The sequence below is a fragment of the Perissodus microlepis genome, chromosome 15 (genome assembly GCF_051167445.1).
Source record: "Perissodus microlepis isolate ML-2025 ecotype Zambia chromosome 15, ASM5116744v1, whole genome shotgun sequence".
NCBI classification, from domain to species: domain Eukaryota; kingdom Metazoa; phylum Chordata; class Actinopteri; order Cichliformes; family Cichlidae; genus Perissodus; species Perissodus microlepis.
Genome location: NC_140475.1, coordinates 28,126,098 through 28,367,711, shown reverse-complemented (window position 1 = coordinate 28,367,711; position 241,614 = coordinate 28,126,098). Strand labels below are relative to the sequence as shown.

The 241,614-nt window shown below is 41.2% G+C and overlaps 8 protein-coding genes and 1 long non-coding RNA gene across 9 annotated transcripts; 5 read left to right on the top strand and 4 right to left on the bottom strand.

Moving 5' to 3' along the window:
• Nucleotides 1–5,284: 5,284 nt before the first annotated feature.
• rev3l (REV3 like, DNA directed polymerase zeta catalytic subunit) lies at nt 5,285–83,705 on the top strand. The gene is made up of 32 exons (XM_084952777.1): nt 5,285–5,975; nt 43,140–43,329; nt 43,740–43,814; nt 46,448–46,608; nt 49,526–49,658; nt 49,837–49,931; nt 51,217–51,321; nt 53,149–53,233; nt 61,513–61,655; nt 62,621–62,749; nt 63,319–63,556; nt 63,838–63,980; nt 65,120–68,891; nt 69,371–70,281; nt 70,436–70,521; nt 70,717–70,842; nt 71,618–71,810; nt 71,920–72,031; nt 72,200–72,315; nt 73,965–74,083; nt 74,925–75,043; nt 75,208–75,349; nt 77,269–77,513; nt 78,003–78,111; nt 78,535–78,741; nt 78,946–79,055; nt 79,710–79,824; nt 80,015–80,152; nt 80,388–80,578; nt 81,032–81,278; nt 82,015–82,230; nt 82,645–83,705. The coding sequence occupies exons 1-32, from the start codon at nt 5,837–5,839 to the stop codon at nt 82,783–82,785; spliced, it is 9,051 nt and encodes a 3,016-aa protein (XP_084808903.1). The 5' UTR covers nt 5,285–5,836; the 3' UTR covers nt 82,786–83,705.
• slc60a2b (solute carrier family 60 member 2b) lies at nt 83,626–92,675 on the bottom strand. Its single transcript, XM_084952779.1, has 4 exons — nt 92,120–92,675; nt 89,757–89,925; nt 89,555–89,671; nt 83,626–86,846 (listed from the first exon to the last, which is right to left on the bottom strand). Exons 1-4 carry the CDS (start codon nt 92,396–92,398, stop codon nt 85,594–85,596), a joined length of 1,818 nt encoding a protein of 605 aa, XP_084808905.1. The 5' UTR covers nt 92,399–92,675; the 3' UTR covers nt 83,626–85,593.
• LOC146372348 (uncharacterized) lies at nt 92,665–96,116 on the top strand. Its single transcript, XR_014802705.1, has 2 exons — nt 92,665–93,267; nt 95,415–96,116. It is a non-coding gene; the product is annotated as an uncharacterized LOC146372348 (long non-coding RNA).
• Nucleotides 96,117–99,177: 3,061 nt separating this feature from the next.
• slc16a10 (solute carrier family 16 member 10) lies at nt 99,178–127,431 on the bottom strand. Its single transcript, XM_084952780.1, has 6 exons — nt 126,826–127,431; nt 111,896–112,040; nt 109,882–110,305; nt 104,670–104,813; nt 104,148–104,376; nt 99,178–102,789 (listed from the first exon to the last, which is right to left on the bottom strand). Exons 1-6 carry the CDS (start codon nt 127,178–127,180, stop codon nt 102,560–102,562), a joined length of 1,527 nt encoding a protein of 508 aa, XP_084808906.1. The 5' UTR covers nt 127,181–127,431; the 3' UTR covers nt 99,178–102,559.
• Nucleotides 127,432–133,177: 5,746 nt separating this feature from the next.
• Nucleotides 133,178–135,101, top strand: LOC146372346 (uncharacterized). The gene has a single exon (XM_084953780.1). The coding sequence runs from the start codon at nt 133,607–133,609 to the stop codon at nt 134,501–134,503; it is 897 nt and encodes a 298-aa protein (XP_084809906.1). The 5' UTR covers nt 133,178–133,606; the 3' UTR covers nt 134,504–135,101.
• An 852-nt stretch (nt 135,102–135,953) lies between these two features.
• On the bottom strand, nt 135,954–142,669 carry rpf2 (ribosome production factor 2 homolog). Its single transcript, XM_084953779.1, has 10 exons — nt 142,541–142,669; nt 141,492–141,624; nt 139,945–139,982; nt 138,692–138,731; nt 138,529–138,610; nt 138,172–138,248; nt 137,351–137,450; nt 137,014–137,116; nt 136,790–136,934; nt 135,954–136,265 (listed from the first exon to the last, which is right to left on the bottom strand). The coding sequence occupies exons 1-10, from the start codon at nt 142,561–142,563 to the stop codon at nt 136,080–136,082; spliced, it is 927 nt and encodes a 308-aa protein (XP_084809905.1). The 5' UTR covers nt 142,564–142,669; the 3' UTR covers nt 135,954–136,079.
• Nucleotides 142,670–145,254: 2,585 nt separating this feature from the next.
• amd1 (adenosylmethionine decarboxylase 1) lies at nt 145,255–156,386 on the bottom strand. Its single transcript, XM_084953418.1, has 9 exons — nt 156,059–156,386; nt 152,466–152,552; nt 151,747–151,873; nt 151,531–151,633; nt 148,717–148,759; nt 148,295–148,439; nt 148,098–148,190; nt 147,863–148,018; nt 145,255–147,779 (listed from the first exon to the last, which is right to left on the bottom strand). The coding sequence occupies exons 1-9, from the start codon at nt 156,166–156,168 to the stop codon at nt 147,642–147,644; spliced, it is 1,002 nt and encodes a 333-aa protein (XP_084809544.1). The 5' UTR covers nt 156,169–156,386; the 3' UTR covers nt 145,255–147,641.
• Nucleotides 156,387–157,957: 1,571 nt separating this feature from the next.
• On the top strand, nt 157,958–227,355 carry cdk19 (cyclin dependent kinase 19). The gene is made up of 13 exons (XM_084952125.1): nt 157,958–158,221; nt 166,145–166,220; nt 198,302–198,412; nt 198,730–198,870; nt 207,779–207,836; nt 211,771–211,902; nt 213,266–213,409; nt 213,512–213,581; nt 213,674–213,746; nt 214,158–214,255; nt 214,359–214,437; nt 217,618–217,860; nt 219,883–227,355. Exons 1-13 carry the CDS (start codon nt 158,094–158,096, stop codon nt 220,006–220,008), a joined length of 1,479 nt encoding a protein of 492 aa, XP_084808251.1. The 5' UTR covers nt 157,958–158,093; the 3' UTR covers nt 220,009–227,355.
• LOC146372343 (uncharacterized) lies at nt 175,265–187,605 on the top strand. The gene is made up of 2 exons (XM_084952126.1): nt 175,265–183,377; nt 183,795–187,605. Exon 1 carries the CDS (start codon nt 175,271–175,273, stop codon nt 176,048–176,050), a length of 780 nt encoding a protein of 259 aa, XP_084808252.1. The 5' UTR covers nt 175,265–175,270; the 3' UTR covers nt 176,051–183,377; nt 183,795–187,605.
• Nucleotides 227,356–241,614: the final 14,259 nt, after the last annotated feature.

Below are 241,614 nucleotides of genomic sequence, written 5' to 3'. Positions count from 1 at the left end.
CATTACACACATAACATTTACTTTCAGTCAGGAGGTCAGTAGTGACAGAAGTATGTAAAGATGGCGCACAACATTTATGAAGACGGTAAAACACTGGTAAGGTGTGCGGTATGAGTGCCAGATGGGTTCGAGGTGGGGGTGGAATTACATCAGGGATCAGCTCTGAACCCTCCTTGTTTGCAGTGGTGATGGACAGGCTGATAGATGAGGTCAGACAGGAGTCTCCGTGGACTATGATGTTTGTAGGCAATGTCTGGGAGAGGTGGAGGTATGCACTAGAGAAAAGGAATTAAACTGAATAAAAGCAAGACAGAAAACATGCAGCTGAGAGGGAGAGAAGTGTAACAGTGAAGCTACACGGAGTGGAGGAAGTGAAGGTGGATACATTTAAGTTTGAGAGCCAAAGCAAGGGGTGTCAGGGTGGGATCGGTGACAGAGGGATAGCAGCGAGACTGAAAAATGCTTACATGATAATAATGAGACCTGTTAAAATGTATGGTTTGGACATGTTTGCACTAACATAAAGACAGGGGATGGAGGTGGTACTGAGTTGACTATACTAAGATTTTCATTGGGAGTGACAAGAATCAATGGGATTAGAAATGAGTATATGAGAGGGACAGATCAGGTTGAGTAGGTTGGAGACAAAGTTGGAGAGGTAAAGCTGAGATGCTCGCAGATGCACTGAAACAATGTTAATTACAGGATAATTGTCTTCTCAATTCAACACAAATTTGCTATAAATATATAATGCAGGTTTTTGAAAAGTATTATTTAAAATGTTGCAATGCTGAAATAGAAAATGAGATTATGAACACAGGACAATTTGAATCTGTGCTCGCAGAGGTCGAGTCTACAGTAGCGCAAAGTCTACGGTGACCCTGGACGGTTATGTAGACGGTCCATCCCCGTTCGCAGAGAAGTACTTTGGTGTAATGCAGAGGCTAACTGGAAGAACCAGAAGATGGCAGCATGTACCAAACAATAACACCCAGCATCAGTCATCTGTTCATGGTGAAAGCACTAATGTCTTCTCCAATTATACATTGTTTAAAATTTTTTTATTTAAAAAATACATGTAAAAATGTATATTTATTTATTTTTAAACTGGGGTCACCTTTCACTTTGAACAGATTACAAAAAAGAAAAAAAAATGTCGGTCATAAAGCATCAGTATGATAAAACATGTAGACAGGGGCCCAGGAAGTCTGGTAGAAACATCCGGTCCATATGTTCCACCACTGACTCCCTGATAAGCCAGCATTGTGTGGGGCACCTTTAACTGCCAGATTTTCACTCTGAACTTCATTTTACTCTGTCAGTGTGCACAGCCTGTTTACCAAACCTGACAGAAAAAGAAAAAAAAAAATGTTGCTCACATATGTGTGCGTCTCTGTGGGGAACTCTGCTGATGTCCAAGCTTTTATCAGCTCCTGCATGAGGTGCCTCTGTGTAAACAGAGCTGCAGCCAGAACCAATAAATCCACTGTTTGTTATTGTTTCAGGACCTGCACACCACTCCACTCAGTCTTATCTGGTGGATCCAAAGCAGCCAAACGCACATATTCTTCCTAAACGGCATGAAGTTACATCTAATACATGAGAATCCTACAGAAAAGCACTATGGGGAATCAAAATGACATTAATATGTTCAATGAGAGGTCTGTCAGTCTTTTGCCTGCATTGCCTGCTTTTTGCAAATTTTACAGAATTCTTAGAAGAGACTGTTCATGAAAAATGCTTTTCCTCAAGTGTTACCATTATTGGGAATGCTGTAAAACCCAAGATCCAAACCCTTCCCAGGATAATGTGGGCAAAACACTAATGTGTGTTTGCCCACGTTAGGTGAAATGGCAAGAACATGACCTGTGCAACAATTAAAAATAAAAACAGTTTCATCAACAAAACTTTGACCATTAAGCTACCCTTCCAATATATATCCATCTCTCTCTATATATATATACATCACATCTATCTATTGATTTTTTCCCCCTAAAACATTACATTAAAGAATGAGCTCATGCAACCAGTGAATGTTTCACAGTAATCTCAGTAACCTCCACACATACTCAATATTGTTATCTCAGTTCCAGGAAGCACTGAAACACACAGTCCAAATGCAGGACAAAGAGGCTGATTTAAAATCCAGACACACATAGCCTAAAGGAAAACAGCAATCCCAGACTAAATGCATGACAAATGCTACGAGAACACATGGCGCACAAACAGATGCACTGACAAAGGGAAAGGCAGGACTATATAGCATTAGACAGAGGTGAAGCCCATCAAACACAGGTGGAACTAATGGTAGCGGGGCAGACAAACACAAAAGTGGGCATGCAAGGTAAGCAGGAAGTAAAACTACAAGGAGACACATTAGAACTATCTTCAAAGCAAAACATGACATAACCCAAACAAAGAACCCTGGCACATAAAGAATAACCCTAATAAACACAGAAGGCACAGAGAAAACATCAGAAACAAATAAAACCTGACATGATTCTTCAGACTCATCGCCTAACAGAGAAATGTGCAACATATTTTGAACACACACCAAATCTGAACATATCCACAAATGTTGCTAGATTTGAACAAATCGGAGATGGTAAATTCCACTGATTATTCACTTACATGAGAACAGGTGGGACATGCGCATGTAAGAAGGTGACATTGCCAAACAGGAGACGCAAAGCAGGCTGATATCAGAAGGACCTGAACCAACTTGTCTCACACTAACACATCTAAAACCAGGTGAGAAATAAAGGTCTTGCTGTGTTCTACTTGAGATGGCTCTACCTTAGACTGATGTTGAAAGGGTACAGATTGGTGCAAAAGAACTGACAGTAATGGAAGAAATAAAGTCTGTGATAGTGAGAATTGTTTAAAAACAAGTTTTGGAGATACAAGGCAAAAGAACCAAATTTATGATCTATGTACAAACCCACTTCCATTAAAGCACGTTCAAAGTTATAACTGTTACACGTCGGTTTGACAGAAGAATACGTAAGAGCTCAAGGTCCTTGATGGCAGACATATGAAACAGCTCAAGGATGTCACTCGTTTCCCTCCTCTCCTTCACTGAGGAGAACAAATCCTTAAGAACAGATTGCCTATGAAGCAGGAAGTTTTAGGCTCTGCTCCCACTGGGCTCATCCATACTAAAAATGTATGCACTTAGCACTGTAAATCACTTTAGCTAAAAGCTCCCACCAAACACTACATTAAATATGGCATCCATAATATTTTTGGATTTGTTTGATAAGTGCTCTCAGACCTCGGGCATGCTGCTGGCAAATGCAAGCATACGACTGCCGATTGGTTCATTAAGAGGGCCAGGCTCTTACTCAAGGTCAGCGCACACTCCAGCAGACAGAGGCTCCCTTTGTCTGCTGGAGCGTGTGCTGATGAAAATGCTAATGAAACATTTTTATCATCGGGGAGTCGTTGACTGCCGTGTCCCCAGCATGAACTGGACCGAACCAGCTGTTTGTAGAGGGTTATGGCTCTGTCACTGGAGAGGAGAAAGCAGTGAGCTCAGCACATCCAGCACTGCTGCCTGCCATGTACTGGCTGTTTGAGGAATCTGAGCAGAATGATGAAGAGCTTGGAGATTTGTTATAGGCATCCATAAAAAGCACCTGTGAGTGCTGGTCACACTAAATCATAGAAAGTGCATTAAAAGTAAAAAAAAACAACCCAAAAAACAACTTGTTTCAAGGTGTTGCAACAACAGGATGCTGTTGATACCATAAGGAACAAGGACAAGCCTAATAGGCAATAAAGCAGAGAAGCATCCGCTGATCCTGAGATCTGCTGTAATTCTGAAACATTTCCCAAGAACTGAAGGTATTTGATCAATGCGCTATTTCCAGACCATTATAAAGAACATGTGAACACCAACATTGGTTTCTTATTTCACAGCCATAAGCTACTTTCATAGTTTTAAAATACTACTGTATAAAAAAATATTTTGACATGAAACGAATCAACTTTAAGCAAGACGTCTTCTTCTTCTTCTTTTCTGTTTGGAACAAAAGAAAAGAAGAGACATTTCATAAGCTATAACTTCATATGCTCATTGTTCTCATATGACTCAGAAATATACTTCCTCCTACCCCTTATAACTTAAAGTCAAGTCAAGTCAATTGGACTTGTACAGGTCAATGTACCATGTAAAGTCTCAAAAATGCTTCACAGACAGGACATGTAATCATCATCCTCCTCTTATTAGGATAATTTTCCTTCCTCACAATAAGATAAATAGGATATTACCCTTTCCCCTAATTTACACATACCTAGACAGTGTAATGATATAACACCTATAATAACAATGCTCTTGCCAATGTTTGTTTGTGGTGCTAAGTACTCTGCAGTGTTAGGTGAAAGGTTTCAGATCAGAGAAGATGTGACCTGGCTGTGGGGGATCTGACATGATTTTTACTGTCTGTTTCCTTGATCTGGAAAAACACAGGTCCTGATGAGTGGGCAGGGTGGGTTATGAAACATAAAGAGCATATCAATAACTTTTAGTGCATTTTAACGAACACCTCAGACACTAAAGGGAGTTTAGTGTCTGGCCCTGCTTCCACATTGGAATATCGCATGAGTCTTCATATATAGGCCTCTCAGTGCACACACTTCTACATATTATTACAGCTGAAACGTCCTGTCATTAATTTAATCAGTTTTGAAACATCATATTCCGCTTTTATTATAACAGATAAGAGTGTTAAATGCCATGCCCTGCAATGCGAGCTCAAAAAAATAAATTCCTGTCACTTATGTTGTAAAAACAAATATTGAATCTTGGATCTGTATTAGCAAAAATTGCGTCTATTTTCATATTTATATTATTAAAAAAAAATGCCAATCGGGATGTAACAGGATAGAACCGGTGACTTCGTGCATTTGATTTGTGACATGCTTATAAGGGTATTTTTAGGACAACTCACCACATAAAACGTTCTAACCTGAAGGTTTCTGCAACCATTACACACTAAGAAGCTGAGGGATAGCACATTCTGTCTCCTGCTGGCGGAATAATCTTATTTGAATGATGGGAATTTCCAAACAGATGCAGCTTTGTGGCCTAATGCGCTTAGCCGGAGAGATGGTCCAAAAAACCAAGTATGTATGCCTCCCGGTTACGTAGCCCATAAACAACGTATGCCATGGCTGAGCCTTTCAAAATAAAATGGTTGTTCTCGCTCCAGTGTTTTGTATCACTGCGCTGGACTAGTCAAAAATCATTTTATTCTGAAGTGTGCACACGGAAGTACAACTCTTTGGATTTTGAGTAGCTTTGTGAAAGGTTAGCTAACGCGGGCTAGCCTGATATGGAAGAAGAGGGAGCAAGAGGAAGACTGAGGGTCTACCTGAGAAAAGCGGACTGGCTGGGACTAGTTCTGAGGGGTGATTTCGGGAGATAACTTTACATACTGGAAGGAATGTCCTCCTGGCTTACAACACCACAGGGATAGCTAAAATCACGGGACAGCCGCAATCACTACTAAAAACATGAAGCTGACAGCTGCGGAGCGCCTGTTAACAACCCGCCACCGTCGAGTTTAGCTCTCCGTGGCTGCAGCTGGACATTAACGGCGACGGCACCTCGGGAAGCGTTGTAGCCAACGGGAATCTTTGTTCGCGTTTTTTCCCTTTCTTCTTTTTTTCCTTCTTCCATGGGACACAACTGGGCTTTACCTCCGCTCTGCCGTTGTGTTACCGCCGTGACAGCAGCAGTCTTCGGCTGGTATCGACTGGCCACCGTGGTCCCTGCATCTTGTGGACTCCTAGCAGCTAAAGTTTTTTGGCTTATTTGACGGACGCGGCAGTCATGTTTGCGGTACGAATCGTCACCGCAGACTACTACCTGACAAGTCCCATTAAAGACCTGGACGTCTGCTATTCTGAATTCAGGGAGAGCGACGTGAAGAAAGTGCCGGTGGTGCGGATATTTGGAGCAACACCAGCAGGTTAGCCTTGTCCTGTATTTTATTCTCGTTGATTCCTCAGTAAGCTAAAGCTTGCTGCACGCGGCGTGTCACAGGTTTGTTGCCTTCGCTGCTGCTGCTGTTTGGACACGCGCGCACAAACACATCCGCGCTGTATTGTTCAGAGGAAACCTAACGGGTGTTTTATGTATGTGACAGGAAGATGTTGTAGGGTGTTGACACGTTTTACCAACGCGGCATGCAGCCCTGTTGCAGCAGTGGGAGCCCTCCGCTGTGCTTTGTTTTCGCTCCATCGTGGTGCGGTGGCGGACACCTTTTCGTCCGTGGGGCTCCGCTTGTGTCTCTGTCTGCCACATGTGGCATTCAGGGAAACTGGTACCTTTTCCCCTGCGATGCTTTTATTGTATTTATAGCAACCTGTGGAGTGTGGCTGGCATGCAGCTATATATATTATATTATATTATATTATATTATTGGGGGGGTTGAAAGGATAAACACCATTTTGTTGCCTAACTGTAAAATGGGTGACAGTATTATATGGTGGAAGAAAAATGTATAGAATAATTACTGTATCATATGTTGATAAAGCAGGGCAGTCGTGACTTTACATTGATAGCCTTGACAACAGAGCTTGTCATTGTATACAAAACGGAACATGCATTGTGTGAGTGTGTAATGTTCAGCGCTACAAGCCTGGACAAGACCCCTACAGTATGTGGAGTAACTATCGTGGCTTGCAGGTGCTGCTTTAGATAAAATATACAGGACAAATGTGTTGCAGATATTTATTGTAGATGTGTGTTTTTTCTGAACTGTGCCACATGCCCTGCTCTTCGGTAAAACCATTACAGCCAGGCATTCTGGCCACTTTAATCCCCACAAAACAAAAGAATTGTTTTCCTGTACAATGGCACAGCATTAGCAACCTGTGCCAAATCCTCCGGCAATCACTGTGCCCTCTTTTCAACCTTGTTTGATGGGTGAAGACACATTGCAGTGTAGTGACTATAGATATTCTTAGAAAGGTTTGTCCCCAGTGGGGGGAAATAGTGAGTTACACTTGCCCCCTCGCCCAATCAGTGCTCCTGGGTCGCAGGATGACCTGGAGCAGCGTCCAGCAGGATATGCCCTCAGTGAGGATTAAAGGCTTTACAACAGAGGGAGGGGGGGAAAGGACAGCGGGTCATGGTGAGGAAGGTGTCTGCTGTGGTTTGGCCCTGTTTGTGTTCAGGTCTGCACGTTCACATGCAGTGCTTCTCATGGAAATTGAGTATACAGACCCAGAAACTGCAGTGATGGCTTGTTAGGTGAATGTACTGTATGTTGATCAGAAAGTACCACATTTCAATAAACACAGTGTTGCAATCCCTAGAGCAGAGGCATGCGCTGATTTTAGTGTGAATGATAAGGTCCAATATTAAAACCTGAAGTGCCTGGTGGTGTGGATAACATTCATTGTTTTGCTGGGAAACCCTGCATCCTGCCAGTCATGTGGACGGTAGTTTGATTTTTACCACCCAACTTGCCTCAGATAATGGGACTTCTATCCACCAACGGTATCCTCCAGCAGGACAGTTATCTGCACAACAAACATGAAGAGACCAGTGTGTTGACCCGGCCCCTGAGCTCCCCAAATCCTTATCCAAATCAACTTCCACCAGAGAACAAGCCCGTTCCATGGAGGTTCTACGCGTAGCAAACCACAGAATCCAGAGAATTTGCTTCCAGTGTTTCAGTGCCTGACACCCAGACGTCTTGTGTACGTTATGGAGGGAAGAGCTATTTTAGTGGCACAAAGTCAAAGCAGTCGTTGTGGCTGTTCTGTGTATGTTATCAATTAATACCTTTTTCTCGTCTCAAAGTGTAGTAGTAGTAATGATAGTGATAAGCAGATCCATTGTTTGAACGTTAATGGTTCATTTAAGTAATTTTTAAACATTTTTTTGTCATAAACAATTTTATTTCCCCTTTCTGTTTGATATGAACTGTGATAGTGAACCGCATAATCTAGGCTTCCTGTCAGATAAGTCTTTGTTACCTTGGGCTGTAAGAAGTCATCATAATTTGATGGCCTCTTAATAAAATGTGGTTGACAGTAACTAATATATTAATGTTTTTGGTGTTGGAAGATTTAGGAGGCTACACACGTGTGCAAAAATATGCATCTGAAGGGAGGTGTACACTAAAACAACTAAATGGTACAGTTTTTTTTTTTTTTTTCTTTTCTTATTTGCCAAAAAACCTGTAGCAAACACAAGTGCACTGGTGCAGGTCACTCAGCTGAATAATATCCAGCCACATTCCACTTGTGTTTTTCCTGCTCTGACATGCACAAATGTCTGCAGTGAAAAAGAGCCAGCTACATAATTGTCATAACAATGATGGTTTGTCGATACGGTTGGTTTGACCCACGTGTGTTTGCCAACACACTTGTCTAAATGCCTATGCCTCTGATCCTATCTGATTGGTTAACATTCTTGAGTATGCAGCAGTGAAAGAAAAGCGAGGATCCCAGTGGAGCATTAAGAGCTTTCATTGATTGAGTCCTTACAGGTTCAGCAGCACACGAATGAGCCTTGTTTCTCTGCTGTGCGTGTTGTATCTGCAGTTTGAATATCGGGCTCTGTGTTGTTTCCACTTGCAGTAATGACAGAGTATCTTGTCTGCAGTCTGTGCATCGCGGTCGATGCCCTGCAGATTCTCATAGTTGGATCCCTCTCTCGTTCAGTTTATGTATCAGTTGTGTGGCCACATTTTCAGATTTGAAATTACATCACCATCTGGAAAGCATTGAAGTGGAGAGGGATCTCTTTCTTTCTTCCTTTCCTTTCCTGCAGCTTAGAAACAAGCCACACCTACTAGAAATTTTTTTTTTTCTTCTTCAGATTTCACTTTGCCTTTTATGGTTTCATTGCGTTGACTCCGCAGACTGTTCATGTGCCTTTGTCATTAGCGTGTTTACTCTGGTGTAAGCGGTCAACAGCGCATCCACACCACGTGGCTCTTTCCACAACCCCAGGCCTCATATTTCCTGTCCTTCCCTGACCTAAGCCACGCACACTCCCACTGTGTAATTTGATGCCAAGTTTCCTGCTTTTTTTCCCTCCCCACTCTTTGTTAGCATTCAGAGACTGTCCTGCCTCTGCAGCACACATACTGTACATGCATGCCCATCTTTGGTTTAGCTCAAGAGGAAGACAATACTAGGAATCCTTTCGTTATAAAAGTTATTGGTGCTGTTGAGGTGCCGGAAACCTTTTAAGGGCATGCATGTCCAGGCTTGTAGCTGACAAGCTAGATCTAGATACGCTGACGGGGCCTGGTCCTCGTGGCAGCAGGAGGCATGCTGTTTTGGTTCATCGCTTGGATGTGTACACTAGAGTGTTTGTTGGGTACGCATGAGAGCGGAGAGGGGGAGAAAGTGCATGACCAATTGACCTGAATGAGAGGGCCAAGCATTGAAGCCCAGAGGGTGGTAAAAATGAGGGCCTCTTCCTCTACTCTGGCCCTTTCCCTCCCAGGTTTAGCACTCTCCAGGGGAACCCTTAATACCATCTGAAGGAATTCCTCCTGATCCATTAATAGGATAATGGGCAGACTAGAAAGGAGACTGGCTCATTAAACAGAAGGTCATTGTTCCCTTTACTGTTTACTCTCCTGTCTTTCTGTTGAACCAGGGTTCACTTATCGTATGATTAAGATGTTTATTTGTTGATAGGTTTTCTCTGGAGTTGCCTTTCGTTCTTTTCCCCCACTGATTTTACACTTTTGTTTAAGCTTAAGTGCGCCAGATGTAATGGCTACAGGTTTACCATAGTGATAGAGTAGAAACACAAAAGAAGACCGAAGGCTGCTCTGCACTAATCCTCCTCCTGTGATGTTTTTTTTTTTTTTCCTTCCCTTCAGATGAGGCCCGGCTTCTTGTCAGGGTTTTTTGAATCTTCAATAGAGGAAGAAACATTTTAGAGTATTTTCGATGTGGGGACACAGAGTTACTGTTCATTTGAAAATCAATTAAATACTTGATGTTCTACATGCAGAGGACAAAGGAGGTGTTTGGGATTTTTTTTTTTTTTTTGGCAGGACTGGCAGTTACAGTATGGTTGGAGAGCATGTACAGTGACTTAATGTTGTAAGAAAAAGGTATGTTATTATTTTTAATCTATAAATCCTGTATGACTAATGCTTTTAGAAGTTATATGTTTTGGTTTGACTTATTGACTCTTCTGATCGCGTATCTGATGTCAAATGTTTCCACAACATTGACTTCGTTGGTGGATGAATGGTTAATCACAATACTCAGGACTCCCCCCCCCCCCCCCCCCTCTCTCTCCACAATTCCATTTTTCCCTATCATCACTATCAGTGTGTCATTCTTTATTGAAGTGAATGTGACTGGCAGACATGTTTACTCCATGCCTGCCATTGATATGAAGTGACAAAGTCCAGCCTCCTGTGTTTGTTTCATTGGCTTCCACTCTTAACTCACTGCTAGGGCTGTAACCAGGACTAACTTCTCTGAGGACAGATTTGCATTTATAATTGTTCCATATCTGTCCATCTATGGTTGTAGATGACTTAACAGTTGTTGGAAAATGTCTCTCGCATACTAACGAATGTGTGTGTTTGTTTGTGTGCACATGCACATTAGTTGTAGCACATTTTCAGTTCACTCCAGAGGCAAGTCACCACACTAACAGTCGCTCTGTACCCATGGTCTGCTGGTAGTACTACCATTTTTGTCACATCTCCATTGAAGGGGCCTACTGACATCCTCTCTGGGGTGTGCTGTCTGGTTTTAGAGGGACTTAACCAGACGCAGTCAGGGGAGCCACGCTGAAGAGCTTTAATAAGTAAACAGGCAAAGTTAGGGATGTTGGATATAACGATATATATCTGATGACGATATAAAAACATCTATCGTTTAATTTTACACTATCGTTTGTTTCGTGGTGTCGCAAAATAAACTGTTTACGGCAATATTTTTTTCATCGTTTTGATGGTCACTGTAGTGGCTATATTAATTTCTTAAAGTTCTCTCTTTCTCTTATATTTAATATAACCGCACTATGGACGGACAGGCGGCTGTTTTTATGCGTTGTCGTTAGCAACAACAACAGTAAAACCATCGCGTGTCCGCTTGTTTATTTTCCACATAAACCTTTCACAATAAAGCTCAAGATCCTGTTGAGACTTTTCAAAATAAACTGAATCACGTGAAAGAGTATGCGGAGTATTTACGGATGAGAAGCAAAAAAGAGCCGTCAGGTGCTAAAAAATAAACCTTAGACTCAAACATTAGAACAGGCTTTTCCCTGCATCACGCCGTGTTATGAATACTCACAAATAAAAAGGCGGCTGTTACAACTTATGTCTAAAAATGTATAGTTTCATGCATCGGTTAAAACACTCGACTCCAGGTACACGACGCCCAGCTGGAATCACTTCACGCAAGTCGAGCTGCCTGAGATTCACAGATTTTACAGAAAATGTTAAATTTTTGTGATTTATATCGTTATCGGGATGATAGATGTCTTATATCGGGATATAAGATTTTGGTCATATCGCACAGCCCTAGGCAAAGTCCTCTGACTCCAGTTCACATAGGCCTGTGAGCATCACATATGGATACGGAGGAGAGTTTGTCTCTGTCTGAATGCCAGAGTACCACAGCTGGTCTTTGTGGTGGAATACAGACAGAGAGGCTGGATAGATGCAGCTAATGAGCAACATCTAGCCAGAGGTGATGAAGTCATTCAACTTTGTGATGTGTTACTGCTCGAGTGTAATTCACATTTGGCAATTTTCCAGATCCTTTTAATTTTTTTAAAATGCTCAATAAGTGGAAGGCACCGCATCTAATCCAGCATATGGCTCACACATTAAATTGACCAAAAGAACTGTTTTATGGTTATGAATGTAACACGACTACAATGCTGTGTCAGCTTTTAATTTCTATGTGATTCCAGAAAACACTAAACAAATACAATTCATGCAACTTAATTAAGCAAAGAAAGTTCCAAGCATTCACTTCAGAGTAATAAACATCTGAAATGCCCCTGGGGTTGAAATTCTTTGCAGTGTACTTGGAACTCGACAAAGATTATCAGAGTAGTTGTAGTAACCAGCCGCAGTCAGTCATGACTACACGGTGACAGGCGGTGGTTTTTGTGCCTTGATTGGCAGGACAGTAGAGCAACAAGACAGGGAATATGGAGAAGAGAAAGTCGAGGTGTGACTTGCAGCGAGTGGTTCAGTTGGTGAGGATCTGGATGAGGGGTTTCCTCAGCTTGGTCTGCTTTTGTCTTGAAGGAGCTGTGAGTGTACAGAGGCTCCCTTAGTGTCCTTGCTGCTGCTGCTGCTGCTGCGACAACCTGATTGATGGCTGTAATAGCTCCCTCCGGCTTCTCTGTGGGTAACCGAACTCATCACTGTCGAGGGCACAAGCCTGACACTGCAGCATACTTTGTCCCCAACACATTCTGTTCCCTTTCACCTCGATTCATGCTGAGGTAGTAGAGGTGACTTTACATTAACACCCAGAGCTGCTGGATATCTCTTTTTCGCCCCACAGGTTAGATCAGTACTGTAGTTCCTATTGTTCAAGTTTGACCCTGCCACCCCTCCCCCTAATATTCTTTTCACAATGCTGCATCGATCCACTAAAAAGAATCTATCTTCAGCGTGTGCTCCTTCACGGTGAGTTTAAAGCACCTGCTCGGCTGCCACTGTAACTCAGTGTCGTTCCCACAGACATGTATGCAGCAGTACAGTAAGCACTTGGAAAGCTTTGTTTTGCTGTCTCCTCTCATTCTCTAACCAGTGAAGCCAGCAGCACTGCCAAAGTTAACACAGATGGAATACACACATGTTGACTGCCTTCTAACATTCCTGACAAGGGCTGTACCATTACAGCATGCATTATTTGAGCAACGTTTTAAGGAGGTTCTCTGTAATTCAACTAAAAGAGAGATATGGAAAGATAATGTGCTTCTAAATTGCAGGAAGCTTGCTGTTATGTCGGGGGAGACCCATGTATGATTTATACAAGCCGAAAAGATGGCTTCTTAGCAATAAGGAAAGCTAAGAAGTAATCACTTTATTCCAATTGTCTCATGTTTGATTTTTGTAAGTTATAGAATATTAGCACATCTGCAGCACAGATTGTTAAAATTGTAAAGGCAAGCAGTCAGCACCAGGTAAAAATGTCTTTCTGTGCATTTCCCTGTTTGTTGTGCTCTCTGTAAAGGTGTTTTAGCAAGCTTTTCTTTAAATCTGATTTCTTATCGGAACACTCGGCCTGTCTGTTTTCCAAGTCAGTAGGGCACGCAGGCTGTGACAGTGCGAGGCCTTGGTGGTGCTGCTGCTGTTGTTTTTCTGTAGCTGCACAAGCTGCCAGATGGCTTTGCCAGCGAGGTAATGTGATTTAGCTCTGTGACGAGATGGATGCCTACTAGAGAGGCAGGAGAGGTAGGCTCACAGGGAGTCGTCGCCTCTCAGTTTGGCTCTATGGAGAAAAAAAAACAACATTTAATGTAAAGTGCAAAAGAAGGGCAAGTTCTTCAGTATGGCACCATGTCTTCTTTTTCAAAGCAGGTTGTTTCTTTAATGTGGTTCTGTGTGGTCTGAAAAGGGACCATGTTGGCACGTGTTGTTGGGTCATTTTAGGCCCTCGGTTCAGCGTCGGTCTCTTCCTCTTTCCCTGCACCATTGTCCCCTCAAAGGCGGGGAGGGAGAGAGAGGGTGGGCCCTGCTTTGTGCACCCAGCCTGTGAGAGTGGGAGACTTCCCACTCTGTGTTCCCTCAGGGCCACTGGCACTACTGCAAGAGAACTCTGCAGCATTTCAAGGCAGATTAAGACCTTGTTGAAAAAGAGTGAAAGAATTTGGCAGGCCGAAGAAAGCTTGAATCACTGCTGGTGGGGGAGGGAGGAATGCTTTGAACCTACCATGCTATGCCATTCAGCATTGATATTAATGAGGCGTGCGTATGTGTGTGTTGGTTGGGTGTACGCACGTGCACTTACAAAGTCAAATAAAGCAGATAAGTTTGTACCATCAGCGATGGGTATATCTGCAGCTCGGGGTGGAGTAGCCTCCTGTTGCTTCAGCGTGTAAGCTTTCTTATTAACCTTCTGTTCAGTGATAGAATTTACAGGATTTTTTTTTTTGTCTGTTGTGTAGTAATTGAATTATAGTTTGGCTTTGGGATCACGTAATGCAGTATACTTCTCTGCCAAGAGTCCTAGATCAGGTCCAGTGAGATGGGATGGAAGGATTTAAACAACTAAATTCTTCTGCAATGTCAGTAAGCCAATTGTGTTGTTTTGGTTGATGCTAGTTTTTATACAACTCAGACTGGATTCAATTCAGTGTTTCCAACAGATTTAGAGTCTGTATATTTGGGCTTGTTTGTTTGTTTTTTACAGCCACTCTTATGTGCTGACAGACAAGACCAAGTTTACCCTGATCTTAAACACCAGGAAATGTTAAGGCAAAATCTTGAGCCATTCAGTTAGCTAATGTGAATTAATTCTTGTGTTTACATATATAAAAACGGTTCTTAAGAAGTTTTAAAAAAAAAAAAAAAAAAAGGTGAAATGTGCAAATGCATAGCTATGCTATGACTTAATGCAGCTTAATCTATTCAGCTGATATCCATCCACTGGTGGCCACTCACACACCTGAAGATGAATGAGGTTAACAAATGCATTGTTACTGGATTTCTTCCTCTTCATGCTGTCGCTGGGTTAATATAGCAGGTGGCCTGAAACTCAGAACCAATGTGAATGACATGAGGTTAATGGCAGTGCTGTCGTAGTATCAGTTGTATCAGAACTCCAGGGTTTTACTTCATCGATATTAAAGCAAAGTATGCTGCTGATTAAGGATGTAAACAGTAATAGACATGTGGTTCATTGAATCACTGACTGAATTTCCAAGGATGACTTCTTAGATGGTTCTGTGAAACAGTCAGTTTGCTGCATCAGGGTGGTGCTGGAACTGGGGACACAACTGGTTCCTAAAGATGTAGGTATTTGGCTGATTGCTGATTGTAGCCAGTTCTTTTATGGCATAAAATGGGCCATATTAACACTGAAAGTAAAGTGGAATTGAATGTTGTTTTCTAAGCTTCAAATATCTGCTTGTATTTAGCTGCAGAGCATATTTGCTTTATATGAGTGGATTCTGCCACCTGTGCAAAGACTGGTGTTCCTGATACCCCCCTCCAAAAAAACCAACAACACGAATCAAAATCATCTAGCCAAAAAAATAAATAATCCACAACAGCAAACAAAACAAAAACCAGTCTTGCTGTCTTTTTCATACACAACTGCACAGCTCCAACTGAAAGGGTTCTTTCTGATCAATTTTTAATTCCATAGCACTGTACAGTCATTTTGAGGGCAGGCTTATTAAAAAGGGGAGGGGGGAGGGACGTTTTGCAAGCCAAGCTCTAAAAATAGCCTAGCTTGTATGTACATATGTAAGGGCATGTGTGTTTGCAATGTGACTGAGCCCTGTCTCTGTGTGACTAGACAACATTCTGGTTGCTGTTGTTTAACTGGTCATCAACTCTTTCTAAGTGCATGCTGAGTGTCTCCAGTTTGTGAGGTGGTTCTGCATTTTTGGCAGACACACACAGCCTCCCATCTGAGAACCTAAAACCTTTTGTTCCTCGAGGAACTGTGTCTAGACCTGCTCTCTGTTCTCTGACTGTAATCTGTTGCCATCATAGCAATAGCTCAGCTGCAATTTGGTGTGTTTGCGTGTGTCGTTATGGCTGTCCCTGTGTTATGTCGAGCGAGTGGGAGGAGAGGGGGATGGCGCTGAGAGGAAGAGAGAGGAGGAAAGAGAGAGAATAGGCATTTATGAGCCTTGCTCGCCCAATGCAGCAGCTGAGCTGCCGTCCCTGCTTCTCGTGATGTGTGGCAAGAGCAAGACATGCTGTGAATATCAAATTTCGTCAGAGCTGAGAAAAGGAGGGCAAGCAGCGCTTGGAAATCACTCCAGTTGTCTGGCGAGAGATTGCTGCCCTCTGATAACCGAGCTGCTCTGGACACACGCAAACAGCATCCTCTAGCACCGTGGCAACCACTGGGCTCTAGCCAGTTCTCCCCAGACTCATTATGAAATCTGTAGCATCTCTCTGCAGTTCTCGCTGTAATCCGACTGTTTATAGGATTTCTCCCATTTCCCTGAAATGGAGTCTCATTTTGATTTCTTTTCATATTTTATTGTTTTGTTAAACTGGTCATATCCAGCTGCAACATTTTTATTATTAGAGTCTACTAAAGTAGCTTTGCATGTTTAAAACCATTCAAAATAGTCAAAATTGATCATATACTACGACTTGGTGCAGCCCTCAATTCATCCGCTGTCTGAATTTTTCTTTTTCTTCAATAATCAATAAATTTTTCACCCTATTCATTACACTGGATATAAATGAGTGAGGTTTAAGGGCAGGCAGTGCTTGGAAATCATTTCAGTTGTCTGGTTTGAGATTGCTGCCCTTTGATAAGTGAGCCTCTCTGGACACACACAGGGGTTGTGCAGCTGCAGTGTTCAGCTGCATAAGCTGACCACAGCCCACATAAGATTAACAGCAAGAATGTTAGAAGAGAGACACGGCATTTTAAGAAACCTGCACTGAAGTCTTTGGTCGAACTCCACAACAGCAAAGATGGTGAAAGGCATATAATTTAAAACGGGGGAAAAAGCCTGCATGAATCAGCAGACGTTTCTGAAACCGTTGGTTTTTATTTTTAAATGAGATTTGACCTGCAGTTCTGTGCATGAGTTTTGGTAATGGACGTTTCGAAACGATTGTCCAAATAAGGCTATGTTCACACCGTAGGTTTTAATGCTCAATTCCGATTTCTTTTTGATCAAATCCGTTTTTTGTTTTTGTTTTGTCTGGTTGTTCACACTACAAATAAAATGTGACAGCAAACACGCTCTAGTGAGAACGGTTCACGGCCCTCAAAGCGGCCCGCATGAGCAAAAGAAGACGTCACACACAACACGCTCTGTTTACGGAAGTAAAAATGGCAGCTACAGCGCTAGTAGGTGTTGTTGCAGCAATTTCTGCACAGTTGTAACCGACAGAATTTTGACAAATTAATTAGAGAAAGAAGGACACCGAGAAAAAAGAGAGCCCGTGCTTTAACAATGGCCGCCATGCTTTCTAGCTTGTCTTCTCCGGCGCAGATAATTGGCATCTGTCTTGTGTCAGTGACGTAAAAGACGGATTCAACGCGACATGACCGTTCTAACAGCAGTCGCTTTCTAAAACATCAGATATGTATCGGATTCAGCACCACATACGAAAGTGATTTAGGTCGGATTTGAAAATATCAGATTTGTGCTGTTCAAACTGTCATACCATGATTGGATATGGGTCGCATAGGGTCAAAAAAGTCGGATTTAATGCGCTTTCGCCTGCAGTGTGAACGTATGTTTACGTGTTTAGGAGGTAGGTGGTGATGTAGTCTAAAGTCCCAAAATACACTGAATGAGATCTCTAAATGTTCTCGAATCTAATTAGTTCAACCTTTGTGGAAAGCAAAAAGTGAGACACTGGTTTAGGAGGAATCACATTCTTTTGGGCTGTCAGTAGGAAGACAGACTGCTGTGCAGCGTTCAGAAGCCGCCTTGTCACCGTAAAGCCATTTCCTCACAGTTACTACAGGCCTGAACTTTTCTAAACGTCACCTGGTGGAGTTGTATGTGAGAATGCAAATGTCAAAGCACACATTAAATGGTCTTTAACTTGTCAGCTTTCTAGTACAAAGTCCCCGTAATGCCCATTTGTGTCCATTAGGGCTGCCACGATTAGTCGACTAGTCACGATTACGTCGACTATCAAAATCGTCGACGACTGATTTAATAGTCGATGCGTCGTTTGAAGCTTTGTAAGATCCCAAAAGACGCAGGAATAAGTAGTAGGATTTAAGAGTGTAATAACGGACTGAAACAGAAGATGGCAGCACTGCATGTACAAGGATGCCAGCTGCCGTTAAACCCCGAAGAAGAAGAAACTGTGTCCCAGAATTCATAGCGCAGCCCAGCTCAGTTTACAACAATGGCGGCAGCTAGTTAGTTTTAATATTACTCTTATTACTCTTTCTGGGTCACAAAATAAACGTTTAACATATTTTCAGGCGAGAATGTAGCTGTGTAAACCTCAAATATCTGCTCAGTTTATCAAGACACCACATATTTTCAAAAGCGTTCCGACGTTTTCAGAGACGTCTGTTACCCACTAGCTCGATAGCTAGCCGGGGGCAAGGCTAACTAGAGCCGGTGAGAACACCGGACACCGGGCAAGTCGTTTTCAAACCCACCGCCGTCTTTCGCTACTCAGGTTAAACATATATAAGTCACTTAGATAACTTAAAAATGTTATTGTTTGGCTTTTTGTAGTATTTTATTTGTTCCTGAGTAAATCGGTTTGGCTGAGATTAAAGTTATAGTTTTTACACAGCTGAATAAACATCAAGCAGATAGCTGATTATCAGAAGAATATACTCTGGTGTCCTGTTATATTTTAGATAGCAAGGAGTTTATTAAACTTCACCGAAACAATCTTCAAATGTCATTAAAATTTAATAAACTATCATCTTGTCTTTATTTTTAGTTAGCACATACCTTAAAAACTTAAAGCTGTAAGCTAATGATAGTTATTGCACCAGCAGCATCTGCTCTTATATAAGCTGTACGTTTTACGTCCAATGGATGCATGATCTGATTAGTCGACTAATCGCAAAAATAATCGGTGACTAGTCGACTATCAAAATAATCGTTTGTGGCAGCCCTAGTGTCCATCCTACTACACCCACTGTTTAACAGCAACATAGTGGGTGTAGCGTATGCTTCCTCCTGCACACTCTATGCAGGCTGAGTATTTCACATGTAATTCATGTAAAGATGGTTTCAGGTCAAAAAGCCAAAAACTGCACCTGACCATTTCTTTCAGCCTGTAAAATGCAACACGTAGGTCCTTACATAGTAGATATCCCCAAATGATTCACTCTTCATTTAGAGTTGTGTTAAATAGTTGCATATAGTGGCAACCCAAAGAGTTGTGCTTGCTGTTATGTTTTGTGTGTGTGTGTGTGTGAGAGAGAATGAGAATATCCTTCCATGTGTGCCCTGATAGCTGCAGGCGCTCTGAGGATTTCCCCTCCACTTGTCATGGTTCCTGACTCTCTGTCGTCCTCTTGCTCTCCTCCTCCTCCCTCTACTGCTGCCCCTTACATTCTTTTGTTTTCCTCGATGTGCTCTCCTAATTTCGAGGGTTTTCACTCTCTCTGCCTGAATCACATCAGCGTTTCCTCTCATTTCTGCCTGCTGTCCTTCCCACCTCCTCCCTCTCTGCTCTCAGATTGTCCTGGTGTGGCGCTGAGGGAGAGCCGCTTCACCTCACACACAGAGGCAGTGTTTACAACCAGAGCAAGTTTGGCCTTTTCTCTCACCCTGTCAACTCTCCCATCATCTTCCCATTGTCCTCCTGAACTCAAAGCTTCACACACACAACTTTAAATCTCACTCTCCCTTCAACAGCCACCTCCTCTTTTCATCTCGTTGCCTCACACACTTACTTGCTTGAGCATAAAGTGGTGGAGATCTAAATTGGCAGGAGCTAATTGAGAGGGGTCAGTGGGCTTTACTTGGACTTCATGCTTTACGTAAAGAAACTCAAAACAAAAAGCAAGAGTCAAATACAAAATATGTATCAGTAATCAACATCGCATGTCTAGTTAAGACTACAAAACAGACGAATAAAAGTTTTTCTTGTAGTTTTTGCACCTCTCATTGTGGGGTGTTGGGTAGCTGCTTTGACAGGGAACATGAGTAGAAAAATATAAATTCTCTCCTCTATGATTGATTGTGTGCAGTGAAGCCAGGTTTTAATTGGATTTCACTTCTCCTCTGTTGCATAACTTTTTTCTTTATTAAGCATTGCATGCTGGTGCAGCCTAATTGCACTATACTGCTCCTACATTTTCACCCCCTCCTCCTCTTCCTCCTCTTGTTTTGCTCCAGGAGTCAGGGCTCTGCTGGTGTGTGCACCTCCTGCCCTGATCCTGCCCCCCCCCTCCTCTCAGGGCTATGCTTCCTCCTACATGGCCTACGCTCATGCTCCCCATATTTATGCACAGTGCTCTCGCCAAAGAGATCTGCTTTTTCCCCTCCTCCCTTTCTCTCTGTTTTGAGGAGGAGTTCAGCTGAGGATATGTGGGAATAAAGTGTCCTAGTTCACAGGGTTCTTCCTGTAAACTCTCAGCCTGCTAATTACTCCCCCACCACTGGATGGACTGCTCTTTTCTCTTTGCACCCCTGTTTCTGATTACTCTTTTTTTCTTCTTCTGACTCTCACTTTTACTCTCTTTGCACTGTTTTTCTCTCTGTCTGTCTCTTGTCTGTTTCTGTCCACACTCTAGTTTTTCTTTGGCCTCTCTCTCAGATCTTGTACTTTGCCTCTCTTGGCCCTCCGGCTGTATCCATATTAGTTCTACAAGTTTCAAGGGGTTTTCTAAAATGTTTGTAAATTTTTGTATCAGACATTTCACCTGCTCATGCCAGTTTCTGATAATTTATGACATGCTTGTTGTTTATTTTGTTGGTATTATTTACTTTAATTTCTTAATAACAGTGGATCCTTACCAGATGTATGTCAGGTGTCATAAATGGAATTGATTTTTATCAATTGCTCTGACAATAAGCTCCATAAGACCCACAAGAAAAGCATTTCTCTGCACATTGTTCTCTGCGATGGACCTCCTCTCTACATTGATTGTTACTGATTCATATCTTCGCTGCCCTTCCTCTGACTCTACTCAGGTGACTAGAGACATGCAGGCTGTGAACTCTTTGACGTGAACTGATTCCCCCCCCCTGTCTTTTTCTTTTATCCCAGCAAAGTTGACTGAGCACTAGGGCTGCCACAAACGATTATTTTGATAGCTTTACTTTGCGGTCAATCACTACTGCGAAGATATACTCCAAAATCATGTCCAAAACTCGAAAACGGAAAGATCGCGTTAAGTTACAAAGAGCAGAAGGTGGGAACACTCACCACTGTTGTGTCATAAAAAATCGAATGATCAATTTTGACGTTTAAGGAGTTTGGATCGATCAGTTGTTTACATCACTCAACACAAGCAGAACTGCATTACTGCATGCAGAAGACACATCGTCCACATTCAGAAGCACATCTCTGTATAGTGACTGGTCTTATGATCTAAACAGGCAAATGTTCAGAATTCAAACTACAGGTGAAGAATAGTCAAACCAGATGTTTCCCCCGTTATGTCGATATCAGCTAGTCAAGTACACACCTACACAGCATGTTAACAAACCGTGAAAAAAAGCCACACATAAAATGAATGATTGCTGCTAACGGTTTCTATACATTAGTATTTACGAAGGGTATGTTGTGACTTACCTTCAAAATTACAGTGGTCCCTCGCTATAACGCGGTTCACCTTTCACCTCGCTGTTTCCCAGATTTTTTAGTGCAAGTTTGCATGCTTATTTTTTTTTACGTCACATTGTGTCCTGCGTCCTGATCGCTGCAGACGATCTCCTCCGTGACGTCTCTCCTGTACAGTACAGAATCGCTGCATCGATCGCTAGCAGTGTGACTCTGAAGTGTAGTACTGTATGTCCACGAAACGTTTTGCACCGTCAAAAAATAAAATTGGCTACTTGATTTCACCTATCGCTGGTTGTTTTTAGAACATAACACCCGCGATAAACGAGGGACCGCTGTTTACAGATACTAAGAAATATAAAATTTGAATCCCTTTTCTCTTTTGCTCTGAGGCGCGGGGGAAAAAATATTGACAAGTCGATGAACATCATTTACAGATATATTGGATAAATACCCAAGACATCTATAGAAATGTAAATCGCCGCTTGATTCATTCATTTGCTTAACTTGTTTTGGACCGTAAACAAGGTGCGAATAGGACACCGGAAACAAAGCTCCCCACAGGAGTTTCCGCACCGGAAGTAGCATATGCTAACGTGCACATAGTCTATTGGCCAGTCCGATGTTCTCACGGGATCTAGTGAGCCTTGCCCCCGGCTAGCTATCGAGCTAGTGGGTAACAGACGTCTCCGAAAACGTCTGAGCGCTTTTGAAAATATGTGGTGTCTTGATAAACTGAGCAGATATTTGAGGTTTACACAGCTACATTCTCGCCTGAAAATATGTTAAACGTTTATTTTGTGACCCAGAAAGAATAATAAGAGTAATATTAAAACTAACTAGCTGCCGCCATTGTTGAAAACTGAACTGGGCTGCGCTATGAATTCTGGGACACAGCTTCTTCTTCTTCGGGGTTTAACGGCAGCTGGCATCCTTGTACTTGCAGTGCTGTCATCTTCTGTTTCAGTCTGTTATTACACTCTTAAATCCTACTACTTATTCCTGCGTCTTTTGTGATCTTACAAAGCTTCAAACGACGTGTCGACTATTAAATCAGTCGTCGACGATTTTGATAGTCGACATAATCGTGACTAGTCGATTAATCGTGGCATCCCTACTGAGCACACACGCTCTTTCTTAGGACTGACCTTCATTACTCGTTTTGCTTGTACTTTGCTTATACCAGACTGAGTGCTGCAAAGCCACAGATTTTTTTTGTCAGATTTGTTAGATTTTGTGACAGCAAAACATAAGTGCACTGCTATTAGTGTAAGAGCCTGTGGAATATTTCTGTGAAACATAATTGCAGGAAGTTAAGGATTTTCAGATAGCACAGATAGAGATTGTGGCAACATTTGGAAAGTTCATCTGAAAACCTGATCTGAGATGATATTTTTCTTTTTTAGCATCAACATCTATCAGCTGTAGACTGCAGTGAGTCAAGGTAGCCTCAAGCACGGGAGCAATGGCTAGTGTGCTGACCCATAGCCACAGTTTCAAGCTGTCATGTCTGTTTTGATATCAGCCTGCGTCCTTTTATTAGACCGCGCTGTGCATCTCATGCAGGTCATGTCTCACTCGCCGCATACATACTCTTCCCATAGATTAATGTGAATGATGCACTTTGGCTGTCACAGAGTAAAAACCCATCTCAATGCACCAAACACATTTTCATGTGTCTGTCACAGTCCCAGTCCCATGCCTCAGCCAAGCCACGGCATGTGTCGGTTTGTGTACTGACCTCACAGGTAGTACACAATAAATACACACACACACACACACACACACACACACACACACACACACACACACACACACACACACACACACACACACTATGCCCTCACCGGGACAGAAAGAGGGACAGCTGCTGTCAACCTTCAGCAAGCTGACCAATTTAAACATCATGTCACGCTGATGGTGTCTCCCACAAGTTTACTGTATCCAGTCTTTAAGTGATGACGTGATAAATCCTGCTTCCGGGCCCAAACTACTCCGCGTTTAGTAAGGCTTTTGTGTTTTTTACATGTTTTAATGCTTTGTATCTTGTTCTATTTAATCTCAACAAGCCCCTAAAAACAGTTAGTGATCACTGTCGGCCTCTCTCGGTTTTTATTACCGCTAATCATTTTAAAGCTCAATTTTTAAAACCTTACGATGTAACTGCAGCCCAGGCCATGCAGCAGTATATTAATAACTAACCTCGTATTGTGGATGGATTATCTCAGTTATTCTCCCGACTGAAGTTTGGTCTGTTTACAGTATCCTGCCATACGATTGCATTTGTCCCGAACCTTCGGGAACCCTTGCGTTAACTTTTATTGAATGGAAAAAAGTTAGCGTTCATCCTCCAGCTTCACTGTTAATATTATGTTAACATAGCTGTGCCGCTAGCGATCACGTAGCACATCATTACACAACAGCTAGCCAAACTTCAGTAACCCTACAAATGTCACTGCTGTTTACTTTCTTGTCTTCATTTATGTCGGAAATGGCAGTAGAGCTGTACGTCTTAATTTGTTTCGGAAATGTCTGTCAGAACATGGTATATTATATTTAGATGGAATCTAGCGAGCTAACTTCCTGCTAACGTCTAACTCCGTTAAATTTCATAAATTCGTTTTTCATGGATGCCTGGGTGGTAAACTTAATTGTTACACCTGGTAGAGCAGCATCGCTAATCATTTTATTACAGGTGAAAGGATTTAGACAGTTTTTAACTCTCAGTGATGCCGCAGTGATCGTGTGACTTATGGACCTGCAGTGGAGTTTGGGCCCAGTCATGGCTAATGATGTCAGACTTAAAGACCGGATTGAACTACAGCTGGGCAGCTCTGCAGCCAAGTGAACTAGTTACTTTTTATACATATAAAAACAGATTTGAACACATACAGGCATAGAGGAGAAAAGTAGTAATCACCTAATTAGACTTCACTTCACCTTCAGGATTGTGGGGTAGGCGTTCAGTACTGTGTTATGCACACTTGTTTAGAGCTTGACATAAATTGGGCATTCAGTCTTTGTCTACTTTGATGGGGATTTCATTCACAATCCCTGTATGCTACACATTATGGCTGTTTAAAGGTTGCACATTTTGACTTCATTGCCAGAAGAGAAGCCCATCATTCTCCTGTTTTTTGTGGCATTGCTCAAGTTGTCCATCCTGCTTTTGATCCATCTGTTACCCAGTCCAAATCTGTGGAGTATGCTGCCTCCATCTGCGCTCTGTTTCACCAGCCAGGCCAGGCACACAGGAATCATATCAGAAATTAATGACAGGAAGGCCGGTCTGGGCAATCTGATCATATGTGGGCCAACAATTTCCTTGTTCATATTTGTAAAGATCAGTGTAGCCTTGTTTTGTCTGTGTCACGAAGGTCTTGCATGAAGCACCTTCCAAGTCACCATCTGGTAAGACTCAACCTGTCTGGTCAGATGACCAGCTCTGCTGTGCCGTCTGTCTGCTCGGCTCAAATTGAGGCATCTGCATCCGTCTTCCAGCAGAGTGATGGGGACATGCTGCTTACAAAGTGGTCATTAAAGAGAAATACAAAGCCAAATCTGCTTTTAGTCACGAAACTGGGATCCAGGAATAATGGATTGGATGGTGTTCATCTGCTTCACCATCATAAATACATTTGACTACATTTGGGAAATGAGATGCACTAAAATTGGGGTTAAGTTTAAAATTACACTGATTTTACTCAGGTTTTTCTGCAGTTTCAGGTCCAAACTAAGATGGGCAGTGAGTCATGAATAGTTTACAGCATAAATCCTATTGCCACTTTTTCAGCTCTGTAAGCAGGCCTTACACAGCTTGTTCGGGACTAACCAGGCCAGCAAGTCCTCTCTCCTCTAACCCTGGCTTGTTGCTCAGGCATACAGCCAGGACAGTCCTGGCTGTACAGCAGCGGGGGAGGGCCTGCTTATTTGTCCCGTTAATAAAGCCCAGACACAGCCAAAGAGGGAGCCTCACCCAGCCAGCTGGACGATCTCTTAGCAGCACTCCAGACTACAGCATAAATTGTTTGAGAGATACAATTACATACAACATACAATGTTGTTAGTAAGTTATAATTGTGCAGCTGTAGTATAAGGAAATTACTCTTATTTGCGCCAATATAAAAAAAATATGTCCATTGTTCTGTTTTGTTTTTTGTTCACTAAATATTGACTTGATAAAAACACTAAAGTGGCCAGTTGAAGCCTTCAATGTGAACCTGGAACAGAGTGTGCGTGGATCTTTACAGTCTGGTGTTTTTGCATTCTCCCAGAGAACAATGCAGTGAGATGTCATTGTTTTATCAGGCTCTGTTAAGTCTGAGTGGATTCAGAGTCAGGAGTGTTTGTTCTGACTGAATAGTGATACAGAATGAAGGAGTGATACTCCCCCCTCAAAGGTTCATGTGCAAAATTGATGAGTTGCAGATGAAGAAAAGTAGGGAGCCCGACTTTTGTGCCTGGTCTGTTCTGATATATATTCTGATCTGCAATGTCAATGAAAACTTGATGTTTAGTTTTTAATTGATGTACAGCAAACATCAGTTCAGTGTGTAAAGAGAGGGAAAGTGCGAGGGAGTTGTTAAGTCTTACCACCAACAGGTAACTGCCATTGCATTAATAAAATCAGAATAATTACTTATATAGAATAATAGGTAGATGGCGCTCATCAGCCTGAAAGTCCAAGGGAAGTATCTGGAACTGGAGTCCCAAACACTGTTGGTCTCATCTGGTACCAGACTATACTGGTCAGTGCTGTACTGTTGGGTCCACTTGGGCTACAGCTGTTTGTCCATATGAGCTCACCCTTATTCACTTCCTAGAGAGGACAATCCAGCTAACCCAATAAGGATGTCGGCCTTCCTCACTGACTTAACACCAAACACACTGTAGCCATCGCACCAGGCAAAATGGTTGATGCTGTTACAGCCTCATCTCAGCTCCAAATGACAATTTTAGTTGCCATGTAGCATGCAGCATCAGTTGCTGCATAACAGATGCACATCATCTTCAAAAGTCACCACACACAGGTTAAAGATGATGGATTTGCTGTGTTCACTATTTCTATAGCTACTCGTTTCCTGTCAACGCTACCATTTTGGATTCCACCTGTTTGTGTTTTAACCAGTGTTTTCACGATAGCAGTTGACTGATCTCTTTTTGCCACAAAAGCAGAACATCTACACTGTGAAGAGCATCATTTCATCTCCTCCTTGGAATAATCCTGCCAACTTTTTTTAGAATTTGCCCCTTGGCTACATGATGCTTTTCACTCTCACTTTGGCAATTCCACAACCATAATTAGTAGTGAAATTAGAGTAGTGTGTACTTTCTTCCGACCACTTGAATTAAGTACGTGAATGGCCACCCACTGGGCACCTCATTTGGTTTTAGAGGAGTAACTGTAAAGTACTGAGCTTGCGTAGGACTACAGACATTTTTTTTGTATGCATGATTTTAAAGTATCCCTTATTATGCATTATCTGTTTGTTTGCTGTTAAACTCTGTAATTCATCAAGCATGTGGGAAATGTCCTTCTTCAGTCCTGCACCAAATTCTTGTATTTACTATCCAACACTGTATCACTGCTGCAGCCCAAGCTTGCCATTGTACAGCATTTTTTTTCTACATTATTTCTTGTCTTGTCTTTAAAAAAAACAACAATGGCTCTTGCCTCGTTTGTGGTATTTTTCGTAATGAGGAAGATTGTGTTAACATAATGTGTCTAAGTGGGAATGAATCTCTGACATTGATTACTTGTGGGTTTTTTTTTTTTAAAGCATTAATGTGTTTGTGCAAATGCATTGTTGAGCCAGCAGTCTTTGATGTTCAGCTTTTAATTGATGTTGCATGTGGCACAAGTACCATTCAAAAGTCTGTATTGTGCACTTATAGCATCTCCTCTAAAAGTCTTGTAATGAAAACTGGATGTGGAGAGTTTCAAAGCCTCCAGTGTTCATCTTTACTTCCGTTAATTGCAAACACTAACACAGTTGCTGAAGAGACTATGAAGAAAAACTTTTAAAAATAGAGTCACTTATGTGTATTCTTAATACCGCATCTGTTTTATTATACCCAACTAATTTATCGACTGGCCAATATTAAAGTCTGATATTGGCTATTTGCTAATGTTTAGGCATTTGTAATTTCGGAGGTTGCATCGTCAACATCAATGAGATGGAAAAAAAAGTAGTCGAAATTAGGGCTGGGTGATATGAGGAATATCTAATGTCGTAATATTTTTTTTGCTATATTGCGATACAATATATATCACGAAATGTCTTGAGCCCTAGCATCTGGGGGCAAATGGGGTGAGCTGCAGTTTAAGCCTCTGTGAGTTTATGTAAATATCGGCATGTGCGGTATCCACAGAAACCTCAGCTAAAAGCACATATAAACCATTTCTACAACCACCAAACAGAAAAAATGACAAACAATTAAAGAGCAGTTACATCATTTTGCGAAATGTGCCTAAACACAAACAACGAAGCCACAAACTCACTCAACTTCATGGAACCAAGCAAACAGCTAAAACTGCAAGTTTTGTCACGTTCTGACCAAAGTTTACTGAACCAGCTGCAAAGAAACCCATAAATGTGCTTCACGTTCGATAAACAATAACATGGACTTACTGTGCTGTCTTTCTGTTTCTCTCGCCAGTAGGCGTTGTAGCTCGTATCGTTTTTTTTTTTGTTTGTTTGGTTTTTTTTGGTGTGTGTGGGAAGATGTTGACATGTGGAGTTTAAGAAAGTCTTTATTTTGCAGTGGATGACTTTTAAGCTGATGGACTAATTTCGTGGTACTGCTACCTTTAGCGGCAATAGTTTTATGGCATGTTTTGCAAATTACCAGATTTTGTTCAACATCCTCCTTGTGAAATCCAAACGATGGAGCCATATTTTTCCTTATCTGGTAGCAGATAAACACGCATGATCAGCGCAGTGTGCCGGGCAGAAGGTTTTCTGGTTCAGAGGGTGGATTAATTATGCATTCGCAAAATACCAAAACCGCTCACAGTGAATCACATGCAGACAGCTTAATATTTCCATGGCAGCCTGTACTCAGTGGTTAGCCATTTTAACAATCGTATGTGGGGAAAAAAAAAACTTGTTTGATATATCGTCCGCCCCTAGCCGATTTATGGGAGTAGTGACATTTTTAATCACCAAATATCGGTATCAGTCTTAGAAATCCTATATCCAGTATGTCTGAACCATACTGGATATGAAATGTGTCTCTTCAAATGTAGGCAGAACTAATGTTATATCTTATTCCAAAACATACAAAATACCATCAGTACGAATACAAAAAAATCTTGGTATTAGGGCTGCCACGATTAGTCGACTAGTCATGATTATGTCGACTATCAAAATCGTCGACGACTAATTTAATAGTCGACGCATCGTTTGAGGCTTTGAAGCCGTTTGAAGCTGTGTCCCAGAATTCATAGCGCAGCCCAGCTCAGTTTCCAACAATGGCAGCAGCTAGTTAGTTTTAATATTACTCTTATTACTCTTTCTGGGTCACAAAATAAACGTTTAACATATTTTCAGGTGAGAATGTAGCTGTGTAAACCTCAAATATCTGCTCAGTTTATCAAGACACCACATATTTTCAAAAGCGCTCAGACGTTTTCGGAGACGTCTGTTACCCACTAGCTCGATAGCTAGCCGGGGGCAAGGCTCACTAGAGCCCGTGAGAACACCGGACTCCCAGCAAATCGTTTTCAAACCCACCGCCGTCTTTATCTACTCAGGTTAAACATGTAATATAAGTCACTTAGATAACTTAAAAATGTTATTGTTTGGCTTTTGATCAGAGGCTTACAAGCAAATCTCGTTTTCAGACATGCCTGGGCTTATTTGTGTACTCAGGAGTTTTAACACACAAAAAATATGACCTTTTTTATATCATGTGAAAGTTTATATTGGGGAATTATCGGGGACATGGCCCTGCTGCTCATCTGTGTATTACATCCCCTCTGTTCTCTCCAGGAGTTAATTTAAGGAGCAGAAGATTGCGAGTGAATCTATTAGAAAGGCTGTGATTAAGCAGGTCGTCACCCTCCTCTGTTCACTCCCCTTCCTCTTATTGCAGCCTTATTGCTCCCCTCCTACACACACACCCCTAGCATCAAGCTACACTGTGTGGCTGTGTGCATATTTGACTGATATTTCACTGTTCCTCAGTGAATTTACACAAAGGCTTATTTAAAGCATCACAATATAGGTGCTGTGCTCCACTAATGTTTCCTGGAATCAATTCAGAATGACCCCCAACATCATACAGGGGCATAACTACACATAATGACAGCTGTTAATTGATTAGAACAATGGCAGTGAACATGAAAGTTGGTGTCAGGGCTAGGGATGGGTATCGTTTAGGTTTTATCCGATACCGGTGCCAAACTGGTACTTTTGAAACGGTGCCGGTGCTTAAGTGGTGCTCAAACCGGTGCTTAAAGAATGGAGAACACAAACTTTGTCCAAAAACCTCTTATGTTTTTATTTTTAGAATTCTTTTTTTTCTGCAAAATGATAACCAAGTTAGCCTTTTCTGTTGATACAACATACCTCCTTTGGTTGGAACCGGTGCTTAAACAATGGAAAACACAAACTTTGTCCTAAAACCTCTCATGTTTAGCTGTTTTTATTGTAAAAAGATAACAATGTTAGCCTTTTTTGCAGCTATAGGGCATATATGGTATCACTCTATCAAACAAGAAGACAGCCGCATGTAACTACGACGGTGTTTGCTAGTTCACCTTACATGCATTAATTTAATAACGTGGTTAGCCTACTCAACGTAAATTACACACGAACAACATTAACCTCCTCATGCAGAGAAGAACGGCTGTTGCTGCCATCATCATCCGTCATCATTTCTGCTACACTGGCAGGGCTAGGGGCCAGGACTCTACTCTCCGAGTTCTTGGGGGATGTTGCTAACTCTGGGTCCGATAACAGGCACCACACCCGCAGTAGATGTGCGCGGTGCTTGGTCTTGCAGCAAGCTATAAAATACGGTGCATTTCTCGGCTTTTAAAAAAACGCTATGCTTTGCCAGGTGTTTCATCAGATTCGAGGTGTTACCTCCTTTGCACAGTATCACCTTAAAGCACTTGTTGCATTTGAGTTTGCATCTTTTGCTGTGAAGTACAGCAAGACTTTTGACCGCTCCGCCTTGGGCGTTTTTAATCTGTAGCTCTGCTCTAAAAGAATGTACGTACCTGGGTCCGCCTACTATCCTTGGAAAGGCAAAATGATTGGCTAGAATCCAAAGTGTATGACATCTCAAGAAAAAAAAAAAGCACCTAAATGTGCGCTGCTTTTCGGTCTGGTTACTACCGTTTATGTCAGAACCGGTACCCATCCCTAGTCAGGGCTGCTATGCTGACTAAGAAGTCATTGTTTGGCTATGCTTGTCATGCATAGTGGCTATTTCTGTGTCGAACTAAATATATTTATTCATTTTGTGGGGTAAGACACAAACAATCTAATATTGTAGAAGAATTTATGTGTGGGTGTAGAGGCTGTTTGTGTTTTTCTGATATTTCCAGCATATCAGAAAGGAAAGTTCCTGAAAAAAAAACATATTGGGTTTACAAATATGTTTTGATGTAGCTATGGTATAGGTAGTCACTGTAGTTACAGGTACAGGCAGTCTGTCTTTCTTACTGTGATGTCTATATGTATTGCAACCTATACTGTTTTTGTTTTTTGTTGTTTTTTTTTTTTTATTATTATTTTAAACATTGCAAATGGACCCCAATTGACAATAAAATGTACAATTAAGTGGAAAAACTTGAATGTACAAGAGATATTAAAACACAAACAAAAGTACCTTTTTGGGGTAGATGCCAATACATGCATTTTTGCTTGATAAGGAATCTCTAGATTTAGCATGTCTGACATAATTTGAAAAGGTAATTTTCCAATATTGTTGAAATAGTGCTGTTTCCCCTCCAAACACTTGATACATGTGTCACAAATATCTGGAGACCATCAGTTAAACTTGGTTGGGGTGATATAGGTCCTCATCACCGTTTGTATTTTAACATCTTCATTATTGTATGGATTGATTGTTTTTGTTTTGGGACTTTTAGGCATGCCTTTCCTCACTTCTTTTCATCTGTATTTGCTTGGACATCCTTTCTCTGTGCTTCTAACATGTCAATAGTGGATTTGCTCTCATGCAACAGCAATGCTGTATAAACTAAAGAAATCTAAATTTCCTTATCAACAATAAGGTTTTCAAGGTGGGATAGTGGTGGCTCAGATATTAGATGCTATACGTCTGTATTTTAAGAATTTGACATTTTTAATTGCAGATACTTGAGAAAATGTTTGTCACCCAATGCCACCCAGATTTTGAAGCCACCATCTGTCCTTCCAGCCCTAAAGGATTCATTACAGCATATGGGGTAGTAAGATGATATGGAGGAAGTAGCTTTAATATGCCACTTTGTACCATATGTCGAAAGTATTTTCTAAGGACAAGGTTTCCCATTTTTCCTTTGAGTGTATAATATAAAGAATATAAAAACAGAATATAAGAACAGTTTTACTGGAAGATTTGTAGTAGCTCTGACCCACATGATTATACATTGATGTAGGCAGTCATCTGTCTGATGTCTCCCTGACCTCATAAATCAATGCTACTAGGTCCCTGGGATAAATATTTTACTATCAAGGGTAATTTTAAGACTTTAAATTTTAAGTTTGTTAGGAAAAACTGTCGCCGGCGTACAGGGGTATTCTATGCTCTTGGTCACCAAGTTGTATAGCCACTAGACCCACCTCTATCACCACAGTCAAGGCCTCATGACAAGCATTATTAGCATCCCATGTTGCCAGATCACTCTAGAAAAATGGTTTGGAGGCTATATTAGTAGTTATTGTATGTTGCAATTTACTCAGTCATCTCTTCTGTCAAATAGCTGTTTTTAACATAGGTTTTAAGCAGGAAGCTATTTTAATCTCTAAAATTACTTCATTTCAGCTTGTGATTTATATGTTAACCATATTTAATAAATTTGTTTGTTCCATATGTCATTTGTATCAGATCAGTACAAAAAGTAAGAGGGAGTTTGCTGTACTGAGCCCATGGCAACCACTAATAGGGCAAAACAAAGAAACATTAACACATGAAAACATTTAAACCCATAAGTCACCACTCCCTTACTCAAAACAATGAACTAGCTGGGCATATGATTATCCTTTTTAAGAAGGAGCAGCTGAAAACTTCAAAACCAACCCGTGGTCTCTACCAACCATGAACCTTATTAAACATTTAGTCTTATATAACAGGCCCTGTTCAAGATCAAACTGTTCCATCTGAGTATAAATGGTTTTAAGATGTAAATTTCAGTCACAACAGAAAGAATGAATTGAAAAAATATTCAGGCAACACAAATTCTGTAAACCATGCCACAATGAACAATGCCAGATACAAAACCTCTTGGATGTAAAATCAACTGTAAGAGGGCATCCTTAATAGATGAAACTCCATATAATAAATCCTATTGAGTTTTTAATTTGAACAGCAACTACTCACGAACTAGTCGTGGAATACACTGTTTTCCCTAGCAACCACATTGTCCCAGCAGGTTGTCGATCATCTATGCCTGTGTGACTCTGTTCATGTGCAGCTGATTCTGCATCATTGTTGTCCTCCAGAAATATTAAAATTGGATTGCTTAAGCCATTTCTGCAGTTTGATGGAGATGTGTAAGTGCATTTATGTCTGCAACTCATGAAATCTTACAAAGTGGAGCTATATCAGGAAGTGCTCTTTGGAAGCAGCCATTTACAGGAAATCAAAGTTATTATAACAGCAGCTACTTTTTGTCAGCCCATTCTCTGACAGAAAGTGAAATTGACTTTCTGTCAGAGAATGGGGGTTCAGTAACTTGAACGCATACTTTCATAGACGTGGTGATTCCCTGATTGGTGGAACCATTTAATCTTCTATAGTAGGAATTCTAGTGGTGGCATGATTAGTAGGAGTATGTGTAAAACAAAGTGTGATGGATGGAGCAGCTATGAAGTTTGCTTTTCTTCCCATGCTTTGATGTAAAAATCCTCCTAGCTTTTTCCCAATAAATGTTTTAATGGAACAGTGTTGCTGTTTTGAACCCTAATAGTTTCTTTCACTCAACCTGAGCTCACCGTTTCAGTAACGGCTCCGACTCCACATTAAACTGTGCCAGCGTCATCACCGCTGCTGCTGTGTTATCATTGTTTTTGTTTAAAACTGGGGGCTGAGAATGCACACTTGCAGCACAAGCGCATTGGCTTCATCTTTCTGACAAGGAATCTACATTCATCTTTGTTGGTCTTTCTTTTGCAAGACACCTGCCTAGCAAAGAGTAAACGGGTCATACTTGTCTTCACAATCTTTCTCAGTCTTCTTTTTGGACTCTTGTTATGATCGGTCTCTTTCTCAAAATGTCCTTCTTCCAAATAAAAACAAAGCCATTCACAGCACATTTTTAGACCCAGCATTAAACAGTAAGTGTCCTTTGTACCACAGACTTGCTTTGCTTCCTTCTGTCCTTTCCTTCCACACACCTCCTCTCCCTCTCTGTCTCATTTGTTTGGCACTCTGCCAGGCTGCTCAGTGAGCCAGAGGCTGACTCTGCCAACATGTGTGTGTTTGTGTGTGTTTGTGTGCATCAGATTAACTTGCGTTTTATTCTGTGTTTATTTTTAATTCTCTCAAGACTGTGTGTGCTTTGCCCTCATGTACCCTGTTGTCAGGTTCAGGTAAAAACCGTTGCACAGATGCACCTCGATTAAAGTTCCTAAAGGCGTGGGAATTATCATCACTATTTTGTCTGTCATAATCTTCTTCCTCCATCGTATTCTGCTGTTCTGACATTTTCTATGCAGGCAGTGGGAGTGCCTACTCAGTCCTAGATTTCACACAGTTCTCATTAGGCCTTTTTAATTAATACTAGCAGTGCTTTTATTAACGTCTTCTTCCACTCCTCCCGGTGGCAGCTGACTGTTTAATTACAGCAGGAGGCTAGCTGTACCCGCAAACTGGGTAGGTGAGGGAAGGGAGGAAAGGATTGACATTCTCGTGACATAACTTAAAGCAATGTTTTGAATATGACTATTTTTTTATGGATTTAAACATAACTGGGTTATGTTTAACTGGGTTATGTTTAAATCCATATACACCTAGAGAGCTTTCAGGTGTATAAATGTATATGTGTGTGAGAGTGTTCTTGGAAAATGGGACCTGTACTCAGCAAAGCCCACCTTTCATAGATACTACTACTACTACTAATAATAATGATAATGATAATAATAATGATAATAATAATAATAATGATAATAATGATGATGATGATGAGTGTCTTTTTGCTTCTTTGCTGCAGCAGACACTGTGTATTTGGAGCTTAAAGATATGATGGTTGTAACAAGGGAGGGAAATTTGATGCTTTAAAACGCCATAACAAGCACTGTTTGTTGTTTTAATCCAGGGGTAGGCAACCTTTCTGATGGCGAGTGCCATCTAAAATTTCCTCAGAAGTCAGTGTGCCATATGATTGCATTAGCAATAAATTTAATAACGCTCTATATGAACAGTTACACACTATATAGAACAACTTTATAGAATTATATTTGTTCGCAGATGTTGGCAGCTATCAGCGAATAGTTATCAGCTATTTTGAAACAAAAAAAAAAAAAGACACTTTTTATCCATAACAGCAAATGAACTGTACAACAGAAAATACAAATGCTATTTATGGTCTCCTCACAAGAATAAGAAAAATAAACTGAGCCAATATGGCATGTTTGTTAATACACATGTTAATCTGATCTCTGGTCCAGCATTCAGACGGCTACCTGAGGACACTCTTCATGTGAGAGAAAATCTGCTCACACAGACATGTAGAGCCAAATACTGTCAATAAGTCCTCTGCAATGTTCTGAAGACAGTCAAACTTGTCAGGTAGTGATGTCCAGCAGGTGAAAATGCAAGCTCCATGAATACACACAGCTGTGGATTCCAGCTGCTTCGATGTTGCATTAACTGGCATTAACTCAGCCAGTTAATGCGAGACAAATCCAGCTGCTCATTAAAGATTTCTGGTTTGGTTAGAAAAGAAAACATTGGTCCATACACCTGAAAGTCCCAAAAACGCATTGTGAATTCTGTCTCGAGTCTACGGATGTATCCGTGTATTTCCGTGGTGCTGATGCTGTGCTGAGCGGGCAGCTCCTGAAGCTTTTGAAGTGTCGGAATGTGGAACGCTAACAACGTCCCTGTTACCAGTAGGCTAAATTATTTTTTGCCAATTACAAGTTGAATCTGGTAGTTGGGTTTGTTAGCTAAGATACCGTCATTAAGAAGCGGCACAACTAATGTGTCTATGCGAGCTAATTTGCAATGTGCACCGCTGGTGCGGCCATTTATTTTTTTTAATGCACCTTCTCAGATTAATTCACTGCGTGTTGTGCCCAGGAATGGACTGGGACAAAAAAATTGGCCCGGGCATTTTGACTAGAGACCGGCCCACCAGGTATTAAAGCCATAAAGCCTTTGAATGAAAACAAACGCTGTTGTGACAGTAATGTACAGTCTTGTTGGTATATGTATGATTTCTATACATTTTATGTCAGATAAAAACTTTGGTTGTAAGCTTCAGATAATTATTTAATAACAGCCAGACATTTTAAATGAGAATAAGAAAGAAAAGTATTTCTTTGTGCCCCCCTCTCCCTGTTAATGCCCTACCTGGCCCCCTGGCAAAACTTTGCTAGACCCGCCCCTGCACAGTTACCAGCCGTCAGCTACTTTGAAAAGGATCCTGGTGTTATTTGTCTCTCAGAAACAGTTCATAACTTCCCTTCAACTCATTCATGTCACCTAAAAGGTAAACCTGTTTCTCCATCACCTGTTCAGCTCTGATGATTCAGTAAGGACATCTCCTGGTTTCATCTTCATGTTTCCCTCTCACAAGATATACAAACCGATATCATGACCAGCAGCTTTTCCAGCTGTGGCTCCAGCAAACATCTAGAAATTAATATTAAATAAATTCTAACAACAGCTGATCAAGCTTAAACGTGCTGCTGTTTAGCGCGACATCCGGCGGTTTCCTCTTTCTGGCGCAAAGTGGGTGATAAACAAGCAAGAGAGAAAAGCCGATCAGCTGATCATTGATCAGTTTCATGATTGAAGTAGCAACAGGAGAGAGAGGGGAGAGAATGAGAGAAAAAGAGGCAGCTGTGCAGCGTAATGACGCAGAATAAGTCCAGCTTTATGTCTTTTTTTTTTTCTATTCTAGCTGAAGTCCGGGACAAACTGTGTTTCTTTTCAGCTCAATACGAAACGCCTTATATTTTCTCTGAATACGAGACGATTCCGTTTTTACGGGACGGTTGGCAACTCTAATAATTAACCTTATGAATAAAATAAAGTTCACTATCAGTAAAATCATAGCACCCACCCAGCTGCATAGAAACTCCATCATGCTAGCTAGTACGCAGTACGAGTTATTGTAACTGACTGTAAAAAGTCAGCACAACGAAAATAAACTCCACCTAAACTTGGTTTATATCTGACCCAGATAGACTACAGGTCATTACTTCTTACCTGAAGTTCAGTTCACCTGACACTCGGACCGGCCCCGCCTCGGGTCTCTCCTCCTCCTGCCTCCCCTTTCCCTCATCCACCTGCTGGCCTCCACCACTTACTAATGTTACTGAATCTGTGGAAGCTCCGCCATAGCCACCACCAAACAACTGAGTTATTTTTAGACATCAGCCAGCATCTGGCCAATCCACCATCTTTCATTGTTTATACCGTTACAAAAAAAAAAAATCATCAACCCATAAAAACGAAAATTCACCATCGGCCCACCGAGCAAATGCCCGGTATGCCCGATGGCCAGTCCAGCTATGGTCGTGCCATCAGTTAACCCTTCGCATGCCAGCTGTGGCACGCATGCCTAGGGTTGCCGACCCCTGTTTTAAGCTATTGTAAGCAATATAGCGCATGCGCTGTGGGCTCTAGATATGAGATCCATGTAACTGATCATTAAATGTTCTTTAACCAGCAAGTTCCTATATACAGCAACAAGCATTAGTACTTCAAACCCCCCATTTCACTGCTAATGTCAATGACATTACAGGACCTGTTTTCATTTATTTATTTATTTTTTACCAGGCTATAAACACAGCATTTTAAAATGAATGTCTAGGGGCACTTACTCTTTTGGAGCCAGTCTCTAGTGGCCACACAAGGAACTGCATGTTTTGGCACGTCGTTTTTCTTTTTTTAACCCTGGAGGTTGCTCTCTGTGGTCCTGACATTTTCTGGAGTTCATGTGTGGAAAAGTTTAAATGGTATTGTGAACAAAGCCTTAAACTATTTTTTGTCACAACTTATAAATTATCTACTTTAACTTCTCCATAGGTAGGTTGTTGCTTGAATCCTTTATAAACAATAAACCAAAATAGTAAAAAAAATAAAAAAAATAATAGCACATAGCACTGTCTTTTTATTTGTTAGAATATCTGTCTGTCTTTGTCCCAGGGTGGTTAACAACACTTGGCTGCTCCGCTGTCTCAGACTCACTTACTGGCTGGTTTTTATAGCTGAACTGCTTGGTAGTCATTTTACTGTCCCAGCAGTAGTCTGGGGCTTCTGTGCCAGTGCTGAGTCATAGAGCTTCAGTTACCACAAGGAGGTTGGAGGAGGGGGAGAAGAGCTCGAGTGGAGGAAGGCCATTGGCAGAGTGCTGTCTCACTGTCTCAGCACTCCTGCCCCAAAGATAACACCCAAGAGCTGTCACAGCCCCTCCCTCCCTACTGTTCTCATTCACAATTCCTCAGCAGGAAAGGAGATGGGAAACGGCACATTTGGCTGGGAACAGCTGAGATGTGTGGGAGCTGTCACCTCACCAGTAATGAAAACAAACTTCCTGATTTTTCTATCTTTTCAGTATATCAGGTTGTATACCTTTGGGTTTTGGTCACGTCAGGCTCTTTCATCTTGAGGTTAACACAAATATTTTTCTGACATTTCAAAGCTAACAAGCCTAGACAAGCTCTTCTTCACAGGCTGGCCTGAGTGGGAGGAATCAGCTGCTGTTTTTAATGGACACCTGTGTTTATCGGGAGAAAAATGAATAAGTCAGATATGACAGAAAGACAGACTGTTTGTCTCTGTAATGTGGGAAGTGTAATGAAAGATGTTCAGGCACCTGGAAAACTACAAACTCTTCCTTCTCTTGTTCTCTTCGTGGCTTGCCTTTGCAGATAGAAGCAATGTCAGAAAGAACAATTTACATTGGAATTAAGCCAGAGCACTTTCTTATTTTATGGAAATCAGAGAAAAAGTGTGGTGAATCCTGAGGATGAAGTGATTTTTGTGATGCCTGATTGACAGATGTAGATTAGCCGTGAGCAGGTTTTGTTCTTTCTGATGCCTTAATTGGATGAGCACTTCAATGTACCGACAGAAATTTACCTCAGCTTAACAGGATGGATTGAGGAAGAAAAGGTTCTTAGTTAAATGCTCAAACCTGTAGCACAAAAATGAGCCATCCATTTGAGTCAGATGTTTTTCCTCTTTGAAACCCTGCTCAGTCCCTACTCCCTCTACTTCCTGCTGTTCTTATTTTTCTTCAGCTCCTGAAAACCTTCACTTCTAATTAGGGCTGGGTCATATCATACCGTTCATGGTAATACCGGTATAATGTTGGGCAACAATACGAAAATGGAATATCGCGATAGAATATGGGTAAAACGCGCATGCACAGTGCCTTTGTTTTCATACGCACATGGCGGGAAAAGCATGGCGGCGACGGAGAATTAGAAGGGCGAAAGCGGATCGTTGAATGAAACGGATGAACCAGAATTGGTTTGTAAAAATGCGAAAACTTAAGTGGTGTGGAACTGGTTTAGCTTTCGTCCGTCAGATACACAACAAAGCACTATTTTTGGTAGAGCATGCTAGCGGGCCGTCGTTATTACAGTGTTTTTTGGAAAATACAGTGCACCTAAAATCAATCCTTTGATTTTTCTGAAAATCGACAGTGCCCCTTATAATCCCGTGTGCCTTATGTATGAATTCTGGTTGTGTTTACCTGACCTCGAAACGATTTTATGTGCTACACGGCGCTCGAAAATCTGTCAGATGTTTTAGTACGACTTTGCTAAGCTACGAACCCGCACCACTTGATGGATTGTCAGAGCATTACGGCTATCGTAGGGAGGAGCCTCGCGGAGTGATACGTACTGTGCTTCAACATAACCTCTTTTTAAGTTTTGTGGATATTATACATGGTTATGCTGAGGATATGTCGGCCAGTTTCCACTGGAAATGCCTTTTGTTTAAACTGTCAGCAAGGAATTTGCATTTGCACTGTTACATTTTTATATAACTTTAATGCACATAAAAAACAGCTGCTTGTTTAAGTGCAAATACATTGATGGTTTTTTTGCACTAATAAAGTTGTGGAGTTGTAAAGTATTTTGTCTAGTGTCAATTATATCGTCAGTTACATCGTTATCGCAAATTTTCAGATGAATATCATGATAAATATTTTTGGTCATATCGCCCTGCTCTACTTCTAATTGTATAGACACTCTTTAATACATTTTTTGTTTCTCACCTTAATTTCCGTCCTTCTGTTTCATTTTATTCTTCTGTTTTGTTTTGTTTTTTATTTTCCTGGTGTTTGTCCCCCCTCTTTCCTCTCATGCAGACACACACCTCATGCCTGTCAGCTCTTCTTCTTCTCTTTCTGCTTTTTTAGACACACTCTCACTCCTTCTCCTTCTGTCTCTCTTTCTGTGGCCTGACCAGCTGGGTGGAAAGAATCACTTGTTTATCTCCCCTGCTGCCCGTCAGGGGCTTTTGCTTTGCTGCCACCGTTGCCTAGCAACTGCAGCAAAAGTCGGCATTGGCTGCTTATACAGAGACTGTGTGTGTGTGTGTGTGTGTGTGTGAGAGAGAGAGAGAGAGAAAAGACTCCATGTTGACTCGGCAGGCTGAGGACAGACACACCGCTCTCACCACTCCCTCGGCGCAGAAGTGGTCGCCAGCCTTTGTGTGACTCCAGAGTAGGCACACTTACACAAACCTTAGCAGTGTTCAGTGTAGACACACAAACACATGGTACAAACAAGACTGGGACTTCCCGATCTCACAGTCTGTCTGCATGCCACGAGCCACTAATCCACATTTTCACTAGTGATCAGCTGATTGTCTTATTCAATGAAATTTTCATTCCTTGGATGAAAATATAATTTTGCTTCTCCTTTTTTTATTTCTGTTTTATTTTGAGTTTCAAGATCACAAAAATTTGTTATTACAATTCTAACCGTGATCATGGTGATCTGTGGAATCAGTGACTTCTTTATGTCTTCCTGTGTTATGCTCACGTCTCATATATACAAATATTTGCTCCATGTCCTTTTCACTTCTACTTAAGGTAGCTGACAGAATCACCTGAATACAAGTACGGAGTTAGCTCCGAGCATATACTTTATATAAAAGATGGACTTAATGGCATTTAACATGGGAGTCTTTGATCGATTCTCAAACAGCCATGACACAAACTGCAGTTCTAGCACTTGGATTATTACAGGGTAATCCCAAAAGTAAGCTCTCCCCTTTTTTTTTCTTTTTTTTTTTTTTTTTAAGAAATACAAACAACTGTTTATTTTCTATAATATTGACATCATTTCAAAGGTTGAAGAATTATTTCTTTTTCTACATTATTGCCATTTCGGCCAATGCATTATTTGTAGACAGTGTTCCAGTTTGACAATGCCCATGTCATACCAGCTCACTGCCATGTCCTTCATCTTTCACCTCTTCATCGGAGCAGAATCATGTTCCGGACAAATCCTCTTTCAACTTTGGGAACAAACGTTTTTCACATCCATGCACAACTGTTCATTCAACAGTTGGCGATAAATTTCAACCGGTTTAACGCCTTTTGCGTTTTTGATGATGATCAGAAGGGGTGCTCCAAGGTCCAGTGTAAGGTAACTTTGGATTAATACTGTTAGTGCGAAGCTGCCTCAGTTAAACCCACCAGGAATAATAATAGCTGAAAATGACTAGGACTGGACAAGGTACAGTCCAATCCTTATTTTCCTTTTTTTTTTTTTTTTTTTTTTTTTTTTTGTTTGTTGCTGATTAATCGTTTCTAATTTTTTGCTTTGCCTAATAAAGAGCAGTAATGTACAGTCCAAAATCAGCTGTTTGACTTTCTGCTTATGAAAAGACTTTGACAATCAGTGCCTCACAGGCACAGTTTTGTTTAAGTATTTCTAGCAATCAAGTAATTGATAAATCCAATAATTGTTGCGTATCTAATCATTGTTAATGGGAAACAGTGCGGGCTTACAGACATCATTGTAAACACATCCATATCTCCTGTCATTATGAGTAGCTCTGCTTGTATGAGCTCCAGCACAGTAGATGCCTGATTCTGGCATGTTCTGAGGATCTCATTGTCTTTCAGCACCACGTTCCATCTTGCATCACCCTCCCTTTCCTGTTCAGATGCCCTGACATGTATCTTGGTGCAGAAAATGCTGGGAATATTTCTTTTGCTTTCTTTTTTTTTTTTTTTTTTTTTTTTTGAGGTGCCATCTTGGGGGGTCTCGACAATGGTGCCCCGAGGACTGCGGCACTGCATCATACACAGCATCTGTCAAACACAGAATGAGGATGGAGACTTGGCAAGCTGTGGGTATATGTGTGTGGGGTAGAGGAAGAATGCCAGAAGCTCCCCTTTTCACTCTCTGTTCTCCCGGTGGTGATTGTGGGGAAGTCTCTGGGCATGTGCAGACACGTCTGGGCAAGAGTCAAGCTCTTGCTCAATGCTGCCTCCTCCTGTCCAACTGCCTGTCAGCCTGTCAGTGATGCAAGATAAGCAGACAGAAAGAGGCTTGGCATGGATGAGCCTTACCACCCTCTGCCTTCGTTGTAATTTAATTTTCACACTGCTGTTCTTATTCTCTACGTGAGGCTTAAGACAGCAGATAAAAGCTCCGGCCCAGGCTGATAATCACAGCGAGAGAATGAATCGGAGCATCTGCAGTACAGATCACCTCTGATGACTTCAGTGTGCTTGTCAATGTGGGAGCAGCGCCGTGTCACACCGTTGGGTCAGCCGGCGCAGAGATGCAGTATTCCTAACTTCACATCAGCCTCTGTGCTGCACTCCTCCCACACTTTTCCTCTCTTTTTCTGTGGAGTTTTTCAGCTAATTAGCTGGATTTAATAAACTGACAAGGAAAATGTTTACATATGTCAGTACTGAAAGCTGTTTTCCCATATACTTCAATATTAGAAGTTTTTTTACAACCACAGCTCTCACTGTCTGGTGGCCTTCAGATAGGAGGTTTAAGGCAATTCCACATTGGCTTGATTTTTTTTTTTTTTTTTGCTAGAAGCTTTGTCCAAGTTTTATACTGTCTTTGGTTTTATCCCAACATTTTCTTAAATGATACAATTATCAGCTGTAATGAAGCAGTGCAACTGCTAAGAATAAGAGCTTGCATAAACACCATCACCACAATTGAGCGCTGGCACTGATTGGACACTGATCTTGTGACTCCCAGAAGAGAAATGAGCTGTACAGAACGTATTTCTAATGATCAGCAGCTTACATTATAGTCTGATGTGCATTTCGATGTAAGAGACTTGGAAAACATGATAATTAATTGTAATCCTGCTTTAATAGAGTTTCTTATTGTGTTGCAGGCCAGAAGACGTGTCTCCACCTCCACGGTGTGTTCCCCTACATCTACGTGCCGTACGACAACTATGGGCAGCAGCCAGAGCGCTACCTGCGGCAAGTGGCCTTCAGCATCGACAGGGCCCTCAACGTTGCCATGGGAAACCCCACCTCCAACAACCAACATATCTTCAAGGTGGTGCTGGTCTCCGGCATGTAAGTAACTTGTGTTTGCTGTGTTGTACCGACACAACTGAGCTGAGATTTGCTTCAGAAAGCAGCTTGACTGCACACTTAGGTAAAGGTTGTTGTTAAACACAGCCTTTCTGAAACAACAAAGGGTGTGTGAGCCAACAATTGTGACTTAAGACTTCTCTAAACACTCAGTTTCAGATATACGTATTCTAAATTTTCATGTCACATTATTGCTAATTTAGATACTCAGACTCTCGTCAGCTTCAGAGTCCACTTTAAGATTGTGGTTTTAGCTTTTAGAGCTCTGCATGGACAAGCACCACTGTGCACTTTCTGTGACCTGTCTATATGTGTATGTATACTTTACTTTAACATGTGTATGTGATGCAGGTTTACATATTGAATGCCTTTTTTTTCTTCTTTTCTTTCAGGCCTTACTATGGTTATCACGCCAAGGAGAAGCTCTTTATGAAGATCTATTTATACAATCCTCAGATGGTCAAGAGGTAAGGATCGAAGCAGTTTAATGTGAACAGAGATCATCCCAGCCTCCTGTTGTTTGAATGCCACACTGTGCGCACGAGTCTGCCAGCTTACTAAACTGAAATCGATCGCTGCGTATTCAGCTGTACTCATTGATTGGCTGAGTGTGTGTCCATGCATGAAAGCACACGGGAAGACTGTGAATTATTTGCCAGAGTGATCAGTGTTGGTGTTGAAAGTGTGAGTGGAGCTACTGATTTGAGGCTTGGCAGAGAGCGAGTAACTCTGTTAGAGAGAGAGGGACAGAGGCTGGAGGAACGAATGATGTATCACTGGGAGGGGAGGGGTGGGGTGTAGGAAGGAAGGTGGAAAAGTAGACAGGCCTTGTATGTGTGTATGTAAGTATGTTTAGGGTTTGGTTGCATTTTTGCCAGGTATTAAAATAATTTTTTTAAGGTGAAATTGCAAATTTTATTTGTAACTATATGTATGTTTGGATGTGAATATATATATATATATATATATATATATATATTTAGGCTATACCAGACCTTCCCAAAGTGTGGGGCCTGCCCCCTAGGAGGGGCGCAGAGTCATTGCAGGGGGGGCGCGGTATGAAAAGGGAAAAAAAACAACAACAAAAAACAACGCTTGGACACTGCTAGCACGGGGCGCCTCCACAAACGCAAAGCAGGAGATGAAGCATCGCTGAATATGTTTCCAAACCAACTTCATTCTAAGCCAAAGACTAGAAAATATGGTGAAGCATATCTGCCCTTTGGTTTCACCTGGACAAGTGCCAAGGTAGGTCTCTCCTGCAGAATTGGTTTTCCCTTCGTCAGGAGCACGCACTGGGCTCTCCAAATCAGGGACAAACAGTGTCCCACATTCTTGATTTTTAGTTCACAAACACTTGTTGTAATGACTAACTACTCCTGACATTTTGGAGATGTTAGCTCTTTATACAGTAAAGTTACAGTGGGATACAAATAATATCAGGCTGATCCTGCCACGATTTGTTCCCCCGGTTCAAATCACGGACAAACAGTATCCCACAGCTGTTTAGGTTTTTAAACCCATTTTGCACAGAGAGGCATTTTTTGAAAAATGTATTGATAGCAATGTTGAATATTATTACACAGGAAAAAAACTAATTACACCGTGACGCCTCTGCCTTTCTAAATGGAGGGACAGTAACTGCGTGTGTGTATGTAAGCGTGTAAAACCTGAAGATAGATACAAAATACTGTTAATCTGACTATCTGCCATTCTGCAATTCATCTCATGTAAACAATAACGTGGCGCACAGCGTGACGTGAAAAAAGGCACATACCTTTAACGTTGCGTGACGAACTCTGTATTCCTCGTCCACACGTAAAGGCAAAAAAAGGAGTTTTAAAAAATCTCTGTTTTCGGTGATTCGAAATGCTGTTTACGTGTGGACGAAAGGTGCAAACGCATAGAAACAGCTGCGTTTTCAAAAATACCCGTGTAGGTGCGGACGTAGCGTAAAAGAGTTAGTAGTTTATTTTATTACTACCTGCAGATTACTTGTATTTGCTTAATTGTTTACTAAATGTTTGAGGTGTGAAATAAACCGCAATGGAGAAAAATGTGTGTGTGTGTGTGTGTGTGGTTGGAGGATGTGTTTGTGCGTGCGTGTGCGCTCGCGCGCGGGGGGGATGCGAGCATTTTTCTTGTAAAACAAAGGGGGGCCTAGCGAAAAAAGTTTGGGAACCACTGGGCTATACAATGGCTTGGCGTTCATCCTGGGTTCAAACCCACTTGGGGTCTTTGTATGTGGAGTCTGCATGTTCCCCCATTTTTCTCTAAGAACTGTTGTTTCTCCCGCCTTTGGAAAACATGCAAGGTTAATGCTGCCGATGTTAGCCCCGGACACTCTTGGAAAAGAGATTGTAAATCTCAAGAGTTTCACTCACTGATTAAGTAAAGTTTGATTAGATTAAATACCCAGTATTTCCAGTAGTTGTCATATTCAGACTATGTAAGAGGGGCCTGTATGGAAGCCTTTGTATAGACAAATCAGTAATTCTCTGTCTTCATATGACTGAATGGTAAAATTTCTAAACATTTAAACTTTTCTTGGGGCTGTATGTGGACTAAAGTGTATATGAAGATGTAGACATTTTATATTAAATTAAAGCATGCCAATAAACTAAAATTCTGGGCCTAAGTGAAACTGAATTTACTAGCCCCACTTTACATGTACTTGGAGCCTGTCTCAAACATCAATGTGCTTGATTTTCTGAAGCTTGTGTAGTTAAACATTCCTAATTTCACAGTGGGGTAATGTAGATATGAGCCAATCCTTGACATTTTGGCCTCTGCTGTGCAGCTTGATAAAAATGTGGTATGACATCTCTGTGATCTCTCTCTCATCCTCAGAGCATGCCCTCAGAGCAAAAAGGAACAAAATGATTAAGCTTTGCTGAGAAAACTTTATCAGATACAACTTGTAGCAATCCTTGATTTCAAGGCAGACCGCAGTTGTGCCTGGTCTCCACCAAAAACGCTTTCTCTCGAGCTGGGGGAGCATTTGTTCAGTTGTGTGTAAGCGGTTGAATGTTTTTTCTTTAAACACCAAGTGGCACATGTATCTTTTTATTTTAAATGGAGCAATCTGTGTTTGTTGCAGAGTGTGCGAGCTGCTGCAAAGCGGAGCCGTGATGAACAAGAGTTACCAGCCTCATGAGGGCCACATCCCCTACCTGCTGCAGCTTTTCATAGACTACAACCTGTACGGCATGAACCTGGTTAACCTGGCAGCTGTCAAGTTTCGAAGCAGCCAGAAAAAAGGTAAGGGATTTGGACAGGGAGAGCACAGATTTCCGATCTTGTCTTCTTCTCTTTTTTTGTTTGAATTTTCTCTCAGTTTTTTCTTCGTGCCTTGTCATCAAAATCTAATTTTAGCATCTGATTGTAGTACTGACTGATAAACATTTTCCTCATACTTGGAAAAACCCATAGATTTAATCTGACACTTACCCTCGTGTACTTTAGGATGCAGGACAGGCTGCTCTTTTTTTTTTAATCAGTTGGCAGTGCCTTTTTTTTACTCATTACTTGATTGTTCCCTCGTTGCTCGGCAGGGATGAGAGCAGGCCAGGGAAGGGTTGCCATGCCTTATGTCATATTGAATTAGTCTTGATCTCCCCTCAGCCTCAGGATGCCTCTGTTGTCTTGTGTAAGCTTTCTCTGTTTTCATCCCTAATGTTGTCCTCACGCTTCCCTTCATGTTTTGTCTTGTGGTCTTTGCTCTTTTCTCTCTCTTTCTCTCTGAACTTGCTTTTTCTGACCTCTTTGCCATTCTTTCTGTCTTGTTCCTTTCGTTAATGACCAAAGGTGAAATACAGAGGACGCATACCTCCATATGAAAGTAACTAGTGGAAAAGTGTGAGGACAGGAATGGCAAGCAGATACTGGGGATCAGTAGCCCGCAGTCTCAGACTCTCCATTTTATTTGTCTGAGCTCCCTGTAGCCTGTGGAGCCGTGTCACATCTACAGAGTAACAGATTAGAGACCTGCTGCAGCTGCTCTAGGTTTTGGCTTCCGTTTGATTTATAAGGTGAATGCATAGCAGAAGTTGGATGTGACAGTCTGTGAACAAGCAAAACATGGGAGGCACTTTTCATGCTGTCTTTATCTAATATTAGCCACACTGCAAGCAGCTCTATAAAAATAAACCATCATCTACCCTGTAGAATTACAACAGGTTTGAATGATGTTCTTTGCTTCTGTCTTTCTTTGTGTCTTCTTACACATGAAGGAGACAGAGAGCAACTTTAGTCTTGATTTGAAGTGGCGTTTGACCAATGTAAAAAACAGTATTTCCTCCTTTTTCTTCACCAGCTACCATCGCTTTACGTGCTAAATGCTCCACCATGCTGGCTATCAAGTTTGTAGTTTACTTTTGCCATTATCCGCTTAGCAGAGAAGTACACAGCTGACTGATGTGGCTGTTTAATTTAGATAACATAAGAACCAGTTTCCTGTTGGGTTCTGCAGTCTGCATCGGACGACTCGGGGTGAGCATTTTCACTGCCACCATGATTTTGGTTTTTTAACATAAATCTATTTATTTATATATTTTGGGAGCCAGAAGTGACTATTTGGATGACAAGGTGGTGACCTACGTCATCAGCTACTGCTAGTTATCTTATCAAGCTACATCCATAAACTGCACAGGTGCATCACAGAGACACACATACTTGCTAATTATTGCTAACTAATGAAATAGAATTTCACATATTAAAACTGAAGCACAGAGGGCTGCTAGCTACAGCTTCACCCAGATTATAAAATATTATACTGGGTTCTAAAAAGCTTTTAATGCTGTAAAGTTTGATAACTTTACATGGGTGTCTATGGGGATTAACTCAGTCTCTAGTGGCCATTAGAAAAACTGCAAGTTTTAGAATTTTCATTAGCTTAATTTTTATAGCTCTGTATTTGTGTTGGCAGCAAGGGAAGGAAAAATTCCCTTTTAACAAAAAGAAACCTATGGTGTGACCAGGCTTACAAAACAGCGGTAATCTGCTGCAACAGGTTCGGGGCGAGAGGAGGGAGACGGGACAGAAGAGACACTGTGGAAGAGAGCAGGAGCTGAATAATATCTAATCATCAAATACAAAGTGGTATATAAACAAATAAAGTCTGAAGAATCAAAAAATGTGTCATTCTCCAAAACTTGTGGACCTACATGTATCTATGATTTGTGCTACAGTGAGCTGAACTCTTGATATCTCTGTATTGATCTGCTTCACATAACTCCTGGAGAGAGGTGGTAGTGTGTGGGCTTGAAGCTCAGCAGTGTCTTGGACCTCACAGTGGTAGTGTCACGCTGGGGGTTTCTCTTCAGGTCTTTGGTGAATCTTACCCAACTCCTCTCACCCCTCGTAGGCACTAAAACCTCTGATTGCCAACTCTGTTTGATCTGAGTTTAGGCCTAAACTCAGCCTTCTGGTCGTCGTGCCCAATCAGACCTCTCTCCACACTCCCAGAGAGCATCCCGCCCAGCAGGACCACCTTCACTTGTGAGGCCATTAAAGACACCAGACAGGAAATTCCACACTTGTTCTTTTAATAAAGTTCTTTTATAGAAGTCCTCACGCCTGACTGTCCTCCAACAAAAGCACAGTTCCCGTGTTTGATCCACCTCTACACTGATGCAATCAATGGAAAAGGGCTCCTGTTCCCCTTACAACAAAGAAACCAAAATGCTCCAATAATGGGTACACCAGTTTACATTTTCTGCTCCCCTCAATGTCCAACTTGAAAGGAAGTTCCTAATCTGGGATCAAGCAGCAGAATAATAATAGACTGAGCTGGTAAAATGGGCCAATTCAAGATAAATGAAACCCTTAATGTGTTTTGAAGTCCATTCAACAACTTGAACACTCTGGCCTCCTAAATACTGAGATTAAAAAGTGTCAGAGGTACCAAAAGAACTCTCCATGTAACAAAACAACAGCGTTTTATTGTGCCTACCTTTGCTGCATTAAAGAAAGGAGGATAATCATGATTCATTATGCCTCAGATTCTCTAACAGTGTGGATTGCAGTTTAATTGCTAAGAAATGGCAGCACTGAGCAGTTAATCAATCGAGGTGTAAATGAAAACCCCGTGGTTATCCAAATGCATTTGGAAGGAAAAATACCGTTACTGTGATCCTCTCATGTGCCTCTTATGTATATCTCTGTATATGGTTAACAGATGAAGTAAAGGTAGACCCAGAAGGATCGGCGTTCAGGAGCATCAGCCCCTGGAAGGCTCCCTGTACGTCCAAGCTCAACGACAGCACCATAGGAGGCACATTCGTCCGCTGGGAGGAGAACGCCATACCCAGGCGAGTCTCGCCACATCTTAGTCTAAGCAGAATCTGAATGCACTGTTTTTGGCTTATGTCCGAGCTGCAGTGGATATTATGTTCTCCGTAAAGATAATTGAAAACCAAAATGGTAGCTTCTTTTTATTCATTTATTCCCCCCCCCCTTTTTTTTTTTTATTATATTCACTGACTGTAGCTCTTTAGTCCTGGATGAGGTGGAGAGGCAGAGCACCTGTGAGCTGGAGGTTGATGCTGTTGCTGTGGATGTTCTCAACCGCCTCGAAATCGAAAGTAAGTTCACTCAGTATTGCAGCCACAAACTTAAGAAAGCAACGGGTGGGGGAAAGTGAAATTCAAGTTAAAGCACAGAAGAGTGATGGACTGCTCTGATGGCTGCCACACATCGAATCTGTTATCAGCCCCAAATACAAACATCGTGGATCTGACCTAATCCGTCCAATCACAGGGGAGCAGCTAGACGTACAGAGGATGGGATAGAGGGTTAAAACGAACCAGGGACAATAAAGACAGATGCTGTTATCTGGCAAAGTAATGTAGTGCCAGAGCAGATGCAGCTTTTGTTCCTGAAAGATTTGTTTTAATCTCACACATCTGGATCTGTTGTTTTAGCGTGTGAAAGAAAGAAAGAGAGGTCATTCTTGCACTTACAATCTGAGCAGTGCCAGTTTTGCTGAACGTTGTGTTGTCTTAAATGCAGTCCTTCCATCTGGGCTGTAAAGATGCTGTGAGTTTTATCATTGAAATCAGATGGGACCTAACAAGCTTGAACCACACAAAGAATCTGTCTTAAAATGAAAAGAGAGGCCGTGATAGACAACAAGTGCGTGTGTTCTGCACTTATGAACTATTACAGTTTGTAAAGCCAGGGCTTTTTCTCAGGAACTTTTTTTTCCTGGGAGCTAGAAGATTCCTTCTAAGCTTTGTTTGTGTCTTAAAAACAGCAAAGATTAGGCAGATTAGGACTAGAAGATTTCAGAAAGTTCTGTGGAAAGTCCTAACAATGTGACTGAATGAGAACTGATAAGTTTAGATGTAAGGGTTAAAGAGAGAGTCTGGGGCTTGGAGGTGAGGTTAACCATTCTCTGGAAAAATTATCCAGAGAATCACTGCTTCACCCTATTAACATAATATTGGTATATAAGAACTGGTCTGTGGGATGTGTAGGATGTGTATTGTCAGGTGCAAGTTATTTGTGTGTTGATAAAGCTGTTATTGTGATATGTGTGTAAAGATGCCCACTGCTTTCGTTCTTCCTGCTTCCTATTTTAAGGCTGCAGGTTTTGGATGAAATAATGACTCTGCACCTCATCTTCTTTCCACATTATTTCTTTAATGAGTTTGTTTGCGGTGTTGGAGCTGCATGACTGTGTAATGACTGCTATACAGACAGAGCAGAAGTCCTGCTGTGGAAACATGTGCAAAAAACTATGCAGTAGTTCTTGCAGTTAAAAACAGCTTTATGAGTTGATGTTGTTAAGCACAGCTTTATATAAACACCGTGTTTGATGGTACAGAGTTTGAGTATTTTTGTGCTTAATTCTCCATTTTTGTCCAGATCAAATTGGCAGGAACCCTGGCCTGCAGGCCATCTGGGAGGATGAGAAGCAGAGGAGGAGAGAGAAGAACCAGCCCTCCCAGATTGAAACCCCCGAGTCACAAGGTACAGGCATTCACCATGGAAAATTTTAGCTTTGTCTAAGTCAGTCTATGGTTTTCTGTTTAATTTCTCTGCGATCTGGGAATAACGGAAAATGTATGAGTATGGTTAACTGTATATAAAAGATGGTCATAGTCACTATGCTGTCACCCATTCATTTCTTAACTCTTCAGTTTCACCATTTCACCATGGGTCATTCCCATTGGTTGTTTGGAGCCAGAAGTGACTGTTTTTGGGGCTAGCAGGCTTGGTTATCAAGCGAGGCTCATAAACTGAACACGTGCAATGCACAGGGACACAAATCTGCTCATTAGTGCAAAGTAAAACATATTTTCATGAAACAAAGCAGGCTGTGTTGTTTGTCAGGTGATTCCATTATCAGGCATCAAAAGAACAAATGTGATGGAGAGGTCCAGCAAATGGAATTGGCAGAGAGCTTTTGGCTAGACAGACTTCTGTTGGCACACTTGTCAATAACAACAGCCACACCTTATCAGTATTCAGTTGGATTAGTTTTAAAAAGAAAATCACCCATGCTGCACCCAGCATCTGATCTACTTCTTGAGGAATTGCCCTTTTTTGGCGATTCTTCCATCCCCCAGAATTGCTAGTGCTGAAAGCGTAAGCAGTGCCTATGATGGAACCGTGTAAGAACACAGTGTATCACAGCTTAATGTTTATGGAGCTGCATAGCCACAGACTTTGGCCATGTGACACAGTACCCATGCTGGCTACTGCCCTCAGCAGCTGCAAAGCGAGCGTCAGAAGTGACCCACGAAGCAGCAGGAGAATGCAGCCTGGTCTGATGAATCACATTTTCTTCGACGTTATGCCAAAGGCCGGGCGCACGTCTCATTTATCTGGAAAGAAGAGCTGGCCAGCATGATTCGCTTTTAAAGAAGGCCAGTATGATGCTCTGCAGCGTAATACTTACTAAACATAGTTACAGGCCACCTACATCATTTCACCGACGCTAATCTAATTGATGCAGAGGTTTTAGCAGGATAATGTGCTTTGTTCATACTGCTCAGGAATGGTTTGACCAACATGACAAATTGTAAATTAACTTGGAGAGGAGATGTTTTGAAACGTTGATTTGGATGCAAAATTCTTCGGTTCTAATGTGTGGGGAGTCTCATTTCAGTGGCGCCAGTGTTTCTGGTTACTGTGAAAGAGTTTTGAGAATGTCTGGAGGCAGTGTAGACTGTGGCTCACTGTGTTCTTCTATCATGTTATGCTTCTCTTTGTCCAACTGTGGCATCTGTCTTAGTTTTGTTTCTAAAGCCTCTTCCAGTGGAACGTAAAATTAGAATTTTCCATTACCTCCACAAGTCAGAGTTACAATTCAAAGAGCTGTCCATATGATCGGTGGGAAAGCACTGTCTTTAAACTGCAAACCCTTTGAATCTTGCCAAAGTCTGATTCTCCCCGAAACACACACACACAGACAGAGCTGTCATGGAAATAGGCTGCCAAATAATCAGAGCACGGCTGCACTGTGACAAAAAGTTTCTCAGGCCTACACCCAAGCACATAAGCACACGGGGTTCCCAAGCTTGAAAAGTGAAGAGAGAAGAACTCAGATAATGTCCATGAATTATAGCTCCTACAGAACAATTTACAATGTGCAAAGACAAAAGACTACGGTATGCAGAATTAAGGTCACAGTTTATTACAGACTGACAGTAAAATTACCCAGCCAAACACCAGCATGCTTAACAGCTATTACTGACCACAATGTTTTAATTGTAGCGAAGAATTCCATGTCTGAAGAATGTTTGTAAGCGCCAGAAAGCGCAGTGTTGAAATTGCTTGTCTGATGTGTTCCAGATCGTGGTTTTGTCACCTCATCAGAGAGTGAGAAAATCTTCATGAAGAGAGTCGAGGAAATCCTCAAGGAGAACGAGTTTGATGTGTAAGTTCCTTCTCCTTCCTTTGATTTATCTTGGTAGTGCCAGGGTACATGATATCTGAAAGACTGCACTAATCTTGATCCTTAAGATTGTTCACGAAGAAAATTCATAATCACATCACATATTAACCCTTTATTAACGCTTCCACTTCCCTTAGAAGTGCTGTAGCACTTTGTGTATATTTTGTACCGGTGTTAGGTAGGGCTGCCACAAACGATTATTTTGATAGTCGACTAGTCACCGATTATTTTTGTGATTAGTCGACTAATCAGATCATGCATCCATTGGACGTAAAACGTACAGCTTATTGCACCAGCATGCATCTGCTCTTATATAACTATCATTAGCTTATAGCTTTAAGTGTTCAAGGTATGTGCTAACTAAAAATAAAGACAAGATGATAGTTTGTTAAATTTTAATGAAATTTGCAGATTGTTTCGGTGAAGTTTAATAAACTCCTTGCTATCTAAAATATAACGGGACACCGGAGTATATTCTCGAGCATCTCATGCTTCTGATAATCAGCTGTCTGCTTGACATTTATTCAGCTGTGTAAAAACTATAACTTTAATCTCAGCCAAACCGATTTACTCAGGAACAAATAAAATACTAAAAAAAAAGCCAAACAATAACATTTTTAAGTTATCTAAGTGACTTATATTACATGTTTAACCTGAGTAGCGAAAGACGGCGGTGGGTTTGAAAACGATTTGCCGGAAGTCCGGTGTGCTCACCGGCTCTAGTGAGTCTTGCCCCCGGCTAGCTATCGAGCTAGAGGGTAACAGACGTCTCCGAAAACGTCGGAGCACTTTTGAAAGTATGTGGTGTCTTGATAAATTGAGCAGATATTTGAGGTTTACGCAGGTACATTCTCGCCTGAAAATATGTTAAACGTTTATTTTGTGACCCAGAAAGAATAATAAGAGTAATATTAAAACTAACTAGCTGCCGCCATTGTTGGAAAATGAGCTGGGCTGCGCTGGGCTGCGCTATGAATTCTGGGACAGAGCTACTTCTTCTTCTTCGGGGTTTAACGGCAGCTGGCATCCTTGTACATGCAGTGCTGCCATCTTCTGTTTCAGTCCGTTATTACACTCTTAAATCCTACTACTTATTCCTGCGTCTTTTGGGATCTTACAAAGCTTCAAATGATGCGTCGACTATTAAATCAGTCGTCGACGATTTTGATAGTCGACGTAATCGTGACTAGTCGACTAATCGTGGCAGCCCTAGTGTTAGGTACACCTGTACAGCTCACATGGCCAATCACATGGCAGCCTTTTGTCACGTCTCACTCCTCTCACTCCCCTCACTCACAACCGGGCATGGCACATGGCTGTCCCTCCCTGAGCCTGGTTCTGCCAAAGGTTTCTTCCTGCTAAAAGGGAGTTTTTTTTCTTCCCACTATCACAAAGGACTTGTGCCTAGAGGGTTGTCTGATTAATGGGGTTTCTCTGTATTATTGTAGCATTTTTACCGTACAATATAAAGCGCCTTGTTGCATGCAGGCATAGCTGAACTGCTGAAATTCAAACTGAGCATCAGAACAAGGAAGATGGGCTTTTAAGTGATGTGGTTGCTCTTGCCAGCCAGGCTGGTCTAAGTATTTCAGAAACTCTCTAGGGTTTACAGAGAATGATCTGAAAACAAGAAACTGTCCAATGAGTGGCAGTTCTCTGGTTGCCTTGTTGATGTCAGAGGTCAACGGTCTGTTACTACTGTAGAAACAAGCGGTGGTGTTTTCATGATGCACAACCCTGTTAATATCCAATATGTGCCTTTTTCCACTAAGGCCTACTAGGCCTAACTTAGTTTTTCTGTTTTCCAATAGGTAGATGTACATGGTACAAGGTACTTTTGTTTTAGTACGAGTTTGGCCGGGGTTCCAAGTGAGCTCAGCCGAGCCAAAAATGTGATATCACTGGAGAAATTATGAAAGCGACTCTTTCACGAGAATCAAGTCAACCATTTTTGAAACCTGGAAAAGGCGACACACAAACCAACACCATGTTCTAACAATGAGGTGCAGACTTTTTTGTGCCTGATGACAGTCCAAGAGGGAGCTAGACTATTGTTGTGTTGTTTGTGTCAAAAGCAAATGACATCACCGGACTTTGAGGCCACCTTGCCCACCCATGTTGAGATGGTATTGAATTGTAATGGAAAACAACCGAAACAGAGTCGTGGCGAAACGATTAGGTGCTAGAGGAAAAAAGGCATTGTGTCCCTTCTCACGTGATGCACTGCCTTCAGGCTTGGAAACGGGACTCTTGGTAATTTGCATCACTTGTGTGATGACCCCCTTTACACAAAACCTGCATTTAAAGTTTGGAACAGAAATTGGTATTCACTGTCTGCAAGTTTGAGGTCTATGGTGAAATGGCCGAGATCACATCTGATCTGTATGATGTATTACTCGCTCTTTGCCAGATTCAACACAGATGTCCTAATTTTGTTGTGGCATGACAGTTCTAAAGGGCCTTTGAAGTCAGTGTGGGCATGCACAGTGTTCCAACATGATTTTCTCTTGCACAATTATTTTGTTTGCCTTTCTTTTATTTGTTTATCTCATTTTCCTAGTGTGAGAGTGCTTATTTTGACTTTATTCTTTTCATGTTAGGTTATGGTTTGTTGTTTGTTTGTCTTATTGTCATTATTAAAAATTTAATAACTGAAAGTCAATGTCCCATATCCGTCATGAAATTTGGAGTAACTGTCACAGAGTTGGAGTTTATGCAAGAGAGTAACAGTGTTTGAAAATGGGGACAAAATGCTTCCAGCCTTAGAGAGCAAAGTCTCCCATAGTCTGGCAGCCCACATCAATAACAAGTTGTTCTTGTTTTTAGTTCTTTGTATTGAGCTGTAATGAAGTTGTTGTGTGTCCTCAGTTTCTTTCTGCCTCAGTGTTTTTCTTCTCAGGGCAGAGAGGGAAGCAGTAAAATCAGAGATTGGATAAAATGGGGAAAGTGAAATTGCAACAGATGTAGTGGAGAAAAAAGGGAGGGGGATGGTGAAACAATCGCCAGATGTACAGCTAGAAAGTATTTCCTGTTATAAATAAAGTACAGTTGACTCGACTGTGTGTGTGTGTGTGTGTGTGTGTGTGTGTGTGTGTTGCTGCATCACATCCAGATGGCTTCCATTCACCAACCCCTGATATCAGACAGGAACAAAAGGGAGGGGGGAGCAGCGCAGACCTTCGGTGTAGAGTCGGCCTCGTCTTAAGTGATGGAGCGCGCACACACACACAGAGTTGCCTGGCTTCTTTCCCAATACCTGGCTGTCTCAGTCACCCTTTCTGTTAATACTCTCACACAGCCTATCACTTCCTGTCTGTTGGCTCTCCTTTACTCTACTATGCACTGCTAATATTGCTGCTTTGTCAGTGTCTCACTTAGCATTTTAGGCTTTTCGGAAACATCTTATTTCCCTTTACTCATGGTTTTCTTTTAATTCAGGGATTTTGTCCAATTCTTTAGCTGTGAGCCTTTGTTTTGGCAGTTTCTACAGCCTCAGTTATGGACATATTGTTGTACCTCTTATTCATCCAGAACCAGTCTCTCATGACACTCTCTGGTAGGCAAGTGACCTTCTGGGCTTCCCTGATTTTGGATTCCAGCCTTCTCCTCCATGGGAGGGATTTTATATCCGATTCTATATATAGCTCTTTAAACCTCATTTTGGTTGGAAATGTCCTCCCACTCGATTAACCTTTACCCTGTTCTGCCACGCTCTTCATACAAGGCTGTGCAAAATAGAGTTTTGGTTGAATCCTTCCTTCTTTTTAAATGGAATGAGACTAAAGAACTGCAGAGTCTGTAACTTGATTGATGAATCCAGTCTCTCGCTCGGTGTGCCCTGAAGCTCACTCCCCTTCCCATCTGAGAGACCAAGTCCTTTTGGTTCCTGAGTTTATGGACGAGTGACTGTAGCTGCCTGTTCTAGCCAACTAATACTCATATATCCACATCATCCTATGTGATAGCCAGCAGGTAACAAGACACTGCAGTGCATAAGTGCCAAACTGAGTTGTTTTCACACTTGAACTGCAGCTCTAAACTTTTATAGACATCAGCCTTCAGAACTATAAGGGATAGCCCATGTGTCTCAATTGGTTAGATGGCGTACAAAGACCATGCAGTGTCGTATTGAGGTCATGTGAGAATAGGTCAGTGTAATGAAGGTCATCTTCATTACTTAACCGTATAAACATGAGTGATTTTAATATTTATATTACAGGAAAGGGCACTCATACAAAAGTTTGTTTTTATTAGTTATTTGGGCTAAAGGTTTTCCTTGTGGGCAGTCTTCCAGCTGGTACCGTTTAATGTCTGCCTAGGAAAAGAGATTTCAATTAGTATAGAATGTTTGGTTAAGCTGGTGGAAACCAGTACTTTAACACTTACCTTTTGGATAAGATTGTCTTACCTTTGTTTTCTTTTGATGGTGTGCCAGCCACAAGAGTCCTCAGGCATCTCGAGTGCCCTTTTAAAGGTTCCTGGTGCTACCCATAGCTATATTAGTTTATTGTAGATTGTAGTCGGTAGGACAAGTGGGAAATATTTTATTTACTAATTGTGATTATGTTAATTATATGTCTACAATATTGATTTGATATCAATAAAGGTTATTACGTAAGACAGTTAGCACTGTTGCCTCACAGCAAGAAGCTCCTGAGTTCAATTCCACCACCTGGCCGGGGTCTTTCGGTGTGGTGTTTGCATGTTTTCCCCGTGTTTGGATGGGTTCTTTCCAGGTACTCAGGCTTCCTCACACAGTCCAAAGACATGCAGTTAGCGCAGTTAGGTTAACTGGTAACTCTAAATTACCCATAGGCGTGTCTGTGAGAGTAACTGTTGTCTGTGTCTGTGTGTTAGTCCTGCGACATACTGGCGACCTGTCCAGGGTATACCTTGCCTCTCGGCCTAAGACAGCTGGGATAGACTCCAGTCCACCTGCAACCCTGAAAAAGGATAAGTGGAAGAGAATGGAGGGATGGAACCCCAGATCATTGTATGACTTGAGGACCAATTAGCCGCAGTCTATAAAAGGCTGCTAGTTAACATCAGAGGCTGTTACAGGAACCATGTCCCACCCCTGGCCTACACTCTTTTTTTGAAATTTTAATGTTGGTGAATAAACACCAACAGGTTTGTCTGCACTTCATCTCTGCCTCAATCCTCCTCTTTGAACCCAGCTCCTATAGGCCATCCTAACAGTCAGGTATTGGTATGGGGAATTTACTCCAAGTCAATTGGATGTCTTATTTCTAGCCTCCTGTCTATGCTGGTGCCATATTGTTATCTAAACCCACTGAAGAATTTGGAGCATTTTTTGCTGTGTGCCACGTGACAGGAAGAGAACCTTTGGACAGTGCTCAGACTTGATTACCCCACACGGCCTGGGGTTAATGCATAAAGATCTGGGGACATTAACTAACTGTCAGTTAGATAAAGTGTTTAACAAAGCCATCTGTAGCAAATCTGTTTGTTCAAATTAGCATCAGCAGATGTAGTTCTACATTTTTTATTTTTCTGACTCCCGTGTATTAATCGCAGTGTCAGCCTCAGAGCCTCTGTGTCATTTGAACTTCACAACACAGCTCTTACTTGTGATGCCTCATCGGTGTATCTGTGGCCAGTTGTGACTCTTCATCACTCAGCATGGTATTATCTTAACAATTAGTGCAACTGCACACTTTTGTCTTGAGGCAGCAGATAGAAAATTACAGTCAAAGGTGCAAATCATATGTGCATCTACATATTACACCTAGAGGAGCTGCTTTGCCATGGAAACCCACACTGGAGCTCCCAGTGCAGTGTTTGTGCTAATGTTGATGGAAGAGGTTTGGAACTCTGCCGTTATTAAGTTGCAGAGCGATGGCGATTTGTAGTCCTTATTGCTTCAGGGCTTGGCATCCCCATTCTTTACTTATATGGTCTGCAACTGGAGTTGCTGTGGTTCCACTTTGCTATAATACCACTTAAAGCTGGTCATGGAGTAATGACGAGAGAAGATGTTTCAAAAACTATTACAGTATCACACCTGAATTCAGTCTTTAGAACGATCGCAGATGTGGTGCTTGATTTTATTCACTTGTAAGATGAAGAACACCTGAATCAGAGATTAAGCTGTGTGGTCTGGTAGTTTTAATGTAACAAGTAGTCTTAAGTTAAATCTTGTTAATGGCTCATCAAATGGCTCAGAGTCTGTATTTCAGTATATACTTACAAAGGCACATATCTGCTAACAATTCAATTCAATTCAATTTTATTTATATAGCGCCAAATCACAACAAAAGTCGCCTCAAGGCGCTTCATAGATACAGAGAAAAACCCAACAATCATATGACCCCCTATGAGCAAGCACTTTGGCGACAGTGGGAAGGAAAAACTCCCTTTTAACACGAAGAAACCTCCGGCAGAACCAGGCTCAGGGAGGGGCGGCCATCTGCTGCGACCGGTTGGGGTGAGAGAAGGAAGACAGGATAAAAGACATGCTGTGGAAGAGAGACAGAGGTTAATAACAGATATGATTCAATGCAGAGAGGTCTATTAATACATAGTGAGTGAGAAAGGTGACTGGAAAGGAAAAACTCAATGCATCTTGGGAATCCCCCGGCAGCCTACGTCTATTGCAGCATAACTAAGGGAGGATTCAGGGTCACCTGGTCCAGCATTCAAATTATATACTTATATCTTATATACTTAAATCAATTCTGGATTTAACAGGAAGCCAATGAAGGGAAGCCAAAACAGGAGAAATATGCTCTCTCCTTCTAGTCCCTGTCAGTACTCTTGCTGCAGCATTTTGGATTAGCTGAAGGCTTTTCAGTGAGTTTTTTGGACATCCTGATAATAATGAATTACAGTAGTCCAGCCTGGAAGTAATAAATGCATGAACTAGTTTTTCAGCGTCACTCTGAGACAGGATATTTCTAATTTTAGAGATGTTGCGCAAATGGAAGAAAGCAGTCTTACATATTTGTTTAATATGTGCGTTGAAGGACATGTCCTGGTCAAAACAACAAGACTTTCTAGTTATCGTTCCTTTCTCTTTCTCATCATTCAAACTCTGAGAGGGCGTGGCTTGGTGGCAAAATGTGTTCATCATTGCAGAAATCTCCTGACGCCTGCCAGGCTCCCTCCCTGGCTGCCTCTAAAGTCGTTAGCTGGCAGACTAATTAAGAACAACCAGACAGTGGCACGTGCACGCTGACTCTCGGGAGGCTCTTCATCATACGGCACCAGCAGAACGAAGTCTCTGTCATGAAACCTCCCTCAATCTCAACCTAAACTCTGAGTCTGGAGTAGATTTCATTTTACAGCCATGTTGTCTGAAAACCATTCATCATTTATCAGCCTCCTGCCTGCCGCTGCTGCTCATTCATCATTTAAAGTGAGTTAGAGGGTGTCCACAAGGCTGTGATTCATAGTCTACTATTCTGTCTGATGTGTTTGCTGTTTATTTGTCTCTGTCTGGCCATCTTCCCACACGAGTGTTTGTGTTCTTCCCTGAGCCGTGACTGGGCTCAGTCATGGTGTTCTGCAGCTTCACCTGTCAGTCCCGTGCTTTTCTACATATTACATCAGAAGGTTTAAAGAAGCTTGAACTTGTGCTACAGAAGTCGTCCGTGCAGTCACAGGAGCAACAGTTTAGTATCCTGAGGGCTTTTTACATGGTCAGACTCATGGCCAGGCTTCAGACTCTAGTCCACCATCTTCATCAGATCTGAAAGACCTCCTCCAGAGCAGTGCCTAAAATGGAATTCGTTTTTTTCTTTCTCAAAACCACTCCTGTAAAATCTGTTCCACGTGCGAGTGGCGGCCGCCCGCCTCGTCTTTGTTTCAATATTTCAGAGTCACTAAGTGGTGAGTTGCCAGGCGATGCAGCAGGGGCAGCACGATTAAGAGGGCGTGATAGGCAGCTTGTGGCTGAGGGCGATCCGGAGGGATACAAAGCCCAGTTGGCTGCCTCCCCGTTTTCCATTCATATTCCCTCTGCCAACACACAGACACACACCACTTAGCTGTACACACCCATATACTTCCTCACACAGTTGCCAGACAAGAGACACTCTGCACACTTGTGCAGTCCCACACACAGCTTTCACCCACTAAACCGAGCACTTTCTCTGATTAAGACCCGCTGTAAAGAGATGCTAATAAAACATGGCTGCTGCACAAGGTGCTCAGCTTTCTAATTCAGCTAACAGCCATGCAGACAACACTGTTAAATGTTTTGGTAAAAAGTAAAACTTGATGTCTGTTTATCTCCTCAGGACACAAGATCTGTGTGCTTGTGATGGGGAGAACCAAGAAGATTTCCCCGGTGAACTAACACTTCATTTTGACCCCCTGACCCCAGACGGGCTGCCGTGTACCCCTGCTAACGCTGTGGAGGTGCACAGGGATTCACAGCCAGGTGAGGACAGTTGCAGTAGATGTTTCACAGACCGGCAACAGCAGATTTTGCTTTGAGTTATATCATATAGAGTTATCACGATGGGATAGTTTGACCTGCTATGAAACCAATAAAGACCAAAGCTATGTTCTGATTTGGTGTTTTACACTTTTTATTTGGTGGCTCATCAGTAATTTGGTGGCATGAAGTGGGTTAAACCAGATACTGTTCTATCTTTGATAATGGAAGTAATTTCTTTCTTGGGTAGTTATCAAGGGTTATATAATTGAATAAACTGACTTTTTAGGAAGTTGAATAAGTTTTTGTGCACATAAAACAATGTACAGCGACATTTCTTTCTTACATTTGTTTTGTCTGGCTTTAAAGCCAATATCAGAAATGAAAGTTGTTATAATTGTAAAGCGCTTTGAGGGCCCCGAAAAGCGCTATATAAATGCGATCCATTATTATTATTATATTATTATTATTATCATAAGCTTATTAAATCTGAGAACAAAACAGAAGAGAAATCCCCTTTTAATATCATCTTGTAAGTAGTCTGATTCACTATAGGAGATGAAGATCTGGATTTTACTTACTAGCACCCTACACTTTCTTTTCCTTTATAGAATTTAAGCCCTAATTGGACTAGGTTTCCCTTGTGACATGCATTTGTTTCTTCTCTCATTCTGCCTGTGTGTTTGGCAGGAGAAGTACTTGTTTCATCACCCTGTCGCTCCTTCCCAAGTCAGGGAGTTGAAGGAGTGACGATGTGAGACTGACATTGGACTAATGTGCAGGAAATCTCTGTGCTCGTGTGTCCAAACGTTTCACTGGTACTCTAGAAACTGCCAGAGATGGGAGTCACCGAGCTAATGCTGAACTGTGCTGCTTTAATATGGTATCTCAGTGAAACTGTTGTTAGCAAAGTGTGACATCGAAGTATGGCTAACGGTAGTTTCCATCTTCTCTGCTGCTGCCCACAGACTATGTGAGGAGCAGTGGGAAAGTCCCAGAGGAGGCTGTCGTTGATGAGGAGGCCATCCTGACTCTCCTGGAGAACAGTCAGTCTTTCCTCCCACTCTCCCAGACATCCAACCACTCGCCCCTGTTAGGTAACACAGCCTCTTTCATTCGTGCACGTTTTTAATTTTCTATGCTCGATTTTGTTTCCCATGATTAAACTGTGATTTTTAGGTGATAATTTTAAGGCTGTCTTCCGCAAACAGCATTTCAAAGATGCTGATTCAGTGGTCGGGTCATGTGACTTTGACTCCAGAAGCTTCTGAAATGGATTTTTATGGCTGTTTTGGATTGTTGTCCTGTTGTAAAAGCCACTTTTTCCCCCTTTCCATCCATATTTTCTGATATTTAGTGGATTCTTTCCTCCATATACATCTGGTTCTTGTCCACTTGGCTGCCACTACACCCTGAAAGGAGAAAATATTGACCTCAATGCTTAACAGCTGTCCAAGTGTTGTTTTCTTTAGTAAACAGCATCTTTAGTTTCTTCTTTTTCTCTTCTTCATTTTAAATTCTTCTAAGTTGGTGGCCAAAAACTTGTGAATAAAAGTTTGTAAGCAGACGACATTTCCAGCTTTGATTAACTGGCTGATCTGGAGAGAAAGTTATTGCGTACAGCTGTCTGATATTGTCTGTGTGCTTTATTTTGTCCTCCATGCAGACAGCAGCCGGGACCAAGCCATCATTGACTTGCTGGCAGGCCTGGAGGACGATGGTTTCTGCAGGACACCCGCTAGGCAGAATTCCCAGTCCCGCTCACTCCCTGGTGTCACGAACTACAACTGCAACAGTGATGAAGAGGAAGCAGGCCCAGAACTGGACAAGGAAGAGGCAGAACTCAGTGTTATAATGTCACAGCGTTGGGACAGCGACCCTACTGAGAGTGCTTCCTCTCAGAGGCATGTTTATTTCTGCATGGTTGAAGGCAAAAGTATAACCATCAGTTTTAGAGTATGTTGTGCATCAAAATGTTTTCATTTTTTAGTAATAAGTACAAGTAATAAGTAACAAGTACAAGTGTAAGCTACACCTTTTTGTTTCTGGTTGTATCTTAAATAAATAGGTGATCGATCGCTGTACACGATCTGTGAGTCATCCCCAGTGAGCTCTGCCTGGGCATTTTTCTTTAATAATACGGTTCCTGTCGCGTGTGTGTGTGTGTGTGTGTGTGTGTGCACAGACCCTGCATGAAGGAGACAGAAAACTGCTTCAGTGATGCCCAGCAGGAGTCCTCTGACGAAGACATGGAGTGGAGTGGAAACAACTCTATGTTCGCTAACCTGTCCATCCCGCAGCTCGATGGCGCCGCAGACGAGAGCAGCGGTGAGTTGTCCTATGATGAGATGTACTGATACAGCATGAAGTGTCAGCTTGCTTTGATGCCCATCTGACACCCCCCACTGATTCACGCTCTGTCAAGTATGTCAGGAGATGGGATCTGATAGCTGCTACAGAAGACAAAGTTAGTATGATTTTTAGTTTTGGCTCTATGACCTGACAGGCTACAACTGACTCTCTGGGGTTAATTAACTGTTCAGTTTTTAGAGCGTGCATGTGTGTTTGGAAAGATGACTACAACTTCATAGACTGGTAATAGACTCATTGTACATGGACAACAAAATTATGGGTACTTCACGCCAGCTGTGCAGGAATAAATAACAAAAAGGAGAAATGTATACAGTCGAGAAGAATATCATATGCTTTATACTTATTATGAATTGTTTTTATATATTTAATAACTCATTATAGATATAAGATCTGTCTGCATATATTCACATAGAAGTATTATCAGTCCACAGCATGACCATATTTGAGCTGTAATTTATCACCCCACCTGCATTAGATGACTTTCAGTAGCTCAACTGGGCCAAAAGCAGAACAACTACATTATCAGAAGAGCCAGAGCAGAGAATGAGGGACAAGCTTCCTGCTGATGCACATGTTAGTGATGTTCTAGTTGCCCTGTGTCTTATGCAGAGCGATGGTCACTTTCTTATTGAGCTTAAATTATGAATTTTGGCATTCAACATGTTATAATGGCATAGAAATATTGTAGTAGTTTGACTTTTTAAAATTTAAATTAGTGCTGTCAGCGTTAATCGCGTTAAAATGACGTTAATGCCATTAACACGGCAAATCTCCGTTAGCAGGTTAACGCGTGTTCGGGGCTGCATGGTGCTAATGCGTTGATGTCGTGCAGCCACTCGCACGGGGCGATCAACGTTAACTCGCTAACGGAGAATTGCCGTGTTAATGCGGTTATGGCGTTAACGTCATTTTAACGAGATTAACGCTGACAGCACTAATTTAAATATATCAAAATAGTGATCGATCTCACTCTGGGGTTTTGGGCTAAGATTCATGGGTGATTGCGCTGTCTGATCAGATGAATTTCAGGTTAATTTCTTGCAGCTGTGGATACTAACTGATATGCCTCTTCTTCTCACATGCTGTATCCATAGATTCCTCCTTAACAGATAGTGGCTCAATGACGCAGTCTTCGCTTACGGCCACTGAAAAGATGTTGGGCAAAAGAAATCCCATCCCCGGGGAGACGGTCCACCTTGAGCCACCATCTACAGCTAAGATCCTTTTGGACTGCAAGCATCCCGAGCACATACCAGTTCATGTGTTGGACACGGAGCAGCCGCTTGACAAGCACTTTCAGTTAAAAAGCAGTCAGGACAGCAGTAGTGAATGTTTGACAGGGTTCAAGGTGAATAAAGAAATCCCCTACATCCAGCCAGTCAAGCACCCTATTCCCTGCATATTAGCCAATCACCCTGAGGTGTCTCCCATCTGCATGGACAAAGAAGAACTACGACCTTTGTACACCTATGATAAGAAAGCTTCGATAGCTTTGGATAAGACGGATATTGAAAGTTTCCCATTTGGTAATGGAAAGGTCGCCAAGGACAGGAAGAAGTACGGCAGTATAAAGAATGTAGAAACAAACTGTCTGTCCATTCTTCAGAACCACAGGGCCTTTTCTCTCTGTTATTCTGAGCTGAGAAACTGCTCAGCTAAGACTGACCTGGAACTGAACACAAAAGACAATAAAAGCCCCCTTCTGAGGAGCATCGCATCAGCCCCATCAACCTTGAAGGAGGACGAGTTTCTTGATCCTCATGAGGACGAAATTGGTAAAGATGGCGAGGAAGGAGATGTCGGTGAGCTGAAAATCAGGTACGAGGACTATCAGGAAAATAAGACTGAGAGGACTATTGTTGCCCAGCAGGAGGCACACTACAAGTTTTTCCCCAGTGTCATTCTCTCCAACTGCCTCAGCAGAAAGAAACCTGGGAACAAGAAAATGGCTGACACCTGCAGTAAAGTAGAACAGGCCCAACCTCGCAGGTCTAAGCTAAAGATGAACAAAAAAAGGCTAGGTATGACAGGACCTAGGAACAAATTAAAGATGGTCCAAAGCTCTACCTCTGATAGCCAGATTAGCACCGGCATCACCTCAGTAACACCTGCTAGTCCTGTGACTACGGACACTGAAATGCTGATTTCTGAGGATCATCAGGATTTACAAGAGGCCGAGTTGATCAAAGAGGAAACGATTGTGAAAAATGAGTCTGAAAGTGAGGAGCGGTCCATAGGTGAACAAGCAGAACCACAGCCAGAGCCTTTTGTCTCCAGCTCTGCTACCAATTCCTGTTTTTCTGAGGAAACTAAAGACTCTACTGAGGATGTGGTAAGCCCACTGCAAGATTTGTCTGCCAAAGTCACCTGTACTAAACCGTCAGCACTGCCAGGTAGTAAATACACCCTGAGGACCAAACGGAAGATGAAATATGATTCAGAGGATGGGGAACACTCAGGTGCTACTCGTTCTAAAAACCTAGCTTCTGTCAAAGAACGACTTAAGGACAATGATGTCTCAGGTGGGCAAGAAGTAAAGTATCAGAGAAGACGCAAGAAGGAACCTCCTATTATTATAAAGTACATTATTATTAACAGGTTCAAGGGAGAGAAAAACATGCTGGTGAAGATGTCCAAAGTGAATGCAGCTGAGCAGTTGGTGGTGTTGACGCCAGACAAGCTAGAGCACTATAAAAAACTGGCTCCTCTCAAGGATTTCTGGCCCAAGGTACCAGAATCCACTGCTGTTAAGTTTCCCGTCACTGAACCAAAAGCCAAAAAACATCCCAAAAGAAAGGCAAAGGTTAACTCCACAAATAAAAAGACTATCAACAACTCCTCCAAACCTCTGATCAGACAGGGTGAAAGGGTTCAGAGGCCAAAAGGCCGCAAAAAAGCCCCAATCCTGCCATCTCTGCCACCCCCTAGACCATGTTACTGTGAGTTGGCACATGACTATGATGTTGACTATTCAGATGTCATGGTAGAGTTGGGCTACCTCTCAGATAGATCCCAAAGCCCGAGAGACTCAACGCCTCCACGCTGTTGGTCCCCAAGTGACCCCCTCATGCATACCAGGAGTTCAAAAGAGCTGATAAATCCACACATTGACCCATGTCTTAGTTCTGCTTTCCAAAAGCCACATAGATCGTCTACAGCCAAAGGAGCATGTAGTAAGTGTCAAACTGCCAAACCCAAGAGACTGTCAGATGCTAAAAGGAAAACAAGTAAGTCTGCAGAAAAGCCTAAAACTGAGAAGGCAAAACAAGGTAATCCTGCTATTTCGAGGCAGAGGATCAAAGCTGGAGGTGCTGTCAACAGTTCTACAAGCACTACAAGACCTAGAAGGTCTCGTAAAAAAAAAACAGAGGAACCCAAAAGCCATGACTTAAGTAAAGAGAGCTCCCAACTCCTTTTCCCAGTGGATGAGTTGCCTCCTTCTGAGAGCTCTTCACAAGAGGTTCCTCCATTTCAACAGCAGGTGGGCAAAGACAGCCAGAGCACGTCCCAGACTCCATCTACACCAGAAAGGAACTCAGTAACCAAGTTTATCGAGCCAAAGGTTGAAGACTGTGAGACTTCCATCATGGAGGTCAACCAAAGCATTTCGGCACCTGCTCAGACGAAGCAGCAAGCTTGCCAGACCACCGTGGTAAAGGCAGAGGATTCACAGGATTATTGCACAGACTTTCTGCCTCCAGTACAGGAACACAATAAAGATGCCCAGCTAAAAGAAGGTCTCCCACACTCAGGCCCCAAGAACGGGGAGATCGCCCCTCTCTCTGAGACCCCATCTGGCTTGGCTGTCCTCAAGAAGCTTCTTCAGACGAGGCAGCAGGGACAGCCCCTTCCCATACAAGTGGTTGGTACAGCAAGCCACTCTACAGCCATAGCCCAGGCGGCAGCACTTTTAATTCCCACCACTAAACCCACTAAATCCAGAAGAGCCCCCACCCTCACTTCTCGGAAACCCAGGGCCCCAAAATCTACCACAGCAAAAGAAAAAGGTCCGAGAAACAGGAAAGGCAAGACGAGCAGTACTCAGCCAAATCTGTCAGTAAAGCAGGAGGGAAGCATGTCAGATGAATGTCCCCTCTTCCTGTCAGACCCGGGACTGGACAGCTGCAATTTCATAGAGGACAGCTTGTCACCAGAGCTCCCGCACAACTACACATTTGATATAAATGCTATCGATCAAACAGAGTTCTCCAGTCCGTACAGTGGCAGTCAGTTTGTCGTGACTGATAAAAATTTACCGGTCAAATTCCTGAGTGACATCAGCCAGGATTCTGTATCTGCTCAGGCGCCGGACTCCGAAAAGAAACTTGACAGGCTGCTTTGTTTTGGGGAGGATCTTCAAAGGGGCTCTGACTGCAACAGAGCAAGGCCGGACAGCCCTGACCTTTTAGATGGGCACACGAACCGCGAGCCTACATCAAGCCTCACGTCCCTCAAGAACAGAGAGTGGGACTTCTCTTTAGGTAAAGCCCACACGCTCAGCCCCTTTCAAGACTTTCACTGTGAGAGGAAAGAGCTGCTCTTTTCAGTTTTTGACTCACTGCCTTTAAGCTCTGCTTCATTCGTCGACCACGAGGGCTCACCGACAGGTGAGCTGCCGGAGGGCATCGACGGACTAACATCCACCACCCCCAGCAGCTCTCCACGCTCCATCAGCTCGCTATCACAGGTGAGGGCAAGCCAGCTGCAGCGGGGGACAGCGGCCGGAGGAGCCCACATTCTCAAGCCCCTCATGTCCCCTCCCAGCCGAGAGGAGATCCTCAGCACTCTTCTGGACCTGGAGATGTCAGAGGCCACCTTCCTGGAGCCTTTCTGCAGTGACCCCTCTGATGCCCCAGGGAAGCCAATGTAAGAGTAACAGCAACAGTAACCATCATCTAGCATGCATTATTTACTAAATATAACAAAATAAACGTATTAGTAAAGTTTTCACATAAGAGCCAGAATCTAACTGATTGTGATGGTTGGTAAGGTTTTATATTTGTTTGTGGGATTTTTTAGCTTCCCTCACAGGCTTTTTAATTTGGTTGTAAAACATCTTAATCGTCAAAGTACTGCAATAAATAAAAGGAAGGTTGTCAGATAAGAGAATAGAAGAGTTTTAGCATTTGTTTTAGACTACAGCAAACTCAAATGGAATCCTTTATCATTAAATGTCTGAAATTTCCATATGTTCAAAAAGAAATCCACTGATCTGGCTCTGTTTTATACTGTCTACAGAGTTTCACTTGATAGACATTTATTGTCAATTGTCTGTGGAGCTGTGATGATTTATTGTAATTCAAATGGAAATGGGTGTACTGATCCTTTCCTCGTCTTTTCTCCAGGGAGGTCGGTGGCCGTAAGCTAACAGTGGGCACTCGGCTAGCTCGGGAACTTGCAGAGTTTGGTGGAGACCTGTCTCTGGAAGGCCTCCATTTCTGGAAGACGGCCTTCTCAGCCATGACGCACCCCGCCACCACCGTTATCTCATCTTGTCAAGGAGCAGAGGCTTCAGAGACAAATAAACAACAGGCAGAGGGTGACCTATCCTCATCCAGCGATAAGAAGGTGGTGCTTTTGCCCTGCAAAAACCCACCAAGCCGCAAGCGTGTGCAGGTGTGGCTAAAAGCTAGAAAGCAGTATGAGAGTCTACAAAAAGGCAGGAGAGAGTGTGAGGTGCTGAAGACAGAAAGGGCTGGTCTGGAGGTGGAGGAAGATGGGAGCTCAGAGAGAAGCGAACTGCCAGCTGCTGACAGAAGCTTGAAGGTTGAGCTCTGTAGTAACCTTTCCTGTACCAGAACTCAAAGGAGAAAGAAACAGAGCCTGTCTTTAATCCTGTCTCCGCTGGAGAATACAAGATTGAGGTGTAAATCCACAGAATCAAGTCCAGTTTCAGATAAAGGTAGTGTCTGTCTTGAACAGGAGGACAAAAATAAAGAGGATGATGATGATAAAACCACCTGTCCAGAGTCCCCAGAGTTGCCTACATGGCAGCAGTCCCATCAACCAAGCCCCTCTGGCCAAGGACAGCTCAGTGAGAACAAGCCAGGTGAAGACTCTCCAGAACCGCTATCACCTATGCGCTGTAATTCCCCAGAGCTGCTAAGAGGGAACCACAGTCCCTCACCTCTCGCTGTCAGTGACAGGGATGAGAGGAGAACCAGTCCCCAGCTCATTCACAGCACCCCTTTCTTGAGGAGGCGATGGAGAAGCAAAGAAGATCTGGATCCAGTGTGCAGCACACCCATATCTCAGGGTAAGGAATGTGCATCTGTCTCCTTTGATGTTGTGACACCATCAACTGTTAGAAAGAATTGCAGTAAATCCTAACTTGGGAAAATTCTGCATGGAGTTTCTGTTATTAATATTCACTGTTATTCACTCCTTCTCTGGTCTAATTCCCGCTGCAGAGGATCCTGTTTCTCAGAGACTTCAGCAGAGGAGGCGGAGCCAGGCAGACCCCCTGAGAAGAGTGTTACTGACCACGCAGATGAAGGTCAAAAACTGATTGTGATTTTTCTTTTTAGACTTTTAAAACAAAAACTACAAGCCGCACGGGTCAGAAAATCAACTATTTAGTATCAGAACAGTGCGTGTAGCAGTCCTGTCTCTCAGGTCGCTGATCGTTTGATGTGCCTGTGATTTCCTCCTGATTCCAACTTTTCTTGTCATGTTTTTTTATCCTCCACAGAATCAGTTTGCTGCTTTGAATGTGCCAAAGAAAGATAACTCTCAGATCGAAGGGCCAAGTATAGCCAACTCCTACGGCTTTAAAGTCAGCATGCAGAACCTACAGGATGCCAAAGCTCTGCATGAGGTAAGTCTAGGGCAACTAACCTGTAGCTCTTTTCCAAGTCAATGAATAAATGGCTTTGTTCTGGTTAGATGTTGGTTTTGCTTTGTTTTGTTTTTAAGAGAAAGTGTCCACCTGATTGGGAAGAAGGATTTATTTCCCCAAGTATCATCACAGCATCCTGCTTTCGACTTTGACTGTCCTATCGTCAAATCGATATGCTTTACACAAAACAACTAAATACAACAAAGACACACCCAGCTTTGAATGTAGGCCTGAGTACAGGCGTTTTGAATGTATGCACAGATTTGATTAAGTTCAGGCCTTTTCCAAAAATCCGGACCATGGTAACTGAGATCACTGCCAGCACACGTAGATCTCATTAAATTCAAAGAGAGAGGTTTGTCACGTTTTCATGGTTTCAGGCCTCTTTAATATCTCTTGAATACTGTAATTTCTGTTAGAGTGGATGGTTTATTTATTTAATTTAATGATTGAGCTCCTAAAGTCTATTATGATTTAGACTTTGCTCTTATCTTCAGGCTTGGAATGAAATAAAAGCACCAATTAATGGTTTACTCAAATAGTAATCAGTCACTATTATGAGATGAAGTTTGCATGGGCCATGGTAGCCTGCCAACATCTCTGCAACTGAAAATACAATCAGAAGTGTACGAGAATTAGTACGAAATAAAAGACTGTGGTTTAACAGGCAGAGAGTGACAGGATGTGCTGCTTCTAAAGAGGAGCTTTTGGTCTGTTAAACCTCAAATGTATTTGTTTCCTCCTCCATCTTCAGGTCCAGCACCTGACACTGATGACCATGGAGCTTCATGCAAGAACCCGCCGTGACCTCGAACCTGACCCCGAGTTTGACCCCATATGTGCCTTATTCTACTGCTTCAGTTCAGATACCCCCCTGCCTGATGTAGACAACACCCAGCTCACAGGGGCCATTGTGGTAGATAAAGACCATCCAGGTTCCGGCCAAGGTGAAGCACGCGAGCGGTGTTTTCCTCCGAGAACATAAGGTTCGATCACTAGTTTTAAAGCCACTAGATAATTGGCTGATTTTTTTTCTGTTTCTAATCGCTCCCGCAGGATCCAGAGGAAGAGCACCGTTGCTGGTCAGATCAGGTGTTTCTGGGCTGCAAGTGACATACGCTGCTGATGAGAAGATGCTGTTTGACGTGTTGGTCACCATCATGAGGAGGTGTGTGCAACTGTTTTATGAAAGGGAACCAAGGGCAGAGTTGCTGCAACTGTAGTGCATCATTACTATCATTTAAATTTGCCCTCATTGTAGATTTTACACCTCCTACAGGGGTGGGATTTGTTTTGAGAAATGACCTCCATCTGCTAACACGGTCTGTTCTGTCAGATTTGACCCGGACATCTTGGTGGGCTACGAGGTGCAGTTGCATTCTTGGGGCTACCTCCTTCAGCGGTCCTCAGCACTTGGAGTGGATCTGTGCCAGCAGCTGTCACGAGTGCCAGGTAGAGCCAGGAGCCACTGAAAGTAGTCCCTGCTGTGGTACCCAGTACGGTAGTTCAGGGGACGCAGAAGTAAAGATTTGGGGGTTTTGAGAGGAAGCTACTTTCAGCCGCTCCCTTGCCCAAAAACCACAGCAGGTAGCTCTGCATGTTCGATTTAGAGACAAACAGTGACGTCTTAACCTCTACACCCTCAGGCACACTGAAGAAGTGAGTCTGAAAGTAGGTGAATAAAATCAAAAGCCATACCTGATTGTAATTTAAGATTGTCTTCTCATGCAGCTCTGATCCATACTTTTGGCCAAAGATGTTTCTTTCTTCAATTTGATTACTTTTTTTAAGGAAGTGGATGAAGTCATAGGGAGCTAGATCAGATAATTCAGTACAGGTGGTTAGCCAAGGTTGCACAGTAGTGCACAGTTATGGTCACTTCTGCCGAAAGGTCTCCCCCCTCCATGTGGGCAGCCCAGACCCTGGCAGACAAATGTGCACAACCTATGAAGAGAGTAAGCAAAGACACTTCTGAGGCTTTTGACTCCAGTGAGAGGCGGTGTCCATGGGACACGACAGTGAGAGTCACTTGCCTCAAAAACTGTCAGTTTAGCGTTCATGACTCAATAATAAAGGGAGAGATCCATCTGCTGACCAAAAAGAACATAAACACTAGTCTCATTTTGCAAAAAAAACATCTCAATGATTCCAAAATTCTCTGCAAAATATTCTGTGGATTGAAGGAAGAAGAGTTGAACTTATTGAGTCCTGTTACATCTGGAGTTGGCTGTTACGAGAACATCATGTCATCAGTTAAATACGGTGGTGGTAGTGTGATGGTCTTGAGCTGCTTTGCTGAGACTTCCTGTAATCGATGGAACCATGAGCTCTGCTCTCAACAGAATATCCTAAAGGAGAATGTCCAACCATCATTTCATTGCACAAAGCTCCAGTGATGTTACATATGAGGAGAATGATCTGAAATGCCTCTGAAGAAAAACGTGTAGTGGAAGTTTTGGCATGGTATAGTCACAGTTCAGATTTCTATTCAAATTCAGATGCTTTGCCGTGGCTTTAAACAGGCCATTCATTTTCCAAAACCCTCAAATGAGGCTGAATTAAAAGTTGCTTTTCGGCATGGGGATTTTAATGTTAGTCAGTCAGGAACGTGACAAATATGGAAAAAACTAAAGTGACAAAGGGGGCGAATACATCTTCCCATCTTCCTGTCTCACTAGGTGTGAAATTCCCTCTTAAAATGTGCTTGTGACTCATCAGGGTCGATCCACAATTAGAAGCTAGCACTAAATGTGCAGCCACATATTAAACACGTGCAGTACTTTACTGTGCATCCCTGTTATTGAATCTGACAGTGTGAGTTTTAATGAAAGCCAGTACATGGTGTGTGTGCTGGATCTGGTGCATAATGTAGGTACACATTGTAGATAATATAAGCGCAAACGTGTAGCCCCATTTTTGTGGTGTGCCTGTGACTGAGTCTTGATACAGCATGTATATGTGTTTGCCTGTATAAGTGTGTGAATGTGTGATTCCCTTTGAGTGAGTGTGTGTGTGTTTGTGTATTCGAGCTGAATGGAGAGCCTCTGGCGGCTTCCCTCCTCTGTAATCGGCTGCCTGTCTGGCTCTGTGCGTGTCCTCAGGTGACTCCAAAGAGAACCGCTTTGCTGCAGAGAGGGATGAGTACGGAGCCGACACCATGACAGAGATCAACATCATCGGGCGCATCACCCTTAACCTGTGGAGGGTGATGAAAACTGAGGCAGGTGTCCTGGCATGACCTCCTCACAGCTTTTGTAGCTCGTGACCTACTTTCTATCTTTCCACTTGTTTTTCCAGCACGGCTCTCCCCACTTTACTTTTTCTGCTGCTGCTTTTTCTGTGACTCTTATTTTTTTCATAGTTTCATATAAAGTGAAGCTCTCGTATTAACAAATAAAAAATGTTATCATCAAGTAGTTATTATTGTCTTTACATTCCCTCAACCTCTGTGACTCCAGTTTTCTCTGTCCTGTTGTTTGATTCTGTTTACTGTGAGCTGCTGCTGTCTGAACTGTTCCAGTTGTTTTGCAGCTTTATGCTGTGTGCTCTGCTGCTTTTTGATTGAAACTACTTTTTTTCTCTCTCACCAAGAATACACGGGGATTCCCTCAGTCAGCTAGGATTGGTTTACAACGCCCACTGTAGTGTGAGATCAGCAGCAGTCAGTTTTCAGAACCATCCGTCCATGCAAAAAAAGAAATCATGTTTAGTGTTTTGCTTCCCTGCCATGATGTTTGTGGTTTCTAAATATTCTTCGAGTGAAAAAGCCGACATTTCTAGTCCGAGCCTTTGGAACTGCTCACAGCTCATCCACAAAAAGACTACAATGTGTGATTAGTGGTCACATGTAGACACTTGTAGACATTTAAGTAAGCTAACCCATCTCTTGTAAAAGATTCAGAGTTTTAGTTGAAGCGAGGAAACGTTAACCCTTTGTGCTACTCTTGTACTTGTGTTCTGTTATTGCTATTATTTGATTCTGATCCATAAATTGTGTAAACGTCAGAGAGAGGCAGTTTTGAAAAATAGAACTAGAAAATGTTTTTTCTTTCCTCCTCCAGGTGACGTTAAACAACTACACTTTTGAAAACGTGGCCTTCCATGTGCTCCACCAGCGCTTCCCTCTCTACAGTCCCCGCACTCTCTCTGACTGGTTTGACCACAACACAGACTTGTACAGGTTTGTGCCGGGGTCAAACACAACCACCTTTTTGGACATTACCTTACATGAAATTAAAAGATGTAGTACAAAGAAATGGTCGTAAATGTCTCATAATTGACTCTTCCCTTGAAGCCAGCTCTGTAACTCTGGCTTATATGATTATCCTGTTTGTGTTGCTCTAGGTGGAAGATGGTGGATCACTATGTGAGCCGTGTGTGTGGCTGCATGCAGCTCCTGCAGCAACATGACATCATTGGCAGAACCAGCGAGCTGGCCAGGCTGTTTGGAATTCAGTTTTTCCACGTTCTGACCCGAGGATCACAGGCATGCGCGCACGCACACACACACACACACACACACACACACACACACACACACACACACACACACAAACAATTCCCGATAATTTTTATTTCAGTCCTCAAATAGCTTGGTAGGAGACACAGGCAGGGCATTTCTATGGAAAATCATCAAGTTTGTGGTTCAGTTCGACCGGCTCAAATCGACTGAGGTCAGTCCATCCTGGTTAGCTAATAGTTGACTGTTCAGGTAGATGAAGTCCCTTTGATGTTCTCTGTGTGAGATAACTGCAGATTTGTTTTGAAAACTCAGTCATGGGGTGAGAAATGTTTAGAGCATGCTTCTGTCTCAGTGCCATGTGAGCAGGGTTTTAACCCTGTTGGTGAAAATGTATGAGAACATTTTAAAAACCCAGTTCTGTGTGGTGCAGCCTGAAATCTATCAGTGGGTAACAAAGTGGGTCGTACAGCTGATGACCATCTTCACATCAAAAAATGCTGACGAGTGTGCGGTAAGAAAGTGGGATGAAATCATGTTGCAGTGCTAGAGTTACACTTAGTGTGTGTGTGTGTGTGTGTGTGTGTGTGTGTGTGTGTGTGTGTGTAATTTTAAAATTGTCCAGTAATTCTCATCCAGTTTTGGAGGTGTTTTTCTGCTCTGCTGGTTTAACGTTAAGCTCACTGTAGACGAGCCCCGCCTGTGCTGATTTGATCACTGCTTACTGCTGCACAGATTTCTGTGCACACTGATGCTGACGTGCTCTAACATCATGCAGTCACAGCCTCAGAGCACAATGGGAAACTGCCTAGGCTCTCAACTGGTGTCACAGCTGTTTGCCTCAGAGGTTGACTAAACAATATGACATTTAATCTGTTAACACAGTAAATGTGTGGCTGATGTTGATGTTTTCTAGTTGGAGAGATCACTGCCTACACATGATTTCAAAGCCCTCTAATCTTGGACTGTTTTGATTTAAATGAAATGAAGCATCCTCTTGGATGAAGGGTGAAACGTCCAACTGCCGCCTCCTCGAGTTCTCAAGGTGACCATGACGGATGACTGAGAAGTTACACAGACAAGTTGATTTAAATATTAACTAACACAAAAATATTACTTATTAGAGAGACAGATACATCTGCTCTGCAAACAGGGATGATGCTGCGCCTGTAAAACATTTTAACAACTGCGGATTGAATACAACCTGATACTGGGGTCTGATAACACCTTCCTAAATCTGAATCAGCTCCTGCAGGGTATGAGTGATTCTCTGACTTCCTGTACAGACTGAATGCAGCTGAAATCTGTTTGACTGCAGCTTTTTGTGTGTTTCCCATGCTGCTGCTTCCACCTGCCAAATATGAACTAAAAAGTAAAAAAAACCCTAAAAACTCTGAGGTACTTAAACACACCGAGCGTGCTCCAGATGAGATTGTCATTAAGACATCATTAAGAGTTTAGTTTTTCTACTCTGGGAATATTTCCTGTGAACAAAAATCAGCAACACTCTGTGGGACGTCTTCATCTTCTGCACGCAGACAACTCACCTAAGCAGGTGCTAGCTCTTGCAGTGATTTAAAAACAGTAAATCCTTAAAACCAGTTCTAAAACTGCCTTGGTGCTGATGCAGGAAAGGCTAGTATGAGTTGAGCAGCTGCTGCTAAGCTAGCAATAACAGACTGACGGTGATGTGTTACGGCGTCAGACTTTTCCAGCATTGTTTTACAAAAGAAACTTTGGTCAGAGATCCCAGCGTGTATCCCTCTGTTTTACTTTTAACATCTTGATCTTCTTTGGGACATCATGTTTACACTTTGTGGCCAGAAAGTAGATTTGTCTTTTCACTCTGGGAACCAATCAGGGTGCAGGGTGCAAAATTCCAGTCAGATGTGTGAAGGAACAAAAGGAATAATAAGTCAAACTTTGTTTCCCCCTCTTGTCTTTAGTACCGTGTGGAATCCATGATGCTGCGTGTGGCCAAGCCCCTAAACTACGTCCCAGTGACGCCCAGCATACAGCAGCGTGCCCAGCAGAGGGCTCCACAGTGCATCCCTCTGGTGATGGAGCCCGAGTCCCGCTTTTACAGCAACTCGGTGGTTGTGCTGGACTTCCAGTCGCTCTACCCTTCCATTGTCATCGCATACAACTACTGTTTCTCCACCTGCCTCGGCCATGTGGACAACCTGGGAACGTAAGGACATGACAGGCCCACACAGCTACAGCATGTAGAGAACTCGCTCAGGCTGCACGTCTGCCAGGAAAATCTCGCTCTGGCAGCAGCTTCCTCCCCTCATTATTTTTAATGGAACAGGCACACTGAGAGCTCGGCATGTTGTTCACAGCTCAGGGCGGCGAGCAGCGCAACTTAAGACTGAGTTCAGGTTTTCAGTGAGATTTGTGTGGTTGCATAGCAACAGCAAGGAGCCATGAACACTTCTTTCCACATGCATATGTCTGCTACATTGAAGTAACACAAAAAGAGTGGTTTGTGGCAGGCGTGCAAAGGCTTCATCCTCAGCAGAGTCAGCTCAGTGGGGTGCTGTAAAACGTAGCAGTTCAGATTTCTACACGAGCATTTTTCTCACTTATACCTGACGCTGTCTTTCCAGACAGTAATATTCACGTTGCAAGAATAATGTTAAGTGATTGAACTGGTGTTCTTGTTCACATTCTGTCTCAGGCCTGATGAGTTTAAGTTTGGCTGCACCTCCCTGCGAGTCCCTCCCGAGCTCCTCTACCAGCTCCGCAACGACATCACCGTGTCGCCTGGTGGCATCGCCTTCGTTAAGGTACAGCAACCTCATCATCATGACCGTTGTCTCTGACGAGACCTCACCAAGCTCTTAGTGTTGGTGTTGTGATGGATTGTCTCATTAGTTGCTGTGAAGGCCCAATGCCTCCTAAGAAAACCCACTTTGTGATCTCTGTGCTTCCATTCATCCACATTGCCCGTTTTTCCCCTGTTGTGCTACTTAAGCAGCTCTCACAGTAGATCAGGAACATCTTTATTTTCGTTATTTACACTGAGAGATATTGTGGGCCTAAAGCTAAACTTTTAAATTGCTTTTTACATTCTAAGTTACAGCGCTTCCCCATGCTGCAGATCAGGCCCGTTTTAGGTCCTTCTTAGAGTTTTGGTGCAACCCTACTTTATGTTTCTTCATTGTAAAAAAATTCAGTGTTTTAAATGATCTGTGTTTTATTTGTTCTAGTCTTCAGTGCGTAAAGGTGTCCTGCCCATGATGCTGGAGGAAATCCTCAACACAAGGATCATGGTGAAGCAGTCCATGAAAACCTACAAGCAGGACAAATCCCTGACGAAGCTGCTGGACGCACGGCAGCTCGGACTCAAGCTCATCGCCAACGTCACCTTTGGATACACCGCTGCTAACTACTCTGGGCGCATGCCCAGTGTGGAGGTAGGCTCAGCAGCAGCTGCTATATGGTCTCTGCACTGTGCACTCCCAGTACGATACCACTATAATCCATGAAAATATATATATTTTTTTTTCAATCAAACTATTTTCTCTGTATTATTGTAGGGCCTTTACCTTGAATCAGTGTTGCTGTGAATGTAGTTGTAACCCCTTTGCTCCAATATTTATTAAATCTGCTGTGTCCAGGTTGGAGACAGCATTGTCCACAAAGCCAGAGAGACCCTGGAGAGAGCCATCAGGATGGTCAATGACACGAAGAAATGGGGAGCGCGTGTTGTGTACGGAGACACTGACAGGTAAGCAATTTTACAAGACTTTTTGACTTTTTCTCAGATGTAAATAAATAGTATGCATGCCCTTGGTAAGACCTCTACAAAGTGTTATTCACTGTCAGTGGTAATCATGTTAGGCCTGATCAGTGTTTGTGTCCTCACATGGGAAACCTGTAGTCACTGTTCCATTATCTGCACAACAGGCAGGTTTACAGGTTGCGCAACTTTACTGACAATTTCATAACTTCACTCGATAGTCTCCGACTGAGTGTGAACATGACCAGCAGCTTTGTTGTGTGTCACTATGCTGAGATGATGTGTAAGTCTGATTGTACCTGGGCCGTGTTCTCATGAACACTTGCACCAATTAGCTAACAGCTTTCGTTTCTGACAGTCCGTTAAAGAAGAGCTGCCGCTGTGTTTGGCAGACAGGGAATTGGATTGTTTCTGACCTGCAGAGTCTCAAATAGAAGAAGCAGCATGAAGTTTTAAACTGCAGCATGCTTTGCATATATGGGACACACTTTCCTCCAGACTCGCTCGTCTACATGGGATGTGTTCAAGCACAGAGCCAAACGCGAAGCCTCTGAGAGCGTATCGTTTACCACTGTAGTATGTAGTGCGGGTTGTTTGATAAGAATTAGTAATGAGCCTTGTGTGTTTTTGTGTGTTTGGCAGCATGTTTGTTTTACTGAAAGGAGCCACCAAAGAGCAGGCTTTCAAGATCGGCAAAGAGATTGCAGAAGCAGTGACTGCAACCAACCCCAAGCCTATCAAGCTCAAGTTTGAGAAGGTAGATATACACACACATATGCGCAAATACACATGCACACACACAAAGGGAGCGAGTAAGACAAGGTAGCGGCTTCTCTCTAACATCTGTTCACTGTGATTTTTCCATCTCCACAAATTAGATGTAGTTATTTATCTGTGTGTGTGTGTGTGTGTGTGTGTGTGTGTGTGTGTGTGTGTGTGTGTGTCAGGTGTACTTGCCCTGCGTTCTGCAGACAAAGAAGCGTTACGTGGGCTACATGTATGAGAGCCTTGACCAAAAGGAGCCCGTGTTTGATGCCAAAGGGATTGAGACGGTGCGCCGCGACGGCTGCCCTGCTGTTTCCAAGGTAACAGGCAAACCATGTTTTCCCCTCATTTTCACTGTGTTGTGCACGAATCGCAGGCATGCCACTCTTGTTCCTGCTCCCGTTTACTTAGACCACTTTGCTTGTGTCAGTCAGGGAAAAGGTCGTCTCCTTCCTCTTGCACATTAAACAGCATTAACACCTCTCTTAGATTACCAGTAAATCATTTTATCTTCATCCTCTTATGCCTGTGTTCTTTTACTCATGTGCCCCTTAGATTCTGGAGCGTTCCATCAAGCTGCTGTTTGAGACACGTGACATTAGCCAGGTGAAGCAGTTTGTGCAGCGTCAGTGTATGAAGATTCTGGATGGCCGGGCAAGCATGCAGGATCTGACCTTCGCCAAGGAGTACCGGGGCAGCGGCTCGTACAGACCTGGAGCTTGCATCCCTGCGCTGGAACTCACCAGGTGTGTGTGTGTGGTCACAGTACAGGAGAAGTCAGGAGTGTGGCTTGGATAAATGTTTGCTGGTTGGCTCTGTGTGTGTGTCTGTGTGTGCGTGCAGCAGAGAACAGGATGGTGAGTAAGAGCTTGCTGTCAGCTACAGTTACAGTACCCAGCGTGAATCCAATTAGTCCTCCCTCACTGTGTTCATTGTCTGGCTGCACTAGCCTGTACAGTACCTGAGTGTTGCTAGGTAACCTGTTTTTTAACGAGTGGAGGACAAAAAAGTGATTTTTTTTAGATGCACAACGAAGAAGCATTTATGAGCCCTGCTTCAGTTCATCTGCTTTATTTTGTGTTTTCTCTCTCAGAGCACCAGCACACGTTCTCGCTGCTAATGTGAACATGTTGGCTGTGTGATGTAAACAATAACTGCATCATCTGCTGTCACTTCATTTTTGTTCTGCTTCGCCTCAGACGGATGATGGCCTATGACCGAAGGCTGGAGCCACGCGTGAGTGAGCGGGTGCCCTATGTCATCGTATACGGCACACCCGGCGTGCCCCTCATCCAGCTGGTCCGCCGGCCCACCGAGGTGCTGCAGGACCCCACCCTGCGCCTCAATGCCACCTACTACATCACTAAGCAGATCCTGCCGCCACTGGCCCGTATGTTCCAGCTGATCGGAGTCGACGTGTTCAGCTGGTACCAGGAGCTCCCCAGGGTGAGGACAACTTGCAGACATACGGGCCATTGTGATGTTTTTGTTTTTGTCTCACCGCTGCCATTTAGAAGCAGAGCAGCAGCAGTGGAGATAAGAAACCCTTCAAAACAAAAAAACAACCAGGAACATCATAAAGACACACAATCAACTGAATACTGAGTTTGGAGGATGAATTAGATTAATTGGTATCTTCCTTTGACTGACTGGCAAGTCAAAGAGGTCACCCTCTGCTTCCACTCTTGTCAAAATAAAAGCAGTCTGTCATTTAGAGAGAACAAAGGATGAAGAGAGATCTCTTCTGCTTCCTGCTGATGACTAAATGAGTCAAGCTGCAGCGCTGCTGCCTCCGTCTTTGTTTCTTTACTGAAGTCTGACAGAGTGCACACGCCATCTGCTGGCATAGCTACTAATCACAGTCAGATACATAAATGGTTGCTGCTCCAGTGCCACTGACTCCTTTTATGTCTTCGTTTTTCCCAGTGAAAACAGAGTCGCACACAAAATCCTGAATGTGTGTATTTGTATTAAAAAAATTGAATCTTTGATCTCTGATCCTTCAGCATCTAATGATATTCGGTAGGATTCTTAATAAACCTGAAAAGTATCATGATCACGTAGTTCACACTGTTTTATGTCCATGAAGATGCTGTGCATGTTAACTCCATGTGTCTGCATATAGTCCAGCAGCAGTGATCAATCAAACGTGTTTTCAGCTACATCGCTCTTTTCTCTCCAGATCCAGAAGGCATCCTGCTCCTCCGTGGTGGGTGGGGAGGAAGCGGGGAGGAAGGGGACAATTTCCCAGTACTTCACCACGCTTCACTGCCCTGTGTGTGATGAGCTGACCCAGCTGGGTGTGTGCTCACGGTGTCGTGCTGAACCTCAGCGAGTTGCTGTTACACTCTACCAGGACATGAGGCAGTGGGAGAGTCAGCAAGAGCAGTTGCTGAAGGTGAGAAGTTGAGGACGCACAGAATCTGAAATTCTGGGCTCCTGTTAAGGTTTTGAATAATAATTGGACCATTAACTTCTGTGATTACAGGTATTTATTTCTTCCTGCTTTTGTCACACTGTCTTTAAACATTTACCCAATTGATACGAATCAAAGCAGGCGACACTGAAGGAACACGGAAACTGCTTTCTGGCGATAAATCTAGATTTATTAAGACAGCAATTGACGTCAGCAGTAATGATGCCTGGTGGCAGCAATCACTCGGGTTGAGTTGGTGTGCAGCTTTGCTTAAACAATGTCGGACTCCGCAGTTTTTCTCTGGTCAGACCAGTAGTGACATGTTTGTGAGTGGTGTCCATACCAGAGCTCATCCTTGTGTGATCACTGTGTGCTTGTGTCTCTGTTTGCATACAGATCTGTAGGAACTGCAGTGGCAGTGCTGAGCGGCAGGTTCCCTGCGTGTCCCTCGACTGTCTCATCCTCTACAAGCTGTCCCGGGTAAACAGACAACTTTCCAAGGCCCCCTACCTCCGTCAGCTGCTGGAGCAGTTCTGATTGGCTCCCAAGTCCCGGAGCCACCCACTGATTTGGTGCTAATTCCTGGCCTTCCATCTTAGTGTTTGTCCATTTGGTCGTAAAAGTTTAAATGGTGCTTTGATTGAGCCCTGACGGGTTTTCTCATTTTGTCTCAAAGTATTTCTCGGAGTATGGAGACTGTTTACTTCATGCCTCCAGTGGAAGAGGCTGTGTGTTCGTTTGCTGCCATCTCCATTAGCTGCTATGGGCCGAATGAAGCTGATCTTTTTGATGACACGGCAACAGACGGCCTGTTGCGGGACTGAGTGCAGTCCAATCATGGAACATGTGTCGTATTGTGTATTCACTGTAACTGGTTTTTAAAGATCTTATAAATTCAGAGACGAACTACACCCAAACCACTAATTGACTTTTTCTCCTTTTTATACTGACTGCAGTCTTTTTGTAAATAGTTCCTGTACAGATCCATCTCCAATCTCACTGTGCATTAACCAACTACAGCTCCAACCATGAACACAATCAAAGCAGTTTGATGCGTTCTTTTTGAAGGTGCCATTTTTCTGTTTCTTTAACCTTGTCTGTTTTGGCAGATTTGACAGTTCATACTACAGAGTATGGGAACTGGAAAGCTCTCCATTTTTTATTTTTAAATGTGGGACTGCTGCAATACTGTATTTGGTAATTTATGCCATGAAGAGTCTATTATTTCCTTGTGGATATATGGTTTTGTGTACGTTTCCAATTTTACTGTGCGAACCGTCTTCAAACTACATTAAAATTTGATCTTTAACCCTCCCACTCCAGCCGTACACAGGATCTGTGGATTTGTAAAAATGTAAAAACTTATAATGAAGGAGATCCTTTTTGTTTGTTTTTAATGGACATTGCTGTGGGTGAAGGTTTGAGATTGATATAATAAAATAAAAAAAATCAATGTATGAAGATGCCTTCTTTCTTTCACTAAATCAGGAGCTTAAAAAGAAAAAATCAGAGGAACCACAGTGACATGACCCATTACAGCACAAGACCAAAAAGAAAAAAAATCCAGTTTTAACAAAAGTGCAGCAGAAAACAGCTGCATACACTGTACAGCTCAGCTCATCACACACACACACTATATTGCCAAAAGTTTTTACTCGTCTGCCTTCACACACACATATGAGCTTGAGTGACATTCCATGTTTAGCTATAACAGCTTCAACTTTTCTGGAAGGCTTTCTACGAGGTTTAGAAGTGTTCTTCCAGAAGTGCATTTGTGAGGTCAGACACCAATGTTGGGATGCTCTAATTCATCCCAAAGGTGTTCTGTCAGGCTGAGGTGTAGGACTCTGTGCAGGCCAGTCCAGCTTTTCCACACCAAACTTCCTCGTCCATGTCTTTAGAAACAGTTGTGCTGGAATAGGAAAGGGCCATCCCCAAATTGCTCCCACAAAGTTGGAAGCATGAAATTGTCTCGGTATGCTGAATTATTAAGAGTCCCTTTCTCTGGAACTAAGGGAGCAAGCCCAAGCCCATTAAAAAAAATTTACACTTAGTGCAATGCAGTCAAACAAGTACTGCTCTGCCAACTCGAACTCCTCCATCAGATTGCCAGATGTAGACATGATTCGTCACTGCAGAGAACACCTCTCCACTTCTCTAGAGTTCAGTGGCATCATATGCAGTTTGCACCACTGCATATGATGCTTTGCATTGCACTTTGCAATTCTGTAACCTTCTGTACTCTGTTCTTGAGCTAATCTGAAGGCCACATGAAGTTTAGAAGTCTGCAGTGATTGACTGTGCACAAAGTTGCTGACCCCGGTCTGTGATTTTACGTGGCTGAGCTGCTGTCAATCGCAATCACTTTCATTTTGTGGAACATTTAATGGTGACAGAATTTCCTGACTGGACTTTGCACAGGTGGCATCTTATCACAGTACCATATTCAAAGTCACTGAGCTCCTGAGAGCAAGCCATTCTCTCACAAATGTTTATAGAAGCAGTCTGCATGCCTAGGAGCTTGATTTTATATACCTGTGGTCATGAAAGTGATTGGAACACCTGAATGTAATGATTTAGAAGGGTGAGTGAATACTTTTGGCAATATAGTGTATTTGCAGTGCAAGATTTTATTTTAAGGGGGTGGCTAGCTGTCTGTCCCTGGTTCAGCTCATCCACTCTCCTCACGTCCTCAAACAAGGCACTGAATTCTAGCGATGCATCAATCCATGTTTGTCTAGCTCCAATGTGATACCAGTAACTCAAAGAGAGAAGCTGACAGAGAAGTCTTAGCTGTAGTCAAAAAAACACCGCAAACATAAAAACATTCAAAATGTAAGAAGTATAACAACTTGCTGTCCCTTGGCTTTTGGCTTCATCCATGCTATGTTAGCTCTCCCGTTTGTAATCAGTGCTCTACTGCTGATGGAAGGCATAGTAAACACAGAACATAGAATTGAACTGAATAGATTGACCTGTTGCCAACGATCCCAGTGAAGTTCTTTGAGTCAGGATCAGGCTGATATCTGATCTATTTCTTACTTTCATTCTAGCCTTACCTTTTACCTAACTACAGAGGGGATAAGGACACAACAATATTAAACGCACTGTCAAATGATTTATAAGAAAATAGCAATAGTTCAACATCTGATCCTTCACTGTCCAGCAGACGTCCAAAAGCTTTAAAAGATGCACTGAATTGAGCTGCGGAAGCGTGTGTATGATTTATAAGCTGCACTACTTAGTCAGTGCTTCCTTTACTAGAGTACAAACAGTAACTATGTTGGAGTTTCCAGGTCTTGGACAGCAAATGGACAGTTGAGGCGTGTCACTGAGCCGACATTCTCAGTCTCTCTTCTCTTGGTCCAAAGAGAGCAGCAGTTTCTGTCTTGGTGAGTGTCCTACCAAAGAGATGCTCTCTGAGAAAGCGGCGCCTGCAGGCTCTGACGCCAGTGTGGTTTGGGCAGTGGGGCTGTCTGTTAGAGCCATGACATCAGGGGGAGAGGACATCTTGCTTGGTGAATTCATAAAATTTGATGTATCGTCCATTTCAATGACCTCAAAGTCTGCGTCGTTCAACTGATCGGCCTCATTATCCTGCTCTTCCTCATCCTCATCTTCATCAGCTCCTGAGTCCAGCAGTGCCCGTTGGGATTCACTGCTTTCAATTTCGTCATTCACCGAGGCCAGCTTGTACATGACTGGAAAGAGGATGGAGGTGAAGGTGGCAGTGACGAGTGACAGGTACATGAGCAGCGGGTGCTCTGGAAACCTCTTGAACAGGAAGCCTATGAGTGCTGGCAGCACCATCTCGCCCAGCGCTGCACCCACCACGAAAACTGCCGCTGTGCGCCCCGTTACTGTGGTGTACTGCTCCACCCACGAGATGCCGCTTGGGAAGATGGCAGCCATGGAAGCCCCATAGATAGCAGTGCAAACCCACAGGACCTCCTCTTTCTTGTTGAAGAAGCAGAGCAGAAGAGAGGAGATAGCGGTGCCCACCAGGCTGAGCAGGATCATGTTTCCCGGGTACATGCAGGCTGCAAAGAAGATGGCTAACCCACGGCACGCTGCAAACGACCCCCAGAACAGGGAGTTTAGCCCTGCTGCCTTCGCCTCAGCCATGTGGATGTACTCCTTAGCAAAGGTAAAGATGAAGGAGCCATATGCTACTTCAGCACCGACGTAGGCAAAGAAGAAGAGGAAAAGGAGGGCTGTAAGAGCCACATGATATTTGGCCACCAGGGGCTTTCCTGAGGCCGAGCGGGGTTTGGCACGTGACACGCTGTTGCGAGAATAAAGGATGAAGAAGAGGAAGGACACGAGAAAGACAAAAGCACCGATTACGATGTAGGCCCAGGTGGAGTTGAGGGTGCTGTGCAAGACTCCCTGAGTGTTGACGGTTTTGGTCACCTGGGGCTCTGTGGAAGGCGTACTCTTGGTTGGTGCTATGGCCTCAGTGCCCTTCCAGTCAGTCCCAAACACCAGCTTGGCTATGATAGGAGACACAAAGGCCCCAGCGGCAAAACTGAAGTGCAGCGCTTGCAAGTGAGGCCCCGACTGCTCACCCCACGTGTCCAGTATGAGCACGTTACCACCTGACACACAGGAGAAACACATAGTTAAGAATGGAGACACAAGCGTCACTTTGCTTTGGCTAAACTAGAAAAAAAAGATTAACAGAAGAATCACAATCAGACAAAACAAGGAATGACTCCAAATAACTCCATCAGCAAGTTTCCATTCTTATGATGTTAAGAATAAGCTACCACTGTTAGCAAAAGCAGATGAAGGATTATTCTACAGGCCTAATACCACGTGGTGCACTAACTACATGCAAGATTTACAAGATTTCAAAACAGTTTGTAAATGTCTTTGTAAGGTCTTTATAGGTCAATTTGCAGGAAGGAAACATAATTCACTATGAATTCATTTCACTTCTTCTGGTGCACATCAAAGTGAAAAGAGGTGCACTGAAGAAGCAACAACCAGACAACACCCCGAAAAGGAAAAGTTTGCTGTGTGTGCCAGCACAGTCTCAAGAGTATAGAGGAGAGGAGACGTTACACAAGCAGAGTTGAACGGGGCCTTCGAAGAGCATTAACCCAACAGCAGGACAAGTATCTGTTCGTTTTTTGAGAGGAGGATCAGGAGAAGGACTGCCAGAGTGCTACAAATTACCTTCGGCATGCTACTTGTGCATGTTTCTGAACAACCTTTTGGAAATAAACTCTATGAGGGCCCACTGTCCCTCAGTGAGACCTTTGTTCTTACAGCTGAACCACAGAACACCAGAACTAGCAGGTCTGCCACTGGTGCCCTGTTCTCTCCACGGTTTCGCTTTCATTCAATTTTATTTACGTGTGCACCAATACACAGCAACAGTCAACTCAAAGCACATTGTATTTTAGGGTAAAGAGCCTACAACGTTAGAGATAAAACCTCACAATGAGACAACATTAATGAGAAAGCACTTGGCAACAGTCGGAAGGAAAAACTGGCCACCAGTTAGGGATGAACAGAGGGAGACAGGAAAGGCACGCTGTGGACGAGTTGGTAATGTGGTTTGAAGCTTTAAATCTAAAGTGGTGGATAAACACATGTAGAGTGAAAAGAATCAAGTTGAGAATAAATGCTCAGTATATGAGATGAGATGAGATGATTGCAGGTCTTTTGCCCACAACCGAGATGACAGACCTTGCCAACCGTACATACAATAGACAAACATCACATTGGGGAGACAGGTCAGGCTAGGTAGTGAGGAAAAAAACATCGAAATGTGTAACACAAAAGGATAATACAGGAATGCACAGATATCAACACACCATAGCACAATAAACACAGACAGCAACATGGGAAAGTGTTCCAGTGTGTACATCTGATCTGGGACCGCTGCAATCTTCGACTGCGCCTCCAGCTGACCCGATGTCCACATCAGAGGGGAGGTAAGCGTTGGAGGTGGCGTTGGATCCGGGGTAGGGAGGGTGATGCGTCAGTGAGTGCTTATCAGTATATGTATGTGTGTGCGTGTCCATAGTTCAGCTGAGACAGTGTCCTTCGCCCTGCCAGGCTAAGTAAACAGTCTTCCAGCCAACCCAGGTGGCCTTGCATGGAATGGGAAGGAACAGACTCAACACAGTCGTTATCAGGGAGTTTTTGTTCGGCTCCAGCCTTGAGCCCACAGCTGGTAATTCTTCTTTTGCAACAACTCATGAGAATTTCAAGCTGTTCTTTAACACTACGACACTGGTCTCTCAATCTCCCGTTGGAGAGCCGCGAGTTTCTCCATGATGTTATTAACCTATAGTTCCGTGGTCTTGTCATTCTTTTGCTCACAGAGCAGATTCTGAGACCTCACGACCGCAGTCAGCTGTTCCAAGATGTAATCCAACTTCCGCTCAGAGGTGTTGTTCTGAGTGGACTTTTCCTTGATGTAATCCAATGAACGCTCAGAGGTCTTATTCTGAGTATTCACTGCAGCCGTAAGCGCCTCCAAGCTCTTAACCATGCTGCACTCAGTGAGCCCTTTCTGAGAAGTCGTGCCTCGTCCCATCGTTTCAATCCCAGCAGGCAGTCTTGGGGGGTTTGAACAGCCGGTTCTGCTTTCTTAATTCTCAGATAAGCCAGGGCCAAGCCAGCTCCGATCAGCAAGAACCCTGTTATCATGGTTCCGAATAGGTAGATATCTTCAGCGTCCTCGATCGACAGTCCCGCCAGGCACACGACCCTCCATTTCTGCCACCCTTCCATCGTGTATCCGGCAGGGAAAGTCCCTCCAGGGCACTCGGGCTCTTCCGAGCCCAGACTTCTCGTTGAGAAAAGGGTGTCAATAGCATTCAGAGACCAGTTGATCAAATCCATAATTCTCTTTAGGTTTTAGAAACAGACTGTGAGAGAGTGTTCCAGGGAAAGTAATACAAAAAACACAAGACTAGACAAGGACATAAGAACTAAGCAGGGAAGATAAGGGAGAGGAGAAAAAGTGCGTCCGCCTCCTCCGAGAGCCAAAAGGAATGTCATATCATATCATGGGAAGTTCCCAGCAGCCCATGTCTATTGCACTGAATTACTCAAACCATCTCCCTAAATGTTACAAACAGGACTCCACTACTGTTTATTCACTCTGCTGCAGCTAAGCCATGCCCTCATTTAAACATGCATCACCACAGCAGGAGAGAGAATGACGAGAAGAAGAGGTAAAAACAGCCACTTGTGGCTCTGAGCCCTGCACAAACTCATCAGCTGAGGCTGACCGTTAAAATCATTGAACTTTCACTGATACAGTGAATATCAATAGTTTACTTACCTGTATCTATAACACCCATGGATATCCCAATGCTGGACATGAACACAGTGAGGAGCAGAGCCTGCTTACAGTAAGGGATGGCACACATTCCAGAAGCCGTGAGCAGCATGGACAAACCTAGAAGATTACCACAGGAGGCAAAATCAATCTCATAAAATGACTGTAAAGGCCGGCTGGCAAGAACAACAAGCTAGAAAGGTACCTAGCAGGAGATGGGGGTTCATGCAGTCAAAGAGAATGCCTCCTAACAGGGATCCGCCGGCGTAGCCTGCAGAGCGGCCAACAAAGATGTAGGAGATGTTGCCGATATCCTGGTTCACATTTGCAGCCAAGTCTTCCAGTGTGGGGCCAAGAACTGAGATACACATCCCCTAAGAAAATAAGACAAAGCTTAGAGCAAGCCACGACTGCAGGACCTCTGTTGTTGTTGGACCCACTCCTCTCCCTCCATTGTCCTACTTGTCTCATCTCCTTGAGAGATCAATGACAAATGATCACATCAGGATCTAGGAGAACTAAACTAACATTTCCAACCCTGTGCATTCTGCTCACCCCCAATGAAAACTTTACCTCCTCCTCCTGTGTTTTTGTCAGCAACAAGACACGAGGTGAAGACAGAGGTGGCAACGTATCAACACATACTGCACAAATGTTTATTTTAGGATTTCTGTTGAGAAAAATTAAGACTGAAAAATTTTTACAAATTTAAACGAATCTAAACGTTTTTTTGATCCCTGCTAATTTGCATATAATTATTTAACTACAATAACTGATATAATATAAACATTTAGAGAATAGTTAAGCTTATGCACGATTACTGTTTGTGGACCTCAGCTCATGATTTAAGACTACACTCCCTCACATACTGTTAAACACCATGCTATAGATGAAGGTGAACTCCTGTATAACTAGACAGCACCTGGCTTTTCTAATGAAAACACAAAAACAGTTAAATGTCAATTCTACTCGTTCAGACACCTTGACTCTCATGTATACTAGATTCATTAGTGCCAGAACTAGTCTTCCAGAGTTTACACTTTCTAAACTCCCTGGGGTGGATGAAAGCTTTACTTATTTTATATGCTAACTACTGAATCTGCTATCTGTTCTGGCAATACTACACAGTTTAGTAACCTGTCTGTCAGCTCAGATCAAAAGTTCAAAATTTGATGCAAAGGGCTGGAAAGACCACTGACATGCTCCCTCCATTTTCCCCCAGGTGCTATCAGAGGAAAATGCAATAAAGTGTGGCCTGTAAAATTCCTAAAGATATAAATCACACGGTTTACACAAAAACCTAGAGAGTATAAAGCTAATACTATCAGGTAAAAGGTACAGGGTACCAAATTGTGAGTTGTTCAAATTATATTTATATTTTCTTTAGTGCTCCAATTTGTCAAACCATTGAATAATAATAAGTAAACTGTAAGTGTATGCATGTGAAATGGTATGACGATTAATTTATGTGATGTTTTTTCTTGAATGACAAAGCAAAATTTCTTCGAAGGGAGACAACAAAGGCTAATCTAAACTGAACATTGGAATCATAATCCTCAGAGTTTATCCGTTCCTTTTACCAGTGCCAGCATGCTTATCTAACTGCTTTGCATCACACAAAAAAGTGAAGTGGAGCTTTTGCTCACAGAGCCTCCAAGTTTTTTGTTCTCTACACTGAGTTCAACAACAACAAAAACTGCAGAGCTGACACTGGCATCAATCAGAGCTGATTGATATCAATCCTTAAATAATTGTAATAAAAGTTTCCATTTTCCCACTTTTTTAACAGCTTGATCTGATGCTGAAACAACAAAACTTGAATGTTCTTCCCCAGGCCCAATGGGGGGAGAAAAGGTTAACAATACAGGAGAAAGTCGTCCAGTGTGTACAGGTGGATTTCACTAATCTGATGCGGAATAAATGGTTGAAGAGCGAGATTTACAACTATGAAAATCCGGTTGTGCAGGATACTGCTGCATTCACTGAACTATTACAACCGTAATATTTCTTACTATTCAATAGTTACAAGCACATGTGACCACCTTGTGTACGTAGATTCACATTCTGTTGCACCTTTATAACAACTACAGGCAACCGACATGTGGGGCCAGTCAAAAACAACCTAAGGACACAAAGTACGACTTAAATTGAAAGGTCTCCTTCGTTTACAACGCTCGACAGAACCATAACAGGCCAAAATCTACTATATTATGGCACTATATAAGTAACTGCAGATCTTCTGACATTTCAAATTAATTTCCTGGAGTAGACTTCAGTAGAAATTCCAAAGAACGCAAATGAATATTGGACAGCCGTGAAAAGTTAGCGGTTTATGGCTATAAACTAATGTTGGTTATGCTAACGGATAACATTAATACAACCCTAGCTAGCCAACTAGTTAACTGTTGTAGATATCCCAACCAGCTTAATAAATCTATTCAGTTACCACATTTTATTTATTTATTTAAAAATTTCCAATTCATTTCCTTTTTAAAGGAATGAGAAAAGTCAGAGAATTGTTTAATGAACCGGCAGGTTTAAGCTAACTTCCCACTCCTAACTATTTACCAAGCCCAGGCAAGATGCACAGAGCGCGAGCGTAACCATCCAGCGGCCGGCTGCTCCTTGGCCGCCCCTTCCTCCGCCAACCACCTCCACCCGGTCGTCGCTGTTTTGTGTGGTCTTTCTCTTCGCCCCCTTTAGTGCGTTCTTCATTTCTCGCCCGGTGTCCTTCCTCTTGTCAAACAGGGTGTCCTCCTCCTGGTCGTCGTTGTCGTCCTCCTCCATACTGGCGAAATGGACGTGCTTCTTTTTAATATCGGTGTCACGCGTGACGGACGTAGACATAGCTGTCAGTCTAGCACCGAGAGAGAGAGAGTGTGTTGCTGGGAGTGATAGTGAGCTGTCACAACGCCGCTAACTGCTGACTGACTACAGATAATAAAGCGAGTCTTTTATCTCCTCCCGTTCTGGCGCCTCGTGTTTGAAGGCCGCAGTTGGTTAAATACACGGATTTTTTGAGTCGGGCATCTTTAATGCGACGGTGACTGCAGGGTACCACCGCTGCAGCCGTGGAATCCCTCCATATGTCAACAGCTGCTGCCTGTATGGCTGCTGAAGGTTTGCAAAGATCATCTATTGTGATTGATGCTCACTCCGTGTGTAAAGACACACCTTCCTTTTGAATAACCTGAATATTTTTTTACTTTACTGTCTTTATATTAATCAGCAAGCACTGTTTTGTAATGTTATCACTTTCACCTGTGCGTTTTCGTGTTATTGCAAATCAATGAACCTGGGACCTATGCAAAACCCAGAATGCCATGTGCCAAAACAGGCGATCGGTTCGCTTTGTTTATGAGCTTTTCAGTACCCTGAAATCATGGCAGAGTAAGACCTCTGTTTCCACTGGCTGTTCACAGCTCAAGAGCACCAAATAATCCAGGGCTGCCGGTGTCCTCCAATTCAGGGTCTGCAGCCTTAAAGGCTGCATTTTAAGGCCGATTACGTCACAGTGGCGCGCCGAAGGCTGTCCCAATTCAAAGGCTGCTCGAAATGCGGCCCTCAAATGCGTCCTTCATTTCCCTGAATTTTAAGGCTGTGGCAGTGTAGACTTCGTGGTCCCATATATCCCACAATTCATAGCGCGGCAGTCGGTGTGGATAATTCTGCCGCAGACTGCAGAAGCGGAGCGGCCGAAGAGTAAACTGTGAAAAGTAAGTACTGAATATTATGTCACTTATTTATGTGCAAATGTTTAGTAATGAGGAACATTAAAACATTACTGTTGGCCACATGTCGGCAAAGTTATTTGCCATTAGCGATGTTTGTACGTTCAGCTTTTAAAGCCTTTAAAATAGAATAATACAATAGTCGACCTTAATCTTACAGAGAATGTGATGATTTTGTGGATAATTAAAGTCAGTCATATATCCACAAACACAACAAGCTGAAAGTCAGTGATGCTGCTCGGTTTGCAGTCTTGAATATCACGGCACAAGCAGGATCCACTGCACTGTTAATGTTAGCTATCAGGGCTCTAGAGTGCGACCAATTTGGTCGCAAATGCGACCAAATTTTTCAGTGGTGCGACTAAAAAATATTTGGTTGCACCTGTGCGACCAACTGTTCGGGTAGCAAAAAAAAAAAAAAAAAAATCTGCAACCTTCCCTGTGGTCAACAGCAGACGCACGTTATGCCCCTATCGTGGACTAAACCGATCAGAGATAGTCAGGGGCGGGACCTCTCTGATTGGCCGTGGTCCAGTTGAAAGTGCAGGTGGAAGTGGGAGGTGAGTAGCTTGAATAAAGCGATATCAATTCATTAAATCCTGAATCGACTTTTAAATATAACTGTGTTTTTCCAGAAACGCCAGATTCTCAGATTAAAGCTCACAAAACCATTTCAACAACAACCAAACAGCAGATGAGAGCAGGTACACGGATTCCACACAAAGACGTAAACGCAGAACGGACCCGACGCATCAGAATCAGCTTTGTCTTTCTCGGCTTTCTCACCCGACGGCCCGTAGACGGACACGCTGTCGGAGCTTAGCGATTCTGATGCGTCCGGTCCGCGCTGTGTCTTTTTGCGCTGATTCTGAGCTGCAGGTTTTGTCTCTCTCCAACCAAAATTCACCGAGCCAGCAGCAAAAGAAGCAGCAAACTGCGCTTCACATTTGATCAATGTCGTCATGAATTTTGCTGTTTTGCTTCCACGACTATTAAAATCACACTCCATGCACAGCTAGCTCTCTCTCTATCTCTCTCTGTACTTCAAGAACAGTTTCCCGTCTCCAATCTCTGTTTTCTGTATTATTCATTCGCTTATTACCCACCAGTCTACCGTTGTTTACAGCGCTGTCGGCTGCTGTCTTTTTCTTTTCTTTTTCTTTTTTTTCACTTAAATGACCTCGGACAAGAAAGCCTATTTTTTCTGTTGTTCAATACTGAAGAAATTTAAACTTTATATGCAGAACATTGTAGAATATTTTTAAGGTTATCTGCTATAAAAAGCCAGACCAGGAAAATCTCCTTCATGTTTTTCTGTGTTTTATTCTCAGTTACTTTCACACAAAGGCATCTGCTGTGATGTTCACAATTCTGATGAAGTCAGTACTGATAAATGATCAGAATTATAATATTTCTGACTGTCTGAGGCTAAGTTGAATCGAATCGGGACTTTGAAAACCGGAATGAATGGATTATAGAAATCAGTGATGATACCCAGCCCTAGTGAGCAGCCTAGGCACGACAGAAGTGGATGTAGCTGTAATAGGAAAAGAACTATTGCTAACTTTTCTGTTAAGTTAAGGCCTGATCCTTCTGAAATGCATAGCCAGTGCTCTGACACGGTGTCATCAATCTTTGAATGCTGAAAAAGCACAGTGTATCCAGAAAAACACATTATATTATATAAATTATTATAAAATTTGTGTGCGCCTAACTTTTGTGCCGGTACGCCTAACTTTTTTAACTTTTTAAAGTTAGGCGTACCGGTACGCCCATGGCAGAAAGTTAGTCTAGAGCCCTGGCTATGTTATATTGCTGCCTCTGTTCGGTGGTGTCGAGCCAAACGGACTTTAACGTGTGTTTGAACGAGCTGACGGTTCACTCGTTAAGCTGAAAGAAAGATGCTTTAATCACAGGAGTCACACATGTGTCCACTGTACCAGCTGGGAACTCTTCTTGTTTAGCACTTGTAATAACACAAACACTAAATCCTCCTGTTTGTAGCAGTGTATACACCTGAGACTCTCACCTGTCTATCTGTCCTGCACTCTCTCTCTTTTTCTTTCTCTCTGATTGTGTAATAAAAGTATGAACATGTATTTATAAGTTACACTTGTGTTTGAATCCTGCAGCTTGTCACACATTTGATTTCCATGTGTGACAACTGCAAGTGTCCAGAGTGAGGACAGACTGAGGGACCCACTGCTGCACATCATCTGTGAGGCTTTGCACCCCTGATGATCCACCAGGACAAACTCAGCAGTGTGTGAGGAAGAGGAGGAGGAAGAGCCAGCAGCAGCTGACAGATGGAGAGAATAGACAGACTGTTCCCTGTTTGTGAAGGACTGCTAGAAAAGTTTAGAATAACTAATTGTCTGTCCTGAATCAGTCTTATTAGGTAATGTTCAAATAATTTTATCATTCTAGTGTTTGCAGTGTGGGAGAAAGTACTCAGGGCCTTCAAGTTACACACTATGAAAGGCAGCAACAAGTTTAATATTCAGAAACCTAAAGTATGTATCAGCAGCAGAATGGAGCTAAAAATAAATGTTTGTTTCAGTTCTATGAAGCTTTGAGTATTTTGGATTAGTAGCACTGCTGTGTTTGTTGCATCATATTGCTGTAATTGTTTATATGCTTTATATATTCTGAGCTAAGTTGATCTATAGTGTTACATCATATTCTATAAGGATGTTATGTGTTTGGATACTTTCTGCGCAGTTTGACCCATTTAGCAGAAGTCAGCCTGTTTAAGGCTCTGATATCTATTCTGTATGACTTAAAGCAGTTATGACATGGTCTGATTTTCTCACCCAATAAAGGAATATTTAATATATCAGTCTACTCTTCATTATATCAGACACAGTTATCACAGCTCGTACATTTGCTTTTTACACATATATGTAAGCATTGAGCCAAATGTAATAATGCCAACATACTGAAGGGACAACATTTGTCTCTTATATATAATACATCTATATATACAGTGTCAAAGATACTTGAGTGTCTTTGAGTGAAGATTTAAGGTGATAGGACATATAACTAGCTGCAACTTGAATCTTTACTGAAGCTCAGTATTTGACACAGAGTTCACTCACATGTGCTGTACCAGTGTACCTGCACATGTGATGTGACAATAGAAGTGATTTGATTTGAGAGTTCAAACTCACTGCTGTAATAACTGATAATGATTAGTATAATAACTGTAATATTGGCCATATCATATTTACACTGACTTTAGTCTCATGAACAAAATTAACTATTTGTTATTTACTAGCTAATCTTATATGACTGTTCAGTACAGATATGAAGCCCAACAATCATGTTTTACAGTCCTGTGGTCTCAGCCTCAGATACTTATTAAATCACACAAAGCTCATGTAGAAACAAACAAACGAACAAAATATGTTCTCCTTCATTTCTGTCAACCACACGTTTCCAGCTATCATGGTTGCTAGGCAACCTGGGCAGCGCGACGGAGGCTAGACCGTCCCATTTCACAAGCCTCACACTTCCGGCCTTAGCGGTCTTTGAGTACGCGGCCCTTGAGGACCGTTGAGGCTGCGTACTTTAAGGCTGCAGACCCTGAATTGGGATACAGCCATAGTAGTAGTTAGAAGCCTTTTCTGCCTGGCAGTAGTGAAAGCACATGGCGCCATCTAGAGTTTGTACCAAGTAAACTGGCTGAGCACAAATAAAAACCAAAGTGTGTAAGAACTGTTTGATTACTTGGCAGCAAAGTTACAATAGGTCCAGGCTGCTGGGGGCATCTCATGATGCACTGTGTGTTTCTTCTTCACTCAATCCTCCCTCAGCCTAGTTCTGCTGGAGGGTTTTTCCTGTTAAAATTGAGTTAATCCTTCCCACTGTCCCTAAAGCGCTTGCTCATAGGGGGTCATATGATTGTTGAGGTTTTCTGTGTATTACTGTATGGTGTTTCCTTTACTATATAAAGCTCCTTGAGGCAAATGTTGTTGTGATTTGGTGCTATAAAAATAAAACTTAACTGACTTCAAAGACCTGAATTTTAAAAATCCCCTTTTCTCCCTTAAACATTTCAAGTCCAACATTCTTTCGTAAATTCTCAGCTATGTAGAATAACTGCTAATGCCAATGCATTAGTGCATATAAATATTATATTTGACCTTATTTATGAACTACAATTTATACAAACTTATATTTCCTTAAGAACAAGAAGAAGAATTTCTTTTAATTTCAAAGGTATTGGTAACAATAGCTCTCAGATAAATGTCAAAGCTATTACAGATACTTGTGAAATTGTAGTTATTCAGTAAAATACTCCACTTTAAATTAACTTCTTCTAATTAAAATACCTCACGTAGCACTCTCACTGTGGTATGTTGGAGCCTGAACACCTATAAGAGAGGTTCTAATAAGAAATTGCAGTAGTCTGGCCTTGACGTAACAAGTAAGCATAGAAGAAAACATACATCTTAAATGTAAATCTTAAAGGTTTTGCAGTGTACTTCATGTGGCAGCATGGTGTGGTTTTGTGGGAGCAGGTCTGGAACACTTGTCACATATTTTCTGATCAGTTCCACCCGTTCATGCAGAAGCACGCTGGGACCATTCAGAGAGGAGCTTGCAACAAGAAGGAAAGCAGTTGAAAAAACACACTGAACACACACGATGCACAACAAGGACTAAGCACTGTAGGAAAAAATAAAGAGCACAGCAAGCACTGTCTGTTGTGCTAGCTGTTGGGAACCTACGGTGGTTCTTACTTGCTGTGATATGAATTTTCAGTCTCCTTTTATGGCTTTGTTTTTTTATAGAATAGCAAAGTGATTGGTATCAAATCCTCTATCAGAGTTGCCCATACGCGCCGATGCTGACCCTGCATAGAATGCTGCACAGAGTCCACCGTCAGAGGCCATAAAAAGATTATGAGTAACCTACACTGGTGCTGCTCCTGTGCGGTGATGAACTCTAAATCCTGACTGAATCAGGTGAACCCTGTTGGGATAATATGTTACTGTGAGGCCTATATGATATGAAGGGACATGATCATTCATGACTTTGTAAAGTAGAATGAGGATTTTAAATTCAATTCTAGGTTTAACATGTACTCAGTAAGGAGAAGTCGATATGGCAAATGTGATATTTCTACCTGGTTTCTTCTAGAACTCATGCTGTGGTATTTTAGATCATTTGAAGGCTTTTCTGGGAGCCTGTTACTAAATAATAACAGTCCAGACAAATATTTACATTTGTTTCATGTGTCCTAACCTGGGCAACAATGACGCCAGGGTTCCTCACAGTAGTACTCGGTGCCATTATTATTATTCTTCACATGGAATTCATCTATCTATCCTTAACTGCTTGTTCTATTCAGGGTCATGGGGGGTATTTAAATTTAAATATATATTTAAAAAAATGTCTTGTTACCTTTTGTCTCACACTAACACACTCTATGTTTGAAATTAAACATATGACTGGATATATTGGTTTGATAGACGCCCTTTAGAAAAAAAACAAAAAACATTACAAGCCCCTTGGATTATCTACATATAGGACATTCATTAGCTCCACATCAGTACGTGCTCCCCACCCCCAGGCAGTGCTTTCTGACTGTTAAGTCAGCCTTTACTGAGATCCATAACCTAATAAAAGTGCAGAGAGTATATAACAGGCAGAAGGACTAAATCTAGACAAATCATCTAATCACACACGCTCACACATGGGTCAAAAGAAGATAAAGATTATTAGAGGAAAAACTGTGAAGGAGTGGCATGTCAGTGTCTCACAGGTTCAAAGGTATAAAGTGTTTTTGTTCATGTTCAGTTTTACTGCACTTGATTTTACATCTTGATTAAATGAACTTCAGTGCTTTCTATGATCTATAGGCATAAATGAAAAAAAAAAACAGATAACTTAAAAGTAAATATTTTTACTGTTTTTAAAATGATTAACATTAATTGTGTTTACATACATTGCATATACTGTTGTTCACAACACATCCTGCAACAGAGGAAATGTAGACACATTCATATTTAAGAACACTTTTTGGGGAGAATACATGGAAAAGGACGGAAGCAGTAAAGATGCAGCAAATAAAGCCAGTGGCTGGATTAGATGGCAAAATAACAGCAACTAAATACTGTTAGGCTTTGGTCTGTTAACTTCAGCAGATTGTCTCAAAGATTTTGGTCTATAGTAATCACCAAGTAAAAATAAATCATGCAATTTAAAACAAAGCATCTCTTTGGTTGGCACATATAATTTCTAGAGGCACATATGACCAAACAGCTAAAAAAAACAAGTAAAAGAGCGAATAGAGTGCAATGAATACATACAACAAAGCATTCATATTCATATATGACAATGAGAAATTACTCGAGGCTCTCACAAATGAATAGCACTATGATGGCACTCCACCATAAAGAGTCATGCACATCATAAGGATAAGACATGTGATTTAAGCATAGTATTGGAAATGCTGAAGGTTTCAGTCACTTTGTGCATTAAAATAAAATAAAATAATGGCAACATGTTTTTCATTAAAGAGCAAAGTTAAGACGTATTCACGGTGACAGGACAGAACAGACAGGGAGCAGAGCTCTGCTATCATCTGAGGTAGCGGGTCACAGGTCTGCAGAGGAAAAAAAACACTGACCCACAGCATTTCTATGATGGAGATTCATTTCCCTGGCGGCGTGAGTTTTCCAAATATGCAGTCCACCACAGTCAGTGATGGGTGACATCACTTGGTTCACTGGCACTACATAGGGGACTTTGGGGAGGCGAATGAGGGCAAGCAAACACACTTTCAGACATTTTCATTTGTGCACAGTTTGGTCTTCAGTCAGTTCATTTAAGGCTTTTAACAACATGAAAGTCTCCAGAAGTGAAAAATAAATAAAACACAAAACAGATACCTTTCTACTGAATGTCATTGAACTGGACAGAGTTAATAATTAATGGGACTGATGGTCACATAGTCAATTATTTGTTAGACTCACGTCCACAGTTCAAACAAAGGAGTCTCTGAAATGATTCAGTAGAGTGAGTAAATCATACAGAGGTGAAGGAAAATGCACAATGTTTTGTGGGGTTTTGGGCCATTTAAGAGATCATCTGACACGAACCAGGTCAACTGTTAATGAATGCTGCACAATTTAAGTATGAACTCAAATGTGAGAGAAAATGACAAGAAAATGAACAAAAACCGTCCCCATCTGGCAGTAGGCTTTGAGTTAACAAAGGGATGAGGATTCAATTAAAAGGTAACATCTTCCAATTTCTTCGAATGTGCCCACTCAGCATGTTGCTAAAACAAAACCCACTCATGCCCTAACTTGGCCAGTGACCTAGAGTTCAGTTCAGCTCTTCATCCCGCTGTCTTTGAAAGAGCAAAGTAATCAACAAACTGATGCAGTACATCAGATACACATGGCCAATGTAAGTGGTGAATGTCTTCTTATGTGCTGATAGGCTGAAAGCAGTCAACAAAGTTTTAAACAGATATGACTTGATGATAAGTGAACTTTCACAGTGGCTAGAAGTCCTATTTTTCCTACTCCAGACTAATATTTTCTGCTTGCTTCCAGTCTCTGTGCCTTTTTTAGGATAACCAGTTGCCACATATTTACTTTCTAAAACTATTTCTTTAAATATAACATCTAAAACACTGAGGAGGTTTGATTTAAAGCAGCCTCTTTGAATGAATCAGTCACAGTACCAGATTAACTGATGACACAGTTGCAGGGGGCTTTATAGAACCCACCCTCTCTATGCTTTCATGTTTGTATAATGTGATCATTAATAATTCAATAGTGGTAATTTTGGAAACACAGTGCAGCATAAATTCTGGGATGCTCCACAGCATGGGATCAAGAGTGGATAATAACCTTAACCCCTTAAAGCCTGAAATATAAAATAATTGCAGGAAAACTCTTGTTTACTGAACCATCAGCCAAATTTGTTTAAAAATTAAGTACATTTTAATTATCTTATATGACTTTTAATTTGTACCATATATTTGCTACCTCTGGTATTTAAAAAATGTATTGTGCAGTTTATTTAGAAGTGTGGTGAACTTAGAGCTTTTGGGTGCCAAGCTCTGCTTGGTGATTTAAACAACTCTGCTTGGTGATTTAAATTAACACCATAAATTGTTTCCTATGTTTTTCTGTATGTTATATTATACAACATGTTTTAATTGTATGTCTAAATGATCAGATTTCCTAGATCCAACCTCGGAAGGGAAGCTGGGTCAGCATCTCTGACAGGACATATTTTATTGTGCTTCCCAAAGCTGCATCCTTACAAGCACCTTTACAGCTCAGATTCCAGAGTCAGATAGAAAAACCTAGACTTTTTAGAGCACTTCTCTGAGCCGATAGTTACTGACTGTCTTTTAAAACACCAATCATTGATTAGGGATGCACTGACTGTCAAAAGGACTGATACCAGTACAAATATCAACGGTAATACAGATACTGGTACTGATACAGATATTGATGGCTTAAAGAGCATCTGGAAGCCTGCAGATAACAGTATTTGTATTAGTTTTTGTTGTTATCTAGTTCCCGGTTTGGTCCAGGAAAACAAATATAGCATATTATTTCATTTGTGTCAGGGTTTTTTTTTTTTCAGCTTTTGTTAACTTTTAGGCAGAACCAGTATATGCCAATTTATTTGCAGAAATGCTGGTATCAACCAACACCGACCGCTGTATCAGTGCACTCCTACAACAGATTACATAGCATACTGGAGGACATAAAGATGGCAGGGTTAAATATAAATCTTTGGCAGACTGGTTCACTATGAACTTATACAAAAATTTAAATTAACACCATAAATTGTTTCCTATGTTTTTCTGTATGTTATATTATACAACATGTTTTAATTGTATGTCTAAAACTGTATGATAGTGATGAAAAGTCAATGTTAAGATTAGAGTAAGCCCAGTGAGAATGGCTGCTGACAGAGTTGATCTTGGACACAGTACTGCATGCCTAACTCTTATTGTGATGAAAAAAAATAAATGTCCAGTTTTCCCCATTTTCAGCTACAATTTCAAGCTTGCCTGATGTAAGATTAGTTCAGTCTGATGCATAGTTATTCAGGATCACATTTACGTTCAGCTTCAACATATGACTCTGATATGTTTGAACACTTTGGCATTTTTTCCTACTTAAAACAGTCTTCACTTAAACACAGATATGCACAGAGTATCTTAATACTATCAATGAGCAGCAGCAGCCTCAGTCTGACCCCCTGCACCTCTCTGTCAGTCTCTCTCTAGGGGTATTTAGAGGACAGACTCTCCTGCTTTGTGTTGCACAACTTCTTGAGCCTTTTCATGATTCATCATCTTCTGGTCAGCGTCCTGCTCCCCTTTCACGGCCTCCTTTTTCTCTCTTCTCTTGTGCTTGGCTTCCACCCAGGGTATCAGACACAGCAAGGCCCCGCCAATGATTGGTGGGACTCCTGCTAGGTAGAAGGCCATGTCGTAATATCCCATTTTGTCCCTCAGATAGCCTGCAACCAGATAAAGGGGGAAAAAACGGTCAAATAAACACAGCTAAAGGTCAATGTTTATGATCACATCCAAATACAAAGAGAAACACAAGTGTCAGAACTCCTAAACATCACAAGATTAACAGCTGGTGCTGACCAAGATGTCATTGACTTTTGTCACCTGTATGGCTTCTTTACATATGTAAACTCTCCTAATAAAGATGGCTTCCAGCTCTAAGCGTTTACCTAAAGAAGATCCTTATCACATCACTTACCCTGTGATGTTTCGGGAGAGGTAGTCTAAAAAGTTAATTGAACAGCCACACACACACACACACACACACAACTGATTGTCTTCCAGGAAGCCCTCTGCACATGAAGCTCACATGAGTAAATGCACATGCTAGCAGTAAACCTTTAGTGAACCTTTGGTCACCTTTGGCATCCAGCACTGAAGAAGTCTCGCATTTTTTAAAATCCACATGTAAACAGCGTCAGCTAGAAACATACACACACACTGATTAGCCACAATATTGAAACCACCTGCCTAGCAGTGTGCATGTCTCACACCTTTCAAAGCATAGCTATCGGGCATCCTACAGATGCTCAATCGTGCTCATGATTGAGATCTGGGGAATCTGAAGATTAACTGAACACTATGAACTCTTAGCAATGTTCCCAATGGTGGAATGCATTATCCTCCTTAAGAGGTCAGTGATATTAGGAGATGCTCTTGGGAATGCAACTCCCACATAACTGTTTCCAGCAGAAAATTGGCCCAGGAGTCCCATGTCCTCTGTTGGCTTGTCTGATAATGCATCCTGCTGCCACCTCTTCCCTGTGTAGATAAGTGCACACGCTGGCTCACATGATTCATCAGACCAAGCCATCCTCTTGATCCATGATCCAGTTCAGAAACTCACATGCTCAGTGTAAGATCTTCAGCTTTAGTACAGGGCTCAGCATGAGCACTCTGACCAGTGTTGCAGCTACAATCTCATGCACAGCAAGCTGTGATGCCCTGTGTTCAGACACCTTCGTATCACAGAAAGACAGCATTAAGGCTTTAACCAGATTGTGCTGCATTAGCTCTTTGTACAAGACAAGGTAAAATGCGGAAATGTGTCAGTGATCCTTGTGCACTCACCAGCTCACCGAATGTCCTTTTTGTAGGTACACATCACTACACAGTTGGAATTACCCCAACGAGGCTTATATATAAAAGTATGTATGTGCTAGATTTTTGAAGCTAGTTAAGGCCAAGGATCCAAAGTGACTAAACTGCCATATTATTAGATCATCAGTTTAGTGTGGGCATGTGTCATATGTTCAGGGGTTACCTGAGCATGATCACAAATTTCAGTTTACTCCTGCTTTACCTGCAATAGGGGGCCCCACAGTCATGGGCACAGACATCAGGCCTAGCAGGAAGCCAATGGCCTGGGACACATCTTTGGCTCCAACCAACTCAAAGGCGATAGGTGCCATGATGCAGATGAAGCAGCCGTCAAACAGTCCCATCAGCAGACACACTGCGATAAGCCCGCCAAACACATTGCACAGGGGGATCATCATGGACATGAGACCGATGACGAAGAAGGACGCCACCTAAGTAGAGAGATTATTTTGTTAATTGTTATGGTTTAGTACACTCTATATATTCAGATTGGATGCAAAACCAAAAGAAACCCCTCATTTTACTTTAACATTACACGAGAAGGCTCATGTAATGTTAAATCTTCATCCCCTATTGTAAGACCTTTAACTGGCTTAAAGGTCTCACTGTGCTATGATCCTCACATGATCCCTAAAATGCTATTTCAGAGAGTTTTTAATGGTCAGAACTTCTGCATTCAGACAATGTAAATCTGCTTACACGACTGTTGAGGCCACACACTCACTTGCAGGAACACTTTGTTGACTCCGCTAACGTAATCCGCCACTATGCCGAAGATCAGTCGGCCAATGCCAGATGTTATACCAATGCACATGAGCAAAACTTCCTTATTGGTGTCTTTTCCAAAACGCTCCTCCACATGTTTCATCTGTGGACAGTAAATGAAAGATGAACACAGCTGTTTCATTGCTTTAGTTTACTGCAGTTATATGATGCACAGTACAGCACATTTAAAGAATTACAATACAAACTGTGAAACTGCAACCACTGACTAAAACCTCATTGGACAGTGCTCTTTGCTTAGTCATTGTGGATTTGTGTGTTAACTACATAAAGATATTTGCCTGAGATCTAACCTCACTGGACACTTAACTAGGTACACCTTTCTGGTACCGGGTTGTACCTCCTTTTGCCTTAGGATTACTTAATTCTTCATGGCAAAGGTTTACCAAGGTGCTGCAAATATTCCTCAGAGATTTTGGTCCGTGTTGCCTCGACAGCATCGCACAGTTGCTGCAGATTTGTTGGCTGTACATCCATAATGCAAATCCTCTGTGCCACCTCATCCTAAAGGTGCTCTATTGGATTAAGAGGAGGTGGCTGAGGAAGCCATTTGAGTACAGTGAACTCATTGGCATGTTTGAGAAACCAGTTTGATGATAAAAGCCAGGAAGGAACCACGCTTTCACAATTTTGGTGACTCTGCCAACCTGTAGCATCAGTTTTCTGTTCTTGGTTGACAGGAGTAACACCTGGTGTGGTCTTTGTTTTTTATGAGTCTGTCAGCACTGCGCTGCACTCCTGTGGAGGCATATAGTTGAATGAAGAGAGAGAAAATTCACTCAACTTTTCACTCAATGTATCTTTTACTTCACATTCTGCATGCGTTTTTCAGAAACCTGGGGTTGAATGGTTTTGCAGAACTGGGTTCAAAAAAATGTCCGGTTTTACAAATCCTTTTATTTATATGACAGCAGCCATATTTCAGGCAACAGTTCAGTTTGTTGTTATCATATCATCAGATCCTTTTATCTAGCTTGTCCATATTTCAGTGCTCATTTGTATTTCAGCTTCCAGTGAATGCCGTTTTCTAGTTTACACTGTCCAGATGTTGGCTTTCCACATTATCTCCTGTAGCCACGTCATTCCTACTGCTAAGAATTAATCTGTGAGGACTGAGAAGAGAAAGAGGGGCCTGCTGTGTTTCTACCTCCAGGCAGTGTGCAGCAGACCTCTTCAAAGGACCTGCTGTCTGCTGATATATAGACCCATCACCATCACCCCCTACACTTTCTGGCAGTCACACATACATCCCTAAGACCTCTGGGAGACTTACATTCTTTGCCAATGTACAACAACATGCTCTGTCTTTAGGAGGGAAGTCTTACCTCCAAGAAGCAATGCTACACACATTGTTTGTTTGTATAAGTGTCAGGAGATTAACTTATGATACACACACTCAGTTGAGGCTGACCAGAGGGAGGATAGTTTTAAAATGAAGTTAGATGTATCTTGAACTTTGCCACCTAGAATTCTGCTTGGAAGGTTCACGTGACAAACGTGCTGCTCCCTCAATCACACGATCACATTATCAGACATAAACCAGTGGACAGTTGATAATTGTTGAAATTTATTGCTTCAGCTTTAGACATTCCCTATCTGACTCATTCCCACATTATCAGGTTAGGTTACATTTTCAAAGCTTCCTGCTCCAACCGATATATAAATGTAAAGAAAAGTGGTTCATCTCATAAATTCTCACCCAGCAAAAACAAGATTTTTGACAAACGCATGCATAGCTGATGACATTACATTAAGCATAACAACTACAGAGTGTTCACTGAAGTTCTCAGCAACCTGAGCTGCTACTTATGACTAGTTCAGATGTCTAACAAAGAAATCTATAGTTGGTGGATTTAGCAAGGTAACAAACTAGAGCACCTTAACACAAAATACATTTCAATTATAGGGAGAGTTTTCCCCTTTAGAGCCCCACTGTGCACCAACCCAACCTTCCCACGTGCTGTCGTTCTCCTACTCTCTCTCAGATGTGTAATGATCATCAAACATCCAGCCCACACACTGCAGCCCTGCAGGTGCTCCTCATTAAAAAAATGAAACAAGCTTATTTTAAAAGTAGACACAGCTATCTGAAGAAAAGTACAGCTCTGAATGGTCCTTTATGGTGTTCCATGATTCAGTTATGTTGATTCAGGAAAGGGAGGACATGGATTATCTGTCTTGATGATAAGATCAAACTTTCTAACATATTGGCCTTCAGCAAGTTGCATAATTTTCACACATTCCTTTCCCACTTTGCACTTGGCAAAGCAATAGCATACCTTTTATCAAGCCATTTACAGAGCAAACACAAAGGCAACTTCTTTTTTCTCTAATCAGCAATAAGTTGAGAACTGGACTTTACTCTTTAAGTAAAGAGGTAAGCAAGATGAAAAACATACGTGGTACTAGGGCAAGGCTATTTCAAAAGGCCACGCTCAGCACTTTGCTCAAGGAAATAGACACTATAAAAAAATAAAAAGCTGTTTGGAGGATCTGACAGGCCTCCGTTCCAACAGGCCGAACAATATGCTGCTGGACGCATGTTTTTCTGCTTTTCCATCCCACAGGGCTGGGGCTTTAGGTGCAGGTAGGGGGGAAGAATGGCTGCTGGGGCTGTTAGTCCAGTGCTGGTGCTGAGGCTTCAGCCAGATCCAAGTGTTATCCCAGTCTGTGTAGCAGACATGAGAAGTGTTGGGAAAACACAGGCATTGATCCACAGGACACTCTGATCTCCCTCCAATAACAAAGTCACCGTCTCCAAATAAACAGTCATCTCCTGAGTCTTTCCAGTACATACAGGCTCCCCTTATGCAGCCCTCCCAAGACGTTTTCTCTAAGCTCAAAGTTTCCTATCTTAAAGCAGAAATAAACACTGATTTAGGGAAAGCGACACATGTTTACGGAACTGTAGATTAAATCCTCCTTCCATATTATGCCACATTCACCAGGACCACACGGCTAAATAATGAACACATGCTGCTGTAGAGGAACTAGGAAGTTGTTGTGGTGAAAAAAGAGCCAGGCAACCCACACTACAAAATCAGCTGACATCTACCTGCCGAGATGGATTTTCTTTAATCATGTTTTGTTTTGTTTTTAATATGTCTGTCTTTGAGAGTCAGGGCTCTTTGCCAATGCTGTAGAGTCACACTATATTGTATTTGTGTTGTTGAAAGCACTAAATAGTTATATTTCAAAATGGCTCAGTAGTTCTTGAAAAGTATCATTGTATTAAGAAAGGTGAACTAAATATCTAGTAAAATATAATATGTAAAAGTAGCCCAAAATTGACCACAAGTGGACCATGTCACAATTACACACAGAGGCCTTTATTACAATAAATTCCAATTTATATTTCAGGATTGTGCACAAATACATTAGCAAACTGTGTTTGTTGAGCTATTCTTTAAATGCGCCATCTTAAGCAATTTGGCATTGTGTTCATTTTAATTACATCAGTGTAATTGCATTGCGCTGATGAACCCATGGCTCTGCAGGCAGTGCAGGTAACTATTTTTTAAAAAACATTAAAATGCAGGGAGACCTCACCACCGTTTAGCATCACCGCTGGCGTCCACCAAAGCTCAGCCCTGTCACCTCTGCTGTTCATCCTCTGCATGAACACAGCGTTGGCCAACCTACAATAACCAATACCTTGGACCCTCCTTTACGCAGATGATGTGGCACTCGCAGACCCAGACCGCCTGCCCCTACAAGAGCAGTCGCAGGAATGGAAGGACCAGCTGAAAGAAAGTGGAATGCACCTGAACACCAAGAAGATGGAATATCTAGAATGTGGCCCTCAGATCCTGGAATTGATCCAGATCGACGGCCAGGAGTTAAAGAAGACCGCCCAATTCAAATATCTCAGGTCCCTGGTCCCCCGGATGTGCGCTCACGAGTCAACACAGCATGGCTTAAATGGCGTAAATCCACCGGCATCCTGTGCGATAAGAGGATGCCTGAACACCTTAAAGCCAAGATCTACAAGACAGTCCTATGGCCGGTGGCCCTATATGGAGCGGAATGCTGGCCAGCCACCAAGAAACACAAGCAGATCCTCAATGCCATGGAGATGAAGATGCTCAGGTGGATGTCGGGCTTAACCCGCCCAGATTGTGTGACAAATGATGTTCGAAAATGACTCAGAGTTGCCCCAAACGAAAAGATGATGAGGGAAGCACGCCAACGGTGGTATGGACACGTCATGCACAGCAAGGAGAATTCGGTGTCAAGAAAAGCCTGCAATAGTAAAACTGTAATCTTTGTGCCACTTTTGTGCATTTGTATCGTGCCAAATAAGCCGTGCGCAGAGCACCAACATTCCTACTGGAATCCCCATCATTTCAAATCATTAAGGGTCTCACGAGGCAAGGTGTGAACTCTTTGTGTGACACTGCTCCACCCTGCCATCATGTGAATTATTACAGCCACATATTACACACACACATATTAGAATGACTGTGACTGAAACTGTGAACATTAGAATTCTCAAAGGAGTGCCCTCTCTCTGTTTGGATGCAGATGTTCAGCTGACTCTCCTATCCTGTGCCATGCATCTGCAGCATGCACTTAGCTGTCTAGCTTGTGTTTAGATGTTTTGTCCTTGGGATTATAGTGATATTGAAGTGCACACTTGGAGAAAATTCGTCTGATATAACACTGGTGCACGTGATGGAACTCTGGAAACGTTCTCAAATGATGTGTTTTTCTGTCTCCTTTTGCATCCTCCCTTAAATAAAATTTTTAATTTATCACAGTTGCCAAAAAACAAAATATTAAAAGACAGTAACACTCTGTGCCACCACTGAATGTCTGGAAGTGCCATGGTTTCATCTTCCCTTCCTCTCCCCTTTCACAGTTCTGTTATTCACATAGCTGTTATGAGTTTTGATGACTGTGCTGTTGAAGCTAGCTAACCTCTCACCCTTATTCCTTGTTAACCGTGCCAATAATGAGATCCAGAACCCAGGAGTAGGATAGTTGCAAAATCACACTGTGGAATCTTGGAATTGGCATGCTCCCATATGTCAAATGGATCATTACCAACCCCTTGTTTGGAGGGGAGTGAACGGCACATACACAAACAGTAAGTATGAATGCCAGCATAAATATTATTAACACAGCAGATGAAAGAAGTGATAAGTACTTACCAGATGAACATAAGGCACAAAGTAGCCATAGAGGGCAGCGGGAATGCCGAAGGCCCAGATGCGATATCCCCACGACTTCCAGATATTGACGTTGAAAATCTGTTTTAGGTGTGAGCTGCCTGTTTGGGAGTCTTTCGGTTTGACCGGCAGCAGGGGCTTGTAAGTGAAGCCAGCCAGCATCAGCACAAGCATGAGGATGCAGAGGACACGCATGGTGGAGTATAGGCCTATGTTTTTCAGTAAGGCTGACAGCACAAAGGGCATAGCGATCGTGAAGACGCTGCTGCCGGCTGTTACAATACCATTTACCAGGCCAAGGCGCTTCTTAAAGTAATGGCCAAGGATGACCAGGCTTGGCTGGTAGGCGAAAGAGCAGCCGCAGGAGAACACAATGCCGTATGTGAAGTACATGGGGCCCAGGGACCTAGGAGCAAATAAATAACATCAGTGCACAGTCGATTCATTCAGAGTTGCCAATTCATCCACAAGATATTTCCCAGAAAAGAAGCAGTTCTTAGCAGCAGCAACTATAAAATAAGATGTCAAATGTCTTTAAAGGTCCAAAAAAACGTTGTTTATGATACTGATTTTTGTTTCAAGAAGCTTTATCACGTATTAGGTTAAATCAAATGCAACGCAGTAACACAATTCTCATTCACATAAATCAAATACAGAGTAAGTCTCCTAACTCGTTCTCACATTAAGTTAATTTGCTATAACTTCAGTGACAACAAACAATTAGTTTAAATATTTGTAACACATTATGACACATTCTAACCGATGGTGCATATTGGTTTACATTGTCAGTGACTCATAATTATAAAAGTTATCAATCGTTTAAACTAAGTCATTTTACTATTTCATGAAAACTGACAGACAGCATGTTGCTGCCACCAAATTCAAAATGACCTAATGCCTTTTCCTTAAAATAGTACATGTTCTTAGTTCCACTGTTAATAAAATATTTTATAGGTTTATGAGCTTTGCCAATCACTGCATTCTGTTTTTACTTACATTTTATACAGGGGCCTAGCGTTTTTGGAAATGGTTTTGCACACAGAGAGTTTCAAAGTTCTCTTTGGCTTAAATAAATATCTAAGTGCCAATAGCAGTCACACAGTAAGTCTGCACCCTGAGAACTCAGCTTCCTGACCACAGTTTCTGTCATTTGACCAGCTGTAATTCAGCAGTTTTATTGCTTACTCTAGTGATAAAGTGGGTGCGTTGCACTTGTTGTGTTGCTTGAACCACATATGACTGTGTGAGTGTTTCCTCACTTGTAGGCCACAATGAGATTCTAGGTCATTTTTACCCTGAAGTCATCATTTTATATAAAATGTTTTGTTTTGGGAGATCAAACTGACTCATCGAATTGATCAAATAAAATCAGGCAGACCACACAGTTACACTGATATTTATTTTTATTTTTACCATTCAATTAACCAACAGGACTACGGTACAGTCCCCTTGCTCTCATTTTGAAAGTTTCGCCAAGTGAACAGAGTCACTGAGTTTGACCTCTTCACTATGTTTGTGATATTGGTATTTGATATTTAGGGTAAATGTGTTGTGCTGCAAGATACAGTCCATCCAAGACATTTGCGTTTGACTTTAGATGAGTGAATGTCTTGTATTTCATTTGTTACTTAGTACTAGTTAGCATGTGTCTATGCATTTTGCCCTCACAACATGCAGCCCAAAATGTTAACTTAGAAGTTTCTAAAAAGCATGATATATTATAGTTGTGGAATATAAGAAATCATGGGTGCCTTGTTACTGCCCCAAATACAATCTTTTTCAGTGGAAAACACTGTGCATGCATATTTTGTCATGTGACAAAAAAGTGAAGCGAGACAGGCCTGATATCCTATAATACTAAGGTTTTGCCTGTACGTGCAAAGTTAAATAACAGTTAAAAGGTGCTACAAAAGAATTATACATAAAGCAAAAGCATGCTATCTTAAGAAATGTAAAAAAAATTCTTATGCAGTTGTGAGTTGGAAAACTTCCTTACGTGACAAAGGAGCTACCCAGTAGGCCGACCAGACCCACAGCAGCACCACCCACTGCAACAATTCTGCAGCCGAGCATGTCGGTGAATATGCTGACAATGGGAGAGCAGAAGAAGATCATGCCCATGGAGAGGGAGCCCACCCATGCTGCAGGAGACACACAGTGGGAAGACAGAATGAATGTCATGATTCTATTATATTTCAATTCAATTCAGTTGAATTCAATTCAATTCAATATTATTTATATAGCGGCAAATCACAACAACAGTTGCCTCAAGGTGCTTTATATTGTAAGGTAGACCCCACAATAGTAGATACAGGGGAGGAAAAAAAACACCTTGCACAACTGTCTCCAGGAAAATACTTTACACTACAGACACTAACCGCTAAACAAAGGGTCATGTTGCAATAACAGAACACTATTGTTTCTGTATCGATGCACACATTTACTCAAGGATACACGCACACTGTACAGCTTACTAGGCAACCAGTCATCACATGCCTTACCAACGTCATGAGTTCCCTTTTTTACATCTTGGCCGTTTTACTCCTGCTGTACTTTGTATTTGAATCTATTGAACTCAGGCTTTACAAAGCTTCTTACGTACATAGTCCATACATTTACACATTCCTCGTATGATTTCCTTCGTAGATGGAAAAGAAGCAAATAAACCATATGGTGACAGAACACACAAGATACAAAATACATTATTATTAATTTTCAAATACCGAGGTCGTTAGTAAGTCATACCTGTGAGCCAAAGGTTCAAGTTTACTCTAACTGGCATCAGTGAGAGGGGACAATCATAACATGGTCATCTCAGATTAACAGCTCCGGCTGTGCAAGCCCTACTCACCTGCTGTTCAAACTGTTTCTTTAAGCCAATGAGAAGAAAGTTCATTTTAATGCAGGGGGAAAGCCAAAAAAGTTTGTTTTAGACAATGGATGGACTATACCAAGGCCCCTTAAAAGGTAAATAAGAATTGCTGTGAACAAAGCTATTCTGTTAGTGTGTTTGTCATGACTATAGGGAAAAAGGCGAGAGTGACATGTTTTTGTACAAAAGACTGCTGGGAACTGGGAACTTTCTCTTTAAGACATCACACATCCAATACCAGATAACAATAGAGACCAGAAATGCCTTCAGGTGAACAACAGGTCAGCACATGTGACACAAGCCATATAAAAAGTTGTTGACTCTGAAGCTAAGTCAGGTGAAACTTGTGGGAAAAGACCAACTGGAGCTGGAATGCTTTTGTTGTCTGTTTTTTACACGACTAACAGGAAACCCTTGTGTCAAGTTTCAGGGTTGTTGCTGGGATTTTATTCTCCTCACCTCACCCCATGCTGGCAGAGTATTAAGCGATCTCAGGTTTCCAAATGAAACAGATGCTATGAAGTTCCAAAGAAAAAAACCAGTGTGGTTGTGATTTTAGGATTAATCTGGACAACACTGTTACCAGCTTCTCCCTTTTTAAAGTCACACTTGAGGAGACGTGTTTATTTCAGTGTGCCAAGAGTTTACAGTCAGCCAGCAACTGAGAGGCTTTATTGCTCATTGTTTAAATCAAACTGTCCACAGTTGTTTATTACCTAGTGGTCCCTGCGAAATGTGGCAACAGTTATTTTCATTTTATTTCTTATCACAGTCACTTTTTTACACAACAGTAATTCACCATGATAGTTTAGATATTTGTCATGTAAGGATTAATGTTGTAAACACTAAATGCACTTATGTTGTTAGGTTCTATATCAGTTTTACAGCCATTCCGTCATAAACCAAAGTACAAATTAAAACTCTGATAACAAGGATGGACCGAAAGTCAGAGGAACACATAGTCTTTATCATTCGGGGGAACTCCCAAAGCTTCTTTAGAGTTATTCCAGACAACACAGTAAGTCAGAAAATGTTCACTCTAATAAATGCCAGTGAACGAGAAGAAGCAAGAATCCTTCAAAAGCAACAGGAAATTGCTGTTGTGCTCTTCTGGCTGTCTTGATTTAAAAGCATTTATGCTTCAGACAAGAGAAATTCTAGATTAAAAACAATGTAAAATCAGGATTCTCTGTGTCCCAGTGACATCCACCTCTAGCTACGGGCACTGCTTTAAATACTAGCAGACGAGTTTCCCTAAGTCATCCGTCTGCTTCGCTGGAACCCCCCCCAACTCTGAACCCAGTCACCCCACAACAACTGAACCTTGAGACCTAGGAAACTGCATAATACACCTGTTATCCACAGAAAACTGCATATTTTAAAACTCAGAAAGCCTGTGTATCATTTGAGGTAACTACTTTGGGCATTCTTGCCTGATTTTCCCTAACGACCCCAAGAACTTCAGTAATGACACCATGCATCACGTGTTGTTTTGAATGCGGGTTTTGAAAGACAATTCAGTTGGACCTGTCAATAATAACATTGAACAATAACTGAAATGTCAGTGTTTTTTTGTTATGCTCAATTATGCATTTGTGCAGTTTTAACTCTAATTTCTAATATTTCAAGCTAACTATTAACTGACTAGCTTAACGGCTCAATAAATTTATTAATTTCAAATATTTTGGCCCTTTAGTCATTACTTTAATATAATTTTTAAAAAGTTTCTTAACTTTGTTTCAAGTACTGACAAATAATTACCACTGTTTACCCATTAATTATAATTAAACATCCCCTGTGCTATGTGCTGACAAGTTTAGCTATAGCATGTACGTTTATAAGTTCATGTCATTTTTCTTTATTTTCCTTCCTTAAAACAAATATATTTATCTATCTCTTTAATCCTAATTTCTATGAAACATCAAGTGAGATCACTGCACTGAATGCCACAAACGGAGCACTGAAGACTTTACTTAAATGTATGAATAAATTCAAAGGGTTTGCATTTAAAAAAAGCTATCTGAAGAGTTATCTTATAACCAAAATTAACAAAAGCATCTAATGGATGAGGCATTTTGCAGTATTGAGGTAGCACAAGACTTGCTCAGGTCATTAAACAAACAGAACATCTCTATGGCACGTTCTAGGAATCTGTTGACCAAAGATGCTCAGATGTTACCAATGTCTAGTTGAAACATGGAGAATGAAGACAGGCTTCATTTAACACTATAGACCACTTACAACTTACCCCGAAGTCCCAGGCTGTTCCACTATAATGAACACAAAGTGAGGAGGAAAAAGGTTTTAGCAACTAAAATGCTCTCACGGCCAACAAACCAAAAACAAGACCAGATGTCCCCCTGTATCAACACAGCACCAATGCAAAAGTGTTTGTTACCATGACGTAGTATTGACTTTAATGGCTTTAATGGAAGTGTTTTCGAGTAAATTCTTAAGCTTCACACTCTTAATCACTGACATTATATGCATATGTGTGTGTGTATATATATATATATATATATATATATATATACATATACATATATACACACACATATACATACATACATACATACATACATACATACATACATACATATCTAGATATATATATACATACATACATATCTAGATATATATATACATATGTGTGTGTGTGCGGTATTAAAATAAATAAATATACATATAAATAAAATAAATATAATAAATACTGAGAATACACAAGAAATTACAGACTAAGCTTAAGATTTTAACAGGAAGAGGTCAACGATCTTCCTCATCTAACAGAGTTTTTCCTTTCCAGTCAGAGCTCTAATAATGGTTTACAGAATAATGGTTATTATAGATTAAGTTATACGTCAACTAGAAATAAAAAAAGCACAGCTGCTATTGAAAGTACTTTTTGGAATTACCGTCTCCTAAAACTATCACCACCAGGGGGGGCATTTTACCAGACGGGTTTAGTGAAGTTATCTGTCCCTTTAGCAAAAAGGCAAGAGCACAGTATGTCTAAGATCAGGGCATGAATCCTTGGAGATCCCAGTTAACAGTTTGGTAGATAGCTATAAAGCACTACTTAGATATAGTGATTGTATTTTATCTAAAAACACAAGACAATAAAAAGCTAATTGAGTAAATATATTACTAGTCAGAAATGTCAGCATTAAAAGCTTTCATTTTACCAATCTAGAAAAAACATTGTGATCAGGCCATCATCATTATTTCACTTCACTTTCCAAGAGCTCTTGTTTTGCTGGGTACATCACCGTTTCTTTTATTGGTGCTGGTGGAGATAAAGGTACAAACTGGTATTCCATGAAAGTACACCCAAACCCAGGTTTAACTTTAGAGATCACACTATGTAAAAGTTTTGGAGACAAAATAATAGTAGCTGTTTTTTCAGATTCAGTTGGCAGTTCAGTTAACGGTGGAAAATATTAAAAATGTAACCACCAGGAATCAAGATTTTATGATAACCTGATACAGTGACCATGTTAGTTAGAGCCATTACTGGACAGTGTTTCCATTCATCCGTTTTCTTCCGCTTGTCCAGGGCAACACCAAGGCGTTCACAAACCAGACAAGAGATTTCTCTAGCGTGTTTTGGTTCTACCCCAGGGCCTCCTCCCGTTGGAACATGCCTGGAACACCTCACCCAGGAGGCGTCAAGGAGCCATCCTTATCAGATGCCTGAACCACCTTACCTAGTTCCGTTTGATGTGGAGGAGCAGCGGCTGTGGAGGAGAGAGCCCCTCCCGAATCCAATTTAAGACTCTGTAGGTGGTGCTCTGTTTTTTGTTCAAATGCAATAACCATCGGCAGTTATGCTAAATAAACCACTGTTAGAAATATTTAACATTTCACTTCTTCACCATGTGCAACTATTAATTACTGTACTTAATAGGCAGCTGTCTATACCCAGCAGCCTCACAGCCAGCTCACTATCAGACATTTGGACTCGCTGACCAGGGCTCAGGAAGTGGACCCTACTGCACTGAACGCACACTTGGCTCCCACAAGGCAGAGCACATTCTTCTCTGACGACAGCATTGAGAGCCGGGGGAAGAAAAAGGAAAAGGGAAGTTAAGAAATGCCAACTAAGTGCAGTGAATATGTTTTAGTGACCCACATACTTCCCAGCTAACTGCACTCGATTCACATCCTCCCAGCTTTGCTTCCTAATGCTAATCTCAAATAATTATATCTAAAAGGAAAAAAAAGAAAAGTCTGTGTAGGTTCTCAGTCATCCAGGTCATAGTAATCAAAGGAGCTTTCTTGAAACTTTTTTTAGGCCCCTTGAAGCTTTTCTTTTCAAGCTCCTTAAAAAGAAAAGGAAAAACAACAACATGCAAATAAAGCATGTTGTTTGCATCTCTTGACACAGAGAGACAGACAGCCATACACACTAACAGTCATTCGGAACTAACAGTTAACCTAACCCCACTAACTGCATGTCTTTGGGCTGTGGGAGAAAGCTGGAGTACCTGGACAGAACCCATGCATATACAGAGAGACTATCCAAACTCCACAATGAAAGGCCCCGATGGTGAATTCGAACCCAGGACCTTCTTGAGGCAACATACTGCCCATTTAAATAGTTTTCAATATTTTAAATGATTTTGAATACTTTTGGATCTCTATGACATCATCAAGAGGGGATATCCTCAAGATGGTTCATGGGCATCCAATCAGAAGGCTGGCCTCAAAAGAAGAAACCTATAAAAACCTTTTTGAGACGGTGGATGAACTTGGGATTGTAGAGCATGCAAGAGTTCTCAAATTAAAATTTAGGGTACCAAAGAGGTGCTGAAGTTAGTGTTGGTGTTTATTCTGTTGCCATGACACAATTTCTCACTTCTCTGATTATTTGGTCTGGAGTAGGCATTTTATTTGAATTAAAAGGAAGCAACAGAAATCTTTTTTAAGAGGAACTGTAATCGACATGTATAAATTCTGTGGAGTTACCCTGAGAGACTAATTATGACACTTTATTTCTTTTATTACAATGGAGGATACACTGGATAGTATCCTCCATTGGTTTGGTTGGTTTTAATCACTGCTACATCTGTCAAATAAAGTCTAGACACAACAACAGGTTCACATACCTAGATTGCATCAGAATCAGAGGAGCTTGGCCCAGAAATGTATAACAGCTGCTTAAGACCGTGTTATCTTTTTAAATTAATTTAAAAAAAATGTAAAATGTATAAATTAAGTTTCAGCAAAAAAGAATAGAAATTAGAGGACAGGATAGCTGGAAAAGAGATGAGGGAGACTCCTTACAACTCCTGCTGAATTAAAGGGGTCTTACTGTGTAATACTGTTACAGTATGACTTTTCAACTGGTGCCGATCAGTCACAAAGACCCCAGTCATAACCCTAATCAGGGCCTCTTAGTGCCGCAGTCAAACATCTGGGTCTGCAACAAGGATATAGCAATTCCAGTTTACAGCAGCTGGAAGCCATTTGTATTGGGCAGTTCCACTGGAAACTGTGGAGAAGGGGGAAGTGTTTTTTGTGTGTTTGCAACCCACTCAAATCATTTGTGTGTTTTCTGGCCTCTCACACTGCAGGAAGTGAAAACGTCTGTCTGATGACACAGGAAAAACTTGGGGAGCAGCTGCAGAGCGATTTATGGCTGTGCATAAAAAAGCACACCATACGCATGCTTGGAACGACTTCCCTCTGCAGCAGATACTAGAAGTCCATATGAAAAATGTTAAATGGGAGTTGTGTTTCATGTTAGAGGGAAGCAAAAAGGGGTGGTGTGTCAGAACAAGCTGGTGATTGGGGGAGCTTTTTGTCCACCCCCTTTTTTAAGCTCATTGTATAGTGTTGCAAACAACAGCTTGAATACATACACTCCTCCCCAAGTCTCCTTATCTCCAGCTTTCTGTTTCACAGAAAGGCCAACACTTAACCTAGGACTGCCATTATCTGTACCTTCAAAATGTATCCATCGGAAGGTGTTTTTGACTAACACTTTATGTATCTTGTGGTAAATCAGAGGATTTGTTGTACTTAAATATGTGTTTGTTGAGAATTTGAATAAAATACTTATTGTTCCATGCACTCTGCAGTTGCTCCATCAGTACTTTTTTTTGTAAAGGGCTACGGCTAAATTACCCCACAAGGTTTCTTTTCATTGGCCTTGAGCAAGACAATGACAGATACAGCTATCATCTGTGTCAAGCTAGTGTGATTTTATGTTTGTTTACTAAAAAGTTCCCTCCAAAACATGCTAGCTAAGCTAGCTATGTGTTACTAACAAAAAAAGTAAACTGAAATCAGCAGAGAAACCTACTTTGCCTTTAAAAATATGAGATTTTTTGTAGTAACTAACAATACTGTTAGTATTAAGAAAGAAACAAAAAGTAACCACAAAACTATAGATACTTTATTTTAGGTCAGTCCGAAGTTTAAACATTTGTTGATGCCACATAAACTTGATCTAAAATAAACATTTATTCAATAATAATTTATTTTATTGTAAAATAATAAAAATTACATGTATGTACATAATAAAAACCCACATCAATCCATAATATCTGTAATGATAAAAGAGGCAACAGAAAAACGTATTAAAATCTTCCCCTGAGAAATATATGAGCACTGTGATATAATGGCCATGCTGTTTTCTATGGTTACCATGGCTGTTTAGAGACACATGGAGACCAGACCGATCATGTACCTGTGAATCTTATTATAGTGGCAGTGTGGTTTTTGCCGGTGCTGCCTGTGATGTTCGATGTTCCTAATTAGTTCACAGTGGTCTTTGTGCAAAGTTAATTTTATCCATGGTCGATTAAATGAACGGATGCAGGAGACAGTAAACAAATCAAAGAGTACCCCATGCCATGCTTAGGCTAGAGGGCTACTGAGAGCTTCAGTAGCTTTTTGGGGATATTAGTCACTATAGGATAGTACTATAGGAGCATACCATTATCCCAACTCTGTTTTTCCTTCAAAACAGGAAGGTGCCACTTAGAATTTTGTTTCTGATATTTATTCCCTCTTATTCCCTCTTTTGCCCTGTAAAAATAACACATTTTCATACTTGTCATGCACTGTAACACCTCCACATTGTGTCAATTAGACGTGGTTGAGTGAGACCATAAAGACCGACTGTTTCAAGACCTAATCTTGGTGCAGTGACACAGGGATTGCCTGCTGTTAATCATTCTGACATTGCCCAAGAGCAAGGACATCACAGCCATTAGTTCACATCCAGCCCCTCAGACCACAGCCTGAGGGGCTGGTCCCCTGCATGTCATGTGCAGGGGGCCAAACAATTTGTCCTGGTGCCACTGAAGTGGGCTCTGCCTCCAGCATGTTTATCTTCTCGAGACTTTATCTCTTGACAACCTTCACCTACTCAGACCCAAGCTTACACACGCCTGAAATCAAACGGCCTGTCAAATATTAACCCGTCTATGATTAAAACTTGTCAAGGTTTTGTGGAGCCATTCCATCAGAGTCATTTTGTTTTGTTTTGAACCAAGTTACCCATGAAGATCAATCAATTATGCTTTTTAAAAGTGCATGTAAACTTGGTTGAGCATGTTACATTCATGTGAGCCTGTAGTTGTAGATAAATATTTAACTGACAATTGTCTCATCTCCTTCAGGAGCCATCTGAGCATATTATTCAATCGGAAATCCATTATCCATAACCTTTTTGGTATTTGAATTTAAAAAATAAACTTAAAACAGTTCATTTTCAACTAGTGAAACGTGTCTACTTCACAAAACAAACCCTTGCATAAAACATCATGTGACAGTAAATTACTGCTAAAGCAGCAATATAGTAAGCCTGACTGCTGACAGAATAAACTCAACATCAACTGAACACTTTGCCCTCAGTACAAGGCAGACAGCAGCCAAGCAGTGAAAAGTCCTAATATAGTCTTTCCCCCGTGTTCTGATCCCTCTTCAGTCAGTTCTGCTGTCCTATAACTGAGGGAAACCAAATTCCTGTTAATGTACAAGGGAGTCATAGTTACTGTTAACTGATCTAACACACTCAAAAAACACTTGATCTAATGTTGGTGAAAGCACTGACATTGCTTTACTCTCCCAGGCACTGATACTAAAACAATATTTTATCCTTTACTGCACCATCAATCTCTTTATTTTTTCCTTTCATACACAGTCAAAACAATATTCAGCCAAAATATGCTCACATAATGTCTTGTTATTGACATTTTAATGTCAATTAAATACATGTTGTTTTGATTACTTCAGAGTCATCAAAACAACACAATCAAGGTATCGAAAAACTCTGTGTTTAGTCCAAAGTTCTTTGGCAGGTCTGACAGTACACAACAACCAAGTGGCTTTTGGCACGAGGCTCAAGAATAACCCCATCTGGCATTTTCACAGGGAGGGAACCAGCATAGAGCCTTGACCTTCCCACCCCAACATAATGCATTGTGATTGCTTGACTGTGACAATTTCCAAGCTTTGCAGCGCGTTATCTTTGGCACCAACAAACAGCTACTAGCTGAAGATTTCAGCTATTGGAAACTTGCTCTTTATGGAATATATATCCCTATTTAAGAAATTCATGAATGCCCAGCAGATAATTTCTGGTAAATTGGTAGTAGATCAGACCATAGGAACTACAGCTACAAATTCAAATTAATATGTTAGCACGCATGATAAACACATTATGCGACCTGAAATCATACACATTACCCTGCATCACAGAAAAGAATATAGTTTTACTCATAGGCAGTAATGTTTGATCATTCTTCTCAGAAAGGAAAGAGAGAAATGCGCAGTATTTTCAGTTATTCCAAGCAGGGATTGTTATTATTATAATAATAATAATTATTATTATTATTAATGTAGACCCTAGAAGAATTAAAACTTACAAGTTAAAGACCTTACAATATAAACTGTTGTGATTTGGCGCTATATAAATATAACTAAACTAAGTTGAACTGAATTTAATTATTCCAACAAAAGCAACCCGTTTACAGCAATCAGGCCATCATGGTCCTTAAAGTGAACAGACAAATACTGGCCCTAATAATTGCTTTAAGTTGCAGACCTTAACTGAACATTTATTTTCATCTTAGGTGCAGTTTCAAGGCATATGCAGTTTTAGCCGCATCGGAGCTTGAATGTGAGACAAAGAAACACGTTCAAACATGTGCGTTGGTATGTCTTTGCACTCAAATCACCAAGCACAGGGCACATGAGGGGTTTTCAATGTGGAACTGCCTACATTTCAACTCCCCAGTCAACTTAGAGGATTAAAAACTTACTGTTTGTACTGCATTCTCCATAAAGAACAGGAGTAAAACTACCTATCAGAAGGCTTTAATAGGCAAGATTAAAACAGTAAATCAGCAACAATCTCTCCCTATTATGTTATCTTTACTTCGGGTCTTATTGACTGCAATTATGCCCATTCAAAATGTACCGAAGTGGGATAAATCAGAGATAAGATAAAGGAGAGCCATGGCACTCAAACAGTATTTGTATAGCGCTTTACTTAGTCCCTATGGACCCCAAAGCGCTTTACACTACATTCAGTCATCCACCCATTCACACACTGGTGATGGAAATCTACATTGTAGCCACAGCTGCCCTGGGGCGCACTGACAGAGGCGAGGATGCTGAACACTGGCGCCACCGGGCCCTCTGACCACCACCAGTAGGCAACGGGTGAAGTGTCTTGCCCAAGGACACAACTATCAGAGCCAGGGCTCGAACTGGCAACCTTCCACGATCGCCCCTTGGAAACAGAATTTCCAAGGTAAAAAAAAAAAAAGCTTTTTAAAGCCTTATTTTTGGTTCAAAGTCAAACATTTTCAGGATTTTTTTATTTTTATTTGACTTCATTGGTGAATCAATACCTGCAGTTTTTATATCCTGGTGATCATCAAAATAAAAGTTCATTAAAGTATTTCTTCTGAACTGTCCCATCAAAAAGTGTCTTAATCACAGGAAAATGAAAATAACTAATAAGTATCCAGTAACGCAATAAAACTGAAACATGAGAAACAATGTTAATGTCTTAACAGAAAGGAGGTCTAACCCATTTGGCTTTTTAAACCCACCAATCTACATCAGATACTGACTAATACTGACTCAATATCTTTGAGTATTCGTGCTTATAAGTTCATATATTCATTTCAGTTACATCGTATTCGTGTTCTGTGTATGACATGCACCACAGGCCATGATATTGATGGTCTTACCTGCTCCACTCCATATGTACAGCGAAACAGATAAGCACACACGGTGAAACAGACAGCAGAGGAGAGAATATTTCTGCAAAACGTACAAGCCTTAAATGCTGATCTTAAATGAACCCACGTAAATAGCAACGTGTTGCCATCTCTCATTGCAACAATAAAAACCAATTAACTCACAGCAGGCAATCATTTTTTATTCATGTACATATTTTGGGTTGAGTAATTTATTACATGTTCTGTGTCTCCCTCCAAGACAAGACTGCATATCAGTATCTTGTCGCAACTTTCACTTGTGCAAAAATGAAGCTCTCTATATGACTTGCACTCTTTTTTCTTTTCTTTTTTTTTGGGGGGGGGGGGGGGACTTGCACTCTTAATGTGTGCTATGCAATGCTTGAAAATCTTGCTAAAAATACATATATGTGTGATTACAGCCAGTGATAAACAGAAAATAGATCCAAGGGACTGTGCTGGGAAGTAAAACTGTTGTCTAAAGTTGAGTAAAGTAAAGTCTATGTCAGCAGTGTCCGTGTAAACAAGTGATACAAATTTCCATGGAAAATCCTGACCAGGGAGCTGAAAAGTGTATCTGGATTTTGGTGACTGCAGTAAAGTGTCTACACAGCCAGAGAAGACGACTTGTTATGTTGCCAACAAGCAACACTCATACAATGGCTGATGGGTGTTTCTTCCATCTCATCTTTACTTTTTACATTTTCATTATCAGACATTAGAAATACCATTATTAATATATCTGATAAAATTCGTTGCCCAGCTACAGTTCTTCCCCCAAAATGACTCAGAAACTAGACTAAGACGATCAAATCACGCTACACTGAGTAGCCATTACAGAGCCAGCTATCCAACAGAATTCATTTTAGTATTCTATTTTCCTCCATGTCAATTAAATTCCATCATTTCCTCTAAAGCTCAGTCAGATAAAAATATTCATGTGGGAAAGAAGGGAATCTCATTCAAGGATTTGTGATGTTTACGAAGACTTGTATCCTGACTGTTATAGATGCGTTCTCTTAGCATTCTGGCACTTCCTCTATGACAATGTCCAACTTCAAAACCACTCAACTGCCTCATTAATTCTCATTAGTTCTGTTCTCACGACAGGAAGGCAAGCTGAAGAGTGAACATCTAGTTCGAAGCAGTACTTTGTGTTCTTTCTGAGAAACAGGATCAGGGGAAAAAATGGAAAGAATGGATGCTGTCCATCATGAAGCGAAAATAAGCAGGAAAGACCTCACTAAAACTTCTAACTCAAGAATTTACAACCTGGCAGTCAGCCACTGTAATCTCAAATGGATAGAAAAATGAAGTAATTATTAGTGCTGTCTGAATGTTAAGTTATATATATATATATATATATAGGGGATAAAGTAGTGCTTAAATGATTGTCACTATACTTGTTAGTGTTATTAATTTTCCAGAGTTCATTAGAGATTTAGCTAACAAATTCAGTGTGTGAACTGTGTGCATAGTAAAAGACAAAATATACATAAAACAAATGATGCTTTAAGAAATGCATTACTCAATTAATACTTAACCAACATTGTTTTTCATACATTGCTAACTCTCATTCAATGTGAACACATGCTATACGCTGAATCATTATGCTGTCAGCTGACATCATTGATGGTCACCTCTCCTTCTGTCCTATGTATGGACGTGCTGTTTAGTCTGTTGATGGTAGATGGTGGACTCAGGTGCAGACCAAAACAACCACTAGGGGTGGTCTCAGCCTGGTTCCAAACAAGCTGAAGAGCGATTTATTACAAGAATACGATCTAACCTCGATGTAGTCCAATTATCCAATGTACAGTGCATGTTTTAGCTTAGCACTTTCACATAACCAAGGTTATAAGACACTTTAAAAGAAAGTACACAGGACAGTACACAAACCGTAGTAACAGCCTGCTACATACCATTTAGCCTGAAATATCTATCAAATAAACATAAATATTTGCAGTAAATTCTCCATGGGTTTTTTTTCCATTAGTCCAGAATACAGCACATTTTCCCTGTATTTACTTTTGTTGATACTACCCCAAACACATTTGGCCAATAAGTAGATTGAACGTTGCCAAATAATTTGTAGTGATGCACTTTGGTTGGCTAGGAGTTTTCTGTGTGGAAAGAAAAACCATACCACAGGAAAAAGCAACTAATTTACAAAAGTATCATCTGATATAGAACAGAGTAAATAGGTCTAGGTATAGACACAGGAAATTTGAGGATGTCCTATGGTGGCATCGGGAATCAACACACACTGCGAGCATAATTTTGGCTTCTGTGGATCAGGCTTGTTGGAGCACATCCCAAGGATGCTTAATTGCAATGGGATCTGTGGAGTTTGAAGGCAAATCTTTGTGCTCATTACCATTTGTCCTACTGGGGGAAGATGCTACCACTGCGGAGTGCTGTTGCCATGCTTGCTGTGCAACCACCTTTAGGTGGGTGATATAAGTCAAAATAGCATCCCCATGTTGGGCTGGGGCCCAGAACACTGCACTGGACTAAAAAAAGCCCTGGCGGTTTACAATTTTTCTGGCACAAACCCTGTAATGGTGCTATGACTGGTGCATATGAAAAATCTAATTAAATGTTTCAGATCATTTTAAAAAAAAGAAAAAAAAACACACCAAGCAAGCAATGGGTTAGAGCCATAGTACAAACCACCTTGGCTGCAACCAACACAAAATCCAATGCAATAATCACAGAGATCAGCAGAAGAAGCTATTGAGTCGGTGAACAGCTAGGCCCCAGACTACCAACAAACATGGGTCCCCCATGCAGTACTACTTTTACATGCTCATTTGCCAAACAGCAATACCAACAACAGGTGGTTACAATCAGCACAGGGCCATTATTCATGTGGTAAGCCGTCCCTCTGTCTGTCTGTCTCTCTCTCACACACACACACACACACACAAACCGCAAAAAAAATTCTCTATGTGATTATGCCATGACTGTGTGGCACACCGCTATGTGTAATATTCAATGTTTTTAAGGTGTTCTTTTAGTTTAATGCAGAAAAACATGTAAGGTTTTACATAATTCGTACGATAATGCCGACTGCTGACTAGACTGAACGACAAGAAGAGAATTCGTGTGAGAAAAAAATGAGTATTTGTACACGCTATGGTATAAGAAATTACTACTTTGATTTGTGTTTCCCCTTCAGTGACTTTTCAAATAATTAACTATACTCCGTACCCTGCTGGGAGCAAGCTGTATTTCATTAGCGTTTTAAAGCGACTCTCTGCCGTACTTTGACACCGAGAGCACGCTGAGAGCTTTCCAGGACTCCTCGGGATTAGACACAAACCATAACAACCACTTAACACGGTTTTTTTTTTTTTTTAAATTATCACCACACTGAGTGCCAGGTCACAACTTTGACGCCAGGCTCGCAACGTTATCCCCACAACCGCGCTATATAACCGCACTGTCTTTCTTTTGTCTGCATGCGTTTCCTTCTCTCACACCAGGAAACGACACATTACTTGCTAGCTGAACTTAGCTAACGTTTTTATAGTGGGCTAAATGTTAAACATATGATGCTATAGAATTATTATGTCTTTACGAAGAAATTGTTCTCGAGAAGACCTTCGTTGGTGGTCTGAAAGTTGTCGGTTCAATTCCCCGCCATTACTAAAACTGTCCCATGAGCAAGACATCACTTACTTTAAGACCGTTACTCATCCTGCGGGGGTTACATCACGCCTTTCTTCTATAATAATACACACTCATGACATAAAATGACATTTAAACATATATATAATTCTTTACTAATGTGGTACTTTTACTCATACAGCCAGGTTAGCCTATACTCACATGTTCTGAATTGGAGGTCTTTATCGTCCGGGCTACCAAATTCCTGCAGGAGGTAGATATACATTACACCGAAGGCGTTCTGGATCCCAAACACCGAGCCGTTGCACCACATGGAAGCCAGCATGACCACCCATCCCCAGCCGCCCTCGGGGTGCACAAACTCAACCTCCTCCTTGGCTCCCGGACCCTCGCTTTTCTCTGGGATATCCACTTTGCTGTCCCCGTTCTCCTTATTCTCCGTCTTCTCCTTCTCCCCATCCTGCTCCTCTACTGGACGCTTCTCCGTTGCGGGTTCGCTGCCGGCGGGTGTCTCGGCGGCTGCATCGTTTTCTGGCATATTGTTCCCTTCTGTCATTTTTTAAAATAATGTGTCGAAAAGGCACTGCGGATTTTGAAGTATGGAGGTATTTCGCGTAGGCTGGCAGGGGGAGGTCAATAAATTCAGACACAGGATATGACAGAGATTTGGGGGTACGGTAAAGTTTTATCCATTGACGGGGGGCTGTAGCTTTGTAGCTTCAGTAATGCTGGTACTGCAGCATGTGCAACTGTCAAACATCTGCCGTTGCACTTTTATAAATAGACAACGCAGAGGGGCGGGGCTGCAGGTATCCTTACACTGCAGCTACTGAGGCGTTTCCAGGATATCTTCAGTGGAGTGGCACAAGTCTAAGAGAGTGTGTGTGTGTGTGTGTGTGGGGGGGGTCCAACAATGTAAGCATATGGAAGAATATTTGACCATTTGACCTTATACAAATACAGTATAGAGAACTAGCACAGCAAACATTTGAGGCTAGTAAGTGGAACGGTGAGAGTTTAAAGGTACTTTTTGTTTACCCTTGTTTACCCTACTTTTTATTACCCTCTGCAAACTTTAAACAAGAATTTAACCACCAGAGGCCAGCATTTAATCAGTGGATGTGTTGTAAAAAAACGCACGCAAATACAATGTTCCGTCCTCTCTTTTGACTTTTAATGTATGCTTTTATTCCTACCTAATAGACCCTGTGCACGAGAAAATGCTAACTTCCTGGTTTGAGACCGGATGTAGGGTTGTACATTTCCGGTAGCTTTACTTTGTGGTCAGTCGCTACTGCGAAGATATACTCCAAAATCATGTCCAAAACTCGAAAACGTAAAGATCGCGTTAAGTTACAAAGAGCAGAAGGTGGGAACACTCACCACTGTTGTGTCACAAAAAATCTAATGATCAATTTTGACGTTTAAAGAGTTTAGATCGATCAGTTGTTTACATCACTCAACACAAGCAGAACTGCATTACTGCAGCAGAAGACACATCGTCCACATTCAGAAGCACATCTCTGTATAGTGACTGGTCTTATGATTTAAGCAGGCAAATGTTCAGAATTCAAACTATAGGTGAAGAATAGTCAAACCAGATGTTTCCCCCGTCATGTCGATATCAGCTAGTCAAGTACACACCTACACAGCATGTTAACAAACCGTGAAAAAAAAGCCACACAAAAAATGAATGATTGCTGGTAAGGGTTTCTATACTAGAGATGGCACGATAGCACTTTTTTATATCCGATACCGATATCATAAATTTGGATATCTGCCGATACCTATATGAATCCGATATAGTGTGTTTTTTAATCAATAAAACTGTTTTTTTAATATCTTGCTGCATTTTGTATAAGTTCATACTCAAGTTAAAAAAAAAACCAAACAAACACTAAAGCTATTCTGTTATACCTGTATGCAAAAAATACACTGCACCCAAAATATTTCATAGTTCAGCAATACTGATCAATCTAATAAACTTAAACCTACTCCATCCTCCCTATTCTGGTATTTTAAAGAGTAAGCAACCTAACTAATAGGGTTCTAAAACTCCCAGCAAAAAATAAAAAAATAAGGAACCACCCTCCACCTCATGATGCTTAATCGACGTAATCAACTTTGATTTGATGCAGTGTGAAAAAAAAAATGCCCAGAAATAAATTATTTTTCAAGAATAATTAAATAGATTCAACATGTTTTTTCAACAGAATTGCAGACTGCACAGATCATACCTTCCCAAAGGAAAAAGTACTATAGCTTACTAGGGTATATTAGACTTAATAGTTACTATATACAGTCAGTGTTGGGAAGGTTACTTTTAAAATGTATTCCACTACAGATTACAGAATACATGCCCCAAAATGTATTTTGTAACGTTTTCTGTTACGTTACTCAATGAGAGTAACGTATTCTGAATACTTTGGATTACTTAATATATTATCATGCTTTTTACAACTACATGAATGTACTATTGCTGTGTGATTTCTTACTATTACTGAAGGTCCGCGGCTCTGAACCGTAGTAAAGGGACCTCTGGCTAATACGTCGGGTTCCGTGTCGGGCTCGTAGCTGAAAAATAGCTTTACTTTGTTGTCTGGGTCAAGTTTGAGACAGAGAGACAGAAAGAGGCGTTGAAAGGCTGATGCAACGGAACTTATTGTTTCGGAGGAAAACACGAACACAGCGTACAGTCGAGTCTTAATAACTTACTTACAACTGGGCTCGTCAGGCACTCTTCTTGGCTGCAGTGGTTATTATTATATTTACATGCTTCCAGCTCCCGTTTCTGCTCGATGACAGCTCGTACTTTTCCAGTCTCCTTTTTGTCCCTCCTCGCGCTCACAGACAAATAACGGGTATGGCGGTCCATTCTCCCAGCAGCACGGACTACACTGCCCATAAGGCTACATTCTTTAGGGCTATGCCTGTAGCATTCTGCCTATTAGCTTAGCACAACAACAACAAAAACAAAAAGGCGCTCTCTCACCCAGGAAACACACAGTCGCAGAGAGAGCGCGTCACCATGGCAACCGTAACGCTGTCGCCTGGAACAACAGAACATAGCTATCAAACAAAACCCAAACAGTCCTGACCCGCCACAATATGAAACAGGAAAATACCGCCGTGTAATCCATTTATTTCAACAAAGTAACTGTATTCTAAATACCACCTTTTTAAACGGTAACTGTAACGGAATACAGTTACTCATATTTTGTATTTTAAATACGTAACGGCGGTACATGTATTCCGTTACTCCCCAACACAGTATACAGTAATGGATTTCTATACATTTTTTTTCAGATTAAAACTTTGGGTGTAAGATACGGATAATTATTTATTAAAAGCTAGACATTTTAAATGAGAATAAGAAAGAAAAGTATGTCTTTGTGCCCCCCTTTTCCCTGTTAATGCCCTATCGGCCCCCCTGGCTAAACTTTGCTAGATCCGCCCCTGCACAGTTACCAGCGTCAGCTGCATAGAAAAGGATCCTGGTGTAGAAAGTAATATTAAATAAATTCTAACAACAGATTATCAAGCTTAAATGTGCTGCTGTTGTTCAGCCGCTGGTTCCCTCTCTCTGGTGCAAAGTGGGCCAAAAACAAACAAGAGAGACGGACTCGCGACAGAAAAGCCAATCAGCTGATCATTGATCAGTTTCATGATTGAAGTAGCAACAGGAGAGGGAGGGAGAGAGAAGAGGCAGTCGCTCCATATATTGGTTGTTAAGCTTAACGCGGGAATGCTTTACAAACATTCAGAGATGAACTTACACACTTGCTTTACTTCTCTCTGGGATAACTTCCTCGGAGATGAAATGCCGGATTGGTAGCGAGGCTACAAATACACACAGCCGCTCTATTATGTGAGGCATACTGCTGCAACGTGCTACAGTTATGAGCCGAGTTACGCCATGTCGCAAGTTTTGTGAGGTGCTTTTTTGATATTTAACGGATCGATTACATTTTTTATTTCTCTCCGATATCCAATCCAGTAATTTACGTCACTATTGGACCGATACCAATACGTAATATCGGATCGGTCCATCTCTATTCTATACATTAGTATTTACGAAGGGTATGTTGTGACTTACCTTCAAAATTACAGTGGTCCCTCGCTATAACGCGGTTCACCTTTCACCTCGCTGTTTTGTGTATTTTTTAGTGCAAGTTTGCATGCTTTTTTTTACATCACATTGTGACCTGCGTCCTGATCGCTGCAGACATCTCCTCCGTGAAGTCTCTCCTGTACAGTACAGAATCGCTGCATGGATTGCTAGCAGTGTGACTCTGAAGTGTAGTACTGTATGTCGACGAAACGTTTTGCACCATCAAAAAATAAAATTGGCTACTTGATTTCACCTATCGCTGGTTGTTTTTAGAACATAACACCCGCAATAAACGAGGGACCGCTGTTTACAGATACTAAGAAATATAACATTTGAATCCCTTTTCTCTTTTGCTCTGAGGCGCGGGGGAAAAATATCGACAAGTCGATGAACATCATTTACAGATATATTGGGTAAATGCCCAAGACATCTATAGAAATGTAAATCGCCGCTTGATTCATTCATTTGCTTAACTTGTTTTGGACCGTAAACAAGGCGCGAATAGGACACCGGAAACAAAGCTCCCCACAGGAGTTTCCGCACCGGAAGTAGCATATGCTAACGTGCACATAGTCTATTACTTAAGAAAAGCACATAAAACATACTGCAAAGGAAGTAGAAAAAACAAAAATGAAACCTCACAAAACACAACCAAAGCGTTTGTAAGAAGACATTAAAGTGGCGGAACAAAAGAAGAATTGTACTGAGACACACTTATGTGGTTTAATCGCATGTTACTGTAGCTTCGTGTTTGCTATTGCTAAGGCATGCAGGATGTAAGACCCAAAATGCAGGACACTCAGATGGAAGAGTAAACTCAAAGAGGCTGCTTTTATTGCAAGAGCAGAAAAAACTCCATAAACAATAGACTTGCAAAAACCAAAACTAAACTAGAAAATGCATTTTCTGAAGAAACTGCTGTGTGAATGCTGATAGCTGAATGTTTTGAGCTGAAATGAAATATTTGCTGAATTTTAAGTTAAAAATGTTGAATGAGCTGAAAAATACAGAATTTTTCACCTGAAAACAAAAGTGCAGAACTGTTGAAAGCTGACATTTACACAGAAGAAGAAGTTGAAAAGTAGCTGAACATGTTTAAAATGTACATTCGAAATAGGGCTGGGTATCGTCACTGATTTCTAGAATCGATTCGATTCTGATTCACAAGGTCACGATTTGATTCAATTCGATTGGATTTGAATCTTGGAAATTTTGCCTCAGACAGTCAGAAATATTATAATTCAGATCAGTACATTTACATATTTTTGTATCTATAAAAAGGAAGCTGACACTCGCAAGACTTTATTCATGGTGTGAGCATCACAGCAGATGCCTTTGTGTCAAAGCAGCTGAAGATAAAACACAGAAAAACATGAAGGCGGTTTTCCTGGCCTGGGATTTTATAAAAATATTCTGCAGTAGATCAAAAACGAAAGAAAACCATTAATCAACATATGAACATTACCTCTGAAGTTACAGAGGTTTTATTACAGACACAGCTGAGCGTTTTGCATTTTGCATAATTTTAAAAAGTTTACATTTGTTCAGAAGCCTATTGAACGGCAGAAATTAGGTTTTCTTTTCGTAAGTAAAAGTGAAAAAAATCAGCGTCCGACAGCGCTGTAAACAATGGTAGACTTGTGCGTAACAACCAAGCGAATAATGCAGAAAACAGATTTTTAGACGGGAAACTGTTGTTGAAGTACAGAGAGAGGGATAGAGGGAGAGAGAGCTGTGCATGAAGTGTGGTGGAAGCAAAACAGCAAAAGTCAGAGTGAATTCATGACGATGTTTATGTGAAGCGTAGTTTGGATCTTCTTTGGCTGCTGGTTCAGTCAATATTGTTTGGAGAGAGATAAAACCTGCAGCTTCAGAATCAGCGCAAAAAGGACGTAAACACAAAGCGCGGACCCGCCGAAACATCAGAATCAGTGAGCTGTCGGCTTTCAGCCCCGACCGTGTCCATGTCGTCGGGTGAGAAAGTCACATCTCACTGATTCTGATTCCTCTGCGGGTCCGAGCTTTGTGTTTACGTCTTTGTGCAGAATCCGTGTTCCTGCTCTCATTTACTGTTTTACTGTTTGGTGGTTGTTGAAATGTTGTGAGGTTTAACCTGAGATTCTGGCGTTTTGGGCAAAATAAATTGATATTAAAAAATCGATTCAGGATTTTAATGAATCAATATCACGTTATCCAAGCCAGAATCAATTTTAATCGATAAATCGATTATCAAAACCCACCCCTAATTCGAAAAAGCTGACTAATGACTAAAGAAAATTCAGAGTCAGAAAACATCTGAATGAATATTAAAAATTCATATTATATTAATCACTGAAAAGTGGGGTCTTTTCTGCTGTTGAGATAAACTCCTGACTGAAAATACCATGTATTTCAATGGTTCAGCTAGAAGGTTATCCCTCTACTTGGATCCACACAGTTTAAAAGGTTTAGATCTCTGAGCTTTGGAAGACACACTGTTGGAAAGTGAACAACGATGGCTACGTTTTGAGCGTTTAATGATAGCTGTAGAGCAAACACTGTGCACACAGCAGCAGTTGAAACAGAAGTTTTTAAGATTAATCTTGGCAGAGTGACAGAGAGAGCTCATTAAGCAGGCAGGTGTGAGCCTGGTTGCTATAGCAACTCCAGCCAGTGGCACCACACACACACACAGAGACATGTGGCTCTCTTCTGCTGCTTCAAATAAACAGAAACATGACCCCGAAACAACGAAACTTCAAAATCCCATAAATAGAGGTTGTAACCTCAACTCATTTCATTGCTGTTTTTCAGTTCGGAGCTTATAGTTGCAATTCTCACACGTCTTGACAAAAGGTTTTTAAAAGTCCCTGAAGTCATTGCTGTGATATCATGCTTGGGTTATCAAAGAAATACTCTTCATCTTGGATGAAGACCATCATTAAAATGATGAAGGCTTTGAGCCTAAAAGATGATCCAACCCAACAGCCAGTGTCTACAAGCCAAGTACGGAGCAGTTTCTCCACTGGAGTGCAAAGTCCACCCAGTGTGATGAAACTATCATTGGTTGATCAATCTGCTTTAACTAGCAACAAACTTGCATCAAAAAGAAAGCGATCTGAAGTTGAGGATCGACTAGATGACAAAAGAAGCTTCTCCATAGCAAAGAAGCAACGGCGTTTCTCTAAAGAGAGACCCTGCAGTCACACTGAAATGAGCAAGACACAGAAGAGGGTACCTAACATATGGATCATCGGCTCAAGTTACATAAAGCGAGGAGAATGGGCAGCACGCCACATGTTTGGAGAAAACTTTGGACTTGATGCCAATGTTCATTGGTTTGGAAAAACAGGGATGCGCTGGGATGGCGTCCTTCTTCGTTTTTATGCAGAGTTGATGTCCAGAAAGAGTCCACCTGATATTTTGGTCATTCATGCAGGCGGGAACGACTTGGGACTCGTATCCGCCCAGGAACTTTCCTCTGCAATGACTAAAGACTTGACTGAACTGCATGCAAGGATCCCCTCCATGACAATCCTATATTCCTGCATCAACGAACGCCAAGTGTGGAGGTACAGAAATCCAAAGTATATGATGGACATGGGCGAAAAAACTGTAAACTCAATCATGAGAAAGGCAGTTCATTCCTTTGGAGGCTTCATCATTGAACATCCCTCCCTGAGATATTATGACGAAACCCTATTCGGACAGGACGGAATTCACTTCAACAAGAAGGGAAATGAAGTGTTTCTGACCAACATCCGCTGTGCCATCGAGAAGATCCTTTAGAACTTGTCTCACAGAAAATAGACTTGAGAAAACGCACGACCTCTGGCAAGCCCAACCTACCATCTGACATCAGGAGCTCCATCAAAACTATCTTTATTTGATTACTTTAATGTAGTCAAATAAAAATGAGTACAAATCTGAACACTTAAAGTAAACTTCATTAAAATAAAACGATAAATAGATAAATACAAGCTGAATAGTTCAATGTCTTGGCTTCGTTTTAAAGTTTGAATGGTGGCTCTATGTGAATGTATGTGGATATACAGGGTGGGCCATTTATATGGATACACCGCAATAAAATGTGAATGGTTGGTGATATTAAAGTCCTTTTTGTGGCACATTAGTATATGTGAGGGGGCAAACTCCTCAAGATGGGTGGTGACCATGGTGGCCATTTAGAAGTCGGCCATCTTGGATACAACTTTTGTTTTTTCAATAGGAAGAGGGCCATGTGACACATCAAACTTATTGGTAATGTCACAAGAAAAACAATGGTGTGCTTGGTTTCAACGTAACTTTATTCTTAGTGTGAATGCTTTTCAATCATTCACACTAATAATTGAACACTCTGGAACTGTTGGAATTTTTTTTTTTTTTTTAATAGAACCCTGTATGACTATTTCAAACATTAAATGCTGCACTCACTGCAGACATGGGCCTCAAAGTGTTATGAACATTACCAAGACAACTTTGGCAATGTTCACTGTGGAGTGTTTGTCTCTTCTGGAGTCAAACAGCTGCATCATATCACCTGCACCCTGAACAAACACTTCACTTCATTCTCCACAGACATGTTCCACCATCTGATCTGTGTCTCTGTGGAGGATAACGAGCCCAAACACACCCCAAAGCTTTGAAGTAGTAAAAAGATCAAAAAGGACCAAAGAATGTCCTTGACTGTCACCTGACCTCAACCCCATGCACAATTTAAAGGAGAGAGAAACAAGAATCTGTGACATCATCAAAAACTCTTCGGAGTACTAATCATGTGCGTTGGGGTGGGGGTTGTCTTAACTTCTGAAGTAAAATGTTCAGAATTTTGAACCCCACTGTCCTGTTACATGTCACCTTGTAGAAATGCGGGAAATGAACCAAAACTAAAATTCAAGCAAGATGTTGCCAAAGCACACTTTCAGAAACTATAATCAGCTTTAGTTTTACAAAGTAAACCCCCAGGAAGAGAAAATATACTGCACTTAGAGGGAAATAACTCCAGCCCTGCATCATCAAACTTCATATAAATATGTTGTCATGTCTTTCGAAGAACTGAAACAAACTTAGTCTGAACAGAAATCCTTTTTGAAATATTTACTAGCTTTGCGAGAGCAAAACATTACTGATCTACTGAACCCTCCATCATCACTGGCTTAAATATTTAAGCTTAAGAGAAGGCCCAGATATATGCACGTGATAAACAATACAACAGAATGTAGGCAGGTACAACAACACATTCAATTGGAGTATTTATTTCACATTTAAAAAACAAAAAACAAACCCCCGGTAAAAAACATTTTACCGAGGGTTTGGCGGCACACGGTCAATCGTAGAAGTATCCAAAAGGCGTACAAAGTCTGCCTCAACTCTCTACTTTGGCCACCTTGGGTGCCTGTCCCTCCTGCTCCTTTGTGACCACCTCGCCCCTCCTCTTCCTTAGACCCTTCATCTTCCGTGTCTGCAGCTTGGACAGATCCTGTTTCTGCATGTGCACACGGCCAAACTTGGTGCCAAAGGCATCATGGGAAATGTTCTTCTTCTTCTTGGGCTGAAGTAGTGTAAAAGAGAAGACGAGTTAAAACAAACTTTAGCATGTTTGAACACTGGCTGCACAGAGTATTTAGTATCTGTGCAGGATTTTGGCAACCATGTGGTCTTTCCTCTGGCGCCATCTTCAGGACAAACACTGAATATTTGGAATCATTCATACGAGAACAGAAAAGCAGCATCTCTGTATATTTTAAACCAGGACACCATTTAATTGGTGAAACAAGGAGCTTCAAAGATTGAATAATAAGGCTGAAAGGGGCTTTGCTCATATGGAAATGTAAATGAATAGAGTACAAAAAGAACGAGTCAATAACAACATTCCCAAAGGACAAATCCACTGAGAAGTCAAGGAAGCTAGCAAACAGTCATATCCACATAGGCTAAGGCCCCGCCACCCGACGCTCGCCCTCGAGCACCTCCCCAGGACTAGCTTCAGGGTTGGACATGCATGATTTCTGTTTCATCACAGGATTGTCAGAATGAGATGTTAAGACAGTCAGGAACATGTCCATTCATATTTACCTTCAGGGCTTTGGGCTGCTTATGAGCCAACTTGTACAAGTCATCTGAAGCCAGATGCGTTCTCCTTAGGACAAAGTCAAATGACGGTCCAATCTCTTCCAGCTCGATCCGCGGCGTCCGGCAGCCAGACTTCTTCAACAGAGACCTGAAATTACACCCATCATTATCTCAGTTCTGGATGTCGGCAGTCAAATTTTCTCGCTAAATTATTACAGTTTCAGCACCTGTAGCTGCGCATGTAAATTTTTCCATCGATGGCAGTGAAGTGCAAAATGTGTTCTAAACCTGCCAGACGCACTGCAGGCACAGTGGGACCCCTGAAGAAGTCTGAGACAAAAGAAATAAACAGACTAATCAATTACACATCATCATCATCACCACAAATATAATAATAATATTATATATACACACACACACACACACACACACACACACACACACACACACATATAACCAGCACCAATAATTTGAGTTTTCATAATTCATTCATCACAAAGCACATATTAAAAAAACAATATCAGAATCAGACCGGTTAACACTTTTAGTGTGCTGTGTGAGTACCTATTAGCAGACTCTTCAGACGTCTGTGCTCGTTATCTGTATCAAAAGCTTCCCCTGCAAATACGAGCATTGGTTTGGTTCCTTCAGGACATTTACTGGCCTAGAACAGAAAGCAAAGACTTTATTTTAGGAGACTGTGATTTGTACTTTGACCAGGTTCACTCGGGTGCTTGTAGAGTGGTTATGGTAACACAAGAGATTTACAAATGATGGAAACTATTGGAGTGAAGCAGCGATAGGTGTAGTCTCAAGAACACGACAGTTTGTTCCCTTATGTTGTTTCAGAGTGTTTGAACTCAAGGCTCCTCATTGGTTTGGTGAATGTACAATTATGATAGAAAGAAAGTAGAACCTCTAAGGTTTTACGTATCAGGAAATAATATCAATGATCTGGTCCAGGCTTGGTAGGTAAACAACAATCCATGAATATTACACTGTGTCACTGTTTATGTAACAAAAAGTGAAACAAATTGCAGAAGCAGTATGTGGAAAAACTAAGTACACCTTACGGTGCCATTCTGCCGTCGCCTGTGTTGTGGGTGTCGCAAGACGATTTTAATTTTACATGTGTTGTGTCGGCCAGTCGTGCATCTCTAGAGTTTTGCAATAGTTTTTCAATATCCCTGCTGTAATGGTCACTATGCTCACGGCCGCACCCGCGTCTTTATGTATGTGTGATAGCTGTATGGTTTAACTTTACACGCAGAGGTAGGTTTTGGTCTCTAGTTTACATTATGAGGAAAATAACAAGGTGATGAAATGACTGTGACCATGAGTCAAAATGACTCCCTAGCCAGACACAGCATGACTGAAACCATTACCTTAATTTCACTCAGGGAGACGTACTTCTCAATTCCAAGTTCAATCATATCAAGTACATGGAAGTCAAATAGACGACCTGCAAACAAACAAGCAAACAATTTATTTGATTGGGTCAATTCAAAATCTGAAAACCTTTCCTTTGCAGAGCATCTTCTACACTGAAATATTTTTTACTGAAAACCTGCAGACCAGTATTCACTAGCATTATGCTGACAGTCTGCTAAACATAAAACACAATGTATAACGTGAGACGAGACACTGACAGTCCGGTATCATGTAAAAACCTGAAAACAGATGTTATAGCTGCTGTATGTATATTAAGTGATATAAGTGATAGAGAGAAAGTTTAAATTTACCAAATATGAAGTTGTTGGGCCGTTTCTTATTGTGGGAGCCGAACAGGAACAGGGAGCAGTCTGTCTTCTTGGAAAAGAACTCCTAAAATAAATGTTAGATTATTAACAAGAAAAGCAACACTGGTGAAAACTCTGAAAAGGACCATCGCCCCTCTGCACTCACCAGTGATGTTGAGTCCTCAAACGGCCGAGTGATGTTCTTTCTAAAAAGCGTACACAGACACCATCAAGACAGAAAACAGACACTATAGGGGACTTCACTCTTAGACCAGAGTAGCTTTGTATGATCACCCACTGTCTGAAACAAGCCCTTTTAGCTCCCTTTATGCCAGCTTTTATCCTAATTGGCTTTTCTGTTTAAAAATATTAGGTTTTAGTGGATTTCTGGAGCTGCTGTGTGCCTGAGACAACCATATGAGAGAAATTCATTCTCACTGACGTCACCCAGAGCCAAGAGTAGAACAGAAATGGTCTGAAATCAAGGATTTAGAGAAGTACCAACAAGAGAAACATACACCAGCTGAATAAAATATGAAAAAGGCAGGCTTGGTCTTCCGTTTTAGGCCGCTCCACAGCCACTGTAACGTGATCACACAGCCACTTCTACTTAAACTCCCCGTTAAGGTACAGGTAGTTGCTGCAGTACTCTTTTGGACACTAGGTGTCACCACTCACCACATAACTGCCACACTGGCACTGACATAAGAAGAAGAAGAAGAAGAAGAAGTAGAAGCAGACAAACTCAGAAGCAAAGACACTGGCATTGTGTTTTACTTTTAAAGACCTTTTTTCCAACGTTTTTTTTTTCAGGATGTCTCATCTTTTCAAACTGCTTCAACGTTTCCCTCCATATAATCTGACAATCGCCAAGCGTCTATACTGGAATATCATCAAAATACTGGGAAAAACCGGCATGACCGTACACGCGTCTTCAAACTGTGACTGCATCATCACATTCTGCCAGGATACAGTTCATGACCGGCAGAAACGACACCAACAAGGCAGCTCGCGCCTTCTGATGTGACATCAAGTTCAACACGCGGCACTGTCAGACAGACTGAAGGGTGAGCATAAAAGCACCGTTACAAGGCTCGGGATGGGGGGGGCGGAATTTCTCCACGAGGCGGTCACCTCGGCTGAAATTGGCTGAAATTCCATGTGGCGTGAGATAAATCTGGTGGCTGATGTGGCCACTTTCAAACCGGCCTGTCCGCAGAAGCGCCGTGGATGTAAATACAACTACCAGTGTAATTCTTTACCTCCCAGTCATGATCAGAAGCAACCAAATAGACAATTCAAAGTTTTTCAGCTCAAATATCTAGAAACAACCCACACTAAGCAGATGAACTGATAAACCTGTTCCATCAAATAAAACCCGAGTATTTATTATAGGAACAAAGTGGATATGTCACTTACTTTTTGTACAGCACAGCATTGGGTTTCTTCAGGGAATACTGTGAAGGAAACAAATGTACTTGCATGAATTTACAGAAAAATTACACATGAAAAAAAACAAACAAAAAAAACCCCTCAAAATGCACTGTGAGATGGAAAAATCAAAAAAATTGATCTCAGTTTGGAAAAAATGAATACCATAGATTCATCCAGTGAAATTAAACAGCTGGCGTGAACAGCTGCTTTAAGAACAGATGAGTAAAATATTTTAACACACTAAATATTCACATGGATTTTACACGTCCAGTAGGCTTGGGCGATATGTAAAAATGTATAACCGACAATCGTCAGTCCAATAATCAATGATGGGCAATATATTTGCGCATGTGCAGATTTTTTGATGGGCAGAGCAATGTAATCATGCATGGACTGATTTGCACGTTTACAACACAGAAGAACTCAAACTAATTTCCCCCCCAAAAAATTAGGGCTGTCAGCGTTAATGCGGTCATCACTATTAACGCGATTAAAATTTTTAACGTGCTCAACCCATCTGGAGCGCAGAATGAACAAACCTTGGACAAACTGCCCGAAATGCATTGACAGAGACATTTCAGGGATTTTGACTCAGACTGTGCTCCAGATGGGTTAATTTTTCCTGTTGACTGCTTCTATTAGATCCACCATTTAACTTACTCAAATAAATAAATAAATTGTAAAAACGATCGACAATGGGCTTAGCCTTATGTCGATAGTCAATATATTCGGCCAGTCACCCAACCCTAACCTCAAGCTGATGGGTGTCAATCTGTGTTCTTGATTTTCTTTAGATCGTGGCACAATATCTTACTTCTTGAGATTTTTTTTTAGCCTGCTTCACTTTGTCAGATAGACTCTAAAAGTCTTGTTCTGGCTGTGATCAGGCCTGGGTGTGGTTATCTGAAATTAAACTCAGCTTTCCAAAGAACTTGGTTAATCATAGTTAATTTAATAGTATTTTCACACCTGTGCTATTTAGGCTATTTCGATCAAACTCTTGTTCATTTCCCCCCTCAGTGCAGTTCGTTTTTTGCAGATTTGGACTTGTTATTGTTCCAAGCGAACTCCAGAGTGGTTCGTTTACAGTGTGAACATGATCCGACCTCAATCTGAACCAACTACCAGGTGTATGTTACAAGTCTGAGCTAAAAAAAAAAAAAAAAAAAAAAAAAAAAACGTCCTGTAGAGGAACTATAGATGTGCAAAGGTCTGTACGGGCTAGCCCCTAGCAGTATTGTGTTCTCCAATAGTCTAGAACATAGCACCTTCTTCCTGCTGCCACAGACACATCTGGCCAATAAGCCGACTGAACATTCTCATGTGGTTTGTAGTAAGGCATTTGGTGCAAAAACAAACCAGATCATTGGGAATAGATCCAAGTGTAAAAACTCATCATTTACAGGTGTGAAAACACCCCAAAGTTTAAGAATTGTGGGTGGGGATTTTTCCAAATCTGTTTGATGATCTGAAACATGTCAGTGTGACAAATATGCCAAACTCCATCCTTACACAGCTCCTCTGTGACTTACTATGTCTTTGAGGGCCTGCGTGATGGTCTGACTTGTGTTCCCTCCTTTCATAATCATGGCACTCTTCACATCTTCAGTCAATTTGGGTGCTCTGCTCTCCAAGAAGCGTTTTGAGCGCTTTGTCTTCGGTTTTCTGAGGACGAAAACACAAGGGAATATAAGAAAGATGACAAACTGCACACAAGGCAAACTATCAGAAAATCAAACCGGTATTTCTGATTGGTTGATGACCTAAAAATGTACGTCAATTAGCCAATACAGATATTGTTTCTGTTCATCTTGTTTCCGATCTTCCTCTTTCTTTCAGAGACACGGGGAAATCATCTTCATAAAATAACTTCACTGTCTGAATGTCTTCTAGCTTGACAACAAACTATCTTAAAACTTAGAGCATTGTTTCAGAGAGCAGCCCTGATGTAAATCAATACATATACTCTGCCAATACATTAACAGATGCCTAAGAATAATGCTATGTTTAGAATAGAGACTTTATGTGCACAGCGCTGAAGAAATATTAACCAAACTTGTATGCAATGCCAGTATGTACCAAAACATAATGCACTGAAAGTAAGATGGTAACCTTAAAAAGTTTAGTTTCAGCAGAGAGACTGAATACAAAAACAAAACATTTAAATGAGTTTGTTATTAATTATATTAATATGATTGCCTTAAACATAAAATACGCAAACCGAGTGTAACTCAGACCGTTAGACCCTGAATTTTAGGCATAACACCACTAATCTCACAGCACATTAAAGACGACCATGAGGCTGAGAGATAGGGAAATCGATTTGATTATGCGCTTATGTAGAAATACGGGGTGTCTCCAAATCCTTTGTGGCATCTGAAGATCGGACAATGAGATGCCACAGAGACATGGCACAGTGAGATGCCACAGAGACATGGCACAGTGAGATGCCGATTCCACGACGGAGCTAGCTGCAGTTAGCCGACAGCTAAAGGTTAGAAGCTTTGCCATAAACAGCACATTCATAAAACGATACATAGCAACACTTCCCAGGCCCCCCAAAGCGTGAGTCCACACTTACATTACAGAATCCAGCTGCGTCATTGTATATGTATTTTTATTCCTAATCGCTAACGACCACACTAATTAAGAAACACGTGAAAACGACAAGAGCGACGATTTTCTTCTTCGATCATATATAACAAAAAACCCCAACTCAAAATACTGCCATCAAGTGGTCATCTGCTGATGGCCGTTTAAACTCTGAAGGCAGATCCCATCCCCATATCTGATCAGACTGTACAAGAAGTTCAGATTGTCATTTCTCACTCCAAAAACAAAAAATCTCCTGGAATAGAGTGCCTCTTGACTAAATTTTATACATTATTATATATTATGTTATGTAATAATGTATGTAAATATAATTATATTAAAAAAAAATTAATCAGGAAAAACCTGCTGGGTTGGATTTTAGACTTTTTAACTGACAGGTCACGAAGAGTAAGAATAAATGGTGTTCTGCCTGACCCAGTGTTCTCCTCCACAGGTTCTCCCCAACGGTGCATCTTATCGCCCTTATTAGTCATTCTCTATACAAACATGAGCAGATATGCCGCCATCATTTAACTTAATAATAACTGTTTTTTGATTTAATTCATCTTGTCTAATTATTACCAAATGTGTTTAAATAGGTGTGTGTGTTTTGTGAAGGGATGTCAAATGCTATAATGTTTCTGCAAAGCAAATTTACCTACGGGTATAAATAAAGTAACCTTGAACCTGAATTATTTTCTAATGAGCTAGCTTCTTTTCATTATAGGTTGATATAGAAAGTATACAAAACAGAGTTGTCCCAACATCCTTAATCCTTAAATGTTGCTAAAACCCAATGAATGGTCTTCAGGTCACTGACAATGGGCGTCCTATTTTTATTTTTATTTTTTACTGAATAACAATTATACATTTCTAGCATTAATTCTTGCCAAAAGTTTAAAATCTATTTTGAACTCAATTATCGATTAGACACAACCAGGCTTCATAATGCTTATCTTGGATTACCCTGAAGTTATTGAACATTCATTTTACTGTTAGATTTTTACAAGGCATTTGATACACCAGAGCACAGCCTTATTTTTCAGGCTCTCAATAAATTTAGATTTGGTTGTAACTTCATTGCTGCTGTGAGAACAATAAGGAACTTGTTAAGGTTGTTCAATTTTCCCATATCTCTTTCTCCTGGTTGGTTCACCTCTGGGCTGTCAGAAAAAATCTTTAATAATAATCCCATTAAAGGAATTTCTTTACCTGGGCAAGATTTGATTTTAGCATAGAGCCTTCTTTTTAAAGGATGACACCCAAATTCCTTAAGCTATTAAAACAAAGCATCAGGTCTCTTACTTAACATCAATAAATGTAAACTAATCACAATCAGAACACAGACTGTTCTGAAACAGTTTTAAAAAAATTATAGAATAGACTTTTGTTGTTGTATGTATACAATGAAGATGAACATTGCAGAATTAGAAGATAAATAATAATACAGCAGGATTATTTACCAATAAAAAAAACACATTAGAAAACAGGGTCACCTGTGAAGACCCTGGTTTTCCTGAGGGAGGAGGATCTGACAATGGCCTCCAAGCAGCAGCTTCTGGCCCAGGTTATTCTTCCTCAGGAAGACGAGGAAGTGCAACAGTTGCGGGGCCGTCTTTACCAGGGCGATGGTGTTGTGGGTCCAGATGAGGTTGGCAGTGATGTGGTGCCCAGAAACCTGAAGGTGGAGACAGATTCCATCCATATTCCAGTTAAAACTGAGATTTCATACTTGGGTATAATTTTAACTAAAGATCAACAGAAAAGAGGCTCTTTAAATTTCCTATAACTGGAATAAAGTAGATGTTTCAATCAGTGGTCATTATTAATAAATGTGAGGTTTCTAAACAGAAAACCCAATATCCACCCTATCAAACTCATCACAGAGTTTAGAATGTCATTGTTCTGTTTCTTACAAAGATACTCGTTACAAGAAAAACTCCCTCAGTTTTTGCTTTTTGTTCTTTTTGCAATTCCTCCTTCTGTGCTCAAGTTCTAAAAAGGTATTGCACAGTATTTATTTCATACAATCTCTGAGCTACAAAGGTAACAATGCTTTGGTGTTTTCTTTCCAAATAAAGATTTAAATTAAGAAATAAAGTTAAGAATCACTCTTCCAGAATGGATTCAAGCTGCTTCTGCTCAGCATTTTGGGGCTTCCAGTCAATTCAAACAGATGATTTCAAAATCTTTTTGTTTCCATATGTACCCGTTTTTAGGGTTAAGAGCAGGATATTAACCAGGCATAATTATTTTACCCTGTCTTTCCAGTAACCTATACTTGATGACACCGTAATCAAACTGGAAATTGTTTTTGATAGCCCCCCCATACACACACACGCACAAAAAAAAAAAAAAAAAAAAAAAAAAAAATAATTCTAGAGGGGATGTCATTGAAGACTGCACCCTGTGTTGTTCTACTGTAGAGCAGCTTATTTTCACACACACAGCCTCTGCTCCAGTTTGTTCCTCCTGGAGCCACTGTTGTGCCCCCAGTCCAGTTGCACTGTATGACCAGGAGAGATCCCCTGTGATTTAGGTCCAGTGTATTAGAGGGAGCATCTTGTTTCACATTAGGTCTTGAGATTTTTGCACAAACTACACCAAAACCCACTTAATCATCCCTTTAAAGCTTTCTGATGCGGTCAGACCGTCCTACAGGGTCTTGATACCAAAATACTTCAAAATAAAAGCACACAGATCTCACATTTAAGTATCTTTTATTGAAGCATTAAGCTCATAGCACAGATATTTAGCACATCTTGACCATCCAGAGAACAGATAAATGAATTAGAACAGCAAAGTTGCTCATTCAGTACAACCTGCAACTGTACCCTCACAAGCAGGAGGCTTTCCTGGCTTCCGCTTCCTTGAATTCACAAAGCAAAGTGATAACATGATCTAGTCAACTTGGAAAAGGTCATCCCTCAACTAACTTTGTTGGAACATTGTTTTCACAAAACATCTAGAACCAAAGGGCAGAAAGAAAAAAAATTAAAAAAATAAAATAATTGGTCCGCAGCAGAAATACAAAATATTTTGTATAAAATTCAATTACCATTAAACTGCAAAATAGAGTTCACCATATAAAAACACCAATGATCCACACCAACAATGCTGAAATGCACTTAATCCAACAGCTAGCATACCATTTCTGTTGCTAGATGGAAATTCTTAAAAAATATAAGTCAGACTACCATTAAAAGTCATTTAATCTTAAATTGAAGAAAAAAAAAAAAAAAAAAAAAAAAAAAGGAGAAAGAAAAAGCCACGTAGCCACACTAGACGGACACTTTTCAAAATTCCTGCCCTTATATAGATAAATTTACCAATTGCTAGCTTGACTAGCATGCTAAGTTCCTTAGATGATGTCAAGTGCTGAAATCAGGATAATACTACTATCACATTTGCAAGATTCTAACAGCATTCTCTGGCAGGAGAAGCTAAACCTTAGCTGTAGGGTATCAAATAAAAACAAAGTCACAAACATAACTGAAACTTCTCCTGCTTTCAGCACCCGTCTGAAGCCTGAAATCTATAAGAGTTGAACAGATACATGAAATTTATAAAAAAAATAAAAAAATAAAAAACTAAACAAAAGGGGGAATAAAATACAAACAAAACCACCTATCCAAAATGCACCAGGTTGGGGCAGTTCCAACTTTCAGCTTGTAAAACAAGAGGAAGGTGAAGCACACACACTGACAGCAGAGACAGCGCTACATTACACTGTTGAGCAACACGGCACTAGTAGTCACATGCAGTGTGTCAGGATTCCCCCTGCAAACAAAGGGCATTGACCCAAATGACAAAAAGAAAAAAGTGAGGGCACAATAAATTTCATAAAATGGCAGTTTATGTAGTGGTTATATGCGGAATGATCTGGGATCACCCTGGCATGCTCAGACTAGTGGGCCTCTTTTGTGCGCTTACATCTCTGTATGTGGCAGAAAGAGACAGGGTGGATATTATGTTTGTGTGTGTGGGGTGTGGGGTGCTTTGGTGGGCAACTAAAGCAAAAAGTGTCTGATTCATTATTTCCTTTCAGAGCTGGACACAGTGCGAGTGGCCAGGAGGGCTGGCTCTCGGTGGGCTGGGGCTGAACAATGGCCGGTCAGCAGAGGGCATTGTAAGCGCGTTGTCTGGAGTCGTACATTCAGCTCAAACCTGTTCCAGGCTTTCTTTCCAGAGAAATGTACATTCGAAAGATGGCCGAGCAAGCCGCTCTGCACGGCCTGTGCTACATTCAGGTTTTGTTTTTTTAAACCCTCTGTGAATGCTGCATGACTGGGTTGAAATATCTAGATGCTTCCTACAGATGTGGGCCAATGTAAAAAGTTCAAGCTCAGATCTGAAGTGTGCAAGCTGAAAGTTTACCATTTAAAGCTGCCAAAGAACAAAACCTGACCAATAAGATGAGAACTTTTGAACCTTTAGTGCAACATCAAAGCAAGATGGCATTTCACAGACAATCCCACAATGCCCAAGCTCAGCACGACTTGAGCTGAGGTGATTTGCCTCCAAGTACCTTGAGTAAACAGGCTTTTAAAATAAACTCAGTAACAGAGTAGAGAAATAGTCATGCTAGCTAGGTGGGTGGGTGCAATTTGAAGTTTAAACCAATGGATGAGATCTAAAGTATGCTCATAAGAGGCGGACTGATCTGAGCACGTCAGGGTCCTGGTCTAGGGTGGGCGGAAGCCTTGTCTGTGGGGAATGAGGGGGGACACCTGCAGGAAGGGACCGTTGTACTGGGCACAGGTGGACAGCCTGAAACAGAGCGTGTTTAATACCTCTACATGCACTTCAAGATCACAGCAAGAGTGGGCTAGAATATCGTAACAGAGAAAAGAGCTTTCATGCAAGGGATCTAAGTCACGGGTACAACAATGCAAACAACTCAAACTGGAAGTTAAAGTAGGGGCAGCAGCGCCATCGCTGACACCAGGACAATCTGGATGGCGACAGCAGCAGTGGGGAGGGTGGGACAGGAGAGACGATGACGACAAGCTCGCTACGGGGTGGTGAAGCGCATCGCAACGTGGGAGCGCTGAGGCGCCACGTTTTTTGCGCCTCTTCATCCTCAACCCTCAGCTCTGCTGCTGGCGATTCTTGGTGTAGCTTGTGAAGACAAAATTGTAATCGTTGAACTGAGCCAACTGGCGGTCGAGGCGCTTGTAGCCCTCCATTTTTGGGGGAGTAGAAAAGACACTGCGACATTTAGAGCTCTGCAGGAGAAAAAACAAACCACTTTACAGGAAGCAGTTTAAAATCCCCCCCGGGTAGATGCAAAATTGGATTTGAAATGCACCTGATTGACAAAGAGTGTAGTCACAAATTTTCCTGGCTTGAACACCTCCACAACCTTCCTGATCAATTCATCGTATGATGTCTGGGAGAGGTTTGTTTCAAAGCTGACGTAGGAGAACTCTGGCTCTGGGGTGATGTGGATGGTCCAGTAGGTTCCCTGTGGGGAAAATGAGCAAAGTCGCATCACTGATTTGCTTGAGCGCGCAACTATGATGAAGAAACAAAACGCCACTCACGTCAGTCTTCATCCCATTCATCGAGTATCCACAAGGGTTGAACATTGTGGCATCAATCACAGAACCTGGTATCAGGTCACGAATTCCACTCATCTGCGAGAACAGAACGAGACCGTGATTACAAAGGTTAAACTACTACCACATGCTTGTTCTGGGGGGAAACAAAAAAAAAAAAAAAAAAAAAAAAAAAAACTTACACGAGTGACCTCACTTGCGGAAACACCGTCTTTCATGTAGAACTGGTCCATGATGGCTGGATCAAGGTCGCTCATCAGAACTTCCAGCGTCTGATCAGCATACTTGTTCTCCCAGTACTCTGGCATATCCAGAGTAAACAGGTACCTGTGGGAGAGATGCAAGGGGGCATTAACGATTTTCAAACCTGGAGGATGCATGGAGCTGCTACCTATGAGAGGAGGCCTTGAACGTCCTTTCAATTTAAACTAAAGGCTTTTCACCTCCCTCATGAATTGGCATCTTGTTGTCACAGATTACCAACATTCACTGACAAGTGCTGAACTCCAGAAACCACAAATATTTAATTATATTTCATGACTGAGAATCTTGACCATCTTAGCTATTAGCATATTAAGCCAGTGTGGGATATTTTAATGCTCACCAGCAGTCAGAGTTCAAACGTCCCATACAGTAGGCTGCACCATCTGTAAAAGGAGGGAATATTATGGTTACCATTTGTAATCAACTCAAAAACATTAGGCAGCTCTGAAGAGAAGCCACAATGATAAAAGCTACACAGAATTACAGTCTGTGATAATACTGAATTTCATTGTCCCCACAGCTATAGTATAAACAATGCACTCCATAGTCCCAAAATTACAAGCAACATTCAACATTTGTTCTTAAACGATTAAAACAACTTGGGTACAGATTATGATCACAGATACATGATTACCTGATCTATAAAAACATAAACCTAAGATTTGCATTAACCAATCAGAATCAGGGTGTGTCTCATGATTGGATATTTAAAGGTTCGCTACCCCCGCTAGTCAGTGCCAAACAGTTTTATTACTTTATTCATGAGGGTAAATAGATGACAGCTATGTTAAGCAGTGCTGCCCTTTAGTTCTTTTGTGCTAAAAAGCTGCATGTTGGTGTTGTCAGAATAAACTATAGAACTAAGTTGTCAATGTTAGCATAGGAGAAGCCTACTGCTAACAGCACTGCTAAGATTATGTTTGATCAATGAGGGATGTGCTAATTGCTTAATACAGCTAACACATGAAGTGTTTGTTGGTTAACGTTTCACTTTGATCATTTAAAGTGTGTTTCATTTCAATTTTTTGTGGGGGTAGTGGTTGAGGAGTTCTGTCTTTTAGATTTGTCAACTAGTCCAGCTTTTTGTTTAAACAACTAGCAGATTGTTTGCCAGGAGCAGCCATAAACCAGGAAGTCAAAGGAGCTTGCAAAGAAAAGCGTCTGGACTTCTTTAAGTTACTTGAAGACGTTTCACCTCTCATCCGAGAAGCTTCTTCAGTTCTAAGGTCAAATGGTGGAGAGTCCCAGATATAAACCTAGTGGGAGTATCCCCCCACAGAGGGACAAAAGGACCCCCTGATGATCCTCTAATCGCCTGAGCCAAGGTGTGAAACTGGGTCCCAATCAGCCAGAGTTTCGGGTGTGTTCATTGTGAAACCTGGCCCCACCTTATCATGCGGATTCCTGAGGTCAGATGGCCCAGGATGTGAGTGGGCGTTAAGGCGTCTGGGAAGGGATCTCAAAACTGGATTATAGATGGCAGAGAGTTGGTGTCGTAAACCCCCGCCTCTGTTCAAAGATGGTCGCTCACAGTGGACATAGATGGCTTCTTTCACTCCTCTTTCAAACCATCTGTCCTCTCTGTCCAAAATGTGAACATTGGCATCCTCGAAAGAGTGTCCTTTATCCTTAAGATGCAGATGGACTGCTGAGTCTTGTCCTGTGGAGGTGGCTCTTCTGTGTTGTGCCATGCGCTTGTGAAGTGGCTGTTTGGTCTCTCCAATGTAGAGGTCTGGGCATTCCTCGCTGCACTGTACAGCATACACCACATTGTTAAGTCTGTGTTTTGGCGTTTTGTCTTTCGGGTGAACCAGTTTTTGTCTGAGCGTGTTGCTGGGTCTGAAATGCACCGGGATGTCATGCTTGGAGAAAACTCTCCTAAGTTTAGGAGAGTTTTCTCCAAGCATGACTCTCTGCCATCTATAATCCAGTTTTGAGATCCCTTCCCAGACGCCTTAACGCCCACTCACATCCTGGGCCATCTGACCTCAGGAATTCGCATGATAAGGTGGGGCCAGGTTTCACAATGAACACACCCGAAACTCTGGCTGATTGGGACCCACACCCAGTTTCACACCTTGGCTCAGGCGATTAGAGGATCATCAGGGGGTCCTTTTGTCCCTCTGTGGGGGGATACTCCCACTAGGTTTATATCTGGGACTCTCCACCATTTGACCTTAGAACTGAAGAAGCTTCTCGGATGAGAGGTGAAACGTCTTCAAGTAACTTAAAGAAGTCCAGACGCTTTTCTTTGCAAGCTCCTTTGACTACGATGACTGAGAACCTTCACAGACATAAACTAGGAACTGCCCTGGGCATTTTCCAGCTGTAAATTCAGAGCATCAGGGATTTAACAGACTGTGCTACAAACACCCTTTACTAGGGCTGTGCGATATGACCAAAATCTCATATCCTGATATAAGAATTCTATCGTCCCGATAACGATATATAAAAAAATAAATAAATTAAAAAAAAAAAAAAAAAAATCACAAAAATGTAACATTTTCTATAAATTCTGTGAATCTCGGGCAGCTCGACTTGCGGGAAGTGTTTCCAGCTGCGCGTCATGTACCTGGAGTCGAGTGTTTTAACTGATGCATGAAACTATACATTTTTAGACATAAGTTGTAACGGCCGCTGTTTTCTTTGTGAGTATTTATAACACGGCGTGCTGTGGGGAAAAGCCTGTTCTAACGTTTGAGTCTAAGGTTTATTTTTTAGCACCTGGCGGCTCTTTTTTTACTTCTCATCTGTAAATCTGCTCTTTCACGTGATTCAGTTTATTTTGAAAAGTCTCAACAGGATCTTGAGCTTTATTGTGAAAGGTTTATGTGGAACATAAGCGGACACGCGATGGTGTTACCGTCGTTGTTGCTAACGACAACGCATAAAAACAGGCGTTTGTCCGTCTGTAGTGTGATTAAATAATATTAAATAACTTTAGGAAAGTAATATAGCCACTACAGTGACCATCAAAACGATGAAAAAATATTGCCGTAAACAGTTTATTTTGCGACACCACGAAACAAACGATAGTGTAAAATGAAACGATAGACGTTTTTATATCATCATCCGATATATATCGTTATATCGAACAGCCCTACCCTTTACTTGTGTGTGTGTAACACATTTCAGAGTTTCATGTATCACGTACTGGGAAAAATCTGGCTGAGGAAGTCCACTTCTTCCTGGAAGTTTCGATGAGGGAACTCTTGATGGGCTGGTTTCATGAAGTTCTTACGGGAGTAGAAGAAATTCTGCAAACGAGACACTAATGAATAAACCTACGCAACTAATCAGCTTCATTGATACAGCTCGTTCAGATTGAGATGAAATAAGCTTTGTCATGCAAATGCTACACCAGTCTAACCTCAATGGTGTCGAAGCCGCAGTACTCCCTGGCAAGTTCCAGCAGAGGCACCAGTGCTTGCAACAAGAGGGTGGTTCCGCATGTCTTCAAAATGAAACGTCTCTTGGAGACAAACATGCTACTCTCACTGTAGAGACAAGAAAGGAGTTAGTCACCAATAACCACAGAGCATCGTTTCCCTCATTATATTCTATGATACATAATGATGATTAAGTAAGCCTGGTATCTTTGTAATATTTACCTAAAATGAGCAAACCGAGCCCCTCGGCTACTCATTCGTAAAATGAAATCTTTTAATATTGATGTGTGTAATAGAGGTCCGGTATTTGTTTCTATATTTGTTTCAACTTGCTACATTGCAGAGCAGTAATGGGGAAGGTGAAACTTCAGTGAAGGCTTTCTCTCCTTTTTATAAACAAAAGGTTGACAGGTGAGCAAAAGGAGGAAGAGAAAAAGGCATACCCTAGTTCCCATTCAACTTGTCATACTTGTTTGATTACCCAAGAGGAGTTAAGCTTACTGGTTTCAGTTTTAGCTTCATGTTAGTTTTATCTGACATGCTCATACTTGCCCTACCTTAACACAACTACACATTTATATAAGGACTGCATGTGGCATGTAGAGTACATGCCCATACTGACACCTGAGACTGTCATTAACGGAAATTAGGTTAAGGTCTAGTTGGAAAGACTTTCTGCAGGTATCGAGCAGGCACTCACCTGAGTATATAAGCTTCCTGCTTGTCAGTCTTTGTCACACTTATTATCAAACAATGCACATTTTCCAAAAGTTTGTCCCACTCAAACCTGAAAGAAAAAGAACACAAGTTAAATGCATACAAAGACAAAGTTGTTCTCTTTTGAGGTCATTTTAAAGTGGCACCCACTACAGGAAAGAACTATTGATGGTTGCGTAACATGGCCAAGTTTGGAATGTTTTCAGGATTTTGAACAGAAATGTCTATGAAGCTTGCTGTAGTCTTTACACCGAAAAAGTAAGTGCATATAACAATTTCAGTGCCAGAGTATGCTCTGGGCATACAATACTGATGATATCAATAGCGGTATTGTTCAGACTGAAATGCGTTTTCCACCATGTGCAGATGGCTGTAGGGTAATGTGGACTTATTCTGCACCTACAGCAGACACACACCTTCAAGCAGCTGCCTCTGCCCCCCGAACACCACCCAGACAGCTGGGTCACATTACAACCTTGGAACAGCAGCCAAACCCATTCACAGTGGGGGCCTGGGCTGCAAGACAAACGTTCCAAGAAATAAAGTGTTCGATGAAAGCATACCAGCAGCTCAATAATGAATGCTTTATGAAACTGGCTTTTCTAGAGAACCTCTCAAAAAGAAATGCCCCTCAGTAACCAGACTGCAGCAGTATGCATAAAGGCTGTGGGCAAAAATGCAAGACCCAATTATGTTCCTTTCTACATGGTCAATCTACAAATGAACTAGATGACTGAGGAAAACACACACACAAAAAACAAATAAACAAACAATGCATCTCTCAGACATTGTTCTAAAGACAACAAAATCAAGAATAATACAGTTCACACTGCAGCCTTTTGTATTCGGGGCTAATGGCCCAAGAAACTAAACTACAAATATGTTTACTACCTTCCAGTACCACAAACAACACTTCATCTAATCCCTTAACAACACTGTCCTCAGAGTGACAGGCTTACGTCATCTGTTGTGAACATCACTTCCTCTGAGAGGGTGGGGGAAAAAAAAAAAAAAAAAAAGCTAGGTATGGTATCACGGAGTCAAATGTGCTCCAATATCAAGTTTCAAATAAGGTCAACACATGAACAAGTAAACAGTTTTTTTTTTTTTTTGTTTTTTTTTACACTTCCAGCCCAAAACACCACCAATTTAAAAATCTGGTTTTTAGTTTGTGCATAAGAAAATTGTATAAAAGGATGTGAAGGATTTCAAAACTGCACTTCTCAGAAGATAAACAAAGGTCCTGCACCGAGGACCAACATTGGAGCAAGATGATATAAACTCTAAATCATGCTATAAGCTACTCTAAATCTGGCCATGCAGGCGATGTGCCTTTAAGATGGCTTTGTTATACACCAATTTCTCTTTGGCATTCTCCTTAATGCAAAGACTCAACATCTTTAGTTTGCCATCAAGGCCAAGCCTGATGAGAATGTGTATATCATAGTACCATCTAAACTCTGCAAATGATATAATATGATTAAGTAATGTCAACAGTGTATTTGGAAGATGAACAAAGGCATTACAGGTATGTCTGGATACAGTTCAGCTCGATCACTTCCCGCAACATAACAGAGCTGTTGCGACATGCCTACTTCCCAGTTTCATACCAGAGGCCAAGCATTAGCAAGCTGTGTCAGCTCCTGCCTCGGTGTGAAATCGACACCAGAGGTTATTTCTAGCTGTGCAACGAGATCATATTTTCCTCAAAGCAAAGCGCCAAACCTGTTTTCATGTATCCCAGAGATTATGAACACATGGCTGATCAAGACGGCACATGTTGGAACATTTGCCGCTTATCAGACAGAAAAGTGGTCACTTACTGGATGGCTTGAACACAGGGAACAGTAAATTTCTCAGGTGTTTAGAGGTGAATATGCTATGACTTTATGAACCAGTCTCCCCTACAATCACTGGAAGTGCTTGGTATGCAGTCTGAACCCTGACAAGTGGCAGCAGAGGTAATGTGAGCAAGCTTCACATTTGTGAATCAGATGCCCTTGTGGTCTTATTTGGACATTGGCTAACGTCCATCGAGTCTGATCCACTGACAGTGTCCCTTTGAGCCGTTAATCTGCCCTCTGGCTGTAAATTAATGCCAGCTTTCCTTCACTCCAATGGTTATGCACTTGTCAAACCAGCCCCTGATCTGGTCATTAACCAGAAAAAGTCACCCATCACTGGGGATGATTTGGCCTCCTTGAACCAGTCATGAAATGACACGCTGCCAGAGGGAAAAAAAAAAAAAAAAAAAAAAAAAAAAGGTTAAAAACAAAACCCTAAGCAAAGGCAGTGGACACCATTAACACTTTCACTTACTCTCACCTTACATTAAAGAATCAGTACCATTCTTACCTCTATAGGTGACATAACCCAAGTGATTTTAAACAATCCATTTGTTTTACAGTGGACAAGTTCCACTAAAGTCTGGGAAGCAAAAAATGATTATGACACACGGTACAAATCTGCCTTTAAGGTTTCTCCTTGTTAAAGGTTGTTTAAAACGTGCATTTCAAACCAGCTAATTTTGCTAGCAAGCAAAAACCGAATTTCTCACAAGAACTGAACCCACATGGATTTTTCAGAATCCATGCCCCCCCCCCAGTCCTTAAACGTAACCAAGTGCCCCGCGGCACAACGTAACAGGGAACCCTCTAACCAATCAGAGCAACTAGGAGCGAGCGCACCGCATGGCCGAAAACGTGAACACGACTTTACGCAGTTTCTCTCTGGTTAAACAGACAGCGGTAACAGACCTGGGGCCAGCCTTTAGCAACCGCAAGGGCAGAGGGAAAGGTTGACGGTTTTCTCCAATCACTTATGAGCCTTAAAAAGTAAAGAATTTAAAAAATAAAAAATAAAGGTGGAATTGGAATACTTGAATCCATTTCCGTGCCAGCAAGGCACGCGGTGACAACGGACGACCACATGTCTCACATGCCCCCCTCGTTGTAGAGTGACGCAGGAAAAAATAAAGCATATGTAATTACAAAGACCAAGCAATTTAGTGCACACGAGCACGAATATATATAGCAATTGGCAAATAACGACAATAAGATCGCCTCATCACTAAATCACAAGCAGTCTGCACAGCGTCGGAGAATTCAGGAGACGGCTGATAATTTGAATATTTTTTCCTAGGGACTAGCTTAAATGAAGTAGCTCTAAATTGGCTGTCATGGTGGCGTCCAAGCCTCATGCGACAAATCATCTCGCAAAAACAAGCGATGGGAGCTGAATATATTAATTACCGCAAGCTCCCAGGGTGAAGAATGAATGACTCAGCCACTGTTAAAAGGGGGAGGTGTCCATTTTCCAATGGCGACGTTAGCTAGCTCCCCAGCTTAAGGATCCACGGTTAGATTTGGTTCACTTCAATGCTTGCCGTCTATCCAGGGGTGGATTAATAACTATAAGGAATACAGTGTCAAGGGAAACGGGACTGTACAATATTCAAGTTGTTATACGTCTCAAAAAGTGACCACTGAAGCCGTGCATGTAGCCGGTGTTTCTGTCAATGTACCACTAGGCTGCTGTGGACTGACACTGCCCCGGAGATACTCAAGTGACACGAACCTTGGGATGGTACGGAGGTCTCCGTTTCCTTTGGTCTCATCCTGCCGAGAGAACCACACCTCCAACAGCTTCTCGGTCCCCTCGAAGAAATGTGCACCGTTATCTTCCATCGTGAGACAACAGACACCCAACAACCAAAAATATTACAACGTCGTTTATAACGTTTACAGCTTAATTACTCCTTCCTCGACCTGTTATTATTTAGTGAGGTTCAGTCCTTAAAACAATCCAGGAGTTGATTTGCTTGAGTTACCGTCTTCCCTTTAGCAGAGAATACCGTTAGCGAGCGCTAGCTAATATCGCCGGCCATACTGTGTAAGCGCTGAATGGAGACCGCGCGGAGCTTTTATTTGGCAGTAGCCCTACGTAAGCCTCACCTCGAGCCAATCTGAACGCGAAGCCATATCTTGGGATTTGTGATTGGTCAGAAACCTATCAATTATAATAGAAGGCGGGTCTTCCGTCATGAAACTTTTCCGCCTGCATGTAGCTTTCCTCTGGAAATACATACTAATTATATATATATATAAACAGCAACATCAACATTACATGATATCTGAATTTAAGTTTACGAAGGCCAGTATGACAGTTGACGGCATGTTCGTGTAAAAGTCCTTTTCTGATAAGTTTTCTTCTGTTCACGACGATTATGTAACTTTTTTTCTAACACAAGCCATTGTGTTTACTTATCACATTAATTTTTCGTTTGTACGCTCTCTCTTTTTTAAGCTGTATAATTTGTTTTTTCACTTAATGGTACTATAATACTGATATTAAACTGCGAATATCAGATATAAACCACTTAAATGAGAATATGACCAAGTTGTTAAATTGGATTGAACTAAACTGGACTGCGCAGGTATTCGTTTTAGCAAAAGAGTGTACTCATAGAAGGAAAACAGGTGAAAGAACTCCCAAAGGATAATAAATATCTACTGTATGTGTTACAGGACTTGTCTCATCTCATTGTGTTCCGGGCAGTGGGAACTCACACATACAATTGTCACCCAATAGAATGACAGTAATTAAGTATGAATCACATACATATGACATGACGTCACTCATCTACATATACAGGTGTGTGTGCATGTCAAAAACCTATCGATTATTATAGAAGGCAAGGGTCTTCCATCATGATGTTTTGTTTTTTCATAACCTTTATTTATGGAAGACATTTCATATGTTTACCACTAACTGCACTAAACAATTTTCTTGTTTTTCTTTTTTTGGCTGACTGTAGTTCACAAAAGTAAAAAATGAATCTAAATCTCAAAAGAAAACTGTCTTAAAAAGAGATGCAGCGACCTACTTAAACCCTTAGATGCTTATCAGAAAAAACATCAGCTAAAATAAGAGTTAAGAAGTTGGAAAACTCATATTATCCCCCGAAAAAACAACCCCAGAAACACCCAGGATGTTTGCACATATCCTTAAGTTACACATAGCACTTGATATCTTTAAACAATTTGTAATAGATCCCATACCCTTCGGATCACATTGAGTTTGGTGGGAAGTGGTCACTCTAACTATATTAAATGAATACACTGCATATGTACACAGTTGTTCAGCTTTTGCAATACCATTATTATTACGATCATTAAATAATAATAATAATAATAATAATAATAATAATAATAATAATAATCCAGATAACGAGGATCTGTTTAGCTCATTTATTTATTCATCTTACGTGACGTTAAAAAAAGGTAACCTCAAACCACCGACGGCCGCATTTTTGAAGAGCTTTCATGAGTACGCAAAGTGCAACGAACAGCAGCGAGAAACGCGGGTTGTAGTTTGCCATAGCTTGCCTGACAACGCGGCAAACTGCGGCGCCTGCTCATAAGAACTACCATACCCAGCGAGCCACGCGCGCCAATTAGAAACGTCAACGAGCCAGTGAACATTAAGCGGAGCAGACCAAAATCCCAAACAAGGAAATGGTGGGGGAATAAAACGACCAGATTATTTAATTAATGCATGTTATAATTAATATTTTATTTTATTGTAAATTAAGGCGTATTTATGGGTTAAAATGGATTACGACTTCAAAACAAAGCTGGCGGCGGAGAGAGAGAGAGTAGAAGATCTGTTCGAATATGAAGGTTGCAAAGTGGGTCGAGGCACCTACGGGCACGTTTATAAAGCTAAGCGCAAAGACGGGTAAGATAACCGTGAACGTTATTGTGTATGCTGACATAAAACTGACCGCGGGATGCATTTTGTGAACGCACGCCTCGGTTATGTGCTGAACGGGGCGTTCGATTTGAAGCTCCCCGAAGCGATAGCCCGTGTCTCTGTGTTTTTGTTTTCATGTAACGCACTCACTCACCAACGGTCCCCCCCCCCACCACCTCCGTCCCCAACCTCAGAGCTCCCCCCTTTCCTCCTCCTCCTCCCCAACACCCCCAAACAACAATGTAAAGCCGCGGTGCTGTTTATTTTCTGACAAGTGTCCTGTCGGCGGTCGCAGCAAAGGTAGCTTCTATCGTATTCTATCGTCACTTCGCGCAATAGTGACACCTGAGCGGCTTTTCTTGGCCCTGCTTTCAGCATCGTGGAGTGCCAAACTTTTTTCTCCCTCTTTTTGACACACATTGTTTTCTCTCTGCCATTTGCTGCTTACACTCACTGACAAGCATATGACAGCGTGTGACCACGATGTATATATCAGCAACAGAAAGCAGGACAGATACGTTCTCACATTTCTGCTCTGCTGTGCCAACGGTGTCAATGTTCCTTATGCAAACTGGCAAAATCCCAGTCCAAAAAAGTGGCAGAATCTGGCCAGTGCGCTTCCTATTTGAATACTACAAGTTTCATTTGTACGATAGCCAAAAGGTTAATCACTCTGATCTAAAAATTACATTCAAGAAAAGCAGCGTTAACCAAGGGCACAGTGCATTAAGAGCTGATTTTGCTGTCCCCGTCTTCCAAATGCTTTGTCATAAAGTTTTCTCGAAATCTGAGATGGAGAAACTAATTTTAAGCATTAGATGAACTTATTATACAGATGGCCCAATTTGACTTCTTCCCATGTATTACTCGTTTTAGAATAGAATAGAGTAGAATGCCTTTATTGTCACCATACAGTTGTACAGTGAGATAAAGAGCATGTATAAAAATGTACAAATATACAATCCGGTGTAAGAAGAAAAAAGTAAATATGTAAATAAATTGTTTTTTCCAGTCATGGCAGATGGCTGTCTCTCCTTGAGCCTGGTTCTGGTTTCTTCCTGTTAAAAGGGAGTTTTTTCCCCCACTTTTTGCTCAAAGGGGGTCATTTGATTTTTGGGTATTTTTTCTATATTACTTTGGGGTCTTTAATCTTACAATATAAAACATCTTGGGGTGACTGATGTTGTGATTTGGCGCTATATACATAAAATGGAATAGAATAGAATTGTCAGTGTTGTTATAGCAAAGCTAAGCACTGTTTTATTACCAGTAGGAACAGTATCACTCCAATTAGATCCAACCTAAAAGGAGTGTCACAGGGAACATCTAGCTTTTCCACATTTATAATAGCCATTATCAAGTCAATATTCATAACTGGTTAAGAATACACATAAAACAGTTGTTTTTTGTTCATGTTTGTATAGCTATGGTTATAAAATGTCTGCACCTCCATGCACTTGTATTTTAAATATATTTTGTATTTTTCCAAAGAGATTAAAAAACATGAAATAAAGTTAAAGCTTTATTAGCTTTATTTCTTTCAACGTTTTGTCTGTATTGCTGTGATAATGCTAATGTGGCCATAACCTCTATAGACAACTCAAATAATACAATTATTATTAACATTTTAAAATCTTTGTAATAGAATCAAATTAAAATTTACCCAAGCTGTTAAAGAAGGCCTTTTCTTCTTCACGTACTTTGAGAATTGATGTATTAAAAACTTTTACAATCACTCAGTGTCTTTAAAATCTGAAACAGTTCGGGTTTGTAGATCAGTCGGTCAGACTGTTTCTTCCTCACTGTGTTTGTTAATATTGCAATATTGTAACTTTATCAGCAGTGTAGATATGTTGGATTTAAACAAAGTGAGTCTAAAAGCAATGTTAAGCTACTTGACTCTAGTTTAGCCAATAGTTCGATGGAGTAACATAAAGTAGACAATTAACCACTGGTATTGCTTTAGTTAGTGGGCCGAGTTCATGTAAAACTAAGGGGGCATTAGTGCTTTCCAAACTATAAACTCAATAATAAATTCTTTCATCTTTAATAAAATGATCAGTGTTGCTGCTTTGTCAGGTGTAACAATTAAGTTTAACATCCAGACATCCATGAAAACAGAATTTATTACATTTAACGGAGTTAGAAGTTAGCAGGAAGTTAGCTCGCTAGTTTCCACGTAAACATGATATAGCATGTTCTGAATGAGAGATTTCTGAAAAAAATAAAACTTACAGCTCTGCCATCACTTCCAACATAAATGAAGACAAAACTAAACAGCAGTGACTTTTGTAGGGTTAGTGAAGTTGGGTTAGCTGGTATATAATGATGTGCTACGCAATCGCTAGCAACACAGCTATGTTAGCATTATGTAAATACAGTGAAGCTGGAGGATGGATGCTAACTTTTTTCCACTTAATAGCATCCTGCCAAGCAATCGCATGGCAGGATGCTGTAAACAGACCAAACTTCAGTCAGGAGAACAACTGAGATAATCCATCCACAATATGAGGTTAGTCATTAATATACTGCAACAACATGGCAATAGAGCAGCTGCGACAGAATTCAGCACTAATGAATCAATGGTACGGAAGTGGAGGAAGCAAGAAGAATGAGTTGAGTAAAATTTGACGGTTTTGTTTTGCTTAATGCGCCTTATAATCCGGTGCGCCTTATGTATGAAAACAGACACGTTCATCGACAGTGCGCTTTATAATCCGGTGTGCCATAAGGTCTGAAAAATAAATGTATCCAGGCCCAAGACGAGAACTTAAAATATTGAATGTGGTCGTTGTTTCTGTTCTTGACAGAGCTGTCGTCATTCAGAAATTTGACGGACAGTTGGATTTGACCCTCAGAGGATGCAAGGCCCTGAGAATAAAGAGCGTTATAAATTCCCAGAAATGTGAACCTGTTAATGCTTAGCAAAGCCTCCTTTTCCCAGTACCTAAAATGTTACTCATGACTTACCCCAGTTTTGCAGCAGAATTCAAAGTAATGCATAATTTTCATTGTTTGCTGCTTTCTCAACTTAAGAAAGCTTAAGGAGCCTAAGGGGCCTTGTTGTCATGTGAAAATGCTGTGTCTTGGAAGTATAAAGATCCAGTTTTGCTTTTTTTACAAGTGGAACACGTCCCACCAACAGCTCAGTGTGTCTTAATAACTACATTATAGATAGTTATATCAGTGATGGATGCATGTTTTTACAGTGACATAAAGTTAGTCCTGGAAGGAATTCATGGTGGATGTATGGGTCAGGAAGTCATTGAAATTTCTTTTAACCGTGACTGTTGGATAAACAGCATAAAAAGCAAAGTTTTGTTCATTTCTTTATAGCTATTTTTAGTGCTTTATCTGTCTTGCTTCCAGTCAGCTCCTGTGAGTTGTATCAGTGGGTTCATTACAAGTATCCTGTATGGCTTTTGAGAACAGACCACTAGTTGGTACAATCTGTTGTGGGTGTACTGTGACAATGTTCTATGAAATCACAGCAGTTCAGGTCCAAAGAAAACTTTGTTCAGACATTACCAGTGCTGATTTTCTCTGACTTGTGTATGTGTGTATTTTAAGGGTGTTATTATCTGCTAAGAGCCAGTCACCAGGGCAGCAGACCACAGCTCCAAATTTTGAGGAAGACGTGAACCGTAGAGACATTATGGCAGAGGCAGACAGAGCTGGCTCACGCACACCATCACAAGATCTGTGCGCTGGCCTGAAGGGGCCTGAGCAGATAAGCCAACACTCGCCCTGTGGGTGTTGTGGGGCAATGTATCGCCGATTTGAAAAGGATTGATAGTCAGTGGTGTGTCTCCTCAGAGTGCTCTGGGCCTGCTTCATAGAAACCAAAAGAACAATCACTTCAGGGATTGTTATGAATATAATAAAATATTACAGTTTGCATATTCTCAAAAAAGTCTTTAAAAATACAGGGAGTGCAGAATTATTAGGCAAATGAGTATTTTGTCCACACCATCCTCTGCATGCATGTTGTCTTACTCCAAGCTGTATAGGCTCGAAAGCCTACTACCAATTAAGCATATTAGGTGATGTGCATCTCTGTAATGAGAAGGGGTGTGGTCTAATGACATCAACACCGTATATCAGGTGTGCATAATTATAAGGCAATGTCCTTTCCTTTGGCAAAATGGGTCAAAAGAAGGACTTGACAGGCTCAGAAAAGTCAAAAATAGTGAGATATCTTGCAGAGGGATGCAGCAATCTCAAAATTGCAAAGCTTCTGAAGCGTGATCATCGAACAATCAAGCGTTTCATTCAAAATAGTCAACAGGGTCGCAAGAAGCGTGTGGAAAAACCAAGGCGCAAAATAACTGCCCATGAACTGAGAAAAGTCAAGCGTGCAGTTGCCAAGATGCCACTTGCCACCAGTTTGGCCATATTTCAGAGCTGCAACATCACTGGAGTGCCCAAAAGCACAAGGTGTGCAATACTCAGAGACATGGCCAAGGTAAGAAAGGCTGACAGACGACCACCACTGAACAAGACACACAAGCTGAAACGTCAAGACTGGGCCAAGAAATATCTCAAGACTGATTTTTCTAAGGTTTTATGGACTGATGAAATGAGAGTGAGTCTTGATGGGCCAGATGGATGGGCCCGTGGCTGGATTGGTAAAGGGCAGAGAGCTCCAGTCCGACTCAGACGCCAGCAAGGTGGAGGTGGAGTACTGGTTTGGGCTGGTATCATCAAAGATGAGCTTGTGGGGCCTTTTCGGGTTGAGGATGGAGTCAAGCTCAACTCCCAGTCCTACTGCCAGTTTCTGGAAGACACCTTCTTCAAGCAGTGGTACAGGAAGAAGTCTGCATCCTTCAAGAAAAACATGATTTTCATGCAGGACAATGCTCCATCACACGCGTCCAAGTACTCCACAGCGTGGCTGGCAAGAAAGGGTATAAAAGAAGAAAAACTAATGACATGGCCTCCTTGTTCACCTGATCTGAACCCCATTGAGAACCTGTGGTCCATCATCAAATGTGAGATTTACAAGGAGGGAAAACAGTGAACTCTCTGAACAGTGTCTGGGAGGCTGTGGTTGCTGCTGCACGCAATGTTGATGGTGAACAGATCAAAACACTGACAGAATCCATGGATGGCAGGCTTTTGAGTATCCTTGCAAAGAAAGGTGGCTATATTGGTCGCTGATTTGTTTTTGTTTTGTTTTTGAATGTCAGAAATGTATATTTGTGAATGTGGAGATGTTATATTTGTTTCATAGGTAAAAATAAATCATTGAAATGGGTATATATTTGTTTTTTGTTAAGTTGCCTAATAATTATGCACAGTAATAGTCACCTGCACACACAGATATCCCCCTAAAATAGCTAAAACTAAAAACAAACTAAAAACTACTTCCAAAAACATTCAGCTTTGATATTAATGAGTTTTGTGGGTTCATTGAGAACATGGTTGTTGTTCAATAATAAAATTATTCCTCAAAAATACAACTTGCCTAATAATTCTGCACTCCCTGTAGAATGTAGTGATTTTTCAAATTACATTGAATTCAGAATTCAACACAGAATTATGATATTTACACTGAGACATTTTGCTCTTTCATGAAGAAAATGTTCATTTTTAATTTGATGGATGTGTCTCACAAAATTACTGTATGGGCCAAGGAGCTCCAGAGGTCACTGTCTGTGAACATAGTCCGCCGTGCGATCTAGAAATACAGGTTAAAGGTCTGTCATACAAAAATGTATCCATATGTGAACACGGTGCAGAAATGCAAATAATAATAGTTAGTGTAAAACTGTGACTCTTTCTTTGACTGTCTACGGTAGATCTGACAGTGCCTGTTTGGGCTGTGAATAACTGATATTTATTGAAGTTACTGCTGATGTCCCACATGGCTTAAACCCTCCTGCTTTGGAGATGATACATACACTGTATGGATATATGCGCATATATTTAAGACACTCAGAAAAAAGACAACAACCAACTTGAAGAAACAACCACAACACCAGCCAGTTACCATGGATAACACTGAGTGGGGTGTCTCATTAGTAACGTCTAGCAGACAGATCATGAGGGACACACCCAAGTTTTGTTTTTTTTAAACTCGTGATCAAACGTTTTCAGAATTAAATTTTTTTGTCAAATTGCCAAATACACTCGATAGTTACAGTTACTTTTGCTTATCAAGTCAACACAAATGTTTCAGTTAGGACAGAAAAAAGCATGTGGAATAATTTAGCTAACAGGGGTGGGGTTACAAAAAACTATACAGCATAGTATTGCGATATTTTGTATGGCAATAATCTATTAAATAGGGATGCCAAATATCAGTGTTATGAATGAATTAAAATACTCTGGGAGTACTACAAAGAAGAGGTTTCATCTCATGCACAACCATCCAATTTAATGTAAGTTTGTTTGACTAACATTACGTTACATTAAATTGGCTCAACTGAAAAACCATCAGACACTGGACACAGTTATTCAGAGCAAGCCAATGGCTCAGTCACACACATGCTAGAACAAAAATGGTGGCTTCTTTCACAATGTGATAACGCACTTGTCATTGTTGAAAGATACTACAAAATTTCATTTGGTGACCAGCAACCAATGGTAATGGTTTTCCAAAGCTTGAGTTTGTTGCACCTTTACCACCACTTTTGAATAGACTGTGACATTGACAGTTTTTTGAAGTCATAATTTGCACTTTAAATGTCGATAATGTTATTAAAAAAGGTTACAAATAACAATAGTCTTGTATTGTGAGTGAAGTGTTGTGATAATATTGTATTTTGGGATATCTGGTAATTCTCACCTCTATTAGCAAACATTCATAATTAGTGCTGCAAGCACAGAGGGCACTATGGGCACTACATAGACTACAGAAGACGCACACAGTAGAAATAAACACTATATATGTTAATAGTGTAATGTGTTTAAGTGGGGCTTCCTTAATCTATAAAACAGTGAACCTGTTTCATAATCACTTTCATCTTCTGACATAAAATTGAAATTTCAAGCATATAGATTTGGGTTTACAGTGTTTGGATCCATCTTTATATGTCAAGCTCTGTAAGTTTGTCCTGGTTTGCATTATGGAGTGGATAAACTGTTTTATTGAGTAAATTGATTATATTAATGTGCAATTTTTTTTATAGACTAAAGGATTAAATGTTTGAGCTGTTTTGAGCATCTGTGCAGCTTAATTAGTATTAGAGATGTGTCCCTGAGAGCTCCAGTTAATCCGTGACCATCTCCAATGCAAATTAGGCTGAAGAGTGTTTGATATTACCACCATGAGGACCTCTTTGATCTGTGCAGGCTGTTCACTGAACGAAGTTGTTATTGGACACTGTCCACTGAGTGTGTTTACATTTTAATCATGCCTCTTTGCTTATTGTAAACAGACTTATGAATCTTTTTAGCCCTTATTTTCTCCACTGCTCTGTGTTCAGGCTGGGCTTCCTTAACCGGAACTCTGCTTATCTCAAATAATCAATATTGGTCTGCTGAAAGTGCTCGGCCCTGCGGGCTCACATTTCACTTATTAACTGATTTTCATGCTCAAATTTGATGCACAACGGCAAATGACTACCTTGCAAAAAGAGGAAAATTGCCAACTGAGAGCTTTGGAAGTGTCAGTGTGTAGTTCGAGTTTTCGTCCCTGCATCAAGGGGAATTTCACTGGGGGCACTTATCCAGACCTAGGGAGCACTCCTGCAGGGAACTAATGGATCTTTGCTGCCAAAAGCTATCACTAATAACATGGATTCCTCTATGGCAGTTGTGGAACTTGAACCACAGGATGTTTTTTATGCCCTCTGCTGTCCTCATCCTCCTTGCAAAACACCTCCTTTACTAATCAAACCCTCAAAAAGCCTTTTTGTTGGCCATCTTCTAATATTCTTCATTTTCTCTTTTTCCTCACCACAGGAAAGATGAGAAGGAGTATGCACTGAAACAAATAGAAGGCACTGGAATATCAATGTCTGCCTGCAGGGAAATTGCTGTAAGTTACCGTTTTCATTACTGACCATGTTGTTCTCAGGCTCTTTAACCTCTTAACACCCACTAAGTCATTGCTTAGTATAAATGTTAATGTCAAGGATATTTTTGTTTTAGCTACTTGCTAAATAGGCTAATTTTCAGAAACTAGAAGATGTTACATTTCGCATGGAGTTCAATACATTCATTTTGGCAACACGATTGTTATGCCAAGATTGTGTCCGTTTGGTCTACCTTACAATATAAAATGCCTTGAGGCGACTGTTGTTGTGATTTGGCGCTATATAAATAAAATTGAATTGAATTGGTTAATCCAAACAGACGTCCATTTTTATTATAGCTGAAACTTGTGAAAAACCCTAACCCTAACTCTAAATGGGTTGCCAGCGACCTGGTAGATGTCGAGATGACTTCAGTTGCTGCAGAGATAAACATCAGCAAATATCACAAAATCCTGTGAAGACTTTTACTCAATATTTTCAAGCAGACTCTTTAGTCTGGATGTTTCTTTTAGCGTTATATATAGAATAGTATCAGAGTTTGTCCAAGATGAGGATTTTAAGTGATTGCTTTGAAGTTCTTAATGGGAGAACAGACAGTAAGAACTGGTAACCATTTTGGTCAGAAGATAGAGAAATACATGCTCCTTTGTAGTTTTGATTCTAGTTCCCTACAAGGAACAGGTACAGTCTGCTACTAAAACACAGAGTAAAGTTAGTAAAGGGTCAACCCGCGGCTGCTAAAATTAAAATGAATGTAGCGTTGTTTTGCTTCATGTCTGTTGAATGAAACTTGGCAGAGATGCAGCTCAGGATATTCAGAACAGATTCATTATAATCAGAATCGCTGACAGATTTAGTCAATTTTAAAAAGGTCAAAGAAATAAAGTAAAATAAAGTATTTTATCTGAAAAGTCTCCTGAGTTGTTCTAATCCATACAGCCCAAGGATGGTCATATTGATCATTTCGTTTTGAAGCTGTTAATGAACTGGGGCATGTTTTTCAAGTAGAAAGGAAACGTAATAGAATATAGTTCAAGTGGGTAAGTGATGACATTGATGCTAGCACTGGCACTGTTTCCACAAACGTACTGCCTGCACACATAAAACCATGAGAAGCATTTTCTCTTCTCATAAAGAATGTTTTTAACACTTCATTAGATCTATTTAACAGTGGTTTTCACCCTTTTACTTGTGAAGTAAACTTAAAATGGCAAAATTTCAGTAGATAAAGTATCGTATTATATTTAACGGGTCAGACTGATGCTGTAACTACCTGTGGTTTGTACACCTTAATATATCTTGTACAATTTAAAAAGGTGCAGAATTGATTCATTTAAGTTTTTATCGACTTGATTTTCTACAGCTTACTCAAGGATTTTTATTCTTATCTTATTTTCTCCTCACTGCCATGCCACTGATAAAGAGGCCTGTGCAGAATAATATTTTACTGAATATAATAAATGCTTTTTTATCCCTCAGCAGTAAAAGGTTGATGGGTTATTGTGGTCACCCTGCGGCAGTTTGTGAATGTGATAACTCAAGATTGAAGCAACATAGACGTTTCAAATTCATACCATAGGTGTATCTACTCTCCACCACATGATCACCACGATCATGATCAAGGCTGCAATAGAAAAACATCAGTGTTGCCTTTAAGAAGTAAAAAGAAAACAACTTGTACCTTCTTATCAAAAATTTTCTAACTTATTGTCAGATTCTCTTCCCCCCATCATGTGAGCAATATGGGCGTGCCACTCTCTCTGTCTTAAAAAGAAGCTGCAGTGTACATTTACTGAATGACAAAACAATGTCACTTGGATAGTTTACAATATTTCTGCATAAAGCTTCACACAATAGATGTGTTTATTTATTTTTATAATCACTTTGTAAGATTCGGTAGCCAGCTGTCACGTTTGACTCTGTCAGGTCAGTAGAGGGGACGTCGTGTTGCTTGAGTGCAAGTCAGTATGTCACTCAGAAAGTCCTGCCGATAGACACAGAATGTGGCCAGACAGGCTGGTGAGCTGTTATGTAAAGGTCTCTGGTTTCATGTATAACATGGTCAGCTGGAGGGGAGCTGAGCACTGTATATTGTAAACACAGTAAATGACTCTGCACCAGCATATCCATCAGTAATGACCAAACTCAGTGTAGTTTCCATGCCCCTTTGCCACCCAGTAACATTTAAACTCACTCAGCAACGTGTTGCATGTTCTCAGTTCCTCTTTTTGCCTGTGATGTAGTGGGTGGTGTGTACATTTTTCACAAAGAAAACTGATATAACACTACACTAAATGAAAGTGAGATTTCTACTAAGACATGTCGACTGTACATAAAAGCTCAAAAAGTCCACTTGATTTAAATGACATGCAGTATTATTACACTGAGCTTTTCTTTAAAAAAATAAAATAAAAGCTTGGACACGCAGCAAAGGGCTGCGGGGTGGATTCGAACCCAGGACGGCAGCTTTCAGCCGTATAGTATGTGGTTTTCACTCTTTGGCGTGGGGATTTTGTAGACCTTGGTTCCACTGCATTTTACTCATCTGTCAACATAGAATGGATATACAGTCTTCTGAAAAAATAGAGTGAGATTATTTTAAAAATGAATGGTTCTTTTTCCCAGATGCGTGTCACGGGTTGCCGGGGCAAGCCGTGTGAATTTAACAAAGGACCCAAGATGCGGATATGCAGTGAAGTGAGAGGGCTTTATTGACACAGAACCCGAGTGACAACAAACAAAAGGAGAGTGTGGCGAAAAACCGAACTTAGACATAAACTACACTGGGAAAACTAAAACCTAAACAACAAACCTGAACACGAGAGAAAGCAACTTGCAGGGAGAATTCACAATAAACAAGAACACAGAATATTATAAAGAAACACAAAACACTGAGTCGTCAGACTCAGGACCATGACAATGCGCTTGCTCTTAGTTTTTCAAGGTAGTCAGCAGATGGTCTCTGCTCTATACTGTGTTCCTAGACTATTTAAAAGTAGAATGGGAGGTAGAGCTTTCAGCTTTCAGGCCCCTCTTCTGTGGAACCAGCTTCCAGTTTGGATTCAGTACACTGGAACCCTCTCTACTTTTAAGATTTGGCCTAGAACTTTCTTCTTTGATTAACTATATAGTTACGATGGGATCAGATGACCCTGAATCCTCCCTTAGTATTTTGGAGAACTTCCTGCGTTAATTAGCCTCTGTCAGATTTTTGATATACAGTAAAACATCTCTGGCTACATGAATGTGTTGAAGCAGTGAGTGTCAAAAATTTGCTGTACTGGCATTACTCCACAATGTCACCTGTGCAAGTTAAAGTAGTTACTAATCTTTGTCATTTTGGAAACTGCTGTAGAGCTTTTATATAGAACTTAAACCCTCTCATACTGGTTTAAGGATTATGGTGCCATCCTGGTGTCATCTTCCTGGCACTGGCACTGATTTTTTAGAAAAAAAGACAGAAGGACAGCCATGCAACAGATATGAAAAAGAAAAAGTACCTAGAAAAAGTAAAATAAGTTGGTTTTTTTTAGGTGATCTAGCGGTAGCTGTCTATTGATGACTGTCTGCAGCTTTGGTTGGTTGTCAGTGGGTTGGGTATGTAGAGGTCTGTGACCTAAATCCTACTGTGGAGGCTTCACTGTCTGTGTCCTCAACTATTTATCAGTTTTTTATCATTTATTTGCCCTATATGTATTGTCCTCTTCAGTAGTAAAAACTACTTTTAAAAATATTCTTTCTTAAATATACCTCTAAAAATACCCCTAAAAAATATTTTAGGGGTTCCAACCAGCAATGAAGAATTTTTGGTCCTTTGCTAACCTTAACATCTGTAGAACATTAGAAGTGATTAAGAAGCCTGACCACCATTATCAGTCCAGTACCCTTAAACCCCTGTAGAAGAGGAGATCTATTAGAATTAGAAATTTTCATATGCTCAATTTGACTATATATATATATATATATATATATATCAACTATGTTTCAGCATTTCATTTCCAAATCATAATTCTTGCACGTGGGTGTATGAATTTTCCAGCTGCGGACATGGCCTCAGATTTGGAGGTACTGATTCTCTTTCATACTCAGCTGCGAACCGCTACAGTGCGAGCTGGAGGCCGTCACCCGATGAAGCCAACAGAACCATATAATTTGCAAAAAGCAGAGATGAGATTCTGAGCCCACCCGAGTGGAAGTCTTTCGCCACTCGGCTACGCCTAGAAATTCTGTCCATAAAAATTACGAACAGAATCGCTGACAAAGGGCAGCCCTGGCAGAGCCCATCTCCCACTGGGAACGAGTCCGACTTGTTGCCGGCTATGCAGACCAAGCTCTTGCAACGGTTGTATAAGGATTGAATGGCCTGTAGCAATGGGCCAAACACCCCACACTCCCAAAGCACTTCCCACAGGACACTTCGAGGGACACGGTTGAATACTTTCTCCAAGTCCACAAAACACATGTAGACTGGTTGGGCAAACTCCCAGGTACCCTCGAGAGGATAAAGAGCTGGTCCAGTGTTCCACAACCGTGACGGAAACCGCATTGTTACTCCTGTATCTGAGGGTCTACTAACGGACGGACTCTCCTTTCCAGGACCCTGGCATAGACTTTCCCAGGGAGGCTGAGCCATAAATTAAACTTAAATGATCACACATGTAATTTGTCATTTTGGAAAATTTGAAGCACATGCAATTTTGTAAAATTATGGACTGAATATGGTGAACTGTGGTTTTTGGGGACTATTGATGGAAGAAAAAGAAGACCTGTTCAAGAGACAGCCTTCAGCATGGCACAGAAACATGCTATATTTGAGGCTATGGTGATCTTGTTCCTTACTGTTTGAGTACTGTATGTGTAAGTGGTTTACTGGCAATCTGGTGGATGATAAAAAATTAAGACCCACTTATTTTAAGACTGTGCACAAGCTCTCTTGGTAGAGCAGGTCCCAGTTGTTAAGTTCTGATTTTACATTTTCAGGGTCCCTTGTTTTTTTAGATAGTTTGGTTAAGCAAAAGCCAGTTTTATTTCTCTCTGTCTGTCCTCTCACAGCCTGTCAGTTTCTGCCTTTCAGCAGGTGTCAGATTGCATGCCTGCTCAACAATCTCTCTTTCCGGTCCTGATTGTAGTTTTGTGCTAAACAGGGTGTGGAGCAGTGCGTCACATCCTTGGAATAGTCACATCTCTCTGGTCAACAATTCACATTGACGTGGGTGAAACGGGTGTTGTTAGAAATTTGGTTGGACCATTCTTTTACTTGCAGAACTGGCTGCTCACGGAGATCTGACTGGGTGTCATGTTTCATTCACAAGTGGAGCTTAGTGGGTTAAAAGGATACAGTTGCGTTGCTTTGTCTTTCAAGCTTTGGAAGAACAATCATCCCTTTCATAACTGCTCCTCCTCTGATGATAAAATTGCTCTGTTTTTGATATCTGGAAAATTAAAAATAGGATATATCCTTTTGTCACAGCATTCTTTTCCAGAATAATCAGATCAGACTGTAACAGTCTCTGTCTCCTGAGGCGAAGCATTGCTAGGCTGCCTTTGCTTTTCTTACAGTGATAATGATTAATTTTAACAAGTAATTATTTTCCAACATTTTCTACAATAGTTCTGTGCTGCAGTGAACAGTTTTGGAAAACTGAACGTTAGGGTTTTGAAAGAGTTCAAGAGCGTGGACTATGAAACTTGGCTGGTTGTTTGTTCAGTGGATTTAAACCATTACAAGTATTATGCAAATGATCTGTGTGTTTTGCACTTGTACTTCAGATCTCTTTAATTCGAGGGGAGAAATCTTTAAAGTGATTAAAGGGGCGATCAGACAAAAGCTGACACAGTGTCTTTGGGTGGTTAGTTTAAGAATGTTGTCTTTGGAATGGGTATAATAGGCATTCTGTTATTTTTAGCTCATCTGGCCAAATACCAATGAGCTTATGCTATAGACAGACTTTCATTCTTTTACCTGTCGTCTCTCTGTCGGTTAATCCACTATTCAAAAGCATTGCTACTCCTCCTTAAACATTGGTTATAATTTTGGGAAACTTGCACACAGTGACCAACTAATGGGTTGTACTCCAATCTACTTTTAACATTTAACTTTTTAATCAAATATTAATTATTGCATTTTTAGAATGTGAGGGTCTTTTGTCAAAGCAAAGTTGTTTGTCAATGCCAGAGTAACTGCTGTATTGAGGCTATACTTGCCATATATTGATGCATGGTTAATTTTGTTGTGACGGGCCTTTTTCTTTAAATCCAAACCACATAGAATAAACACACACAGGAGAGTACAGAGTTCTCAAATGGGACATGAACCACTGTCCACTGTCCAGAAATATTAGTTTTTGTAATTTGTTTGAACATTGTGTAGCTCTCTAAACACAACTTTTCACAATTCAGTAAAATGTCAGTGAAGAAAAGCCTTCTCCTTATTGAAACAACAGCTTGGTTACCATACAGATGTCTGGTAGGCCTTTGATCAATGGAAAATCACTGAGTGGGTAAATACAAAAAGTCTTTGTTCAAACCAAATTTAGATGGTCATCCAATTTTGGTGAACCTATGTAAATTGTAGCCTCAGTTTCCTGTTCTTAGCTGACAGGAGTGAAACCAGTGTGGCTCCCTGCTTGTATAGTCCATCTGCTTCAAGTGCTGTTTGTCATTCAGAGATACTCTTCCACATACCTCAGTTGTAACAAATGGTTATTTGAGTTACTGTTCCCAGCCTATCAGTTTGAAGTAGTCTGGCTGTTCTCTGATCTCTGGCATAAACAAGGCATAAACTGCTGCTCATGGGATTGTCACGGTCCTGGGTCATTTTGACCCAGCTTTGCTCCCCGTGTCTCGTTAGCCCAAACCCTCTCAGTTGTGTCTCCCTCCTGTTTCTCATTCCTTGATGATTCCCTCAGTGTATCTAAGCCCAGTGTGTCCTTGTGTCAGTGTCGCGTCGTTAATGTCTACTCACCCTCAGTCTATGCTCTGTGTTTTGGTCCCTGATCATCTGCCTGTTAGTTTATACTTTCCCAGTATAGTTTGTCCCCTGTTCAATCTGCAACCTGCAAAAGCTGTTTACTTTGAGTTCAACTTCGCCTCACTGAATCCTGCATTTTGGGTCCTTCCTCCCTGCCTGCCGGTACACAGCCATGACAGAACAACGCGACCATTACCTGGACCCAGCGGATTCATCCCGGGAGTGTGATCTTTCCCGCATCCACAGCCTGGTCAAGTGGATTTCCCACACTAAGGACGCTAAGGCAATGGCAGTTGGGATTAACGCTATCGAAGCGATCCTGGAGGGAAATCCTCATCTGCGCCCACTAAAGGGATTTATGGGCTTGACGGACCAGCTGCACGAAGCCCAGGAGGTGCTACAAGCTTTTGCCCGCTCCTGGTATTCTGTCCCAAAGCCCCCACAGCAGCAGCAGCGGTGCACGGAGCTTTCCACTACACACCGGCGACTGCCATTTGAGAGGGGAATCTCAATACGGCTGCCGCGGAATTCCTCCTCGTGCCATTCTGAGCCTAGCTCACCGGCCTCCTTCCTGGCAGCAATATGGTCAGAGGAGGAGGAGCAAGCCTTCATCGCTCCACCATCACCAGTTTCCTCCGTCACCTCTGTTCCCTCATCAGGGAGGAAACGTCGTTCACGCCGCCGGCACCCCCTAACTCAGCCAGATTCTGGGACTTCTGAGCAGCCGGCTGGGGTGAGTGACAAAAACGCCTCCTCTATCCCATCCGAGGGGGGCGGTTTCATCTTAGGAGACACAAATAACTCTGTTCATGCTCTTGTAGAGTCTAGAACTAAAACAAATAAACTGACAAGTAACTCAGCGACTAAAAATTCAATTCAAAAACTGTGCTTGTTGCTGCCAAGCTTGCATTTCCAGAGACTACTGAGCTAGTGCAGCCCACTCCTCTCTCCGCTGGCAGCTTAGTTGAGCCGCCTCTGCCTCCTGTTTCTGCTTAGAGCCCAGGCAAACTCAGCCAGCCTGCAAAATACTGTTGTTTATCTGTTCACTCAGAACAGAAGCTTCTGAGACAGGCTGTTTCCTCTAAGCTCTTCCAGCCACCGTGCTTCAGAGACTCAGGAGGACCTACGCCATCCCTATCTTCACTTAGACCTCAACCACCACCAGCTCAGTTAGCTGCCCAGCAGCCACTAGCTGAGTTTTCAGTTCTGTCAGCCACTCAGCCATTCCCCACCACTATGCAGGGAGAAAATCTCATTCCTACCCAGGGTGTTTTCCATAACATAGCTGTCTTAGGGGCAGTTAGCCACTCCAGGGCCTCACCAGAGGCTAGGTCTCAGTCCCCAGCAGACTCTGGACCCCTGGAGATTGAGCAGCCCCCTAAGAACTGCTATGTGCCAGTGCTGCCTGGGCAGAGCCAGTGCCCAGTACAGCTTCAGTTGTGTTGTCCCTGCCAGAGGCCCCCGTGCCTGCTGGTTCTGCTCTGTGTTTGCCAGAGGCCCGTGCGCCTGCTGATTCTGTTTTGTCCCTGCCAGAGGCCCCCGTGCCTGCTGGTTCAACCCTGTGTGTGCCAGGGACCCTGGTGCCCGCTGGTTCTGTGACTGTTTTCGCTGGGGGACCCGAGGAGTCCGTCCAGCAACCTTCCTCGTCAGCTGGGGGGCCCGAGGAGCCCGTCCAGCAACCTTCCTCGTCAGCTGGGGGGCCCGAGGAGCCCGTCCAGCCACCAGCTGCTCCACTACCTGCAACATCCACGTCGCCTGCAGCAGCAGTTTCATCCACGCCTGCAGCAGCAGTTTCATCCACGCCTGCAGCAGCAGTTTCATCCATGCCTGCAGCAGCAGTTTCATCCGCTTCGCCGTCGCCTGGTCCAGCCTCTGCTTCCGCCTCGCCTGCAGCCTCCTCATCAGCTTCAGCGTCGCCTGCAGCAGCCTCCTCATCTGCTTCAGTGTCGCCTGGTCCAGCCTCTGCATCAGCATCGCCTGGTCCAGCCTCCGCATCAGCTTCTGCCTCTGCCTCGTCTGGCCCAGCCTCCACATCAGCTTCTGCCTCGTATGGCCCAGCCTCCGCATCAGCTTCTGCCTCGTATGGCCCAGCCTCCGCATCAGCCTCGCCTGGTCCAGCCTCCGCATCAGCTTCTGCTTCTGCCTCTGCCTCGTCTGGCCCAGCCTCCGCATCAGCCTCGCCTGGTCCAGCCTCTGCATCAGCTTCTGCCTCTGCCTCGTCTGGCCCAGCCTCCGCATCAGCTTCGCCTGGTCCAGCCTCCGCATCAGCCTCGCCTGGTCCAGCCTCCGCATCAGCTTCTGCCTCGTCTGGCCCAGCCTCCGCATCAGCCTCGCCTGGTCCACCCTCCACATCAGCCTCACCTGCATCAGCTTCAGCTTTGCCTGGTGCAGCCTCTGCTTCAGCTTCTGTCTCTGCCTCGTCTGGCCCAGCCTCTGCCTCGCCTGGTGCTGCGGGGGCCACGCCGTCCTCAGGTCCCCAACTGCCACCTCAGCGTCGCCGGCCACTTTCCAGGCCTTTGGTCGGACGTCATCAGCGTCGAGGGCGGCACCCTGAACGAGGCCGTCGCCGCCACAGCCTTTGGCGTGGCCGGCCTCCGGACCTGCGCTGCCACCGCCGCCACTGCCTTCCGCGTGGCCGGCCTCCGGACCTGTTCTGTCACCGCTGCCACTGCCTTCTGCATGGCCGCTCCCCGGATTTGTTCCACCGGTGCCGCTACCATTGCCGTGCGCGCAGTCGGCCCCCAGAATTGTTTGCCCGTCGCCGCCGTTGCCGTCCACACAGTCGGTCCCCAGAACTGTTTCATCGTCGCCGCCACTGCCGTCCGCACGGTCGGCCCTCTGAACTTTCTCGTGGATTCGTGATGGATCTGGTTCTGTGTTGAACTGTTTTCTTGTTTATGAACTGCTCTGGACTCATGCTCCTTGTTTTCTTCCCTCACGCTCAGTTTGAACTTAAGCAGGTCTTCTTCATTATGTCCACATGCACCGAGCTGCTGCAATGGGATGATTAGATAGTTGTGTTAACTACCAGTTGAAGAGGCATACCTAACAAAGTGGCTGGTGAGTGTCTATTTTTCCAACAGAATTCTCTTAACAGTTTTTGTTTAACTTTGTGTACATCATACCAATCATTTTTCCATCTTTGCATTTTTTGCTCTGTAATACAACAACATTGACAATACTTTTTACCAGGCAGTGGACTTAAAGTTCAAAGGGTATAATAGGAAGTATAACAGAAATGATTACTTGGCTGTTAGTTCTCCAGCTGTTTGTGTCCGCAAAAGGGTATAATCAAGGGTTTAGTGGGGAGGTTCCTCTGCTTAACACTAAACAGTGGGAAAAACATTAAGAGCACAATGAAACTCAATCAGCAGCATTGTTGTATGGAGCGTAGTGTCACATTCACTCTGTACAGAAGTGAGTGTAGCTCTTTCTTGAATTCTCTGGCATTCAAGTACCCCAAAAGTATACAAACCTGTCAATTATCGTTTTCTACACTTATGTTAATGTTATTAAATTGTTAGTATGTCAGAAGGTTCACAGAATAATGCTAATGCACACAGTTTCTGTTTGTTATCAAGCCTTTTTTAAGCCATGCAACAAAATGTATTGAAACAACCTTCTTACCAGAAGATTTATATCGAGTTGTCCACAAGTTTGATCAGATCTTATGTATTTATTTTTTGTGGTTATCTGAATAATAGTGCAGTCATATGGGCTAACGTAGGTAGATGTTAGACTGTAGACTGTAAGTAGTAGGATGTAAGTCACATTTATTTCTCAGCAGGACAAGCCTCACATCACTTGTCTACTAAATGTTGCACCATAAATTTGTCTTGCTTAAAATATTTGAGAGTTTCCCAGCAGAACAAAGGGGTCTTTGTGCCTTCCAACCCACCACTTCGCTTGGTTTAGCAAACGGTGCACTTCATTAACTAGCACGCTGCATGAAGTTGAATTGAGACAGGAAGGGAGGAGAGAGCTTGGCTTAGCTGCAAAATGTTTTTGGTTTTGGAGCAATAATGAGCATGATCTTTTTGGTCTTTTCATGTCGATGTACAAGTTTTGGATTGGATTGTTTCGACTGGTTGAATTTATCCTCAGAAAAATATTATACAGTTAGGTTTGCTTCGTTTGAAATCCACTGTGACATTTTAGCTCATTTGTAAGTCAGATTAAAAATATTCTCTATTGTAAAATAAACCCAGTTTATATAGCTAGAGTGAAACATCTTACAGCTGTTCGTGCTCTCTGTGCTATGATAGCAGCTGGTGTGCTTCTGTTGCTGTGTGGTATAAACGGTATACAGTACAGCCTCTGTCAATTCAAAGGTTTTACAGATCATAACATTATTAAAATTAGGTACCTATAACCTCAGATGAACAACTGAACGTGGCAGATTACATGGTGTAATTTTGTGTTTAACAAAAATCCTTGGGTCACTGCTGCCCCAGTGACCTGCCCCAGATAAGTGGAAGGTAATGGATGGATGGACAGAAATTAAGACAAAATGCAGAAGTAGAACACCCTTACTGCTTCCACAGGAATTAAGAAAATAAAAGCAACCATGTTCTGTTAATCAAATGCACTTGATTAACTGAATTTCATGAGCGCCTATATAAAAGCAGAAGTTTTAGCAGTTTTCAGTTTTGGAGAATTCAGGTGTGCGCTACTACGATTGGAAGCAGGAAAGACAGACATGATGCAGCTGTTGTTGTGCATCATTCTTGGAAGCATTATAAAGCCATTCCCAAACAACAGGAAGTCCATCATTCTGCACTGAGAAAGATCATTCACACATCGAAAACGCTCAAGACAATTACCAATCTTCTCAAAAGTAGTCATCCCAGAAAAGTCACCTGAGTGCTGGACTGTGCAAAGCTCAAAGAAATGGCAATAATTGGTGGTATTTGTCATGTGTAATATATAATGTTTTGTTGTTCATCACAGGTTCTGTTTATTTTGGTAAGAACTAGAGCCGGTTTTATTATGTCCTAATGTTACAGAGGGTGAATTTACTTACCATTACTGTACAAAGGAACTGAATAAATTGACTGTACATATAGGATGCAACTTTGCCAGTTTGGATTGGATCGATATCCAATTCAGTTATTAGTTTAGAACTTCCCTTACTTCACCTGGAGTAGGACATAAAGTTTCTTATTTATATACTGTTAGTTTCATTGTAAACACTTTCTGAGCTAATGCTGGAAGGGGCATACTGTCACAGCTAGCTAATCCACATGAGATAATGAGTACATGTTAACTAACAACATTGACAGTGTTTATAATGAAGAGAAATGTTTATAGCCTAAATGCTATAAGACTAATAAAACTATATTTTCTTGCTAAGAAATAAAATGCTTGCATCAGAGAGAAACATCAGATAAAGATCAGCTCCATTGTGAAGAAACAATATTTACTAAATAAATAAATACGTTCTCCTGAGAAACCGGTTCTACAGTCTGGCCTTTTGTCTCAGAGACTGTTTCCGGATATGTCCACTACTTATCATGAATGCCAAGTCTGCTTTCTGTTTCTATTCTGGATGGTGAGGTGAAAGTCAAAAATAATCCACTTAGGTGATGATGAAAACCTTCAGGAAATCAATATTTGAAGAAGGAGTAAGCACAGCAGGTTCTGATGTAGATCAAGAAAGTGAAACCTGCAATTTTTAGTCCACGCTGGTTCTTTTCTTTAAGCATCGAGTTCCTACACTCAGCTCTACACAGGCCGCAGGTTGCATAACATGGAACTAAGGTTCTACAGCTTTAAACCTGTGTGACATAAACAGTCTGTGTTTAGATAATGCTTGGGCAACCTGGGTAAATCTGCTGGTTGGCTGTCAGAGATGATCTCGCCTGTGTACGTTGAATTCAATAGGGTGGGGTTTATGGACGGAGGGAGTGCAGGTAGAATGAAAAACAGGAACTTCTCTTTTTGCATGCAGCACTGAACTCCAGACTGTCGGCTGCTGTGTTTGTTTTATTATTGAGAGAACCATTCTCTTATCACGCATTCTCTTGACTGTGCATAACAGGGTTGGGTCAGGTTTGGTTTTGAACTGTTTGAACAATATTATAATGCAAAAGTACTATAAATGTCTCACTGAGATATTCATATCTAATTAATATTTTAAGCATTATTTTAAGAACAAGTTGGCAGTTCTTGATGTATTTTTTCTGACATTTCATTTTGTGATGTCAGTTAGGTGAACGTAATAAACTACTCGCTAACTACAGAATAAGGAGTGTAGTACAAAGGTTTTGTCTTGCGTCAAAAAATATATGAAACTGAATCTAAACTGTATCTGATGTTTTAGGTTGTATTTGCCTAACAAATAGTGGCAGGTTCTTATTTTCATATTTTGGAGGCATAATTTTTGGGGGGTGGGCAGATGTATTTACTTAAATCATTGCTGAGAGTCAGGAACAAGTGGATGGTAGGCAGGCAAGCTTTAACCAATCCAGCCGTTTAGGTCAAATTATAGAAACCATTTCATTACCTGAACACACACTGCAGGGTCGGTGAGAACCCTACAGGTAAAGGGTGCAAAAAACCTCTTAAAATTTAAGTTCCTGTTCCATTTTTTTTTTTCTTAAAAAACACTGTTGAAACAAAGTGTTTAAGGCAACCCAATGCCTAACATTGGGTTGCCAATGTTAGGCATTAGGTACACTGTAAAATCTAATTAGTTCCCAGAACTCAAAAAAATTAAGGAAACTTGTTGCCTCAAAAAATTGAGTAAAGCTTAGCTAAAAATGACTAAATTAGGACAACTTATTTATTTTGAGTACTCTGTACAAGCTCATTTGTTCCCAGAACTCAAAAAAATTGGATCAAGTTTACGTAAGATGACCAAGTTAGGGCAACTTACTCATTTTGAGTACACTGTACAGTAGGGGTGGGCGATATAAACGATATACGATATAAACGATATAAATTTAGCCAACGATAGAGATTTTGACTCTATCGCTCTATTGCGATAGCGCATGTTGATGATGTCATCAAGCTGCGCCTGTTTTGGTCGAAAGCATCAGCGGCTAAAACCATTATCATCTGCAAATTATGGCGGCCGACAATCATAGCAAAGAGATGAAGCACTTTTGAAATATGGAGAAAGCCAAAAACCTTGCTTCCTCCACTTCCGTAACATTGATTCATTAATGTTGAATTCTCTCGCAGCTGCTCTATTCCCATGTTGTTGCAGTATATTAATAACTAACCTCGTATTGTGGATGAATGATCTCAGTTGTTCTCCTGACTGAAGTTTGGCCCGTGTATAGCATCCTCCTATGCGATTGCGTTTGTCCCTGACCACCAGAATCCCTCATGTTAACTTTTATCAAGTGGAAAAAAAGTTGGCGTTCATCCTCCAGCTTCACTGTGCTAATGTTATGCTAGCATAGCTGTGTCGCTAGCAATCACGTAGCACAACATTATATACCAGGTAGTCCAACTTCAGTAACCCTACAAACGCCACTGCTGTTTAGTTTTCTGTCTTCATTTATGTTGGAAGTGGTAGCAGAGCTGTACATTTTAATTAGTTTCAAAAATCTCTCAGTCAGAACATGGTATGAAATGTTTAGGTGTAAACTAGCGAGCTAACTTCCTGTTAACTTCTAACTCCGTTAAATTTAATAAATTCTGTTTTCATGGATGCCTGGATGTTAAACTTAATTGTTACACCCAATAAAGCAGCAACGCTGATGATTTAATTAAAGATGAAAGAATTTAGACTGTTTTTAACTCTTAGTGTTCGTTTGACTTTCTGAAGCGGACAAAGTTTTGGACCCAGAATACTCCGCGAAGCTCCTCACTACGGCAGCCGTAATGCTCTGACAATCCATCAAGCAGTGCGGCTTACCAAAGTTGTACAAAAACATTTTTTAACAGATTTCTGCACGCCAAAATCGGTTCGAGGTCAGTAAGCACAACCAGAATTCATACATAAGGCACACTCTTAATTTTTGAGAAAATTAAAGGATTTTAAGTGCGCCTTATAGTGTGGAAAATACATTATACAGAAGAAAAGAATATATCGTGATATATATTACCGCACATGCTTCAAATTATATCGCGATATGAATTTTAGGCCATATCGCCCAGCCCTACTGTACAGCCTTGTTAGTTCCCAGAACTCAAAAAAATTAAGGAAACTCGTTGCCTCAAAAAAACTAAGTAAAGCTTACTTAAGATGACTGTTAGGACAACTTATACAGTGCAAGTCTGCAGTATTAAGAATAACTTGATATTTCTGACTGTACAATACTAATTGTTTACCTACTGACAAACATTTCAAGTTCAACTAAATGAAAAAACAATTTGTGGTAACCTGAATATGATTAAAAATAATTAACAACACTTTTTGTAATGATGTTAAAATGAGCCCAACTTTTATTTTCAAACACAACAAAGTATAACAGCCAACATACTGGACACTGTTCTGCTGAACAACAAACAATTATATTGCCATCACTGTTATAATCTTACAATGAAACAAAGTCTCAGATGTAATTATCTGGAAATAAGTTTAGGCCTACCACAAGTTTGTTTTGTACTTACTTATATAATCAAAATAAAATATTTATTGTTCTGTCACAAGTGCAGTCTCTAATTTAAACAACACATTTGTTTTGCATTCCAACACATGAGCTGAAATGTTGTATTATTTTAAGGATGGCTTGTTTCCAGTCCAGGCATTACTGCCTGAATGACTATCATGGATCGAGGTGATCCAAATGTAGGTGCAGAAGAAAGTCTTTAACTTCCCTTAAGTACAGTGGCAGTGGATGTGGGTTGGAGATGCAATGAGCTTGAACCTGCAGGCGACCATCTTCACTGGCCACACCATCTGTGACGGAGGACTCATCTCTCCTGTTGTCCTGCAAGCAAACAATCATATTTTTTGGAACATGAACTTAATTGCTTTCTTAAAACATTTTTTTCCGCATTTGGTATAAAACAGACTCCAATTTAGACAATCTCAGGCTCCCTCCCCACCGGAGAGGTGACATTCAATGTCCCAATTGTCAGTCTGGATAGCTGTGACCACCACCCAACACACAATAATGTCATGAAAGCATCATTTTAAAAAGGGCTATGCAAACATGGCCAATAACGTTCATTCTAATGATGTGCAAAATGATTTGGGCACAAAACAAATTTTGCTGTTAGAAAACTTGCAGACTTCACTATATACAGTGTAGACCCTCTAAACTAAGTTTGGGGGATGTGATCTTTCGAGAAATGCAGACCAAACTGTTGTTGTTTGTTTACTTACACAGCATGTCTTTTAGAATTAACTGGAATCACCAGCAACAGCATAGTGCAGTCATATCTCAAGTAGAGCAGGGCGATATGACCAAAAATATTTATCACGATATACATTTGAAAATTTGCGATAACGATATAACTGATGATATAATTGACACTAGACAAAATACTTTACAACTCCACAACTTTATTAGTGCAAAAAACCCCATCAATGTATTTTCACTTAAACAAGCAGCTGTTTTTTATGTTCATTAAAGTTATATAAAAACGTAACAGTGGAAATTCCTTGCTGACAGTTTAACCAAAAGGCATTTCCAGTGGAAATTGGCCGACATATCCTCAGCATAACCATGTATAATATCCACAAAACTTAAAAAGAGGTTATACACACACAATATGGTAATATTATGTTGAAGCGCAATACGTATCACTCCGCGAGGCGCCTGCCTACGATAGCCGTAATGCTCCGACAATCCATCAAGCGGTGCGGGTTCGTAGCTTAGCAAAGTCGTACTAAAACATTTGACAGATTTTCGAGCGCCAGGTACCACATAAAATCGTTTCCAGGTCAGTAAACACAACCAGAATTCATACATAAGCCCCACGGGATTAGAAGGGGCACTGTCGATTTTCAGAAAAATCAAAGGTTTGATTTTAACCCTTTGACTGCCTGCTCAACCATTTGGTTTAGCATATTTTGAGAGACTATATATAATGAACTGGAGTACTTAGCTTAACTCAACCTCATTGAGCCATCTCTACCACTTGGTTGAGTTATGTTATCCTAAAAAAAAAACACTAGATGGCACTGTGTCAGGATATGGCAGGCCTCATCTGCCACCCTCCAACCAGGAAATCAGAAAGCAAAAAATCACTCTGGACACATGGACTGTTTTGGCTAAAAATTTTAAAGGTAAGTACATTTTTCTGCAGTATAAACATGTCAGAGGCTTTACTGAACATGATTATGTCATTTGATACCAGAAAATAGCTGTAATAAATCCATAATATTTTTTTAAAAACATGCTCAACCAAACGGTTGATTTGTCAATTGATGGTAAGAGTAGCAAAACTTAGCTAATGTTTAGAACTGTTGTTTTAACATATGAAATTGACTATTTACTATTGAATATAAATAATTTAATGATCTATACATGTAAATATGACATGTTTAAATTTTTCCATGACAAATACTGTATGTTACAAAATGTTCTAATGTTTAAAGATTTACTCACTTTCTGTGATTATTTTTTAAAGTACAGTTTTAAATGACACATGGAAATCAAACCAACTATATTTCTACAATTTTATTTTTTTTAATGTTTATTAGATGGATTGCAAATCCTTTTATGGAGCAAGACAACGCACCTATCTGGCCCTTGTACCTGAAAATTCTCAGGACTCCGATGGTGAACTGAGTGATGATGACCCAATAGAGGATCCAGATTTTCAACCCAATTTTGCAGATGATAGTAATGAAAGCTGCTTTGATGTTTCCCTGGATGAAGATGCTCCTTCAACAAGTAGATCTAATAAACTTTAGCGTAAAATGAGCAAAAAAGGGAAACCTATCCTAAAAACAGTTCCCTTGGATGAAGCAGAGGATACATTAGACCCATCTTCCTCTTTAGTCCCAAAAAAAGACACAAGAAGAATCTGGAAGCATGAGGACATTGAAGAATTTCAAGTTCCAGATGCAAGTTTCGAAACCCCTGACGCCCTACAGTCCCCATTCCAGTACTTCAAAATGCTCTTCACTGATGAAATGATTGATCATATTGCCTATCATACCAATCTGTATTCTGCTCAAGAGTTGGGGGACACAATCAAGACTAGCCGTAAGGAAATTGAAGATTTTCTGGCAATCCTCCTATTCATGGGTGTTTTCAACTTTCCATCGCTAGAGGATTACTGGCACCATGAGTCACGTTTCAGTGTGATAGCAGATATCATGCCAAAGAAGAGATTCCAGCTTTTGCGCCGGTTCATTCATTTCAGTGATAATCAGCACTGTACCACCAGAAGATCTAATCATCAAGGGGTATTGGTGAAGTTGCATGAACGGCAAAAGAAAAGAGCCAGAACTGTTTCAGTGTGTTCTCAAATTTTTCAGTGCAAAATGGCAATGGTATATAATATACCACCAGAATTTTCTGGAAAATAAAATAAAAAATGTTAGTGCTGTTCCAACACTACAGTGAAAAGTTTATGTTAACAACAAGTCAAAAGTGAATTTGTATGTTTATGAATTTTTGGTAATTGCAGATCAAGTTTTTGATCAAATTTACAATATTTTTGTGTTTTATACATTTTGTGGTTTGTTATTATAACGCCCGCTGTTGAAATGGAATCCAACAATGTTTGATGTTTTACTACCACAATAAAGTGGGTCAAACACAAAATTGGGTAGTTATTGTTTTGCAAAATGAGTATAACCTTTACTTTTTTCTACTAGTTATGTCTGTAGAACTTTATGTAGTTGTACCATAGAGAGACATCTCAACCGTTTGGTAGAGGGTAATATTTAAAAAACTATAAGGTGTGTATAAATTATTTTTTTTGATTGTGATCATTATTGACCTAAAGGAATAGAAAATATGAACAAATAATTTTTTCATTGTATTTTTCTTGGTGAGGCAGTCAAAGGGTTAAGTGTGCCGTATTTTCCAAACAACACGGTAATAGCGACGGCCCGCTAGCATGCTCTACCAAAAATAGTGCTTTGTTGTGTATCTGACAGACGAAAGCCAAACCAGCTCCACACCACTGAAGTTGCAGCATTTTTACAAACCAATTCTGGTTCATCCGTTTCATTTAACGATCCGCTTTTGCTCTTCTCATTCTGCGTCGCCGCCATGTGCGTATGTAAACATAGGCACTGCGCATGCGCGTTTTACCCATATATTTCATTTTCCTATCGTTGCCCAAAATTACACCGGTATTACCGTGAACGGTATGATATAGAAATTGACAGACCACGTGACTTTCGTGCATTGCATGCCGGGAACTCGTGGCAAAACAATCCAAGTACCGCATCAAATGCAAGCATTTGCAGCACCGCAAAACGTTCATTCCCCGGTTCCAATACCTTCTTGGTTTTTCTTTGCCCCCCAAAAAAGGTATGTACAAAACGAAGGAGAACAATGCCGGACCGTACAAAGACAGACTCGACGAAAAGGCAAAGAAAAGATACGAGGAAAAAATCAAAGGAGTGGGTTAGACCCTTACGAGCACACAGAGTGGACAAAAGACGTTAGCATGCTGCCCAACTTTCACCACGCTCATATTTATAATTATACGGTTCTTGGAGTGAGTGCATACACTCATGAAGTTTAGTAACTTCAGGTCACTGCAACAAGCCCAGGTACAGTTTACCGACGGATGGGTACAGGACCTTGAAATGCACCGTGTAGAACGAAAGACCATCATACAAACAAAGGTAAGTTTACCAGTCTCACAAATCGTCTTCATAAATACACATTCGTTAACCGTTTATTAATAGGACCTTTGAGCTCAACGGTAATTAATTAGTAGTGGAAATAATTTCTGGTACGCATTACAGAAATGTAGCAGTGACAATAATATTGTATGCTGTAATCATACTGGGCAATTAGTGATACAAAACAACTGTTTTATCCTGTGAATAAAAGTATATGTTTTTGTCAATGTACCATGGTAATAACAGAAGCGAAACGCAATATTGTGTCAGGACAATTCATTATTTATGCACAATAAACAAAGGAGCATAGCGCGACAATTTCTGTTCATCGCCAGACTTGCTTGTAACCTATATCACCAATTATGTTATGAAAAATGACGTATTAACTACTACAAAACACTTACCTTTGTGGAAATGCTTGGAGCAGACTAACATGTGAGCTGGAGTGTTCTGGGACGTTATATTTAGGCTTTGAATGGCTGCAATCCAGGCCATCCGTCGGCTCTTTGTTACTTCGGAAACATGACTTGAACAATTTCTCTTCAACGACATAATCCGATAACAACTGATCTCTTTACCCGTCGGTTTCCTGTGGCTGTCATGCGACCGGCTATTGCAGTTAATAATACAACAGCTTCTTGCCATTTTTTGTGTTTCTTTTTATCGCTGTGTAACTGATTTCAATTGAAAGCCTGCGTGCGCTAATACCTCTTGCCACGACTTCCCAGAATCCTTTGCGGTTTTACCCCTGAATGACGTCACATTTTCAATCTCTATAGCCCAGCCCTAATCCCAAGTCTAATAACAGAAGACAGGAAAAGATCAGTAAAGAAACAACAACAACAAACCAAAGCACAAATAAAACAATAAGTAAAACAGGCTGATCTAAAGTATGATTAAAGTTCAGCCTGATTAATATAAATGTCACTGACAGTTGCTAATATATTGGAAAACCAAAATACTTACCACTGAGTTGATGTCTTTCTGTCCAACAACAGGAGTGCTGGTCCCGAGCCTCAAAGACAGTAAGAAGCAAGCAGAGGGAGAAAAAGCAGAACATTTTTCAGAAACTGATTTGATCCTTAATGGCTGTGCAATCATTGTAACATAGAGTTTGCTTATGTTGTTAAATAAAGGCTAGATTTGACATTAATAGATGTCACAGATGTTCAACAGCTGCCACAAAGCATGAAAAAAATGGATGTCTCTGAAAACTTAGGTGCGTTTTTGTAAATATGTGATGTCTTGATAAATCGAACAGATATTTGAACTTTACACAGATACATTCTCGCCTGAAAATATCTTAAAAGTTTATTTTGTGACCAAGAAAAAGTAGTAAGTTTTTTAGCCGCGCTCCGCCATTGCCGCGCTTACAAGTACGCACAGGCTCCGACAACCATGGCCGACAAATGCGATCCTCCTTTTCCCCAGACTACCCTTTCTGGGTCACAAAATAACCTTTTACGATATTTTCAGCCGAGAATGTAGCTGTGTAATGCTCAAATATCTACTTAATTTATCAAAATATCACATATTTGCAAAAGCTCTATTATCCACCAGCGCGATAGCTGACCGGGAGGTCAAGGCTTGATAACAGTCTGCGAGCACAGCTAACTCCTGGCGTATTGTTTTCAACCCCCCCTGCGGTCTTTTGCTACTCAGGTTAAACATGATATATATATAATTAGTTAGTTAGTTAGTTATGGCTATGGATTGAAAATACACCCCACCCCACCCCTGCACCTCCCGAAGAATTTTGTCTGGGCTCTTATCTCACTTTTTTATTTCAAACAATCAACAGAAAATTTCACAGACATATTTTTATGTAAGGTTTTTAAGGCTGTGGTGTTAATTTTTAAGTAACATGAGCCCAGCCGCAGCAGCAATGCTAGGCTAACACTAACTAGCTAGCACGATTATAAACCTGGTGCTAAACTAAGAGAAGCCACAAAATCAGTTTGAATAAGAGTAAACATTTACTCAGCAAGTCAGTGTATCAGCTAAAGATCCACAGCAATGACAACAATAATATCCTGAGCTGAGCTTTTCCAGGTTTGCTCAACATATTGCATAACAAACGCTGGCACCATGAACATGCGGACTGATCCGCGAGGGATGAGGACGGTAGTGACGTGGCATTTTCAAAACACATCTTTCATCCTTCCGCACTGAGAAGCAAAACTTCCATCTTACTTAGTTTTTCTAAGTTAAGACAACTCAAATAAATTGAGTTTATCAGCGTTTTTGTATCAAAAGTACTGGTAACTTATTTAAATCGAGTTCTAAAAAACAAATTGATAAAAACTGAGTTCAGCCTATTTAATATTTTTAATTAAACACAATATTACATTTTACAGTGTAGGTACTCAAGTTTTTCACCTTAAAGGATCACATGTGAAGGCTATAGAATCATTAGCTCACGCTGGGTGCCGAACTAGCCTATTCTATTAACAATGGGTATTTCAGGGCACTGGTTTAGCTCAGTGGGATGACCAGGCGACCATATGCCGCATTGGTTTATGGTCGGCTGGCCTGGGTTTGAATCGACTCGTGGCCTTTTGCTGCATGTCTTCCCCCTGGTTTCCTGTCAGTCTCTACTGTCCCTATCAAATAAAGCTGAAAAGGCCAAGTTAAAAAAACAAAAACAAAGGGTGTTAAATCTACTGGGTAAATGAAGTTCTGATTATGGTATGGTATGTCACCTCTCTGTGACATTACTAAGGGCTCTCTGTGGAAAGCCTTCCTGTCACAGGTGACAAAGAAAGCCAAAAACATGATAGATCTGGGCAGTGTTGGCACTTTAAGTATGGTCAGGAAGCTGTGTGTAAACTTTAGGAACCCCTACATGAATCCAGCACAGGATACCTGTAAGTACCCTCGCTGGAGGAAATGAATGAAAATGTATTACAACTGTATATAGAAACAGAAATGAATCTTCTCTTAGAATATGATTTTAGCATAGTAGCCAATGGGCAGTTAACGTGCTGTGATATTAGGTCATTAGTGGCACTGAGAGCTGAGTTAATCATATCTGTATTTGGTAAACTTGTTCGCTATCAGCCGTGTTAACTGCATTTGGCTTATTTACAGTGACACTTCTGATATTAAATTTTATTTGTTGAGTCACATGTGTTATGTTTTCTCTTGTTGACAGATAATAGCATGTCAGCAAATAAGATGATTTGTGTTCACCTAGCCAGATTGTCTTTTAATTATAATCTGTTCTCATAGTCATTATCTTAGGAACTGGAGAAATGGGGAGGTGTAAACAGCTCTGGCAGTCTTTTTATATTATGATGTTATGACTGAGTTTCTTTGTAGTCTATTACCAAATACTTACAAAGTAAGTAGCTGGTGAACAGTTGTTGGTGGATGAGCAAAACATAGCAAAAACTGAATAAGTAACGGCCAAGTATGGTTCTGTAAAAATATGAAATAATTTCTTTTTTTTGTTCCAATTTTTATCAAAGTGCGCCAAAATCTGTCATGGCTTATTTATTTTCACCCACCTGCTGTTTCACATCTGTTCCCTTCATTACATTTGACCTTCATGAATTGAAACATTGTTCCTGGATTTTATTATTTCCATAAAACGAGCTGTTTCCCCTGTTGGGTCACAATGGCTTTTGTTTAGCTAAATGTCCTGCCCTCATAAACATTCCCTTCTGGCATAGCAGCACTTGTGGGCACACAGACGCCAGATCATATAACTGAAGGATGTTATTTTGTTTTCGTTAGCCTTCCTTCATGTTTAGATAAGTGTGCAATCATTCATGCAGTAATAATGATCTACTCCAAGAACATTCCACAGTAATAAAGTGGCTGAAGGGTAGAAATATAATATTATGGGCTTTTATAATCTCTGACTGCCTTATCAATGAGACGGGCTTGTGTGTTTTCTGGCCCACGTCGGCCAGTCTTGGCAATCGCTGTGCAAACAGGAACATACTTTAGTTGTATTTGTACAGGGTGTTGGTAGCTGATGGTTGCTAGGGGCAAAATGAGTGCTGGTGTCCTGCTGTCCTCGAAAGGGGCGGCTTTTCTTTCATGATTAAGACTCATCTAAAGAAATAAAACCTGGTAAAGCACAGAGCATACATGCACAGGGACAGCTGTTGTTGTGGTAAGGAAATATTCTTCTGATGTGATGCATCATTAGTTATAGGTGCAGCTGCATCCCACTCTCTAGTCACTAGTATTTATACTGTAAGAACACCAAATGGCTGCTGCTCTGCTGCTGTCTGGCTCAGCCTGTAGCCGCCACTTTTGTTCTTTGTGGAGGGAGAAGGCCCGGCCCATCACCCCCCGTAGACAGAGTTGCAGTGTTTGTCTCTAACCAGTGGCAGGCACGAAGCAGCCTGAAGTGGATCTATTGCCTGCCAGCCACACAAGAAAAGTTGTTATTCAGTCCTCACGAGCAGCAAGATCCAGGGCACAACTGCTTTTCTTGTGGCCTTTTGTTGCTCGCTAAACCTTCCGTCAGTGTTATGCACTTTGAGACGCTAATGTGAAGTCTGAGATGTAGCCAAAACAGACCATCGAGGTCAGGTGAAATCTATCAGATTAATTCTAGTTTAGTCTTTCGAAAGAATGTGTCAGTCAGTATTAGTCATAATAATGTTTAGCAGTAGGAATTCAAACATTCCAGCTCCCTACAAAGTACTGATACCAGTCACCAGTCACCCGTAACAAGCACTTCTTGGTGCTGTGTAGCTGCACAGTACCAGTTCCACATTCAAACCAGAAACCTTCTTACTGTGAGGCAGCAGTACCACTCATGCCACCATCATGCAACCGCATTTTTAGGTAAAATGTGAAACTAAAAGTTGATTTCTTGGAACAGAGCTATGAGTGGTTTACAGAAATGTGATCCCGGATACTGAATAACAGCTGCACTAGAAACAAAGCAATGGTTTCATTCTAACCCACTGCTGACAATGGTAGATGTCCTGTCTTAGATGTCAGATGCAGAATAGATGGAAATTCAAAATGTCATATGATGCTCAATGACGTGCACCCAGTTGGTTCTCGGGTGAGCTTGTTCGAAGTGGACTAAATCTGGTTTAGCTTCAAATATTTAGAAACCACTGAGTGGTTTTTTTTTTTTTCTTTGACCTATTTCACTTTGAAGGCCAAACAGTCAGATCTTTGGTTCTGTGTATTTATCCCTCTTTTTCCTATTTACTTTACACATAATGATCAGTTTATGTAGTGAAATGTGGGCAAAAGTTTGTAGTTCAGCTTTTATTCAGATACTCAGTGAGTTTAAGATCAGCAGGTTTTTGCAGAAAGCTGTTCAATGTGGTGACGATTTAGGGCAAGCCCACCATCCCAGCACGTGTGGCCTAAATGGCCTGGTCACAAGATTTTCTGCAATTTAAAGTTTTTTTCCCAGAGGACCTCTGGATTTCTCCCAGGATTATAGACGTGCGTGATTATGACCTGTGTTAGTGTTTTCCCAGGACTCTGTGTTATTTTGTCAGCAGGTTGCAAAGTGAAGCTCCCTGTGAAAAAATCTTTATTTACAGGAGAGATAACCATATTTTGTACATACACCAGTGCATCTCGTGCTGTTTTGTTCCTGTCATGTGAAGCCAAGTAGAGAAATGGTTGTTACTTCATGTTGCCTTTGATAGTGGGTCAATGAAGGGTGGCCATGGTGTTTGGACTGGTCAATTTTACACCGTCAACCACTTCCTTTACTCAGATATTGGCAGTATATTCTTACCTACAGCAGATGAGCAGAACAATGTTTTGTGACCTGTGACACTCAAGAACCAGTTTCCCTTTGTGAATTGTGAAGTTAGACTACCAGGAGATTCAAACCAGGAACCTTCTTGAGGTGACAGTGTCAATCAACATGAATCCATAAATCTTCTTTTACCAACCAGGTTTATTGTGGGGCAAACATGTGACAAAGTTTTTGTGTGTACATCCCTGGTTACTCACGAGAACATGTTTGTATCCCTGGGGCTTTACAAACACACTGGGGACATTTTCTTCCTTGCCAAACATTTATAAAAGTATAGCTTGTGCTGTTTGCTAATCTGCATTGTTTACATGTATGTTTACTTGCTAGCGGTGTTTTTCTGGTTCTTTGAGCACTCAAAACGCTTTAAATAACAAGTCTTATTTATACACACATTCACACAGACTTACACGATGAATGAATTGGGAGCAATCAGAGTTTAGCATCTTGGCCAAGGATGCTTGGCCTGCAGATTTTAGCAGCCAGGGATTAATACAGCACACGTCCATTTGATGCTGTGTTTGTTTACAATGTGTCTAAAGTGTAAGCTAAGCCTGAACCTCGCTTAAGTGCTGACATGTTGACTGTAAATAGGATGTGTATTTTGTGACTTATTATAGCAAATGTGGCTTCTGTCATGTTTTTTTTTTTTGTAGAGGAAACTTTTGGGGGGTATTTTTTGTGTTTGTACAACTTTTGCTAAAGAATTGTTTAAATTAACTAGTTAACAAGTTACCATGAAGCCATTGCTTCATGCTCCAACCTCTCCACGTCTGGGCTGGAGTCTGTCCCAGCTGTCAGTAAACATATCAAAATCATCAGGAGTTAACCTATGGGAGTGGGTTATTAAATAATACACGGGTTAGCCCATAGTCTCTAATCTGTGTCAGCTATGGACTTTGTGTTTAACCGTGGTCCCGCATAGAGTCAGTGATCACAAAGTCGCACTGGGTCTGCCTCGTTCAGCATGCGGCCTAAGTGGTGGTTTAAAGTGGTGCTGTAGTGCATGGGGGGATTCAAGCCCTAAGCCCAAGCTTACTATCACAATGCCCCATTATAGCCTGTGGATTAAGGCTGTTATTAAACACAAACCTCATTTCCCCATATGAGGCAAAACCAAATAGCCTGGATACAATTCCAGTATTGTACCCCTCTCTGCCGTTTTCTGAGATAGAGCTATTCTTGCCTACCTTGAGGGTATAGTGAGAAATATTCTAATTGATCTGATGTGTATTTACTGGGTAGAATCTTATTATCTATTTTCGATCATGTGAATACTTCTGTGGTTGATGCTTTTAGTCAGTTAGCTGTGTGTACTGTAATCCATGATTTGCTTCATGGCATACGTGAATCTAAACCTTACTTATTTCAGTTTGTTGAGTTAAAGAAGACACTTGAAGCCGTCAATTTGGATAAAATATTTTTTTCACCTTATATAGACCAGAAAATAAATTCATTAACAAAAAGGAACCCCCCAAAAAGCCGTTGGGCTCTATATGACTTCTCTCACTTTGTGTGTGTGTATTAATATCTTTGTGGGTACCAGAAATTGGAAGTTTACTATACTAGACCAACAGCCCTTATGGGGACCAAAATCCCAGTTCCCAGTTTGAAGGCATTTTTGATACTCAAAATGCGGTTTTAGTTACAGTTAGGGTTACAATTAGGTTAGGGATAGGTTTAGGCAAGGCAAGGCAAGTTTATTTATATAGCACAATTCAAAAACAAGGTGATTCAAAGTGCTTCACAGAGACATTAAAAACAAAAACAAATAAAAAGCATGATTTAAAATTGATTAAAAAAAACAGTAGATAAAATCAGAACAGTAGATAAAATCAGTAGTTAAAATGTAAGTTTTGAAATGTAACCTTAAAAGTGTGGATTTGGTGTTTTATTCAAATGCAGCTGAGAATAGGTGAGTCTTTAACCTGGATTTAAATAAACTGAGTGTTTCAGCTGATCTGGGGCTTTCTGGGAGTTTGTTCCAGATATATGGAGCATAAAAGCTGAATGCAGCTTCTCCGTGTCTGGCTCTGACTCTGGGAACTGATAAAAAACCGGATCCAGATGACCTGAGGGATCTGGAAGGTTCATACTGGGTCAGGAGGTCACTGATGTATTTTGGTCCTAAACCATTCAGAGCTTTATAGACCAGCATCAGAACTTTAAAGTCTATCCTCTGACGGACAGGCAGCCAGTGTAAAGACCTCAGAGCTGGACTGATGTGGTCCACTTTTTTGGTCTTAGTGAGGACTTGAGCAGCAGAGTTCTGAATGAGCTGTAGTTGTCTGACTGATTTTTTAGGTAGACCTGTAAAGATGCTGTTACAATAATCAAGCCTACTAAAGATGAATGCATGGACTAGTTTTTCCAGGTCCTGTTGAGACATCAGATCTTTTATCCTTGATATATTCTTAAGGTGATAGTAAGCTGATTTTGTTATTGTCTTAATGTGTTTTTCTAAGTTTAGGTCTGCATCCATCACTACACCCAAATTTCTCGCCTGGTTGGTGGTTTTTAGGTGTATAGATTGAAGTTCTCTGGTGACCTGTAATCATTTTTCTTTGGCACCAAAAACTGTTACTTCAGTTTTGTTTTTGTTTAGCTGGAGAAAACTGTGGCACAACCAGTCATTAATTTCCTCAATGCATTTACCAAGAGCCTGTACAGGGCCTCGATCTCCTGGTGACATTGTGATATATATTTGTGTGTCATCTGCATAGCTGTGGTAGTTTATTTTGTTGTTCTTTATAATCTGTGCCAGTGGGAGCATGTAAATGTTAAACAGAAGGGCTCCCAAGATGGAACCTTGGGGAACTCCACATGTGATACTTGTCTGCTCAGATGTGAAGTTACCTATTGATACAAAGTATTTCCTGTTTTCTAAGTGTGTTTTGAACCAGTTTAGTACAGTTCCTGAAAGACCTGCCCAGTTCTCCAGTCGTTTGAGTAATATGTTGTGGTCAACTGTAGCAAATGCTGCACTGAGATCCAGTAAAACTATGACTGACATTTTTCCACTGTCTGTATTCAGACATATGTCATTAAACACTTTGGTCAGAGCGGTTTCAGTGCTGTGGTTCTGTCTAAAACCTGACTGGAAGGCATCATAGCAGTTATTCTGTTTTAAGAAGTAATTGAGCTGTTGAGAAACTGCTTTTTCAATGATCTTACTTAAAAATGGGAGATTTGAGATCGGCCTGTAGTTGTTCATTTGTGTCTTGTCAAGATTGTCCTTTTTCAATATAGGTTTAATTACAGCAGTTTTTAGTGGTTCTGGAAACACACCTGACATTAAAGAAAAGTTGACGATCAGTAACAGGTCTGACTCCAAAGTCTTTGAGACCTTTTTGAAAAAACTTGTTGGCAGGACATCTAAACAGCAAGAGGAGGAGTTCAGTTAACCTAAGATGTCCTCCAGGTCTTTGCTGTTAATAGGGTGAAACTGTTTGATGGTGTTTAAACAGTTTTTCGGTGGACACAGTACATATCCTGAATCTGCTGTTGATGTACCAATTGCTTGTCTAATCTTTTGGATTTTTTCTGTGAAGAATTTGGCAAAGTTATTGCAGGCCATGGTTGAATGAAGTTCAGCTGCCACTGACACAGGAGGGTTTGTTAGCCTGTCAACTGTAGAAAATAAGACCCGAGCATTATGACTGTTTTTGGTGTTGATGTCAGAGAAATAGGACCTCCTTGCACTCCTCAGTTGTAAATTATAGTTGTGAAGTTTCTCTTTATAGATGTCATAATGAACCTGGAGGTTTGTTTTTCTCCATCTGCGCTCGGCTTTCCTACACTCTCCTTTTTCATTTTTCACCAGTGTGGAGTTTCTCCATGGAGACTTTTTCCTTCCAGAGATAACCTTCACTTTAATGGGAGCAATTGTGTCCATAACATTTAACATTTTAGCATTGAAGCTATTGACGAGCTCATTGACTGAACCTCTGGACAGGTCAGGTGTTAATGGGTTTAGGTGTGGAATGATGTGGAAATGTTTAGGGTTAGGCATTCATTTTTGATGGTTAGGGTTAGGGTAATCAGCTAGGGAAAGCATGATGTAAATGAGATGTCCCCACAAGGATATAAATACATGTGAAGTGATGTGAAGACGTCCAGTACAAACTAGAGACGAATGAAAGATTAGTTTTGTATCTGTTTACATTCGAGAAATCTGTATCAAGTGGTGTGTGTGTGTGTGTGTGTGTGTGTGTGTGTGTGTGTGTGTGGGAGTGGAACTTCCTAAAATGTTTGTAATTCTCTGAAGCAGAAAATGGGACAAAGTGTGACTGCAAGTGTCAAAACAAACATTTTTAAAATTCTACAAGCTGTAGGTGCAGATATGTGAAAAAGACTCGTTAAACACCACTGTGCAGTCTGCAGTGAACTAAAGGAATGTTTTAAAGAAGAGTGGGGTTAAATTCCTCCATGTTGTAAAGGATGGTTCTGCTGTTCAATCATGTGCAAGTAGTCCTGTGACAACATTCTTTTTCACATGACCATATAAATATTAATATATATATTTATATAGCAATTTTTTAAATGAAGATGCTTTATATGATGACTTCAGAAGGTAATAGTAGTGCAGTACTATTCAGAAAGCAGTGTAACTGTGGATTTGTGTTAGTGGTTTCTCTGTGAAATTAGAGCTTTTCCCTGTGAGTGTATGACCCAGTTTGAAAGCCGTGAGGTATTTTAGCCTCAGCCTTAGTTACTCTTGGAGTGTGAATTAGAGGGCTGAAGCTGTACCTCCTTTTAGGTGTTTGATTTAAAAAAACAAACAAAAAACTGCTTATGGCGGCAATGTGTTCTCATAGTGTTTAGTCTTACTCCCCAGTACATTTCCTTGATATTTACCTTTTGGTTTCAGGTCAGCCACTGTGTGCATCTGAATACTTTATTCTCTGTTTGTGATGGAGGTGAATGACAAAAGCAGTTATGTTAGCATGCACTAATGAGTAATTCACCCTGTAGGTGAGAGTCATGTTTGAATTCAGTCTATTCGCTGACTGAAACACCCCGTGGGCCTGTCTAAAGGGCACGATTGATTATGGATTGTCCATGATGGGTCAGCAAATAGGATAGTCCAAATGGGAGTTGGTGAAATCAATGAGCTGCTTAAAGTAGCAGCGCTTGAATGATGTGGAAATGTGCACTGCGTTAGCCAGCTGTTCACACTAATCACACTTTGGTCCCTGAAACTTCTAGCCAATGCAAATATCACTAAATATAATTTTATTTGTATATATCAGGTCAAGCGAATGTGATTTGAGTTAATATGATGAGTTAATATGTAAATTGATCCATCATTTTTCCTAACCACTTACCCAACTAAAGTGGGACCACAAAGGGAGGGTTCCAATACTGATCCGACATCTTTGAGCAAGAGACTGATAATCAGTCCTTAAAATTTAAGTCAACATCAAGCTTAAACCGTGTTTTGCTGATTTGTCATCTGTATTATACTGGAACTAAAAAAAGTGGGATTGATGCTTCCCTAGACCTAATTTTGGTTTTTATTTAAGTCTGAAGCCTCAGATGGATTTTGAAGAGCGGTGAAGAAAAGAAAAAATTTCGAAAACCTTTCAACACTTTAATGGTCTAAACACAAACTGTCACAAAGAGAGCTGGAGGTGTATTTATTTCTTTTTTCTTATCTTTGGTGTCCTGTAAATTTTGGTTACTCGTTCATGTAGTTTGAATGAGTTGTTTTTGAAAACACTCCAACCCACAACACAAGCACAGTCACATTCAGTGCTTAGAGTTGTCCTCTTTGCCTCTTTGCTCATGAGCTGTATTTGAGACATTTAAGGGATATCTATAAATTGTAGCTATAAAACCATACCTTACATTCTCCACAAAATGCACTAGCATGAAGCTGAAGTAGCTTACAGGTATCTCACTGAATCTATGGGAACCTATTTATCCCTTCAAATCTTCCACAAAGGGATGCATTACAATGCATGTTTAACTTTTCTACAGTGCCATTTGACGAATACAATCAGAAAGCTAATCAAAGCTAATCATCTTATCATAAGTGAATTACTCACCGCCTACATGATAGTCATCTATCATCCAAAGGTATCATGTCATACTGTACGCATGACTGTTGATTCACTGTCCACTCTTTGCAGAGTTGTAGGCACGAGTTTGTCATAGTGACAGATGATTGTTCTTTATGGATGCTTTGCATAAAGAAATCATGCTAATCACGAATGCAGACGTTGCGGCCAGACTAAGGTATAATCTCTAGAGCATTGACAAAATAAATGAGACATTTATCAACTGTTGGGTGTCTCATTTCAGATATTCATCTCATTCAACCATAGCACTGTAAGGGCTTTTGCATAAAAGGCTCCAAATGGTTTATATGTAATTACCCATCATTCCTTGTCTTTTTGGGGGGCAATTCAAGATTATTTAAGGTGTGTGAGGACAGGCGACACTTTGTTCTTGTCTACCATTTTACTTTTATTCCTCCGGCTCCTTTTTGCTGTTTTCTTGAAGATGCAAAAGTTAACATTTTTTCTTATTTCTTATTTCTTGATTTCGTGCTTTTCGCCAGTTGTTACATCGTTATCAGATGAGCATATGTGATGCACAAACCTGACATCAAACATTAATCAGACCTTTCCACTGTGTGTTCCAGCTGTTACGAGAACTGAAACACCCAAATGTGATCGCCCTCCAGAAAGTGTTCCTGTCCCACAGCGACAGAAAGGTCTGGCTCCTCTTTGACTACGCCGAACACGACTTGTGGGTGAGTCTCTCTGCGCCATTACTGCAAGCAAACTGTTCATATGATTAATGAATGACAGAAAACCTCGTGCTACAGAAACGGTTACCTAATGATGTTTACATTAAGATTCAGCACTGTGCCTAAACCGTTAATATTGTGTATAAACAGCAGCCGCAGTGTCTCTGGATTGTTACAAATGTTTTATTTGTTCACTCATATTTTTGTTGCTCTGGGGAAAGTATGAAAAGGAGACAACTGGAGGTGGTTTTGTAGATATTGTGTTTATTCCATCTGATGAGGCATGCATAAGTGAGGCAAACCCTTTCTTTGCTTCACAGCACATCATCAAGTTCCACCGCGCCTCCAAGGCCAATAAGAAGCCTATGCAGCTGCCCCGAGGGATGGTGAAGTCTCTCTTGTATCAGATCCTGGATGGGATCCATTACCTCCATGCCAACTGGGTGCTCCACAGGGATCTGGTGAGTGGCTATATTAGCTTCAGTGCTCTCATTTCCCTTTACAGACACTTACCCACTCGATACATATGTTTCCAAAGGCATTGTGATTAACCAAGGTTATTAAAATTGAGAAACTGAAAGGAAACGCTAGGTATGAAGTTAAATATAATAACATACTTCCTTCTGTTATCTGAAACAACAAAGATCCCCACCACCACCACCACGTATTTTTATAAATACAAAAACAAACTCAAACTGCTCAAACTACTAAAGCTAAGCAGTTTGAAAAGCTAAAAATCCACTGATACTGGAAGTAAAACCTTCCTGTAACAGGTGTTAGATAACAATTAGGAAATGAAAATAAAATAGTGTGACTATCTTACTGTTAGGAATGAAAATTTAGGGAGAAAATATCTGAACCTCTTATCTGAAGGCTGTCCACTCTACTCTACTACTATATCTACTGCTCACAGAACTCGTTCACACGGAACGATTCCACCGAGCAGAGCTGTGTTATTTCACTGCCTTTCGTTGTTATGTCTTCGTGTGATGTGTTATGATGATTTTATTTGTTGGAAGAAGCACAATGACCTGAACTCTGAGTGCTTTCTGACTCCCGTCTACCCTTTAACCTGGTTCCAACACACACGTGGTTCCTGTGAGACTCTGTTCTCCTCGCTTTTCCCACAGGGCTTTGGTTGAAGGGAGGTCGCTGTGTATATTACCTGATTTCTGACAGTCTGTTTGGAGATACAATTTTGTTATGCTAGTACCACCGAAAATAACCAGTCAACGTGTCTCCAGGCACCTTCTGAGAAAACAGATCTGTCACATGTTAAAGAAAGAAAAAGCAGAATTGGAACAATTCCCAACATCTGACTCAGCACTGCAAACTCCCACAGCCCATCTGTAAGTGCATCTCCCCTGCCTCTCTCTGCCTCCCTGCATCTGTCACGCACCACTGAGGACCATGTGCACTTTTGCTTGTGGATGAAAAAGTATAATTAACCAAACAGCAGATTATGTGGTGAAACTTTGATTTGATTACTGCCATTGCTGCTTTGACGTCAGATGGGCTGCACTGAGTCCTTTTTCCAGATAATGCTCTGGTAAGACTGGCTCACTGAGATTACACTGTTTAAGCGAAAGTTAGCTAAGCTTTTGGCTTTAGATAAATCAGATTCAGAAGTCAAAGGGCAGAGCTGCCAAACAGTTCAAGCTTCTGTCTATGGGTTCCGTTTTCTTTATGTCCGGTTGTCAACTCTTACGTAATCCCAAACGATCCTTTGTAGTCATGTGGTGTCTTGACAGCACATTATGCAAACCTGAATGGATCAAGTAGGTATTTCAGTCTGTTGGTGATCCACAAGGTATCTATAAAAGTTTCTCTCTTGAAGGTAAATACTTAAAAAGCCACCAGTATTGATTTATCAGTTAAAGGTAAACTAAAGGTAAAGTTAGTTAGTTTGTGCAAGTTAGGATTTCGGCTAACCTCAAATGACAGGTGAGACAGCTTTGAGTGATTTAGATGGTAAGTTAAGTGAACACTGACTCAGAAATGACTCTCCCACTGCTGCTCTGTCTGGTTTAGTCAGGCCGTCAGACTTATCGCACTTATGAAAGTTTGTGTTTTATTTTATTAAATCTGTCTTGGATATCAGGATTTCACTGATATCCACTGTAACTGACAGTTTGGATACTGTAAATGCGTCAGTGACGAGACCATAAATGTTTGTGTTCTCAGCCAGTCATGTTATGGCTCCTCACATGTGTTTGTACTGTAGACAGGCCACTGACGTACTCATGTGCACCTATGATGAGAAGGTCCCAGCATGTAAGCTGAAACTGTCCACTGCAGCAACTGTTTGTTGTCCTCATTCATGCTTTTTTCTCCTTTGATGTTTCTTTTTGTTCGGGCCAACCTTTTTACCAGTCAGCATTAAATCTATGAATAGTGTCTTTGCTGAGGGTTATAGCTATCCATAGCCTCTGCTCTAGTTGACTTCATCATCTGTTTGCTTAGTCCGGCATTAATCCTGCACACCCTCACTTCACTCAACAGAAACATGCCATATTTGGTGTTATGTTGTATACAGTGGCCTTTGCCTCAGTTGTCAGATAAATCACACCTTAAAAACAAGACCCTGGGGTAAAAAAAAAGAAAGAAAAGAAAACAACAACAAACAACTCCAACAAAATTCAGGATTCTTTGTGTGAATCCTATGAAACAGACCATTTAGATAAAATACAAAACACGGTAGTATTAAATTCCTCCTTACAAGGAGTAGGGATGGGAATTGATAGGAATTTAGCAATTCCGATTCCATTGTCAATATCACTTATCAATTCTCATTGGCTCCACTTTGCGAGTTGCCACCATCTCTAAGCAGCATATCAGTGACGTTACACTCATGCAAATCATTACATGCTTCGTGGTGAAATGTTTGTGGATGTTGGAGGTATTTCTCTTCCCTCTCTTTAACAATATAAACCTACAGGCTACAGCCCCACACACCAACACCTCATCTACCTATATAAGTAGACTCATGATCTTTTTTCTTTGAATTTAGGTATGAAAACAAAGCTGACAGCACAGAGCGAAGATGAAAACCAGCACTCTAAAGCGATCACCACAGTGATTCTATTTTAGAAACATGAACAGGTAGAAATGGAGGCTACAGGCTTCAGTTTGTTACCCTTTGAAGTTCAGCAGTGGCTGATTTCGCCACAAATGACGGCTCACTTTATCGCAGTGCTGGGCTGGGGTCAGCATTTACTCAGCTTTAACACCACTCTGGGCTCTTGGCTAGCTTAGTGTTAGCATGCTGTCTGTGCAGGTGCAAGGTGTTAGCAGTTGTTTCTGTCCTGGAGCAGTCTCCACTTTACCATCGCGCTCTCATTCTATAGTGTAATAAAAATAAAAGTAATGTAAACTGTGCCACTTTTTTCCTGCTAGAGACACAGCTGATTGTAGTGAGAGTCTAAGAACCGATAACCTTATAATTCCTTTTACTGAGCTGATAATTATTATTCTGTTACTGATAAATTAAAACACTGCAGTGAAAAAGTAGCTGGAAGTGCACAGGAAGAATCGACACTGCTGAACAGGACAATCACAATAGCTGCGGGCTGCGTCGACCTAATGTTGTGCTACAACCTGATGAGGGTGCACATCAGCTTACGTTGTAGATTACGGCGTAGACTTACTGCTGAAGCATAAATCAGGTGTTAGACCAGCAAACCACAATTGTTTTCGTTATTTGTTCCCTTGATTAGGCCTGCAGCAAGAAATAAAACAAGGTGAAACAACCAGTTAGAGCTGCCGAGTATACGCTGTGCTGTAGTGTGTGTGAACTAGCAACCCTCCATCAAATCATGCACTCACAGTGTGCCAGCATGGCTTTAGTAACATTAATGTTGACTCTGTGAGCCTGAAACATGTCTTCAGTAAAAGAAAGGCTCTTAAAATAACGTCTCAGGATGTTTCGTACAGACTTTTATTTTGTAGCACTTTGTAAATTTGTGGAAACCTTAAGCACCAAAGTTCATAATATACACAATATGAATTCTCTTACAGTAGCTGTGTGGATGTTTTGGCTCTCTTAAGGTCACACCAGTCTTATCTACACACCAACATTTCCGGCCCCTCGATTATTTTCGCTGCAGCCGTTATTTTGCTGTCTCTCTGCCAGGGCTTCCTGCCATTGTTGCCACATAACCTCACTCGTAAATTTCATTCTTGTCTCTTGTCATCGGTGAGATTAGCGTCTTTTGTGCAGGTGCCTGGCTCTGTGTCAGGTCTCTGCGTGGGCATGAGAAATAACAACTGAAATTAGAGAGACTGCTCATAGCAAACATGATGCTACGTTATGGAAAAATCTACCCAAGGCCTCTTACTGCTGTCTAAGTAGATGTGAAAGTCTTCCCATGAGCTGTATTGTGAATACATGCGAGGGGAGGAGCAGACATGTATTGTGCCACACAGGGAACGGTTTTCCTGCCCACTATATCTTTAACAGCTGCAGTAGTTCTGCTGTTGCATAAGCATGTCTTTGTGCTTGAGTGTAGCATGCTCTGACTCTCTGGAAAGCATCCATGTGCTGTGCATTGCACTGTCACAAAGCCCATCCCCCAGTTACTCTTGCAGTTACTCCTCTGTCGTTCCCCCCCCCCCAATCAGAGGTGCTTGCCGTCTTATGTAAGATGATGTCAAGCCCAACGCTCTGCACAGATAGCTGATTCAAGAACCTGACTCTGCAGGCCAAAGCAAAAGGCATGCATCTCCATGGACTGTACCAATAATCACTTAAGAGAGGGGTGGTGTGTGTTAGGGTATTACTGAAGGTCATCTGTTATAGTAACCAGCAGTGCTATACTACATGCATATTACTGGGTGGGTTGCTGTAAGAAACTCATCATGCAAGGCGTGGAATTCTACACAACCACATTTTTTTTTCAGTGTCTAAAGTGGGAAAGTGAGAACCGTGTGTGCTTGCACTGAGAAGTTTGCTTTAGTTTTCATTCAGTTTTGCATAGATGAGTTGAATTCTAATCTGGTGTCTCATTCAGATTATAATTGTTAATATTAACCTATTTACTTCTATTATTACCAAGAGGTATTTAATCCACTGACACGAGTAAAACAATGTAATCTGTACACAGCATCTGTGTTTTGCACTAAAACTAATTTATTTCTGCAGTTTATGTGTCATATATAAACTCTTTAATAATGGAAAGATATTGTTGTTTTACCTTTTTAAGATTTTAAGAAGTGTCCAAAAGCAAGAGAGTTTGAGTAGAGCCAGATCTGAATTTTCAAAATATCTGGGCTGCTAGTAGCTCTGCTGTATTGAAATATGATTGGAAATGATCCAAACATAAGATCATTTCTGATCATATTTCTTTAAAACAGGAGCTTCATGACTGTCTGATTGGTGATTCCTATTGGTAAGACTTATTTGTTGAATGCACACTGATTGAACAAATATCTGCTGTAGGTCAGATGCACTTTCAGCTTAAGAACTCTACACCAATTATTTCCTTTTCTGTGTTCTGGTCTCTGTGGTTTCCAGTAGTTCTTAGTTGTTCTTACCCCCTTTTTCTAATCTTGTACATCCTCAACTCCTGTCCTCACATCTTAGTCCCATCTCAGTGGAGGAGGAAAGGATAAGACATAAGGGGAAAGGAATTGTGGCAACAGGGATTTAACAAAAACTTAAGGCAATGTTGGTTAAATATGACATTTGGTACAGCCGGACCATGAAGTGTTCTGTTGTAGCCCAGTTTCAGCTGTGTTTTCTTATTTCGGTTTTAACATTACTCCTGGAATTTTTTTTATACTGAAGGCCTCTTTTAATCAAAATCCCAGAAACATCCTCGTCGGATCATCTGGTTTCCCTTCACGTTGCGTTGTTACTGGACTGGAGTTAATCACCATTTTAATAAAGCTCACTTTCAAGTGTCAAGTTCTTTTTTTTAAATTGGATGACCTGAATGTTTTCCTGGACAGGCATGCATTTCCTCTTATCTCAGTGGTCTAGATGTAAATGATAACATGAGTCAGGCTTGAATTCTCCGAGTTCAGCCTTAATGCCTTATCACCAAACAAATTTCCTCATATTTTCATGACAGATTTAATCACTGCCTTGCTTCAGCAGTCTGTGTGTTATTAATTAACTCTGTTTACAGGTGATTTGTCAGCTTGAGTAATATCTCATTGTAGCAGCATTGGTATTAATACAGTGCTTTTTTTCCTCCCCCTTGTATTTTGCGTCACCCTACAACTATTCGAAACGGTTGCCTGGTGCTCCCTAACCCTGGTTGTGCCAGAGGTCCCTTCTGGCTAAATGAGACTTCTTCCTCCCCGCTGTTGCCAAGCACTGCTCCTAGGGGTTGAGTACTCTCACTCCACACACTGTAAACAAACAGCAGCTACTTGAGGAAAAGCAGAACGAGAGTTGAACCAACCAACTGGCTGCGTGAAAGGATGAAGCATGCTTTAATGCTACTGCATACTGCACTAATAGCACAAAGGGGCTTCATTATCTGGACAGTTGGTCGTTGATGAGTCCTGTAGGCTGTCACCTTTCGCTTCAGCTTGTTTATCAGCTTGCCCACTCTGTTACGTAAGTGTGTAAGTTTGGCTCCTGAAGTGGCCTACTTTTTGATACAAAGATGTAAATGATTTTGTAAAAGAGGGCCGCGTCCCTAAGTACTGGGTTTACAGATCCTCTGTGGGGCGGAGAGTGTTTATTTTCCCCTGGCTCCCGATCCATTTATGAAACTGTCCAAATGGAACTGATTAATTTCACTGGCTGCATTTGAGGGGAAATCTTAATTTGGGGGATGTGAAAAGGAATTTGGTGCATGCTTCACTAACTTTGGTGCATATTTCAATCAATTTATTACATCTCCTTATGTCACTGTGGTCTGCTGCTCTTTGAATCAGTCCCTCTTGCACTCATGTTTCTACTTTTCAGCTTTTTCTTCCATTAGACACGTGAACTTATTTACATCAAACTTCATTTTTGCATGCTCATTTTGCATTTTGAAGGCACTGGCACTCACTCAGGTCTTTTACAGAACATTCAAGAGGTTAAAAAAAAAAAAAAGAGTACGTTCAGGCTAGGCATATTAATTCACTTAGGTCTGTTTAGAATTTGAAAGAGGGGCTGAACTCCTCGGGCCTTTGAAGAGACGTTTGTCTTTGTGTTTGCCGATCGTGGGGGTGTCATGTTGTGGGCATGAATAGCAGATCTCATTATTAGTGCTGTTTCTATGGCAACAAAATACGTTTGCCAGTCAGATCTGAGTCTGCCAAGCCAGAGGGTTCACATTCACTCAAACACCCAGGGAGACAGTTTGACAACAAGCATTACTGCATCTTACTGCACGACAAGGTAAACTTCAAAAACATGGGCCCACTGATATTTTTTGCCCTCTGAGAAAACGTACAGAGGTTTTCCGATGCATTCTATATCCTCTGGTAATTCAGAGACTTAAAACCACTGTGCTTACAACTGCAAATTATATGCAAGAAGTTGAGTTAGCAAATGGTCTGAAGAGCAGTGAGAAAAATACATCGGCCTTTATGTGTTGCATCCTAGATGCTGTGCCGCGAGCCCTGTGGCAAAAGCCTCAACCACACTTCTTCATGCTCCACATTCCTTTCTGAAGAGGAAAACACAGATAACAGCACTCAAAGCTGTTTTAATTACTCATTGTAGCAATGCATCCTGTGACTCTGAAGGGTGTTGTATGCATTGGTGGCCATTCAGCTTAAGGGGCCTCCTAATTCCACTCTGATCCATCTAATTTTCAGCTGGGGGAGTAAGCAACCGCTGTCAGCCAACAGGCTCAGAAAAATCCAGTGAACACTATAAAATTAACAATTTGTTAATTAAATGTCAATGTTGAGCGTCTAGTTTTCTGTGCTGTAGTAACTACTGTTATATTTACTAAGTGAAAATGTAATAGGTTAATCTTTCCCTATTTCCCATCCCAGCTATATACTGTTTTCACAGTGGACCAGTTTCACATGTTGACGTCTGAATATGTGTGAGCCAACAGCCTCCTAATTTTCTGTTTGGGAGATGCTTGGCACTGTGTGACATCATAGAGGGGATATCCCTAATATGGTCAACAGTGGCACATGGCACTGGGAGCACAGAAGGCCCACTTGCCTGCTGTGGGGGGCAACAAGTGAGTAAGCTGCTTAAAGTGAGTGTAGCCTTAAAGAAAGTTAGGCTAGATCATCTTATTTCAAGCAAAGAATGAACTGAAGGGCTGCACCAAGGCCCAGTATAAGATAACTAGGGATTATTCTGAGCAGTGAATCATGCAAAGCTACTCTAGTAGCCTTTAGTAATAACATCTTTACAAAAATACTTTTTTCCCACTTTTGCCCAAGTGCTTTCTCTGGGCTCTCTCTGTATCATTGTAGGCGTCTTTACCTTACAATATAAGGTGCCTTGTGGTGACTGTTGTTGGGATTTGGCGCCAGATATATATATAAAACTGAATGGAATGCTCTCTGTGCTGCCCTATTAACAAAGGCAAAAATAAATCTAAAAAAAGGAAGTCAGTGTTCTTGTTCAGTTTGCACTATTTCATCACTTGAAAGTGGTCAGGAGAAGGACTAATCAATTTTGGATCAAACTACTATATCTGTGAAAAACTTCACGTCACGTGTTTTTAGTTCTCCTCACCTGTTCATTGTATTTTAATTTAATTTGTTTATGATTTGTTCTTTGCCAAAGTGAACCTTGCAGCACTTTTGTGAGTGACTCACAGTTCTAAAATGTAACATTTGTGGTTAAACGGTGGTTAAACATCATCTAAATGAATGCTTCTGACCTACCTAACATCGTTGGTCTAGGATGTTTTTAAGGCTTGGACCTAAAAACAAAAAAGAACTCAACCTGTTCTCTTGTTATTGTGAAATGTACTCAGCCTAACAACTAATATAGGATTTCAAAGACCAATATCAATTGGGTGATTTGAAAAGCCACAGCATGTGCTGTGGCTATGGCTTGTGTCCACATAAGTGGCGGCAGTCAGCTTGGTTGGCTAACAAAGCTTTTACTTCTTGGAACTTGTGTGGTTCCAGTTTCTCTCTGGAAACCAGATGAACACACCCAGCTGCTTGAGCGTGTTTGACTCCATTCCTGGGTGTATGATCAGTTGGCTTAAGTGCACTCCCGCAAAATGGCTCACTGACATAGTCATGTGGTTGTGTGCTTCAGTACAAAGACAGGACAGTCAATAACCACTCAACATGTTTCTGCAAAGGGAACCACGGGTATTCTGAACGTATTATCAGTCCAACTGTGTGTTAGAACCATTTACATTTATTGTACTTCCAAGTTAAAAACAGAGTGATTTTTAGTATATGCAACACCTCGTAATGTTCTGTCTCTTTCTCCCACAGAAACCAGCTAACATCCTGGTGATGGGGGAAGGCCCCGAACGAGGAAGAGTTAAAATTGGTAAAGTAGATTTAAAAAAACATCATTTAAACTGCTTGACTGATTTGAAACTTACACAACCTTTAGGTACTTGTGTCAGCACGAAAGTGGATCAATTAGGTTGTTGACGTGTTTGATTGTCTGATAGCTACAACGTTTAACCTTGTCCAGAGAGGCCGACAGGAAGCTCAGATCAGTCCTGTTGCATAAGCCAGCTGGCCAGGGGAGTGTTGAAGGGTAATGCTGCATTGCTGGCATCTATTTTTAAACCCCGTACTCCCAGTAATAGCATAGAGTGTTGTTCCAGTGCAGCCAGAGTCTTTGCAACTGGTGCTGGTAAAGGTTTTACTTGAATGAACGCCACAAGGCTGCTGTGGTTTAATAAATATGTTTAATATCTTAATAGTTACATGGAGCAGGATGTTCATTTTATTCATTTCCAACTTTCATTCATTCATTTTTTAGGAGAATGTGAACTAAGTATCAGAAATCACATTCATTATCAGGGCTCGCAAAATCGCTAGCCCGACGTCCCGGGGCTAGCGATTTTTCCAGTCGGGCTACCAAAATCTATCTCTGCCCTGCCCGTCGGGCTATCGTAGGAAGGAAAAATATATGTCAATGTTTTTGCATTCTTTCGGAAATGTAGCTGGGTAATTATGTCATTGGCATCGGTGAGCCACTGTCAATATGTGACATATTGAAATCGCGTTTGAATTTGCGCTTGTTTTTTGCTTTCACTTTGCAATCGCGCGAACTGTGTATAGAGAGCGACAGCACTGATTGGTGAGTGATGATAATTTGCGCACCAATTCCTCTGACATCGTCTTATCAATCGTTAGCTTACTATGCAAACATGACAAGTGAAATCTTCCGCAGCAAGCTTAAACATGTGAGAGGTTGATCGCGCAGAGAATCGCTGAGCGTTATGTGAGTGCGTGTGTAAAAGCAGCAGGATATATATTTTAGTTATGCTGAGCCAGGGTGAAGAAGTGACAGCCAAAGAAAAGCTTACCACAAAACGGAAAAGTTATGACAAAGCAGACTATAAGGCAAAAAGAAAGTGCAGCTTTATGGTTTCATGGACAAAAGAATTTCTGTGGCTGCAATATGACAAGCTATATAACCAGGGCTGCACATAAGTGGTCTGCAGGTGCGCATTCGCTGTCAAAATAAAAAACGCGCACAAGATAAGAAGTTGCAACGCGTGTTTGCGTACATAGGATTTTCTGAAGGAGGACAGACATTTGTTTAGAACTCTTAAAGATGTCGAAGAAGCAAGCTCCTTTAAGCAATTACTTTGGTTTTCCTCCACCTCCAAAGAAATGTCAGAAGGAGTCCGAACCACAAAAGAAGCGCGTATTCTCGGAAAAGTGGTTGCAGGAGGTGAGCTGGCTTCAAACAAATGATGAACGCACAGAGATGTGGTGCGGAACGTGCCGTAAAATTCCCACTCTAGCGGACAAAAACAGTGCCGTTTATATGGACGCAAACGCGCGTTGCAACTTCTTATCTGGTGCGCGTCTTTTATTTTGACAGCGAATGCGCACATGCGGACCACTTATGTGCACCCGTGTAAATAACATAATGTTCTGCCGGGTGTGTTGTTGGTTTTCCCTCGATTTCTGAGTCGACAAGCGCCTTTGTTACTGGGACCAGTCATTTTAAGAAAGGCCCCCATTAGAACCCATGAGAAATGCAAGAAATGCATTATTGCTCAGTCTGCAATATCTTTCCCAGAACAAACACCAATTGCAAATAACATACTAAAAATAAACCTGAAAATCAGTTTAAAACAGCGTACTATGTTGCAAAGAGTGAACTACCACTGGCAAAATTTAGCAGTCTTTGCAAACTTCAAAAAGCAAATGGCCTAGATCTTGGTTCCACTTTCCTCTTACCCGTGACTTCAGTGGAAATTTCAAATTCAGGATCTGACACAGACTGATTTATATTCTACACAGTTCTTACAAGTTCATAGAAATTTCTGTTCAATTAGAACCAAGTATTTGAGTTGATGATTGTAATTTTTATACAATGTTGTAATTTGTTTTTCAACAATTTTTTGATTAATGTTTTGTTTCCTTTACAATATTACACTTTAATGTATAATATTGTAAAGGAAACAAAACAGGAAACAAAACATCAATCAAAAAATTGCTCTCTTTTTTATTTGGGCTACTTAAATTTATTTTGGGCTACCAAAAACTGAAGAGTCCCTGCCCGAAGGGCTACCAGGGATTTTGAAATTTTGCGAGCCCTGATTATAATTGTATTTGAATGCACGTTGGTTAAGCGAACAACTTTTTCAGCCTTACTTGTTCCTGTAGATATTGCTTTACAGTCAGTGTTGTATTTTCTGTGAACATTTCATTATGAATCATCATCATCATTAGTATCATTAGTAGGCGAATGCAAAGCTCTGTACAAGGCTCATCCAAGAACAGTGTCAGTGACAAGTTTTACTTTTAATTCTAATTAACATTTTAATTATATTCAGTAAGACCTGAATCTGGCAACTGAGCGCATTATTCATCATGATCTCACCTCACTCAATCTATGACCTCAGAGTTTACTGAGGTCAGCTGAGAGGTGTTTTCCCATCAACTTCTTTGTACAACCAACCAGTTGCCCCCTACTGGCCATTACAAAGAATGCAGATTTAAAGGATTTCTGTATAGGCTTTCCATTTTCAGACTCAGATGCTACCTCCATCTTATACATACAGTCTGTGATCAGTTCTATGATCAGTACAATGCATCTTTAAAGTCATTAAAAAAACTGTGAAATGTCCAATTAGCATTGTCCAGTATTAGCATATTTATTTATTGCGCATATAGAAGTTGGCACAATAAGACTACCCATCTGTGGTATCCATATAAGACTATAATCCCACTTCTGTAGATCCCAGAAATGTGACTTGAAAAAAAAAAAACAGAACTCTTGCTCTTGGTGATTGCTCAGGTTTAGTGGCAGCTACAGAGGTGAATGTAAAATGTGGAGGGGTCATGTCCCCCACTTCACCAGTGGAAATAAAGCTGATTCAGAATAAGCTGACTTTAGTCTGTCATTTGTATTTGAGCTACACAGTGTCACATTTTCTTCTTCTCATGCTGTTGCCATTTAAACACGACTAATTTGATAAGGATGGATTTACGTTCCATATTACTCAGTGCACTCATTATTGTGGTGCTTGATTATCCTTACTGCAAGTTTTCTCTGATGTAACTCAAACCAACAGAATGCTGGTGTTTTGAAACTAACCACATTTGATTGATAAGCCAAGGACACTGCACACTCATGGTGGTAGTGAAGCATATCTTGCTTAATGGTGTGCTCCATTCGAAGTGGGAAGTGGGAATTCCAATTTGCAATAGCAGTCCTTCCAATCCCAACTCCACAATCCAAGATGACAGCAGCAACAGCAGGAAAACTTGTAATCTCTGCAGCCACTGGTGTGTGTTTGTGACTGGCTATTTAAAAGCTATACACAGACCACTGACCAGGTTCTAGGGAAGCTGTACCTTATTCTGCTGTCTGTTAGAAAGACACAGGAAGAGAATCTGTTTGTGCCAGTTTCCTGTTAATCTTTACTAGAATAAGGCAGAGTTAAATATTTATGTGTAACTTTTATGTTTTCTGTTAAGGTACTTTTTTAACAGTGGGAAATTGCTCTATTTCTCACATTACCATTTTAGCAAGGGATTTTTTTTTGCTAAAAGGAAAGAATACTGTCTTTTCATGCTAAGTAGAACAGATGTGGTTTGACATTAAAAGCCTGCCTTGTTCAACTTTACAGTTGTGGATGTTTCATATTTAGTTGCGGTGTGAGAAACGCCCGAGGTTCTGTCTAGAACCCGTGGCTCTGACAGCAGCCTTGAACATGCATTTGTATCTCTATCTGATAATGCCTTTGTTTGCTAACTGCGTCTATCTTCTTTCGCACCTTCGGTAGCTGACATGGGTTTCGCCAGACTCTTCAACTCTCCGCTGAAGCCGCTGGCGGACCTTGACCCCGTGGTAGTGACGTTCTGGTACAGGGCCCCGGAGCTGCTGCTGGGGGCCCGGCACTACACCAAAGCTATTGGTGAGTCACACAGATGAAAAAAACGTAACGCTCTGCACCAAGGCAGGACTTTGATCCCTGGCTGTTTGCTTAACTGCATCAGGTTTGTGTTAGTTGACAGAATTAGCTGTGATTTTAGAAGCAGGGTCTCTTGGTTTACATGCACAGCTGATAAGTTCAAAGTACTCATGTGATCCATGTACATCATCAGAATAAATCAATCGTGGAGCACATGTTCTATTATAATCTTAGTATCTTACATCTTCCCACGTCAGTCCATTGAATGGAAGTCGACTTAGGCTGTTAGCAATGACTCACCATTGCATTGTATTCACATCACGTAACATGTAAGTGTCTTGACATACAAAAACAGAACACTTAATTCAAACAAGTTTAAAAGAGGAGCCAACAACTCTCCCTAGTCGGGCTTTGAAAATACATAATAAATAATGCAGTACAACAAGGAAATGGAAAAAAAACAAAAAAAAAAACCCAGACATGCACCAATCAGCTGGCCAGAGTATAGAATCAGCCGATTTTCCAGCTTTCTCCGCCCTGTGTGGTGACCGGCCGGTCAGCCTCACGTGTGTCCGATTATGCGGCAGCCCATTTCACGTATGCACAAAACGTGCAGGGCAGCGCAAACAAATAGATGCACTCCACTGTGTCACAGCCACTGTGGAGGATCCTCACCGTGAGTGTAAAAGTTCTCCAAAGTAGCGACCACCATGAAAATGTTTGTGACGAAAAGACAGATGCCTAAATCATCCATCTAATTTCAGGCAACGTGGCTAAAATTATGACGATGAGTGAAAAAGAGAAAACTGTCGATATTTGGTTATCTGGTGAAGTTATAAACATACTGGAAAAATGATGCGTGTAACTGACATTTCTTTTTCTTTTGTTTGGAAAGGTAACATGCCAGGTAGAGCTGAGCGTACAGCAGCCTGTGTTCATTACATTTTTGCACCTCTTTCCAGTAGCAGGACACTTCATTTTCAGTTGTTTCAGTGAGAGAAAATTGTGCAACCTACAGTTGTTTAGTTTCAGTTGTGTATGCTGTCAGTTCTAATAATGAGGAAAAAAACAGAATTGGTAAGAAATTTTGTTTAGGTAGGTCACGCTTACAGAGAAATGCAGAATCTACATTATAAACATTATACAGAAAAATAAATACATCACATCATCCCAAAAGGTTGATTCTGTTCATCTGGACGTAGCATTTTCAATGCAGGTAGTTAAGCAGTAACAAGTAACACTAACATCAATATTCCAGCAGAAAAAAATGACTTCCTGTAATCCAGGAAGATTTAGCCATTGTAGCTAGTGTATCTCCACAATAATGAGATTAAGTGTTGTCTGTTTACATGTGTGCGTGCCTCAGACATCTGGGCGATTGGCTGCATCTTTGCGGAGCTGCTAACATCGGAGCCCATCTTTCACTGTCGCCAGGAAGACATCAAGACCAGTAACCCATTCCATCACGACCAGCTGGACAGGATATTTAGTGTCATGGGTTTCCCTGCAGGTCTGCACACACACACACACACACACACACACACATATACAAGAGATTGTTTAGTGTATCGATAAAAGTGTTAACTTAGTCACGTGCTTGTGTCTTTCACAGATAAAGACTGGGAAGACATCAGGAAGATGCCAGAGTACCCCACACTGCAAAAAGACTTCAGGAGGACGACGTGGGTGGCCGCTCTAATGACCTCTCTATAATCGGGGGGCTTGTAGACTTGTAAATGAAATATCACATATGCTGTCATTTATCATCCAACAGGTATGCAAACAGCAGCTTAATCAAATACATGGAGAAGCATAAAGTGAAACCAGACAGCAAGGTGTTCTTGTTGGTAAGTGCACACACACATATATCTTAGTTCAGTTACTTTAGAGGCATTATGTCCATTTCCTGGTGACCAACCCTAACTGTAACTGCTAACTAATTAACCATTAAACTCACCTTAAAAGTAATAAACTTTAAAGGGTCATGGACTGGGCTGTTATTCCCCAAATGAGGTGCAGGTGCACACAGTATAACTATGTAAACACGTGTACTAATACTATTAATACTTAATAAAATCGTCTTATTTTGAAAGTCCACTAATCAGGAAGCCCTGGCCCCACCTTTTTTTTTTTGTATTTTCCTATCATACACTGATCACGTGTGTGTGTGTGTGTGTGTGTGTGTGTGTGTGTGTGTGTGTGTGTGTGTGTGTGTGTGTGTATAGATCTTGTAACCATGTGTATTTTTCTGCCTTCAGCTCCAAAAGCTCCTCACAATGGACCCGACTAAAAGAATCACATCAGAGCAGGCGCTGCAGGACCCGTACTTCCTAGAGGACCCATTACCAACCACTGAGTGAGCCTTAGTAAACTTTTGCAAACTTTAATCAACCTTGTCCTGGTTCACACAGTGTTTCGTGTTGGTGCTTCAATCACTAATTTCATCTGTTTTCTTCTAGCGTGTTTGCTGGCTGTCAGATCCCCTACCCCAAACGAGAATTTCTTAATGAAGACGAGCCAGAGGAGAAAACAGAAAAGGTAAGTGTTATCCAGTTATCCTGTGCCTTAGACTGTAAGGCCGCTGCCTTACAGATAACTTCACTGGCAGCGAATGCAGCTTTTAGGTTATCGCTAATAGTTACATGGCTACATTAACACCTCAGAAACATCCTCATAAAGATTGGGATGTCAGTCTTTGAGATGCTTTGTTGTGCTACTGTTCATGTGCTAAGCTGTTAGTGAGTGAAAGGGCTGTGTCCCCGCTTGTCTGCAGCAGTGCTGTGCGAAGCTGCGTGTGAAGACGGCACGGTTTGTGGCACTGCTAATGTGCGAATACCTAAGCTGATATTAATGTTTAGCACTAGAGTATAGATATTTGGACAACCCTTCTTGGTATATGTACTGCCTGCAGTATCTGCATGGTTAAAAAAATACAAGTACCGTCACATTTTCAGAAACTAAAACATCGATCGGTATTGTGTCAGTTCACTTAACGTCCCATCTTAAGTTAGTTGTCAATGGGGTCTAATGTGGCAGTTTTTGGTGTATTTTATGGGTTAATGTGCGGCTGTCCCACCTCACAAAATCTTGCATTTATTTTTCAGGCTTTTTCTATAGAAATTTTGGGGACTGTTAAATTGATAAAGTCTTAATGTACAGCTTTTCACTAGTGGATTGTACTTTTGCTATTCCAAGTGGTAGCTCCAAATGTGTCCAGGCACTCTCCCTTTCAGCCATAGAGAACAGATATTGTTATCTACTGGAGTGATATGAGGTTATAGTACTACTGGTTCTTAGAAAGCAGCATCTTAGTTGAGTCGACGGTGTCCCTTGAGTTATTTTTACAGTGTAATAACTCAGCGCAGGCATTTAGCGGCGACTTTGCCAGAGGTAGGGACACACTGTACACGGTGTACAGAAGTGCATGAGGAGGCTGACTGTCCTGGCGCTCTGTGTTTCATTGTTGCTTTGCATGCAGCTTAAAAAGCGCAGCCTTTTTTCAAAGGCGCTAAGATTAAGATAAGATTTTTGTTGTGAAATCTAATGAGAGAGTGAGCACTGAGGCAGAGGCCGATGGCTCCATGTGACCGCTGTTCCTTCATCATATTGGTAGCTGCTGGCTGGAAAAGATCTGAGCTTTACACCAGAGAACAGAGTGTTTGAGGAGCTCGGCTTGCACTGTTTTGGTTGGATTTCCTGTCAGCATAAAGTGTGGACATGCACAATCAATAATAGACAACATAAACAAAATAATTTGGCTGCTCCAAATCAGTACAACACCAAAACTGCTGATTGCAGACTGAAGTGAAAGCTGCTGATTTTATGAAATTACATGCAGGATTACGCATCATGCTGTACATTCATACTAAAATACACTAGCCACTATATCTGCCATTATATCTGCCATTATATTGACTAAATGCAGCTTTTCAGATATTTTTGATCCACCATCTTTCATCCTCGCCTGATGAGGCGTGATCTTGCACGGCGCTCCAGATCAAGGACGACTGAATATTATTTTATATTTCTTCCATTTAAAGAAATCGCACCAACAGTTATCATTGTCTCACCAAGCTTCTTGGTGACAGCCTTGTGCAAGTCTGATATCTTTGCTTTGCTCTTGTTCATGGTGGCAGAGAAGCTGGAATGGAAGACATTGATTCTGTGGACACACGGGGACATGTGCAATGTATGGGAAATCCTGCTGGGTTGTAGGGGATCAAATACTTATTTCACTCAGGGAAATGTAAATGTAATCAGCTTCTAGCTTTTCTGGATTTTTGGTTGATATTCTGTCTCTGTTAAAATGAAATAACCATAAAAATTAGAGACTGTTTGTTTGTTTGTAAGTAAGAAAACTGACAAATTCAGCCCACTGTAAGCGGATCATGGGATGTTTTTATTTTCTTTTTTCAAAGAAAAGTACTTGTTGCTTGATTTACCAAGGTTTGTGGCACAGAATTTTCTGCTTGTCTTAATTGTGCTTGATGGTGTTTTAAGGGGTGTCATTTATTTGGATTGAAAGGAGAAAAGATAATTGTGCCGTTGGATGGGACACAGCTGTGAGTGCAGTGCCAAACTTTGGCTGTGTCCTACAACTCTTCACTGGGTCCCTACTGACTGATTTCATGGTCTTATGCTGTCTCTGGAAAGAAACCTGTGCCTACGCTCATTATTCACTTTCTCACGGTAGCTCATATGCTTGTAATCTGCTGTGTTCTTTGTAGAATGATGGTCATTGTTGATGTGACCGCCTTCATTTTTGTATACAAACAAGCGGATTGTTAGGGGATCGCCTCAGAACTTTCCACTCCCATCAGCGCATTTTTGCGACTGTGGCATCATGCTAATTTGTCCCACTTAGTAAGTGTGACCCTAAAAGCCCCGTGGTGGCTTGAAGGTCAACATTCTGCACACTGAATTCCTGAATTGTAGCCATAAACTGATAAATTCACAACTGTGTCAAATTTTTACACCAAATTTCAAATTTTGACTAAATTTTAAACCACATAATTGCCACATAATGAGTCAGAACGTAATGAATGTTTGCACCAGAAACTGGCTGCAGATTTCTGTGAACCATATTTAATCACCTGAGGAAGGACTGAACTGTTCACACAGGGTGTCTCATTCCCTCAACTCAGCCACGCATCCACATCCAAGGGCCATTTGGGGCATCTCTGAGGTATGGCTGCTGGCAGAAACCATAACAATGATTTTGGTCCGTCACTGCAGTCTCGATTTTTGAACTTGAAACCAGACTTAGGGCTTTAGGGCCTGAGCCAGCAGCATAAATGGGCAACAGATTCTCAAAACATGGAAATAGATATGTAATAGCTGCTTTATTAACAATATAGACAGACAGAGAATATGAGCTATCCTTACTGTCTCATCCTCAGATGAGTTAGTATACGTTTCCTTCCTTCCTTTGGCTCATTAGGTTAACATTTCTTGTGGTCTACTTAAGTTTTTTTTAATGCGTCCTTAAAACTCTAAACTCATGTTGTTGAGCTGCATTTCAATCCAGTCATCTGAGTGGGAAAGTGGGTCACAGATGCAGAAAAGAACAACCTACAGCTAAAAATAGAGCGAAATCCTGGTTTCTTGTTTTCAGCAAGAACCCGAGCTCATTCCACACACTCGCTTTTAGCCACAGCGTCTCTCTTTCTCCACTCCATAAATCCCGACCCACTTTCAGCTTTGTGTGTCTTTGTGCAGAACCAGACCCAGCAGCACCAGCAGACAACTGGCCAGGCTCAGGCCCAGAACCAGCAGCAGACAGCAGCCCAGCAGGCCCCCTCCCAGCAGAGCTCTGCTCAAACCAACGGCACCGCCGGAGCCACGGGGGCCACCACTGCAGCGCTACAGCACGGTCAGGACCAGGGGCCACCCAACAAGAAACCTCGGATCGGACCCTCTGGGGCCTCCTCAGGCACTGGGGTGCTACAGTCAGATTACCAGGTCAGTACAATATTATAGAACAAACACCAACACCAACATTTTCTGGTGAAACTGTTCATTTGTCTGTACTTTAAAACTCTATTAAATGAATGGTAAATGGCCTGTATTTGTCCCTAAGGACCTCAAAGCGCTTTACACATCCAGTCATCCATCCATTCACACACTGGTGATGGCAAGCTACATTGTAGCCACAGCCACCCTGGTGCGCACTGACAGAGGCGAGGCTGCCGAGCACTGGCGCCACCGGGCCCTCTGACCACCACCAGTAGGCAACAGGTGAAGTGTCTTGCCCAAGGACACAATGACCGAGACTGTCCGAGCCAGGGCTCGAACCGGCAACCTTCCGATTACAAGGCGAACTCCCAACTCTTGAGCCACGATCGCCCGAGAAATGAGTTCATTATAATCATCTCCTGCTCCAGACTTTCATTCTTGGACTCTATTAGTTGCATGAGTAGCTGTGCATGAGTTCCAAGTTCTCCTTTGTAGTGTTATTCTGGCACAAACGTGAGTTTATCATCTGACTGAAACAAGCTGTTTTAGCTGTCTTCCTCGTCCCTTCAAACTAACTGTGTCCTGATTGGAAGGTGAGTGCAGCTTCTGTGCTCATAGTACCTGAACCCTGAAACGATCATAAAAAAACTGTCTTAAACCTAGTGTTTAGAGCAGGTTGAAGGCTTGTTTAATATGAACATCCCTCAGTGTAACAGTATATGTGAAGAAAAATATATATAAAAGCATAAAAGGTCGACCACAGCAGGATGTACCATTCCAGCACTGAAAATGAGACACTCCAAACTCCTGTTTGAGTTCAGTTTGATTGCAAGTACGTGCTTTAAGAAACTAACATGATCTTCAGAAGGAAAAAAACCTGCGTTAGGCAGTTAGGATAGGGAAATCTAAACGTATTAAGACATGAACCAACATGTTGTTGGGCTGAGAATGCTTACAGAGTGCTGCAGGCTAAAAAATGTATACTCAAACACTCAGATACCAGACAACAACAAGATGTTGTTTAAATGATAAGGACTGTACAGAGCTGATATCAAATCACAGTGGAGCCTGTGAGCTTTTGTTTTCTGCTCAGGCGCCTCCTGTATCGCCGGCTCAGCTCTTATCATGAGGCCAAAGAGACAACAGCTCTCGGCCTGTGATGAAGTGAAGCTGGATGCCAAAGTTTGGCATATGACATATTTTGACTTTCAAGGAGAACCCGACTGCTGCAGAAAATAAATGTGATCAGCAACGTATGGGGTTAGCTCAGGTTTGAGCGTTACATGACCGCAGGAGCAGGGAGATCATGTGTCAGTACTTAACAGAGCACGGTGTGATCTAAGTGACCGCTTTGACCTCTCCTGCTTCTGTATCAGCGAGGCACACAAGTATATTGCATACAGAGATATGCCTAGTTGCAAGTGACACAGCTGGTGGCTGTCAGGCCTCAGTTGATGTATAAATAAACTGTCGCAGTGGTCAGACACATCACGAGTGTGGCTATAGCTGCTACTGTCAGTGTCATACTTTTTCCCTTTATTGATCTCTATCCACATATATTCCACCATGCACCACCCACCGATCATTTCCCTAATCTAGAACAGTGTAGCCAAGAACCCACAACTGTGGTATGGAGGCATGCAAACAGTTGAGGTCTCAGATTCTCAAAGCAATATCCAGATCGTTGAAATTTCAGCACCAGTACTTTTTACAGTCCATGTCTCCAAGCGTGTAAATGAGGCTTTTTTTTTTCATTACTAGTGAAATAATCCCAGAGCCACTGAACACACAGGGAAATATCATAATCCCAATTTTTTGAAATCCATGTGGAAAACAGCTTATGAGGAAAGGTTAATTAGCTGCAGACAACTGAATCTGGAAGGAAGTGGCGCTCATTAGCGCAATGTCTGGATGTAGCCTTAAAAACACAATATGTGCCTGCACACCTCCAGAGTCACTGTTTGAATGTTTGCTGATAAGAAGTCTGGTGATTTAGTGACTGCGTCTCCACTTCTCTCTCTCTTTCAGCACTCTGGCTCCCGCCTTGGTTACCAAAGCAATGTCCAAGGTTCCACTCAACCCCAGAGCACCATGGGATACTCATCATCAACCCAGCAGAGCTCCCAGTACTCCCACCAGACCCACCGTTACTGAGGATCCTTGTCACTCCCTAACCAGCAGAGGAGTCAAGCTCCTCCTTGTCTTCAGCCAACCCTCAACAACCTCAGCTCCACGGCTCCCGTGTCCCGGTTGGACCCTTGTCCCTTCATTACATCATTCCAACTCCAGCCATCCTTCTTTTCAAACTGCCCTCACCTTTGACCTTTCGCCCGACAGCCTTCAGCGGCACTGTAACACGAAGGCTGATGAACATAGGAACCAAACGAAATCCAATGAGAAAACAAATTCTGCCTCATCGGCGCGTTGAAACACTTTTAAATCGACTGGGGAAAAAAAAGGTGTAAGATAGATGTCAAGGCGTCTCACACACAGACTCAGAACCGTGGCACTTACAAACACAACGTTCCTCACCAGGAAGAATCGCAGCTGTGTTCAAGTATATTATATAGCACCTTTTTCTATTTGAGTTTTTTTTCTCCTGCTCGTTTGCTAGACTTTTCAAGTTTAACTTGATAGTTGATGTCATTATAAATATTGTTACATACAGAAGCGATCAGATGTGAGGCAACTTAAAAGGAAAAGCCCTTTACTGTCATCTCTAGTGTATTATTATCACGGATAATCAAATGACGATAAGCTAAAGTTTGAGCTAAACCCAACCTTTTAAGAAAAAAGTTTCTACAAAGAAAAAAAACTCAGCTTTTAAGCTGATGTCATTGCAGGGAAATATAAAAACAATTAACTTAAATCTTGATATTATAGGGTTTCTATATTTAGAAGTGTTTATCTAGATTTGGATTTGGAATGTAAGAAAAGCAGTTGTCTTTTTACAGCTTCTGTATAATGTGATCACGCCATCACTTTTAGAAGTAAGAACCATTTAACAGCTGAGCTTTGCTTCCTGTGATGGCAGCGTCTTCGGGAGGTTTTGACACCTCTTGTTGGTGGCCGGCAGCTCCGGAGTGCGTTCTTGTTTGCTGGTTTTCACTTTGCTGTGACACCTGTGTTATTTTGGACCCTTGAAACATTTAAGGTTTCTGAAGATGCGCATAATCGTACAGGGCAGCTAAACAGTACGCTACCCCCCTCCGACATATGCTTCTTGAGACTGTTACTGCCTGATGTCAGATTGTTTTTTTTAAGGTTTTATTGTTATCTCTGTTGTCCCGTGGGCGTGTATGAGCGTGTGCACGTGTGTGTGTGTGTACAGTATGTTTTTTATGCATGTTGTTTATCCTTTTACTTACTAGAACTGCACTGACCACTGAACCGATCTGCAAAGAGCTGGAACAAATGTGAGGCTCGCCCTCTTCCACTTCACCCTTGCGGTGCCACACTGAGTAGGCAGGTAGAGACTGGGGTACATTCAAAGACAATGGGTGCTTTCTTTAGTACATGCATGGAGGTATGAGCAACTTATTTACATTTTTATATCCAGTGTATACAACCCGTTGTATGCCTGAGTTCATTTTGAATTAATGAATCAACTTGTGAGAAAAGTGAAATGAAGGACATTTAATAAGTGCTACAATTGAAGAAGCTGTGAGGGAAACACTCTAGTTTCTCGCTGAGACTTAAATGACCAGGTTGATATGCCCACTCCCACCCTCTGTGTTCTGACAAGTAGTTCTCTAGTCAGAACACAGTGTTGAATATAGTATATATGTCAATTAAATAAGTTTTGTAGTGTATAACACTCCCAGGGTTGCCGTACTCCTGTTCCCTGTGCAGGAATTGCCTTTTTTTAATATCGTTATGAACAAGGGACAGCAAAACTGTTGGGTCAAATATGAATGTCAATCTCAATGGAGCCTGTGTCTGTACTGAGACACCCTCCAGTCATTTGGCACCCCTTCACCCAAGTTCTGACTGGTGTTTTTGACAACGCTTTTCATCCTAGTCAAATCAATGTATGTTGCTCTGTGCAACCTGAGTCTATCATGTGGGTGGTACCAAGCCAAGTTGTGAGACATGAATGCCTTTCAGTGCTAGAAATTCAGCAAAATTGTTCTTCCGAAATGTAGAAAGTGAAAAAGTCACAATAAATGTCACAATAAATGTATTACATTGTTAGTAGTGCAACCTGCCAACTACTATTATTACCACTATATTACTATTATAATCAATATAATTCTCAACATTGCCTGTATCTTTAGTGTAGAGCCATTCCTGGTAGCTAATTAGCTTAGCCTAGCATAAATCCTGGAAACACTAAAGGAGCTAGCATGGGGCTATTAGAGGATAACAGCTTTTCTTAAGCTCATGGGTTTTGTTTTTTTAAAGCTAATGATGTTATATGTGGACATTTTAATACGTTTACTATTTATTTTTTTAAACTACTTCTCAGAACAACTTATCTGTATGACACTTTAAACTTCAGTGTTTTGTGTAGGTCAAACTAGTGATGTATAACATGCTAACTTATGAGCTAAAATGTGCTTGTAGCCTGTAATAAATAAATAAATACAATAATACTAATAACAAAAATAAAATAAAAAAAGATCCAGGCTAGTTGTTTCCCCCTATTTCCAGTCTTTATGCTAAGCTAAACTGATGGGCTGCTAGTAACATTTTTAAATTTTGCTGCAGACATGAGTGTGATATCAGTGTTTTTATCTAACTCTTGGTAATGAGCAAAACATAATGGCTGCATTACCACAAATCTGTTTTTCTTTCTTAAGCACAAAGTCTTCTTTTTCAAGTAATACTTCATTACATTTCAGGAGATCATATTGATCATATCTTATTTTTTTAAAACACAAACCAATTTGTCTTCAGTATTTTTGAAAATCAGATTTTTTTATATGGGGATTTTCCTTTTCAGAATTTCTTTCAGGTGTTTACAGAAAAGTTATTAGGGATCTGTTCACATACAAAATTGTCTTTGAGGCTGTTTTTCACTGTTAGAAGTGGCAATGCGCAGCATGGACTAGTTAAAATTATTATGCAGATTATTATCTGCACCACAATATATTGTTAAAAAAAAAAAAAAAAGAAAAAAAATGCTACCTACACAGTATGTAACACTATGAACTAGTTCATAGGTATGTTTACCTTTGATACTTACAGTAAACTTTGCTAAAAGCATTTCTAGTATTAATTTTACGGGTTATAATACTAACAATACAACAGTAAGAGCAAGTCTTCTCTTTTCATATCCTCCTGACAACTTGCTCCATCATGAATGACCACCCTGCATGCTGTGTTAAAGAATGCACCCAGTTATTTGACTAACTGCATTTGCCCCCATACAGAGGAAAAGAGACATTGTGTTTATTGCATGTGTGACCTGCAGTTTGATTAGGAAACACTGACACCTTGTGGCTGGAAAGAGAACTGGACCTCTGTCCTTATCAAAGCTGTAATAATACAAATAGATAATGGTGTTAGGGATTTTTTTTATTAATCAGAACATGCAAGATATGTGTGTATAATGAAAATAATTGTATTTCTGTGTCCAGTTATGGTTCACTGATGCTTAAAAGTACCCACCCGCGTTACATTAGTAACATCATTAGAATTTTACCACTGAATAGAACTTTTTTTAAGGCTTTATGTTTCATGCATTGATACTAACCGCAGATAGGTGGGTAGTCTCAGTTCTGCTTATTTTGTTCTGCTAAATTATGCTTATTTAAAGCAAAGTGCATCTGGATGGATCTTGTAACAGGATTCATGTCAAATTTTGACCTAAAATATGTTTGAAATCATGTTTTAAAAAAATATTGTTGATTCTTAAACAAGAGAAAGTCCTTTCTAGTGTTGTAGGTTTGTCACAGTTTTAGTCAGAATTGTCCACAATGTGAAAAAAGTGTGAAAATTTACATACTGCTGGATTTTTCATTTAAAACAGGACATACATAATCTGAGTGTGTGGTTGTTTCTGTAAATGCTCACCATCTACATTTTTAGTGCATACATTGTCTGATGAGATGAGATATGGATACTGTTTAAAATCAAACCTTTTTCAAAATTCAAAGATATAATGTCAGTTAATGTCCCACAGGTCTTTGATAACCCGTATAGAGTTACAGAGCTTAGAGTTTTAGAGGTTTTATGGACTGTTGCCCATTTGGCACAATATCTTTGGTTTCTGAAGAATGTGAGCATGCTAAATAGACCAAAATCCATAAAACAGCTGGATTAACCTAACCCTACCCCTAACCAGAAAGACCCAGGTTAATTTTTTTTCAATTAAAAAATATAGTAATTAGATCCAGATAACTTTGTTTATTATAGTATTTAGTTTTATTTTATTTATTTAGTTTATTCTAAACTGCATTTATTAAAATTATGTAAATGTGTGAAAAAACTGCAAATTTAGTTTGTGGGTTTTTTCCCCACAGCCATTTTTAAAAACAAGCTGCTCAGAGCATGTGTGTCCTGTTTCTAAAGCCCATAGAAAAATCTCCCAGTTATGCCTTTTTTTCCTTCATGTTAAGCGATTCTGAACTGTTCAGTGTTTGCGTGACACAAAGGCAGGATCCTTTATGTTTTAAACTCATTTAAAGCTGCAGTAATTGATATTTTTGGTCTCTTGGGGCAGGAGGACATAAAGCAACATGTAACACCTCCCTATGAATCTTTCAAGAAATTTGGAAGGTGATTAGATGAGCAAAATGTCTTTCACCTTCCAAACTATGTCTGCGGAGAGTGTCGTAGCTGAAAAACCATAACAAGCAGCAGTCTGAGGAGCTTGGAAAGCTAGCAGTCAGTCAGCATGTCAATGGTTACACCTTCCTGTTGCCAGGCTAGTATGAAAAATGTGCACATAAAAGGCACACTGGCATTAGTGTTGCTGAGTTGCTTTTGCTGCATGTTAAAAAATGGACATGTTGCCATTCCTTGGTAACTAACATGGAGAAAAACATGCAAGCAGCCTTTTTTTTTAAATGAAAATAAACCAAAACAGTTCAAAGGTCTTTGAGTATTCCATAAGACTGTTTATAATTCTTTCTGGATCCATCACTTTGTGGCCCCTTTAATGGGAAGCATGGTCATTGAAGCTTTTGCTTATCTAAAAATCTTGATTATTGCAGCTTTAAAGAGAAACTTAAAGGAATGCACCTGTACCTAAAATGTCCAGATGAAGTAGCTTTTTGCACTCCGTGTCTTTAGTTCATCTTTACTTCTACTGTTTTCTGACAGACTGGCAGACAGATCCACTGGTTGGGGGGGGGGGGTCAGTGGCACACAGTAGGGATCTAAACCAGCAGTTATTCAAAGGTTTTGGCCTCCCTTTACTGTGCGTATTTGAAGTTGAAGTGAGTAGCAGTGAGGATATGTTGAGACTCTTTGTTGTACATTTCTCTCTCCACACAAACGAGGTGTCACAAGTATTACTAATGAGCATGAGGCTCCAGCAAAAGACAAACTCCTATGCAAAGAAATCCCAGACTAAAGCTTTTACCTGTTTCTAGGTTTTGCAGTTGACAGGTTTTATTATATTTTATTGGGTGATGTGTATTCCTTTCTTGTGAAATACTGAGTACAGTAGACCAAGACAGCTCTCATTTATGTCCTTTTCCTCCCCACAGCATTTTAAAATGTACTCTAAAAGAATTATTGTAAAGAAATGCATATATATATGAATAGTATACAATCATATTTATTTTTTCCATACATGTATTAATAATACCCATGTTTGAACTTTCCTCTGCCTTAACTATAGTAGCTATAGAAAGGGACCTCTGTCAGACAGACCCGCCTTCGCTAGACCATAGTTCTCCTGCTCCTGGTTGTTTCCTCTTCATAAATAAGCTCACGTGGAATGAACGTCTAGTTACTGAATGTGTTCACACCACCTCACTGTACAGTAGAATGAAGGTGACGCCGACGCCTGTGATCGCTCACTGGCTTCTGTTCCACAGTGTTGCTGTCCTTACTTACAGGAATGATAACTAGCGGTCCACGTTTTAGTTTGAGTGGATGGTGCCTTTTTTTTCTTTTTTAAATTTCATCAGCTAAACTTGTCATGGGGTTTTAATTTTGTATTTTCACACTTCCTCTGTCAGTCTTTTATTTTTCTTGTTACTATGTAGCATATTGTTAGCAGCTAAGTATCTATTTGATTTGACTGCAAAGAATCCTGATGCAGGATTGGCTGTTGTTTTCTCTGCTCATAGATATCGTCCTCACACATTACTGAAGCGCAGTTATGTTTTGAAATGCTGTACATAAAAAACATTTTAAGGACTTCTCATTGAGATATAGTAATTGTCTTCTAATGCACTGTCGTTGCTAAAATATCTAGTGGTAAATAAAAAATATGGTATTTAATGTTTTTTAATGTCTCGCTTTAGACACTAAACTTCTGGCAGTGCTATGAAAGTTAGAAGGTAGGTGTGTGCGTGTATGCGTGTGTGTGTGTGTGTGTGTGTGTAAGGACACTTACTTGTACAACGCTTTTATAAAATCTAGTGCACCTCTAGGCTGCCCGTCCTCTCACAATGCCTCTTTTTTGATAGTATTGCATGTGCCTGTCTTTTTCCAATGGAGAACATAAGCACTTACTGTCGCTCTCGCAACACTTTGTACAGGCGGACAGACGCTCCATCTGCAGAGTTGAAAGAAGTGATGCCATTTGCCTTTTTAAAAAAAAAAAAAAAAATTGGCGTAAAAATCACAAAATGTTTCCACTGACCCTCTGTCCCATTGTGGTGGGGGGGGGATTAGAGAGGAAGCTGAAAAGTAACTGTTATTTAAAAACCTTTTTTGTAATTACCATCTGCAAATTTTGACTAAAGCTTTCAATAAAAATCACCTTTATTTTCAAGAGGCTTTTCTTTGCCCAGGTCGCCATTGTAAATAAGAATGTGCTTATAATTACTTGCCTGGTTAAATTAAGGTGACACTGACTTGCTGCGCCACCTTGTGGTACAAATTGGTATTGCAAGTAAGTACGGCACGGTCCTAGTTTAACTTCATTTGTTATCTCTTTAACACATTGCATAGATGTTTTCATGGCAGCTGTTTCTTCACATCCTGTTGAAAGCTTTAGTTAATTTTTGAAGGTTTATAGTGTTTTTGAAAACGGGTATTTACAAAAAGTACCTTTTTACCCCCCCGAGCCACATCAGAGTAATGCTTTGCAGGTTGGGGTGTCTGTCCATTTTTGACATTCTATCTGTATTACGTGAGTGCGTGTGAGCGTGAGTTTGAAATATACATATGGCCTAAATGGTATTGTCTTTTCATAGTGTTTATAGATAAAGCAGCAATAGGTTGGCGAAAAAGCGAAAATCCGAAAAAGTAAAAATTTATTTAGCTGCTTTTAGCAAACTTGTCCAAATTTCACTGTACAAATGACTGTTAAATGAGAAGAAGTCATGTATATTTATTTTATATCCTCTATTATAATAAAAGCCTCTTTTGTCTGAATCTGTTTCGTTGTGCAGTTGTTGGGAGAGTTGCTGCTTGACAGGGCAGCAACGTTGCAGCTGTTAGTATTCACCACTTGGCGGCACCCGAGGGTGTCTGTTTAATGTGCTGCTGAATCATTTTCAGACTATTCCTAATGTCAGTACTCAATATTCATAAACCTAAGTGACTTAGTCATTACAAGACCTAGAGTTTTTCCAGTTCACAAAGTTGTGCATCCATCATGGATTTGATTATTTAATCATTTTTTTTGTTCCAACATCCCATATATTGAATAACAGCATGAGTCAATGGTTTGGACATTCCTCTCATTAAAGGGAAATGATAAGAGATAGGACCATAACAGTCTTATTTTATGCTATAATCTGCTTAGGATGTTAATGCTTTGAATGTGTGCCTGTCCCAGCTGACCTTCAGCACGCTACAACTGGCAAGGTCCATCACATGGACTACTATACCTGTCTGTGGACTGTGGGAGGAAAGTGCAGTACACACATTCACTGGAAAAATGTTCAATGGGGGGGTTCAAGCCAGGAATTTTCTTAAAAACCACTGCACCACAGGTAGGAAACTATCACAGGAAATAATGTGGAAAATTAAATACAGCTGAGATAACAACAGTCCATCATCACTTCAGGACACAAATAGGCATGGTTATTTCAAACTCCCTTTTTTTGTTCTTGGACTCTACTAGACTCGCTTTGCATCATTCAAAGTTCATAATAATCCACCTCTATCTGGTCGGCCTTGGTTTGTGAAGCGAGAGGTGGATCTGTGAAACCACGTGCCTGTTGGCTTGTAATTGACATGTTGTGAGCCAGGGAGTGTATAAACTGGTTGCGCCAGCTTTGGCAGCAAAAACTGCTATCGAGTGTTTGTGATAACTGGCAATGAGTCTTTCGCATCACTGTGGAAGAATTATGGCCCACTCTTCTTTGCAGAACTGCTCGAGAGTTATAATGAGCATGAGTGGCTTGTTTAAAGTCATGCTAAAGCATCTCAGTCAGATTTAAATCTGGACTTTGACTAGGCCACTCCAACACCTTTCTTTCAGGATTTTCTGGTAGAGAGCAGGAAATCCTGGGATGAATCAGTGTTGTACCTACACTTAACAGACAACTGAGCAAAGAACAGATTTTAAATCTCAGCCTGCCTCAAAAACACATAAGTTTGTTCCTATTTCTTCAGTTGAAACTATAAAAATGCCAACGATAACAAGTATAAAACTGTATTTTTCCACCAACAAGGTGATTCCCAGAGATATTAGCGTTAAACTTGGCATATCTTGGTATTGATCCTAAACTTACTGCCAATGCAGTAACAGCATACCTGGATAGAAAAACATATACAACAGCCCTTTGTCAGTCCTGGGTTGGGTTCCCCAAAATCTGGACCTCAACATCATTGAAGCAGTGGGTTGACTGTGGATCAGGAGGCAGGGCAGGTCATTTACTAACTTGAAGGTTGGTGCAGTTGGTGGTTGATTTCATCCCTGGCTTTTCCAGTCTGCTGAACCCCAAGTTGCTCCTATATAAGGACCTTACATTTACCAGTGTGGTAAATGGAAATTAAAGAATAGCCTGCCTAAGAGTTGGAGCTGTGTTGAAGAATAAAGATGGTTGCATCGAATATTGACTTCTATGCGTATTAGAACTGTACAAACTCTGTTTTTGGCTTCTGTATTTCCATGTATGTTTGCACATGTTGCTCAAGACTTTTGGACAATACCGTACCTGCAAAGCATCCTGCCAAAGAGCAAATAGTGTGCAAATGTCAGCGGTGATGGGTGCTAGCATAAAGTGATAAAGTATATTTTAGTCTGATTTATGGAGAAGTAAAGACTGGATGGACTGCAGAAAGTCAGCCTGTCCTAATTACTGTCCCTGCTGGTGTTATAGGGTTACACACGCTGGAGCGAATGTCTTTGGATGATCTAAACACTTGTACCAACCAACAAGACATTCCAAAGGATGCGTCAAGTAAGCACTACATTCAGTTCTCCTTACAGCTGCTGGTGTAAAACCACTGCAGACAAGCTGAGACTTGGCATCAGCTGCACGAGTTCTGGCAGAGGCGCTGGATTGACAGATCAGCCTGCGGTGTTACTGCTACCACTTGAGGGAAATTTATGACTTGGCTCAGAGAGAACTCAGCAGAACGTGTTAACACAGATGGCCCCATTTCCTACTTCAGGTGCTGCAGTAGCAACTAAAGAGCAAACTCATCCCACACGTGTAGCTTCCAGTTTAAACCCTACCACGGGCAGGGTTCAAACTGACCCTGGACCTCAGCATAAATTCTCAGAATTTGCAACTGCTATTTAAGGGATTGCACTCAGTTTAGGAAGAAATGCTTTGGTCTAATTAGAACTATCAGGAGCTTTGGTTTGGTAGTGATACTGTTCAATAGCACCGACAACGACTTGTATGTACATGCAACTGACAGAGTATGACAAAACTTGCTGTGACAGACATTGCGTGCTGTAAATATAACTGATGTACAGCGTGGCCTGGCATCAAATAAGCGTTTAACAGAACACGCCTAAGCCAAAAGGAAAGTCCGGTGAGATGGAGAAACCTGGCCAATAAACCATGTGTGCTAGAAGAGGTTCTTCAAGGTTCTTCTATTAGCCCCCTAATTTCTGTCATGTTTTTAGACAGGTGATCGCTTAAATAAATAGATGTACCCAGTTTGTAATAATGAAAGTATATCTATAAGTAATCTCCTCTGTCACACCAACTCTCTGCATGTCCTCCTTCACATCCTTTGTCCAATATATCCAGCATCTCTCCTGTGCACATGTACAAACCATCTCATCCTGCCTCTCTAACGTTGTCTCTAAACCACTCAGTCTGAGCTGTCTGCTGATGTACTCATTTCTAGTCTTGTCCATCCTACTTACTTCCGATGAAAATCTTCAACTCTACCACCCCCAGCTCCTTCCTCTGCCTTTGTTAGCGCTATTGTTTCCAAGCTATACATCATGCCAGGTCTCAGTATTATCCCGTAAACCTTCCTAGCTACATTATCCCAACAAAAGCTTTGAGTCTCTTATCACTTTCACACTGCATCTTTTTCGTGAAGTATGTATTCACCACAGCCATTTCCATTCTTCTTTCCACATCTCCTTAACACCATACCTACCCAACCCCTCCTCATCACCCCTTTGATTTCAAACTCATGTTCTAAAACTCTCTTTGTCAGCCCATTTATCCTGTCTTGGGAGTGGTACTAGAAGTGCACTGGCCTCCCCGTGGCTAAGTTTAGACCAGTGTTTTAACTGTTAATATATAACATTTAGATCAACTTTTACATTTTCAGTTGGTTATATATATTATATTACCCACACGTTTGCAGAGCCACTTTTTTATTTTAGATTTGTCTTTTTATTATTATTATTATTATTTGTTTTTGAGCTAACATTGTAATGGAGTTTTGTGTTTTTGCTCTTTCACAGAACCACATATTCTGTTTAACTAATAAATATTTTATACTTTTATACTCATACTTTGCCTGTTGTTTACATTCTCATCTTTTTTTCTTACTATTTTTAGTCTTTAGTTGTAGTTACAGTTACTGCTTATATTTGATTTGACTACTTCCACTCTTGTCTTTTCCCCATGTGACCCCTTATTTACTTGTTATTGTTATTTCATAATAATAATAATAATAATAATAATAATGTGTACTTTATTCCTGTGTTACTTTGCTAGTTAGTTGTCTTCTGTGTCTTGCATGCTGTTTTCCAGGTTGATAGTGCGTACTGTGTCTAATCCTCATTAGTGGGAGGGTGGGAGAGAGTTCCTTTAATTGCTGAGTGCCACAGTGTCTTTTAACCTCATGCCAATGCTTCTAGACTAGGGGTGTTAAACACAAGGCCCCGGGCTCAGAGGTATCGATGTACCTCTGAATGTGGCAGTATGTAACAGCTGTCGCTTGTTAGTGAAAGCCACATTGCCACCTTTTAAGTATTAATAAAGGTTAAACAGGTGAGTTTGCCATGTACGATTGTAAAAAAGGGGCACACTATCCTTAGAGGCCAAAACCTGTAAAGTTGGGCGTTTTAACATGGGAATCTGCTCGAGAGCAAGCCATTCGTAACAGCATTTCAAGGAACTGCAGTCACTTTGTCACTACCATGGTGACTTCATTTTTGACCTCTAGAGCAGGGGTGGGCAAACTATGGCCCGCAGGCCACCTCCGGCCCTTTGATCTTTTTATTCCAGCCCGCTGAAGTTTGGTGTGTCTCATCCATGTCTCAAGCCATGAAGTTGCGGGGCGGGGCACGGAGTATGAAGTTACTGTAATTAAGTACGCATTTGCGCTGTTAAAATTGAAAACTGTACCACCAATAGCCCGGGCTACTCTCTGTTGTTACTCTGCTACTACTCTGAACCTATCTGCAACAATAAGTGGGCGAAAGAAAAGAAAAGTCGACAGTGAGTGCAGAGTGTTTAACAAGGAATGGACAACTAATTACTTTTTCACAGAAGTTTGGTTAAAGGCTGTATGTCTGTATTTGCCAAGAAACCATTGCGGTCTTAAAGGAATACAACATGAGCCGTCACTTTTCCACCAAGCATGCTAATTATGCTAACAACCAGTTGACGCAAGAACAGACGACTACTGCTCAGAGATTAGCAGCTAGTTTGCAGGCTCAGCAAAACACCTTTATCCAACAAAATACCATCCAAGAATCAAGCACGAAGGCAAGTTATTTACTGAGCCAAAAAGTTTGCCCACCCCTGCTCTAGAGGCTGGTCAAATTCTGTGTTTAAAGTAGGAGGTTGGAAATCAAGAGTTCCAAGCTGAAATTTTCAACTGGAATGCCAATCAATCCAGATTTCTTACATTTACTTAGAAAAAGTCAAAAATCCAAGACGGCACCAATGCATATAAACACTAATGAAACTGCAAAACCTATACTGTACCAGAGTACTGTATTTGTGACTCACTAAAAAAGCCACACACAGACCATGCTCTATCTGTGAACAAGCATTCCTTTGTATCACTACTGATGGTTGAATGCCTCTGCCTTGCTAAGGCAGAAAACAGCCTGTTTAACTTGCTTTCCAACTACTACTACTGAACAAGGTGAACTCGGGAGGGATATTGTTTCCAGCTCTGATGCCCGACATTTGAGGTAAAAGGGATACAGCATAAAACAAGCAAATTTAACTCCTATTTCTCTAAGCCCACCTCTCTAAATGCCCAATTCTAAATGGCTTCCCTTTGCTTGTCTTCCACATACAAAGAAATCCCCAGAATTTCCCATTCTCTTTGGGGGGATGACAACTTCTCAAATTTACACATTGATTTTATCAATTAATTGGCAGGTTTTCATACAGACTGGTGGCAATTTTTCACTGAAAATATGAAAATTTTGCAATATTTCTATGCAGCCCTAGTTTCTGCTGAACAAGACACTTTTAACGCACAGGTCCCTTTAGTACGAATTCCAGTGAACAGGATGAACCTGTTGTCTAAGTATGCTGGCGATATCAGACAGGCACCACCATGAAAACAAAATGTTTTACATATCATACAGCAAAATACAACTTCAAATATGAGTAGCTGTTTTCATTTCATTTCAAATTTGTTGGTTGGTTTTAGTCAACCCGGGATTATAACATGCATAAATTTAAATATAGTACTGAACTGGATTCACACCTGATTTGTTTGTATTTTTAAGGCAACAGAGCTTACTTTGGGTTAGAAGTGAGCATTGGCAATTCTGACTTTATGCTGACTGGCTCACTGCCTGGCTTGGGATGTTAGACTGATGTCTTGGTGTACTCCTCCTCCTCCTCCTCTCTCCTTAGTGGACACAGTGTTTGCACTTTCACCAGCCGACTGAGGGTGGGGAGCCACAGAGAGAGAATGGATAGAGTGAACCTTGTATCCAAAGCAGCAAAATCCCTCAAAATCAAAACGTTCCCTTACTGCCATGTCACACAGCTTTATATTCTCATGAAGTCACCAAGTTATTCTTACCTTCTCCTAAATTATTACAATTAGAGTGTTTGTCCTTCCTTCTTTTTTGGTCTTTTAGTTGCCTTTAGTGACAAAAAGTGAAGTTCCTCTAGTGCCCCACATGAGGCTGGCTTTAAAAGCAAGTCAACTACCATAGATTCCCATGCTAAAATACCCTACTTTACAGCATGACAACTGATGGTAGGCTGATATAGCATTTGGGTATAAGATCTAGGATGCATGTAGAGAAAGTCCCCTGTGGAAAACGTGACTTGAAACCAAAATCAGGGAAGCCCACAATGATGTGTCAGTTAATTGAGGAGTAGAAGAGTCATGAGAGACGGGTCCCGGATGAATAAGAGGTAAAGCAAGGTGTTATAACTGAAGCTCTGGAAACTGCAAAACAAAGGCTCACACCTTTGGCCACTAGGCTGAAGAGGTATGAGAGAGAAGCAGAGGCCGAAGGAATGAATGGCCTGTTCTCCACTCAAGATCCCAGAAACTAGCAAGATCCATTCAGGTTGTACTCTCAACTACAAAGGAACAACAGCACATCTGGGAGGAACAGGTATCACAAGTGCCAAGTGGCTGGAGAGAGAGAAAGGCAGACAACCAACAATGAAGAGTTGGACAGCACCAGCCACGCCCACTTGCTGAAGATTCCTCTGTCATCATATTCTTGTCTGGTGATTATTCCTACAGGCTCTGGACTGTCTCAGTGTCTGATAATTTTCCTTCTGCCTTTTCAGCAGAAGCAAAAAAAAAAGAGTATGGTGTGTGAGTCTTTAGAATGATAGCTAATTAGTTCAGTAGGCTAGAAAGACAGACAGTATATCACATATGGACATAGTGCTAAACCTGCATTCTTTCTAATGGCCAGCAGGGGGTGACTCTGCTGGATGCAGAAAGACTTCTGGTTATACAGAACTGAACACATCCCTAATGACCTCATGGACTCAAGGACGAGTTTCAAGTTAAGCTAAATACATCCAAGTGACTTCTTCAGTCTCAGCTGACTGCAGGTTTCCCCAACCTTATAAACAGCACATTTGCACAATGACTGAAACTAGCCCAATGAACAACACAGAGCGAACATCATCCCCACAGACAGAGCAGCCAGGGAAGCAGAAGAACATCCATTGATGATTGATCAATGGTCTTTGATCATTTGCTGTTGATCAATGGTCAAGACAATTTACATATTAATGATCAAGAAACTGACCTCACAGCCCATTGTTCATTCAGTGGTGCTAGTTTCAGTCATTGTGCAAATGTACTGTTTATAAGGTTGGGGAAACCAAGTTACTTGGATGAGTGACGAAACGTTTTTCCCACTGAAAATGCTACGTCCAGATGAACAGAATCAACTTTTTGGGATTTACTTACCTGGATGATTGAGCATGCATCAAGACACTTCGCTTGTAATATTTGCCAAGATGTGATAATGAAAGTGCACAACAGGACTTTACTAACAAATGGCTGATGTTGTGCTGGCTGTGATCATCTTTTATATACAGTCAGTGGATAAAACTTGGCACTGATAATCATGAGGTTTTGGGTATGATCTAGGATTTAGGAGGGCAGGATTGAAAACTACACGCGTGTTAGCCTCATGCTGGTAATCTAAGGAGCTTGGAAAGAAAAGTGTCTGGACTTGAAGTTTTGTGAAGACATTTCACCTCTCATCCGAGAAGCTTCTTTAGTTCTAAAAGCAATTGGTGGAGAGTCTCAGATTTTTAAGCCCTATTGACCCTGTGCACGAGAAAATGCTAACTTCCTGGTTTGAGACCGGATGTGGGGTTGTACATTTCCGGTAGCTTTACTTTGCGGCCAATCTCTATTGCGAAGATATACTCCAAAATCATGTCCAAAACTCGAAAACGGAAAGATCGCGTTAAGTTACAAAGAGGAGAAGGTGGGAACACTCACCACTGTTGTGTCATAAAAAAATCTAATGATCAATTTTGACGTTTAAAGAGTTTAGATCGATCAGTTGTTTACATCACTCAACACAAGCAGAACTGCATTACTGCAGCAGAAGACACATCGTCCACATTCAGAAGCACATCTCTGTATAGTGACTGGTCTTATGATTTAAACAGGCAAATGTTCATCATTCAAAGTACAAGTGAAGAATAGTCAAACCAGATGTTTCCCCCATTATGTCGAGATCAGCTAGTCGATCGCTAGCAGTGTGACTCTGAAGTGCAGTACTGTATGTCCACGAAACGTTTTGCACCGTCAAAAAATAAAATTGGCTACTTGATTTCACCTATCGCTGGTTATTTTTAGAACATAACACCAGCGATAAACGAGGGACAGCTGAGAAATATAACATTTGAATCCATTTTCTCTTTTGCTCTGAGGCGCGGGGAAAAAATATTGACAAGTCGATGAACATCATTTACAGATATATTGGGTAAATGCCCAAGACATCTATAGAAATGTAAATCGCCGCTTGATTCATTCATTTGCTTAACTTGTTTTGGACCGTAAACCGGGCGCGAATAGGACACCGGAAACAAAGCTCCCCACAGGAGTTTCCGCACCGGAAGTAGCATATGCTAACGTGCACATAGTCAATTGGGAGTGTCCCTAAGAGGGTCATGGACCTCAGTTATCTGGACCATAGTGGTGCAGCGAACATAGGCTCTATTGAGCCACACTGCCAGCACGTTTGCTATATACAGATGAGAAAGCTTCCATAATGAAGATTTCTCGGGTGGATTGAAAATCTTCCATCCATCCATTCTCTTGTGCTTATCTTTGTCAGGGTCACAAGGGGGGCTGGAGCCTATCCCATATGGCGAGAGGCAGGATACACCCTGGAAAGGTCACCAGTCTGTGACAGGGCTAACACATAGAAAGAGATAATGATTCACACTCACATTCACACCTATGGGCAATTTAGAGTTACCAGTTAACCTAACCCCACTAACTGCATGTCTTTGGACTGTGGGAGGAAGCCGGAGTACCCGGAGAGAACCCACGCAAACATGGGGAGAACATGCAAACTCCACACAGAAAAGCCAGGTCAGGTGGTGGAATCACATTGGTGTAGGCAACAGTGCTAATCACTGCGCCACTGTGCTTTTTCTAGTCTAATCTTTTTCTAACATAATCAGCCTAATAGAGATCATTTAGCCCTGCCTCAACAAAAGTGTGAGCTGCATGTCCTTTCTATCCACTTCAGTTCTGGCTGGAGAGTACTGCACTCATCCACATAGTGTCAGTTTGACCTTATGGGTAGGAGATCGGTGCCTGGACCTCTGCCATCAGACTACTCACTCCCAGTCTGCATTCAGGGCAGCCCCCAACCACAACTTGATGCTTACACTCCACAGACCTTGACATTTCAATTGCCTCTCAGAAATAACTTCTCCATTCTGCTCAAAACAGGCCCACACTGTGTTTGTGTTGTTATCACTCAGTTCCTTTATTCTTATTAAGCTTCTTTTACGGATTTTCATGCATATAATAGCACACACAGTGTTACAAGCGTAACAGTAGCTCCCTTGTTTTGTCAGATTCAGAAGTTTACTTCTAGCAAGAGCTGAAAGGTTCAAGGAATGTGTGGGGCATTCTGGCTCAAGACTTGTCTGGTTTGCATCTTGGCTAAAGAGACTTTTTAATATTTCTTGTATTCCTTGCTACAAGTAGGCTAATACTTTCATTTATGTCTTTCCAGCTTGAAACCACTGACTGCATTATTCATCCAGTTTGAAAACACTTGAACATGATTAATAGGGTTGATCAAAGGGTACTTGAACTTATCTGGTAGTGCCCCCCCCCCCGCAAAAAAAAAAAGAGTCTATTCAGATTCACATCAGATTTAGATATTACATAAAAGTACAAAATCTCCAGCTTGTCAGGATCCTGGATCTCATGGCCCAGTGTTTTGAGTTTCTTGTGTCTCAGGGTTTTTGTATTATGACGCATGTTCTAAGTCGTCTTTGTTGCTTCAGTTTATTCTATAGTCTAGTATCTTAGTTTTTGGGTCTCTTGTATTCTGTTTAGTTTTCTGAGTGTTTAGTAGCTGCCCTCTGTGCCTCCTTTATGTTGGTGTCTGTGTTTCTTTGTTGCTCTGTCTCCCCTAGTCAGTCCGTGTCTGTGTTACATTTCCTGTTTTACTTTGAAGGTCTGTGTCCTACGTGAATGTATTGAGTTTCGCTTCCCTTTGGGCTCATTATGTCTGATTTCTCCCAGCTGTGCTCCCCTCCTGTGTTTCATTCCCCTTGTTATTTCCCAGTGTATTTAAGCCCTGTGTTTCTCTGAGTGAGTGTTGCATTGTCCCTCATACTGTGTGTCTCCCAGTGTCTCCCAGTACACTTAGAATTCTCCCAGTTTAGGTTTGACATGGTTTTGTATTATTTCTGAGCTTGCAATAAAGCAGTGTTTTTGAGTTCCCATTTTTGCCTTTGTGAAGTCTGCATTTGAGTCCTCATCCCCTGCCTGCACACAGTGCTTCTTGACACAGCTGTAATTTCAGTAAATGTACCTCAAGATACTGAAAGAGTAGTGTGAGAGGTATAGGCATTTAAACTGTCAGGCCCAGGCTAAAAGGCCTATGCACACATTCTAACCTTGAGATTTATTACAACTTAAAGTTTCTTGAAGGTAAGTGTCACAAAACGTTAAAAAGGACCTATTCTATTTATATATTTTTCTCTGTGATTGCCCAGACTGTAAATAGGTTCACTGTGTCTTAGTCTGTGTTCTATTATATAAATTGAAAAAATTTATAAAAAATCAGAGGTACAAAAAAAGGGATAGATTCTGCTTTTCCTCATTTTTGGTCATATCTTTGTACAGTTTCAAATAATGAGCCCAGCATATGTTGACATTTTTTTTCTATTCTTGGCTCTCTATGATGTCACTGAGTTTGGTTATCCCTAAAATTGTCATCTCAGATAAGCAACCACCTGCTGTTTAAATGTTCTGTTAATAAAGGGCCACAAATACAGAGAAAGTTGGCATAAAGGTATTGGAAAGGGAGCTAAAACAACCCAGCTGTCACTATGTGGACAGTGAGGAATGAGGGGCTAAAATGCATAACGCAATGACGGTGTTGAAAAACAAAAAAAAAAAATCCTAACATAAATCCAAGTCACAGTCCAAGAATTAAAACTACAAAATCCACGGGACAACAAAGAGACTGCTGGGGAAACTTGTGGTGTGGATGATCGACAGAGTGGACCAGGAGAGGAAGTAAAGCTAAACATAATACACAAGAGACAAATGGCAGCAGAATAAAGCAGGAAGTGGGAAGCAGGCACAGAACTAAACTAAACATGGGGGAACTGAGACTGAGAGGAAAGGCAGGAAACACTGAGGACATACACAGAGGGAATACAATAAACACAACAGTAACTGGAAGTAAACCCTCAAGATTGAAAACACAGAAGGTGAAAACCTAAACAATAAGCAAACTAAGAATCAAACAGAAGATATTTAACAGTAAACTGAACTTGAAAGTCCAAAAACATAAAACAGTGGGTCAAAGAAGCAGAACCATGACGTTGTTACAGACAGATGATAAACTGAGGGGCTGCACTGAGACCAGAGTAAGATAAATAAGGATTATTTGAAACTATGTAATATGCAAGGCTACTTGCAGAGCTACCAGCAGAATCAAAGACAGAAAATATGTATTTGATAAAATGAACATAATAGGTACTCTTTATGATCATGTAAGAAGTAGATATAATATACGTTTCTACTAGCGTGGATTGAAGGTATAGACTCATGTATTTAACGTATAATTGCATCTGTGCTGATTTTGACCTCAGTGTGATCCAAGCGTGATGCTCAGACTTGCAATTTCATAAGTCACATTCGTACATCTGAGAATGGGACTGCTTCCCGCTCTCTCAGTTCCCCCTGTCCCTAATGACACTGTGTCGAACTGGTCAGTGCTGGAGCTGCTGCATAGCCCTTCCTGCATGTCCGGTGGACAAGCACAGACGTTTGCTTAAGAGGGGAATAATTGCTGGAGACCTACTGCGCGGCTAAATCTAAACCACTGACCCATGACAAGCTGTCCTCAGACCGTGACAAACGGTCCTCGTTCCATGCCAAGATTGTGGGTGGCCAGCTTTCTTGCTCCAAAAAGCCTATCTGAGGAGTGAGACCGGCTGCTATAGTGGATTTCTCTCAGCTGGGTGCCCATTAGGTGCAAAGCTTGCCTTACTTAAAAAAAAAAAAAAAGACTAAAAAAATGCATTGTCATTCTTGTAATATGTGTCAGCATATACACATGTAGGGAAATGGAACTGGTGTAGTGTGTGTGCATGCAGAGGGAAGTGTGTGCAGGAGAGTTTATAAGTTCCTTCGACTTCTTAGGCAGCTTGGAGAACTGGAGAAGGAATAAACTGAAGCCACATTCACCACATGAATTCACTGGGACTTCTCAAGAATTTCGATTCTCCTCCTTTTATTTTTCTTGCTGATTCACTTGCCTGACACAAAGCCCCCCGTTTACCACCAGCTTATCTCAAAGTGTAGAAGGCATTGTGTAAAGCTACGAGAGCAGTGGACAGAGAGGATAAGAGGCTGCACTGTGCTGTCAGTTTGCTTCTCCCACTGGAGGGGATTTCTTCTCTCCGGGCTTCAGACCCAGAGTCAAGGGGTCACAGTGTGTGTGAGATAGCTGGGGCTACAATTTGTGTGTGTGTGTGTGTGTGTGTGTGTGTGTGTGTGTGTGTGTGTGTGTGTGTGTGTGTGTGTGTGAGTCATTGTGCTACGCCGACACACGAGACGCCATATGTTTCCGCCCAGTTCGCTGAGGAACAAATACACAGTGCTTTTTCACACGAGTTCCCACAAGCGTCTGTTTTCTCGCTCACACTGTGTGAGATGTGGTCCACGTTAATTATGTTCTAAAAGAAGGATTACAAGGGACACCTGCTTATGGTTTTCAGGCACGGTGAAAAACATCATGACTAACTAAATAGAAGTGGGTGCAAACTTTTAAATTAGAAAGAAGGTCAAACTGACTGGTTCTTATTATAGTGCTTTTCTACCCAAGCACTCAATACATGGCTCACAAGTTCTTTCTATCCAACATACATAGACTAAAAACTGAAACCTTTTTTATACCCTCTATATTATAATGTTAAAAGACTCAAATTACTGAAGCTAATGAAAACGTAACTACATTTTTACATTCTAAACAACAATTACTAAACTAAAATGAAAAACCAGTTCTGGAAACCATATGAAACAGAATTAACTTTAAAAAATTAAGGAGTTGTACCATGGTGGGAATTTGAAAATCTTAGGCAAACTTTCTTCTTGAGTTATCTCATTCAGATGATTTTCTGAAACTTGACCTCTGACCTTGACCTTGAGGTCGAGGTCACTGAAATTCAAACTCGTCCGACAGTTTTTAGAAGATGCACTGTTGGTTTGGTGAAGTCATCTGTAGATGAGACCCCAGACCTCCTCACTCAGAAGCCTGTCTAAAATGAAATAACAACTTAAATGACAACTATTCGCAGGAACCATGTTTATACATAAAAACAGCTTAAAAACAAACAGAGTCAGGTGATTGTTACGATTTCGAAATGCTTTACCTGATCATTTGTTATCCATCCACTTGAGTCCAGTTGTTGAGGTGGGTATTACTGTTGTATATAAATGAAGTCAACTGTGATTTGGTGCTTTTAACATGCAGCTATAAACACCTACCAGTGTTGTAGACATTAAGAAGGTCATCACCATGCAAAACAAGGAGGCTCTGTAGTCCAAGGGTGCACATTCCTGTCACATCTGGTTTGTAGAACTGAACTATGAACAAACAGAGTACAATATTATGAAACATTCAAAAACCATGCCACAATCAAACTTGCAAAGACAATAAAAACACCACCAGTGTTTGACAGTACAGATGACAGTTACTGACTGAAGAAGGGAAAATCCACAAGTTTAATGTCATCAACAGAAATGAACCACACCACGTCACCTGATAAAATAAAGTTCATTTCCAACACCTTAGAATAACAATTTCAGTTTTTCAAGAGTTACAGTTTGTATTTATACTGTAAAGCATATAAGTATTTAGCATTCTTAGAACTCAGATATGGTTGTTGGCCTGCTTCTTTGGGAGCTGTGGTCTGGCGTTTAAGGGGTGTCTTTAACAGGTGCTGGGTAATTCTCAAGTGCCTGGGGCCTTGGGGTCCTGTCTTCAGCTTGTACTAGGATGGCCGGGGCCGGCCTCTGGCTGGGTTGACTACCCGTTGCCTCTTGTCCTTTGGGCCTCTTGTCCTTTGGGCCTCTTGCCCTTTG

What these genes read in the sequence shown, in the direction of transcription:
- rev3l (XM_084952777.1), top strand. Translation starts at nt 5,837, where the DNA reads ATGTTTGCGGTACGAATCGTCACCGCAGACTACTACCTGACAAGTCCC. An exon ending in TACTGACCACGCAGATGAAG is followed by an intron (nt 70,522 to 70,716) that starts GTCAAAAACTGA and finishes TATCCTCCACAG; the next exon opens with AATCAGTTTGCTGCTTTGAA. An exon ending in GCAGCTGTCACGAGTGCCAG is followed by an intron (nt 72,316 to 73,964) that starts GTAGAGCCAGGA and finishes GCGTGTCCTCAG; the next exon opens with GTGACTCCAAAGAGAACCGC.
- slc60a2b (XM_084952779.1), bottom strand. Translation starts at nt 92,398, where the DNA reads ATGTCTACGTCCGTCACGCGTGACACCGATATTAAAAAGAAGCACGTC. An exon ending in GTGCATCTTGCCTGGGCTTG is followed by an intron (nt 89,926 to 92,119) that starts GTAAATAGTTAG and finishes TTATTTTCTTAG; the next exon opens with GGGATGTGTATCTCAGTTCT. An exon ending in CATGGGTGTTATAGATACAG is followed by an intron (nt 86,847 to 89,554) that starts GTAAGTAAACTA and finishes CCTGTGTGTCAG; the next exon opens with GTGGTAACGTGCTCATACTG.
- slc16a10 (XM_084952780.1), bottom strand. Translation starts at nt 127,180, where the DNA reads ATGACAGAAGGGAACAATATGCCAGAAAACGATGCAGCCGCCGAGACA. An exon ending in CTGGGTAGCTCCTTTGTCAC is followed by an intron (nt 110,306 to 111,895) that starts GTAAGGAAGTTT and finishes ATTTGCTCCTAG; the next exon opens with GTCCCTGGGCCCCATGTACT. An exon ending in TTGTGCCTTATGTTCATCTG is followed by an intron (nt 104,814 to 109,881) that starts GTAAGTACTTAT and finishes TACTGTCCACAG; the next exon opens with ATGAAACATGTGGAGGAGCG.
- LOC146372346 (XM_084953780.1), top strand. Translation starts at nt 133,607, where the DNA reads ATGCTTGGGTTATCAAAGAAATACTCTTCATCTTGGATGAAGACCATC.
- rpf2 (XM_084953779.1), bottom strand. Translation starts at nt 142,563, where the DNA reads ATGACGCAGCTGGATTCTGTAAT. An exon ending in TTGAGGACTCAACATCACTG is followed by an intron (nt 138,611 to 138,691) that starts GTGAGTGCAGAG and finishes CATTTATTTTAG; the next exon opens with GAGTTCTTTTCCAAGAAGAC. An exon ending in ATTTACATGCGCAGCTACAG is followed by an intron (nt 136,935 to 137,013) that starts GTGCTGAAACTG and finishes GTGTAATTTCAG; the next exon opens with GTCTCTGTTGAAGAAGTCTG.
- amd1 (XM_084953418.1), bottom strand. Translation starts at nt 156,168, where the DNA reads ATGGAAGATAACGGTGCACATTTCTTCGAGGGGACCGAGAAGCTGTTG. An exon ending in GACCTCCGTACCATCCCAAG is followed by an intron (nt 152,553 to 156,058) that starts GTTCGTGTCACT and finishes TTTTTCTTTCAG; the next exon opens with GTTTGAGTGGGACAAACTTT. An exon ending in CGTTTGAACTCTGACTGCTG is followed by an intron (nt 148,440 to 148,716) that starts GTGAGCATTAAA and finishes TCTCTCCCACAG; the next exon opens with GTACCTGTTTACTCTGGATA.
- cdk19 (XM_084952125.1), top strand. Translation starts at nt 158,094, where the DNA reads ATGGATTACGACTTCAAAACAAAGCTGGCGGCGGAGAGAGAGAGAGTA. An exon ending in ACGAGGAAGAGTTAAAATTG is followed by an intron (nt 207,837 to 211,770) that starts GTAAAGTAGATT and finishes CACCTTCGGTAG; the next exon opens with CTGACATGGGTTTCGCCAGA. An exon ending in AAAGACTTCAGGAGGACGAC is followed by an intron (nt 213,582 to 213,673) that starts GTGGGTGGCCGC and finishes ATCATCCAACAG; the next exon opens with GTATGCAAACAGCAGCTTAA.
- LOC146372343 (XM_084952126.1), top strand. Translation starts at nt 175,271, where the DNA reads ATGGCCCAGCCTCCGCATCAGCCTCGCCTGGTCCAGCCTCCGCATCAG.